Source organism: Leucopleurus acutus (assembly GCF_964270905.1).
Source record: "Leucopleurus acutus genome assembly, chromosome: 21".
NCBI lineage: Eukaryota > Metazoa > Chordata > Mammalia > Artiodactyla > Delphinidae > Leucopleurus > Leucopleurus acutus.
The window spans coordinates 18745508-19033865 of NC_139163.1; the positions used below are offsets into that span (position 1 = coordinate 18745508).

Sequence of the window (288358 nt, forward strand, 5' to 3'; positions counted from 1 at the left end):
ACCCCGGGGGCTTCCCTGGTGGCGCAGTGGTTGAGAGTCCGCCTGCCGATGCAGGGGACACGGGTTCGTGCCGCGGTCCGGGAGGATCCCACGTGCCGCGGAGCGGCCGGGCCCGTGAGCCATGGCCGCTGAGCCTGCGCGTCCGGAGCCTGTGCTCCGCGGCGGGAGAGGCCACAGCAGTGAGGGGCCTGCGTACCGCAAAAAAATAAAAATAAAAATAAATATTTCTACATTCTATAGAGCAGGCTGGCAAGGGAGCAGGTAGCACAGGCTGGGGATAGGTAGTCATAAAAGCAGCATTGCTCTGAAGTAGCCTCATCCCCAGGAGAAAGCATTTGGTATGCAGTTTCCAAGTGGTGTTGTCAAGGAAAAGCTACAAAGAGCTAGTGTGCCATGACTCTTGCATTTCTGTAAGTCTTGTGAGCAAGGTGTGGGTTGTTCTGTACCGTCTATTCAAGGGACAGCCTTAGAGAGAGAGGTAGGGTCTCTGCAGCAAAGGACGTTTGCTTACAACCCTGGCAGGTAGTGGAGTCTGTCCCTTGGAGCCAAGGGCAGACATGCTTACTGCCCGTTGTACAAAATTGGGGCTCGGGGGTCCTCTCCTGTAGTACAACCCACAGCACTTGGAGGTGTCATCTGGCCCTCTTTGTGTCGCCCTGTGGGAACTGGAAGGGAACTGGCATGAAAATGCAGAGTCTGGCTACAACTGTTGCTTTACATAATACACCATCTTTCATCTCTGGCTGAGAGTTTCAGGGCAACCACCAACATCTATGACACTGTGGCCGGCTAACTTGTCAACTTGCAAGTAGGGTAACATTTCAGACCCTTCACAGTCCTCGACAGTTCTGGTGATGAGGGTGGGATGCTGAGAAATAGATGCCTTTCTAGCAGATAAAGAGTGAGGACCTCACGGGCTGATTAACAAGATTCAACGGGGGTCCGTGGGAATGGGTAGTGAGATTGTTGACCAAATCATGTGAGTAACTGGACAATAAATGGCCCTTCCCCCATTGTTCATTAATGAGGAGAGGTGGTCAGAGGATGAGTACCCAGAAGCAGGTTTAAGAACCGCTGCCTGAGTGGTATGTCGTTTTGTAGTTAACTTTCCTGCAGACAGAGGAACTTCCTTGAGAACTGGTGGTCGGCTCAGGCCCACTGCATTGTAACAAGGGCAGCTAGGAGTCATCCTGGCAGGCAAAGTTTCCTGACTCTTTCAGAAAATAGTTACAGACGAGTATGACTACGCCGAGTGCGAAAGGAGAGAGATTTAAGACTACTCGAGAGACAGCTAACTGCTAAAACCTGAGCTGCTTCCCGTGGACCCTGACGGGGTGGAGCTCGTTAGGGCAGAAAGGCAGCAGCTGGGCCTCTTTAAGCTCAATCACCTCTGAAACCCTTCCCGGCAACTGCAGGGCTGCCTGAGGGCAGCAGTGCGAGGACTCGGGCGTTTGCTTTTTGTCTTTTTGCCGTGGATTCTCGCTGCGATGAGGAAATGTTATCCCTCCCGAGCAGATTTCTCTGAGACAATGAAACTCCTGGGGAAACCATACAAGCGACGCCGACTAGGATTCTGGATCTTACTGCCCGGGATTGGCTTTCTGATCCCGATACAAGAGCCCCGCTGGAGAATGAGAAACTGACCCCAAGAAATTTAGGTAAATTCTTGCGGTCATCTCACCACCAAGGAAAAGTTGCCCGTATTTGAAATGAGGCAAGAGGCCGAGGTGTTCGCGCGGCAGCGGGGCCGCAGGTGCCCCGCGTTAAAGCGGGCGCCCTTAAAGGCCGCCGCGGTGGGAAGCAAGTGGGGGTCGGTCGCGCGCGCGGACCGTCAGTCCCGGCTGCAAGGCAGGCCGCCGGCCGGGCTGCGTCCGGGGGTCTCGTCCCCCGATACAGGGCACCGGGCCGGCCAAAACACCCGAGGTTCACGTTGTCGAACCAGAGCGGCAACTGCGCTGCTGGGAGCTGAAGGTAAGTACGAGGCCTCGAGTAATGGCCCGGGGCCTCTCTTTCTCTGCCCGCCATTCCTCACTCCTTCTGCCCTGACCTCAGCTACTTTAAGCAGAAAGAAGGTTAGACGTAGACTTGTGGTCTCCCTGCCCCCAAGGGGGAAGCAAAGACTCTTCGGGCCCACCTGAGTGTGCTTGGGGGTGTTGAAAGGGGAGGAATTCAAACTTTTACGAGGTTTTGGATAAAGGTGTCTCAGGTACTGTTCTACCCAGACCCATGGAAGGAAAAGGTGCTTAGAATCAGCTCCTCAGGTTCGGAAAGAGTTCAGGGTGGGAAAGGGAAGCTGATGTGAATTTGCCAGCCTGTTCTGTTGATGGTTCTGTGTCTGAATGTCTAGTCACTGATGGGTGAGCGTTGTACTTCCTGTCCCGCAGGGCTGGGGGCAGTGCGCTAGACTGGCAGCAGTCGCGGGTAGAGGACTGAAAGTGCAACATAAAAACTGCCTCCAGCCTTCACCTTTGTCCTCCCCCGGCTCTGGAAGAAATAGGATGGCATTTCAGAAAGACAAAGGAAAACCGTAGGCTTGACCAAGGACTTAAAAGCAAAGAAGGGTAGGGACAGATGCAGTAGCTGCATACAAGAGCCTTACACTGTCTGCGGAAAGCGAGACAATAATTGGCCAATTATCACCAATTGAATTCAGCTGTTCCTCCCCTAGGCTGGCCGGTTGCTGGCTTTGGGAGAGTCGTCGAATCCTTTACACAGATTGGTAGCTCTTGGTGCGTCCTGTCCACTAAATGTCTAGGCCTGGTTTACTGATGGTTTCGCTGAGCTGAAACCCACTAGTATAACTAGGCTGCTGCGGCTGTTTCATCTCAGTGACGATTATGCAGAAAATAGGTGTGGCCACTGTGGTCAGTGGGCGTAACTTAAGGCCGTTCTTGGAGCTCTGGCTGCTCTAATACTTGGTGAACTTTGTTACATTTTTACTGACTCTTAGGCTGTTGCCAATGACATAGCCGTTTGGTTTGCCACTTGGAAAACTGTAGACTGGCAGATTAAAGGTAGCCCTTTTGAGCTCAAGAACTGAGGAAATAATTCATAGCTGCTAATCAGACCTTCTGGGTCACTCATACAGAAACACAGTACAGCTTGTTCTCTAATGAGACCAAGAGCAATCAAGCCCCAGATTGTCACCCTTGCTTCCCAGATCCGTTGTGATACCAGGCATGATAACACAGCCACCAGTGGAGACTGGGTACCAGGGAAAGAACACTTTTCTGATGCAGAGGCAAGTAGTAGGAGCCAGGCTCATGACTTACGGAACTTAAACAGTTTGTCTCGAGGGAGGTCACATTTTTGGTGTGTTGCTCCAATCCACTCCTGAAAGGCTGACTACACTGAACTCTGGACCCCTTGGGACTATGGGTGGTGCTTCAGTACTGCTGATACATTTTCAGGTTGCGTTGTTGCTGTTCCAGTCTGTTCTTCTGACCCTGTAGGGTAGACAAGTGCCACTCAGTTGGTGGTATAAACCTAAGGGACAGGTTTGTTAACTGGAAAAAAAAATGCACAACCTAAAAGGTGAGAATTATGTTTTATTTGGTGGACAAAACTGAGGACTTAAGCCGGGGACACAGCCTCTCAGAAGGCTCTGAGGGGCTGATCTCAAGAGGTAGGGTGGAGCAGGATATCTAGGAGTTTCGGCAACAAAGATCAGGCAGTCAGAACTTCAGAGATTACTGTTAAAGAAAACCTGACATCAAGTTAATGAATTGAGTGCTTTTCTATGTATGAGAACATGCAAAAGTCTGGGCTCAGCTGAAATCATTCCTTTGATAGGCACCTCAGCTATCTGGGGCCAGTATCCTGTGTTTTCTCATCCTGAGTCCCCTCAGGGTGCAACGTGTGTGTGCCGGGGGGGGGGGGGGGGGAAGGGGAAGGGGATGCCTGCAGTGGCTGATGGCTTGGTGGGCATCCTGTTTCTATCCTGAGTTCCATCAGGCCTCACAGTTGGGATGGCTGTAATGGGATGGCTTGATGGCTGCAACATCCTTTGTTTACTGACATTGCAGGCAACATTTGTTCACTCAGCAGGTTGAACTCACTGTTAAACCCAAGTTCATGTGTCTGATGCATAGTGAGGCCCAAGACACCGATACGTCAGAGTCGGGAGTAGAGAAAGGTTTATTAATTGAGAGGGCATTGGACCGAGAAGATGGGAGACGTAGGTTTGTCTCAGATCCATCTCACAGGCTGGCCGGGGTGTAAGGTTTGTTAAGATAAAAGGGGTGAAAGGGAGGGGGGCTTGGGGTGCATGACCAGCTTGTGCATGGCTCTGATTGATGCATGTTTTGGGTATCGCCATCATCAACCTGGTTCCAGCCAGACTGGCGTCTAGTGATGGTGGTCAGCATATAGTCACCATCCTCCATGTGGGTCAATGTCTTAGTTCCTGCAGAACTCAAAGACTGCCACGTGTATCCCTTGAAGAGGAACTAGGACTGTGTTTTATAGCCAAACTATTGCTTCTTGACTGCTTTTCCTTTCTTCCCACATTCCCTCACTGCCCTAATTAGTAACTGCTTAAATCTGCCCTTTGGAACTCAGGGAAGGTCTAGAAGCCTAAAGGCTTTTTCTACAAACTAGAAATGGAGGACACAGAAAGGCTTTTGTACCCAGGAGAGCCCCGCAGGGTCCTGCTTGGTTTCATGACCTCAAGCAGTCCCTCCAAAACAAGGATTGTTTGGAAACCCTAGTGTCCACCAGCCAGCTGGGAGGCCCCATTGCGGACCCTGGTAACCTTTGCCCCAGAACTGGAGTAGGTACCACTCAGCAACATTCTGAGTAATGTAAACACACTTTCCTTCTAGAGGTACCATGTCCTCCCAGGTCTATGCTTCTTGGGTGAAGACAAGAATTTCTTACCTCCTTCCTGAAGACACGCCTTAGAGGTGGACTCACACCTTAAAAGTGGACATGAGACCTCTCACATGACCTCAGGTCTTGTCAAAATTAGGCTGCTCTTGGTTAATGGAAGGAGCTTCCTGGAGGGGTAACTGACACATTATTTATATGCAACCTGCAAGGAGTTAACTGTACATTGGGGATCTTCCATTTAGAAATAGGAGAATTTGTCTCTGATTTTTAGCTGAGGTGACCAGTTTTGCAAACTTGACCCTGGAAGACCATACGTCAGTTTCAGCTCACTGGCCTGGGTTGTTACAAAAGACCAAATTGCCCTGTACTTTTCTGTTCATAGATCAAGGCAGAGTTTGTGCCAATTCTAATGCAACTCATTGTAGTTGGCTTAATGTCTTGGGCCAAGTGGAAAGGTGGATACAGAAACTTAGAAAGCTAGCTGATGTTCTAATGTAAACCCTGATGGCCTGTGGGATTTGTTCAGACGGTTGTTTCTGGGATTCTGGGGGCCATGGTCAAGGTCATTACTGACACTTAGAGTTCTGTTGCTAATAGTCTCAGTTAAACGCTGCCTAAGACACATGAAAGGGGTTGTCCCAGCCTGTCAGTCACATAGCAGAGTGGCTATCAGAGTGGCATATGGAAAATTCATCAGAAGCCGGGATGGTATAGAAATGAGGGGCAGGTATTGTTGGGAGAGGACTCCTTATCGGTCTCTCTCATTTCTGCGCATCTTGTGACTCAGGCACCGACTTCCTTTCATTCTGGATTCTTTTAAAGGATGTTTGTACAGAAAACAGGCATGGAAGATACAGTTTGTCTCTCTGGAGCAAAGGGCAGGCATATTTACTGACCGGTATAATAAAGGTGGTGATCCCATTTGGAGCAAAGGGCAAACCTGCTTACCGCTCTTTTTTTTTAAACTGGGTTCCAAAGTTTAGAGTTCTTCTGTAATTTAACCCACTGCATGTACAGGCATCATCTGGCCATCTTTGTGTTGCTTTCTGGGAATTGAAGCTCGGGAAACCAGCAGCAAATCCAGCTATTGTGGCTACTGCTATTGCTTTGATTAATAAACCATCCTTTATCTGTGATGAGGCATCTGATGTCGTCTTCTACATCCATGACACTGTGGCAGGCTACCTGTTAGCTTGCAGGCAGGATAAAATTCCAAATCCTTCACAATTTTTATTTTTTTTAAACATCTTTATTGGCGTATAATTGCTTTACAATGATGTTAGTTTCTGCCTTATAACAAAGTGAATCAGCTATACATATATCCCCATATCTTCACTGTTCTTAACAGTACATTCCAGTGAACTCAAATTATGTGTTAGACCTATTCCTTTATTTGAGAGGAATCATCAATTTTATATAATAAAAGTGTAACCTGATTTTCCAGTTAGAGAGGAAAAATGGAAGACCCAACAGTTAACTCTCTAGAACAGAGTTTGTTAGAAGAAACAAAACTTTTATACTGGCTGTGTTGTTAAATAGACAAAATTTACTCTCAACAAAAAGACTGGGTCCTCAGAAAAATGTGATGGGCCAAGATGGGGGGAAAAAGACCAGGACAAAGGAGAGTGTGATTCTAAAGGACCGAGCCAGCGTTGAGGTCCCACCCAGATTCTGTAAGAGCCTTTATGCAGCAGAATGAAGAGTGTTCCAGAAGAGCTGTAGTGGAAACACACCATTCATTTAGTATCTAGCAGAGGGAGAGAAGCATCTGGATACGGCAGGCATCACTCAGGGGCTGGGGAACACCATTGTTCCTTCTCTGACTCTTACTTCCTCAGGAGGAAGTATCTTGGACCATCCATCCTCCCCCTCCCGCTGGGCTCTAGCCACACTGGTCTTCTCTGGTTTCCTCTAACACACCAAGCTTTTTTTCTTTAGAGGAGCCTTTGTACGACCTATTCCTTGTGCCTGGAATATTCCTTCCCATGACCTTTGTAAGACTAGTTCCTTCTTCCCTGCATTCCGTTCATTCAACCAACATTTAGTGACACTCTATATGTGCCAGTTTCTTCCCTACCCTGTGATGATAAAGCAATAATAAAGCAAAACCAAACAGAAAACAGGAAACTGTTTAAAAATGTTCTGTCCTTGTGGAAGTTGTATTCTAGTGGAGTGTGTAAGGGCAGACTATATACTGTATAAATAAATGAACTATTTGGTGTTTCAAGTGACAAATTGGAAATGAGGAGAATGAAAGTTGCAAGGGAGATGGTGGGTGCCAGAGTTATAAATAGGGTGTAGGGAACATCTCACAAGAAACATTGGGACAAAGACCTCAGGAAGTGAGAGAGTGAGTCACAGAGAGATCTGGAGAAAGCTAGGTCAAGGCAGGAAAAAAAAAGTCAGAAGTGCAAAGGCCCGGAGGTGGAAGTGTGCTGTGCCGGGTTCAAAGGACAGCAAAGAGGCCGCTGTGGCTGGAGCAGCACGAGAGGGGGATGGAGGAGAAAGAAAGTCATAAAAGTACCAAGGCCAGATCTTGGTGGGCTTTACAGTCAGCATAAGGACACGGGCTGTTCCTCTGTATGGTGGGAAGCAGCGTTTCCACATGTGGCAGATTGGGATGATGACTGATCAGGGAGAGAAGGAAATGTGGCAGATGGAGGAGAGACGGGGGTGGGCTGAAGCCACGTCTTAGGGTAAAGTTGAGGGCAACTGATCTCCTGCAGGGAGGGGAGGAGTAAACTTACGTAGGAGCCCAGAAGGTTCATCTAGAGCAGCAGGAGAAAAGACAGCCTGAATGGGTAGACACAGAAGCTGGGGGCCTAGGGAATATCTCTTGTGATAACTTCTAATTCCTCAGTGAGATAAGCAGCAGGGGCCTCAGCAGAGAGTAAGAAAAGGACGTATTGGGGATTTGAAGACACAGTAGGTATGAAATGGAATAGGGAAAGGTCATACGATTGCAGTAATGTCAAGGGCCCCATAGAGGGCTGTGATCATGAATTTCAAATGAGATGCCTACACATGGTCATGTCTTGCTCCAGGCTAAATGCAGCTGTAGGTACAGATGTGAAGTAATTAGTCATCGTTCTTACCTCAACTTCAATGTTACTTCCTCAGAGAAGTCTCTCTTCCCCACTCGATATTGTCCACTCCGTGATGTCAGCCTATTTGAATTCTCTGCGTAGCATGTGCCACTGTGTCTTTTTCTTGTTGATTTAGTTGCCTGGATGTTACTATTTCTCATAGGAAAATGTGAAAGCAGGCGTATTTTCTTCCTCATTCACTGCGAAGTATTAAACATTACTTGGTATATGTTGTGTTCAATAAATATTGAATAAACGGTCACTTGCTATAAAGGTGTGCGTGTGTGTGCGTTAGAGGTTGGCTAATAGCAGACCCACTTGTTTTCTGAATCATAAGTCCAAGCTGGAACGTAGACATCTAGTCCATGAACCACAACTCTCATCCAAACAGGATTGATAACACAAATGGAAAACCTCTATAGCTTTCAAGAAAGGAAAGTCTTGGACAACACAATTCAGTATTTAATATTTTCATTCAGTAGGTGAGTTTTCATACTAGGAAACAAGAGGTTGTGAAGGTTGGCCACATAGGTGATGCCATAGAACCAGATGTGTTGTTTAAAGTAGTTTATAGAGTGGTAGAACAGCGTGGAAGGATCTTACCGTGAAGGTAAGAAAAAAACATAGCTAAAGAAGACCCATGACTTTGTCAAGAGGTCAAACTAGTACATTTTTTAGACTGAATGGTGGGGCTTCAATGAGCTTCCTTGATGTATTACCTTCATTTTTTTTCGTATGTGTAGGACAAGAGGAAAGGGAATGGTGGCGTATTTCAGCATTAGCAATGGTGTGAAAGTTATTGGGAGAAAATTAGGCCCAATGTAAAGGGGAAAAAATTTCTAACAGAGCTGGTCAACAGCGGAACGGTATTTCTCAAAATACTGGGCTGCCCGGTCCTGTTATCCAAACACGAACCAGATGAGGTGATCTTGTCCAGGTTTACAGTTCAATCCTTGCCAGGTATTCAGGTGGGCAGATCTGTGTATATATATTAATGTAAAAACAACTCAAAGTATGTTCTACCACTTTATACATAAATGACAGGATTACCACTGCTCACCATTACATATAATCATACATTTAAAGGCAAATTTGTGTGTGTGTATGTACATGTGTGTAACAAAGAAAGGGCTAGTTACCCAGTTTGCATGTTTTTATCATTCAATTAGCATCTATACTAGCAAATGGACAAAGAAAAGGGCAGATGGATTTGGTGAAGGTAGTTCGTCTAGTGATTCTCACAAAGTACTGGGTTGGGGGAAGGTTGTGGATCTTTTCTCTAAGATAAAAGCACTGTTCTTTGCATCCCCGCTTCCATCACCTTGATTTTAGTTCATATTTTTGCCTTGAGTATTGTAGCTTCCTCCATGCCTGCCCCAACCTGATCGATTCTCCATATGGTAGTTAAAGAGCTGTTTCTAAAATACACATCTAACTGTGCTACTCCCCTGCTTAAGAACCTCCAGTGATGTGCCAACAGACTTGGTATCGAGTCCTTCCGAAAGGCTTTCAGGCTCCCTCATGATATGAACACTACAGATGTCTCCACTCACATCCCTGGTCCCTCCTCTTCTCACCCATGAGATCTCCTTTACGTTCAACTAATTTCATATCCTCAAGCTTACCTTGATTCTCCTCAGGTTTGGGTTTCTTCCAGGAGTTCTCATTTATGTGCCTTGCCTGGAAAACTCCCACCATGCTTCAGGAATCATAAGGCATTTCACCAGTACCTGTGCCCTTGTGCATGTTGGATGTCCTTCTCGTGTACTCACGTAGGCCTGTAATTTTCTTTTTCATTGCCATCTGCTTTTCTTTTTCCTTGTCATTTTTAAGCTCATCAAGAGGGGGCTGTGTTTGTCGCGCTCCTTCCTGTGGCCTCAGTGTCTGCTGTGGCATGGGCTCATGGTAAATGCGCAGCGCACCTTTGTTGGATGAATGCATTTTTGCTCATTGTAATAGATTGGAAGTTGATTATGTTCTAATTATATATCTGCATATCTAATATATGATACTGTCACAGGTGATCTTTATTTTCGTCTTGTTAGGATGATTTGCATTTTCAGAATGTTTTTAATTCACAAAATTTCATGGCTTCATTATGTTAATGGCCTTAATTAGGTATCTGCATGAGATTCTCTATCAGCAAACTTGTGAGCTGTCTCTTAAGACTGGCTGATAAATCAAATGAGTCTACAATTAAAAGGCAAACATAACATTACCGAAGTGGATAGGTTTAGACAATAGGAAACACTGTGCGTGGAAGTGGTATTTTCTGTTACTTCCTTGTGCAGAGACCTAAGGCTTGGCTGTTCTTGGTCATGTGATCATATAGGGTACCAGGTCCATTTTACAGTGTGCTAAATACTGCAGACAACCACTGAGACACAGGTACTTTCCTTCTCTGAACCAGTGACACGAGGCACCTCAGTGGAATCCATGGTGGCAGGTATGAGTGACACAGAAAACACAAAGAGGTTTTTTGCCGAACACTCGGGGAAGATGGAGGTGATGCTATTCTTAGTTCCGGGAGTGCTTGAATGACACCAATTCTGTTTCCTTGAAATGGCAGGAGCTTTATTAGACAAGCATATGTGAAGCTAAGCCTGAGGGTAGGAATTCCTGGCAGCTGAGGAAAAGAGGAGGCTTGGTTTGCCGATGCCATCTACTTAATTTTCCTAATAATCTAACACCTGCCAGTGAGACTCATCTCGTCTCCCCAAATAGCTGAAAATTGTAGAAACACCCAACAACAACTTCTTTCAGGCCTCTCACTCTCTTGTAGGAGACTGACTTTCTAACTTACCTATTTGCTTTAAAATGAGGATGCCTATCTCTCAGCGTTTCCTGGGTGCCTACAGCATTCTCGGCACACTCTGAAATCAATTTAATTAAACAACAGGCATCTGAGAGAAATGAACCTTTGACCTGCTAGAAACGTCAGTGAAGATTACTATCCGTTTCCAGATAGGCGGCCTGGGTAAGAGCTGATTAGCTTTTAACCAGCTTTAAAATTTAACTCCTAGGTAAGCATTTGCCTCCCCACAAGAGTGGAAGGAGGCCTGATGTGAAGTCATCGTGATTTAGGTTAGTGTCTAGTTTATTTGGATTTAGTTGAGTTAGTTTAGACTAAGTTCTTTCAAATCAGAATTTTCTCCCACGTATTCTCGGCTGGTTTTCAAAGGTCCCTGCAGCCATGGTCTGTTCAAGCCCTGATCATCCCGTGAAGGCAGGTACTGGGTAGGGCAGAAGGGGACAGGTCAGACGGTTCCGGGGAGTTTAGAAGCGTTCTCCTGGAACGTACGTACTCCTCCTGAGTTACGCTTTATAGAAGAGAGAAAAGGAACATTAGCGGAACAGTGATTTACCTGTTGTGACTATATCACTCCATTCATCTCTCTGAATGGTAAATGGTGACCTTCCTTAACAAATGCTAGGGCTTATGAGTAAAATTCAACCTTAATTCAACCAAGCATTAATTCTTGGAAGAATGAGAAGGAATTATATGAACTGTGTTTTTAGTATTAAACCTGGGAAGTGGGTTCTATTTTCAGACACTCTCAGTCTGGGATAAAGGGGAATGACCAGTCTAGTGAGCGACATTTTTCGGTCAGATTGATTTTTGTTGTGTGTTAAGATCCAATACAGGAAGCAGCTCTTACGAGGTGAAAGCATCAAATTCTAATATTTTGGAAATACATATTACAAGAGAAAGAAGGGATTGGTTATAGTGAGAAAAATACACAGCAGTCACTGATACTGGTCTCACTATTCTAAGAAAGGTTTTCATTGGCAGTATAAAATCCTTTAATGTATTTTCTCGACAGTTTTACAAGACTTTGACCCCATACAACAGGAAATATAATCAATGACAAATATATAATCTGGCAGGATTTCACACAGACCAAATCACCATCTACTTTGTCCATTGCCTTTCATATTTCTTGCCTAGCTTCATTGTCAAGGATTGGTTCTAATCCATTATTGACCAGTGCATTGATGTTTCATTATTCTATAATTAGTGTGTATGATGCTGATAATGAAAACAACTTGCTTATCTTACTTTTAAAACCATGTTGAAAAAATATCTCAGAATTTAACATTACCTGGATTAATAATTTCTAAGGTAATTTCTTTTTCTGAGACATAACTGATAGCCTGATTTTACCTCAGGAAAATAATAAATTAAGCCACAGAAGGATGAAATAAAAATTACATGAAATCTGAAATATCTGGGGAATGCCAAAGTTCTAAATCTTGAGATGCAGTGTGGTGGGGTGACGGGATAAAAAGACAAGCAAAACATAAGAATGCAGCAAATAACAAGAGACCAAAATCCATTAAGCTTCGTGACTCCCTTTACACCTTCTCTGAATTCCATACCATATCATTCTACCCTAGTCTAATCTTTAACTGGTTTCTAGTATATTTTGAGTGTATTTATATGTGTTTGTGTGTGTGAAGACTAGTCTATTCATGATATATATAGAAATATATCATGCTTTTTTTCTCTATTTATAAATCAACAAAAGAAAGAAGAAATTTTTACTCTTGGAAATCCTTGTGATGAAACAGGAATCACCTATTTTCTTATCATCCTTCTGAATATCTTCCATCCATTTTTAACTTCTACATTCTATTATCTTTCATCTTAAAGACCTTAAAATATTTTTCCCTAAAAGTGGTCTGCACAGGGACATAGTATGCCTTTAAGATAAATGTTTCCAATTCATAAACATTTTGGGGGTAACATTTAGTAACTTACTCTTTCATTAAGATAGTGTCATAAGGTCTGAGTAAGTTTTGTTTCCAAAGATAGTTCACTTTTATCAGGGCCTACATTGGCTCTTGATAAAACCTGGATCAAAAATATGATATGCATGAAGAAACATTGCAGACATGGTATGAAGACAGATGTTTTCAATTTAGGATATAAATGAGACATTATAAATAGTATGAGAATAACTTGAAGTACCAGATAAATGTGCTGGGTAAATACCAGCCAGGAGTTTTAAAATAGAACAGTATCATTTTTCCGAAAAAGTTTCAGGAGTCCAGCAGAGCTAGACTGTGTGCTGTCTTCTCATCCCATTTAATAATGCATTAAAAATTTTTGGAAGCTTATTCTGAATCATACGAGAAAGCAAGTTTAGAGCTAGAAGGGACCTTCACTATTACCCAATGAAATCTTTCCTTTTACAGATTAGATCAATGGGTTCTCAGATGTCTTTCTGATTTTTTTTCCAAGGTCACATGTGTCTGGTTATGATAGAAATATGATTGAAGTTTTTTAACCTCTAGTCTAGAGTTGAATTGGTGGTGGTGGATTTTTTTATTATTACTATTCTAAAGACACTGTCCAGTAAATCACACTTAGCATTTTGGAATTATCTTTATAGGTTCTCTTTGCATAGATGCTTTGTTATTTCTGTTTACTTGGTTGTAATAATTATGCACATATAATTTTTAATTTTAATCCTTTTTCATCTAAGCAGAGTTTTTGAACATATTTCATATCTTTATATCTTTATGAGGTTTTCTCTTTTTTTAATGAAAATCTATTTCTATAAGCATTGTAAAAGTAATATGAATGTGCATTGAAAAAAATCAGGTAGGATACCCACCAAACTATCAACAAGGGCTACCTAGTGAAGGGGAGTAGTAAACAGGAGAGGATTTCACTCCTCACTACAAGTTGCTCTGCGTTGACGGGACTCTACATGAGAACTTAGTGCATTTGCAAATAGAAAGATAGCTAGGTAAACACACAAAAATTATTCTCCTTATAACAATTTCAGCCAATTCAAAAATGGACGCAACTAACCATTATCAACTACCTGGTAGGTATACACCTTCCGAAACCTTTGAAAAATATATTTAGGTGGAATATTTCAGTTACTACTCTAGAGTAGCAAAAGAATTTGGCAAAAACCCATTCAGACAATGAATAGTATTAAAAAATGTAAAATTTCTCCTACTCTCCTTCCCCTGTCAACCTTCACCCTGTGTCCCAAGTATCATTCCCATTAAAATCCTTTAATCATTGCCTGTTGAATTTTTTTTTTTCCCTGATTACCACCATGTTTCTAAACGAGTTTATTTTCTAGTTATTGATGGGTCATCTTGAGGTAATATCAAGAGAAAAGCTCCCCCACTTCTGAACCGTCTCTGCTCTTGTTAATCTAGTAAGATCCTGACAACTTTCTGTCTTACTGAAATCAGTTTTTAAATATTTCTCTGCTGTTGGTGATATCATTTCTGGTTATCAAACCTGTTTCAGATTTATTTTTTTCTGCATGTAATGAAGTGTCAGGGGTCTTTTGAGAGGTGTGAAAGACATGTGCTTAGTCCACCATCATAAACTGGAGTACAATATTAATTTTTTAAACTATAACCATTTATCGTATAAAAAGCTTATTAGTGCTGGTGGCCAGTGTAATTACAGAAATAATTAATACAGAAATAATTATGTGTTAAAATACGTATATTAATTTTTTAAAAGCTCAGGAATATGTAAAGAATTAACACTTAATTACCACCGAAATTAGATTGTAATTCATGTAGTAACATTAAATATTTTAGCTACTGGTGTTGGAAATTAGATCTTTACTAGATTAACACAGCATTATCCCTTTTTTGGAATGGTATAAAATAGTGCGAATTTGGTGTGAGGTAGTAAAATGAAGAGAATTCAAGGAACGTTGAGGGTTTAGGGGTCCCTCCCCCCGCCCCAGGGGCAGATGGTGGTGGTGATAGTTATTGTTGTCTTTAGAAAATCCAAATTTACCCTCTAAAAATAATGTTCCTTAGTTGTTTCATGTTCTCTCCTTAGAAGGCAGAAACTATGCTCTTTGTAATGTTAATCACAACAAACATTAACTAAAATTGAAATGTTGTTAACTCTTTACATTTTTCTATGGAAATAGTACTAGATAAGTTTATTAGTCAGTATTTTCTTTCATCTTGGTTATGCCACTTGAGAATGCAGCTTTCTTTGATAGTAGGATAAAAATGAGTATAATTAAAGGGAAATTCCATAAAATGGTAATTTTTAATTAAACACTTCTGCTTGTGCAATATTTGGGGTAGAGGAATGGTTGAAGTTTACAGTAAAAATGCCAAGCAGCATTAGTGTCATAAGCAAAATTTTATATTTGAATTAGAAAAACTCCTTATAAAAATTCAGATCCTCATATTTTAGTATCAACTTTTCACCTGTTCTTTTATTCTAATACTAGAATGCCAAAAAAGATGTAGACAATAAAACTGAACAACCTGAATTCTAGGAGTTCTAACTAATTTAGTCATTAAATGTTGAAGTACCTACTGTATGCCAGGCACATGAGATTTACTGGGTATATACTACAAGGATAAGTAAAAATATCTGTAGAGAGAGTTAGGGATGAACAGTAGTACATAGATTAGGGAGCCATTTATCAGGGACTAGGTGACTGACTGGATGTGGCAGCCCCATCTGCTTTTATACCTGGCAAGTGGTGATATTTAGTGAGATATAATCACAAGGGCTCACAGATGAATATATATATTTTAAATATTTCAAGGTATTTTATATATTAAATATATACAATATTTATATTAACACATATCCTTTTATTTAGAAGAGTATCATTCTAAACTGTGTCAGGATGTTTACTTTCTTGTTAAACCATGGAGATTATTTTGGGTTTTACATTGAATTTTTGCCGTATACTAATTTTTAAGCCAGTAATTTAGGTGCCTTTTAGAAACAGCATCTACTAGATCTATTGAAGCACCTTAAAACAGAGGAATTACTACTCTGTAGATCAGTGAACTATAACAGAACTTTGTTCAAAGAGTTTCTGTAATAAAATGTCTTACTCAGTTGCAACAACAAACCCAGGATCTAAAAGTCACTGTGTCTTTATTTCTTATCCTTCATAGTCATGGCTTTGTTTCTTTCCAAACACAGATCGCTTCCTTGACTGCACTCTCGCGTTTATTTGCCTCTCTGAGGCATTGTTAAAATCCGCTTTGGGTATGTTGCCTTGCACTCAGATCACAGTTGAAGACTGTGTGAATGGGATGCAAGAGAACACCATCTTTTCCTTTCAGTAAAACTCAGTGTCATCGGGTCTTCACCAGAGTACTGCTTGCTTTAGCTCTATGTGTCTGTGGCCTTTGACACTTGGCTCTTTTAGTCCCCAATACATCTGAGCCAAAATAATTCAAGGGCTGATTTTGAGAGACTGTGGTCTAAAAAGTAGTTCTATAAAAATTGGTATTTTGTGGTATGATTGAAGTAATCCTTTCATCATTAAATAGTATTGTGACCTTGAGCATCTTAAAAAAAAACTAAGTAAAAAACATATCATAAAGAGAACAAAAAAATCCTACTTCCATTACTCTGTGACAATTATTTAACATTTTCATCTATTTTCTTTTGCATATGTGCATATGGACAACTCTCTTGTTAAATGCTTTAAAGAAATTCTTAAATATTAATCGAAGCAAATGCTCTATTATCCTTTATATTAAAAATAATCTAATTATAATTTTAGTTGGAATTAGGAATAACTAACTTCTCTATATTGCCTACTCTTCCTAGCCAGGAACAAGGGCTCTCCATTTATTCTCCTATAATTTCTCCTTACAAAGGACCCACATAATTCTGTTTAGGATCAATTCCAAGTGTTCTTTTAAATTTTAATTTGGCATGGATAAGTTTCTTTTATTGAAGTATGGTTGATGTACAATATTATGTAAGTTACAGGTATACAATTTAGTGATTCACAATTTTTAAAGTTTATACTCCATTTATAGGTATTATAAAATATTGGCTATTTACCCAGTATATCCTTGCAGGTTATTTTTTTTTGCATTTTTGCATTTTATTTTATTTTTTTATACAGAAGGTTCTTATTAGTCATCAATTTTATACACATCAGTGTATACATGTCAATCCCAATCTCCCAATTCATCACACACACACACACACCGCCCAGCGGCTTTCCACCCTTGGTGTCCATACGTTTGTTCTCTACATCTCTGTCTCTATTTGTGCCCTGCAACCCGGTTCGTCTGTACCATTTTTCTAGGTTCCACATACATGCATTAATATACGATATTTGTTTTTCTCTTTCTGACTTACTTCCCTCTGTATGACAGTCTCTAGATCCATCCATGTCTCAACAAATGACCGAATTTCATTCCTTTTTATGGCTGAGTAATACTCCATTGCATATAGGTACCACATCTTCTTTATCCATTCATCTGTCGATGGACATTTACATTGCTTCCATGACCTGGCTATTGTAAATAGTGCTGCAGTGAACATTGGGGTGCATGTGTCTTTTTGAATTATGGTTTTCTCAGGGTATATGCCCAGTAGTGGAATTGCTGGGTTATGTGGTAGTATTTTTAATTTTTTAAGGAACCTCCATACTGTTCTCCATAGTGGCTGTATCAATTTACATTCCCACCAACTGTGCAAGAGGGTTCCCTTTTCTCCACACCCTCTCCAGCATTTGTTGTTTGTAGATGATGTTCTGATGATGCCCATTCTAACTGCTGTGAGGTGATACCTCATTGTAGTTTTGATTTGCAGTTCTCTAATAATTAGTGATGTTGAGCAGCTTTTCATGTGCTTCTTGGCCATCTGTATGTCTTTTGTGGAGAAATGTCTATTTAGGTCTTCTGCCCATTTTTGGATTGGGTTGTTTGTTTTTTTAATATTGAGCTGCATGAGCTGTTTGTATATTTTGGAGACTAATCCTTTGTCCGTTGATTGGTTTGCGAATATTTTCTCCCATTCTGAGGGTTGTCTTTTCGTCTTGTTTAAGGTTTCCGTTGCTTTGCAAAAGCTTTTAAGTTTCATTAGGTCCCACTTGTTTATTTTTGTTTTTATTTCCGTTACTCTAGGCGGTGGATCAAAAAATACCTTGCTGTGATTTCTGTCAGAGTGTTCTTCCTATGTTTCCTCTAAGAGTTTTATAGTGTCCAGTTTTACATTTTGGTCTCTAATCCATTTTGAGTTTATTTTCAGTATAGTGTGAGGGAGTGTTCTAATTTCATTCTTTTACATGTAGCTGTCCAGTTTTCCCAGCACTACTTATTGAAGAGACTGTCTTTTCTCCATTGTATAACCTTGCCTCTTTTGCCATAGATTAGTTGGCCATAGGTGCGTGGGTTTATCTCTGGGCTTTCTATTCTACTCCATTGATCTATATTTCTGTTTTTGTGCCAGTACCATATTGTCTTGATTACAGTAGCTTTGTAGTATAGTCTGAAGTCAGGGAGTCTGATTCCTCCAGCACCATTTTTGTCCCTCAAGACTGCTTTGGCTCTTCAGGGTCTTTTGTGTCTCCATACAGATTTTAAGATTTTCTTCTAGTTCTGTAAAAAAAAATGCCATTGGTAACTTGATAGGTATTGCATTGAATCTGTAGATTGCTTTGGGTAGTATAGTCATTTTCACAATATTGATTCTTCCAATCCAAGACCATGGTATATCTCTCCATCTGTTGGTATCATCTTTAATTTATTTCATCAGTGTCTTATAGTTTTCTGCATACAGGTCTTTTGTCTCCCTAAGTAGGTTTAATCCTAGGTATTTTATTCTTTTTGTTGTAGTGGTAAATGGAAGTGTTTCCTTAATTTCTCTTTCAGATTTTTCATCATTAGTGTATAGGAATGCAAGAGATTTCTGTGCATTAATTTTGAATCCTGCAACTTTAGCGAGTTCATTGATTAGCTCTAGTAGTTTTCTGGTAGCATCTTTAGGATTCTCTGCAAACAGTGACAGTTTTACTTTTTCTTTTCCAATTTGTATTCCTTTTATTTCTTTTTCTTCTCTTATTTCCATTGCTACAACTTCCAAAACTATGTTGAATAATAGTGGTGAGAGTGGACATCCTTGTCTTCTTCCTGACGTTAGAGGAAATGCTTTCAATTTTTCACCGTTGAAAATGATCTCTGTGGGTTTGTTGATATGGCCTTTATTATGTTGGGGTAGGTTCCCTTTATGCCCACTTTCTGGAGAGTTTTTATCATAAATGTGTGTTGAATTTCGTCAAAAGCTTTTTCTGCATCTCTTGAGATGATCATATGGTTTTTATTCTTCAGTTTGTTAATATGGTGTATCATATTGATTGATTTGCATATATTGAAGAATCCTTGCATCCCTGGGATAAATCCCACTTGATCGTGGTGTATGATCCTTTTAATGCGTTGTTGGATTCTGTGTGCTAGTATTTTGTTGAGGATTTTTGCATCTATATTCATCAGTGATATTGGTCTGTAATTTTCTTTTTTGTAGTATCTTTGTCTGGTTTTTGTTTCAGGGTGATGGTGTCCTTATAGAATGAGTTTGGGAGTGTTCCTTCCTCTGCAATTTTTTGGAAGAGTTTGAGAAGGATGAGCGTTAGCTCTTCTCTAAATGTTTGATAGAATTCACCTGTGAAGCCATCTGGTCCTGGGCTTTTGTTTGTTGGAAGATTTTTAATCACAGTTTCGATTTCATTACTTGTGATTGGTCTGTTCATATTTTCTATTTCTTCCTGGTTCAGTCTTGGAAGGTTATACCTTTTTAAGAATTTGTCCATTTCTTCCAGGTTGTCCATTTTATTGGCATAGAGTTGCTTGTAGTAGTCTCTTAGGATGCTTTGTATTTCTGTGGTATCTGTTGTAACTTCTCCTTTTTTGTTCCTAATTTTATTGATTTGAGTCCTCTCCCTCTTTTTCTTGATGATGAGTCTGGCTAATGGTTTATCAATTGTTTATCTTCTCGAAGAACAAGCTTTGTTTTATTGATCTTTGCTATCGTTTTCTATGTTTGTATTTCATTTATTTCTGCTCTGATCTTTATGATTTCTTCTACTGACTTTGCGTTTTGTTTGTTCTTCTTTCTCTCATTCCTTTAGGTGTAAGGTTAGATTGTTTATTTGAGATTTTTCTTGTTTCTTGAGGTAGGCTTATATTGCTATAAACTTCCCTCTTAAAACTGCTTTTGCTGCATCCCATAGGTTTTGGATCATCGTGTTTTTGTTGTCATTTGTCTCTAGGCATTTTTTATATTTTATTTTTTAAAATTTATTTATTTTTGGCTGTGGTGGGTCTTCCTTGCTGCACATGGGCTTTCTCTAGTTGTGGTGAGTGGGGGCTACTCTTTGTTTTGGTGCGCGGGCTTCTCATTGCTGTGGCTTCTCTTGTTGTGGAGCATGGGCTCTCCGTGCGTGGGCTTCAGTAGGTGTGGCACGTGGGGTCAGAAGTTGTGGCTCACAGGCTGTAGAGCACAGGCTCTGTAGTTGTGGCACATGGGCTTAGTTGCTCTGCAGCTTGTGGGATCTTCCCGGACCAGGGATCGAACCCATGTCCCCTGCATTGAAAGGCAGATTCTTAACCACTGTGCCACCAGGGAAGTCCTCTAGGTATTTTTAAATTTCCTCTTCGATTTCTTCAGTGATCTCTTGGATATTTAGTAACATATTGTTTAGCCTCCATGTGTTTGTGTTTTTTACGTTTTTTTCCCTGTAATTTCTGATTTCATAGCATTTTGGTCAGAAAAGATGCTTGATAGGATTTCTGTTTTCTTAACTTTACCAAAGCTTGATTTGTGACCCAAGATGTGATCTGTCCTGGAGAATGTTCCATGTGCACTTGAGGAGGAAGTGTAATCTGCTGTTTTTGGATGCAGTGTCCTCTAAATATCAATTAAATCTATCTGGTCTATTGTGTCATTTAAAGCTTGTGTTTCCTTATTAATTTTCTGTTTGGATGATCTGTCCATTGGTGTAAATGGATGATCTGTCCATTGGTGTAAATGAGTTGTTAAAGTCCCCCACTATTATTGTGTTACTGTCGATTTCCTCTTTTAGAGCCGTTAGCAGTTGCCTTATGTATTGAGGTGCTCCTATGTTGGGTGCGTATATATTTATAATTGTTATATCTTCTTGGATTGATCCCTTGATCATTATATATTGTCCTTCCTTGTCTCTTATAACATTCTTTATTTCGAAGTCTATTTTGTCTGATACGAGTATTGCTACTCCAGCTTTCTTTTGATTTCCATTTGCATGGAATATCTTTTTCCATCCCCTCACTTTCAGTCTGTATGTCTCCCTAGGTCTGAAGTGGGTCTGTTGTAGACAGCATACATATGGGTCTTGTTTTTGTATCCATTCAGCGAGCCTGTGTCTTTTGGTTGGAGAATTTAAACCATTCACAGTTGAGGTAATTATTGATATGTATGTTCCTATTACTATTTTCTTAATTGTTATGGTTTTGTTTTTGTAGGTCCTTTTCTTTTCTTGTGTTTCCCACTTAGAGAAGTTCCTTTTGCATTTGTTGTAGAGCTGGTTTGGTGGTGCTGAATTCTCTTAGCTTTTGCTTGTGTGTAAAGGTTTTAATTTCTCCATTGAATCTGAATGAGATATTTGCCAGGTAGAGTAATCTTGGTTGTAGATTCTTCCCTTTCATCACTTTAAATATATCATGCCACTCCCTTCTGGTTTGCAGAGTTTCTGCCGAAAGATCAACTGTTAACCTTATGGGAGTTCCCTTGTATGTTATTTGTCATTTTTCCCTTGCTGCTTTCAATAATTTTTCTTTGTCTTTAATTTTTGCCAATTTGATTACTGTGTGCCTCGGCGTGTTTCTCCTTGGGTTTATCCTGCCTGGGACCCTCTGTGCTTCCTGCACTTGGATGGCTATTTCCTTTCCCATGTTAGGGACTTTTTCATTTATAATCTCTTAAAATATTTTCTCAGGTCCTTTCTCTCTCTCTTCTTCTTCTGGGACCCCTATAATGTGAATGTTGTTGCATTTAATATTGTCCCAGAGGTCTCTTAGGCTGTCTTCATTTCTTTTCATATCTTTTTCTTTATTCTGTTCTGTGGCAGTGAATTCCACCATTCTGTCTTCCAGGTCACTTATCCGTTCTTCTGCCTCAGTTATTCTGCTATTGATTCCTTCCAGTGTATTTTTCATTTCAGTTATTGTATTGTTCATCTCTGTTTGTTCTTTAATTCTTCTAGATCTTTGTTAAACATTTCTTGCATCTTCTCGAACTTTGCCTCCATTCTTTTCCTCAGGTCCTGGATCATGTTCACTGTCATTATTCTGAATTCTTTTTCTGAAAGGTTGCCCATCTCTACTTCATTTAGTTGTTTTTCTGTGATTTTATCTTGTTCCTTCATCTGGTACATAGCCCTCTGCCTTTTCATCTTGTGTGTTTTTCTGTCAATGTGGTTTTTGTTCCACAGGCTGCAGGATTTTAGTTCTTCTTGCTTCTGCTGTGTGCCCTCTGGTGGATGAGGGTATCTAAGAGGCTTGTGCAAGTTTCCTGATGGGAGGGACTGGTGGTGGGTAGAGCTGGCTGTTGCTCTGGTGGGCATAGCTCCATAAAATTTTAATCAGCTTGTCTGCTGATGGGTGGGGCTGTGTTCCTTCCCTGTTGGTTGTTTGGCCTGAGGCGACCCAACACTGGAGCCTACACAGCTCTTTGGTGGGGCTAATGGTGGACTCTGGGAGGGCTCATGCCAAGGAGTATCTCCCAGAACTGCTGCCAGTGTCCTTGTCCTCATAGTGAGCCACAGCTGCCCCGCCCCCTGCCTCTGCAGGAGATGTCCAACACTAGCAGGTGGGTCTGGTTCAGTCTCCTGTGGGGTCACTGCTCCTTCCCCTGGGTCCCAATGTGTGCACTACTTTGTGTGTGCCCTCCAGTAGTGGAGTCTCTATTTCCCCCAGTTCTGTCGGAATCCTGCAGTCAAATCCCACTAGCATTCAAAGTCTGATTCTCTAGGAATTCCTCCTGCCATTGCCAGACCCCCAGGTTGGGAAGCCTGACGTGGGGCTCAGAACCTTCACTCCATTGGGTGGACTTCTGTGGTATAAGTGTTCTCCAGTTTGTGAGTCACCCACCCAGCAGTTATGGGAATTGATTTCATGTGATTCCATGCCTCCTACTGTGTCATTTTGGCTTCTCCTTTGTCTTTGGATGTGGGGTATCCAAAAAATCATTGCCAAGACCTATGTCAAGCAATTTTTTTCCCCACTGTTTTCATCTAGGAGTTTTTGGAATCATGTTTTATGATTAAGCCTCTAATCTATTTTGAGTTAAATTTGTGGGTGATGTAAGCTAAGGGTCCAATTTCATTCTTTTGCATGTGTTTACAAGTTGTTCCAGCACTTGTTGAAGAGACTGTTCTTTTCCTATTGGATGTTCTTGGATCCCTTGTCAAGTATTATTTGAATCTAAATTCTGGGCTGTCTTCTGTTCCATTGTTCTATGTGTCTGTTTTTATGCCACTACCATACTGTCTTAATTGCTGTAGTTTTGTAGTATAGTTTGAAATCAGGAAGTATGATGCCTCCAGCTTTGTTCTTCTTTGTCAGGATTGCTTTGTCTTTTCAGGGTCTTTTGTGGTTACATACAAATCTTAGGATTGTTTTTTCTATTTCTGTGAAGAATGCCATTGGAATTTTGATTGAACGTAATCCCTATCTATGGATGGCTTTGCATAATATGAACATGTAACAATATTAACTCTTCCAGTCCATGAACACAAAATGTCTTTTAATTTGTGTGTATCTTCATTGTTTTTCAGCAGAGCCTTGTAATTTTTGTTAGTGTACAGATTTGTCACTTACTTTGTTAAATTTATTCCTAGGCAGTTTATTATTTTGATGCTGTTGTGAAATGTGATAGTTTTCTTTATTTCCTTTTCAGGTGTGTTGATAGCATATAGAAATACAAATAATTTCTGCAGGTTGATATTTATATCCCGCAATTTTAGTGAATTGTTGATTTAGTTCCAATAGTTTTTTGGTTGAGTCTTTGAGATTTTCTATATAAATAAATCATATCATTTGCCAACAAAGATAATTTTACTTCTTCCTTTTTGATGTGGATGTCTTTTCTTTTTCTTGCCTGATAGCTCTGGCTCGGACTTTCAGTACTATGTTGAATAAGAGTGATGAGAGTGTACATCCTTATCTTTTTCCTGATCTTAGAGGAAAAGCTTTCAATTTTTCACCATTAAGTATAATGTTAGCTGTGGGTTTATTTTATATGGAGTTTATATGTTGAGGTATGTTCTCTCTATATCTCATTTGTAGAGGGTTTTTATAATGAAAAATGTATTTTGTGAAATGCTCTTTCTGTATCTATTGAAATGATTATGTGATATTTGTCTTAGTGTAGTGTATCACAATTAATAATTTGCATATTTTGAACTATCCTTGCATCTTAGAGATGAAACTCACTTGATGGTGTATGATCCTTTTAATGTACTGTTGAATTCAGTTTACTCATTTTTTATTGAGAATTTTTGCCTATATATCCATCAGGGATGTTAGTCTGTAATTTTTTTTCTCATAGTTTCCTTATATGGTTTTCATATGAGAGTAATACTGGTCTCATAAAATGACTTTTGAATTGTTCCCTCCTCTTCAGTTTTCTCGAGGAGTTGGAGAAGAATTGGCATTAATTATTTTAAAACTTGGTAGAATTCATCCATGAAACCATTTTGTCCTGGTGTTTTCTCTCTTGGGAGTTTTTTTTTTTTTCTTTTTACTCCTTTGATTTCTTTGACCCATTGGTTGTAAGTAACATGTTTAATCTTCACATTTTTGTGTTTTTCTTCCCATTTTTTTCTTGTGATTTATTTGTACTTTCATATTTATTATGGTTGAAGAAGATGCTTGATATGATTTTATTCTTCTTGAATTTGTTGAAACTTGTTTGGTAACCTAGCTTGTGATCTGTTCTGGAGAATCTACTGTGTAAACTTGAAGAATGTGTATTCTGATGCTTTTGGATGACATGTACTGTATATGTCTATTAAGTCAGTCTGATCTAATGAGTCATTTAAATCTGTTAACTTATTTTCTGTCTGGATGATCTATCCATTGATGTAAGTGAGGTGTTAATGTTTCCTACTATTGTAGTGCTTTCAATTTCTCATTTTAAGTACATTAGTATCCATTAATATTTGCTACATTTTTTTTGGTGGTCTTCTGTTGGATAAATATACATTTATAGATATGATATCTTCTTGCTGAATTGACCGCTTCATGATTATGTAATGCCTTCTTTCCCCTTTATGATTATGTAATGCTGTCTTTGTCTTTCGTTAAAGAATCTGTTTTAAAGTCTATTTTGTATGATATGAATATTGCTTCCTTAGCTTTATTTTTATTTCCATTTGCATGGCATATCTTTTCCCATCTCTTCACTTTCAGTCTGTGTCTTTATCTCTGAATTGAATCTCTTGTAAGCAGCATATAGATGGCTTTTGCTTTTTTATCCATTCAGCCACCCTATGGCTTTTGATTGGAGTATTTAGTTCATTTACATTTAAAGTGATTATTGATGGGTATGTAGCTTTTGGCCATTTTGTTACTTGTTTTCTGGTTTTTTGCAGTTCTTCTCTGTTCTTTCAGTCTCTTTCCTTGTGATTTGAGTTTTCTTTAGTGTTATAGTTGGGTTTCTTTCTCTTTGTTTATTGTATTTCTATTATAGGTTTTTGGCTTGGTTACAATGAGGAGTGTGTATATATGTATTATGTACATATAATCTACCTGTTTTAAACAGTTAAGTTCAAACACATTCTAAAAGCACTACATTTTTTACTAACTTCCCCCCACACCCATTTTGTTTGTGTCATATTTTACATCTTTATTCGTATCCCTTAACTGTTGACTGTAGTTATAGTTGATGTTTACAGTTTTCATCTTTTAACCTGTGTACCAGCTTAGGTGATTGATCCACTGTCTTTACTATATATGTACCTTTACCAGTGAGATTTTTTCCTTCATCTGTTAAAGGCTTTTCCTTTTCACTTAAAGAACACCCTTTAACATTTCTTGTAAGGCCAGTTTGATGGTGATGAACTCTTTTAGTTCTTCTTTGTCTGGGAAATTCAATATCTCCTTCAATTCTGAATGATAACTTTGCAAGTAGTGTATACTTGGTTGTGGGTTTTTCCTTTGAGCACTTTAAATATATAACGTCACTGTCTCTGGTTTGTAAAATTTCTGCTGAAAAATCAGCTGATGGCCTTATGGGTGTTCCCTTATATGTGGCTCTTTGTGTTTTGCTGTCTTTAAAATTATCTCTTTATCTTTCACTTTTGCCATTTTAACTATGATATGTCTTGTCATAGATCTCTTTGGGTTCATCTTGTTTGGGACTCTGGCTTCCTGGACTTGGTATATTTTCTTCGGTTAGGGAAAGTTTAGCCATTATCTCATCAAATACATTTTCTGCCCTTTCCTCTCTTCTCCTTCTGGGACCCCTATAATGCAAACATTAGTACATTTGATGTTATCCCACAGATCACTTAAACTATCATTAAAGAAAAAAACAAACCTTTATTTTTGCTATTCTGATGGAGTGATTTCCACTATTTTATCTTCCAGTTTGCGAATGTGTTCTTCTGTATCACCTAATCTGCTATTAATGCTTTCTAGTGTATTTCTCATTTCACTTACTCTATTATTCATCTATGACTGGTTCTTTCTTGTATTTTCAAGTTCTTTGTTAGAGTTCTCACTGTGTTCCTCTATTCTTTTTCTAAGCTCAATGAGTATTTTTATGACAATTTTTTGAATTCTTTTATCAAGCAAATTACTTACCTCTATTTCATTGGGTTTTCTCCCTGAGGTTTTATCTTGTTTATTTTGTTTGTAACATATACCTCTGACTTCTCATTTTGTTTGACATTTTCCTTTGTCTCTATTAAATTAAGCAAAGCAATTACCTGTCCCACTCTTGAACGCATGTCTTTGTGTGGGAGCATCCTTATACAGTCTCCATGTGCCCAGTAGCTTTGGTGGGAGAGCTGGATCTAAGGTGAGCATGGGCTGCATCTTTCCCCAGGGTGTGCTGGTGGCCACCACCTTGGTCAAATGTAGGCTGGAGCCACAGGGGCTAGAGCCAGAACCTGTTGCAAGTCAGGGCTTCTCCTTTGATATGATGGTGATCATTGCCCTATTGGGGATAGTGACAAGGCAACAATCAGGAGCAAGCTGCAGCTTCTCCCCAGTGCAAAAGCAGTCTTCACCTTGTCCTGAGTGAACTCCTCTTCTCCCTGGCACAATGGTAGTTGCTGCCTTGGCCAAGGGCAGAGCCAGGGCCCAGGGAGCTGGAACCAGAACCCAGTGCAGGTTGGGGGTGCACTGGGGTAGTCCTGGCAGGCCAACCAGAGAACCAGGCAGTTTTTAATCTGCTGCCTCTGTGCTAAAACTGGGAGCAAGCAAGTCTGGGTGTGTACTCAAGAGCAGAATCTCAGTTTCCTGCAATCCTCCTGTAAGTCTCACTGGTTTTCAAACCAACCAAGGAGGCTTGTCTCTCCAGTGCTGGATCTCAGGGCTGGGGTGCCCAACGTGGAGCTTGAACCCCTTGGTCTTTAGGGAGGATCCCTGAGGCTGTGATATTCTCCTCTTCTTCCAGATCACCCACTGGGGATGTGGGTCTCAACTATATTACTTTTGCTCTCCTACCAGACTCCGTGTGGTTCTCTCTTTATAACCTTGGTTGTAGAAGAGCTGTTCTGCTAGTCTTTATGTTGATTTTAATGAGACTCAATATAGGTATAGTTGTAGTTTTGATGTTTGTTGAGGGAGGTGAGCTCAGCGTCTTCCTACTCTACCATCTTTATCCCACCCCTCTTAATGAGTTTTAAGAGTTTTTCATGTATTCTAGGTACAGGTCCTTTATCAGATACATGCTTTGCAAAGACTTTTTTTCTGGTCTATGACTTATGTTTTCACTCTCTAAAGTATCTTTTGAAGAGTAGACATTATTTTTCTGTTTTACTTTTATTAATACTAAGAAAAATCTTTATTTTTTTTATTGAAGTATAGTTGATTTACAATGTTTTAGTTTCTGGTATACAGTGGAGTGATTCAGTTATATACTATATATCTATATCTATATCTATATATTCTTTTTCAGATTCTTTTCCATTATAGGTTATTAAGATATTGAATATAGTTCCCTGTGCTATACAGTAGGACCTTGTTGTTTTATCTATTTTATACATAGCAGTGTGTATCTGCTAATTCCCAACTCCTAATTTATTCCTCCCCCTCCTTTCCCCTTTGGTAACCATAAGTTTGTTTGCTATGTCTGTGAGTCTGTTTGTGTTTTGTAAGTAAGTTCATTTGTATCATATTTTAGATTCCACACATAAGTGAAATCATATGATATTTGTCTTTGTCTGACTTACTTCACTAGGTCCATCCATGTTGCTGAAAATGGCATTATTTCATTCTTTTTTATGGCTGAATAGTATTTTATTGTGTTGATGGACGTTTAGGTTGCTAGCATGTCTTGGCTCTTGTATATAGTGCTGCTGTGAAAGTTGGGGCACATGTAATTTTTGAATTAGTTTTCTCTGGATATATGTCCAGGAGTGGGATTGCTAGATCATATGGTAGTTCTATTTTTAGTTTTTTGAAGAACCTCCATACCATTCTCCATAGTGGCTACACCAATTTACATTGCCACCAACAGTGTAGGAGGGTTCCCTTTTCTCCACACCTGCTCCAGCATTTATTGTTTGTGGACATTTTAATGATGGCCATTCTGACCGTGTGAGGTGATACCTCTTTGTAGTTTTGATTTGCATATCTCTGATAACTAACGATGTTGAGCATCTTTTCATGTACCTATTGGCCATCTATATGGTTTCTTTGGAGAAATGTCAGTGTAGGTTTTATGCCCACTTTTTTGATTGGGTGGTTTGTTTTTTTGTTATTGAGTTGTATGAAGTCTTTGTATATTTTGGAAATTAAGTCTTTGTCAGTTGCATTGTTTGCAAATATTTTCTGCCAGTCTGTAAATTCTTTTCATTTTGTTTATGATTTCCTAGACATTGATTTTAAATGAAGTCCAAGTTATTAATTTCATTTTTTGTAGATCATACTCAGTGCAATATCTATGAAATTGTTGTTTGTAATTTTGGGTCAAAGATTTTTTCCTAAAAGAGTTATATTTTAGGTTTTAAATTTAGGCCTGTGATCCACTTTAAGTTAACTTTGATCCATTCTTCACACCTTACATATAAATTAATTTTTAGACGTATGGATATCCAGTTGTTCAACATTTGCTGAGACTATCCTTTCTCCACTCTGTTGCCTTTGCAATTTTGTCAAACATCAGCTGTCCATATCTGTGGCCCTAATTATAGATTCCATTCTGTTCTGTTGATACATATCTTTATCTTTGTCCAAATTTGTCACTATTTTGATTACTGTAGTTTTATATTAAGTGTTAGAATCAATATCATTCTTTTTTTTCTTAAAGTTTTTTTGGCTATTTTAGGTCCTTTGCATTTTTATACCAATTTTGTAATTAGCTTGTCAATTTCTACCAAAAAAATAGCCGCCTGGAATTCTGATTCAGATTGCATTGAATTTATAGATATCTGGGGAGAAATGACATCTTAACAATATTGAGTCTTCCAGTCTGTGAATGCAGTGTATCTCTTTAGATTTTCTTTAATTTCTCTCAGCAACATTTTAGGGTTTTTAGTGTAAAAATCTTGTATTCCTTTCACAAGATATATTCATAAGTATTTCATGTTTTGATAGTATTGTAAATGGCCTTTTGCCTCATTTCTGATGTCTTTTTTTATTACTTATATGTAGAAGTACAACTGATTTTGGTATATCGGTCTTGCATTCTATGGCTCTGTTAAGCTCATTAGTTCTAATAACTTTTTTGTGGTAAATTTTCTGGATTTCTACCTAGGCAATTATATGACCTTTGGAGATAGTTTCATTTAATCCTTTCTAATCTGAATGCCTTTTTATTTCATTTTCTCACCTAATGGTATTGGTTAAGACCTCTCTCTAGTGTATTATTGAAGATAAATGGTGGGAAAGACCATTCTTGTTTGTTTCTGATCTTACCAGGAAAGCATTAAAACTTTAACTGTAAGTATGACATTGACTGTATGGTTTCCATAGATACTCTAGACCAGGTTGAGGAGGTTCTCTTCAGCCTAGTTTGGTGAGAGTTCTAATCAGAAGTAGGTGTGATTTTTTTTTTCCCCAGTGATCCTGAATTTACGGATGTTAAAACATACAATGACTTTTTTTCAATAATTTTTTAAGATTTTTTTTTTTGATGTGGACCATTTTTATAAAGTCTTTATTGAATTTTTTACAATATTGCTTCTGTATTGTTTTGTTCTTTTGGCCACAGGGCATGTGGGATCTTAGCTCCCTGACCAGGGATCGAACCCACACCTCCTGCACTGGAAGGTGAAGTTTCAACCACTGGACTGCCAGGGAAGTCCCATATACAATGACTTTTATGTTTTTCAAAAATCATTATCTTCTTTAAAAATATTGAATTTAAAAAATAATGTTTTTTAATACCATTTTATCTAACCCTGGGAGTTGAGCACTTTTTACCACTCCTCCTCTTCTTAGTCATTACCAATGTGAGTTGTAGGGATAATGTATTAAGATTGTGATAACTAAAATTTTAATGTACTTACTGAAATTTTAAATGTATTAAGGATTTTTAAAAATCAATTGGTTTACTTATTTACAACAATGTTCACACAACTTTTTACATTTCACTGGTATCAATATTTATTGATCTCTTGTTCCTTTTTGTTCAAGTTCTTATATTTGATTAATCATATGGTTGAATAAAGAATATTTTTTGAGTAATTTTTTCCATGAAAAGTAATAGGCAATACATTTTGCCCTCACAGAGAAATTAAAACTGTCATACAATTAGATAGGCATAGAATTTAGGGTAACTACATGTTCCTTAAAACTCTAGAGTGATACTAGTTCAATTTCATCTCTTAATGTTATCAGGTCTTAAAATTCTTTACAGTTATCTGTTCATTTTAATTAGTTTTCTTTTCAGACTATAGAATTCCACCCCCCACGTTTGTCTTGAAATTAGTGATTTCTTGAGGATATATCTTGGGATTAATTTCTTCTATTAGCTTATTCTGTAACATGTTAAATCATTTAGCCTTCAAACTCAGATTATTTATTTAAAGTCCTTTTTTTTGGCTGCATTGGGTCTTTGCTGTATGTGGGCTTTCTCTAGTTGTGGTGAGCGGGGGCTGCTCTTTGCGGTGCGTGGGCTGTAGGCGCGCGGGCTTCAGTAATTGTGGCACATGGGCTTAGTAGTTGTGGTTTGCAGGCTCTAGAGTGCAGGCTCAGTAGCTGTGGCACGCGGGCTTTGTTGCTTTGTGGCATGTGGGATCTTCCCGGACCAGGGCTCAAACCCGTGTCCCCTGCATTGGCAGGCAGACTCTTAACCACTGTGCCACCCGAGAAGCCCCAGATTATTTATTCAGTACAGGAAAGCTTTCTTCTATGATATATTTGATTACTACTTCAATTTCAGTTATGATAATCTTCCTTAAGAGTGTCTATTATTTTTTGACTGAATATTCATTTCTTTTTATGTCTTTGCTCACTGTTTTAGTGTCTTCATTCCCCTTGGGAACTCTTACAGTCTCAAATTTTTCTCTACCACACTGAGTTAATTTCCTACAGATTTGCCTCTATTAATCTCTTTTAGTTTATAATTGTTTTTTTCAATTTTTTTCCTACATAGTCTCACCACTGCCATCTCCTTTTGATCCTATACTGTATCTTAATCATGTCCCCTTTCATCTTCCTTTACACTGCTATGGACATGATCCTTTTTGTTGTCTGCATCTTATTGAAAACACAAATCAGCTTTCATTTTTCTATTTTTATTCAATTTACTAGTGAACATATTGGACAGTATAGCATCAAAATTCAATTAATAAATTGACTAAGTTGAAATTTGTGCTCTTTAGACAAATTCCTTGAGTATGTCAAGGATCTAGCTAGTGTCAGTGTAATCTATAACAATATCATGAAAGTTTTTACTACCACTCTTAAATTCCAGAAGATCCATCAGCATGTCACTGAAATAATGAATCCCCTATTCAAGAATCTGCACCACTACTTCCATTCTTTATGCCTCTAATCTGTCTCACAATCTGTCTAGGGGATGCTGAGATTCCAGGTTCAGAGTAGTTTATACCTGCTGGTGTACAAAGAAGAGTGGCAAAAGGCCAAGATTGATGGAAATATATGGAAGGCAAAGATACTTCTTCTGTCTCTTGAAACTCTTCCAGAAATGTTCCTTCCCAACACCTGAGAGAAATTCTTGGACCCACAGAGACTATGAATTCCAAAGCAAAGATGGTGCTCACTAGACACTTGCCTTCAAGTATAAACAGGAATAGGAGACAAAAGACAGAGCATTCTAAGAATTTTTAGCATCTGGAAAGCAAACTTTATTAAGGAAAACTGATTGCACATGGATAAGAAAAGACTGGAAGGGAATTTAATAATTAGAAAGAAATGATTTATTCTCCCTTGCCGTTGAGAACAAGGGTAAATGAAATTGGCTTAGAGAATAAAATGTTTTGTTTAAATATTACAACATACTTTTTTATGTGTGGCTTTTATTACATCTTTCAAATATAAAAGTGACTCTTCTGAGTATCTTTAAAAATAGATGATAGTTGTATGTGTTTGGAATTGCTTATCTAAAGGTGAGTAATAATACTTTATATAAACGACTACTCCCAATGTTTCAGTATGGCCTTTTCACTTTTTTGTGATAGTATACTTCTTAATGGACGGTTTTTCCTTGTAAATTTGATGTAATAGTTCTTTCTGTGTAACAGAAGCTATTCTTAGGCTCCATATTATTAAATATTATTAAATTTCTACTGATTTAATAATAGAAATCAAGGTTCTTTACTGGCAGTATATTTTCTAATTACAGGGTTTTGCTAGGATTGCTACCCTATTCTTCTCTGTCCTTTTCACACTCCAAGGATATAGCCTTTATCCAAGGTCCTGCTTTCTCACGCTGGAGACATATGCGTTCTTTTCCTTGATCCCATGGATCATGGTATTTCTTTATGGAAAATCGCAAATAGTATATACCATTACTCTTTTTCTACAAGTATTGTGGAAAAAAGATAATGCTAAGGGTGGACTACTACTAGTAACTTCCCAGGATGCACATGAGCATAACTGAAACAGAATATCCCAACCCCAGCCCTAATCCTGAAACATTATTAAAGTTAGCTTTTTGGAGAGGTAATATTCTAGAGCCCTGAGGGTTTAAGATTCAGATAGAAGTAATGTAAACTCAGAAAAACAAAACTTTTAAATGCCTCATTCTGTATTCATTGTTAGATATCTAACAACCCAAAGCAGAATAACATGCATAAGAAGTTTCTTGCCGGGCTTCCCTGGTGGCGCAGAGGTTGAGAGTCCACCTGCTGATGCAGGGGACACGGGTTCGTGCCCCGGTGCGGGAAGATCCCACATGCCACGGAGCGGCTGGGCCCGTGAGCCATGGCCGCGGAGCCTGTGCTCCACAACAGTGAGAGGCCTGCGTACCGCCAAAAAAAAAATTTCTTGCTGTAACTTGCATTCCCAGATAATCACCTTTCTGAGGCCACTTATAGCCCCCTTTCTATAAGGTGAAGGTATATTTTGGGAAAAGTACTTTTGGAAATACACACATCTCTTATTTAGTATAAAAATCTAGGTAAATAATGATTTTTTAGGTGAATGGCATAAGGTACATTTTATACTGTGCTCAGTGTGGTAACGATAAATGTTCGTAGCAGAATAAAAGAGAAAAGATGGTTGAACTTATAATATCTTTGTTCATAGTTTTCTTCTTTGAGTCAGACCTGAATTTAGTCCCTTGGTGTAGTAGATAATTAGTCAGTAACAGCCAATACAATATTAGAGCCCAAATATTTCTGCCTTATCTTTTTGTCTGTTATTCCCAGAACCCTAAAAAGACACCATTGAGGAAGATGGTTTGTTACGGGCAACACTTTCTCTTTCTCACTTAAGGTTGTTACCTTAGTGCTAATTATAGTTTCCAGAATGAATACAATAAACCGACTTGTTATGGAAATCAGTAGCTTTGGTACCCGAGCAGTGACTCTTAACGGGGTGGGAGCAAGAGTTTTGTTAGCCGCATCTTTTTGCCTCATTGTATTGGGCTCTGAATCTCCACAGTGAGCACACATTGGGATCGGTGGGTGAAGGAGAAGGAAATGGTGTTCTTCAGATGTTCTTTTTGTTTGAGATTTAAGCACGGACTCCTTGCTGATCATTTCTAATCTGGTCCATCTACACTGAAGATAGGTGAATTCCTTCAAGAAACTGACAAAACTGTACATCAGTAGCTTTACTTTTTCAGAACTTTCATGAATTTACACTTCCTGTGTCCCTATATATGTGTGTATGTGATACTTTAAAAGGGAATTTCAGAGAGAAGAAAAGAGGATGAATTGGGAACAGTTAGCCAGTAGGCATCACAGCCCATCAGTCTTGGAGCATTTATTTTCCTCTGTGCTGTAGGCAACTATCAATACAGAATCTGTAGTTATACTTGCCTTACCAACTATAAGAAGCTGTAAGCCTCAAATAAGATAATATATGTGCAAACATTTCAAAGAGTTAGAGGTGCCATATAAAAAGTTAGTATTATTTATTTATTTATTATAAATTTATTTATTTATTTTTGGCTGTGTTGGGTCTTCATTGCTGCACACGGGTTTTCTCTAGTTGCGGCGAGTGGGGGTTACTCTTCATTGTGGTGCGTGGGCTTCTCATTACAGTGGCTTCTCCTGTTGCAGAGCACAGGCTCTAGGTGCGTGGGCTTCACTAGTTGCAGCATGTGGGCTCAGTAGTTGTGGCCCACGGCCTTATTTGCTCCAAGGCATGTGGGATCTTCCCGGACCAGGGCTCGAACCCGTGTCCCCTGTATTGGCAGGCAGATTCTTAGCCACCGTGCCACCAGGGAAGTCCCAAAAGTTAGTATTATTTATATACTTTGAATCTGCTCGAGTTGTGGGACTCTGTGTTTCCTCCTTGATCCACTAACATCTAGCACAGCACAAGACTGAATTTAGATATTCAAGCTTATATTTAAGCAACATACGTGGAGATGTAAGATCTTCTACCCATTAATTTTTGTGCCCTGTCACCAAGATAGGATAAAATTAAATCTCCCTTCATAAGTAATGAGGATTGAAGTAAAGGGAATAGGGACTGTGGGAAAGCCATAGAGGCAAGTTATGCCTTTCTTCATGTTGGGAACAGCTTGGTAAAACCTCTCACCCTCCAATAAGTTTGTGATGGTAATCCTGTTACCTTGATTTTTTTCACATAATAAAGGCTTAATCTCACAGAGAGTTATAGAATTCTTTTGGAGGACATCACTTTAAATGATTATAATACCCAAAGAAGGCTTTAAAATAATGTATTTTGCAATGGTAGAGTGTAAGACCATTAAGAAGAAATATTTAAATGATAATATAGCTCATTGCCAATTAGAGACAATAGGAATGTGGCAAAAAGTACTACTAATAGGTCCCCGAAGAATGTTAAAAATGGATTTGAATATCTAGCACAGTGACACTAAATGTTAAAATTTCTTAAACACCAAATACTGATAATACAGAGAAGGTTAAAAAGCTGCATTGAACCTTGCAAATATGAATACATGGGCAAATATCAAATCTACATCCATGCGTTTTGAGTTAGGACTGAAATTTGAAAACAGTATATTGACACATCAAGTATTGCAAAGATGCTTCAGAAATAGTATTCCGTAAGTATCAAGCAACAGCCTCCTCTCCCAGAGGAGTGGCAAGCCACGTGCTCACACTTTCAGGAATTCGTCCTTTCATAAAGAAATCTAAAAACATGTGCTAAATATAGAAGTGCCTTCTTCCTTAGGGGTCGTAGAAAAAAGTGTAGCTACATGATCATAGGTGAAAATGAGGCACCAGAAATTAAAAAGCTTTATGAGAACTTTCAAAAGCTTCTCTTTATGAGAATGAATTTTTTTCATAATCAGCTGAAAAGATGCTGATATAAAAGCAATCACCAGTGAAGATATTCTTCAAGGCTACTGTCCCTTGCATAGTGATACACTAAATGTGTTGTACAATACAGAAACTACCAGGCATTTGAAAAGCAGTGAATTAGACAGGCACATCTTTTCTATATCTAAAAATGGTATAGTAGAATTTCAGGAGAATTAAAGAAAAAGAATTGAAAAACAATCTCACACCCCTCCCCACCATTTAACTTGATTTCCTTTTTCTACATTGGTTTGATTATCTTGTTTTCTGCCCATTTTTCTCATGTTTTCCACACTGATCAACCTCTTTACCCCTATACAAAGGCACAATACAACAGGGAAACAAAGGCACATTCAGAAGCAATGCCTCTTTTGTATAAAAGAATTTTGCCTTTTTACCATTAAGGATATTTTATTTATATATACATATGTGTATATCTGTAAACCTACCTTTTTGGTCATTATGTACCTAATTTAGACTCTGAAAGTCCAGGTGATGGGACCATATCTTCTTGAATAGCACTGGTTTTAGGTTGCCAAAAAAATTTTTTTTTTAAATAGTTACATGTGTAATTTCTTTGTGGTGGTAAAAAAAAAAACCCCATAAAATTTACCATTTTAACCATTTTAATGAGTATATCCAGTGTATTAATTACATCACAATGTTGTTCAACAATCACCACTATCTAGTTCCAGAGTATTTGTCACCCCAAAAGAAAACCCTAAACCCATTATGTAGTCATGCCCCATGTTTCTCCTGCCCCCCGGCTTCTGGCTACCACTAATCTGCTCTCTATCTCTATAGATTTTTCTATTGTTGGCATTTCGTATAAATGGAATTGGCTTTTTGTGTCTGGATCCTTTCACTTAACATAATGTTTTCAAGGTTCATATCTTTTAGCGTGTATCAGCAATTCATTCCTTTTTATGGCTGAGTAATGTTTCATTGCATGGATACACGCATTTTGTTTATTCATTCATTAGCTAATGGCCATTTGGGTTGTTCCATCTGTTGATAGTTATAAATAGTGCAGCTATGTAACTTTGTGTACACATTTTTGTTTGAACATCTGTTTTCAGTTCTTTGGGGTATATACTTAGGAGTGGAATTGCTGGGTCATATGGTAATTATATGTTTAATACATTGAGAAACCATTATATTGTTTCCAAAGCAGCTTATTCATTTGACATTCACACTAATAATGTGTGAATGTGCACTCCCACTTTTCCACATGCTTGCTAACACTTGTTCTTTTCCTTTTTAAATTGCAGCCTTTCTGGTAGGTGTGAAATGGTATCTCATTTTGACTTTGATTTAGCATTTGCCAAATAACTAATGACATTGAGCATCTTTTCATGTGTTTGTTGGCTGGTTTTGTATCTTTGTCCTAATGTTTACTCAAGTCTTTGCCTATTGTATTAGATTCTTAGGGCTCTTGCAACAAAGTACCACAAACTGGATGCCAAAAATGACAGAAATTCATGGCCTCCATGTTCTGGAGGTTAGAAGTCTAAAATGAAGGTGTTGGCAGGGCCATGTTCCCCCCGAAATCTTCAGGGGAATCTGTCCTTGTCTCTTCTTGGCTTCTGGTGGTTTGCTGGCAATGCTTAGCATTCTTTGACTTGTAGCTGCATCCTGCCAGTCCTCCATATGGAATTCTCCCTTTGTCTGTCTTCGCATAGTTGCCTTTGTCTAAGGACACCAGTCTTATTGTATTAGGGGTCCACCCTATTACAGTATGACTTCATATTAACAAATTACATCTGCAGAAACTCTATTTCCAAACCAGCCCTTCCAGGGTACTGTTCTTAGGACTTTCATTTATCTTTCTTGGGTGGAACACAGTTCAACCCACAACATCCATTTTTATTTGGGACTTTATCTTTTTGTTATTGTAAAATTCTTTATTCTAGATATTAGATCCTTATTAGATTTGATATGCAGATATTTTCTCCAATTCTGTGGATTGTGTCTTCACTCCCTTGAAAATGTCTTTTGCACAAAAGTTTTTAATTTTGCTGAAGTCCAATTTATGTTTCTTGCTTGTGTTTTTGGTGTCATATCCAAGAAACCATTGCCAAATCTAAGATCATGAAGATTTAATGCCTATGCTTTCTTCTAAGAGTTTCAAGTTTTAGCTCTTATATTTAGGTCTTTGATCCATTTTGAGTTAGTTTTTTGTAAATGGCATGAGGTAAGTGTCCAACGTCATTCTTTTGCCTGTGGGAATCCAGCTGTCCCATTATCACTTCTTGAAGAGACTATTCTGTCTTCATTGAAAGATTTTGGCACCCTTGTCAAAAGTTAAAAGAACAGAGACTAGAGTTATATTTTGGGGCTCTCAATTTTATTCTGTTCATCTGCATGTTTATCCTTATGCCAGTGCCTATTTGGGAGACCTTGTAGTTAGTTGTCAGTACCGATATTTCCATTACTGAAGCACTGAAGTAAGTTCCAAAATTGGGACATGTGAGTCTTCCAACTTTGTTCCTCTTTTTCAACATTGTTTTGGCTATTGAGGGCCCCTTGCAATTCCATGTGAATTTTGGAATCAGCTTGCTTATTTTTGCAAAAAGACCACTGGACTTTAATAGGGATTGTATTAAATTTGCAGATTGCTGTCTTAACAATATTGTTTTCCAATATAAGAGCACAGAATGTTTTTCCATTATTTAGGTCTTCTTTAATTTGTCGCAGCAAAGTTTTATATTTTTAGGTCCTTGATTAAAATTTATTCGAAAGTATCTTACTCTCCTTGATACTACCTTAAATGGAACTTTTAATAATTTCCATTTCAGATTGTTCATTGTTAATGTATAGAAATACCGCTGATTTTTGCGTGTTGATCATGTATCCTGTAGCTCTGAAATCATTTACTTTTTAAAAATTCTTTATGATATTTTTAATATATAAAGATCATGTCATCTGTTAATAGTTTTATGTCTTCATTTCAAATTTTGCTGTCTCATTTGTTTTTCTTGCTGAATTGTTCTGGCTAGAACATCTAGTACAGTGTTGAATAGAAGTGGTGAAAGGGGGTGTTCTCATGTTCCTTAAGGGGAAAGCTTTAAGTCTTTATTCAGTATGATGCTACTGTATATTTTTCATAAATGTCCTTTATCAAGCTGAAGAAGTTCTCTTCTAACTTGTAGTTTGTTGAGACTTTTTAAGAATGAAAATGTACTGAATTTTGCCAAATGATTTTTCTTCATCAACTAGTAATACCGTGTAGCTTTCCTGCCTTCATTCTATTAATGTAGTCTATTACACTGAATTTTTTTAAATCAGTTAAACCACCTTTACATTGCTGGAATAAACCCCACTTGGTCATGCTGTATAAAACTTTTAATATGCTGTTGGATTAGATTTGCTAATATTTTGTCGAGGATTTCTGCATGCAGTCATAAGGGATACTGGTCTATAATTTTATTATAGTGTCTTTTCCTGGTTTTAGTATCAGAGTAAACGCTGGCCACATAAAATTAGTTAGGAAGTATTCCATTATCCATTTTTTGGGGAGGAGTTTAAGAACGATTAGTGTTCATTCTTCTTCATTGGTGAATTCTACCAAATGTTTGAAGCCATCTGGTATTGCATTTTTATTTATTGGGAGCTTTTTAAAAACTGATTTGATTTTCTTGTTATAGGTCTGTTCAGATTTTCTGTTATCTTCTTGATTCACTTTTGGTAGTTATATTTCTACAAATTTATCTATATCATCTAGGTTATCTAATTTGTAGTTGTACAGTTGTTTATAGTACTCTATAATTTCTGTAGGGTGTTAACATTCCCAATTTCATTTCTGATTTTAGTAATTAGAATTTTTTTTTTTTTTTTTTTTTTTTTACTTAGTGAGTCTGAAAAGGTCATCAAAATTGACAAACCTTTAGCTAAAGAATCAAGCTTTGGTTTCCTTGACTTTTTCAACTGTTTCTCTATTCTCTATTTTGTTTGTTTCTCCTCTAGTTTTTTTTTTTTATTATTTCCTTCCTTCTGCAACATTTGGACTTAGATTGCTCTTCTTTCTCTAGTTCCTTAAGATGTAAAGTTATGATACTGATTTGAGATTTTAAAAAATATAGGCATTATCACTATAACTATTCCTCTAAGTATCGTTTTCACTGCACCCCATAAGTTTTGGCATAAAGTGTCTTTTTCTTCTTTTCAACTCCAGGTATTCTCTAATTTCCCTTGTAATATTTTTTTCCTTTGACCCACTGGTTGCTTAACAGTGTGCTGTTTAATTCCGCATAGAGTTGACCCTTGAACAATGTAGGTTTGAACTGCACAAATCGACTTATACGCAGATTTTTCCATAGTAAATAGTAAACAGTACTACATGGCCTGTGGTTGGTTGAATCCATGGACGTAGAGGAACCGTAGATACAGAGAGCTAACTATAAGTTATATGCAGATTAACACTGCCTTGTTTAAGTGTCAACTGTACTTGTGAGTTTTCTAGTTTTCCTTCTGTTACTGAATTTTTAGTTTTTTTTAGTTTTATTCCATTGTGGTTGGAGAAGATACTTTGTATTATTTTGATATTTTAAAAGTTACTGAGACTTTCTAAAATAGTCTGTACTGGAGAATGTTAACATGTGAACTGGTGAAGAATGTGTATCATGGTGGTATTGGTGGAGTGTTGTATATATGTTAGAATTTACTGGCTTATAGCATTGTTTTTGTCCTCTATTTGCCTTTTTCTCTTTGGTTACCATTTGCATGGAATATCTTTTTCCACATATTCATTTTAGTATATTTGTGTCTTTGGATATAAAGTGAGTTTCTTATAGACAGCATATAGTTGGATATATTTTTTTAAATATTAAAAACATTTTATGGACAAAGGTATACATGAATGAACAACATTTTTATGTCTCTCAAACCTTTCTGAATATATTGGGTTATATATATAAACTTGGCGCCTCTAAGTAGAAGAATATTAGATATCGGCCTCAGAAAAGTACTTTTCTGCATGTACCATACCTTTTTTTTTTTTTTTAAAAAGGTAACATTGGTTTGTAACATTATATAATGTACACAAGAAACATATATATCAACTTCTATATACACTGCAGTATGGTTACCACCAAAAGTTTAGTTTCCATCCATCACCATACAGTTGACCCCATTTCACCCTCCCCCACCCTGCTCCCTCTTTTCTTCTGGGAAGCATTAATCTGTTCTCTGTATCTATGTGTTTGTTTTGTTTATACATTTATTTTTTATATTCCACATGAGTGAAATTATATGGTATTTGCCTTACTCTGTTGGACTTATTTCACTTAGCATAATAGTCTCAAGCTCCATGTCATAAATGTCAAGATTTTATGCTTTTTACGGTTGATTAGTATTCTCTTGTATATAGGCATGTATATATGTGTGTGTGTATACACACACAAACACACACACACATCTTTATCCATTCATCCATCTTGGATTGTGTCTATATCTTTCCATATTTTGGCTGTTGTAAATAATGCTGCAATGAACATAGAGGTGCATATATCTTTTCAAGTTAGTGGTTTTGTATCTTTGGATAAATACCCAAAAGTTGAATACCTCAATCATATAGTAGTTCTTACTTTTTTGAGGGACCTCCATAATGTTTTCCATAGCAGCTGCACCAATTTACATTCCCACTAACATTATGTTTATGAGGGTTCCCTTTTCTCCACGTTCTTGCCAACACTTGTTATTTCTTGCGTTTTTGATAATAGCCACTCTGATGGGGGTGTGGTGATATCTCATTGTGGTTCTGATTTGCATTTTCCTAATAATTAGTGCTGAACATCTTTTCATGTGCCTGTTAGCCATCTGTGTCTTGGGAAAAATGTTTATTCAGATCTTCTGCCCATTTTTTTGATTGAATTGTTTGTTTTTGTTATGAGTTCTTTATATATTTGGAATATTAACTCCTTATCAGATATGACTTGCAAATATCTTCTCTCATTTGGTAGATCTTTTAATTTTGTTGATGATTTCCTTTACTGTGCAGAAGTTTTTAATTTGATGTAGTCCGTTTGTTTATTTTTGCTTTTGCTTCCCTTGCCTGAGGAGACATATCCAGAAAGATATTGCTGAGACCTAAGTCAAAGAGCATACTGCCTATGTTTTCTTCTAGGAGTTTTATATGGTTTTAGGTCTTATATTCACCTTTAATCCATTTTGAGTTAGTTTTTGTGTATGGTACAAAAAAATGTGTTTTCCTTCTTTTTCATGTGGCTGTCCAGTTTTTCAACACCATTTATTGAAGAGGTAATCCTTTCTACACTGTATGTTCTTTGTTCCTCTGCTGTAAATTAATTGTCCTGCTGTATGTCTGGGCTTATTTCTGAGCTCTCAATTCTGTTCCATTGATCTTTATGTCTGTGCTTTTTTTTTTTTTGCTAATACCATGCTGTGTTGATTGCTATAGCTTTGTAGTATAATTTGCAATCAGGGAGTGTGATATCTCCAGCTTTCTTTTTTCTCAGAATTCCTTTAGCTATTCAAGTTCTTTTGTGGTTCCATACAAATTTTAGGATGTTTTGTTTTAAATCTGTAAAAAAAAAAATGTCATTGGGATTTTGATAGCAATTTCACAGAATTTGTAGATTGCTTCAGGTAATATGGACATTTTAGTAATGTTAATTCTTCCAATCCATGAACACAAAATATTTTCCTGCTTCTTTGTGTCTTCAGTTTCTTTCAACAGTGTCTTAGAGTTTTTAGTGGACAGGTCTTTTACCACCTTTGTCCAATTTATTTTATTCTTTTTTGCTGTGACTGTAAATTGGATTGTTTTCTTAGTTTCTCTTCCAGTGAGTTCACTTTTAGTGTATAGAAGAGAAACATCTTTTTGTATATTGAATTTTATACCCTGAAACTTTGTATCCTTTTATTATTTTTATTGGTTTTTTGGTGGAGACTTTATGGTTTTCTATATATAAGATCATGTCATCTTTAGTGACAATTTTACTACTTTCTTTCCAATTTCAATGTTTATTTCTCTGTCTTGCCTAATTGGCCTGGCTAGTACTTCCAATACTATGTTGAGTAAGAGTGGCAAGAGTGGGCATCCTTTTCTTGTCCCTGATCTTAGAGGGACAGCCTTCAGTTTTTCACTGTTGAGTGTGATAGCTGTGGGTTTGTCATACATGGCCTTTATTATGTTTAGGTATTCTTCTATACCTGTTGTGAGTCTTTTAATCATAAATAAGTGTTGAATCTTGTCAAAAGCTTTTTCTGCATTACTGAGATGATCATACGCTTTTGTTTCATTTTGTGGTATATCATGTTGGTTGATTTGCAAATGTTGAACCATTCTTACATCACTGGAATAAATCCCACTTGATCATGGTGTATGATCTTTTAAATTTATTGTTGTGTTGTGTTTGCTAATTTGAGTATTTTTGCATCGGTGTTGATGTCTGTGTTGTCCTTGTTTGGTTTTGGTACAAGGTAATGTTGGCCTTTTAAGATGAGTAGGAAGCATTCCCTCCTTTTCAATTTTTTGAAAACATTTGAGAAGGATAGGTAGTAAATCTTCTTTGAATGTTTGCTAGAATTCACCTGTGAAGCTGTCTGATCTTGGACTTTAATGTTTGGGGAGGTTTTTGATTACTCTTTCAATCTCGTTACTAGTATTGGTCTAGTCAGGTTTTCTATTCCTTGTTGATTTAGTTTTGGAAGTTTGTATAATTCTAAGAATTTATCCATTTCTTCCAGGTTGTCCAATTTGTTCATAGTATTCCTCATAATCTTTCATGTTACTTTTTTACCCACTATAATTTCTCCTCTACCATTTCTGACTTTTATTTATCTGAGCCTTCTCTCATTTTTTTTCTTAGTGAGTCTAGCTAAAACTTTGTCAATTTTATCTTTTCAAAGAACCAGCACTTAGTTTCACTGATCTTTTATATTATATGTTTAGGCTCTATTTCATTCTTTTCTGCTCTGATCTTTATTTCCTTCTTTTAGTAACTCTGGGCTTTCTGTTGTTGTTCTTTTTCTAGTTCCTTTATGTGTAAGGTTAGATTGTTGAGATCTTCTTGTTTCATGAGGTACGTCTGTATAGCTATAAATGTCCCTCTTAGTGCCACTTACGCTGTATCTCATAGATTTTGGTACCACATTTTCATTTTCACTTGTCTTCCGGTACTTTTTAAATTCTGCTTTGACTTCTTTGAGCCCATAGTTGTTCAGTAGCATATTGTTCAGTTTCCACAGATTTGTGATTTTTTCCCCAGCTTTCTTTATGCAGTTGATTTCTAGGTTTATTGGAAAAGATGCTTGATATAATTTCAATATATTAAATTTATTGAGACTTGTTTTGTATCTCAACATATGGTCTATCCTTGAATGTTCCATGTGCACTTGGGAAGAATGTGTTCTACTGCAGAATGGACAGAATGTTGTGTGTAAGTCTATTAAGTCAATCTGGTCTAATGTATCGTTTAAGGCCACTGTTTCCTTCTTGACTTTCTGTCTGGATCATCTGTCCATTGATTTAAGTAGGGTGTCAAATTCCCCTACTATTATTTTGTTGCTGCCAAGGTCTCCTTTAAGACTGCTAATAATTGCTTTATATATTTTGATGCTCCTATGTTAGGTGCATATATGGTAATAAATGCTACATTTTCTTGATAAATTGTCCCTTTTATCATTATATAATGTCCATCTTTGTCTATTACCTTTTTTGGCTTGAAGTCTATCTTGTTTGATATGAGTATGGTTACACCTGCTTTCTTTTGGCTGCTATTTGTTTGGAGGATCATCTTCCATCCTTTCACTTTGAGCCAATGTTTGTCTTTAGAGCTGAGATTAGTCTCGTAGAGGCAGCTTATAGTTGGGTCTAATTTTTTTTTTAATCCATAAAGACACCCTATGTCTTTTGATTGGCAAGTTCAACTCATGTACATTTAGGGTGATTACTGATAAATGAGGACTGTCATTTTATTTTATGGTTGCTCTAAAACTCCACTGTTTTTCATTGTGTTTCTGCCATTTTAGTTTGGCGGTTTTCTGTTTTTTGTCAGTTTCTTCTTTTTTAGTATGTTGTGCCTCTGCTCTAAGTGTGTTTTGTGGTTATTAAGAGGTTTGTATAAAATAATAAACTAGTCCTTTGTCTGCTGATAGCATCTTCATTTGCCTATATGACTTCAGTCCTTTTCTTCCCCTTATGTTTTTGTTGTTTCAAACGATCCCTTTTTATTTTGTGAGTTTGTTACCAAATTGAAGTAGCTATGGTTATTTTTATAGCTTTTTTTCTTTAATTTTTATGCTATAATTGTTTAACAACCTATCCTGATACAGAGTTTCAATTTTCGGAATCTGTCCATCTATGACTTTACTCAAAGTTTTATGTACTTTTGCCTTTTCATTTCAGGTAGAACTGCTTTCAATACTTCTTTATAGGGCGGGTCTAGTGGAGATTAACTCCTTCAGCTTTTGTTCATCTGGGAAATCCTCTATTTCCCCTTCACATCGAAGGATAACTTTGCTGGACAGAGTATTATTGGCTGACGGGTTTTTCTTTCGATACTTCAAGTCTGTCATTCCATTCTCTCCTGGCCTGTAGAGTTTCTGCTGGGAAATCAGCTGACAGCCTAATGGGGATTCCTTCATAGGTTACTGTCTTTTTTTTCTCTTGCTGCTTTAAAAATGTTTTCTATGCCATTGACTTTTGCCAGTTGTAGTGTGTATCAGAGAAGCTCTTTTTTTCTGTTGAGATAATGAGGTGTTCTTTTAGCTTCATGGATTTTATATACAATTACTTCCCCAGGATTGGGAAGTTATCAGCAAATATTACCTTAACTCTCTGTGCCCTTCTTCTCCCTCTCTTTTCCTTCTGGGATATCCATTATTCTCATTTTGTCTTTACTAATAGAGTCAAATAGTTTATACAAAACTTCAGTTTTTAAAAAAAATACTCTCTCTTGTTCTACCTGAATCATTTCTGGAGTTCTGTCTTAGATCAGACCTTGTGAAAGAGAAAATTAGCAACCTCAAATTTCCATTGCTTTCAAATATGTTCTTCATCTCGTTTATTGAGTTCTTCAGCTCCAGAATTTGTTTGGTTCTTCTTTTTAGAGTTTCAGTCTCTTTGGTAAAGTGTTCCTTCTGTTAATCTGATTCTTGAGCTCACTGAACTGCCTTTCTTACTTTTTTTGTAGCTTGTTTCTTCATGATAGCCATTTTGAATTCTCTCCGGTTCCAGTGTTCTGTGACTTGAAGTTTGGTTTCTGGAGATTTGTCATTTTATTTTTGTGACTGTTACCATGGTTTTTCATGGTGCTTGATGAGTTGTTCCTCTGCCGGCACATTTTGAAGTAGCAAATACCTTTCTTCTTTAGGGAAAGCTTGTCTTTTACTTTGATTCTAACAATTTAACACATTGGTAGTTAGAGGCCTTTCTTTGTTTTCCAGTAGGTGGCCCTATAGCACAAGTTACTTGTTTCTTTTACCTGGTCTGCCTCTGGCTATATTTGAGAGTCAGTACTTTTTACTTCATGGTGTCTGACAGGTCTCTTACGTCTCATAGGCATTGCCCATTTTTCCTTCGTTCTTTTTGTTTTGTTTTTGTTCCTCAGACTGGATCATTTCAATTGATGTAGTTTCAAGTTCACTGATTCTTACATTTGTCTTTTCTGCTGTTGATTCCCTCTAATGAATTTTTCAATTCATTTATGGCATTTTTTAGCTTCAGAGTTTGTATTTGATTCCTTTTATAATTTCTATTTCTTTATTGATAGTCTCTATTTGAGACATTGTTTCAAATAGTTTCATTTAGTTGTTTATGGTTTTATTTACCTCTTTGAGTATATTAAAGACAGTTATAGTCTTTGTCTAGTAAGTCCAATGTTTGTGCTTCGTCAGGGATAGTTTCTGCTAATACTTTCTTTCCTGTGAACAGACTATGTTTTCTTGTTGTATGCTTTTATTTTTTGAAACTGGTCATTCTTAATACTACAATATGGCAATTCTGGAAATTGAATTCTGCTCCCTCTTCAGAGTTTTTGTTGCTCGCTGTGGGTTGTAGTTTGGTGACTTTTCAAAATTGTGTTCGTAAAAACTCTATTCTTTATCAAGTGTGGCCTCTGAAGTTTCTGTTTCATTAGCTTAGTGGTCAGATAGTGGTGTGACAGCTTTCCTTAAATGCCTAGAGGCAAAAAGAAATAAAAGGAAACAAAAGAAATTACTATCCTGGTCTTTGCAGGTGGACTGTGTTGTGGTGCCCCTTCAACACTTACCTAGGGTGTTTACAATTCTGCTTTAGCCTTCACTTCCTGCTTGGGCTTGGGTGTAAAGATCAGCAAGAGGTAAAAGCTTAAGGTCTTTCCAGATTTTTTATGAGGATGCATCCTGCCCTGGGTTATTGGCAGGTCCTTTTAGATTCCTTAGAATATGTGGGTGCTTTTCAAAGCCCTTATTACCCAAAGTATGTCACTCTCCAGTTTTCCTCCCAGGCTTTCAGCTGTGTCTGTTGTTTGTTTGTCCCAGCTATTATCTTTTGCCCAGGCAGCAGCATGTTCATTTACCTTCAGAGTTTTAGAGAAACACCCTCTGTGTGTATCCTTTTTGCTACCCTGAGTAACTTCTGAGTTGGGTGAAACAAAGGCAAGACCCTTGCATCAGTTCTCCCAGGACCCTCCAGACAGGTCAAAACAAACACTGTTCTTTGGGAACAAGGTCTGTTCTGTTTCCTCCAGAACCAGGCACCCACACTAGGAACACAGGCTGCCATTTTTAAGATGCTGACTGAGGAGGAGGGTGGAGGAAGAGTAAGATGAAATGCCATTAAGCTATCCTCCTGGGTTTCAGTTGTTATGTTTGTTGTTTTAGCATTTATTTGGTTTCTGTAAGCCTTTAACTATTTCCCAGACTTTGAACAAAACTGATTTCTATCAGTTTTTGCCAGTTTTTTTAGTGTTTTTATGGAGGGGGTAGGTCCCTAGAGTTCTTCATTCTGCCATTTTTGTTGACATATATGCATATTTTTTATGGAAGTAATGCACCAACATTTGGGTGAATGTGACATGATTTTCCTATTATAGTCTGAATATGTGATCTTTATTAAAACTTTGTGTACTTACACTCTAGTTAAGATATAAACGTTTGCATATATTTCAGAAATATAAGTAGATACAGAGTATGGAGAATTTAAAAAATGACAGATGCTCATGAATTACATAAGGAAATTTAGGGGCTTATATATATATACTTATACCCTTTGAGTGTAACTAGCTACTATGCTCATCCTTTCCCACTATTAGAAAAAGTACTATTAGATTATTGGTCAGACCCAGTATAGCTTACTGCTGGCGTATGAAAAGCATCTTGTTTTAATGTTTTAAACTTAATGTTCCTCAGAGTCCATGGAGTTCATGAAGTTTCTGAGAGGCCACTCAGATGTTTTGTCCCTAGATGCTACAGCTAATGTGTTTGCCCCTGTCACCAGTCCTTCTTAAAACATGATGTCTAACGTCTTTGGTATGTCATGCCTTATTTAGAATAACCACTCCCTTCATGTACCCTTAGAGAGGTTCTCATGATAGCAAGAAAGGGAATACTTGGCAAGCTCTTTGGTTACAAGATCTCATCTCCCCAAATTACCATGCTTGCTGAATTGTAACTGACAAGGATATTACTTCATGTGCTTAAAAAAAAAAATTACAGTAAACACACAACACTATTGGGCTTACTCTTGTGAATATCTAATGCAAGGAAGAGTGTGCTAAGGAAAATGGAACACTTTATTCATCAGATGTTATTATAGATGAAATTTTTATATTAAGATTTAAACGGATTTTTACTCCTTTAGATGGAATTTTATATTAAGATTTTTCTCTCCAACTGAGTAGGAAAGTTAATTCCTCTTATTCTAACTGGAGATCATTAAGCATATAATACATTTTTTTTTTTTTGCGGTACACGGGCCTCTCACTGTTGTGGCCTCTCCCGTTGCGGAGCACAGGCTCCGGACGCACAGGCTCAGTGGCCATGGCTCACAGGCCTAGCCGCTCCGCGGCATGTGGGATCTTCCCGGACTGGGGCACGAACCCGTGTCCACTGCATCGGCAGGAGGACTCTCAACCACTGCGCCACCAGGGAAGCACCCATATAATACATTTTTAAGGGAGTCTTGCATGCAGTGAATCTAGCTGAAGTGACACTGGAGGATATAACAGCACATACAAATTAATTTTCAATTTAAAATATTTGGGAAAGGTAAAGATAATATATTTTGTATGTGATTTTCCACATGCTACATTCTGAAAGCAAACTACATTTGAGCCACTGTCTGTAGCACTCTCCAGTAACAACTTATTTTAAGGCAGAATTTTCCCTTTCCCTAAAGTAATAATTGTCTATAGAGAAGCCACATCTTTTTAAACTGAAATTCTGAAAAAAAATTGTTTTCATAGTTGGCATATTTTTAATATTTGGAGAAAATTATGGAATATAGGCTAGAATTTTTTTTTTTTTTTACTAATCTGAGATAGGGAAGTTTTCCTTACCTCAGTCACAGTGTCTGAGAACTCTCTGACTGTGGTCATGATTAAACATTATTAGGCTTTATACAGAGAGATTAGATGTTTGTTGTTAATAAGAATTTTGAGCTTTAAGGGGACAAACGTAAGTAACTGTAATTAATAAACATTTACTCGATGTAAAACTTGGCCTCAAGCTCCAATTTTGATGTTTGTGCTGAATAAACTTTAGAAAACAGAAAAGTACTAAATGGATTAAGATTTGCAGGTCAAATGCTACCTAGATGTAGACATTAAACAAATTATTATGATCACTTATGGCTTTTCCATAAATGCCACTGCAATACTGAATTTATCAATCTGTGAACAGGAACTAGGGGAATGAATGTGATTTTTAATAATAGATTTTGGGAATATGTAATAATGTTAACATAGTGCAGAATTTACTTCGTAATTTTTGCTGAATATAATTGTGTTTTGAAAACATACCTTTCTTCCTGCTAGCACACATACTGCCCTGGGATTTAACTTCATATACCCTTGTAGGCTTTTATATTTCCCATTCTTTACTGAAGTTCATAGATACAAAACGGGCAGGGTCACTGGATATACACCTGGGTCCTGGTTTGAGACTACACAGGTGGAACTCTCAACTAACAAAGTTCACCATGGTTATTACTAAGATCTTAACGAAAATTAGATAACAAAGCCTAAAAAAAAAAAAGTTTATTGAGCTGACTAAATAACTGTGTTTCTAAATCCTTCTTTAGGAAGCACCACAGAAAATAGAAATTCAGGTTTGAGAGTTTGAAAGCCCAGTTACAAGCTCTATTTTTTTTTTGTGGCTTTCAGCTTCCAGTACTTAAATAAGTCAGATAAAATTTACATTTCCTGTCTAAATTCCTGTCTAATTTACAGGGTTGATGTGAAGAAAAAAAATACCGTAACATATGGGAAAGTGCTTTATAAACTAAAATGCAATATACAAACATAGTAATGGTTACACTCCTATATTTGATTTTCAAGAAAGCATCATTGAGTCCCTCATATTAGGATAACTAATCTATATCTAGGTCTGGGAATAAGGTTTTGATGGCATGCTTCTTCCATATAACACAAGGGCACAATGTCCATAGTGGGTTAGTTTTGTGGTTGTAAGTCTGGATTCTTGGGTGACACTTCTAAAGTTGGAGAAGAATTAATTCCTAGTTGTGGTGTGTTGCTTTCGTTGCCTGATGCCTTGAGGCATGTTGATTTAGTCATGTTGGCTTTACATTTTTATTCTGGGAAGGACCTCCACGTCCCAGGGTAGGTATCTGAGTAGTATTCATCCAGCTCCCTGTCCTACTTCCTTTACCTAATTATGACGAACAAGAACAAAACGCGGGCTTCCCTGGTGGCGCAGTGGTTGGGAGTCCGCCTGCCGATGCAGGGGACGTGGGTTCGTGCCCCGGTCCGGGGGGATCCCACGTGCCGCGGAGCAGCTGGGCCCAAGAGCCATGGCCGCTGAGCCTGTGCGTCCGGAGCCTGTGCTCCGCAACGGGAGATGCCACGGCACTGAGAGGCCCACGTACTGCAAACAAAACAAAACAAAAAACAAAAAAGAACAAAACGCTGTTTGTAACCATACATGTCCTTTATACTGAAACTGCAGAAAGTATAATTTTTCAGTACATGACATATTTTCATGCATACATCTGTGTCTGTGCAATCCCAAGAATGAAGATACATTTCATAGTTTTCCTTTACTAACATTGTGGTTTTCTTTCCTAGTGAGTGAACAGTTTAAAAGCATGAATTCATAACTGCATTGTCATTTATTTCAACCTATTGCATACAGTGAATATAATGTGCTTGAAAAACACTTCGATGATGCCTTTGTTCTTTCCATATTAAATTTAACCATCCATGTCTATGAATTAAGTTTACTAGGAAAACTCACGTTTAAAAAAACTGTACAAGAAACAGCTGGATTATCACAATCAGCAAGGAAATGAACTCAAGAATTTGAACTAGTATGTCAGGAACACTTTGTCTTCATGGTAAACATTCACTTTATGCAAATCCCACTCGGCTTCATTTAATTAAAAAGCTGAAAAAGAAAGAAAATTCTGGGCTGAAAATAAAGAAAACACCAAGTGCTTTTTATCCCATTCTAAATTAGTACATGTAAATATAAAATAAAAATGTCACAGTTACATTATTTCACCTCATTCTAATTTTTATATCAGGGCAATTTCTCTGAACTAGTTCCTGTAATGGGATCAGGCTTGTGGTAAGAATAGGTCAGGGGTGGAAGCAGTTGTTTATAAGAACTTGAACTTGTGGTGTTTAAGTTTGAGTAACTTCTTTTTTTTTTTTTTTTAAATAGTTGATTAACAATGTTGTGTTAGTTTCAGGTGTACAGCAAGGTGGTTCAATTATACATATACAGCTATCTCTTCTTTTTCGAATTCTTTTCCCATTTAGGTTATTACAGAATATTGAGCAGAGTTCCCTGTGCTATACAGTAGATCCTTGTTGGTTATCTGTTTTAAATATAGCAGTGTGTACATGTCAATCCTAATCTCCCAATGGGTAACTTCTGTCAGCCGTTCTCATTGTTAGCTAGACCATTAGTTAAATCGGCATTTAAACTGACAATGTAGGGGAACAAAAGGGAATGGATTGAAACACATATTTGGAGTGGGCCGTTTCAACGTCCTAAACAAAATATTTTTTTCTGGTTATTTAATCTACAATGCATTTCTTAAAATAACTAAAGACTTTTGAGGATTTTATAATTTCATTATATTGAACAGCCAAAAAAGAATATATTATAAATCATAATAAAAATATCATCAGATTCTGATGAAACAACACAAATATGTATTTCTGTATGTACATATAGAAATACAAGTAAAAAGTAACTATTTTTCCTTTCTTAACTTCCCTAAGCAAAACTTTAACCTATGAAAAGAAATTTATTTAAGTTTGTAAAATCGTGAGTCAATTTAAATAACATTCTTCAAGCTTTTGTTGGTTATTTGTACCTTTCTGCTAACAGGTAGCAACTTTTTCTTCTAAAGTCTTGACAACATAATTTTAGGACAACCAGAGATAAACCAATTCTTAACTAAATATTAAAAAAATATATTAATGGTTACTATAGTTGAAAAGCCATGTAGTTGGGAAAAAGTTCAAACTAGTAAGTTTAATACTTGAACATTTAAATTATAATACCCTAGGCATACGTTACTTCATCTTTCTGAACCTCGGTTTCCTCATTAGTGAAAAGAACGGTTGTTTTGGATGATTTCTAAAGTTCTTTCCAGTGCTAATATTTTATAATCCTGGTGATACTATATGCTAAAATTAAATATATGTATTATAAAACATTACATGAAACATTTAAACATATTTTAAATATGTTATCTATATTGGTTTACATTATATAATAAAGTAATTATGCAATACAAACTAACCTTTTTATTACCCTGTATCTGTTTCTGAGGAATTACTAAATTACAAGGCAGAAATCACTGTGCTGATATCTAGGTGCAACTAGACATTGCTTCTAGTTTTTGAGATAACAAGTTATGACTTAAGTCCTGCAAGGGGAACCAATGCCATGAAGAGTCAGAAGTAAAATTCCTCAGAACATTAAGATACAGATGCTGTTCAATCCATATAATCCTTAACAACACTGATGGCAAAGCAGGTATATATGTCATGTGTAGATGAACACTTCGGCTTTCTCTGTCCTCAATTAAAAGACTGCCCTGAAGATAAAGCTGACTGAAGAATAAGGGTTAATGAAAAAAGAAAACCTGATCACAAAATCTTTAAAACTATAAGTAAAGTTGAAAAACTTATAACTTAAAAGAAACCTGAGAGGGCTTCCCTGGTGGCGCAGTGGTTGAGAGTCCTCCTGCCAATGCAGGGGACACGGGTTCGTGCCCCGGTCTGGGAAGATCCCACATGCCGCGGAGCTGCTGGGCCCGTGAGCCATGGCTGCTGAGCCTGCGCATCCGGAGCCTGTGCTCCGCAACGGGAGAGGCCACACAGCGAGAGGCCCGCATACCCCGCCCCCCGCCACACACACAAAAAGAAACCTGAGAATTTATAGTTTCCTTTTTTTTGTTAAAAATAGTCCGCACATTTCCAGCGATGGAATACTAAAGATCACCTTTTAGCACTGCTAAAAGTATTACCATCATAAAAGCAAGAATAGTAATATGACCTTTATGGTCATTTTATACTTGCTAACTTTCTGGTGCTGGAAAGGTTAAAAAGGTTCTACAACTTTTTATATGTTGCTACATTCACAGGGTAAAAGGAACTTTGTATTTTCTTAATATTGAAATAGACTGAGAATCCTTAGTTACCAAGGTATTTGTTTATGCCAGGGTTTTTTCCAAACTGAAATATTTTTAGAAAACTGTTAAAATAATCTTTTTTTATATATTATTATGAAATGAGAAATACATATTTAATTTTGAACTAATCATTCTATTGTACTAAAATAAAAGTTTAATCTAGCAGAGTACTACCTAATTTATATTTAAAATAATCTTTTTCATAAAGAGTTATAAGCATTTGTTCAAGATACCGGAAATACCTGAGGCACAGAAGTGTCAAATATTTTGTTAAAATGTTTCTTAGAAAAGTATGAACTATTATTCTCCAGGTAATCATTCAATAGTTCATGTTTGGTTTTATTTTTTTATTATATAAATGTCCAAGTTGTATTCCAGTATGAATGTTTTATACTGATTTCATCACTCAAGAAATAAGTTCCCTCATTTCTATGTATCAGGGTCTGACATACTTTTTGCTCTTCTCACATTTACCTGTCTAATGTTGATGTATCATCTAATGGTTCTCATAGATTCATGCTTCTAATACTGTTTGGATAATAACTTTCCTAATAAGGCTTATTATAAAACATATACAATCCTTTTGTATCATACTTAAAAACGGTTGAATGCTAAAAACTGAATATATTCCTCTTATTTGGAATGTATTTTTTCAGTGTTGCAGTCTGTTTCCTCAGAGGGAGAAGCTGCCTTGGGTACCACAATCAACTTCTGTCTGGACTTCTGTCCACCTGCTGTCATGAATGAATCTCATGACAGTTCATGGTAGTCTATACATGGTAGTCTATACAGTTACAACACTGACTACCGTGGCTGGCTTATTCTCAAGTGAATACATGCCTGGTTAACCCTAACTCAGGTAGCAGTATAAGATGGATGCTACTTGGCAAGGGTATTGACCTGTACCCAGGAAGAACAGGTAGAGGCCAGGACCAGCAAATATGCCCCAGAAGCTCCCCTTCTCCTAGGCTAAAGGGATGCAAATATTCCCTTCTAGTGTGTAACTTTATTATTACTTCAAGTACATCAGGGATGCCGAGGGGCCTTGTATATACAAAGTCAAAGCACTTCTCCCTTTAAGTCTGGCTCTCTGCTAATGCTCCCTCACAATAGCAGATATTCAGGATTTAGATAAAAATGCAGTCCCTGACTTGCTGGGGAGTGATATTCCAAAAGTTCATAAACAAGCTTATTATTTGAAATCAAGTTTTTCTAGAGAAAGATTAGTTAAAGTAGTAACTATTTCCTCAAATTCAGGGCCCCCAGAAGTCTGCTTCAGTCAGTATTCAACAGGACTTACTGATCATCTACTGTGTAGAAGAATATTATGAATAGAAGGGTGTTGCAAGAAAAGGAATGATTGAAAGTCATGGCCGTTATGTTTCTTCTCTAGAGGAGAGAGACCTGGATACAATAAAGTATAACACAGTGACACACTTGATAAGATGGCAAAGAACAATTTAAACAAGCAAACAAAGGAAAAAACTGGGAACAAGTGAAATGAAGGGATAACAGCCTAAGCGAAAGGAGCTGATGGAGGAAAGACAAATTATGAGAACAGATTCCATGTGCACCATACGGCTAAACCAGGAGTCAGCACACTGTGAATAAACTATGCGGGCCGTAGGTCTCTCTCGGAACTACTAAACTAAGCTGCTCTAGGGCAAAAGCAGCCTAAGACGAGGCATAAACAAATGCATCTGGCTGTGTGCCAATAAAACTCCACTCATGGACACTGAACTTTGAATTTTATATAATTGTCACATCACAGTATTCCCTTTTTTCCAGTGATTTAAACCTTTCTTAGTTTACATGGCACACAAAAATTGGCAGTGGGCTAAATTTGGCCCAAAGGCAGTAGTTGCTAACCCTGCTCTAAACCACAAGGTACAGTGAAGACTGTGCTGGAAGATGAAACAGGTGGAACCAAACTTTAATATAACCCTTCCCTACGTTCAAAATGTATACAAGTCAAACTGCTGACATCCCAACTTGAGTGTTGGGATTATAAAAAATTTTATTCAGTTTCTTGATATTTTCTAGAAGGAACATGTATTAACTTTTCCTTCTTTCTGGTTAGCCATCAATGGATTTTGATGAAGCAGCAGCATAATCTGTGCATATCTTAAAAGATTCTGCATTATTCTCGAGTAAGTGATGGCTTATCGATGATAACGACTAAACACGGAGATAAATTAGGAGGCTGGGTGATATTCTGAAAAAGATACTAGGTATATAAATTAAGACAGCAGCAGTGGGAATAGCAAGTGTTGGAGACCAAACTGACTCCAAGGTTTCTACCTTGTATGATTATGAGAATAACAGTGTTGTAGGGAAAATGGGCAGGGCAGGAGACACAGGTTTGGAGCAGAGATGAGCTTGGCTTTGGGGTTGAGCGTGAGGTGTTAATGTGGTATTAAGGTCTGTTTCTAGATCTCAGGAGAAAGATCAGGATTTAACATGTATATTGGGGACTGAGACGTAATCTAAAAGGAAAAAGGAAGGTCCAAGCGTGCCATGTTACAAAATCCAGGGCATAGCCTGTCCAAGAGGAGCTAGTTAGCTAAAGTCCTAGAAAGGTTACACGGGTTGCAGAATGAGAAGAGACATCTGGATTTGGTTATTGGGTGGCTACTGGAGACCCATATTACATGTTATATGTAATGTTTGTTCCTTTTCTCTTCCTGTGAAATATCTGAACAGGCACCAAATAGTGGTTTGCATTTTGTTTTGACTTCTCTTAATTAATTTATCTGTTCCCCAGTGTTTTAAAAAACCAGAATGTATGCGGTGCTCTTGAATGAATGAATTCTGTCCAATTGGGAGCAGGTTAAGTTCTCTACCAAGATCTTCAGCTGGACAGAATTTTCTTGTCTAATGTTCTCACTTGCTGTTCTCAAACTGGGAAAGAAGTCAGACCTCATGGTTACGTAATGGCACTCGGTCGCACAGAAATCACTTGTGTGGATAAGGGGCAGCTGCTCTGATTTCATCTTGGAGCCAAAGAAGTGAACTCACTCCTGTTCCCCTGGCCTTGTAGCTAGTAGAACTTAATGAGTCACTGTTCTCAGGATTTTCTAACCTTTATATTCACAAGTGTTCTAAGGGGATGCGAGGGAGAAGTAGTTATGGCTGTCAGCCAGGCCTCTTCAGCCAAAAGCCCTGGGGCTCTCTTCTTTGTAACAGAAAATTACCAAATCCAGAAAAGTCTTCAGGTCTGAAGTACATGATCTAAAATAAAGCCCTAAAGAAACTCAGGACTTTATTAGGAGTTGGGAAAGGGATCTTTGGGAATGGAAACCTTTCTATTGATATACCTACAGTTACGCACGGTGAGAGCTGTCAAGTTTAACGACTGCTGAGGCCTCTTCTCTACAGCCTACACAGTGGGGCACTTTGGAAGAGTCTGGATAACATTATTATTATAACTAGGTGTGGTCAGAGACACGGATGCTAGGTCTGGGGGGAAAAGACCAATAAAGCTAGTATGTGGAGTAAGGTGGGGGGACACGTGAACAACAGAACTTCTAGATCACAGGAGCTTCCTACTCTATCCCTCCTTTCGGGGGTTGCTGAGTGGTGGAGTTTCTGCCGGCGTAAGAAAGTTGTGTTTGCACAATGGAAATAACCCTCTAGAGCTTCCTTTGCTGTGTGTGTCTCTGCTCAGACCATGTGTTCTGAGGTTTGAGGGACTGCAGTGCGAAATCAAAAAACCTGGACTCTGAGTGTTCTATAAAAATCACTTTGGATTTATATGCAGGTTCCTGGTATCTATTTCTGCAATATCAAATATTGACTAAAAAATCAGTCCGTGTTTAGAAGACTTGTATTTTATTATTCTGGATATTAAAGCTTATATTGTTTGTTAGTGGAAAAGGCATTTGACTATACTTTTCCTCAGCAGAATTAAACATATTTCTGTCAACTGTTCTGCTTTCCTCCCTCAAGTAATAAAACAGAAGTAGCCAAATCGAATTAAATTTTGTTTGAAGTGGTGGGCATACGCATGCATACGAATATTATTGTTTAAAAAAATTTGTCAGTGGTTAAGTCCATGGGTCAAAGTCTATTGCTGGAAAACTTCATCTGAGGGCTTGTCCCTGTAGCAGCTGAGTACAACAGCGTAAGGCTGGGATACGAGCTCTCATAGTTCTAAGTTATCTTGCATTTGTAAAACAATAGTTGGCCACAACTTGTCTTACTTATGAGATAAATATTATGGCTGTTATCCGAAAGATGAGGAAAACTGAGGCTCAGAGAAGATGAAAAGACTTGCCTGCGGTTACAGTTTTAAAGTGCCACGGTCCAAATCACATCTTCTCACTCAAAGTCCAGATCACTTTCCAATACACCACAGTGAAATACAACAATATGGAGAAAATAGTCCTTAAGATTCGATTTCCATTTGTACAATAGTATTACAAAGATTTAGCACTGTATTCTTTATGTAGATAAGATAGGACACACACAGGAGTGCCGCTATAGCACTCCAGCTCTTCTCTGAACCACCTCTAAGTCTTTGGTCCTTTACGTCATTCTTCAAAGCTGGAACTCAGCATCAGAAAGGCAATCCCAGTGAAATTCTCATCAATGATACATATTGTGGATTGATCACCACACCATTTCTGTGTTTTATTTTCGTACGGCTCAAGATTGTGTTTTATATTTTCCCTACAAATGAAAGATCTACATCTAAGTAAGATGTAGAAGGGAAAGTGATATTGTTACACAGTGTACGTCCTGGGATTTTTTGCCTTGCTGTGCTTGTTCACTAGCATACTTTTCTCAAAATTCATTAGGAATATCTTTCATGTCTACCTATTATTCTGTACTTTCCCTTATTGAATGTCAATCCTTTTTTTGGTTATTCATCATCTCTCAAAGTAACCAAAGCCATCATGAATTATAAGTATCTTGTTAAGACAATGGAGTAGTTTCTATGTCCATTGTAAGCTTAATTAATACACATTTTTATATTTACTTTTGATGCCAGCCAGCTCAGGATCATTTTGAGGTTGCAATAAGTATCTTTAGAGCCCAGGTGTCTGGAATAATGTTTACACACTCCACACACCCCTCTGGGTGTGTGGAACAACCTGACAACTCCATGGCGTATCATGTGATGTGAATTCCACCTTCTGGAGTTGTGCACTGTGGCAAACCAATACTCTCCTCTCCATTATGTTTCTATCTTAATGGTTCCTGTTGCAGTTAGGTAAGGAATAAATAAAAAATGTTTTTGAATAAACATATTCAATTAACAAGTATATGATGAGCACCTACTATGTGCACAACACTTTGGAGATATAAAAAAGGCATTTCCAAGGACCTTCTCTAAAATACCTTACGATACTCTAGAATGAGAAGAACTGCAACACACAAAAGTTACATATGAATACTTAATGAAAAATGAAACGTGGTAAGGTGCTACTGAATAACCAAGTGCTGAAATGGCTAGTACAGGCAAGAGGTAGGTTAAGTAATTACTTCTGAGAACCCACTACCTTTCAGGCACTACAAATTGATTATATAATTTATCCCCTCAAAATTCTCAGATAGGTATTAATTATTATGCCAAGTTTACAGATGAAGAAACAAGCTTAACAAAGCTGTTATCCAACCCCATAAAAACACTACTTTTAGAGGTGATGAAAAATGAGACTCAAAAGTTAAGTAACTCCAAGTCCCAAAGTTAGTGAAGAGAGAATGGAAGATTCAAACTTGGATCCGTGTGACTGCAGAGCCACAGTTCTTATAACATACAAAATTATATACTGAATCTGAACTCAGATCTTGTGATTCTAAACATTATTTTTCCATTATACCATACCTCTCAAAGACAACCAAAGATTCGTAAACAGGAAACAAAATGATAGAATTACTAGAGAATGTTTCATGCTGTTTTCCTACTAAAACAGACTTGATATGTCAAATAGTTTTATAGAAATTTTTTGAAGAAAACTTTGAATCAGTGTGTCAGTGGAAAACAGTGGGAAAGAAATTACCCATAATGGAAGGTTCTCATGTATGACCACTAGCATTTTACTCTTCTTAGAAAATGGAATAAGCCCTAAAGTTAATCTTTATTTAATACTCAAGATGAATTCAGTGCTATCACTAGAATAAAATTCCTTCTTTTTCTGAACTATGGCTCAGATGGTAATTACATCAAATTCTTAATAATCTTTGATATTTCACTGATAATTTCAAGGGATTCGAGAGACCAATTAAGTGCATCAAAAGGTTCAGGGAAAATCTGTTCTTCGCCAACTGAATCATGCAAATAAAAAACAACAGTTGCCAATCCCAAACTCCCTAACAACAACAACAAAAAGACAAAAAATAATTGTAAATCACTGTATTGTACACCTGTAACTTATATTGTACATCAACTATACATCAAAAAGAAAGAGAAAAAAAACCTCAAAACAACAACCAAAAAACCCAAAACAACAGTTGCGTAATCTTTAGCGTAAAAAAGTCCTGCTTAGGGCTTCCCTGGTGGCGCAGTGGTTGAGAGTCCACCTGCCGATGTGGGGGACACGGGTTCGTGCCCCGGTCTGGGAAGATCCCACATGCCGCAGAGCGGCTGGGCCCGTGAGCCATGGCCACTGAGCCTGCGCGTCCGGAGCCTGTGCTCTGCAACGGGAGAGGCCACAACAGTGAGAGGCCCACGTACCGCAAAAAAAAAAAAAAAAAATCCTGCTTAGGAAAAATTAAATATAAATGTGTAAAATCTTTATATCAGAACTAATGAGAATAATTAGCATCAAAGAGTTATTGAGTAATTAATACTATGTGCCATTTACTAAGTGCCAGGCAATGTGCTAAGTGATTTACATCATATAATCTTTACAAATGTCAAAGTATGTAAACATTTCCCATTTACAAATGAGAAAACCAAGGTTTAGAAAAGTTACTTAACTTTCCCAAAGTCACTGAGCTAGTAACAGGTAGATCAGGGATTTAAATGAGGGAAGTTTGCTTATTGAAACTTAAAGATGATCTGGGAGAATTTAGTGATGGCACGAAACATGTTGATACTGTGGGGAAAAAACCCTTAAGACTAAAATGTGGGGACCATTTAAGGAAATAGAGTAAACATGTAACAGACTTTTATCCCTTTCAGCAAGTATATAGACCAAAAACAAAAAAAAAATAGCAGTGTGAAGTACTCAGAAAATAGGAAGCGCATGAATGTTTAAGGTTTTGTGAGGTTTAAAATTAAAATAAAAATGAAAAGCAAAAAGATCATTCCTTATAGAAGAAATTAAAGGTTGTATATCAGACAATTCAAAATTGTGAGGAAATAAAAAAATAGTTTTAAAATAATTCTGGACATAGTTCTGTGCATCAGAGGCATTCTTGGTACAAAAGTTATAATTCACAAACCTAAAACACAGATATCAAAGGCTACCAAAGGCTGGGGCATTACACCCAAGAGAGTACTTTGGCATTGGAGCCAAAGCCCCTGGCTAAAGGTGTTTTTCAGTTAGTAGATGGTGTTATGTTCAAATATGCATTTTCAGTAAAGGACATCTCTCGTCTTATCCAAAGTACTGGTATCATCTAAAGTAGGCAGAAGTGGGAGGTTTTTCCATTCTTTTTGAAGAAAACTGTTTATTTGTCCTGGCAGCTCATCTCAAAGTCAAGGAAATGGTCTTGGTTGAGAAAGTTTTTTTTTTTGCAAGCCTACTTCAATGTATGTCTGGCACAAAGGATTGGATTGATTTAGCTCTTGGTCACCAGGGTTTATGATTCATTATACTAGGCACCAGCTCTCATTGAAGATGGGCATCCACAACGTCTTTTCAGAAGTGCCCAGGCCAAGACATACCTCTGGAATATGGAATACCTTTCCTCTTGCTATAATGATGGTGTCGAGTATCTCATTTTCTCATTCCCTACAAACTACTTTTATCTGACAGGAGCAAGATTTGGTTTGTTTTTTATTTATCAAATACTATAATGCTGGTGCCACAGACACGTGCTTCTGGGAATGCAAAGTGCTCCTTCAGAATGTGGTACTATGTTCATAACTGACCAAGCCTCTCCCATAGGATAATTCAGTGGGAAATCGTCTCTTTTTCTTTTTTTATTAATATGTCATCTTTCAACTATTCCCAGAATTATTTCTCTTGTCCTTTCTTTCATTTATTCCCTCTCACTCTGGCTTTTGCGATCACCTTTGCTTTCTCTCCAGTGAACTAGTTGGACAGAAACTGTTTTCACTATACTGCCAGGTTTTTAGAACTTAGCTGAGGATTTATCCCAATCTCTGGTATATGTACTCCCTCCAGTCCTTTTGGCAACACTTGCTCTTGATGTTAATCATCTATTTATTATCATAATCCTTCGCAAGAGAACTGATAAAATTTCTGAGAAAAAGCCTTATTCTGAAGGAAAATGATGCAGTGGATTAAAAACAAACCCCAAAGCAATACCTACCATTACTAAAGTAACCCTGGCATATATGCACGTGTTAGACTAATAAGAGAATAAAGCTTTCCAGATGCAAAGTTGGTATTTTTTCTCATAATGCTCCCCTCTACCACATTTTGTTAGCTCAGAGGGATGCTGTAAATGTAATGAAGGGAACACATATAACCTATTCTATCAACCTGACAAGGCAAGAGAATTTGATGATGAATGATTGGAGAGCTGTGAAGTAGGAGGGCTAGAAGGATTTATGGAAGCTTGACGAACGATGCATCGCTATATCCATGGAAAAGGTAGAATGCAGGAAAGCAGAAACAAACAGAAGTTCTTAAGAGGCTGAAGAGAAATATTAGAAAGCTTTGAAGGGATATGGGAAGAGATGAATAAACTAAGAGAATGATTTAAAGTGGGCCGTGGAAGAGCTGGAACAGCGCAGCAAACAGTGGAGTTTGCAAGAGTGGAGGCCAAAGGCAGGATCCTGCCTTCATGTCTCTGTAATGACATGTCACAGTCTTTCAGTGCACTGGGTTTCCCAGGCTTTTTTGCTGAGCTCTGTTCTGAGTCTGTTTCTTGGCAGCTCCTCTTAGCGGTTTTCATCTAAACTATGTCAAATTTCATATTCACAAACCACTCTTGGGCGTGATTTCCACCCGACTCCTTACATCTCCACTTCCAGCCCCGTGAGGCCAGCTAACGGCAAGCCCAGTCCTTGTTTAGCCTGGTGGGCCCTTGGAAAGGGAGTGTGACTGTGACACAATAAGAATGGTTGATGCCACACTCATAAAGAAATAAGCATATACTCTGGTTCAGAAATGCTCACTGTGAATATCTAGGGTGAGGCCTGGAATATGTATTTTGAAAAGCTTCCCAGGTGATTTACATGTCCACTCCTGGTAAAGAATCAGAGGATTAGAGATTTATACTACTAAATGACAATTACTTTTTGGGAAAAGAGGACAAACTTAAACTCTTCATATCATAACAAAATAGTGCTGTCAAATGTAACATTATTCTATGGAACGAGAAAAACAACTTTTCTCTACTTGTTCTAACATAGCAATATAATGACTAGGAAGATCTAGATAGGGGATGATATTCTTGTTAGATTTTGATGCTCTGGTGTATGAGGAAAGCTGGAATTTGCTCTTTACCTTCCCCTATTTTCTGACCGTCAACTAAATAGGTTTTAAGAATCGCACAACATCCCTTACTATACTTCACCTTTTATTAAAGTAGACACCTTTCATGGACACTGTAAATGCTGTCGGTTGAAATGAGTTAATTTAACTGTTTTTGACACGCTGAATAAAAACTTAAGAGAAATAGAAATACTCTTCTGCAGATTCCATCAACAGAAAACATGCAAGTCCAACTAAGACTCCAGTCATACAGAACCGTGATTCTCCATCGTAGGGCAGGGGGAAAAAGAACATGAACTTCATCTTTCCTGGGCGCTACTTAACCTGAGATTTGATTAGTCTGACTTCACATTTCAAAACCAAAATTAGATAGCCAATGTCAAGAATAAAATCAAGAAACTGGAGGCTTTAATTGCCTTTCTTATTACTCTTCTTGCCCTCAGAACTAATGTTTTTTAAAAATTCACTTACGCTGCAGGCAGGATTAAAGGTAGATGGCCTCACAGCTCAGATCTGATACTCACATTTCTTCCACTCCTTTAGTACATTTATTTTTAATGGGTGTGAGAAGAAGAGATTGGAAATGTGCCTCTGTCTGTATGAGAAAACAGAGAGGTAGGGCTGAAGCGTCTTACTCTTCATTGTAAGCCCAGAATCAGATCTCTGTCACGGGAATAGTTCTGTGCCCCAGAAAAAGCTATACATTGCTGCCATCACCTATGTAGAAACATTCTCTTAATATAATTGCTCAGTTCACATGCAAAAGGGACGTAAGGTATGAGATTTTATTTTCTATCAATATATCATTAGTCTATCTCAACAGAAAAGAGTTTTCAAAATCTCTAAGAAAGGAAATACAGAGCCTTTACTTATTAATTAGAGAGAAGGATGGGTTATTAGAAGGACTCCCTAGAGAAAGAGAAAGTGGAATATTCCTTTCAGAGAAGCTGAGGGAGGAATGTGGTCCAGAAGTGAATCTGCCTAATTCATGACCTGGACAACTCTAATCTGGCCCATCAGTTGTATTTTGCGTTAGTGAAAAGTATAGTTTGGTTATAATAACATCATTTTGGAATAAATTTTCAACATCTTTCCATCCCCAATTATGAAAATATGTTGGTAAAAATCTTAGGAGATATTCATTATACAACTTCCAGTGACCAGACGTTATTTTATCATTTAATTTTCCCTTTCAAGTTTGCTTTTATTGGAAAAAAAGCTAAAACTTTGCAGAATTCAAAAGATGCAAGTTACTGGACACTGAACAGTAGCTTTTATGAGAAAAAAATTTTGCAAATGAAGTAAAAATCATGATGGACAGGCAAACCAAGACAAGAAGAAATTTTGATAAATTCCACAAAATTTAAAACATTTTGCTATCTGTTTATGTACATATGTAATATGCATATAACATGTATCTCTAAAATAAAACTATGCTATGCTAGGCAGCAGGAACCATGCCTTATATCTCCTTCATATGGTCTATGCAGAACACATGGCAGGTGCTCAAAAACTTGCTTAAAGGGTTTAAAGTCACTTGGCAAATAAGTTAGCTACTTTATATTAATCCTTAAATATATATTAACCAATGAAATTCTATTTATTCTATTAGTTAAAACTGAAAACAGTCACATTAGTATAATGATATTACCTGTAAGGGTAGCCGTGGTACTTGGAACGAAATATTGAAAGTAGAAAACTGAAGAAGAAGACCACCAGGCCTAATCCCACTAGACAAATGACTAGAAAGAGACAGAAAACTCCATTGGTCTAGACACACACAACCCAAATGTTTATATTTTTTAAATGCATTCAGTTAATCACAGTATACTTACATGTAACAGTTCATGGCACACACAGGTACAACAAACCAGATAATCATTATTTTCCACATTCTTCTCGATGAAAATGTACTATTTGGGGTATGAAAACCACAAAAGTGATCTAAGTCTTCTGGTGGTTTTCTTCTCTTACAGAATTCCTACAAGTACTAAAATGCCCCCAGAGAGATCAAAACAAAACACAACAAAACATGTGATAAACCGCAAACAAGATTATCAGCCCCTGCATTGTGAACCACTGGCTATGTTAGCAGAGACATTTGCATTATTAGAATGTGCAATAGAATTTTATTTTCAGATGCCATGGAATATTTACAGAGAAATGTAATTTTAGGTTATTGGCTAGATTATTGCCTCAGTAAAAGCCTGTTCCTTACAAATAACAGTTCGTCCCAGCGCACTGAAGGCTAGGAACAAAGGCTTGGGGAGTGAGAAAATATGAACTCTGGGACAGTCAAAGCAGGAGAAAATCCCCCTAAATAGCTGGTAATAGTGTCTCGGTATTACTGTTTGTTTGTTTTACAAAGGAACACACGGTGTATTTTACAGCAGAATGTGCTTAGGCTGTGGTCTAGGTTTTCAGTGTCACTTTGTCCAAGGCAAGTTGACAACAGGGAAATTTCTTTTCCTTTCTGTTATGGTTAGGAAGATTTTACTCTAAAGTAGATGACTAATCAAATATATATAATATACATAATAAAAATGTATGCAAATACATATATTGGATTTTAATTAAATAAGATACATTGCTATTAGTAAAATAAACAAAACATAAATGCTTAAAAATCTGAGCCAATTAAATGCAGGTATGTTTAGAATAAAAGAAAACAGGTATATTTAGAGAAATAGAAATTTATTTAAGTCTGTTCTGTAAATAAGTAGAAATTAGTTCTCTTAATAAGAAATAGCTAACCGTTTCTTAAGAATAAAACATTTGTGCGATACTTGTATCCTTTCGTTAGTTTCAGGGAATTCTTTAAAAACACTGAAATATCTAATATAATTAATTATAAAAGAAAGGGGAAGACAAAAGAGATTAAACACACTAAGACAGACGGAAACAAGGAAGATTAAATGGTTCTATATGCTGCTATAGTGATGAAATACGATTTTTAAATTATTCTAGCATATAAATTAGACCAGGTTTAATTACAATCCTGGAAATCAGGGAGTAGATAAGGTATGGCATTGTTAAAACATGGTCTAGAAATCTGTCAGTTTTCTTTCAACTCTGTAGGAATACCATTCTCTCAGTTTTGAGAACAAATTGCGAAAAGTCCTAAGTGCTTAATAGCATTGAGCTGCAGCCTCTGTGGCATTTCATTTCGGGTAACACTCATGAAGGTGAACTTCAAATGAATATTGGCAGAAAGCAAAGCAAAAACAGTCGCTGAATACCGCAGAAATGAAAACCACCTTTTTTTCCTTAGATTGTGGAATGTCCAAGTATGACAGACACTAGCCACTAGACATAGCAACTGTGCTTACAATAATCTTAGTAAACCCAGAATTAATGACATGATGCTTTACTTTCTACTTCCTACATTTGGCATTACCAAATACTTCTTCCTTTCCTCTGTCTTTTTCTCCAGAAGCTGAGTAAAACACTTTTTCACTCCCTTTGCCGCTTTTGGTAGCCTCATCTGATTGTGTTTGATGGGAAATAAGCCTCAAAACGTGATCAAGTAAGACAGAGTATATTACTTGATTCTGTGCAGTGGAACAAAATGATGCTACTCAAGTACTCGCACGTGGGGGAGAGGACCCGAGACAGGAGTCAGTAATGACCCAACAAACCACTGCAGCCCATACGAGATAACAGGCTTGTGAGAAGAAGATGCTATGACGACACAGACGCATTCTGACCTGGGCAATAATAATCACAGTACTTGTATTATATCAAAAGTAAAAATCACACTGGAGTCAAAAGGGATAACTTAAAAAATATATTTCCCATTCTCCACCCCTTCTGTCTGTTTCTCGCCCCCCCACGCGCACACACGCACACACTCACACACACACACAGACACACAAATAAATAAACTGGCAGTGGGTGGGGGCTGGAGTGATTATTTATATATATATAATTATAGACCTGCAATTAAAAAATTACATATTTCTTACTATTTTAATATGAAGGATACATGATATATATATAAACACATAAGAATTTGTCCTTATAAATATTACTTGCCAGTCCCAAGAACATCACATTCTTTATTCAAAACATAAATCATAAAATGATGTTCTGAGCAATGATTAACTAAAGAAAGTAATGCGTTCGTCGCTTGTGTAGTTTCTTTCTAACAGTGTATAGATGGCATCACGGGAAAACAGAGGTTAGACTAAAGTGTCTGTTACATCCAAAACATTTCAACACTTAAGATACCTAAGAATTATATTTAGAAATCACTATGACTGATTTACATACATGTCACAATAACTAAAATTCCCATAAAAAATAAGTCTGGATTTTATTTTAAACTTCTTAATAAATTATGAGTCTTTTCCAGATGCCTGTGTTCCTCACGCATACATTCTGGGTTTTAAAAAGGGTTCAGAAATGCAAAGCATATTGAGAAAAATCTTAATTACAGGTTTCTGGAAGCATAAGCTCACATGGGGACTTTATATTAATTATAGAAAGATCTGTGGCAGGAAATACTGAATGTAAGGCTGTCTGTCCTTTCCTAACCTCTGCTCGTCAGGGCAGAAGATTTTTCCCATGTGTTTTTTCCCTTTTCCTGCCAAAAATATGTTACTTTATAAACATGTATTCTTTTTCTACAACTCCCTTCGAGGAACAGTTCTGTCAAAGGATAAAATGTAGTCACCTTGTTAAGACATAGTGCTGGAAGTTGGTAGAGTTGTAAATCTTGGAATATCATTGGAAAAGGCAAAGACACTGGAAACCATGGTATCACGAAATGCCCCCTTTCTAAGTGTTGCTAAAAGGAGGTCTTGGAGGTAATCGGAAGTATAGTATTTCAGGGTACAAGACCTATGCAAAAACTTCTCTCTCTGAGTCAGTCCTTGAATGCATACCTGATTCTTGTGGCACAGGGAAACGTATCATTAGCCAGTAAAACCTCTGAAGACTCTGCCCACAGAATTTTCCACCCTTCCTGTAGGGTGGACATGACTACAGAGACTACAGCTTCAGCAGAGATGCATCAGAGCACCCCAACCAAGGGTGAATAAGAGCGCTTCTTTATATCCAGTTCCACAGAAAATCACCCAGTCCCATTTTGGAAGAAATGTATTTTTAAGTATTTGCCACACACACATCCAAGAAACAGAAAAAAGTAAGGAACACCACAACTGTCTTCAAACCAGAACATTTCTTTAGAAGTTCATTTACAAAGGACTTTTATCTATTTCCCATTTGATTTAAATGAAGCTTAAGACTAAAACAAACTTAGAAAAATACCAACACAGAGACTTACTCCGTCTTTTTCCAACATCGCCTTTGGATGTTGCCGCTTCATTTAGAAGAACCATCCCCATGGTGATAGCAGCGTCTATAGTAGTTGTCAAGGAAACAGTAGAAATAGATGCAAATAAAATCTATTAATTTTTCTGGATCTGAACACAATGTGTTCTGTCCCAGAATGATTAAATTACAAACGCACACAGAGGTAAATGCAATTTATTCTCTTTATATAACATAAGATTACCGCTCTTTGTGTATTTAAATATGCCTTAATTTTTAGACTGTATAACCTGAAACTTTGAGATTTTAAAGGTCTAATTCTAAATGCCCCTAAATTCCAGAACTTTCATAGTGCATATGAATTATAAACTCTCAAAACCAATAATGATATTTCACATTATACATAAAGGTATACACCAGTTACAATTAGAATGACAATTTATTGGCAATCATAGAAAATTAGAATATATTCAGCATGGGTCCAACCAACCAACCTCTGTTGGACGCATAATGCATCCAAGAGAAAAAGCCACTACCAGCCCCATGCAATACCATCTCCCTGCCCGACACGCATGTATACCACTCAACTTTTAGGAAATCCACAATAACACAGTTTGAAAACCTCTGAAATTTAGATAATTACTAAGTTCTTTGTGTTTCAATCATGTCGTCATGGCCCGAAAGGACAAGGTAACAGAATGAATGTTTTGCACTAGCAGTATGTTAGTTTGTGGACTTTAAGGATTCATTATTCTTAAGGTGTTTTGGACAATTTACTGATATAAACTCCCTCGAGTCCAGAGTCATAGGAGGTTGTCAATAATGATCGAAAAATTAAAAGCTTGTATCACTCAAACGGCGGATACACAGGGAATTTTGACTGCTTAACTTAGTTCTCTGGAGCAGACTGATAGGACTGATGTAGATCCTTAATAAGGAATTAAATTAGGGTTCTCCTTTCATCTTTTTTTGCCAACACCCTTTTATATTCATGTAAAATTCTAATCTATACATTTATGTACATATTTGATCTACTGAAAATTCATAGAGTCCTGGATTATTTTAACTATCACAGAAACATTTTTTATAAATATTCAAAATATAAATGACACTTAAAAATGATTTTATATAGATAATATAAATGAAACAAATATTTCTTTTATGACACCATCTGCTCAGTAGCTTCCAAAATTCCTTTATACAACTGGGGAAAATCACACTATTTTTATTTCTGGGGAAAACAAGTTTTAAAAATTAAATGCTTTAAAATTTTAATGAGAGTAAAGCCATATATTCAGTATTCTCAGGGTAAAACTGAATACATGAACACCCATGTGTACCTAATATACGTGTGTGTGTATTATTAGTACACATAGACATAAATATGCACTTAGCGAGAAGTTATTTATTAAGCAAATTATATTTTATTGGATATTAACTATGGTCACTCAAGTGTAACATATCCCTGTTAATATATCTTCATATGTGTTATTTTTACTACTGTCTCTCTGTAAATTGCTGCATTATTATGATGTAAACTATGTGACCTACATGCTGCTCATCTGATTGCTTTTGAACTTCACACAAATTCAAACAATGTTGTTACAAAAGTGTAAGATTTTCATAAGAGTGTACCACATGTTATTGCTTCATCTTACTGATGGGCATTTGTTTCCAAATGTTTGCTATTTCAAATACTCCTACAAAGACTGTCTTTTTACATGTACACGTGCAATATTTTTCTAGGGTCTACACCTAGAGGTAGAGTTTTTGAGAGGCTGATATGTGTATTTTCCAATTTACTAGGTACGATCATATTCTGTAAAACAAGTAGTGTTAAGAGTTTCCATTTCTCTTAACATTGCTGAAGAAACGTTATGTTGGTATTGCTGAACTATTGATTTTATCAAATTGTTGAGTGGGGATCTGTATCAATAGTGAGTCTGAGTATCTTTCGATATGTTAATTCTTTTTTGTTTAATCTTTTGTGTAGTGCTTATTTGTCCATTTTTCCAAAAGCATACTTTTCTTTTTAACTTAGAAAATGCTTCACTTTTTTCTGGATATGAATTGATTGAAGTGTTGCATATAGATTCTTCTACTTGTCTTCTAAATTTTTTAGTTATGCAGAAGGTTTGCGTTTTAGTATGGTCAAAATTATTATTCTTTTATGAGCTTTGGTTATTGTTTCTGGCTTATGAAATTAATTCCTACCCCTAAGTCTCAGAAATACTCTCTATCTTTTCTTAATTGAAATATACGATATTATGTTAGTTTCAGGTATACCACATAGTGTCTGGACATTTAAATACACTAGGAAATGACTGCCACCAGTAAATCTAGTAACTATCCCCTCCATACAAAATTACTACAATATTATCAACCATACTCCTTATGTTGTATATTACATCCCCATGACTATTTTTAAAACTGTAAGCTTGTACCTCCTAATCTCCTTCACCTGTTTTGCCCAACCCATCACCCACCTGCCCTCTGGCAACCACCCTGTTCTCTGTATCTATGAGTCTGTTTTTGATTTGTTCTGTTTTGTTCATTTGTTTTTTAGATTCTGCATACAAATGAGATCATAAGGTATTTGTCTTTCTCTGACTTATTTCACTTAGTGTGATACTCTTCAGATCCATCCATGTTGTTGCAAATGGCAAGATTTCTTTTTATTTAATGGTTGAGTAATATGCCATTGTGTATATATACATATATATATATGCACATATATATATGGGGTGTGTGTGTGTGTATACACACACATACATACACACACACACCATACCTTCTTTATCCATTCATCCATTGATGGTCACTTTGGTTGCTTCCATATCTTGCTTATTGTAAATAATGCTACAATGAACACAGGTGCATATATATTTCAGAATTAGTGTTTTTGTTTTCTTCAGATAAATAAAATATCCAGAAGTAAAATTGCTGAATCATATGCTGGTTCTATTTTTAATTTTTTTGAGGCACTTCCATACTGTTTTCCATAGTGGCTGTGCCAAATTAGATTCCCACCAACAGTGCACAAGGGTTCTGTTTTCTCCACATCCTCGCCAACATTGTTATTTATTAACTTCTTGATGATAGCCATTCTGATGGGTGTGAGGTGGTATCTTATCGCGGATTTTATTTGCGGTTTCTTGATGATTAGCGATGTAGAGCATCTTTTCATCTGTCTGTTGGCCATCATATGTCTTCCTTAGAAAAGAGGAAGTCCTCTTCAAGTCCTCTGCCCATTTTTTAATTAGGTTGTTTGCTTTTTGATACTGAGTTTTATGAGTTCTTTGTTTATTATGATATTAACCCCTTATTGCATATATGATTTGCAAATATCTTCTCCCATTCAGTAGGCTACCTTTTCATTTTGTTGATGGTTTTTTTCAATGTGCAAAAGATTTTTAGTTTGATGTAGTCCCACTTGTTTGCTTTTGTTTCCCTTGCCTGAGGAGACAGATCCAAAAAATTAACACTAAGACCTATGTCAAAGAGCATACTGCCTATGTTTTCTTCTAGGAGTATTATAGTTTCAGGTCTTTAATCCATTTTGAATCTATTTTTGTATATCGTGTGAGAAAGTGGTCCAGTTTCATTTTTAGCATGTAGCTGTCCAATTTTCCCAACACCATTTATTAAAGGGGTCGTCTTTTCCCCATTGTATATTCTTGCCTCCTTTGTAGATTAACTGACCATAAGTGCACAGGTTTATTTCTGGGCTCTCTGTTCCAATGATCTATGTGTCCGTTTTTGTGCTCATACCATACTGTTTTTATAATATTACCAGAGCTTTTTAATATAGTTTGAAATCAGGGAGCACGATACCTCCAGCTTTGTCATTCTTTCTCAAGGTCGCTTTGGCTAATCAGGGTCTTTTGCAGTTCCATGCAAATTTTAGGATTATTTGTTCTAGTTCTGTGAAAAAATGCCATTAGTGTTTTGAAAGGAATTGCATTGAATCTGTAGATTGCCTTAGATAGTATGGACTTTCTAATATATCGTTAAAGTCAGTCAGGTAATGCCATTCTTCTCCTCAGAGCACTCTAATAGCTTTCCATCTCACTCTGAGTAAAATCTAAAGACCTCAAAATGACACCAAGGCTGTACCTGATTTATATCCTGACCCACTTCCTATACTTCTCTGCCCTTGATTGCTCTGACTTATGCCCTTGGTATTCCGCCAACAAGAGGAACCCCTCTACCTCAGGATCTTTGCAACTGCTACCCCACTGCTTGAATACTCTTTCCCCCCAATGTCCATGTAACTCACTCCCTCACTTCCTTTAGGTTTTTGCTCCAATGACATCAGAGAAGCCTCCCTTGAACTCTGTACTTCTTTTTCCTGCTTTGTTTTTCTCTATTAACATTGTTTTTTAAAGAAATTTTAGATTCCGTATCTTTTTAATTTACTTATTGTCTCTGTCCTGTCACTACAAATGTTAGCCCCCAAAGGGTAGGAACTTTGTTTTGTTCACTATCTTACCCAGTACCAACTACTCTTTGAACTACTCTTTGATGTAGATACTGGAAGATCATTATTATCCTCGGCTTACAAATAAGGAAGCTGAAGCCACCAGAGAGGTCCAAATAACTTGTGCAAAGCCACAAAGCTAGTGTCTAAAAGTTGGAAACCAAAAGAACATAGAAGGAATGAAGTAAGGATGATGAGAAGGTTAGATGAAAATAATGAGGGAGAAGCAAAGGAACAAAATAGCTAAATCTATTTTAACATAATGTATAAGCATAAAATTTTATGTCAAGTGAAAATGTTCAAAAACAATATAATCTCATCTCTTTAAAAATAAATAAGAGAAATGCAGGGAAAGAAAGATAATAAAAAGTTGAAAGCAACTGTCTTGGGGTAATGAGGTTGTTGTGGGTTTTTGTTTTCTACTATTCATATTCTACATAGCAGTAGTTTGCAAACTTTTTATCTAAAGGGCCAGAAAGTAAATATTTTGGGCTATGCAAGCTGTATGGTGTATTGTTACTACTCAACTCTGCTATTGTAGTGCAAAGTAATCATAGACAATACACAAATGAAAAGGTGTGGCTGTGTTCCAATAAAACTTTATTTATAAAAGTAGTAGACAGGGGCTTCCCTGGTGGCGCAGTGGTTGAGAGTCCACCTGCCAATGCAGGGGACGGGTTCATGCCCTGGTCCGGGAAGATCCCACATGCCGCGGAGCGGCTAGGCCTGTGAGCCATGGCGGCTGAGCCTGTGCGTCTGGAGCCTGTGCTCCGCAACGGGAGAGGCCACAACAGTGAGAGGCCTCCGTACCGCAAAGAAAAAAAAAAAAAAAAAGACAGGCTGGATTTGGCCCTTGCTGGTCCTAGTTTGCCAACCCTTGCTATAGAGGATCTAAAAGACCATGCCAAAGATACTATAAACTATTATGTCTGAGAGGAAGTTAGCTTTGCTCTTATGTGAAAATAAAGAAATGAAAAACTTAGTAAACCCTTGTGTTATGATCTTGAAGTAGGAATTTTAAAGCAAAGGGATTACTAGATACAGGTGTTATGTACAACTCCAAGATAAAATATTTTATTAGAAAGCAGCAGGGTCAGGAACCAAGTGTGAGTTTGTACTCAGAATGTTTCCCGCAAAAGTGAGTAGGCTTTAACAAGGAATGAGCTGTGAACCTACTTTAAACTTGATGGCTGTAATTAAGATATATGAATTAAACTAAAATGGCTTTAAACTTGCCAACCCCTCCTCTTTTATTTAAAGATACTTTTAAACTTAAGGACTTTGAGTACTGAGAATTATTTAGCTTAAGTTCTACTGTATCACTGAAAACAGTTTTGGCTAAAAGAGAGCCTACATAATACTTATCATTTCGGGAAAAAAAATCACATTGGTAACATAAACATTCTTAGATAAAGGACTGATTTATAGACAGAGGAATAAGCTTGAAGATTATCTGTCAGAGTTAATGTGTAGGTCTTCCTTCCTTGGGTGGAAGGCTGAATGACTAACGAAAGGTCCTACAAATCTCTAAGAGATTCTATGTCTGACTCTGGAATAACAGATGCTTTTCTGTCATTAAACTGATGGGTGTAACCATTTGACTATGCTTATAAAGAGTCTCAACATTAAAAGAGAATAAAAGAGATGTAAATATACACTAGATAAATTATAATGTTCCTGAGACTTTTCTATTGCTCTGAGATTGTTAATGCCTATGCCTACACACACACACACACACACACACACACACACACACGCCCTTGTTCTACTTCATGTATTACTTTGCACATTTGCATTGATTAATATCATAGCAATATACACTCAACTACTGTGTACTCCCCAGTTTCTCTCTTTATCCTGTCAATCACCTTCTTACCATGAAAAAAGTCAAAATATTGATATGATCCTACATAAAACAGAAGTTGCTGTTTGTGTAAATTATATACAAAACCCAGAGGCAGTGAGCATCCTACTGAACTGGTGACACATACATTTGCATTACATTATAATCCAGTCTCAATTGCGCATGATGTTGGGTTTACTGTTGCTCCTAGGAAGAGAATCAGGACTGTCAATTTAAAGATAAATGCAAACAAATGTTGAAAAAAGTCAGCACATTATAGAAGACTTGGTCTTCTATCTAAATCTAAAATATCAACTTGCATCCGTCACTGATTTTCTTCTACAGTATGTTTCTCCTTGGATAGAACACATTAAAATAAAAGAAATATTTGCTCTCTATCATAGATTGAAAACAAATCAGAGTAAAATCATACTCTTTCATAATAAATGGAAAACAAATATTTTTCTCATAGGAAAAGCAAATATGAACCATGTAAGAATACATGTTTTTAAATATTTTAAAACTGTTATTATTGCTAGTAAAACCTTTGCCTTTTATTTCAGAACTTTTACTTCCAATTGGCACTAATCTCATGTCATCTTCTTGAGATTACAGAACTTAGAGGATATGCAGAATTAAGGGACAGGTCAGAATTTGCATACTTGACAGTAAAGCCAATCCTGGAACTCATTCATGTGTCTTGTTTCACCTAGCACATATAACGTATCTTGGTGATTGAAATTTCTTAGCAAGGTATGGGAAGATATTCATTATCCAGCCAACTAACCTTTCATCAATCTGCCCTTCACAGTTTGAGAATACTCTCTCATTTTATGTTTTTGTACCTGTTTTGTACCTGTTGCACCTTCCACTGGAATATTCTCGCTCACTCATTCTCCACGTGGGGAGAAACCCTTTTTCTGCTGTATCAAAACCCAGCTGGAAAGTCCGTTCAACTTCTGCAGGCATCAAGTTGCTCCTTCCAAGCACTGATTATAGGATCTGGCATACCAGATTAAAATGATTTCTCTATCAGTCTACCTTCTTGCAAACAGCAAATACCTTATATTTTCATTACATAACTAAATTAAAAATTAAAAAAAATTTTACTTGGAAAAATATAAAGGATTATATGAGTTAGTCTTAGTTCGTATATTCCTTATTAAAACGTCATAACATTGTTTTATTCCTTTTTAAAATAGTTTTCTCTCAAAGACTGCTTAGGACTGTTCTCCCCCCGCACCCCCATAAGGTACTGAAATAAAACACTACTAAAAGGGAGAAAAATCTTACTTTTACTAAATGTGAATCAATAACCTATGATAGCAAATGAATCCATCTGTTGTTTCTTAGGTTTCTTTTCAATAAAATTTTGTATATAGCAATTGCATCTAATGATCTCGCTTACTAAATTAGGAAGAGAAAACCAAAAGGCATAAATGTTCTCTAAACAAAAAGCAACCACCTGGAATTTACCTTTTTTTGTTGTTGTTGTTTAAAGAGAAAAAATATACATGCAAATTACAAAAAAATTACATGATAAGTTTAAACAATATCGGTAGACTCTGCCAAAGAAAAGTAAAATCATAAAGTATATATAAAAAAAGAAATGATTAGATACTGGCTTCTATTAAACTTTTACTGATAATTTTCATGAGTCCACCATTTTGAAAGACATTTTCTCTTTTCATAGATATCTGTAAATAAAAATAACAGGAGCGATAAAGCAACAAATAGTTACTAGTAGCAGAAAGAAAATAGGGGCTTTTAATTCTGTGTATTACTGTTAAAGCAATTATACTCCAATAAGGATGTTAAAAAAAAAAATCTACATGGAAGACTTCATAATGTTTGTGAAATTTCTTTGCATCCTAAATCTCAGCTTGATGTCAGTGAGCCAGGAAATGAAACCTTGGGGAATTCCTGCCATACAATGGAATGATGGTCTCAAACACACCTTTTCATTCCTTTTGCTAGGTACTCCTGATGTATTTATAGGCTGTTTGGAATAAAGTATACTGCTAAAATGCCACATCATGGATTGAAATCAGATAGAAAAGAAAAAAAAAAAGTCCATACAAATAAGAACCAAAAAGTTACCTCCAGTACATATTCCCCCTTTTCTGGAGGTTCTCTTCTGTGGTTTCAGTTACCCACAGTCCGAAAACATCATATGGAAAATTCCAAAATAATTCGTAAGTTTTAAATTGAGATTTAAATGTCATTCTGAGTAGCATGATGCAATCTCACACCTTCCTGCCCTGTCCCGCCCGGATGTCAATCATCCCTTTGTCCAGAGTATCCACGCTGCATTCACTACCCATTCATTTGTCACTTAGTAGCCATCTTGTTACCAGATAAACTGTCGTGGGATCACAGTGCTTGTGTTCAAGTGACCCTTTTTACTTAATAATGGCCTCAAAGCACAAGAGTAGTGATGCTGGCAGTTTGGATATTCTCTTACTGTGCCTGATGTATAAATAAACCTTTATCATAGGTATGTATGTATAGGAGAAAATATAGTATATGTAGGGTTCGGTACTATCCACAGTTTCAGGCATCCACTGGGGGTGGTCTTGGAACGTATTTCCTATGGACTTGTGGGGGGACTGCTGTACTGTGTTTTAACACAAATGTGTTTTACTTCATAAAGTAACTTATATAATTAAAAGATAAATTAAGAGCAAATATGGCATTACCCTTAATTTTTTTAATAAGGATGAGATGCTCCTAGAAATGTATTTGCAAATATTTTATTTCCTCACCTCAGTTCCCTCTAAATGTGCAGAAAGTATTAATCTCTTATCCTATGAAAGCTGGAAAAGAGAAACCACGTAGTTAACTTATCAAGATCACAAAATTTGAGAAGGGAATTGCAAATACCTACATTTAAGTAAACAATCTGAAACAGACTAGAGCAAAAAATACTCATCATAGTACCTTCTTAATTGTGAAGCCACAAAGCACATAGGTAATTAAGTAAATGCAAGGAGTGGGTTACAGATATGCACAGTTCCATGAAATGCACTCAAGTATGAGTAGCCAAGGATGAAAGGAATAAAAATGTTGAGAACTGATACAGAGGAAGAAGATGGTCGATGTTGTTTGGTGGGTTTCAAAAAGATAGTGTTTAGTTCCCCTCTAATAGAAAATGGAGTCTTAAAATCGCATTTAAAGCTTCATTTCCAAGGTCAGATCTTCCAAAGGTATCATTTTACTATCTTGTTAATTACACATGATTAATGGGCTCAGCGAATCACACTCCAGAAAAATTAATCCATTATGTTCCCAGTATAACTTTTAGAATTCTGATAAATACCATAGGACTATGTTTTCGTTTTGTTTGTTTTGTTTCTGGTCATCTACGCCTTTGCCAAATGTTAAAAGAATCAACCAGTAAATGTTTATGCATGGTATCTATGACCAGCAAAGTTTTGAGTGAGAAAGATGGGAAAAAATACAACAGGAAAAACCAAAGCCTTTAGTGAGTGCTAGATGGTTTCTTTGTGCTAGCTATCTCATATTCCACAGAGGTGCCCGTGCGGTTAGTTTACTAAACCTGGTGTTACAAATGAGGAAGTTTGTGAGTTTCTTGAGAATTGGGAGTGCTTTTAAGAACCTCCCACTCCTTTCCTCCACTATAGTTAATACAAGTCTCAGTATATCCTGGCACCTGATGCACTGTCCAGAACATATTATGCAAGTAAAAGAGAACTAAAGGTGGCATATACATATTTGCTAGGTGGATTAAAGAGTGCACTGTTATAGCACAACAAAGTAATAAAATACAAAGCTTTAATGCTATTAAAAGATAGTCTTTTCCACCCAGAATAAAATTTAAAACTTCAAGATGTCATGGCTGACACTTATTCATGAAATCCTATAAATAATAATACAATAATATATATAAAACCTGTACAACCAGTAGACTATTAAAAACAAAACAAAACAATTCTAATCCTAGTTCTTCCTCCAACCTAAGGCAAATCCATTAAATCTTGTCGGTTTTAGTTTTCCTAGCTATAAAATAAAGTTTTGGCCTAGGTGAGTCCTAAGAATTCTTAAAGGTTTAAATAGTTATGGTTACATCAAATACTGGAAAATTTGGTCTAGACTGCTTCATTTGAATATGAATCTCAGTAACCAGGAGAGTAATCAAATTTTATAAATGACACTATAAGGCACACTCTAAATCCCGATAATGACTCAACACTTTCAACACTAAATTTAACATACAAATATTTCCACAGGACTCACACAAATGTCAGTGTTCCCCCAAAGTACAGTCTTTTGCCCCAAAAGTAACCTTACTTCATTCTAGTCATATTTAGTTTTTAGACATGAACCTTACCTCTTTCCTATCCTATCTTTTTTACCCTTCTACCTCTAAACCATAAATTGTACTGTTATCTGATTCATAACATTTAGTCTGCCATGTTCCAAAAAGATGTCGAATTATCCTAAATCTCCCTCTTCTCACTTACTATAATATTTAAGGGAACCAGTACTAAGATAATTTTTTTATCCTGCTTTTTATATCATAGGACACTTTTTTCTCCCCATTAAGATCCTAAAGGGGAAAACCATACAAACGTCACAAAAAACTCTAGCCAGAGATAATCAATGCAGAGCAAAAGCTATTCTTCATAATTCAGTAGTCAGTTAAAAAAAAAAAGAGAGAGAAAATTACAGTCTGTTAATGATTCAGAATTTAAAAAATTACAATGCAAGAAAAAATAATCAGCATAGGAATTAGAAAATTAGTCAAATGGTAAAGTTTAAAATTTAATGTCTTGAAAGTCTTGATATTAGAAAAAAATCAATTTGATAGCATGCAGCTTTGCTTTGTTCTTTTCAGTCCATCTGTGTTTTAAAGGATACTTAGTAGCAGAATAATGTGTGACTCTGCCACGAATTGAGCCTGGCTGCTCCCATGGATGTAGCTCTATAAAACAAGACAAAGAAGCGAAAATTACAATCTGGGCAAAAGCAGATCTTGGGTAGATTTTTTTCTTTGTATTGTATGTTTTATGCCTTGAAGATAAACAATGGATGAATCTATGAATTAAGCCTTTATTTATAGTTTTTGAATAAAATAATTATTAGTTATTTTTGAATAAAATAATTATAGTTAACTAGAAATAACAGATGAAAATGTTGCTGGCTGATGTAACTGTAAACTGTAGAAAGCAACCTAACATCAGAAGTAAACTTAATATAATTTGTTAAAAGGTTTTACCACAAACACATACACACAATGTAATGATTCTTCCAGAGTTACTGTAAAATGTACTTAATATAAGCATAAGGTACAAATTAGAGCAACTAAGTCTAATGACTCTCCATCCTTCAAAGTAAGTAGAAAATGACCTATCAAAAGTTATATGACTCTTTTCCACATTATCAAAGTTTTAAAAATAAGGAGATAGCTTTATCAATGCATTCATTTTATTAGAGAATTTCAACTGATTTTTTTCAAAATATAATTACTATAATTGTTTAACCCCATTGAGAAATGTACAGTGTCCTATACCTAGTAAGAACTATATTAGTTGATACCAGTCAGTTATAGAAATTTGACAAAAATCTCCATCCAGGATATTTTGCTGATTCCCACAGTATTTCTGCTTTAATGGAAAGAGTATTTAACTAGGAGTCAGAAAGTTATTCCATCTTGTCCTCAACCCTGGGCATGTCACCAAATCTCTCAGATAGTCAATATCCCCTCATCTAGAAAACTAGGAACGGGATTAGATGATTCCTACGATCTTGCAGAAGCATATACAGTCTTGTGTATATTGTCATCAATTCTGTCTTGGTATTTCCGTGCAAAGGCTACTCTTGATACTCTGATCTAAACTGTCTTTGTTTCCATCTCTAATTTCTCAGTCATTTGTAGTGCAGCTGCCTCATCCAAAGTTGTGTTTGGATATATTTTTAAATCACAGCTTCAAGCAAACTGACTAAAAAATAGCCGTTTCTGGTTTATTCACATTATAGCTTCTGAGGAATCCTATTATGTGTGTTTTCTTTTTATTCTATTAAATATTTACCAATCAATGACAGTAGTGTAGCAAGACAAATAAAATACTATAAGCCATGTGCTTGACATTACTTCATCTGATTAGAAACTAAGATCTTCAGAACTAAGAAATGAAGGTTTTATTCTAATAACTGTAACAGCATAGATAATAACAAATACAACCATACCAAGTGCTAATAACAACTACCATTTATCAAGCACTCATTGTGTTTAACACAAGCTCTACATGCAATATCATTTAATTCTAATAACTGTAACAAAGTAGGTATGCTTTGGCATAAGTTCCTTACAAGAAAACAAAAAGTGCTCACACCAAACCCAGAGAGATGTGATTCTGAATTTTGATCACTGAAAAAAATGTAACTTATTTAAAAAGAAGCATTTATGACACCAAGAAAATGGCAAATGAAGACTAAGGTTTGATAGTGCCTGCTGTTACCCAAATGACAGTTTCAGTTCAAGGTCAAATCCACAAAAGCACTTTTGGTCCCTTCTTTCATTTTTAAAGTACATGATTGCAGAATGAACCAAGAGCTTGTCAACAGCTAAAGGAAATGCTGTTGTGATTATAATTTACCATCTACATGAATTCTTTCTGTCCAGTCTTTTCATGCAGTTTGACTCAAATTAGTTATGAAATTTTATTTGCTCATTTTCTTTCCCCCTTCTTGCATACGTCATGAAAAATTACCTGTGTGAATCCTTTCAGCTTTTTTCAGTCCCTTATTTACTATCTCCCAGTACAAGAAGAGCAGACACTTGAAATTTAAGAAAATATTTAAGTGATAATCTCTCACTCGTCTAGCATATGACTCTCATTCTTTGCAACAGAAGTACTGCAATAGCAAAAAGAAGAAAACATGATGATTTATTATCAACATAAAATCAGAATGTAGGATGAAAATCCTGTATTTTCTTTGGCAACACTTCCAAGAAGTCAAAAGAGTTCCCTCATTGCTCTTAAATAAACTTATGTCTTTAAGTTTAAGTAATTAATTCTCATCCCTCCCACAAAAAAAAAAAACCCAAAACAAAACACTTCTAAATAACGGGTTAAAGAAGAAATCTCAAGAGACATTTAAAAATATTCTGACTAAATGAAAATGAAAAACAACTTATCAAAATTGTGGAATGTAATGAAAACAGTGCTTGGGGGATATTCATAGCATTGAATGCATATATTAGAAAAGAAGAAAGATCTGAAATCAGTAATCTAAGTTTCCACCCATAGAATGTACACCACCAAGAGTGAACTCTAAGGTAAACTATACACTTCGGGTGATTATGATGTGTCAGTGTAGGTTTGTCCTTGGTAAAAAAACAAAACCATTTTGGTGAGTGATATTGATAATGGGAGAGACTATAAATGTGTGAGGTCAGGGGATATATAAGCAATCTCAGTACCTTCCTCTCAACTTTGTTGTAAACCTAAAACTGATCTTAAAAAAATAAAGTCTTTTTAAAAAGAAAGAAAAACAAAGTTAATCTTGCCTATTTAAGATTTGCCAGTAGAAGAGCCACTGCTTTCCTGGTCAAAGCCTATAGACAATGAGGGATCTGTTTTCTATATATGATAGAATCAATCCTTTTTTTTTTTTTTAACCATGTAACTTTAAATAAAGAAGATGCTATTTTAAGATATATTAGTTAGTAGGAATGCAGTAATGACACCCTAGGCCTGAGTCTCCTTGGTATGCCCAGGTACCCAGAACTAAAATGAAATCACCTTTATTATTTCCTTCTCAGTTTCTTTCTGAGAATACTAACATCCAGGAAGAGATTCTTTTGAACTATTAAGATATACTATCTTATTTATTTAGTGTTAAATTTAATAGAAGTACTTAAAGGCATTCTGTGATCTTCCCACTGTATGACACTATAATCTTGCTTAAGATGGAACCAATTACTTGAGTCTTATAGTAAAAACAAAGTGTGAGAGCAGGCAGGTAGGCAGACGGGCAGGCAGGTGGGCTTCTGCTGGCAAATGGGAGTATCCGGGTCACCTGCTGGTGCACAAAACGAGTGGAAATCCCGAGGTACTTAGCACTCTGACATCCTAATAAAAGATTTCTCCATTTCTTGACAGGTACATATTCCTAGCCCTTTCCTTAGGGGTCCTCTTTTTATTCATCAAACTACATAAACTTCTCTGAGGTAGCACTAGTTCTTGCTAGGCTGCTACACCAAATGGCAGATGTGATATAGATGATACAATAGCTAGGCGAAGTCCTCCTGGATTTACCTAAGAGATATAAATAGGTATTATCTATATCCTGGTGGCCAAGAATGCCACTGTGTTTGATTTCCCCAGGCTAGGAAGGGTATGATTGGTCTTAATCAAACCCTTCTCTACAGAAAGTTGTCAGCCCTGCTAGTACAGTGAAGAAATGGCTGTCCTTATAAGCTTGACCTGAATTACAGTGTCAATAAGACTGGTAGTTCACATATTGTAAAGGCGGGAGGGGAGGGGGAGAAAAAGTAATAAAACAGAACACCAAGAACAAAAAGCTCCAATCGATACTAAGGAAATCCTCAGCAGAATATGCTGAAATAGTTCATTATAATTGGCCCTCCCTAGAAGGTCAGCCAATGAGAACACAGAGTGCAGAGCTGGAAGACTCTGCAGATACTACAAAACAACCCTAAGCCCCAGACACTAGTAAGACAGCTACTGGGGATAAACTATGTTTGGAGAAGCACCTTTTACTTTTTGAAAAAAACTGATAATATGACTGATGAGAGAGCTTCTCATATTCACTGTGCTTTCAAAATGTTGAGAGGTAAAAAATGTGACAACGCAGTAAGACTAAGTTTCTTCCAAGTGTACGGCAAAAACTTAAAAGGCCCTATGACTCAGCTTCTAAGCAATTTTAGTAATTAATATTTTCCTGAGAACACATTTCTAGCCTTATTATAGATTTTCTTTTATTCACTAATGAAAGAAAATTTGAAATGCACAGTATAATTACTCTCATAGAATTTTTTTGGTAACTAAAGTAGTAAGTTCAAAATGAAAAGTTATGTTATATTCTTCATTTTAAAATCCAACAGAACAGCTTTTGATGTGAGATGAACTGAATATGTAAATCTACAATGCAAAAGTTTTGGTAACTCTGTCATATCAGATATATATGAGAAGTATAATTTAAAAAAAATATGTGGGCTTTTTTCCTTTTTATCTTTGGGAAAAAAATCAACCATCAAGGAACATTACTATTCTCATGTCATTATTGTAAATGTAATCTAAAATTCAAGAACAACAACAACAAAACAACTAATGTAGCTTAAAATTTACATGATTCTGTGTTAAAAATAAAATCACCCATTTCATATCACTGAATATTTTGCATCATCTGTGATTGGTGTAAGAAATGCATCAGGAACAGAGTTTCTCTTTTGCCCTATTCTAGCTTTGCAAATAATTTAAATGTTTTCCCCCAGGAAAGCCATTTAACCTCTCTTTAATTCATTTCCCTGGTACAGATCATTTTTTGTTACTTATGGGGCTACTAGGTGATAAAAAGATGGTATTATCAAGAAAAATCTATAAAATGCATTTAAACCAAAAATAAACAAGAAAAGGACCACTGTCTTTTGAAGCATAGTCTCTTATATTTTTCCTCTTTTTTGGCTTATCTGTGAAAATGGACATTCACATTTTCACTCTTAGTGCTCACATGATAATCTTTGATAACCCTATATATGGAAGCATCTTCACATGGATGAAAGTACCCTGGGTGGCTAGGCAATTTTTCCTTAATTATGAATCTTTTAGCATATCTATTAGATCATCCTTTGATCACTGTTTGTACTTGGTACTTTTTCCTGTCACTGCCTCACTGATTGAAACATGAGTAAAACACTGCTCAGTCTGGGTCCCAGTCATGCTGGACTACCCGCTATGACAGTTTTTCTAGTCCAGTTCTTCGGACAGCTTTAGTCCTTGAAACTTCTCTTATATTGTCTTAAGAATGATACTCGCTCTAAAGTTCACCTAATGCCAACTGCTTTAAAAGTCCAGTGTCATCCATTTTCTCCGAATGTCCAGGATCACTGCATTCTGAGGAGCAAGCCTGGAAAACCACTGCCTCTATGTCTTTGACATCAGAGACTTTATCTTGACATTTGATGTGAAATATAGCACAATGGTAGGATAAATGAAACCTGTCTAAAAAATGAAAATGATGCTGATAAGGATTCAGATATTAGATCCATATAACACTGTTGACAGTACCACGGCTCTGCAGGCCTTGAGACTGGCTTTAACTAATGATGGCTGCAACTGGTTGAGCCTGCTCATTTGGCAAATGAGACATCAAATTCTTGGTGTGATTCTCTATTTCTTTAAGCTTAATATTTCAAGGCTTCAAAGTAATGGCATTCATCTAGTATATTTAATCATTGTATACTAACAATGTGAATCCAGGTATATGAGAAGTATTTTGCATGTAGAGGCTAATATACAACTTCTGGTTCTTCCATAAAAACTTTATAGCACCAAACACAGCGATCATCTTCAACAGAAGTACCACACTGATGGCTGGGAACTCTGGCTAGAAACCAGGCTGCTAGCGGTGTGAGATGGGGTGTGTTACTTAACCGACCTATGGTTCAGTTTCCATATCAGTAAAGCAAGGATGCTGGAATAATTTAAAGCTTTAGAAAAGTATGACATGAAGTAAGCCTTCATTAAGTGTTGGCTGCTGTTATATTTATTTATTCAACTGGTGTTTATTGTCTAATATGTGATAGGTACATTTCTAGGCACTTGAGATAACAGTGAACAGAGCAAATATCCCTGGCCTCATGGGGTTTACAGTCTAGTGTTTGTGCACACATGTGTGTGTTGGGGAGAGAGCCAGAGAAAGACAAAAAAAACAACATAAGTACATAATACACATATGTATATATAAATAATATAAAATTAATTGTATACAGTATTAGCGATACTGATTTTGAGGGAAGCACACACCAGGCAAAGGGAAATCATGGCTGGCGCGAAGGCCTTAAGGTAGAAATGTGTTCAGGGACCAGAAGGGTCAGTGTATTGGTGAGGCCTTAGATTTTACTCTGAGTCACATGGGAAGCCTTAATAGGTAAGTTTTGAGCAGAAGAGTAATGTGAGCTATGCTGAGAATAGAGTATAATGGAGCAAGGATAAAAGCAAAGAGATGAGATGGAGGTTACTACAGTAATCCAGATAGAAGATGCTGGTAGTGTAAAGCAGGTTGATGGTAGGTGATAACAAGTGATCTGACCCTGGATATATTTTGAAGGAAGAACAACAGCATTTCTTGTTTGCTGTGTGTTCTTATGCAAAAGGAGATCAAAACTTTATAACAGATATAATGTATAGTAAAAATTTAGTTATTTCAAAGTTCAAATTCATAGTAAATATATATATTCCAGTATTTATACTAATATATAGAACATTTACATTCAATTGGGAATACATGAATCTAAAACAAAATCTAGGTGTTCATGGGTTTATTAAAATAAAGAGGTCATTAAAAATGGTAACATGTACTTTAATTAGTAAGGACTCTGTAATTGAAATATAGAAAAGTTACATTATTTGTCCATGACGTTCTGTTCTCTTTTCACATTTTCTCCTTTAGATGATTCATACTCTTAAATTCAATAGCTCTTTTGTATGAAAGACTCCTTCTCAGACAGGTCTATAGTGTCACATTTTATGGAGTAACTACTAATTGGATATATCTACTTGAATATCCCACTTGAATGTCCTAACACTCTAAAACCAAAATTTTTTCAAACAAATGTCAGTATTCTCCACACAAAATAATTTATCTTTGCCAGACTTGCTAGACTTCTATGTTCCTGTCAACAATGCAACCATTCTTCTAATGACCAAGTTTCAACTTTAGCATTTATGTCTGCATCAATCATAGAGCCAGTGAACACTTCCTATTCTACATTTGCCATTTTTCTGTTACCTTGACACAACTGATTGTGTCTGAATGTTTATTATATCATGCTTGGATTACAGATGCTCTAATCTTTACACTCCAATCTCTCACTTCTAGCTAAATCTTCGAAAATCACCACTTTCATCAGTCTACTGCCCACAAAGCTTTGAAAATTTAAAATTGCTTAGAGGCCAAAGCCCTTGGCAATTAAGTCAAACACTTCTGAATCAACCAATTAAGAAATCAAGCCAGCAACTGTCTACTCAGTACTTAAAAGAGATACTGTATTCCATAAAATGAGAAAACAAGTAAATATAAAACGTGGTGTTTTTGCTCAAAAGGAAACACAGTAACATTTGCATAAAGAGATCTCTAACCATATAGATAAAATAAAATGAGGGCAGTGTACTTAAAACACTCTAGAATTAGTAGACCAAGACTTGAGTCTGGGCTTGAGTTGCCTCCTTTGTAGATGGGGATAATAATAGAATCTTTCTTACTGAGGACTGCTATAGGATTGAACAGATCAGAAGTTAATAAAATTAGCTACTAAATTACATGGTATTTAGTAAGGACTATAATGTTGGCTATCAGTTTAGCTATGTGTTCAGTGAATTCTAGAGAAATATAAAAGGTGAAAATTACTGTAGGGTGAAATGGAAGGAAAAGACTCCAAAGATGGTTAACTGTAAACAGGGTATTTCGATGGAGATTATGTTGAGATAAATTAGGAACACTGGGAGAGGATTTTAATCAGGTAGACTGTGACAAGGAAATTAACAGAGGATGGGAAGGAGTTTAATCTTACTGGGAAGGGGTATGGAGGTAGGCATGATTGGGATGCCACATTAAGTCCATTTATTCTCACACTATTTCTATTAAAAAAGATTACACCTCAGTGAAAAAAAAATTATGGCCCCCAAACATCCTATCCTCATTTCCACCTCTATATGGGTTCTTAAGGCTGTTCCATTGTTTTTTTTCCCTGACCCATGTCAAGAAATGATCTTTATTCTTACTGGATAACCAAAATTCAGCTTGATTTAATGCCAACTCAAATTCTACCTCTTGTAATGAAACTTAATAATTAATTAATAAACAGTTAATGCTCTTAAACTATTATAATACTTACTGTCTATAACATTTAATCTGTATCTTAATCACACATGGATTTAGAATGTTAGGATTCTGGACTTAAAACTCACATGAATAACACTGTATCAGGAAAAAGGATATATCATTTATAGAATACAGAATATTTGTTATTTTTAAAAAAGAGAACAGGCTTCAAACACTTGCTTCTACATATTTTAAAGCAATTTAAATACAAAACGTATTTAAACCCTAAAGTGAAATGTAAAATGATTTTAGAACTCTGTATATGTAGTGTAATTCAGGAATTTTTTAAAAATCTAGAGCATCTATTAATAACTCCATATTTTTTAACATCTTAGATGAAGCTAACATATGAAGTTAAATTCCTCAAAATAGCATAAAGAACAGTTAAACTCTGGACATTTTATATATAAATCTTAGAGAAAAAGTGATGCTTTAAACAGCTATGTAGCATGAAAGTTATTTAAAATTAATAAAATCAGAGTTTACTCTTTTCAGATTGAGACTGAAAAATATTGATATTTGGTGGTTATCAGTATGTACTATAAGCATATAATTTAAAAAATCATATTTCTCCAGATATTTCAAAAGTGTATTCCATCATTAGTAATTAATGTATTACAAATGTACTTGTGTATTAGTATTACAAGGGAGTATTTGTATATACTTAATGAATTTTTTACATATAAATTGGTTTTGTTGTATATAATTCCATTTTAAAAACACTGGCTTTTTCTTTATAGATTTAAAAAATCTTACATGAGAGCTTGCAAATATCAAAATGTGAACTTACCTTCACATATTGAGAGTTTGTGACACTATAAATATATACATTATGTAAAGACTAAAGCTTCTTCTAACTGTGCTTTCTCTCTTTTTTTTAAAACTGGCTAATTCATAAGAAATTCTTCAGATTTGTTCTTAATCAGAAATACACAATAGGGGGAAAAAGGCACTCACAAATTTTGTATTTGGCTATTTAAGGCCAGTCAAAACTCATCTTATAGATTTAAGACTTTTGCACTTTTCTGTCAATTCTAAAGAGTTATATTTTCAAAGAAACATTATCTGGAAAAAACAAGCAGAAACAAATGAGAGTCTTTCCATCGTATCTGTAATAAAATTCTTCCATGAGTTTTTCACTTATAATCAGAAAGTACTTTTTTTCAAAAACAGCCAGCACTGCTGGGAGAAATTTGAAATGACTTTTTACAAACACAAATTATACACACACACACACACACACACACACACACACACACACACACATATATATTTTTTGTACAAGTGGACATGGGTGGAAAAGCTTAGAAAAGCAACTGGAAAGATCTGCACAAAATTGTAAACCACTGTTAACTGTGGAACAAATTTTACAAGTTGAGAGAGGAGTATTAAAAAAGGAGGCTTACATATTTTCTTTTACATAGTTCTGTATTATTTGAATCTTTTACAACGTTTACAAAAATATTTGTAGATTATTTGGGGAACAATAAGTTCTTTTAAAGAAAGGCAAAATGTTTACTCTTGTCATCAAGTAGTTTATAATATTCTAGAACAGTAAGAATTGCTTGCAAATGCTGTGGAAATGTCCATCTGATTTAACAACGTGGAAAGCCCTGGTGAACTTGGTGTGATTTTGAGGGGAGTGATGGGTGTACAGGAGCCAGACAGAAGGATGCTGGGAGTGACCAGAAATGAAGTGAGTTCATGGGCACAGACAACCTAAGAGAATAGAAGAAACTGAATTCAATGATACTAATTTCAAGTTTGAGAGCTTGGTTTTGGGAAATGTTACAAGTTTTGATGAGGTTTCAAGTAAATAGTTCCCAAATGAGCAGTTTAAGTGGAATGAATAGGTAGGTTATAGAATTTAAAGAGAAAAAAATGATCATATGAGGCCAGTGTGCTAAAAGAATCGACAGCATGGGTGTTCTGAACAAAGGGACTGAAAAAAAAATTATCATGTCTGAAGGCAGAAGAATGAATTAGATAACCTCTGAAGTCTTTTAAGACCCTCTAATCTTACTTTTCAATGAAGTTACTACGTGATTGTCTTCAAAATTGTAAAAAATATTTTCCAAAAAGAATATCAATGACACAAAGAATATTCAATCCTAAGAAATAAAAATATAACATCATTTACATAAGTGCTACAAACCAACTTACTGGGATTTTTTTCCTCTTGAAAATATTAAAAAAAAATCAAGGGCTGCACAGTTCTAATTTATCCTACTTAATTGGAATTAATATATCATCTGGTGGCTATTGCAATGTTTTTTTTTTTTAACAAATCACAACAACACGTATTCATAAAGTTAGTTTCTTATTTATGGTTTCCTTTCAGTTCCTAAAAATATAGTGAAAACCTGACTATCAAACTGGGGGGAGAAGGAAGGTATAAATTTAAAAACAAATTCTCAAATAGAATAACTCTGTCAAGTAAAATTTCAAAAGCAGAAAACCTACTCAGTAAAAGATAAAATATACTGGCAATTAGCATCATCTTTATGGATATAAACAATCAAGGTACTATTGTCCACTTAAAGATATTTTCTTGAACAAACTAAACAAAACTCAGTCAAAACTGTTTACAGCTTTAATTTGCTTAGTAAACCAGGTCTGCACCATACAGTAGTGTACTTATCTAAAGATAATGTTAAATGATCACAAACTCTAAAATTGAGTCCTTTTTCTAGTGAAGTATAGTTGACTTACAATACTGTGTTAGTTTCAGGTATACAGCATGATGATTCAGGGTTTTTGCAGATTATATTCCATTATAGGTTATTAAAAGATTGGGTATAATTCCTTGTGCTATACAGTAAATCCTTGTTGCTTATCTATTTTATGTAGTTTGTATATATGAATTCCATATATATTGAGTCCTTAATTAATGCTTAAAGCAATTAAAACTATATGTACCTTTCTTTTCTTTAAAATGTAGTAAGCTATTTTATAAGATAACCTTTTCGTTCAGAAAAAAATAAATTATCAATGGCAAAAGACTTTGAAATTTTTATCCTTTCAATCTTCCAAATAAGGTTTGAGGAAAAAAAAAAAGCAGAATCTTCTATGCCTAGTGGACTAATTCTGGAACCCTACAATAGAAGGGGGAGACTCCCAAAATATGATCTTAGGGCTTAAGGAGTTCAACACCGAGGAGAAACTTACAAGAATTCTTCAGAAGAAAATTTTAATGAATTTTTATTATGAAGGGGATAGGTGGTACGGAGGGAAGATGACAAGGAAACAAAGGGAGGGAGAAGAAAAAGGAGGAAGTACCTTGGGGAATAATGCTTGTTACATCTGCATGACCAGGAGCAGGCCTGGACTGAGGCAGAAGTTCTGAAACTTCCTGTACATAAAACGCAGGAAACCCTTGACGGGTGGATTGAGGTGGATTAACTAGTGAATAAGTGGAGCAGCTTCTGGAATGCAGGCTACACTATATTTCCTGATCTGGTGCTGGTTATGTAGGTGTGTTCTCTTCATGAAAATTAAGCCACACACTTATGATCTGTGCACTTCCTTAAATTTATGTAATGTTGCTATTTAAAAAATCTCAGATGAACAAATAAGTAAATAAATTGGGAATCCTGCTACAAGGTACATTTCTGGATACCATTTTCTGGAATCTGCATTTTAACAAGTACCCTGGGGGTCTATGCAGCCATTCCAGCACATAACTGGAAAAACAGTAGCTGAGAGGTTCAAAAGTAATTTCTTCATCCTCTCAGCAACTGCTTTCTCCAGCCACAGGCACTTCTGGGTATTCAACAAACCTGCTGATTTGAAACCCCTCTACTCTAGTTGGCCAGGAAGCAGCTGGATTACTGACTATAGACTTGGGGTCAGAACTCATTTCCATCCTTACTCTTTACTTATCTAGGCTTAAGATGCACCTGGCCCTGTACTAGATACCACAAAAATGAGAAAATCATATGCCTTCAAGAAGTTTATAATCTAGTTTAAATAACTATACATTACCTAACATACAAAACAAGCAAAAAATTAAGTAGCGTAAGTAGCAGCAAACAAAGCACTATAAAAGTAAGAGGAAGGATGGAGAAGCAAACAAGGCCTCTTGGAAGATGGCATCAAAACTAGATAAAACCTAAAGTAAAATGTCCACAGACAAGAGAAAAAAGAGGAAACGCTCCTGAAAGGGCAGGTGGGTAGCACTATGCTAAGGACAGCGTGGACTGGATATGGGCTACTGGGAAGAAAGTAGTTAAAGTTGAGGCTAGAAATGCAGGCGGTCCCTACCTTTAGAGGGGTCTTGGATAAAACGCAGAAATAACTATGCCTAATTTTAATTTTATAGGAATAAGAAGGTCACAGAGGACTTTTGAACAGGAAGGAGACGTGATTGTAAGTCATTTCAGGAAGCTGAATCCGCAAGCCAGATTTAATGCACCGCGACAAGATGAAGGTAAGTCAACATGCTGTATCACGGTGACTGTAAACCAAGGCTACACAGAGAGATCTAGGTCCTCTTGCTGCTCTACTTGATCAAGCCGCTTAACCTCCCTGAGTCACAGTTTCCACTTGTAATTAGGGGATAATAGTGACTACTTCATATAAGGGTACTGTATACACTGAAGGAGGTAACATGTAAAGTTCCTAACATTAGAGGTAGTTCGTCATTGTGGTCCTCGTCGTCATCCACTTTTTCACATCACTCAAGGTTTTCCTGTGCTCTTAGATATGGTATTTTTAGATGGCTCACATGAGTTTGCCTGGAGCTAAATTCTGATGAGGAAAATAAAGGGTAAGGTAGAAGGGGGTAAAGTGAAGAAGGTATAAAAATACATGCAAGAAGTTCAGTATGCCAAAGAACTAAGATATATGTGAAATAGCCAAAAATATACAAAATACAACTTTTCTAGTAGTACTTGTTCTCATCCTCTCATACTTGGATTTGGGTAAAAGCTTCCAGATTGGCTTTGATCCCTCTAATAAAATAACAGCACTGTATATGGCTGTCAAGATAATACAACTAGAAGAAAACGTGTTTTCCCTCCCCCCCCCCCAATCCCAGTGGTAACCAATCTGCCTACCTAATGTTCCAAGACAGCTTATGTTGGTTTTACATATCCTAGATTTTTACGTATGCCTTTCCAAATTTAACACAGTCTAGTATTTGGTTGCCCTCTCTTTTCTAGTCAGGCTATCCATCCTCTTTTGAACCAACTTAAATATGACTTATCAAATCTAAATTCAGTACCACTTTCTTTTTTTTAATTTGTATTTATTTATTTATACAGCAGGTTCTTATTAGTCATCTATTTTATACATATTAGTGTATATATGTCAATCCCAATCTCCCAATTCATCCCCCCCCAGTATCACTTTCTAAATGAGGCTTCTTATAGCACTCAACATGACATAGATCCTTTTCTAACCTTAAACTCTGTAGTATGTTTAAGTCAGAATTACTAAGTTTATACCTGATTATATGTTGATTTGAATTATTTTCTGCTTCACTTTTATTAGTCTCATGACTCCAAATGTCTGGTAAAGTTCTTGAAACAGGACCATGGTTGTGCATATTTATCTCCAAAATACCTAGGATAATGTTAGAAAGTGTTGCTAAAAAACCGCTGATTGGGACTTCCCTGGAGGTCCAGTGGTTGGGACTTCGCCTTCCAGTGCAGGGGTTTGGGTTTGATCCCTGGTCAGGGGGCTGGGAGCCCACATGCCTCCAGGCCAGGAAACCAAAACAGAGAGCAGAAGCAATGTTGTAACAAATTCAATAAAGACTTTAAAAATGGTCCACATCCAAAAAAAAAAAAAAGTTAAAAAAAAACCTGCTGATTGACTGCTCAATGAAATTCTCCACCTAAAAATTTAATGTTGTATCTTTCCTCCCCCATGAACATTCTTAGTTATGTCATAGGCTATCAACTTGCCTCCCAAGCCAATCTCAAAATCACCCCAGTCCTGTCTTCTTAATTCTACTCATTTTACCAGGTATAAAGTTCTGTCATTACCAGTCTAGAGTCACTACCACACTTTTTGTTCAGGAACCCACTATCTGTTACCTCAGTCTTCAAACTAGTCTTCCAACCAACAGTTTTACATATCACTTCCCTAAAAAATACAAATCTACCCCTGGCCACTCAAAGACTTATAGGTTTCTAGCAGCCAAATGCCTACAGAAGACTGTCTAAACATCTTAGTGTAGCACACAAGGCTTTTCCAAATCTGTACCATATCAAATTTCTTAGAATCACCTGAACAGTACTCAAAATTCACTCTATTTACTCTAAATTGATTACCCTGAGCCACCTAATAACTTTTCATGCCTCTGTGCCTTCAGGCACTTTCTTTATTATTGTACTTTGCCCACTGTAGTGGGTTGAATAGTGTCCCCACACAATTCGTGGCCACCCAGAAACTCACCACATGACCTAATTTGGAAATAGTGTCCTTGAAGATGTAATGAGCTAGGACTGGGATCGCACTGGATTAGGGTGGGCCCTAAATCCAAAAAGAGTATCCTTATAAGAGACAGAGAAACAGAAGGAGGTGATGTGAAGGTGAAGACAGAGATTGAAGTGATGCCTCCACAAGTCATGGAAGGCCAAGACTTGCCAGGAATCACCAGAAGCAAGGAGAGGGGCATGGGATGGTTTATCTCTCAGAAACTCCAGAAGGGAACCAACTTAGCCAATATCTTGGTTGCAGACTTTTGGTCTCCTGAACTGTGAGAGAACAAATTTCTGTTGTTTTAAGCTACCCAGTTTGTTATACTTTGTTATGGCAGTTCTAGAAAATGAATTCACTCAGTTATCCACTTGTTGAAATCCTACTTTAAACTTAAAAGATCTGGGCTCTTTCATTTCTCTCTCCTCATCTCCTATAGATTCATCCAAGCAGTAAGCTGTTGCTCCATCTTTGCTCCCACAGAAATATATTGAAGCTTATGTCTGTCACTGAGTTGCATGGCTGCTGTCTATTTATGTCATTTCCCCTGTGGCTCTGGGAGCATATCGAGATTGATTTCCAGTATTTAGTGGTGCTTGACATAATAGAAACTTTATGCTAACTTTAGCAACTTTATAGGTTGCTAAAAGTATAGGTTTTAAGACGTAACATAAGCCCTACAATTTACAAATTTTATATTGTATTCAATACTGTCATTACAATGCTTATTACAGAAGTTCAGGGTAGAAAAAGCCAACACCTTAAACCTAATTTCAGATTTTTTAACATGTAAATATAAAGCTTTTGAGAATAGCTTGGCAAAAGCATTTTTCAGCTGTATATGCATTTACATTAACCTATTATCTAGGTTCAGTTACTCTGTGCACACACTGTGAAAGTAGCTGAATCTCAGAAAATAACACCATCCTACATAAAATTAGGTTAGTCTGACAGACTTTTAGTGTAATAGTAAACAGTGGTGCTAAAGCTTTCAGAGACATAACCTGAAAACAAAATTAGTATGCAGAAAAAATATGGAGTCTAAAATTCATGAAATATACTTCTCTTATAGTTCACAAATGAGGATTTATAATTCATACGATTCAATGATCAGGACTAGCGTTTTTCTAGTTATCACTGTTTAATGTTTGGATGGCTGAATCAATTTCGTGACTTCACCTACAGTTTAATTTCCCAAATTTAAAAGCACAAAAGAGTGGAATAAAGAGTAGAATAAAGATGACGACAATATATGCTTCTCTAGAAGTACTCTAGTTTCATGAAATGCTGAGATGGTTGTACAGTGCAAGAGTGTTCAGAAGATGTTCATGAACAGATTTTTGCACAATCAAGGGTTCAATGTGTTTTGTGTTGCATCCACGCAAAAGGCGTAATTATGATTTTACTGCCAAGTTATGAAATATTTATCATTGTATTAACACCTATCATATTGCAAACCACATTTTATAATATAAGCAATGTAAAATTGCTTACACTGTAAAAACAATGGTAATAGTGATATCTTTTCTCCACTCCTGCAAACATAATTGCAGAATGGAAGCTTCTTCTACTGACATTTAAAATGCTTTTTAAGTATTCACATGATGATTCTGATATCTGTTTGATAAGTACAATGTCATGAAGAAAGTTTAAAGAATAATTTCTTTATAAGCTTACTTGGGAACAAGTATTTTATTACCTAATTAAATGTTTTTGTTAGAATATATATCATAAGAAATCTTTGTTCCATTTCCTGAGGAAAAAGCACCCCAAAATAGAATGCTGTTCATAAGAAATAACATTTTCTTCTTTTCATTTGCTTCCTTAACTGATCTATTGATAAAATAAATGCAAAGAATAATACACTAAGTTCTAAAATGAAAATAAGCAGCACATATACAATTATACATCAAAAGATACCATAAATATATGGTATAAGGTATATACATGGTATCTTTTTAAAATTTTTATTTTATACTGGAGTATAGTTCATTAACAATGTTGTGTTTCAGGTGTACAGCAAAGTGATTCAATTACACATATATATGTAACTATTCTTTCACATTTTTTTCCCATTTAGGTTATTACAGAATATTGAACAAAATTTCCTATGTTATAGAGTAGGTCCTGGTTGGTTATCTATTTTAAATATAGTAGTGTGTATATGTCAATCTCAAACTCCCAATTTATCCCTCCCCATCACCTTTCCCCTTTGGTAACTGTTAACTTTTTTTCCCAAAGTCTGAGAGTCTGTTTCTGTTTTGAAAATAAGTTCATTTGTGTCTTTTTTTTTTTTTTGATTCCACACATAAGCCATATCATATTTGTCTTTCTCTGTCTGACTTGAAGTTCACTTAGTATGATAATCCCCAGGTCCATCCATGTTGCTGCAAATGGCATTATTTCATTCTTTCTAATGGCTGAGTAATACTCCACAGTATATATATGTACCACATCTTCTTTATCCATTCCTGTCTATGGACATTTAGCTGCTTCCATTTCTTGGCTATTGTAAACAGTGCTGCAATGAACACTGGGGTTCATGTATCCTTTCAAACCATGGTTTTCTCCAGATATATGCCCAGGAGTAGGATTTCTGGACCATATGGTAGCTCTACTTTTAGTCTTTTAAGGTACCTCCATACTGTTCTCCATAGTGGTTGTACCAATTTACATTCCCACCAACAGTGTAGGAGGATTCCCTTTTCTCCACACCCTCTCCAGTATTTATTGTTTGTAGACATTTTGATGATGCGATTCTGACTGATGTGGTAATATCTCATTGTAGTTTTGATTTGCATTTCTCTAGTAATTAGCAACGTTGAGCAACTTTTCCATGTGCCTTTTGGCCATCTGTATGTGTTCTTTGTAGGAATCTCTGTTTAGGTCTTCTGCCCATTTTTGAATTTTTTTTTTTTTTTTTTTTGGAGATTAATCCCTAGTCAGTCACATCATTTGCAAATATTTGCTCCCATTCTGTGGGGTTGTCTTTTCATTTTGTTTATGGTTTCCTTTGCTGTCCAAAAGCTTTTAAGTTTAATTAGGTCCCATTTATTTATTTTTGTTTTTATTTCCATTATTCTGGGACATGGATTGAAAAAGATATTGGTGTGATTTATGTCAAAGAGTGTTCTTCCTATGTTTTCCTCTAAGAGTTTTATAGTATCAGGTCTTACATTCAGGTCTTTAATCCATTTTGAGTTTACTGTTGTGTATGGTGTTAAAGAATGTAGTTTCATTTTTTTTTTAAATGTAGCTGTCCAGCTTTCCCAGCACCATTTATTGAAGAGACTGTCTTTTCTCCATTGTATAGTCTTGCCTCCTTTGTCATAGATTAATTGACCATAGATGCATGGGTTTATTTCTGGGCTTTCTATCCTGTTCCACTGATCTATATGTCTGTTTTTGTGCCAGTACCATACTGTTTTGATGAATGTAGCTTTGTAGTATGCTCTGAACTCAGGGAGTCTGATTCCTCCAACTCCGTTTTTCTTTTTTAATATTGCTTTGGCTATTCAGGGTCTTTTCTGTTTCCATACAAATTTTAAGATTCTTTTGTTCTAGATCTGCAAAACATTGCCATTGGTAATTTGATAGGGATTGCACTGAATCTGTAGATTGCCTTGGGTAGTACAGTCATTTTGACAGTATTGATTCTTCTGATCCAAGAACATGGTATATTGTGCCATCTGTTTGCATCATCTTTGATTTCTTTCATTAGTGTCTTCTAGTTTTTGGAGTACAGGTCTTTTGCCTCCCTAGGTAGGTTATTCCTAGGTATTTTATTCTTTTTGATATGATGGTAAATGGGACTGTTTCCTTAATTTCTCTTTCTGATCTTTTGCTGTTAGTGTTTAGAAATGCAACAGATTTTGGTGTATTAATTTTGTATTCTGAAACTTTACTGAATTCATTGATGAGCTCTGGTAGTTTTCTGGTGGCATCTATATTTTCTGTGTATAGTATCATGTCATCTGCAGTGACAGTTTAACTTCTTTTCCAGTTTGGATTCCTTTTATTTCTTTTTCTTCTCTGATTGCTGTAGCTAGGACTTCCAAAACTATGTTGAATAAATGTGGCTAGAGTGGACATCCTTGTCTTGTTCCTGATCTTAGAGGAAATGCTTTCAGTTTTTCACCACTGAGAATGATGTTTGCTGTGGGTCTGTCATATATGGTCTTTATTATGTTGAAGTATGTTCCCTCTATGCCCACTTTCTGGAGAGTTTTCAAAAATTGGTGTTGAATTGTCAAAAGCTTTTTCTGCATCTATTGAGATGATCATATGGTTTTTATTCTTTAATTTGTTAATATGGTGTATCACATTGATTGATTTGTGTATACTGAAGAATCCTTGCATCCCTGGGATAAATCCCACTTGATCATGGTGTATGATCCTTTTAATGTGTTGTTGGATTCTGTTTGCTGGTATTTTGTTGAGGACTTTTGCATCTATGTTCATCAGTGATATTGGTCTGTAATTTTCTTTTTTTGTGATATCTTTGTCTGGTTTTGGTATGAGGGTGATGGTGGCTTCACAGAATGAGCTTGGGAGTATTTCTTCCTCTGCAATTTTTGGGAAGAGTTTGAGAAGGATGGGTGTTAGCTCTTCTCTAAAAGTTGGATAGAATTCACCTGTGAAGCCATCTGGTCCTGGACTTCTGTTTATTGGAAGATTTTTAATTGCAGTTTCAATGTCATTACTTGTGATTGGTCTGTTTATATTTTCTATTTCTTGCTGGTTCAGTCTTGGAAGCTTGTACCTTTCTTAGAATTTGTGCATTTCTTCCAGGTTGTCCATTTTATTAGCATATAGTTGCTTGTAATAGTCTCATGATCCTTTATATTCCTATGGTGTCAGTTCTAACTTCTCCTTTATCATTTCTAATTTTATTGATTTTAGCCCTCTCCCCTTTCTTGATGAGTCTAGCTAAAGGTTTATCAATGTTGTTTATCTTTTTTTTTAAAAAAAAAAACAGCTTTAGTTTCATTGGTCTTTTCTGTTGTTTTCTTTGTCTCTTTCATTTATTTCTGCTCTGATCCTTATGATTTCTTTCCTTCTACTAACTGGATTTTCTTTGTTCTTTCTCTGATTGCTTTAAGTGTAAGGTTAGGTTGTTTGCTTGAGATTTTTCTTATTTCCTGAGGTAAGATTGTATTGCTATAAACTTCCCTCTTAGAACTGCTTTTGCTGCTTCCCATAGGTTTTGGATCATTTTCATTTGTCTCTAGGTATTTTTTGATTTCCTCCATTGGTTGTTTAGTAGAATACTGTTTAGCCTCCACGTGTTTGTTTTTTATAGTTTTTTTTCTTGCAGTTGATTTCTAATCTCGCAGCATTGTGGTCAGAAAAAAAGCCTGATATGATTTCAATTTCCGTACATTTACTGAGGTTTGCTTTGTGGTCCAGCATGTGATCAATCCTGGAGAATGTTCCATGTGCACTTGAAAAGAATGTGTATTCTGCTTCTTTTGGATGGAATACTCTATAAATGTCAATTAAGTCCACAGGAGACCCTCCAATAGAAGCAGGTAGTTCTGGCCCAGGCTCTTATGAGGTCACTGCTTTTTCCCTTGGGTCCTGGTGCACACAAGACCTTGTGTGTGCTCTCCAAGAGTGGAGTTTCTGTTTCCCTCAGCCCTGTGAAATTCCTTCAATAAAACCCCACTGGACTTCAAAGCCAGATTCTCTGGGGGCTCCTCCTCCCATTGTCAGACCCCCCCCAGGCTAGGCAGCCTGATGTGGGGCTCGGAACTTTCACTCCAGTGGGAGACCCTCTGTGATATAATTATTTTCCAGTTTGTGGGTCACCCACCTGGTAGGTATCGGACTTGATTTTATCGCGATTGCGTCCCTCCTACTGTCTCGTCCCTCCTAATGTCTCCAGCATTTTTTGTCAATGGTTGTTTGGCAGTTAGTTGTGATTTTGGTGGGGTTTTTTGTAAGAAGAGGTGAGTTCATGTCCTTCTACTCCGCCATCTTGTCTTTATCAGCTATGTGGTATCTTTTAATAGTCATCCCTGCTGTCCTGAAAATTCAGAGGCACACTGTGTACTCCTATGCTCAGTCAGGGGAATTGAGACAATAGGCAGGTAATGCTCCTGTCTCTAGATGAGAATCCAGTTCATTTAGGTACAAAAGATAACTGTTTCTGTTAGACTCAGTACTGAAATCTGGGAGAGATTCAACCATGTACAATATGAGCATCTGAAAAAAGTGTACTTAATTGTCATCTAAAATTTAAGTTAACGACATTTAAGAAAACAGTAGGCAATGGAATGCCTTGAAGTTCATCTCTATTGAGTCACAGCACGGAGATTCAAGCTTTATGAGTAAGAAAGTGCATATGGAGTTTTACCTCATTATTAATAATATGTGGAACATGACAGAGGGGATGACAGCAATAAGAGAAGCTGTCATATCTAAGAAATATGACTGACTGAACATGACCCACCTGCCATCACCACTGGAGTGAAGCAATACTACACAGAAGAGACATGAAGACCTTGTTTTTCCTAATCTATCACACGGTCATGCTCAAGGAGGTTAGAGTGCAGTCTTCTGAGAAGGATTTATCAGAACCAGCTATCAACACTTGAAGGCAGTTTGGCAGTTATATAATATTTCCCCAAGAAATGGTTACATGAAGACTTTGTTCAAAGTTTATGTAAATTAATATATATGGCAGTAGTGTTAGGTGATCAAATCTAATGTAACAAATATTCATCTTGATTTCTAAAAATAGTTTCACAAAAATGAATAAATTCTGGATTACTTTTCTACAACCATTTAAGATGACTTCTTGCTTATATATTAATGTTTAGAATATTTAAACATTTATAGTTTGCTTTTGTTCAAAGTAAATCTTTTGTTTTTTAAAACATATACACCACTATGAAGCTCTACTCACCATAAAAGCCAAAGAAAATATTCCAGCAATATTGCTTTTCATCATCAAAATACTGTCTCTGCCCTCCTTCTTTGGAATAATTATTTTGATGATTATGGCTCTAATCCCTACCTCTAAGAAGTAATGCATGATTCTGAGAAAAAAGTCATGCAACCAGGGCATTTTAAATGATCTCTGGAGGGATGGGTCATGAAAATATAAAGATGTAAATAATACACTAATGAAACAAAGCCATAAACTATGAGCTGCCAACTTGCTATGTGGCTTTGGGCAGATTATTTAACGTCTTTGGTTCCCAGATTCTTACCTAAAGTTTAAATGACTGGAGTAAGGATCCTTCCCATTACGGAATTCTACGGTAAAAGAGTTAAATCACATAGGAACAAACAATGTTCATTCTCTCTATTCCTAAGCATCATAAATCTGCAAAAGAAAAACAGAAGGATGGAGGATGAGAGGAAAAGGGACAGACGGGGATAGAGGCTGAGTGCCATAAGAAAAAGGAAGGAGCAAAGGGGAAGAGGAAGGAAAGGAAAGGAAATGTCCTCTAGCTGGCATTCACGCCTACCTTGGTACTGTTCTTAGAGTGTTTCTGAATGAAGGCACACCATCTGTGATGGGGAAATTCTGATTGTTAGTGTCCTGCACGCTGCATAACATTTTGCTTCTCTGATCCCTAGTCACTGTGAAACCAAAAATACCACCCGATACTTCCAAAGTGCACTTCTGTGTGGGGAAGGAGGACACATTTCTGCATGTGTCTTGTGGAGGACCAATATTAGAATCCACTTTATTAGTAGCCCTAAAGTGAATGAAAACCAAGAACCAGTAAAGCTGCATGGCTGTCTTTTCAAAAAAAGCAATTCTTTTAAAATGTCAGTTCATCTCACTCGTCTGCTTAATATCCTCCAGTGGCTTCCACCCCACTTAGACGGAAGTCCAAAGTCCTCACCATGGCTCACATATCCCTACAAGGGTACGTACAAGGTCTGCGAGCCAACCCACACCACCAGCCCTACCCTTGCTGTCACGCCAACCTCAGCCATCATGCTCTCCTTCACTCTCATCACTATAACTGCACTGGCTTCCTCGCTAGTCCAGAGAAATGTTAAACATGTTTCCACCCCAGGGCCTTTATATTTGCCGTTGCTCCTTCCAGGTATTAGTATAAATCACGTTCTCACTTCCTTCAGGTCTCTGCTTAAATGATCCCTTTTCAGACAGGCCTTCTCAGACGTTATATAAGAAAGCATTCCCCCACCCTCCTATTGCTTGGCTTTATTTTTCTCAAACGGCTTATTACCACCTGACACATTTGCTTTTTACTCTCTGTTTCCCCCAGCTAAGTGGGAAGCTTTTAGAGGTCAGGAGCTTCATCTATTTTGTTCGCCCCTTAACTGTAGTGAGTAGCCAAGATTACTTAGCAGCCTGACTAGAACAGTATTAGTAGACACTCTTTAAACTTCTGTTGAATGAATAAACAAGTGAACAAATGAGGCTGCCAAAAACTTATTTTCAGTATCACTAATATAAAATACACAATGTTAAAAACAAGACTGAAACTTCAAACTCTCCAAGTCAAGTGCAACCCACAGTATGCGAAATTTGAAGAAATTCCCATTTAAAATAGATCAGAAAAAGAATGAGTAGTGTAGGGTAGTTGGAATACATTATTTATTTTAACCTCTATTTCCATTGTACTATATCCTGTAATTAATTAGGCTCCAGTCACATATCTCTTTAAAGTTTACAGCTATACTAGTGACCCCTGCTATTTCTTCTACAAAGTCCTTGAATTCAAAAAGAGTTTAGAAAGATGCTTCCTTCCCTAATAACAGCAAGCCAAGCAAGGAGAATGACATTTTGCCATCATTTGGGGAATCAACAAGCAAGAATCTCAGCAGTTCCACCCAGTACTAGGGTTGGAATGGAGCAAAAATAACAAGAGCATCAGTGCTCCTGCCTTTGCACAGCTGTTTTCAAAGAAGGACTAGCAGAGTCAGATGTGTGGTATCTCTCCTTGCCTAAGAGTTAATCACCGAAGAACAGAGATTTCTTTAAAAATATAAGAAAACCAAATACCGTCTATTCATTTGGGCTTCTACTGACAATGCTTTCTGATCTCTCTTTCTCAAACCACTAACTCTTTGAGGGGGCATTCCTTCAGAAATACAACTAGATTTTCTCTTTCAACTTGCAGAAGCGTGGTTTCTTCTTACACCAACTCATTACAAAAACATACATTCACTTTTAGATGGTACAGATCTGAAGCAAAGAGTAGCTATTGTCTTTTCAGTTAGTAACTAGGGACAGTGTACTTCCAAGTATCATGCACATAAACAGGTAGTTTCAACTCATCTCTCTGGTAACCCATGACCTGTCATCCTCAACTGTCCCTAGTAATGGTGAAACCAAATGAGCCATGAGTTTAAGTGTGATGAAGCTGTTAGAAAGCTCTGAGAAAGTTAGTTTTGTTTTTGTTGTTGTTCTTTAAGTATGTAAGTCTGGTACCCAGAAATAAATACTTCTCCTCCTCCCTGTTCAGAACATATCTAAAGAAAAATATGCAAACTTGAATACTGCAGTTAAGAGCAGCACTGACAAACGAGAGTAAAACAGAGGATGGTAATTAGGACAGTGAGGACTTACACTCTGCCCCATGGTAACAGTTGAAGGAACTGGGAATAGGTTGCCTAGAAAAGAGTCCAGAATGATAACCCACCTCACATTTGTTCAGCTGATATACAGAACTTAGAAGGCACTTATTCTATGAGATTTCAGCAGGTGGGGCGGTGAGTACTAGTATTAGGCATTTCAAAGGAGCAGTCTTCAAACCAATATAAGAAATACCTTCCCAACAAATAAAGCTACAATTGGCTGTCTCATGAGAAAGCTGAGTTCCCTCTCATCTAAATTGTTTAAAAAGAGGCTCAAACACTATGATTTAATATGGATCTTATAAAAGGGATTCTTACTCAAAGGATTCTGGCCTTGATAAACTTCTAGAATCCCTTCCATCTATAAGATCTATAAAAAGTCTGAAAATTAAATGCCAAACTGAAAAGTCTACAAAAATAAGCACCACCAGCCCCTGAAAACAAAATCTCTTTATTTTTACTCCAAATATACCATACTGATTCCTTATCTAATGGTTCTTCCGGTCTCATCACATCACTGTTACTGTGGTTGCAGCCTTAATAACTTGAAATTCATCAGCAAACTTTTAACTTATCCCTGAGAACTGAGACCATCTGCGTCAACATGACTTAGTAGTTTGTTCAAAGAAATCTTCGCCTGGCAAAGATAAGACTATAAACCAAAAAAACACAACCTCACTGTTTGCTTCAGGTAGTTCTTACAGATCAATTTATCAGAGACAATAGTCTGCACACCTGAACAAACAGCTTAAAGATTTTCACCTCTAATTAATGCACAGAAATCTCTTGCATTCCTATACACTAATGATGAAAAATCTGAAAGAGAAATTAAGAAAACACTCCCATTTACCATTGCAACAAAAAGAATAAAATACCTAGGAATAAACCTACCTAAGGAGACGAAAGAGCTGTATTCAGAAAACTATAAGACACTGATGAAGGAAATTAAAGATGATACAAACAGATGAAGGGGATATGCCATGTTCTTGGATTGGAAGAATCAACACTGTGAAAATGACTGTACTACCCAAAGCAATCTACAGATTCAGTGCAATCCCTATCAAACTACCAATGGCATTTTTCACAGAACTAGAACAAAAAAATTCACAATTTGTATGGAAACACAAAAGACCCCGAATAGCCAAAGCAATCCTGAGAAAGAAAAACGGAGCTGGGGGAATCAGGCTCCCTGACTTTAGACTATACTACAAAGCTACAGTAATAAAGACAGTATGGAACTGGCACAAAAACAGAAATATACATCAGTGGAACAGGATAGGAAGCCCAGAGATAAACCCACGCATGTATGGTCTCCTTATCTTTGATAAAGGAAGCAAGAATATACAATGGAAAAAAGACAGCCTCTTCAATAAGTGGAGCTGGGAAAACTGGACAGCTACATGTAAAAGAATGAAATTAGAACACTTCCTAACACCATACACAAAAATAAACTCCAAGTGGATTAAAGACCTAAATGTAAGGCCAGGCACTATAAAACTCTTAGAGGAAAACATAGGCAGAACACTCTATGGCATAAATCACAGCAAGATCCTTTTTGACCCATCTCCTAGAGAAATGGAAATAAAAACAAAAACAAATGAGAGCTAATGAAACTTAAAAGCTTTTGCACAGCAAAGGAAACCATAAACAAGAGAAAAAGGCAACCCTTAGAATGGGATAAAATATTTGCAAATGAAGCAACTGACAAAGGACTAATCTCCAAAATTTACAAGCAGCTCATGCAGCTCAATATCCAAAAACCAAATAATCAAATCCAAAAATGGGCAGAAGACCTAAATAGACATTTCTCCAAAGAAGATATACAGATTGCCAACAAACACATTAAAGGATGATCAACATCACTAATCATTAGAGAAACGCAAATCAAAACTACAATGAGGTATCACCTCACACGGGTCAGAATGGCCATCATCAAAAAACCTACAAACAATAAATGCTGGAGAGGGTGTGGAGGAAAGGGAACCCTCTTGCACTGTTGGTGGGAATGTACACTGATACAGCCACTATGGAAAACAGTATGGAGGTTCCTTAAAAAACTAAAAATAGAACTACCATACGACCCAGCAATCCCACTCCTGGGCATATACCCTGAGAAAACCGTAATTCAAAAAGAGTCATGTACCACAATGTTCACTGCAGCACTATTTACAGTAGCCAGGACATGGAAGCAACCTAAGTGTCCATCGACAAATGAATGGATAAAGAAGATGTGGCACTTATATACAATGGAATATTACTCAGCCATAAAAAGAAATGAAATTGAGTTATTTGTAGTGAAGTGGGTGGACCTAGAGTCTGTCATACAGAGTGAAGTGAGTCAGAGAAAAACACTGTATGCTAGCATATATATATATGGAATGTAAAAAAAAAAAAAAGGTTCTGAAGAACCTAGGGGCAGGACAGGAATAAAGACGCAGATATAGAGGAAAGACTTGACATGGAGGGGGAAGGGTAAGCTGGGACGAACTGACATACATACACTACCGAATGTAAAACAGATAGCTAGTGGGAAGTAGCCGCATAGCACAGGGAGATCAGCTCGGTGCTTTGTGACCACCTAGAGGGGTGGGATAGGGAGAGTGGGAGTGAGACGTAAGAGGGAAGGGATATGGGGATATATGTATATGTAGAGCTGATTCACTTTGTTTATACAGCAGAAACAGAACATTGTAAAGCAATTATAATCCAATAAAGATGTTAAAAAATTAAAGAAAAGATTTTCACCTCTAGGTGTCCAGGTAACCTATTCTGTAAAAATTTTGGTTAATTCAAATCAGCCACCTGCCTGGAAAAGCCCACCCTAAACCATTTGAGTTCATATCGCAAGATCCTATAAATAGCCTACTTCTATTTCCTACTTCTGAGATACTGCAAAGGGATTCTTACTGTAGCAAGTTATAATACATTTAGCTTTGCTTTATTTAAACGGTTGTCTGATGACACTGTGGGGGGTTATACGTCTCCATGCACCAACCACCCCTTCACCCCCAAAACACCTACTGTACAACTAACTTCCTTCTTAAAACATTACTTTTTAAAAAACAATTTATTTATTTTGGCTGGTTGGGTCTTTGTTGCTGTGTGCGGGCTTTCTCTAGTTGCACTGAGCGGGGGCTACTCTTAGTTACAGTGCGCGGGCTTCTCATTGCGGTGGCTTCTCTTGTTGCAGAGCAGGGGCTCTAGGTGCACGGGCTTCAGTAGTTGCCGCACACGGGCTCAGTAGTTGTGGCTCACAGGCTCTAGAGTGCAGGCTCAGTAGTTGTGGCACACGGGCTTAGTTGTTCCGCAGCATGTGGGATCTTCCTGGACCAGGGCTCAAACCCGTGTCCCCTGCATTGGCAGGCGGATTCCTAACCACTGTACCACCAGGGAAGTCCCTAAAACATTACTTTTAATATATTGTTCTATGGCTTAAAAATTTTAATAGTAAAACTATATACACACACACACACACACACACACACACACAGACACTCATAAATCATCTTCAATCTCAAAAACACTGTTAAGTAAAACTATATATATTACAGATATATACTCTGTAATTGTTTTCTTAAATTTTTAAGCACAGGCAAATTAATCTATGGCAATGGAAATCAAAACAGTGGCATCCTATGAGGGAGTGGGGTGTAAATGGAAGCAGGCCTGAAGAAACCCATGGGGGGACACCAATAGTCTATATTTTGATTGTTACAGGAATATATACATGTATGAAAGCTTATCAAGTTGTACATTTAAGATCTGTATATTACCTTGTACACTTTACTTCCATAAAAAATTTGTAAAAGTCAATTTTAAAACCTGTGGTTATGGACAAGATGGAATGGACGTATTTCTCCTCATTCCTCGTGCTGACTACTGCCCCAAACCCTGAATGTTATTTATATATAAAACAAACATAAGACTCTGAAAGGTAGGGAGAAGAACACATACAGGCTAGGGACCTCAAGAACCAAAGAACAATGCTAGTTCCTTGGGGTTTCTTTGTACTTCTTACGTCCTGGAGTGGATGATACTGGAGAAGCTGGGAAGCCAGAAACATTAATGGCCCAGACAGAACAAAAGCCTGCTCTTTCTAGCCAAAAAAAAACCAAAAACAAAAAACAGGAAAGGGGCAGCCTCACAGTGCAAAATCATTTAGACAGACATTCTCACACCATGTCACACCACTCTTTCTGCACATACTCCCATGATTTCCTACTGCTCTTATGATTAAGAACAAATTACCACAAGGCTTTTAAGGTCCTCCATGATACAGCACCAAGGTATCTTTATAGTCTCAGTTCTCAACATTCACAGACACTAATCACATCAAATTACTTTCTCTTCTCTGAATAAGGCATATGGCCTTTGTTCACTGTCCTATCTTGAATATATTTTCCACTTGCCCTTTAACTGACAGAATTTTATTTTTCCTACAGTACTCAGCCTGAGGGGAAAGGTCTGTCATTCCTTCTTACTCTCTGCTCACATATCACTTTGCCTTTATCATGATTATAGCTCTTGTCACACTGTATACAAAATGGACTCTATGTTTTCCTGCATCCTTGACTAAACTGTGAAACTCGAGAATGCAAGAATTAAGCCCAGAATATTGTTACAATGCCAGAGCAACAGAGAGTGAAAAGCACACAGCAGTTATTTGTTGAACTGAACTGAAATGACTGAAATGTAAATATTTCTGTGGTATCGCACGATAACTTCAATTTTTTCTGGCTCAGTGCCACTGGTTTCCTAGACTTCGAGTTTACTTGGATCTGAGTGGATTTGGATATTTAAAATACCATCACCTAGGCTTACTGCTGTCACTGCAATCTTGTCCTGTTTTTTTTTTGATCTCAGGAACATGCAAAGGACAAGGTATTCGATTTCTACAACTGATAATGGATTCTATTAAATTGTACACTATAAGTAGTTTGTGATGTAGAATATCCTTTATGCTGACCCAAATCCTGCTTATAAAGAATGTGCTGGGATGATCTTTTATATGGGCTTTGTTGTTTGTGTAACTCTTGCTTCTATGCTATTTATTGCAAGGACAGCCATTTAGTAAAGAAAAAACAAAACCCAAACACCTATTTTATAAGTTCTATTTCCCCTCTAAGTGCTTTATAAGACACAGAATTAGCTTTTCCTACTGCGTTAGTTACTGCCTAATACAAAGTCTATACTCTGAAAACCGCACTAAATCTAACAAGCCACAAAGTATTCCAGTGATGTGTCACACTAGTCCAAGAGAGGGAAAAAAGCCATGCATTATTACTATCTAAAATTCATTAGAAAATCCAACCATAATTAACAAGGAAGTAAGTTTCATTCTGAATTTAATCTTCTTTCTGGAGTAAGTAGCACTTTAAGTATTTTCTCTGCAGTATTTTTTCCAGCTTTACTGAGATATTAATTGACATATAACATTGTATAAGTTTTAATATGTTCAGCCTGTTGATTTGATACACTTATATTGCAAAATGACTAACACTATAGCATTAGCTAATAACTCCATCACATCACATAATTACCATTTCTTCTCTGTGGTGAAAACATTTAAGATCTACTTTCTTCGCAATATTTAATTATATAATACGGTATTGTTAACTATGTTCATTTCACTCTGCTGTAAATGATATCCCCAGGATATAAGATATTCTTATAAGGTAGACATATAAGATACATGCCTTATAACTGAAAGTTTATAACCTTTGACCAGTATCTCCGTATTTCTCCCACCTTCAACCCCTGGTAACCACCACTCTACTCTGTTTCTCTAGGTTTGGCTTTTTTAGATTCCACCTATGTTATACCATACTGTATTTGTCTTTATCTGTCTGGCTTACTGCACTAAGCATTGTACCCTCAAGGTTAATTCAAGTTTTCAAACGTGGCAGGATGTTCTCATGGTGGAATACTATTCCATTTTATATATATACATGTATATATATATCACATTTTATTTATCCATTCATCCACTGACATACATGCAGGTTGTTTCCCTATCTAGGCTTTTGCAGATGTATACCCAGAAGTGAAGTTGTTGGATCCTATGGTAGTTCTGTTTTTCATTTTTTGAGGAAACCCCATACTGTTTTCCATAGTGGCTGCACCAGTTTACATCCCCACTGAAAGTACACAAGAATGCCTTTTTCTCCACATACCTCGCTGACAACTTACCTCTTTTATGTCTGATGATAGCTATTCTGACAGGTGTGAGGTAATATCTCATCGTGGTTTTGATTTGCATTCCCCTGCTGAGTAGCCATACTGATTCATCTCTGTTCACGTACCTTTAGGTCATTTGCATGCCTTCTTTGGAAAAATGTCTATTCAGTTCCTCTGCTCATTTTTTAATCAGGTTGTTTATGTTTTTGCTGTTAAGTTGTATGAATTCTTTATACATTTTGGATATCAACCCCTTATTGGATATAGAATTTGCAAATATTTTTCCCATTCTGTAGGTTGTCTTTCCATTTTGTTGATGATTTCTTTTGCTGTACAGAAACTCTTTAGTTTGATGTAGTCCTACTTACTCTGCTTTTGTTTCTTGTGATTTTGGTATTACATCCAGAAAATCATTGCAAAGATCATTGTCAACGATCTTTTTCCCAATGTTTATTCTAGGAGTTTCATGGTTTCAGGCCTTAGGTTTAAGTCTTTAATCCGCTTCAAGTTAATTTTTGTGAGTGGTGTAAGAAAGGGGTCCAATTTCATTTTTTTGCCTGTGCTTATCTAGTTTTTCCAACAGCATTTATTGAAGAGAATATCCGTTCCCCTCTGAGTATTCTTGGGTCCTTTGTCAAATGTTAGCTGATCGTATTTGCAAGGTTTTATTTATGGGCTCTCAAATTCTATTCTATTGATCTATGTGTCTATTTTTATGCCAGTATCATACTGGCATAAGCTCTGGCATAGCTCTGTAGTATAGTGTGAAATCAGGAAGTGTGACGTCTCCTGTTTTGTTTTCCTTTCTCAGAATTGCTTTGGCTATTCAGGGTCTTTCACAGTTCCACATAAATTTTAGGATTTTTCTATTTTGTGAAAAATGCCATTGGAATTTTAAAAGGTATTGCATTGACTCTATAGGTGGCTTCGGATGGTATGGACATTATAATACTAATTCTTCTGGTCCATGGCCATGGAATACCTTTCTATTTATTATGCTTTCTTCAATTTCTTTCATCAGCATCTTCAGTTTTCAGTATACAGTGTATATAGATCTTTCATTTCTTTGGTTAAATTTATTCACAAATTTTTTTGATAGTACTGTTAATAGGATTGTTTTCTTTCTTTCTTAGATATTTTATTGTGAATATATAGAAATGCAACTGGTTTTTATATGTTGATTTTCTATCCTGCAGTTATACTGAATTTGTTGATTAGTTGTAACAGTTTTTTGGCAGAGTCATTAGTATTTTCTATACATTTTCATACCAGCGACAAAGAGTTTTACTTCCTCCTTTCTGATTTGGATGCTTTTATATTTCCCTTTCTTGACTGATTACTCTGGCTAGGCCTTCCAGTACTACACTGAACAGGAGTGATGAGAGTGGGCACCCTCGTCTTGCTCCTGATCTTAGAGAAAAAGCTTTGAATATCTCACTGTTGAGTATGATATTGGTTATTAGTCATATGTGACCTTTTCCACATTTTTTCCTGTTATTGATTAATAGTTTCACAGCACTGTAGTCAGAAAAGATACTTGGCATGATTTCAGTATTCTTAAATTTGCAAAGACTAGTTTTGTGACGTATCATACGGTCTCTCCTGGAGAATGTTCCATGTGTGCTTGACAAGAATGTGTATTCTGCTGTTGGAGGGAATGTTCTATATATGTCTGTTAGGTCCATTTGGTCTAATGTATGGCTCAAGCCCAATGATCTCTTCTTGATTTTCTGTCTGGATGATCTATCCACTGTTGAAAGTGGGGTACTGAAGTCCCCTACTATTACTGTACTTTTGTCTGCTTCTTCCTTCAGATCTGTTTACTAATATACTTCTTCAAATATTAGTAAACTTAATGATCCCCTTATCATTATATTGATATAAAGACCTTCTTGTCTCGTTACTGTTTTTGGCTTAAAGTCTATTTTGTCTGATATAACTACCCCTGTTCTCTTTTGCCTTCTAATTTCATGCTATACCTTTTATCCATCCCTTCATGCTTAGCCTGTGTCCTTAAAGCTAAAGTGCATCTTTTGTAGGCTGCATATAGTTGGTGTTTTATGTTAACCATGCAGCCACTCGATGCTTTTTGATTATCAATACATTTATATTAAAAATAATTATTGATAGTAAGGACTCACTAATGTCATTCTGGCTGTTTTGTTGTTTCTTTTCTTTGTCTTTATGCCTTCCTTTGTGAAAGGATGATTTTCCATAATGATATGCTTTGATTCCCTTCTCTTTATCTTTTGTAAATCTGCTGTAGGTTTTTGCTTTCTGGTTACCATGAGGCTTATATAAAACATTTTATATATACATATATGTCCGTTTTACACTGATGACAATTTTATTTTGATCACATACAAAGACTCTAATCTTTTACTCCCTCTTTTGTTTTTGATGTCACATTTACATTTTTTATATTATTTATACATTAAAAAATTGTTAAAGCTATAGGGCCTAGCCGCTCCGTGGCATGTGGGATCTTTCCGGACCGGGGCACGAACCCATGTCCCCTGCACTGGCAGGCGGACTCTTAACCACTGTGCCACCAGGGAAGCCCGCTATAGCTATTTTTAATACTCTTGTCCTTTAACCTTTATACTAAAGTATCTAACACATCACCATATTACAGTGTTATTCTGAATCTGACTATATGTTTACTTTTACCAATACGTTGTACATTTTCATACGTTTCATGTTACTTTTGGTGAAGCTTGATGAACTCCTCTCAGTATTTCTGTAAGGTAGGTCTAGGGATGATCAATGCCCTGAATTACTAGGAAAAGTCTTTATCTTGCCTTCATTTATGAAAAACAACTTTGGGTGAAGTATTCTTGGTTGGCAGTTTCTTTCTTCTGCACTTTGAATATGTCACTCCTTTCTCTCCTGGACTGCAAGGTCTTTGCTGACAAATCTCTGATAGTCTTCTGGGGCTTACCATGTGTAAGAAAATTTTTTTCTTACTACTTTTAAAATTCTTTGTCTCCAATTTCAGATAGTTTTGTTACAGTGCATCTTAGAGAAGATCTTTTAAATTGAAATTTTGGGTTGACCTATTAGCTGTAGAACTTGGAAGTCCAAATATCTCCCCATATTTGGGAAGTTCTAAGCCATTCTTTCTTTTTTTTTTTGGCCATGCTGCGTGGCTTGTGAGAGCTTAGTTCCCCAACCAGGGAACCTGAACCTGGACCCTCAGCAGTGAAAACATGCGGTCCTTACCACTGGACTGCCAGGGAATTCCCTATTATTTCTTTAAATAAGCTTTCTATCCTTTCTTCTCCTTCTGGGACTTCAGTGATGCATACATCATTTCTCTTCATGGTGTTATGTCAGTCCCATAAGTGCTTTATTCCTTTTCATTCTTTTTTCTTTTTGTTCCTCTGACTTGATAATTAAAATTGATGTGTCTTCTAGCTCACTGATTCTTCTGTTTGGTCAAGTCTACATTTGAAGCTCTCTACTGAATTCTTCAGCATTGTATTCTTCAGCTCCAACCTTTCTGTTTGGTTCTACTTAATGTTTTCTATCTCATTGTTGAACTTCTCATTTTGTTCTTGTATCATTTTCCTGGTATTGTTAAATTATTTAACTGTGTTTTCCTATAGCTCTTTGAGCATCTTTAGTGCAATTATTCTGAATTCTTTGTTGGCAATTCCTGGATCTCTATTTCTCTGGGGCCAGTTACAAGAGGTTTACTGTATTCTTTGGTGGGGCCATGTTTCCCTGATTCTTTGTGATCCCTGTAGACTTGCATAGGTGTCTAAGTATTTTAAGCAGCAGTCACTCTTTCAGGCTTTATGAACTAACTTTGATAAGGGACGTGTCTCACCTGTGGGTGGGGCATAATAAAGCATGCTGTCATCCTGGGTCTAGTGGTCCAGACCACCAGGTGCGGGGCATGTGGTGGCACCAGGTATGCATGTGTGTGCGCACATGTGTGTGTGTGTGTCTGTGGTGGGACTCAGGCTTCTGCTTCTGCTTACCGCTTCTGCTCAGGTTGCCGGACATGGCGCGGGGTTAGCAGGAATCTAGACTTGCATCTTGCATGACAGAGCCCTGAACTAACAGCCACCATGGCTCCCAGGTTCCTGTGAAGGTGGGGAGGGACTCAGACGGCTGGTGTCTTACACCTGTGCAGATGCAGAGGACTGTGATGGCTGCTGGTGCAGTGCTGGAGCTACAGCAGGGGTGGGGAGGAACTCAGGTGGCTAGTGTCGGCAAACATAAACACCTGTGGAGTGAAAGATGGCAAAACTTGCTGGGGGTCCCTGGTGGCTGTGCTGGCCATTGGCTTCATCAGTGGCAAAGGCTGCTGAGTCTGTCCTCAGAGCAGGCCTCTGCGAAATGCAGTCATGAGCACTGCATATGTGCTAATAATAGTCCCTGCTTGTCCTCCTTGATCCTGGTTGGCTCTGTAAGTCTCAGCTTTGTTGGTGTGGGTGGTGTGAAGCTGAAGTAGCACAGGGCCCCAAAAGGATGAAGAAGCTGTTTGCTCACCCCACTCTTCCTTTTTAGGCACGGGGAATTCTTTCTAGCTAGGAAGTTCCTTCCCGGTGCTGAACAATGCCAGCATGGGGGTGGGATGATGCAGGCAAAACAAAGCTGTTTTCCTTCCCTTCTCATGAGATTATTTGCAGGGGTTTTGTTCCACTGTGTGGCTAAAACTTCCTAAGTGGACTTTCTAGGTTTTTATTTGTGGATAGCAGTCCAATAATTGATTTTTATGAGGCGCATGGGGGACTGGGAGCCTAGGATCTCCTATGTTGCTATTAGCACTTTTAAGTCATTAATTATCTCAGATCATATTACCCCTATTAATGCTAGATTTTATGATAGACTTTGATTACTGACAGCTGGAGACTTAAACACCAAGCAACTTGGATTTTTTTTAATAGCGTTAATGAAATAGAAAAAAACGGGAGCTATGAAGGTTTGAAACTTTCCAGAACCATGGTGAATGTAGGAAGTGTTTGGAAAAATATACAAAGAAAAAACTTTCTCTAAGATGAGGATGTCTTGGGACTTCCCTGGCCGTCCAGTGGTTAAGACTTCACCTTCCAATGCAGCGGGTGTGGGTTCGATCCCTGGTCAGGGAGCTAAGATCCCACATGCCTCGTGGCCAAAAAACCAAAAACATAAAACAGAAGCAATACTGTAACAAATTCAATAAAGACTTTAAAAATGGTCCACATCAAAAAAAAAAAAACTTTACAATGAGAATGTCTTTAATAATGACTTAATAATCAGTAATGAAGTGTAGATTATAACTCAGTGAGGAGTTATTATAGTTAAATGATTGCTAGTTATATTTACAGTGTCTTTTAATAACCCTGTTAGTTTTTAAAAATACGTTGAAGATGATCCATTCTTTCAGAACTTAATATATTAACCAATAAGCTAATTTATTGGTTATTACAGGAATAATGGCTTCTAGTCAACAAAACTAAAATATAAACACTATAAGAATATCATGAAGACATAACACGACAACAGATTTTTGTGAGATTTGATGTAGGACACAGCAATTTTGTTTCTTGGCAGAAATAAAATGTGGCTTTTCAGAGTAATTGCTTCTTTGGGAGAGAATTAAAGCATCTTTGCATTATTAACACAGCAGCTCTGCTAGTACATCCATTATAAAACTCATTTTAGGCATGAGGCTTATTTAGAATATTATAAATTCAACAGTTTTTTTTAACATTACACTCAGGGATAAAAGAAAAGATTAGAAGTTATAGTAGAGGCAAGCAATATTTAAAAACTGTTTTAAAACATTTTATGGTATAGATTTTGTATTTCAATACACAGTTCGGGATAAACCCAAATCAGACAAGTCCAAACTTTTCAAATACATTAAACTTTAGTAAGGTAAGAAATAAACAATTACAACCTGTGTAAGTAAATTATTAATAGACTATTAGATATAATTGTATAGCTAGAAATAATTTCGTAAGTAGTCATTTCTATACTGTATATGGTCAATGGTCTCCTAGTTAGTGAGCAGAACAAAATTAATTTAAAGCACTTATTTTCTCCGATTAACTTAAGAACAAGAAAATAAAAAACAAAACAAAAACTTTGACACTTTATAAATAGCTAGGAGAACACACACAACATTATTAGCCCAAATACAGAATAAAATGTACATAATCCATCAGGTTTGATCATTTTGTGTGTATGTTCTCTGGCTCATTTATTCATTAATTCAACAAGTCTGTATAAGTCTTATAAAGAGAATTATACAGATAAATAATATTCTCATTCTGTGGCCAAGGTAATTTCATTTTATTAGTGGAGATGATTATGCAAAAACTATTTAAGACTGAGAAAAATGAATACGACAAAGAACTACCATGGCCATTCAGAATTGGAGAACTTTATATTCATCCAGGAGCATAAAGAAATGACTTCATGCAAAAAAGCAGCCCTTTTTTGGATGAGAGAGGAAGAGGGTTTTACAAGTACAGAAAAGGAGGAATGTCATCCCACAATTATAATACTTACAATAAAAGGAAATGTATTATGTGTACATTGTTAACAAGAATTAACAGAAAATAAAACACCTGACTCATTTTTCTACCTGAGTCCTATTCTAATACATTCTTTAGGCTATTTTTATTATTTAGCTAAAATGACACCAAAAGTTTAATAATATTTAGGGGGAGGGAAGAAATGAGTAAGAGAGAATGTACGGAAGGGGAGAAAGACATCTACTGTTCAAAATATTCAGCATGACTCCTCCAAGATAATGGGACATTTCTCCAATGCAGACCTATTGTTTCTTCCCCTTGAGGTTATTAATTATTCATAAACTATAGCATAATTTGGTCTATAGCATGACCAAGTCACGCTGGCATTTTTTTTTTAATATAAGAGGGACACAGTATATTTGATTCTCTGTTTTGATAAATATATGTGACACATATGATGTGGTGTTTAAGGCTTTATGGGGAAAAAAGGTTACTTAAGTATACAGCAGCCCTAAAACTTATTTTAATGTAACCTAATATGTAAATTTTACACAAATTTTCTCATGGCTCCTAATCTTTATATCTAAAGGTGATGTGATAATATGAATATTGAAATAATTTTTGAATGCTAATTTCATCCAAGTTTATAAAAAATTTATTTAAATCATTGATTAGCATTTTAAAGAATCAAAATGTAATGATGTTGGAAAATACGCAATGAATAAGAAATATTCTGAGTTACCGAAATTTACATGGTCTTATTTTGAAGTTGTGGAGATATACCTCTAAAATGCTTTTTAAAAATTAGAATATATATGCTTATTAGGTTTAATATAATTGACTCAATTTTATTCATAGTATGAGAATAATTTCCTTGGTTTATAATGACCATAGGGGTCTATTTAGTCCATTATTCTTTGCAATGTACTCAATAATTTACCAAAGTTGGAAAAAAGTTATTTGCTAACTGGTTTGTATTATTTATCCCTTTCTCTGTGGGCAGGTCAATTCTTCGTGCCTTTGCTTTTTTACTGTTTTCTCTGAAATCACATTTACTCTGGATTCTCAGAATGTTTAACTGTATTAGATTAAATTTGACATCGTAAAACACATTCTCATTTTGTAGTATTATAATCCCTTTGGGTATGTGCTTCAAGGTTTTAATTACAAAGTACAAACAAAGCTCAGGAGGGAAGCCGCTGTTTTTCAGACATAGTTAACATTTTTGAAAGGCTGAAAATATAACTTGAGTTCCTATTTGCAAAGAAAGATTTATTCATCTATTCAGCTTTATTTTTATTTAATATCTGCCATGTGTGAAATGTTTTGATAGGTGGTAAGGATACAAATTACATGGTCCTTCTTAATTAACTGCCAGGGTTGTTAGTAGCTAAACAGTTGAAAGGAAGTAAAGGAGCAGTTTGGGTTGGCTTCAGAATTGGTAAAGGTCAGTCAGTTTAGGATCAAGAGTGCATACTGTGATGATGAAAGTCAAAACCACGTGTAGAGAGGGCAGAGAGAAGCAGCAATAGATGCCAGAGATAAAGGCAGAGTCTTACCAATGGCCAACTAGACACAAAAAATTTTAAAATCAAAAGAAATAAAAAGATAAGGCAAAGCTTGCCAAGAGAGAAGACGCAAGGCCATAGCAACAGAGCAACCATGGTACTGAGGCAAACTTTTAAAACAGTTCAGTTTCTAATACCACACAATGCAATAATAAGCAGAGCTTTAATGAACAAGACTTTGGGCAAACCCAGATCATACTGCATCTCTCTACTAGTCTATCAGCTCCATGATATAGCTGTACTACTAGGGCAGATGCAGTACCTGGTATTGAATGGGCTCTCAACAAACATTTATTGGATGGAAAAATAAAGGAATGAATAAATGAAAAGGCAGACTCTCAATTCCAAACTCTACCATAAAATTTTTGCATACCTTTACCAATTATTATTCTCTTTCTGTTTTTTTTTTGTTTAAAACTTTTTGTTATATGTTGACATTCTCTTTGCTGGTGGTATGAAGATTATAATAAAACTCCTGAATATCCTAAATAAAATAATTGTATTTAGTTTAAATAAGCCTATACAATTTTCCACTTAGGACTAAAGTATGTCCCTCAAAGAGCTAGTGTATGCAAAATCCCTGAGGCATCAGAGTGTGCAGCACTGGAGAAAGTGTAAGACTATTATGGCCACCTGAGACAAGTGCTACATTAACGATAAGTTCTCGATTAAGCAGCATGCATTTTTGCAACAAAATGCTTTTGCATGTGCATGCAGAACACAGCTCTTAGCTACATTCACAACTGAAGTATAATGTAGTGAAAAATTTTGGATTATATATGGTAAACCCATAGCAACTCTCAGGCAGCAGCTAAAAGCCAAATCTTAAAAAAGAGGACAATATATTTATTTAGTTGGGAGTTATAATCTAAGCACAAGTTTATTTAACTGAATGCATCTCATTCAAGATGTTTTTTTTTTTAACGACAGAAAATGTCTTTATGTCCCATGTAATCACACAGTTATATAGATTCCCTTTAGCTACACAGTAATGACTGTTTTTGTGATGACTTTCACGCCGTGAAGTAGACCATTAGTACTTGACTTGTGCCATTACATAGCAACTTAACAGTAACAAACAAACTTGCAAATCAGCATAGTAACATACTGCCTGCACTATTAATTTTCTTCACATTGTCTATATTCATTTACATTTAAGTTCAGTGTGGTGAAACTTACTCTGGTAACATCTGTAGATCCTTGTAGGCATGTGTTATTTCACAATTAATATGTGCAAACGTGAACAGTCACTGATATTACAAATATATATAATTTTTTAAAGCTAATAGCTAAGTAAAGACCCAACAACATACTCCACAGTCTTTTAAGCTTGTCTGATCCAATTAGCTCAGTTCAGAGAGAAAATTGAACTACTGAAGCTAGAATCAGAAGTTCAGAGCTGACACAGGCCCACTATATATCAATTCTGTTGATGGCCACAAACTATCCACCACTCAAACCAGTGTTGATCCTAAGGTGAATGAGGAGTGGGGATGGATAGCTGAGAGGACTGGAATGTATACCCCTTCCCGAAAATACAATTCAAAACACAGGCCCCGTTGACAGAGCATCAGTAACAAACCTTCTATAAAGGAGCAAATAATCTGTTCACCTATATAAGAATTGTTAAAATGTACAACAGGATAAAACAATTTCTGAAAGATACTCTTAAATAAATATGTTTTTATAATTTTCCCTACAGGATTATCTACAAGACAAATATGATATTGACTTAAAAAATTATTCACAATTGGTGAGACATTTTGACTACTTGTTGCTATTGTTTTCAGAGCGTGGTATCTTAACACCATTTGAAAAGTATGTTTCTTCATGATTTTTTTCCTCTGTTTTGGAATCTACTAACAAAGAATAAACTCTTAGCATATTATGAGAAGCTGTAGTAGACACATCTACGAGGGCACTGCCCGCGCACCAGCCTGAAATCCACCAGTGCAGGGAAAGTAACGCCTTCCCCAGAGAAATAGCACTCAACGAGTGACTGATGAGAGCTGGTATATAAATATCAATACCTTAGTTTCCCTCACCACTGGGGTGGGAAAATCCCTGTACGTGTTCCACACCAGCTCCCAGAGATCCCCAAGCAGTATTAAGCTTCAGTGGCCCAAAGCGCTCATGGGCTGGATACGGCATCTTTTTTGACTGCCTTCCCTTCCTGAACTCAGTTTCCCGCTCCTTTCTCACGTTTGCCTCACCTCCAGCATGAGCTACTTTCATCTGAATTGTTGTCTTTGGGTCTGTTCTGGGAGGGACCCAGACTAAGACAGGAGTGTTTTCAACTTTTAAAAGCGCTTATACATCTATGATTATATTTTATCTCACAAACTACAAGGTAAGAAAAGCAGTATTAGTCCATCTTTTCTTATATTAAATGAGTCTAAGAAACTTCCACCCCTAGCGACACAACTGCTAAGAGGCAGAGCTTGGGAAGAACTCAAGCCCGTTCTCTTCCCATCTGTTTCTCTGCCTGTATACTTCAGGACAAGGCGTAAACATGACTCCGTGGGCCTAAGAGTCATTTTTACTCTCTCTTATGTAAACATCTCTTTGTAAGCATATATAAAATGTCCAAGATTAAATAGCGTTTACTAAGATAGATTAAAGCAAACAGTTATACCCAAAACATTTTCATATCAGTTATATTTAGTGATGGTGTTCCATATATACAATCCTCCCAAACATTAAACCACAGGTCAGTGTGATCTGAAGCACTCACTGGTTGCTTCAATTAAAAAAAAATTTTTTTTAAGAAAGTCATCCTTTGGGTATAAATGCTAGATAGGATGGCCTTCTTGGCTACAAAATATATAAGAAAACAATTAAGATTCTCTGGAGCTTCTCATTTTCAACTCTGATGTTTGAGCCTGGTGCTTCCTTGCTGTGAGCAGTGTCCTCTGCACTGCAGGATGCTTAGCAGTATCCCTGGCTCCACCACTAGCTGCCAGTAGAGGGCAGCTGCCCCCACCGTTGTGACAACCAAAACTGTATCCAGAAACTACCAAATGTCCTCTGGGGGTGCCGGGAGGAGGGGGGCGGGGAGCCACATTCACCCCTCTTGGTATGACATGCGTTTCACAGCCCAAACATCCCTTCACTACTCCATGAGACAGCCAGTCTATAAGGGCAGTAAGGGTTAATGTGGCGTGGGGACAGAAACCACTTATACCTACCTTGAAATTTTACAAATGAGGAAAAGTTGAAGTCCTGGTAACATTTATCTAACGTTGTAGGGTTCCAAAGTTAGCACAAGTGGAAGAAGTTAACAATGGGTGTGAAGCTTATGCTTCTGAAACATGACTTAATGCTGTTTCACAGAAAGAACCATGACTTTTCATGTTTGGGGCCAACAAAGGAATCTGTTATCCACTTGTCTTTCCCACTAGTAGCTCAGTATAGCCCTGACAGCATGAGGCAGAACATGAAACCTCTGGTAAGATGAGAGGACGACATGGGAAGTAAAGCAATGTTTCTGGGGAATAAGTAGAATAAGTGTAAGCATACTGATGGCAACTTAAAGAGAACTCTGAGGAAGTTCACAAGCACAAAGAAACTATATGCCAATGTCCACTGCAATAAATTCAGATGTTAACAGAAGTTCTCCCATGCTTTGGGATTTGGGTTTAGTTAGCTCTACTTTGTAATTCTGTTGTTGGCTTTGCATTTTGATGAATCCCTATCAGTATTTAACATGAAGGAAGGCAGAGGTGTATCATACCACCATCTTAACCCTGAAAAATCTCTCTTCACTTCTGTCTCACTGTCATCTTTTTATAGCATCACCTTAGGAATGTACATAGACCCATCCCCTTTGTTAAACTGTGCGTATGTAGGTTTAAATCTATGGTATTTGCTTGATGCAAGAAAGGCTAGTCAATTCTCAGTGGGCGTTTAATCTCTCTGCTTATATTTTGAATGACTAGCCTAGCTTTTAATGTTCTGCATCTCATACTTCTCATAACTTTACAGCTTAATGCCACGACATTCTCTGTAATCTATTACCTATAGGGAGACAGTTTACTTAACTACATAGTGTGTTCTTTCTCCTTGACATGAAACTACAAGGGGTTGCATTTATTGATACCTATTTTTTATAATTTTCTAAATTTCCATAGTGAGCATTTATTAATTTTATGATCAGAAAGTAAACTTTAAAAGCAAAAGTTGAAAGAGGAAGTCAAAGTATCATATTTTAAAGAATAATGAGAGGAACCAGATAATAGAAAAATACAGCCTGGAAGCTAATGACACATTCTAGGATTACACCTGGCCACGTATATCTTTAAGCCTCTAGGGTCTTATTAGGTCTTAGTCACTTTATTTAAAAGGACTATGTTTGTCAAGGTTATGGAGGTTTCATGACATTTCACCCATATTTAATTAGTCAATCTCCCTGCAGAAAATAGTAGGTATCATTTCATATTCATAGATTGCTCAGGGCCCTCAGACTCAGAATTTCTGTCAAAAATTTAAAATAGATTTTAGCATCAAGATCCAAACATTAACCACTGTTACTAACAACATTTATGTCTAAACTTTAAATATGTATTTTAAATATTTAGTCTAATTATTATCAACTTAGTCTTCGAATGACTCTCGATCATGTTACAAGACCCACCATTCTAATTCTGGCTTCTACTACTTGGACTATTATTTTTCCTCATTTGTAAAATACCTGCTCTCTGACCTCACAGTATTATGCTTAAAAGGTATAAAACTAGATGTTACAACGCCAAATCCATTAAAAACTCCCATATACAGGAAAAACAGCAAATTAGGCAATTTTAAAAGTTTGACACAAAAGAACTCACCACCATCCAGAATTCTATTTAGAAACCGACTTCAGAAAAACCGGGGGGTGGGGGGGGCGGGGGAACAACCCAACTATTTCTGGAAACCATACAGACCTTCATAGTACAATTTTAAAGTATTTACAAAGTTAAGTTCACTTTAACATTGAAATACTTCTTCATGAACAATTTTAATACAAATTTCTTAAATTATCTAACATAAATCAAATAGTTGAAGCCAAACATATTTTAAAAATTAATTTAGAAAAAATGAACAAAAATTAGAATTCATTTAGCTGATATTTATGTGTAATAGCTACCTAAAAATAAGTCTTTAAAATGTAAATGGTTATTCAATTATGTTACAAATATGAAAACCACAGTAAACTTACTGTTTCATATACCTTACTCCACTAAATGTGCATTGGTCATAAGAATTAATGCCAAATTATAAAATTCCTTTATAAATATTCATAAGATACTCACTTTGTCATTTTATTCCATACCACTGAAAGAGATAAATAGCCTAATTATAGTTATTCTCAAAAACACAAATCCTACATGGTAATTTCTTTTTAGAAATACAGGTTAAAATATGAAGAAATTACCAAAGAAGGATAGTGCTAATTTTCAAGTTATATCTTGAAATTTAAACACATCTATTATAAAGAAAACCATTCACTATTATTATTCTAATGAACAGTCATTGTTTAAAGTGTAATTCTGTACCAGTAACCACTTGATTTTATAAAGCAAAGTTAATCTTCTATTTTGTTCCAGTAATATGAAAACACATTATTATGCAAATAAATTCATTAAAACAAAAACAATTTTCTGTTTCAGTGTATGTTGACATCATGCATATTAAAAAGCAGGAAGGGAAGTTTTGCTAAAATACGTTAAAATGCAAAACAAGAAAAGAGCTATATACTAATGGGCAACATTCTCCTGCCCCTTTAACCTGCTTTTGTCTATACTGCTTAGTAAGTAACATCTTAGTAATTAACAGATCAGTCCAAAACCATATCCACATCTCTGGCCAAGAGCACACTCAAGCAATTGATTGTGCAGCAAGAAGCTCCTATATTTCCAAGACTTTCGTGGTTTTTTTCCTTCAATCCTAATACTTTATTCAAATGTAAGAAAAAATGTTTTTATAAAATATGAGGGTGAAGAGTTTGGGACAAAATTCATTTCTTTAAACAACCTGGTTATAGGTTTCAGTCTCATCATTTCTGTAACTTTTGATTAAGGTGCTGAAAAGCTAAAATACGTACTCTGAAAACTAGATGCACGTATGAAGGAAAAGTTTTTTTCTTTTGAAAATATAGAAAATTCTGTTTTCTTAATGTGTTCCTCTGGGCCATCACAGTACCTTTTCCTAAGGGCCATGCCAATCTCTACTTACAAAATAGTAATACAACAATGTGGAGGGGGCAAATAAAACATTTTCTAAATCAACAGAGAAAATTTCTTTCCAATCTAATCTAAACCTTAAAATAAGTGTTCCTGTCACATTAAGGTTACTAACTGGTTTATGTGGAATTAACAGTGACATGTTGATCCTATTATCATTCAGACTAGTGACAAAAAATAAATGGAAAGAATTAAGATAATACAATTCAAGAAACCAAAATCTCCTAGTGTGAGTCTCTATAATCATTTAATAAAACATTCATTGAGGACCAGCTGTATGTAAGTGTAAAGATGAAAAATAGCTTAAAAGAAACTCCCTATGTTAAGAATTTGACTAATACATAAAATATTAAAAAGATATTATTATAAAGGAATGCAGAGATACATAAATGGGCTAACTACATATTTATAAATGTGTAAAGGGAAGAAGAATTTCTAACTTAATTAAGGAATGCATTTCAGAGGGTTGGCAAAATAGGTGGTATTTGAAGGATGGGCATGATTTGATAGAAATTCCAGGAATGGAAGCAGCAAAATAAAGCATATATTAGGGGACAAGGGACAGTACAAATACACTAACACTGAGTTTCTCTGCAAAGGAGTAGAGGTCTTAGGCTGGAAAGGAAAATTACAATGGGCAAGTAATGGACAGCCACTTAGGATTTTCAATTTAACTGGTAACTCTGGTCCACACATATTAATATTATCAATATAGTCAAAGTATGCTTTAGGAATATTCGCCTCGTGGCCTAAAATACTCATTTGTGGAGTCTAGCGCCTAGCATATACTCAGTGAGCAACAGATGGCATCCACGTTGTCACTGTTACTGTGATCAGTGCAAATTTTTTTGGCGCTTACTCCAGTGAACGGCGTGTGATGAGGGGATTCGAGTCTCATGATTTAGCAAAGCAATGGTTGAAATGGTAAGAAGATTACAGTGAGAATGAAGAGTGACAGAATACAACACTTTAAAATATGCCACTTTGGCCTAAGAATTATTTTAAGCTGAAGGCACTGAGAAGAAGCAGATACTAGAAAAGTTCTCTGCCTTCTCCAATCTGCCTAAAAGCAGGACATAAATTCACAACCGTGTCCCTCCTCCTTTCTCTACCAGCAAGGACATAGGTAGAGACAACCTACAGGTGGAGACAATCCTTGGAGACAACTTTAGATCCTTATCAATGGAGAAGGCAACCGCAAACTTAAATCTGCACGCCACACCTCACTTTTGCTTGTCTTACTTTTCCTGGTCACTTCCACAACTGGCTTTCCCTCAATACCTTTCTTTCTGTCTGCAACTGAAGATGGCACTTAAGCCTGAGCTCTAAGCCACCTCTGAGAGTTATTCATTTTTCCCTATCTCCCATGTATACATGAGGTATACATGTTAATCATTTTGTTTTTCTCTTGTTATTCTGTCTTTTGTTACAGGGGCCTCAGCCAAAGACTCAGAACAGTAGAGGGAAAATTATATTTTCTTCCCCTACATAAGCTAAAACATTTCACAAGAATGTTGATGAATTTTTCATATACTTTAACAAATGTATTTAAGCAAATAATAAAAAGCAATGCTTAATATGTTTATTTGCCTAAGAAATGTTATAAGAATATTAAAAGGCAGTAATAAAAATTTTATCAATTTCCAAAATTTACACTTTTAAGTATCATTAACACAATAGTGATCAAATCTTTGTGTCAGGCCCTCTTTATGAAATAGGAACATATCAGGGACCAAAGTGGATAAAAAGCCATGCTGTCAAGTGCTTATACCCTACTGGGGTCCTGGCAAAAGACAAACAAAAGTAACACAAAATAAGTAAATTATATAATGTGTTATAAGTGCTATGGAGAAGAAATTTAAAAAGGAAAGGAAGACAGTGAGTATGGGTATTGGGGAAGAGGATGAGAGAAAAGGACTACACTTTTAAATAGGATGGTCAGGAAGACTTGAAGATAAGGGGACAATTTATTGCTTGATAATTACTTCCAATTATTTTTTCTGTAAAATTAATTTTGAATATTAGACATTCAAATCACTTTTCTAATTAGTGACAGATTTAAAAAATACAGAGTACACATAACAAAAGACATGTCTGATTTACTACAGCATCTGATTATCCAGAGTCTAACTGTGACTCCATATTCTTGACACCTATAGAAGAAATCTGAAAATGTTGACAAAAATATGAGACCAAAATGGTTATTATATAGTATCAGTGACTGTAACTAGCAACCAGCCCTTAAAATCTAATTGAGCCATCAGGGTACATACAGTAAGTAAAGTGAACTATACCCCTATATTACAGTTCCACAAAGAAGTTCAAAGAAAGCCACAAACAATTTAGGAAGAAGAAATAACTTGTTAGCTTTTTTAATATTAAAGATATTTGAAGTACTGTAAGCAATGAAGAACAAACCTCATAAGCTTACATTATACATTTATATTTATAGAGAAATTATAACATGATTGGCCATGGGATAACTTTATTCCATTCAGAGCCACAATATTCAGAAATTAAGAATTTATTACCATTTTAGGTGTGACTCTGGTACTGTGGTTATGATGTTTTAAGAAAGCCTCATCTTTTAGAGGTACCTACTGAAATATTTATGTTTGAAATGAAATGATATTGGGCAGTTATTTCAAAAGAATCCAACAGCGGTAAAGAGAACTGGATGGGAGAATAGATGAAACAAGATTGGTTATGAACTGGTGATTAAGTTTGGTGATGAGTGCACGAGGGGTGTCATTATATTCTTCCCTCAGAATCTGTATAAAGAAAAAGCTAGAGAAAAAAGGCACATTTTAGAACAGTAATCTTCCCCAACCTAATACTAAGCCTCAAAGACAGTATTCTGCAAAGTTGATCTATGACAATATTTCCCACCCACCAAAAGGAAAGGGAAGGCAGCAAAACAGTAGCAGTTACTAATGCAAATTTTGCTACTGATTTAACTACACACCAATTTCACTTTCAATTTTCTGGCAAACAGTTCCTGGCATCCTAATACAATGGCTTCAGGGTTCTTAATGATCTTCTGAGCTAAATTAAATTTATCATTGCTGGGACACTCGCTACAGACTGTTCCTATTTCCTCTTTTGGCATTACATATTATTACCATAGCAGTCTGCAAAGTTGGAAAAATAATTTATGTGTATATATTTGATAAGTAGGTACACTGAATTTTTTTTAATCCACGCTAAAGCAGTCCTCACCCTAAAAAAAAATATATATATGTGCATGTTGTGTGTATGTACATGGTGAAGGTAGTAAATGAGAAGAGAAAGAACATATATTTCGATTTACAAATAGAATCCTTTCTTACTAAATGCTAAACATAATTTCGGATTCCTATGTAAACAGGATTAAAGTTCATAATACTGATGCACAGAACATGCACTTACCACCTGTCCATTGTGCGGGTTTTTATGAGCATATGGTGGTCCACGGATATGATTCCACATCTGGCCAGAAGTCATAGCAAAGACTATACACTGAAAAAACAGGGTACAATATTGTAACATGTAAACTGAAAAATAAGAGAATACTGCATTCTTTAAAAAAAATGCTCATGAAACTATCTTTCAAATATCATGTAACAGCTCATCCATTAAAATCATTTTCATTTACTAACTATGGGACCTTTGGTAAGTTACTTTTCTTCTGCTTCTCAGATTTGATATCTATAAACTGGGGATACCAACTACGCTGATGACATACATTAATGGGTAAATAAATAAATTGGGTAACATATGTAAAGCATCTGGCATTGTGACTGATAATCTGATATGTCCTAACTAGAGCTAGTCAAAAGTACAGGTAAAACATGATGTTTTAGATATAGCCAGGAATAATTCACAGAAGCCATATTCCTGCTAGATCTAGCAAAAAAGGCTGCTTTTGGAAAACTAATCTTAAAGATCCGAGACATTACAGAGATGGTGGGGGAGGAAACAGTATGAACCAGAGGTCACAGTCAATCACTGTAACTTATATGTAAGCATGTTTTGTTTAAATCATACATGCTTAAATTTACAAACATGGACATCTTTAGACTGAAATATGTCTTCAGGTTAAAACACTTCCTACTGTCTCAGAACTTGCCCAGCTCACTCTTTATTTGAACTGCCCACCTCTGGTAGGTAGCTGTATCAACAAAGATTCAAGGTCAGAATGAGCAATGTGTGACTGGGGATCTAAACATACAAGATTTGCACAATTTTTAAAGGAGAAACGAGGATACAAAAGGGGAAAAGTAGGATGAGGCAAATTAATGGAGGATTTTTAAACCCAGAGAATAAATCTGAACTCTGTTTCATAACTTCTTGGGAACCACAATATTTCAAAAGAAAATAAAAATGATATAACAGGATTATAGAGATTAATCTCAATCCTTTCCACACTTTCTTGAGAATAACTCTGAAATAAACTGAAACTTCTTAAAAGTCAGATTGACTTGTACATAGACTTTGCATAGATTGAGGTATTTCCGGAAAGTCAAGATTTTACAAAATATTTGCACTTTAAACTTAGAAGGTACATTAGAATTTAGGCCCGAAGTGAAACAGAGAATGATGCACCACCTAAAAAGTCATTTAAAAATGTGAAACTGTTACGTGAGAAAAGTTAATTGTGTATCTAATTTATAAGAGTATCATGTCAGTGATTTAGAGAATACATTAAAGTTGATTATTCTGTAGATAGATTATACTATAGTAGTGTGAAAGGCAGAGTATATTTTAAAATCCAGGAAAAGATATATCTCGTGAATAAACACATTTATAGTATAAGCAAGTGACATTTTTGTTTTTAGTAGATGCTCAGTAATACTAGAGTTCTATCATTTTGGGGACCTAACCCTCATAGTCACTAAATCAGCACTGAAACTGTATGTATTTCTGGTTTTACTTTTACCTGTCTGCCTATTCCTTCTCTGCCTTCTGCTGCACTTGATATTCCTATTTCCAACTATGGTGGAAAAATAATGCATGATCAAGTCTGTATTTTAGAAGGATGGTACTAGTCACAGTATGGAGAATAGACTGGAGCAAAGTATAACTTGAGGCAGAGAAATCATTTTGGAGGCTGATGTATAAAAATGCTTGAGAGACTATAGTGGCCAATTCCATGGTAGTGACAGAATTGAGAGATCTGGACAAACAGGAGAAATATTTAAGAGATGGAATCAACAGACTTTGGTGAATGATTGATCTGATAGAAAATAGTCAAAATTAACCTCTGGGTTTCTGATTTGAGCAACAGTGTGTAGTCAGTGGTGACACCCAATGAGATACAGAATAAGGCAGAAGCATGTTAAGGGTGAAAGGGAAGAAGGTAACAAAGATTTGGAGCTCCCTCTGTTTTAATTATTATTTTTTTTACAGTAGGTCCTTGTTTGTTATCTGTTTTAAAAATAGCAGTGTGTACATGTCAATCCCAAATCCCAATCTATCCCCCCCACTCTTCCCCCCTGGTAACCATAAGTTTTTTTTGAAGTCTGCGAGTCGGTTTCTGTTTTGAAAGTAAGTTCATTTGTGTCATTTTTTTTAAGATTCCGCACATAAGCAATATCATATGATATTTGTCTTTATCTGTCTGACTTACTTAGTATGATAATCTCCAGGTCCACCCATGTTGCTGCAAATGGCATTATTTCATTCTTTTTAATGGCTGAGTAATATTCCATTGTATATATGTACCACATCTTCTTTATCCATTCCTATGTTGATGGACATTTAAGTTGCTTCCACATCTTGGCTACTGTAAACAGTGATGCAATGAACATTGGGTGCATGTATCCTTTTGAACCATGTTTTTCTCCAGATATATGTCCAGGAGTGGGATTACTGGATCACATGGTAGCTCTATTTTTAGTTTTTTAAGGAACCTCCCTACTGTTCTCCATAGTGGCTGTACCAATTTACATTCCCACGAGCAGTGCAAGAGGGTTCCCTTTTCTCCACACCCTCTCCAGCATTTATTGTTTGTAGACTTTTTGATGATGGCCATTCTTACTGGTGTGAGGTGATATCTCACTGTAGTTTTGATTTGCATTTCTCTAATGATTAGTGATGTTGAGCAGTTTTTCATGTGCCTCTTGGCCATCTGTATGTCTTCTTTGGAGAAATGTCTATTTAGGTCTTCTGCCCATTTTTTGATTGGGTTGTTTGCTTTTTGGATATTGAGTCACGTGAGCTGTTTGTAAATTTTGGAGACTAATCCCTTTTTGGTTGCATCGTTTGTGAATATTTTCTCCCATTCTGTGGGTTGTCTTTTTGTTTTGTGGTTTCTTTGCTATGCAAAAGCTTTTGAGTTTAATTAGGTCCCATTTTTTATTTTTGTTTTTATTTCCATTACTCTAGGAGGTGGATCCAAAAAGATATTGCTGCAATTTATGTTGAAGAGTGTTCTGCCTATGTTTTCCTCTTATAGTATCCAGTCTTACATTTAGGTCTTTAATCCATTTTGAGATTTTTTTTGTGTATGGTGTTAAAGAATGTTCTAGTTTCATTTTTTTACATGTAGCTGTCTGGTTTTCCCAGCACCATTTATTGAAGAGACTGTCTTTTCTCATTGTATAGTCTTGCCTCCTTGTTGTAGATTAACTGGCCATAGGTACATGGGTTTATTTCTGGGCTTTCTATCCTGTTCCACTGATCTATATTTCTTTTTTGTGCCAGTACCATACTGTTTTGATGACTGTAGCTTTGTAGTATAGTCTGAAGTCAGGAAGCCTGATTCCTCCAGCTCCGTTTTTCTTTCTCAAGATTGCTTTGGCTATCAGGGTCTTTTGTGTCTCCATACAAATTTTAAGATTTTTTTTTTTGGCCTAGTTCTGTGAAAAATGCCTTTGGTAATTGGATAGGGATTGCATCAAATCTGTAGATTGCCTTGGGGAGTTCATTTTTAAATGTGTTAACTCTAATGTACTTTCAAAACATCCATTTCAAAACATCTTTGGAGAGTGAGATGTCTAAGAGACATTTACATATATATCTAATGACAGAGATGTAGAGAAGAAAAACTACAGATCTGGGAATTGTCAGCACATAGTTGTTCACTGAAGTCATGGGAATGGATAAAATTGCTCAAGAAGAGTAAATAGGGTGAGAAAAATAGAAGGCCTAGAGGGCTAGAACACTGATGAATACTTGTAAGTTCATAAACTCATAGACAGGAGCCTGCAAAGGAACCTGGGACACAGAAGTAGGAAGAAAATGAAGGTAGGAGATACAGTGTAACAGAAGCCAAGGATAGAATTTTGAAAAAGAAGAATGTGGTGGTCAAAAATGGTCAAACGCTGGGGAATGATCAAATACAAAACAACCTGAAAAGACTTATTTTTTCTTGACTATTCATTTGAGACACTGAAATACTTAAAAACTATAACAGTTAAAAAGAAGTTAAAAGACAATAGTATCTATCGAATGACCTGCAACACTCTTAAGATCCACCACTGGTATGTTTAACGTACTTTGCCCAGCAGTATATCATAGTAGTTAAAGACGGAGGCTCTTAAATTAGAACACTTGAGTTTCAGATCTGTCTTGAGCAGTTGGAGAAGTTCATCATTCTGGGCCTATAACATTAGGAGTATATTAGCATCAACCTTTTTAAGCTATGGAGGTTTAGTAAGTTATTATTATCCCAGTGCCCTCCACAACCTGGTCCCACACTCCTAAATAGCACCGTGCCCCACACCCCTTAACTGGCTCTCTGTGCTTCATTCAGGTCACTCTTCTTGCTCCACCCCCTCCATCCAGGAAGCAGTGCCTACGTTTACATCTTGTTAATGCCGTACCTGCCTAGGACTCCTACCTAACCAACCTCTCTACGCTTGGGGTCTATGTATGGTTCTCTCTGAAGCCATTCCAGTTTAATTTACTCATTTGACAATTATTAACTGAGCATACCAAGTATTTACTGGATACTAGGAATATAGCAATGAATAAGATAAAGATAGTCCCTGCCCTTCAGTGAAAATCCTAAATAAGTGACATGTGCTCTGAATCATAAAAAATAAGTAGGTATTTCTCATTCATTCATTCAGCATTTATATACTGAGAACCCACTATATATTCAAGAACTGTTTCAGAAGCCAAGAATAAAACAATGAACAAAAATATAAGGGGGGAAACTCCCCTCTTGGAGCTTACATTCTATAGGGAGAAAACAGACAGTAAAAAATTAAGTCATATGAGAGACAATGATAAATGAACTGAGGAAAAGTAAAGCAGTGAAGGTGGACAGAATTCATGAGAGAAGGGGTTGCAATACTAATGAGTGGTTGGGAGGGGCCTCTCCAAGGCAGTGGCATTTTCAGCAGAGATCTGATGATGTCTCAAAGCCATGTAAATACTTGGGGAAAGAGGGAAGAGCCAGTGAACCAGGCTCTACTGAAGGACAATGTCTGGCACCTTTTAGAAAGAGTAAAGAAGCCAAGACGACTGAAGGACAGTTGATGAGGGGAAATGGATAAATGGATAAGGTTGGTGAAGTAGTACAGGGCCAGATCCCAGAGCCTCCTGGGTTGGAATTTTGAAAATTAACCATATGGTGGGTAAAGATGGAAGCTAGGATATAGTTAAAAGGCTACTGCAATAAGTGGATTAAGAAATAATTAGAGCTCAAACAAGGGTGGTAGGTATGGTGAGAAATCGTTGGAATCTGGACATATTTGGAAGGAAGAGTCAACAGGATTTTCTGAAAGATTAGATGTGGGGTATGGCAGGGAAGAAGTGGTAAAGGAAGACTATGAGGCTTTTGACTTGAACATGAGAAGTCAAATGCTATGGGAGAATTAGGTCTGGGGCCTGAGATGGGGAGTCTGTCCTGTACCTGTTCATTTGGAGACACCCAGTAGACTTCCAGGTAGAGGTGCAGCATGAGCTAGTTGGATTTATCAGTCTGGAGTTTACAGGGAAGATCTGGCCCCAAGATAAAATTTAGGACTCAATAATAGTTAGACAGTATTTAACCTTTAAAGCTGGACACCAATTAAGTAAATATAAATAGAGATGACCAAGATCAGAACCCTGTTAACACCAAAATAAGTGCAGAAGATAAAAAATGGATGAACAAAGATGATTAAGAAGTAGCAGTCAAAGAAGTAAGGAAAATCACGAGTGTGGCCTCCTGGAAGACAAGTGATTCTGGATGAAGACATCAGTTCTGTAGATACAAAGAGAGCAGTAATATGAAGACCCAGAACTAAAAATTGAATTTATTTCCCTGGAAAATATTTGTGCCCTTGACTAGAGCATTTTCAATGCAACAGTGAGGCAAAAGCCTTATGAAAACATAAGGCAACAATGTAGACAACTGTTTCAAGGAGTTTTGCTCTAAGAGGGATCAGGTAAATAGAACAATATCTGCAAGGGAAAATGGTATCATGTCCCTTTAGGATGAATAAGGAGATGTTTGCACTGCTACCGAGAATGATTCAGTAATAAAAGAAAACATTAGGATGACAAAGAGGGGAGAATTGTTGGAAAACTGTCATTGAATACACGAGATGCGATAAGATCTAGTACACAAGTGGGGGTGTTACTCTTAGATAAGAGCAGAAAAGGTTCAAGTAATACAGCAGTACACAGACTCCAAGGGGCTGTGCATAGAATGCAGTGGCAGAAGGAGATCTGGGTACTTAAATGGGATAAAAGCAAATTTTCATTTTCACTATCTTCTAATATATCATTTCCTTCAACTATGAATGTAGTCGACAGATCACAATAGTTTTAGCAGCACCTGTGATTTTCGTTAGTGAGGGAAATGCAAATATCTTCATACTATAACATTTTTATATTATAAGAGTAACTATCTCAAAATATTGTTTATATTCAGACTACTTGAAAACTATGGTAGTTATTAGATCCACATGAGGTCTGGTGATTTAATGCATTAATAGGAAATATATATATTCCAATATTATAAATTTTACTTACACATAAGAGAAAATGCTCAAATTTTAAAATGAGATGTTAAAATTAAACAGCAATAGCTACACTATCTATGGTTTGTTACAGAAGTGTTAAAAAATTCATCTTAATACATGATTTATTCAAAATTCCAAGAAATGGTTCAATAAAAGAAAAGCCGGCTTAAACATGGTGTTTAAACATGAGTCATTTCAAGTAGTGACAGATGTATTTACAGTATTTATTTATAATTACACACAGAGCTGTGGCACTTCTCACAACATACTAAACAAACATAAACTTCTAAAATGCAAAATGGCCCAGATTTATAGAAACTCTTTTTCTAAGTAAGTATAACTGATATTTCCTGTTTTGATTTTAACAACTGAAATGTCCAGTACTTCACTGCTCTCATTAGTTTGGAAATTTAAATTTTTGTAATTAACTTAACTAGAATTTTATTTATCTATTTATTAAAATATTCATGCAGAAAAGGACATGATTCATAAGGGTACATACAGTTCAATGAATTTTACATGAGCATACCCTTGTAACCAACACTGAGATCAGGAAGTGGAATACTGTTAGAAAAACAGGTGTCCACTGATGCCTCTTCCTAATCATTACCTGCATAACCCTCCAAAGGGGTAAGGATATTTTTTTGAAAATGCTGCATCACAGAGTATGTGTATACCAGGCTTTAGTGGACTAACCAAACATTTCTCAGAACTTTCAACCAAATTTACACTCCAACTAGCAGTGTTTCAGAGTTCTGGTCCATTCACATCCATACCAACAACTGGCATTATCTCTGCATGTGTGTGTGTGTGTATGTTCATCTTGGCTATCCTGGTAGAGGTGTGGCAGGCCATACTATAGTTTTTTTGTTTTGTTTTGTTTTTTTATTGTTGGCTGCATTGGATCTTCGTTGCTGTGCATGGGCTTTCTCTAGTTGTAGCGAGCAGGGGCTCCTCATTGTGGTGTGTGGCTTCTCACTGCAGTGGCCTCTTGCCGCAGAGCACGAGCTCTCTAGGCATGCGGGCTTCAGTAGTTGCAGCTCGCAGGCTCTAGAGCACAAGCTTAGTAGTTGTGGCGCACAGGCTTAGTTGCTCTGTGGCATGTGGGATCTTCCCAGACTAGGGCTTGAATCCGTGTCCCCTGCATAGGCAGGTGGATTCTTAACCACTGTGCCACCAGGGAAGCCCTATACTGCAGTTTTATTTCAGAATATCCAGATGATTAACAAAATTGAATATGTTTTCATATGTTTACTGAAATTTGAATGTTTTGGTAAAGTACCCAGCAAGTCTTTACTCCTCTTCAAAATCTGATTATCTGACTTTTGCTTATTGTTTTCTAAAAGTTCTTTATATATATAAAATAAGTAAGTATACACATAGCAAATAATCTTTACCAAGCTTCTGACTTGCCTTCCTTTTCATTTTCTTAATGGTATCTTTTGGCAAACAGAAGTTCTTAATTCACTGAAGTTCAGTTTACCAGTTATTTCTTCCATTATGGTCTGTTTCAAGAAATCTTTGCCAATCCAGCAATCATAAAGATAAATACCTATGTTTTCTTCTAAAAGTGTTAATGTTTACATTTCACACTGAGATGCACAACACACTGAGATTCACAATTCACCTTTTATTTTATTTGAGCTGTAACTGACATACATTATATTAGTTTCAGGTGTACAACATAATGGTTTGATATCTGTATATATGGGGAAATGATAACCACAGTAAGTCTAGTTTAACATCTGTCATCATACATATATAGACTATCTTTCTTGTGATGAGAACATTTCAGATCTATTCTCTTAACAACTTTGAAATATGCAGTACAGTACTGACTATAGTTGCCATGTTGTACATTACATCCCCAATAGTCATTTACTTTATAACTGAAGTTTGTACCTTTTGACACCCTGTGCCCATTTCACCTACTTGCACCACGCACCCCCTCTTCTCTGTATCTCTGGTTTTGTTGGGGTTTTTTTTGGGGAGGGGTTGCTCTTTTTGTTTTTGTCTTAGATTCCACATGTAAGCCTTTCTTCACTTGGTATTGGGTTGGCCAAAAAATTCGTTTGGTTTTAAGTACACATTCTTCAGTTTCACCAAGAACTTTACTGAACAACGTATTCACTAACCGAACGAACTTTCTGGCCAACCCAATATAATAATGCCTTCAAGGTCCACTTATGTTGTCACAAATGGCAAGATTTAATTTTTTAATGGTTGAATAATATTCATTGTATTTACCACAATGTCTTTATCCATTCATTGATGGACACTTAGACTGTTTCCATATCTTGGCTATTGTAAATAATGCTGCAATGAACATGGAGGTACATATATATTAGTTTTTTTGTTTTCTTCTGATAAATATCTAGAAGAATTGCTAGATCATATAGTAGTTCTACTTTAATTTTTTAAGGAACCTCCATATGCTATTCCACAGTGGCTATACTAATTTACATTCTCACCAGTAGTGCATGAGGGTTCCAACACTTGTTATTTCTTGACATTTTAATAATAGCTATTCTTACAGGTGTGAAGTGACATTTCATGGTGGTTTTTATTTGCACTTCTCTGATGATCAGTAATACTGAGCATCTTTTCACATGTACCTGCACCATCTGTATCTCTTTAGGAAAATGTCTATTCAGATCCTCTGCCTATTTTTTAATTGACTTGTTGTTTTTACTACTGAGTTGTATGAGTTCTTTATATATCCTGGATATCAACCCCTTATCAAATACATGATTTGCAAATAGTTTCTTCCATTCAGGTTGCCTTTTCATTTTGTCGACCTTTGCTATGCAGAAGCTTTTTAGTTTGATGTAGTCCCACTTGTTTATTTTTGCTTGTTTTGCCTTGGTTTTTGATGTCAAATACAAAAACTTATCACCAAGAACAACATCAAAGAGCTTACCACCTAGGTTTTCTCCTGGGAGTTTTATTGTTTGAGGTCTTACATTCAACTCTTTTATCCATTTTGAGTTAATTTCTGTGTACAGGGTAAGGGTAGGGGTCAAGTTTTATTCCTTTGCATGTGGCTGTCCAGTTTTCCCAATACCATTTATTAAGAGACTGTCCTTCCCCAATGTATATTCTTGGCTACTTTGTCATAAATTAATTGACCGCATATGTGTGTGTTTATTTCAGGGCTCTCTATTCTGTTCCATTGATCTGTATGTCCATTTTTATTCCAATACCATTATATTTTGATTACTACAGCTTTGTAATAAAGTTTGAAATCAGGGAGCATGATGCCTCCAACTTTGTTTTTAAGATTGATTTTTATTCAGGGTCTTTTATGGATCCATACAAACGTTAGGATTTCTTCGATTTCTGTGAATTTTGATAGGGATGGCACTGAATTTGTACACTGCTTTGGGTAGTATAATATTTGGTAGTTATAGCACTGAATTTGTACACTGCTTTGGGTAGTATAATATTTGGTAGTTCATGTTAACAATACTAGTTCTTCCAATCCATGAGCATGATATAACTTTCCATTTATTTGTATCATCTTCAATTTCTTTCATCAATATCTTAATAGTTTTTGGTGTACAGTTCTCTCAACTCCTTGGTTAAACTTATTCCTAGGTATTTTATTCTTTTTGATGAATTGTAAATGGAATTGGTTTTTTAATTTCTCTGACAGTTTGATATTAGTATATGGAAATGCCACATAGTTCTATATATTGATTTTTTTTAGCCTGCAACTTTATTGAATTCATTTACTAACTGTAGTAGTTTTTTGGTGGAGTCTTCAGGGTTTTCTATATACAGTATTATGTTATCTGAAAATAGTGATGGTTTTACTTCTTCTTTTCTGATTTGGATGTCCTTTATTTCTTTTTCTTGCTTAATTGCTCTGACTAGGACTTTGAATATGTCAAATAAAAGTGGTGAGAGTGGACATCCTTGCTTTCTTCCTGATCTTAGAGGAAAAGCATTCAGCTTTTCACCACTGAGTACCATGTCAGCTGTGGGCTTGTCATGTAGGGCCTTTATTATGTTCCCTCTATTGAGAAATCTTATGAAGTATAGAAGCTAGGTGGTCACTCCATGTACTGGATCTTCACATTGAGGCTTACTGGTGACTTTATAATAAGCAAAAAACTCAGACAACCACATTCAAATGCAAAAAAAAGAGGCAGGTCCATCTATCTATGAGTAATTTTAAAATGTTCTTCAAGTTTAGTGAGAACATTATCTATCCTCCTGAAGGAAAATTAAGTGCTAGATTTATTAAGAAAAATATACCCTAAGAAGATACTAATTCATTATATTGTTGCCATACTCCTGACCCAAACAAAAATACACAGAAATAACGGACATACCTGTCTTCAAATGGGCAAATGATTCAATTGCCTGATGGGAAAACCTTTTTATTCAAACAAATATTATCAGCAATTATTTGCTTTTCACTTGGAAAGAGAACAAAATAATATGCCACAGAGATCGTACCTTTATGATATTACAAAGTACATAATTTTATTCAAGAAAAATTTGAAAGAAAAAGGAGCTTATTCCACTCTATTTGAAGTCAGAGCTGCCCTGACTTCAGAGCACTCACAAAACAATACATTTCTACTGATACACCATAATGTATAGACACCAAAGAACCTTTCAGGAATGTGAAAATTGTGTAATAATATATATTAGCTTTTCCATAAAACTAACATAATTAAACATATAATTTCTTTGAGACAGAAGAAACATTAAGGTATGTGAATCATCCTATAATGCAAAGCATCAGTGTTAAAAGGCAGAAAACAGCTTCTGTCCTACTGAGATTTACTGTAATAATAAGGTTTGGGTTATTAGACCTTTTAAATGATGTTTTATCTTTCATGGTTTTACTCGCAGATTCTTAGGATGTTTTTCTTTGTGTTTTTAATGAATGTAACTACTCCTCACACTCATATTTCTGGTTTGAAATGACAGCCATCTCTGAAGAGCATTAGCCTTCCATGAAACTCTGCATTCAAGGGCTACAAAACATAACATTTTAGCTCATTTTGATATTCCTAGTCAGCATTTCTTCCTGAAGACCATAAACTATATATCTATCCTACACTCCCTGAAGTTATGTACCGGTGTAGTTCAATACTTTACTCAACCATTTTGCTTTAAACTCACCATGAAGCACGTACTGTGTATGCTTATTGTCCACCATCCTCCATCTTTAGGGGGTGGAGGAAGTTTGGAAAGCCAAGTTAAACCAAAACAGAACCAATGTATATTCAGCTCCATAAGCAATCATCAGTACCTATTAAATAGTAGTTAACAAGCACTTTTTTCCCCTTAGGAAGCATGAGACCAGGAAGTACTTACGAATACTCCTTTACCTATTTTTTTTCTAAACTCAAAACCAGGAAGCTCCAATGTCTATGTATGTTTCAACATTTCCATATGTTACCTCCCCTGTGCAATTGCAAGCTTTGTCTCTATCCTACACCCTAAAGCACTATGAATAGCCTTCTCTCCCCAGTATACATTTCATTCTTAATCCCGTGAGTCATAAACAATAATATGAATATGATAATGAAAAAGAAAAAGTTACCAGCCACAGAATACAGTCTAAGTAATCCCAGAAGTACTTCTGCACAGGTTCAGTGGTAAGACACAACTGCTAATTGTAGGTAGACTTGTTCTTTACTAAGAAGTGAGCATGTGGCTAGAAATTCTCTACCGAATTGTTTTTCTCATTATTTTCCTTTTGCATATAAATTTTTTCATTACAGAAGTGGTCTGCTGTTGTACAGTTCATTACTATTTTTATTTTAGGAGCTTTCATTTTACTGTGCAATCCAAGGCTTTCATCAGAGTTTCTACAAATCAGATGACAAGACTTTTTGCCAAAAATTATTTTAAAATATATTCTCATTTCCAAAGGAAAATGGGATATTGGTTGCTTTTAATAGATGTTTAAGAATCTGAATAAATGCTTCAGCATTTTGGATAGCCTCTTAACTTTGTAAGGATATCCCAAGAATAGGATTTAAAAAAAGACTGGAATTGAACAAATCCAGTTTTTCACCTAAAAATAGTTTTTCTTTATAAACAAAAATCAAGTTTGGGGTGGTAATGGTGACTATCAGACAGAAAATGGTAAAGGAGATTCAAATTATTTATCTGACCTCATTGTTTAAGTGACTTGAATAGTTTCATAAGCCATCAGCAGATAAGAAAAGAAAAAACCCCACAAATGAACATTTTATATTCAGAGTAGTTTTCAAATGTATTGTTTGAAAACATGTCTGTTCTCTGCATCCTGTTACTGACTTCTGAAAGGCTGCCACTGGGGAGCAGATATACCTGCCCAGATTTCCTTCTCAAGTATGTGTTTGTGAATGTTAGAATATCTTCTGTTATGCCAAGCACATTAGCTTTCAAGGATTCAAAGAAGAAAAACAAATCTGCATGATGTAGCAGAGGTGCAAGAAAATTGATTGTTGGAGTACTAACATATATGCATCACATAAATGTTCTTAGGCATCTATCTACCACAAAGCCATAGAGGTTCTCTGTGAATTTCTAGACTCTAGTTATTATTGCAGATGATGGGTGCTTTAAGGTGATTTGCTTGGGCTGCTTATTAGTCTATCCTATCACATCCAACTCAGTCATAAACACCACTAATTCTTGGTTGAAAAGAAAAATGGAAGGAGGAAGGGCTATTGCAAGAAGGCAAAAAGAAAAAACTGACACTTAGCATATACATTTGTATGCATATATATTAAAGTTTCCTCCTTTGTTACTTTTATTTTTCCTATTGGGAAAGAGACTATATTTTCAATTATCTATTGAAATTGTTTACTAATGATTCTTGGGGACTGACTTTGAATTCAGAAAACTGTTCAACTCTAGTATTAATTTCATTATTGGTTCTCCATAAATTGTGATGACATTTCATAGACAAATCATATCTTAGGTAAATCTCTTTTTTTACACTTTTTTGTTCCTGTATTTCTTTTTCTGTTCTTAGGCTTTGACTAAGACCACTAGTAAAATGATGAAAAGCAGGTGATTGTAGGCATCATTTTAAGTTATCACTACTAAGATATTTGCTAGAGATTTTAAGATACCCTTAACCTAATTAAGAAAGTTCACTTTCTTATTAATTCATCATGAATTAGCTAAATTTGGTTGGTAACACGTTTTCAAAAAACTTTTTGCTTCTATGTTCATAAGCAGCATTTGCTGTGCATACCCTGAAGGTGGTGAAAGTAAGCCTCTGTGACAGTTACTGGCATGTGCAGAAAGCCAGTCAACTCTGCAGGACTAGGAGAAAGGACACAAACTAGAGCATTCAGCAACACCCTAGGGAAAGTGAGCAAATGGGAGGCTATCAGCACCCGACCTAGCTTTACAAGATTGAGAGAAAGGATACAATCTTGAGTATGCCCACAAGACGGAACAGGCTTATCCACAGAAAAGATCTGAGAAAGCCTCAGAGTCCCTAACATGACTGAAGAAAGGAATTTCTCTCCCAAAGCCACCTAATTTTGGAAGAGGTACACTTCTTCAAATATGAAGAAAGCAATGCAAGACTTCAATTTCAAGGAACATGACACCATCCAAGGAGTACAATTTTCCAGTGACCAACTAATAAAGAATTCAAAATAGTTGTTTTAAGGAAGCTCAGTCAATGAGCTACAAGAAAACACACAAAGATAATTCCATAAAATCAGGAAAATAATACATGAACAAAATGAGAAGTTTAACAGAGAGATAGGATTCATAAAAAAGAACCAAATAGAAATTTGGGAGCTGAAGAATATGACAAATAAAATGAAAAATGCCATAGAAAATATCAACATCAGATTGGATCAACTGGAAGAAAGAATCTGTAGAGATCACTTGAAATTATCCAGTCAGGGGGAACAGAGAAGAGAATAGAAAAGAGTGTCAAAAACCTACATAACTCTAAAAGGAACTATCTGTGCATTACTGGAGTCCCAGGAGAAAAGAAGAAAGGGGCAGAAAGTTTAAGAAATAATGCCTGATGAAAAGAACCCCCAAAACAGAATTAAATCTGAATTTTCACAATTAGGAAACAAATACAACTGTCACTGAACAATATATTTTTAAAAATACTTATACATATGTATATTTACATAAAGGTCTTTATAAACATAGGAAAAAGTCAAAGGATTGCTTTGCTTATTAGAGGTTATCCCTAGGGAATGTCCCTTCCTGATGTAATTAAAATTGAGGGAAAAAAGATAGTTTTTAACAGCAGTAAACTTACTAAAAAGTAGACTTGTTTTCAAAACTACTCTCTCTAAGCATATTTGCTAAACACAAACATGTGCACAATCCTGCCCTAATTTATTTTCTCCACTTTGCAAAATACTGTTCTCCCAGCGTAGTACCACCAAATTTCAACCCTAAATCATCTTCTCCAAGATACACCCCCTTAAGGCTATCAGTGTATTTCTCAGCAGAAACCTCGCAAGCCAGGAGACAGTGGAATGAAGCATTAAAAATGCTACAAGAAAAAAAAAAAAGCCAACCAAGAGAACTTTACCTGGCAAAGTTATTTCAAATTTCAACCCTAAATTTCAACCCTAAATCATCTTCTCCAAGATACACCCCCTTAAGGCTATCAGTGTATTTCTCAGCAGAAACCTCGCAAGCCAGGAGACAGTGGAATGAAGCATTAAAAATGCTACAAGAAAAAAAAAAAAAGCCAACCAAGAGAACTTTACCTGGCAAAGTTATCCTTCAGGGCTGAAGGATAGATAAAAACTTTCCCAGACAAAAGGTAAGAAGTTCATCACCAATCGATTTGCCTTACAAGAAATACTGAAAAACATTCTTCATGCTAAACACACTGGTAAAGGCAAGTATATAGTCAAATTCAGAATACTCTCAAACTGTAATATGGTACTAGAAAACAGTTAATAAGATAACATTAGTAAGTCCTTATCTACCAAAAGTTACTTTAAATATAAATGGATTAAGTTATCCAAACAAAAGGCACAGAGTGAAGGAACGGATGAAAAAGGAAGACATAACTATATGCTGCCCTCAAGAATCTCACTTCAGCTTCAAGGAGACAAATAGTTTCAAAAAAAGGGATGGAAAAAGATATTTCACACAAGTGGAAACCAAAAGAAAAAACAGAGTAGCTATGCACTCATCAAACAAAATAGACGTGAAGGAAAAAATGATTGCAAGTGACAAGGTAAATGAATAAAATGAAAGAGGAGACATTCAACTCATACTACAGAAATACAAAGGATTATAAGAGACTACTATGAACAACTGTATGCCAACAAATTGGATAACCTAGAAGAAACAGATAAACCCTTGAAACACAAACCTATCAAGACTGAATCATGAAGAAATAGAAAATTTGAACAGACCTATAACAAGTAAGGAGATTGAATCAGTAATTAATGACCTCCTAACAAAGAAAAGCCCAAGACCAGATGGTTTCCCTGGAAAATACTACCACACATTTAAAGAAGAATTAATACCATTCCTTTTCAAACTCTTCCAAAAAATTAAAGAGGGAACACTCCCAAACTCATTGTATGAGGCCAGTATTACACTGATACGAAAAGATAAAGCTACAGATCAATATCCCTGCTGAATATACATGAAAAATTCTCAACAAAATACAGTAAACCAAATTCAACAGCACACTAAAAGAATCATACACCATTAACAAGTAGGATTTATCCCTGGGAGGTAAAGACGATTCAACATCTGCAAATCAATCAATGAGATATATCAATTAACAAAATGAATAAAAATCACATGATAATTGATGTTGATATAGAAAAAGCATTTGACAAAATTCCACATCCTTTCATGATAAAAACTCAATAAATTGGGTATAGAAAGAATGTACAACAACATGATAAAAGCCAGATACAATAAGCTCCCAACTAATATCATGTTCAACTGTGATAGGCTGGAAGCTTTCCCTCTAAGATCAGGAACAAGAAAGGGTGTCCTATCATCAGTCTTATTCAACATAGTACTAAAGTACTATCTAGAGCAATTAGGCAAGAAAAAGAAATAGTGGATATTCAAATCAGAAAAGAAGTGAAACTGTGTTTGTAGATGATATGATCTTCCTAAAGACTGCACCAAAAAAGGGTTTGAACTAATCACTGATTTCTTCACTAAAGTTGCAGGATTCAAAATCAACATACAAGGACTTCCAAGGACTTCCCTGGTGGTGCAGTGGTTAAGAATCTGCCTGCCAATGCAGGGGACACAGGTTTGAGCCCTGGTCCAGGGAGATTCCCACATGCCGTGGAGCAACTAAGCCCCTGTGCCACTGCTGGGCCCGTGTGCCACGACTACTGAAGCCCACATGCCTAGAGCCCATGCTCCACAACAGAGAAGCCACTGCAATGAGAAGCCTGCGCACCGCAACAAGGATTAGTGAAGAAGGCCCACGTGCAGCAATGAAGACCCAACACAGCCAAATAACAAAACAAAACACAAAATCAGCATACAGAACTCAGTTGCATTTCTACACTAATAATAAATTATCCAAAAAAGAAATTTAAAAATCCCATTTACAACAGCATCAAAAAGTTAAATTCTATTCCTAAGCATTTTATTAAGAAGGTGAAAGAGCTGTACATGACATTCATGAAAGAAATTAAAGAAAACAAATGGGAAGTATCTTGTGTCCAACTATAGATATCCAACTACCTAGATTGGAAGAATTAATATTGTTAATATGTCCACACTACCCAAAGCCATCTATAGATTCAATGCAATCATTATCAAAATTCCAATGGCATTTTTCACAGAAATAGAAAAAACAATACAAAAATTCATATGGAACCACAAAATGATCCCAGATAGCCAAAGCAATACTGAGAAAAAAAAAAAAAGTGGGAAGCATCACATTTCCTGAAATCAAACTATATAACATAGCTACAGTAATCAAAACAGTATGGTATCACCATAAAACTCACATAAACCAATGGAATAGAATTGAGAGCTCACAAATAACTAATGCATATGCCATCAATAAATATTTGACAAGAAAGCAAAGACTATACATCAAGGAAAGGGAAAGGACAGTCCCCTCAATAAACAGTGCTGGGAAAAGTGAATATTCACATACAAAATAATGTGAATAACTACTTCCTATCTTATACCACTCACAAAAATCAACTCAAAATGGATTCAAGATTTAAATATAAGACCTGAAACTGTAAAACTCCTAGAAGAAATATAGGGAAAAAGCTCCCTGACATTAGTCTTCACAGCAATATTTTGAATATGACATCAAAAGCTTTTCATTTTGTTGATGAGCTTTATAGATTCCCTTTACTGCTCCTTGAGCCAGAACCACAGATATCTTCGCTCCACATGGCTCACTTTCAACTTTCAATCTGAACTGAGTTTAAGTCAAGAAAAACCAAAATAGTAAACAAAAAATTATCAACCCTCAACATCTTCTAATTAGATGTCATTTTGAAAGCTGATGTTCTTACCTGATCTACCTGCTGACACTTTTTAAAGACATCAAATACTTGAGCGTTGCATTCTCTCCAGGTTTTATAGTTATATCACCAGGAGAAAAAGGTTGGCATATGTATAATGCCGTCTTACCTATAAACAGTGTCATTTTTTAAAACCATGATTTCTGCCTTATAACTGAGTAGCAATAATCCTTTACATATTCTGTGTGACAGCACATAGTCTGCTATTGCATTTTGATCCAAACTGACAATATCTGTCCTTTGATTGAGGTACTAAATCTGTTTATATTTAAAGTACATAAGTATATTGATATGATATGACTGATATGATGGTATTTAGGTCTGTCATTTTTTAAATTGTACTGGGTTTCTTGTGTTTTACTCCTCTGTTCCTCCTTTCATTCCTCCTTTGTGTTAATTATATATTTTTAGTATTCCATTTTAATCACTATCTTAGCTTTCCAGCTAATCTCTTTGTATTATGTTTTCAATTGTTCCTCTGAGGATTACAATATGTATCTTAAACTCATCCCAGTCAATTTAAAGTTGATATTGAACCACATCAGGTAAAATATAGGAACTTTTCAACAACATAGCTCAATTTATCCTTTAACATGCTATTGTCATGCACACACAACAAACCCACCAATCCATCAATGCAGTGTTATATTTTGCTTTAAACAGTCATATGTCTTTAAAATATAAAAAGCAAAGAGAAAAATATTAACCCACTATAATTAGGAAAGCTCCATTTTCTAGTAAGAATTTAAGTCTGTTTGCATAATACAGATATTATGCTACCATTTATATTATTTTACACCAATATTTTTAATTAGTATAACTATTAAATATCAGATATATCACTGAATATATTTTATTTATATGCTGTTCACATTTCCATTTTATTAGCTAAGTATTTTTTTTAATTTAGCACAATCATAAAGGGAAGAAAGATTCTTTTAGTACAAACTGAAATAGGATCACGTTCACCTGGATTCTCCTAATAGTATCCTAACCAGGTTTCCTGATCCCAGACATACCCTTCAATTGATTGCCCACTGCTACCAAAGTGATCATTCTAAAACATAAATGATGTCACACACTCTAGGAAGCCTGTCATGACCTTCGTCACTCAAGATTAGGTGACCTTCCTATGATATTTTGTGCTTACCTCCATCACAGCATGTGTAACATTACACTGTATTTGTCTTCTGATTAGCTTGTATCCCCACGATGAATTACGTACAGGTAGGGTCTATGTCTTACCTTTATACCTCCAGTACCTAATAAACATCAGGAACATAGTAGAGACACAAGAAAAGAGTTGCTGGATAAAAACAACTGAATGAGTACATTTCCAACTGCTTCAGTTTGTAAGACTCTCCAAACTACTAATTCTTAGTATATTTCTAAATGTATTCAACATACATTCATTTAGCACTTGTAATATGCCAAGTACACAGGGGAAGACATTATATTTTAAAAGTGAAACATAGAAGGAAGATAGCACAGTCTAGACTAACTGAACTTAAATTATATCACCTTCAGTCCTAAAAAGTTAATTCCTCTCATCCAGACTTGATTTCCATTATAGTAATAATCTGGCTCATTTTGTTAATATTATACAACTTATACCATTACACAAAGAAATAGGGTAAATGTGTTAACATACCAGAGATACCATGGCCCAACCAGTCTTGTTATAGATGAACTCCAAGTTGTTCCTTCTTAAATACAGCAAACCACCCACAAGTGACACTAACAAGGCCAAAGCAATGGTGCCAGAGTAGTTGGGTGGTCTGAAGACACGAATCTGCAAGAATACAGTGAAAGTTTTTAAAGTTAAAGAAAAACATTAATCTTTTTCGCTGAACCATATTCTAGTCCTTCCAGTCTTTTAACACAAATAATTCAGAAAGGTGTCACCTTACTTTTCATACCTGGAAATAACATTCCCTTTGCTCTTTATGAGTCAAAAATTACATGCCTTAAAACATCATGGCTATGTAACACGACTTGCTCTTAAGATGCTTTTAGGTGAATACAGTTAAATATATGCAAAACCTACTTATATTCATCCCAGAGCTGTTCTGGTTCACCCATGGAACATGGACTCATCTGGTAAAAAGTAGAGGTGAGATGGGGGGGTATAATACTTGTATTATTTCGAATTGGAACTTTTTAAAAGGTTTTTTTTAAATAGCTTTATTGAGCTATAATCCATATACCATACAATCCACCCTTTGAAAGTACACGGTCCAATTTTTTTTTTTAGCATATTCACAGGTATGTGCAACCATCACCACAGTCAGTATCAGAACATTTGAATCACTTCAAAAGGAAATCCCATACCCTTTAGCATTCACTCCCTTATTCCTCTCACCCTCCAACCTTAAGCAACCACTAATAAATCTACTGTCTGTCTCTATACATTTCCCTATTCTGGAATTTCATATAATATGTAGTCTTTTGTAACTGGCTTCTTTCACTTAGCATCATCTTTTCAAGGCTCATCCTTGTTGGAAAATGTGCCACTGCTTCATTCCTTTTTATGGCTGAATATTCCATTGTATGGATATCACATTCTGTTTATCCATTAATCACTTAATCAGTTGATGGGTATTTGGGTTGTTTCCACCTTGTGGCTATTATGAATAATGCTGCTATAAACATTCTTGTACACGTTCTTGTGTAGGTGTATGTTTTCATTTCTCTCAGGTATATACCTAGGAGTGGGATTGCTGGGTCACATAGAAACTCTATGTTTAACGGTTTGAGGAATTGTCAAACTGTTTACCAAAGTGGCTGCACTATTTTGCATTCCCACCAGTGGTGTATGTGGGTTCGTATTTCTCCACTTACCTGCCAGTGCTTATGACATCATTTCTTGATTCTAGCCACCCTAGTGGGTGTGAAGTGGTATCTCACTGTGGGTTTGATTTGCATTTTGCTGATAACTAATGATGTTGAGCATCTTTTTTGTACTTACTGGCCACTTGTATACTTTCCTTGAAGAAATGTCTATTCACACCCTTTACCCACTTTTTAATTGGGTGGCCTTTTTATCGGTTATTAAGAGTCCTACATATACACTAGATATAAGTCCCTTATAAGAAAAATGATTTGCAAACACTTCTCCCATTCTTGGGTTGTCTTTTCAGTTTTTGATGGTGACTATCAAAGCATACAGACTACTTTTTTTAAAGTAGCTGTAATTTTCACAGACCTTGGTTCCAGTAACATTCCCCATGAGAGGAAACCAAGGCTCCTCGGAGAGATGGCTAACTGAGCACTGGGTAGAATAGATGTGTAGATACAAGATGATCCTGAGACATATTATGTCAGAAGGTAAGAAAGTGTTTAAAAGAAAATGATGGAGACATGTTACAAGGACAGGGAAGCCAGCATGAAGGGACACCCACTAGTCAAATCTAGAACAATTTTGGCACCAAAACATTTAGGCACAGTAATAACTTACAAACCACTGGAGGAAAAAAAAAGCAATTCATGAGTCTGTACCAATGAATGAGTAAGTGATAAAGAGGGGAGGACTCTTGCTTACAGCAGAATGCTATGAGCCAACTAGAAATATGGACAAATTGCTAGAACTGGAACATCATCATTTTGCAACCATCATGATAAAAACTGGATCAGGCAAGGTTCATCAATGGATGCTAAATATTGACAAAATTTTGATGAGGAGTAAGATATTTGCATGATCTTAAGGTGTCTCCACATAGATAGCTTACTAATTAGAAAGTGGGGGGGGGATAGCAATTACATAATGGAGAAATGAAAGACACCATGGTAAGATGTTCAAAATTAACATCACCAATGAGGGACAGAGGGCATCATGGGCTATACATGTAGTTAGAACAAAACATGACCTCTGTGGTATTGTGGTCAAGAATGCATTAGCAGAATCCAGTCCAAAAAAAAAAAACATCAGGCAAATCAAATAAGGATCATTCAGTTCAAAAAGTGCGAGAGGATTATATTCTTCAAGATGTCAAAGTTTTAGATAAGTTATGGAAATGTTCCAGGTTAAACAAGGCTAAAGGACAAGTAAATGTAATACCTAACTCTAGACTGGATCTTGTACTGAAGGGGGGAAAATATTATTAAAGGATAGTATTAGGTCAACTGACAAAGCTAGAATATATACCATAGCTCAAATAGAAATATTATACCAGTGTAAATCTGTGAAGGTCGTGAGATGCAATTCACCTTAAAATGGTTCAGAAAAAGACTGTGTGTGGGTGTGTAAGTATGTGTGGAGAGACAGGGTGGAGGAGAGGTAAGAGAATAAGAATGGCAAAGCAAAAGTTGTAAAAAGTCAGCACTATGTGAATCCTGATAAAGGGTATACACTGGAACTATTTATACTATTTTCATCTGTGGAACTTTTTAATTTGAAATTATTTATAAATAGATCCACATTTGTAAAGAAAATATATATCTACTAACAATGCGTAAGTATGATAGTAGGTTAGAATCATTTCTGATTAAAATTTAGTATTTCTTATAAAGAATTAATAGTACTTTTCCATACTACCTTTAATATTTTGTACCAAATAAATGATACATTGTAGAGCTGAATATCTGCCAAAACATTTCCAAAAAACTGATGAGTTAGGAAGTCAGTTTAGCCACCGAAATATCATTAATACCTATATTATTTTATTTACAATGACGGTAGTATAATATGAGAGACATCTTTCTCAACTGAGAATAAATGTGTTTACACCTTATGGTAAAAATCAATGCTTCTGAATTACTTCTAAGGTAAATATAATTTTAAAGTAGCTGCTTATAATTGTTCACTGTAGAACATTCTGGTGACATTAAGCGCTCCACACAGACATGAAATATCATCAACATTTTTGTTCATTTACTTGCTGAATAAACTGTCTATACATCTACACTCATATTTATGCTTTACTGAGTCATACTATAAATACTATTTTTCTAACCTACTTTTTCACTTGTTATACCTTAAGCTTCTTTCTACATCAGATATTCTTGCAAACCACTGTCTAGACTCTGGCACACTTAATTAGTCTCTTATTTTTACACATTTGATTTCTTTACGATTTTTTCCATTAAAATGAACTTTACACTGTTTTCCTATTATTAAGTTAAATTCCATAAAATAAAGACATGACACATACCATTAGAATAGTTACACCAATTTATAGTCCCAAGCACAGTATATGTCAGTGGCATTTTCTCACATGGCTCATGAAAAAGTGGGTATTATCCCATTTTCATTTGCTCAAAGGATAGTTAAAAATTATACATCTGGCTTTTTAATTAGAATTTCTTTGATTACTAAGACCGCTGAGCAACAGTCAGTATATTTTTTAGCCTGTGAAATTACCTTGTGCCTAACTTACGTATTCTTTAATGGTTCCTGGATATTTTAAGAGCCATTATTTTAAAAACCATTTAAATTCACCTAACTCAAAGTTTAACTTACAGCTATCAGATGCAGTTTTCTTGAAGCAAGGAGAAATGTTCCATAGAGAAATTGAAAAAAAGAAAAAAATCCTGTGGCTTTATTACAATGTTCTACCAAACCACACTAATTAGCCTGTTACTAAAACTGGTAGGGAATACGAACATACATGAACATCCGTTCTGTCCGCAATCCACTTTGCTAGTTGCTCAGCTGCAAATCCAATTCTTTGAAGGTCAAAAGTATCAGCTCTCTTGGGTCTGCCTTTTGGAGGAAAATGCATAAATGTAGGAGCAGAGTTCATGTTGAGCTGTAAAACATGAGATAAAACATACTAAATACAACATCCCACCAATCTTTATATATCCTTCATCTGACGTTTTATGGGGTTTTTTCCTGCATGAATTCTGGAAAGATAGCGTTTATTATGAAAATCCAAGTGGCTTTCCAGAGCTTAACTACTGTTTTTAGTCATCTTACTATATTGTTGAATAGAAAAGAACTTAGGGATTAGGCCAAGCTTGCCGAACCTTCACATTTAACATACATCATTCACATTCTCAGCTGCATCATCTATTTCATCGGCCATTTCCATCTTTATTTTCTAGAATTCTACAACTAAAGAATGAAATGGTTCAAAGTGCAAAACAGAAACACTGTAATTTGGTGGTACATGGACTGTTTTCACTTCTTAAGCAGTTATTAAAGAAAAACGACCGGCATTTGATGAAAGATAAATATATCATGTAATTAATTTCAAGTATATTGACTTCTTTGTTAAAACTTTAAAGACTTTTGTTCAACTCCTCCATTATTTCAACTGTCTCAAAATGGTTATATCTCATAACTATTTTCTAAAGGCAAGGTCCATTTGAAAAGTATACTGAATAAAACACTACTCTAGTGTAAACAGTATCATGTCTAAAAACAAATATGAGGTTAATTTGCATTGAGGAGTAAACTGCAAAACATACATACAGATTAAACTCTTGCTGCCCAAGAATTATGAAAAATGTTTCAAATGAAAGGCAAAGAGATTTTTGGCCCTGACTTCCAGTATATAGTTCAGAATTCCCCAATAATGAGAATAAAAAGCAAATTGAAGTAACAACAAACATCAGATCATGCTTGCTGTCATCAAGGTAAAGATACAGCAGTACCAGCTGTGGGCCTGCATGTTACGGACATTAAGTAATTTTTATTAAATTGAACAGAACACAGTCACCAATTCCTCTCTTCCCTGTGATTTCTCCCCCTCCACATTTTGTTCATGTGTTTCCTGACAAATGCGCAAGAGATAGCTACAGCCAATATGTAAGCCAATATGTAAATGTAAGATTCAAGGGAGAGGAAGTACCCTGCATTGGAACAATCAGAAACTCCACGCTAAGACACTTCACATCCTAGAATTTTAGAGTTAAAAAAATACAATTCAAAGCTTCCATCCTAATTAAAATGTACAAATTCCCAAGGCTACACAAAGCAGGGTACAACACACTCCTGACTGCTAGTGCAGAGCACCTTCTAACACATCATTAACTTTTTGGCCTGCTGTCAGACACTTAGCCTCAGCCATCACACGGGAATCACATATAATTTACTTTCCAAACAAGTCTCCAACAAGCCAGAGATTGTCAAATTTCTTCACTTGTTCTTAATGTCATATCCAGACACCACAGCGACAGTGCTTTAAAACATCAGTTTAGAGAGAGTACCTCAACAAAATGCAATTCAGTAGTTAGCAAGAAAGAAAACATACGCATTAAGAACCTTTTAGTAGTTCCCAAGTAAAACAAAATATACACTTCGCTATTTTTGTAATTATAATTCCCCATAAAAATCATTAGCAGCTATAACTTTTATGCAATGCTGCATTTTAAAATGAAAACTCTCATTGCTAAGCCAGGGGCTAGGTTTTGGAAAAACAAAGCAGTGCTGTGTTTGGAATTCTGCTGATTCAAAATTAACCTGAGGAAATTTTTCAATTAAAAACAATCTTGACTTCAACTTTTTTTTCTTTTAAATAAATTTATTTATTTATTTTGGCTGTGTTGGGTCCTCATTTCTGTGCGAGGGCTTTCTCTAGTTGCGGCGAGCAGGGGCCACTCTTCATCGCGGTGCATGGGCCTCTCACTGTCGCAGCCTCTCTTGTTGCGGAGCACAGGCTCCAGACGCGCAGGCTCAGTAGCTGTGGCTCATGGGCCCAGCTGCTCCGTGGCATGTGGGATCCTCCCAGACCAGGGCTCGAACCCGTGTCCCCTGCATTAGCAGGCAGACTCCCAACCACTGTGCCACCAGGGAAGCCCTTGACTTCAACTCTTACATCTATGCCCAAGTTAAAAAAAATGTTTAAAGCTTATAAAAGAACTCAACAATTATATCTAACAGTATATCTATATGTTTATATACTGGCAGCCTATATAGTCAGTACCTAGCACAAAGGAAGGATTACTTTGTCCCACAATTTTGTTTGGTTTTCTTTAATTCGAATTAGCTACCAACATTTTAAAGATAGGGAAATTTCATATAAAAATTCATTATTTGGGTCTCTACTTGAAAAACAGATCTAGCTCCACTGGCCTGCATTTCTTCACTAGAGAGAGAGCTGAGCTGCATCTCCCTCACTGGGTCGGCTGGTCCTGTCCAGTCCACTGTAGCCCCACCCATGCCAGTGAAACCAACGGTCAGCTGCATGGCATTCTGCTGATTTTATTTCTTACAGCAGTTAGGAAAAAAGTGAAATTTGAGTGTTTCCATTAAATATATATATTTTTAAAAAAGACCAAGAAAGATTTTGTTCTAATAAAGATCGGAGGGAACATATTTAATTATTCAAGTGAAGAACTAATGTTTTTAATATACTAAGTATGTACATAAACAAAGATCCCATAATGAAACTAAACTCATGTAACTGGTTTCCCTCATTCAGCTTCCACGCCTGGCCAAGATGTTTGGGCTTGAAGCCTCTGCTCTAGCAATCAGACTGGACCTGGGTGACTGTTTTCTAAGATGGCAGAGAGGATTCATGTATATACTGAGTGAACATATATATTCATGTATACACCAAATGCTATATATATAGCACTACCATCTGATGATCTCTAGGGCCAAGTCTCCTGAGATTCTACACAGACGTATAAATTACATGAAAAAATATTTGGATGTTATAGTACTGTAATTTATCTTTACGAGGTTATTTGAAATTACACATTTATGTTTATGTGTTTTTCTTTATTTTTATATTATGAGCTCCCTAGTCTATAAGCTCCTTATGGGGAAGAACTATGTATGTTTTTCTCACCAATTCAATAATACTTCTTGAATAGACAGACAAAAGGAAACATGCCCAAAAGGTAAAATAAATTTATAAGAAAAAAATAAATGAAGAATACTAATAGGAAAGCCCAACGGTAAAGGGTATTGAAGGCAAAAGGAGAGAATTTATTCTATTCAACTAGAAACTGTCAAAGAAGAATGAATTATCAATCTGGAAGCAAGTAAGCAGAAACACTCACTAATGGACCATTTACAATTAGCTTGAGTCTTTACAGAACTAAATACTTTTCCATGACATGGTAAAGAACTGCACCAGAGTGTCACATGTGAGAAAAATAAAATAGACCAAGATACCCAAACTAATCAATGCTGGGTATGGCACTAAGTTTTACATTTGAAAGGCATGATCAAGTAGTGATAAATACAAGAAATTAATAACTGCAGGGTAACAGCAGGGATCAAGAAGCCAGACAGCTGAGCTCAAATTCTATCACCATTTTATTTTATTATCTCCATATACTAACTCTGTAACCTTGCACAAGTGATGTTAACCTCTCCATACCTAAATTTCCTCATCTATGAAAAAGAGATAAAAACAACATATTTCGGGCTTCCCTGGTGGCGCAGTGGTTGAGAATCTGCCTGCCGATGCAGGCGACACGGGTTCGTGCCCCGGTCCGGGAAGATCCCACATGCCGCGGAGCGGCTGGGCCCGTGAGCCATGGCCGCTGAGCCTGCGCGTCCGGAGCCTGTGCTCCACAACGGGAGAGGCCACAACAGTGAGAGGCCCGCGTACCGCAACAAAACAAAACAAAACAAAAAAACATATTTCTCTTTGGATTGTTATGAAGCTAAATGAAAGAAAACACATGAAGTACTTAGAAGAGTCCTTGGACTTATAAGGACTCAATGTTAGCGATGATGATGTAATCACGACAAATTCCAACAGGACTGGTATCCTTATAAAGGAAGCAGGACGTGAGTCCCATTGGGTTAGGGTCCCATCCTTATGACCTCATATAACTTTAATTACCCCCTTAAAGGCCTTATATCCCCCCAAAGCAGCATAAAGGTTAAGTAAAACTTACACTGAATCTTATATAAAATTTCACAAATTTATGCAAAATACCACCCAAACCACATACAATATATCAAAATAAGGCTAATGCATGTAAACTGCCACTGTATGCTGAAAAAACACACTTCCTCTATAATGGAAAAGTCAAAATGTGTTTATTCACTAATGGCAAAAACTATGTACTGATAAAGGTAACATTGACTGTAATTATTGTAATCATATCACATAATTAATAACTACTCATTGCATGCACTGAATTGTATTTTTATCTGGCAAACAGAGATGCGGCAATCTTAACTAACTCTATTAAATATGTTATTAAAACAAAACTCTTTTACCTGCTGAAAAACATCTGTTCCCTCATCGTAGTCCACCATACTGAAGAAGAGTTTGTTACAAAAAGCAGAGGAATAGCGCCACGAGTTAGCCAGTATTTGATATTCTTCGTTAGCTTGCCTGGTAAGGATAATGGGACAGAGTAGAAACATTATCAGTATTGAAACATTAACAAAGCTATTAATAAAACAGGTAATTCTGGGACAAGAGTTGGTCTGTTTTAGTATGAACTGCAAGCTAAGAGTAGATTTTATAGTTTAAACGGAGGTAAAAAAATAGAATATTCCATGAGGTAAAAATTATACAGAATTCAAACTTTGTCATTCGTGAATAAAGGGTTACTGCATCACAGCCACACTGATACCTTTACTTACTGCTATGTTTGCTATTACACTACATAAGGGCAGAGTGGAGGAGTTCTAATAGAAAGCGTGTGGGCAAAAAAGCCCATCCTGACCCTTTAAATAAGAAGCCCGACAACTCTTTTTACAGGGGATAAAATCATTTTGTGCCGTCTCCTATACATATAACTTAAATCTTCTGATGATTTTTAGTAACAGGCACAGAGCAATTTTTAAGAATTTTGGAATTCACTTTAATGGAGAAATAAAAATCATGGATATATGTTTTAAAACTGTAAATACACTTGTACTGCACCTTTATATATTCCATCTATCTAAAAATGCATTTACATTCACACCTAAAAGTAAGCAAAAATTTGAGTAGCTAAACCAAATGCCACACACAAGCCCTTCTCTAAGAGCATATTTACTCCTATTTTAAATTTGTTTCTATTGGACATTTTGTTGATACGCCAGATACTAAAGCTCTATATTTAGGTGAAGGCAGGGAGTAGAAATAAAGAAACGGTGTTGCTAGAAGGATGTAGGTATAGTCATGGAAAAAGAAGCAACAGTGATTGCTAAAACTTTAATTTTAAAAACAGGGGAGGGGGCTTCTTCCATACGGTTGACTACTCACAGGAGATCTGGGGAGTCTCTCCCAAAAGAAGTATAGATATAAAAAGGTATAACCCCACAGTCACAAAAAGACTTGGAGTGGAGTCAGCAGCAGATAAACAAGTTCAAGAACTATCTGGAAAACATAAGGCTAGTGGAAAAGTTTTGATGGAGGAAGTTACAATCCCAGAGAAGACTGCAGTAAAAGGAGAAGCTAGGAAAAATACTGGATTAGAAGCAGCAGAGATGCTGGCTCTGAGATTTCATCTTGCTAACGAGCTAGCCTATTACTGTTTCATGGATGCTGGCAGAAGCCATGAGACTCCTGGGCTAGAGACCTTATGGACTTTATTCTTCATGTTTGTTTGCATCAGTTCCCCATGCCCCCAAGTTCATGGGGTAGCACAAAAGGCCCTTCCTGAATACCTGCACACACAGTTCACTGTGTTACAGGACAGCCATACTGAGTATGGAGGACTTACTGTTTTTATAGCACATGATGATAAACCCCATGCTTTGTTCAGTGAAACACATGTCACTCCTTAAGGCTTGTCACCGCACACACAACCCTTGGCATTCTTGGCATGCCCAGCAAGAACATGCAGGATCATCAAAGCCCACGGCAGGATGATCATACTGTTGCTTTTCCCAACAGTATTCACAAAAAAATAACAATGCCACATAAAAAAAAAAAAAAGAGCAAGGAATGTAAAAGAGCAAGCACTTATAAATAGAAAATATGATTTCTCAAATGAAACACCAATATTAGTAGATAGAGTTAAATAAAATTCAAAGAACAAAATGGACACAGGTGGACAGTATTGGTGGGAGGAAGGAGAGAGGTACCTAGGCATATAATCCAATAAGCCCAATCTTCACATAGAAGGAGCCCCAAAAAGAGAAGAGACAAAGGAAATTTTCTGGGAACATAATACAATTAAAGGAGACTAGGTATTCAAATTAAAATTACTTCCCAGGTTCTGAATAAGAGGAATAAGAAAAGACCAACATATTGTGATATTTTACAACACTAGAGGCTGGCAGATAACAGAATAACGCCTTCAGAGTTTTGAGGGCATGTTATTTTCAATCTAGAATTGTATATCAAGCCAAACGATTAAGTTTGAAATAAACACGTTTGAAAAAATGTAAGTCATATGAAATTACCTTAGGCTATAATTGATAGAAATGGTAAAAATGAGAGTGTGATAGAAGAACTGTAAGGAAGGTAAAAGGGCAACTAGAAATATGATGCAGTAGGAAAGGTGGAAGATGTGTAAGAAAGCTGTGATCCAACTACGAAGCTATGAAATACAAATCAGGACGAATTTACTTGGACTTCAAGATGAAGAGAACCGATTGTAAGCAACCATTACAATTAGAAAGAGTGGCACGATGCCCAGACTATCATTAAGGCACGTGTGGTCCTGCGACAGGAAAAACAACAACAAAATGAATCTAAAAGGCAAGGTCCAAAGAAGAAGAAAATTAAAATGTATCATAATCTTGATTGCTAGGTGATGGGAAAAGGCAGTCATTTTGAACATTTTCTTTTGCGTCAGGGAGGGGGTCATAAACAACAGCACTGTGGAAAAGGAACCATAATAAAAACCTACTACTTTGCAATTGATGCTATTTCTGTAGAAACAATAAGTCAACCTACAGACAGAGCACAGATGTAATGATGGTTACAGTACAGAATGTAAGAGCTATCAACTATGACAATACAGGATTGGTAGGTAAAAGGGAGGAAGAAGGTGTACTTGCTAATCTTCGACTTAGGGAATCAAGAGATATCACTTACACTTATGAACAAGAAATAGAAGAGCGCTATTTACTGTTTACAATAATAAAAACTATAAAAATGGTAAGGGGTGAGATGAGTTAAATCCTCACCTATTAGAGCCAGAAATGTAAAGATCAGGTCTACTGCATGAAATATATAAGACTAACACTTAGAGGTATGAAAAAAACACCAGAAGAAAAAAACACAAAGGAATAACAGTGATTGCCTGTGGCTAAGTCTGCAAATAAGTGAGTGCAAGGGCTAGGGACATTCTAGGCCCTTTTTTATTAACAAGGAGCACATAACAGTGCTATGATTAAAATATATTTAAGTGGGCTAAATATGAACAAGGCTATAATCTGAGGTCACTTAGCATAAAGACCTTAAGGGCACGTTTTAAGACAGCACAGTACAAAAACCGACCACTGTAAAGATCAGCCTGAGACTGCACTGTGCTCCCTAGGCAGAAAACTATATTGTATACATTCTGAATCTGTTCAAATGAAATAATTACAAACTTTTAAAACTTTGGTGGTTAAATAAGATTTAACCTGAGCACCTAACAGCAAGAAGTGAGCTAATCTCCAAGGTCTCTGTTTTCATGGAGTTGACGTTTTAGTGAGGAGACATATGATAAACAACCAAATAAACAAATGAAAATCATTAAAAGGTAAGATATACACTGAGAAAAAAAATTCCATGGAATTGTATTACAGAAAACAATGGAGGATCTACTCAGATGACGCGGTCATAAAAGGCTTCTCAGATGAAGCGACACTAATGCTCAAATCCCAAGGATGGGAAAAAGCCATCGCTGAAAAGAGCTGGAGAACGGACATTTCGGAGAGCAGGAACAGCAAGCACGAGGGCTGGGAAGGGAAAGACTTCAAGGTACTGGAGAGATGAAGCTGTGATGTAAATGGGAACATGCTCTCTGTCTCCTGGAGGGATATACGCAGATTACATGGTTCACACCCTCCCTCATCTATTTAAAACAGTGCCTCACGGCTCCTCTTCGAACCCTAAATAAAAGCAGAGTTAGGACCAATATGAGCCCTAAAATCTGAGTTGATTTCTGTCATATGGAATATAATGTTACAGGTAATTATTCATCATTGATTTTCAAAGAAAAAATGTATAGTAATGTCACACGGTGAATTGGCACTGACGATTAAGTAGATCTGAACATCTCTGTACTAATGAACCTTAAGAGACCAGTGCGGCCTTAAAAAAAAATCGTTAAAATGATAGCATAACAATTAAGAAAGCAGTTTAGCAAAAACTGGCATTCTTATGATAATGATGCTCTGAGAAATGAAAATGCTTCATTTTGAAAAATACACAGGAAAAATACTATCAAATTTTAGTGTTCAACATCTGTGTATAGTATCTTATGGAATGACATAAGACTGGGATAATCTTGAACTTTTTTCCCTTATAATGTTATAACCTACCCCAGACCTATTAGAATCTACTAAGTATACATTCATTCACTCATTAATTCACTCCACAAATATATATTAGTGCCAACAATGTGTCAGGTAACGAAGGACTGAATAATAAGTTCAAGGGCCCTGACTTCAAGGAGAATACACTCTAGTGAGAAACTGATGCCTCACACAAGTATACACAAAATGTCAGATAGTTGGAAATACTCTGAAGAAAATAAAACGAGAAAATGTGGTAAGTGGTATTGAGGGGTCAGAGAGGATGAATTCATTTTGCCTTCAAACTCTGTTTTCTACACCATCCACTTCCTCAGTTTAATTTCCTAATAATCAGCTGTGGGTTCTATCCTCTGTTCCAAAGTCCTAAAGAGTTCCCCACTGCCTATATAACGAAGACCATGGGCAGAAGAGAAGACAAGAGCCCCTATCCCCTGGCCACAATTTACATCTATAGTCTGTATCCACAGGAACATACCACATGCTCAAAGGGTCTCTCCGTTTTGTGACACCCTGTGTTCATTCTTTAAGCTTTAAATCATTAAATCCTCTGCTTCAAATGTCCTCCCTTCTTTCAAAAGCTTGCTCAAAAATGCCCCTCCCTCAGAAGCCACTTCAATTCTCTATAATACTTCGGGCAACTGTCAGAAATGGAAATTCTCAGCTGCCGTGCAGCGCTGTTTATTTTATGCATATTCTGTTCTGCTTATGCATACTATGTTTATGCAGTGATTGTTCGGTGGCTAGGCCTTAGTCCAGAATAGGTATTTAATAAAGGTTTGATGATGAATAATATACTTTCCTAAGAGTCAATATATTACATATACCCTAAAACTAAATAATACTAAATTAGAGATTTTGAATTCTGGACAGTCTGACTAAAAGCCCACTTAGTCACATTTATGTCACAGGTTAATGTCTCTTTTAAGGCCAGTTTGCTTCACGGTATAGGTGGTCTTAGGACGAAAAAAAGAAACACCTTAAATCTTTGTACCATCACAAATATATGCTATTTGTCAAAGGAATAGTGGTCTTGATTTGAAAGATTATAATGACTAAATCATCTCCTAACATCATGTTCCTAAATCAATTTCATATGAAATATAAAATCTAGATCTTAATCATCAGTGATGTTTATCCAGCGTTTTAATATATGCTACAATAATAAAAAAGTATACCTCACAGTCTCCGCCTTTAAGAAGCTTGTCAGAGAACAGAATAGACACACACTAACACACAAGTAAGATACATATATTGAAAAAAGAATGCAGATTGTAGATGCTATACAGCATATAGAAGAGAATGGGATCACAGTGGATTGAGCAGCTGGACAAAGTGTGAATGTGAAAATATTCAGAAAAGAATGGAAGGACTAAAATTATAATAATCAAGGAAGGACAGGAAGAGAATATGAAGGCAACAGAAGCAGTATAAACAAAGACTACCCAGTCTGAAATGTATATTATGTAGTCAAATAACAGAACTAAGTTTCATGTTAGAAAATAAGGAAAGAATAGACTGGAAGCTCTCTTCCAGGAGAAAGATAAATAAGATCTTGACTTTATTCTGTAAATAGTGAACAACTACTACAAGTGTTTTGAAAGAAGTAGATTATGCAAAATACTAATTAAGAAAGCTGTATCTGGCAACAGTGTGCATAATGTATTAGAGGAGGAGAAAATAAATGTTTATAAACCACTCAGAACCTTACTATACTGGTCTAGTTGGGAAAATATATGCAGCTATTAAAATACTATATAAATGAAGATATGACCTATTTCTTACATATTCTCCTTTAGAATCTAGAGCACCAAAGCAACAAGCAAAATTTTCTACACATCTTGCTTCTAGTTAGGAATCTATCTGTTGGCATAAAGAATTCCAGGGGAGCTAAGCAAATTACATTTTTTCAACACAAATACAATACTCAGAGAAAACTTACTACTGACAAGGTAAATGGGGGCTTGCTTCTGTTGAAGGTAATTTAGTAGCAATAGGACTAGAGACCAGATCTGTTTGTCACTAGAAATAATTCAATAAGCCTGAGAAAAACATATTTCAATGTTGATGATATCTATTTAGGGTAAAAAAGATTGTTAGAAGGAACATGCCCCAATAACATAAACCCTGTTCTCTAAACTTAACTCCATTATCTCTTATCTCTCCATATTCCAACTTCTTCATGCGTAACGGGATAGAAGAAGCCTAACTAATGACAAAGAAAGTGACTGGCTTCTTGCATATGTTTGTGTCAGCTTAGACTAATGAGCAAAGGTATCATTAATGCTTATTAGAACCCTTCAAACTTCACTGCCATCTGAAATTGAAAGCTGAAAACCACAAATGCTCGTAGCACTTAAATAAGCACATTTCCAACACTGTTAGCTAAAAAAGTACTTTGTTTTAATAGTTCATAGGAACATTAGAGATGTAACTTTATGAATGGAAGGAACACTGTAGATTTTCCTAATCTATTAACATGCAGCCTGAAGAGGGCAGTCAAGTTGCAGCAAAGCATCCAGGAAGGCCTAAGCAGTAACTGCAGGGCACGGTTCTGGGAAAACTCTTCTATTAAATCTTCTCAATTTTTGGTTATGGAAACAAGAAAAAAATCAATCCAAATGCTATAGCAGTTTATAATCCTTTTTAAAGGGTTATGCAAAACTAAAAAGGATTATTAACTCATCCATAGTTGTATATATTTAATATAGCTCCCATGATGAATGTAGTTTTTATCTTTTATACCCTTGAAGGGATTTTTAAAGAAATATGGTTTCTCTTTTTAATGTTAATCAAACTTCCTATACGATTCATATTAAAATCTCTATGTATGCCTCTTATTTATATTTTTATGATAAATTATATATAGATGTAACTATATATTGCATGGATATTCCAAAGTGTATCTTCATAAAACCTCATATTATTCAATTTCTATAGATAGTGATATATATAGAGAGAGATCTGGTATGAGTGGAACCATCCATTACTTACGGTTCTGATACCCTGAAGAGAAAAAAACTGGTAAACAACACCCTGCACAAAGATTTCAACAGTGACTTCTCTCTGGTTGTGCTACAAATATTCAGGACCCTACTGAATATACTGAAATATATTAAATAGACCCAATGCCTCTGAAGAGCTGAAGAATCCACAGTTAACTACCACTTTGTAAGTGGCTCTGTATAATTCACTACTTGCCAGATAAAGATATTGTGTCCATCACACCTATGTTTTCTGAGCATCTATTTTTTTCTTTGGAAAACAATTCTAACGTGAACATGCGATTCCAACACATATATTACAGCAAAAATGTATATGAACGTAAGAGATATTAAACTGTATATAACATGCATAGTAGCAACTCAGTTTATGAGTCAGCAGAACTTTTGTTCTCTTAAGAAAAATGATAATACTAACATACAAAAAATCTTAACAGGTTGTATGCTAAGAAAACTGACACATAGCTAAAAGAAGAAAGGAACTGTGCAGAAATTAGGAAGTCTAGTTCATGATTTGTTTTCAGAGATCATACTGGTGTTGTAATTCTAAAACTATTTTATATGCACTGAAAGGGAGAGCAAATGAGCAAATACACCAGTATTGCTGGGATCCAGGTTTTCATTTTGGAGAAAGGAGATAAAACTATGGAATAGGGAAAATAGAGGAAAAACCCTACAGTGTTAGCTTGGAATAGGAGAGATCCAGTTAAAGTCATAATTTATATATGTATGTATGTATGTATGTGTGTGTAGGTACACACATACACACATCCTAGCTCTATCTACTAAAAAAGGCTGCAAGCAATGATACTATCATTGTATACAAACAGTATAACTTGCCCAGTTCTTGCTTTCTAAATATCACTTCCTACCAAAAAGATGAAGGACTCCTTGAAAGAGGGAAGAGATATGGGAACATATGTATAACTGATTCACTTTGTTATAAAGCAGAAACTAACACACCATTGTAAAGCAATTATACCCCAATAAAGATGTAAAAAAAAAAAATGCTTCTTGCAGTTCCATGACAGGGAAAGTATATAAAGTAGGCTTAGAATATTTTGTTGAGCCAGAAAGCAAAGACTAACAGAGGCATGTAAATGACACAGGAGTTGGTTTCCACTGATCAAATTTAGGGCAACTTGAACACTGAAGAAGAATAATCACAGCAACAGATTAGTAAATAAAAAAAAGAATCTCTGCATTGAGATACTCAGAAGGGCAAATGGAGGAAAGAAAAGCTCTCATTTCTAGAAGAATACCAACTAATTAATGTTAAAGCAATGACAGAATGTTTAAAAATCACCCCTTCACAATCATCAATGTAATATCAAATTCAGGCAGAGATGATCAATGGATATTACAATCACTGGGTAAAAAAGTGCCAAGAAACAGGATAGTCACGTTATCTCAAAGTGTCCCCCCTCTTAACCCATTCACCTTCCCCAAACACTTACTACAAGGGAAAGATATACTTGTATAACAGAAAGATGTAATGATTACCACCTCGATCAAGTGATCGATCTCATCACTGATGTTTGAAAGAACTAACATGTGCCTCCTGATAGGATGCAATAAGAAGTACACAAATAACTGCTATAGTACTTTTAAAAAAGCAGATTATGTCATTGAATTAATGCCATTTCACTTAAAAGTAATAATGGTATTCTGATTAGGTAAGAATGTCTTATTAAAATATGCAAACTGAAATATTTAGCAGTGATATTTCATGATGTCTACAAGTTAAAAGTACATTTGCTGGTATGTGACTCAGTTTTTACTTATACTTAAAAGAATGTGAACAAAGAAGAACAAAGAGCATCTCTCATCACCCACCTCCACAGGGGTTAAGTCGCAACCATTGCAGTCACCCACAGACAGTGTACCAAGAGGAGTTCAGGATGAAAAACAGGTGAGGCGCTCTGTGCTTTGGATAAACAGGCCCTTAGATAGTTAGACACATATCTCAGGATGAATTTCAATGACCCGAGATGCTTGCATCTTCCCAGACATAGCAAAGCACTAAATCATTAACATACACCTGTTCTTTGGAATTATCAGTGATCTTTTACCAAGATGTGTGTTATTGCTTTTACCAAGACTGCATGTTATTTCCAAACCAAAAAAATTTGTAAACTGGCCCCTCCCCTACCTCTTCAGAGCAGTTTCCTCAGGACTAACTGAGTGGCTGTCTCCCAGGCTATATATAGTCCCCAGTAAGACCCTGAATAAAATGTAAACTCACAACTCTTATGTGTCTTTCTTGAAGGCAATGAGCAAAATCAAATGTGGCAGAATGTTATAATTAGTGAAATCTTGGTGAAGTGTAGACTGGTGTCTTTGTACTACTGTTTCAATTTTCTGTAGGTTTGAAATTATAAGATGGGTGACTAAATCTGGACTTTATATACAAATAATATAGAAAATAGAGCTCAGAGAATGCTACAGTGTCTCATAGATAATTAAAGTTCACTGAAAACATCCATTTATTCATTGTAAAAGAGCTGGGATTATCCAATCTGAGGAAGACACACCTAGGAGGAAATTTAATACAGGGAACTTAAATCACATCCCTTCGACCTAAAGAAATAATTAAACTAGACAGCGTTCAGCAGTAACCCTAAAACATCACTTATATTAAACTGGTCATGGATTCAGTCAAGTCTGAAACAGTCCTCACGTATTAGCCAAGCCAGGCAAAGAATGTGTGAATGGCATGAGAGTTTGCCAGTCTTTGACAAAGAAGTGGAATACTTTGTCCAGGTAGCCAGACATATTAGAAAAACTTAAGAATTAAGGCCATAGAGAAATATTATCCAAGGACTAAAGGAAATGATAAGGGTTGTAATCCCAAAACCATTTAGAAAGCACTTACCAGTGCATTAAGAGATAGACACGGTAATATTATCTACAAATGATTCTCACATTATGTGCTCACTTTAGAATTGAATCTCCTAAGAGATATGACTTCACTGTAATGAAACAAAAGGCTGATGAGCTCTTCCACATGGTCTTGGCCAGCTATCTCCAACTCACCAGCCCTTGCTATGAAATGCTAATCTGAACGAAAGCTTTTCATGATCTAATGAGTTTAAGGAATGCTGGCTGATGGATCCCTTCACTAGGAGATTAATAATCTTAGTTGGGAATGCAAAATGCAAATTACAGTTCACAGGGTAGGAACAATAATGAATATGTACACTTAAGGAAAGCATTAAACTTACTAGCTCTGGAGTCACAAATATATATACCCAACCCTGACAGGTATTAATTAGCTCTGTGACTTTGGGTAAATTATACAACCTCTCAGCTTTGATGTTGTCATCTAAAACATGGATTTTTCTCAGTCCTACCTTTTAGAGTAATGAGAATGACATGAGATATTATATATATAAATGACCTAACACAGGACTGCCCAAATAGTTTACACATAATAAACAATCATTTTATTTAGTTAGAGAAGAAAAGATGTTAGCCAGTTAATATCTAATATATCAACGTAATAATTTATTCTCCCTCCTCTTTAAAATACCTTTGTAATTACTAATCATTTTTTCATTTATTTGAAGTCCAACAACATATTAACCTCCAATACATTACCAAGCTTTGATTGTATGTGCACCCTGCTTGACTCTACATGTACTTTTTGATTTTCCTTCATCTGGATGTTTTTTCTTACATCTATTGAATGACAGTAATAACCTTAGAAGAGGTTATTTTGTTCTTAGAATTTTTAGCGAATTCTGGTAGAGGTAAGTAACTTTGTGGTAGAATACATCTAAAAGATTTAGCAATTATGGGGAATATTCCTTACAGTACAATTAGATAAAGGAAGTTTGGAGTTAACACTTACGGGAGGTGAGAATTATATTGAGTAGTCCTAATTTAACAACTTTATCTGGCCAAGGAGTTTGATGTGTGCACTGAGGAAGGTGAGAATTGAATTCTGAGATTTGTGAAGAAACTGACTTTGTGAAAGAAGAGCAGAATGATTTGCTAAGAGGGCTTACAAGGAAGCCAATAGCTCATTCATCAGCCATTCAGCAAAGAAAAGCAACTGGAGAATCTTTAAGTGTGTCAACTCTAGAAGAAAATTTCACTTTTTCTTAAAGAAAAGAAAAAAGCAGAAAAAATCTCACAAAGGAAAGCACTATTCTTTTAAACTTATAGCTATGAACATTTCAATGACTCTACAGAATTATAAAAAAATTATAGCAGTATTATAGAAGTGGTCCCAAATTACACTGACACAGAAGGACCCAGGAGAATTCAAGTTTTTAAACAAAAATGACTGCTGATGATAGAGTGCCTTTCTCAATGAATCTACAACTCCCTCTGAGGCACTTAATTTATAATACAGAATATAATTTGAATACTTTTTCTTGAAAATTTTTCTTGAAACTCCTCTTTAGCTTTCCATCTTGGCTGTCCCCTTGAGATCTCTTTCATTCACTCTGCTCATATGGGTCACATTCGGTACTCTCTTGGCTCAATGACAGTAGATCTCAGACCACTTTTCAATCACAATTATTTAACAGATCCTCCTTTTAAATTTATATTATAAAATATAATGTAAATCTATCAACCTCATCCAATAAACTCCAAGACATCCCTCTTTCAGCTCACTTAATATTTTTCCTCTCCAGTTCCATTAAAATCCTGAGTTATTTCGACATACATGTTTATAATCTAGATGAGACCCCAGCCTTATCATTCCTAAAGCTTCTCTATTATATCCACAATCATCTACATTATACTTTAGCAATTTACTCATTTATTTAATCAACTCTTTACAATTTCCTAATTTTCAACCCCGTCCTCCTTTCACACAAAACCTCTCCTTCACTCTTGTGAAAATCTAGCTTAATTGTATCACACCTAGTTTATCAGCTGTCCCCTGGCTTCTTTGACCCCCTAACCAACTTTTAACCCACAGTTATACATTTCAGATATACTCTCACTAGCATTCTCAGAATATGTGCCGATTAATCCACTTCGTAGAATAAAGCAAACAGGTTAATCCCTATGGAGGGTGTTCTTGCTCCTAAATTGCTGAGTACTGGGGAAGAAATCATTTAATTCTATAGATTCTTCACTAAAAATCTGAGTATTCTAGTTTCATAAAGGATCCCTGTCAATGCTATATGGTCATCCAAATAACTAATAAGGCTTCATCCATTCCCATTGTTCCTCAACGAAATTAAATTTTAAAAAGCTGTGAATCATGAACCTGCTTCTTAGCTTCCCTGTCTCTATACTGGATGCACACTAGAATTACCTAGAGCATGTTTTTTAAAATGTCAATGTGTTGACCCCCCCCCCCCCCCGGCAAAGAAAACCAATTAAACCAGAATGTCTAGGTATGGGAAGCACATTGTCTGCTCTACACTTCTTATTTGCCTCTAAACCTTCATGGGCTCTTCCTTTCTCCTCTAACAACTTCACCATCATCTTGATCCATGAATTAACTTTTCCTAATAACTTCAATCTTTTTCTCTTGTAAATCTAAAACTACTCTAAAATTTAAAAGTTTATTACAAAAAAGGCTGTAATAAACAAGTAAATAAAGGTTATTTTGAGCTAAGCGTCATTAAAAAATTGAGGGTCCATATTTAACCTTTTAACAACATAATGCATTAAGTAAATTATTACTTAAAGGATATACCATTTAACAGTATGCTGTGGTTTGTTATCAAAATATGTACAATTATATGTAACTGTAAAATAAATACTTGGATAATAAAGTCTTTCTAGGTTACAGTTGCAAAAAATATAATAATTAAATAGATTTCTTCATAACAGTGGTGAATACAGGAAATCAATATATTCAACTTTTAGAAGCAAAGAAATGATCTCCCTAAAATATATAAGGTATTGTAGGATGCCAGAGGACAGTTTATATTTTTGTGGAATCTGAACTGTTACACCAAATGCCAACTAAGATGGTATTTTTGCCTCAGGAGGGCTTTTCAGCACCCTTAGATAAACATAAATATACCCTGTCCTTAATGCTAACCTAATTCTGACAAATGTTAATGTCCACTTAAGTACTGGTCCTCAAATTGATAGGAAGGGAACTCGGAATCATCTGAAATGGTGTTTTTCAAAATATTTTGCTTTTCATCTTTTCTACCCACTTTGAGCTATGTCCCAACATATACTCATTATTAGATTGTGATAAAATCTTTCATGAAAATTTCAGAATCCTGAAATTACCTTTCTGCAAGCTAGTCTGAGAGAAATTGGTTTATTGTTTTCATTGGCCCATATTACTAATAATTTTGGTTTCCACTAAAGTTCAAAATGGTTTAGAAATCTAAAGTCTACAGATGATTATACAACGTGAAGAGTATGAATGTGGAGCTACAAGTGTTTGTTCTTGAAAAGAGAAAGTGTTCAGCCAAGAAGAAACAGAAAACCTGAACTGTCCTTAACAATTGAGGAAATGGAATACGTAATTTAAAATCTCCAGGTCAAGAAGACTTCACTGGAGAATTCTATCAAACATTTAAAGAAGAATTAACATAATTTCTAAAACTGTGTAATTTTACAAATCACTTCCAGAAAATAAATGAGATGGGAACATTTCCCAATACATTTTATGAGGTATCAGCGTGATACCAAAATTGGACAAAGACAGTATAAATAATGAAAAATATAGATCGATATCTGACATGAACTTAGATATAAAATACTTCAACAAAATATTAGCAAATAGAATTCAGCAATACATAAAAATAATATAATACAATCAAGTGGGATTTATTCCAAAATGCAAAGCTGATTCAGCGATTGAAAATCCATCGATGTAATCTACCATATCAACAACCTAAAGAAGAAAGAACCTATCAATTGACTCCCCCAAATCTGACAAAATCCAACACCCATTCATGACAAAAGCTCTCAGTAAACTAGTTCCTCAACCTGATAGAGAACATCTACAAAACTCTTACACCTAGTATCATACTTAGTGATGAAAGACTGAATCCTTTCTCCCAAAGATCAGATCAACAGTAAAACATAAAACTATAAAACTTTCAGAAAAACACAGAAGAGAAGGGCTTCCCTAGTGGTGCAGTGGTTGAGAGTCCGCCTGCCGACGCAGGGGACACGGGTTTGTGCCCCGGTCCGGGAAGATCCCACATGCCGCAGAGCGGCTGGGCCTGTGAGCCATGCGCGTCCAGAGCCTGTGCTCCGCAACGGGAGAGGCCACAACAGTGAGAGGCCCACATACCGCAAAACAAAACAAAACAAAAAAAACACAGAAGAGAAAAAAATAGAACTTTGTGATCTAGGGCTAGGCAAAGAGTTCAATTTGACAACAAAAGTAAGATCTGTAAAAGGGGAAACTGATAAATTGGACTCACTAAATTAAAATCTGCAAAAGACCTTGTTATGAGAATGAAAACACAAACCATAGACTAGGAGAAAATATTTAAAAACCACATATCTGACAAAGGACTAGTATCTACAGTATATAAAGAACTCTCAAAATTCAGTAAAAAAAAAATTCAAATAGAAATAGGCAAAAGAATGAAAGATATTTCACTAAAGAGGTGATACACAGATGACAAAAAAGCAAACGAAAAGATGTTCAACACCATTACACTAGGGAAATGCAAAATAAAACCTCAAATTAAAACTATATACCCATGGAATGGCTAAAAGAAAACAATGACAACACTGATGCTGGTGAGGATATGGAAAAACTAGGTCCTTCACACACCACTGGTGGGACTCTAAAATGATACAGCCACTCCAGAAAACATTTTAGCAGTTTCTGATAAAGCTAAACATGCAACTACCATTGTAATTCAGCCATCGGACTCTCTGGCCATATATCTCAGAGAAGTGAAAACTTAAGTTCACACAAAGCCTGTACAAGAATGTTCATAACAGTTGTATTTGTAATAGCCAAAAACTGGAAACAATCCAGGTGTCTTTTAACAGATGGATGGATAAACAAACTGCATGCAGTACATCCACACCATAGGATATTACTTGGTAATAAAAAGAATGAAGTACTGACAAATACAACAACTTGGATGGATTTTGAAGGAGTTATGATAAGTAAAAAAAGCCAAAGCCAAAAGGTCATATACTATATGATTCCACTTACATAACAGTCTTTAAATGATGAAATTACAGAAATAGAGAATAAATTCCGGAGGTGGGGAGATGGGGTGGGTGTGGCTAGAAAGGGCAACAGGAGGGATTCTTACTGTGATGGAACTGTTCTGTATCAATACCAATATCCTGTTTGTGAAACTGTGCTACAGTTTTACAAGATGTTAGCATTGGCGGGGGGGGGGGGGTCACTGAGTAAAAGGTATATAGGATTTCTCTGTATTATTTCCTAGAATTGCATGTGAAACTACAATTATCTCAAACTTAAAAAGTTTAATTTAAAATAAGCACTGTTGTATATATATTATATTTATACTTGTCCAAAACTTTCTTTGGTATGTTCCCACTGAAAAATATTTCATTTACTTCAAATCATATCATAGGAAGAAATTTCTATATCATAGGAAGAAATTTCTCATCATTAGAGGTACTGAAAAGTAAACAGACTTCCTTGAGTATGGCCTCTTGATTAAACTATTTAATCAGAGTATGTTTAAGGGGGCTACTTCATTGCCCCTAAGATATATGTAGGTGACCTACAAGGCAATATTTGAACCAAATTCTATAACATATGTACCTTTATACAGGACATAAAGATTAAAAAAATCTGTTTTATGATTACATGTGGACTGGTTAAATATTTTATACAATATAAAAATATTAGCCTATCAAAGTCATTTCCTAGAAAACAATGACTTTGAGCTTACATTTAAATGCACTTATAGTTGACTACAACATTGAACAAATGTTTAATTCTATTATATTCTTTTATCTTAACTCTAACAAACATATAATCATACAATAATAGTTTTTAATTTTTTAAATACATACATTACCTGCACACAGAACACTGCCGCTGCGGTTGAAGAGCAGTGAACATAACAATCATAGAATAGTTTCGAGGTGGTGTCTTTATAAATTTTCGGAATTTGTCACCATTCATTCGGAAGATTGAGCGCCTGGAGCTCCATTCCATCAGCTGTTCTACTTTCTCAGCTAAAAGATTCTGCAATAAACACAGGAATTTAAATTTACACAGGGTTAAAATTCTTCAAGTACAAAGAATTACGTGGGATTATATTTTACCTAAAATTCATTTCTGCTAAAAGTTCTTGTTTTGGTGAACAGTCATTGTTAACTGACCATATATGCATAAAATATTTCATCTATTTTTCCTAACAATTGTAAAAGTTTATAAAAATAGATATCAAAAGTAAAGTAGACTTTCACTTCCAGAAAGATGGAATAGGTATGCTTTTCCCTAATCCCCCACTAAAGACAGCTAAAAACTCTGGTCATATGAAAGACAAGCATAAGAAGGCTCTGGAAAGTGGGAAGAAGGAAGGCTGGCTGGCAACCCCAAAATGAAGAGACTGTGGTGGTGAGTGCCCTGAGTTGTGTTTCAGCCTCACCCATCCCAGACTGGTAGCCAGAAACATTGGCAATCCAAGAACACCAATGGACACAAACAAACAAAAACCCCAAGAAAAGCCTGCTCTCTTTACCCAAAGGACAAAAAAGGGTGACCTAGTAAGACAAAAACGAACTGCTCTGGTCTAGCCAAACACCACAGACGAAACACTGCCCTTCCACCCCCGCCCTCGCTAGCAAGGGCAGAATGGGGAGCCTCAACCCAACTCTCAATTCCCCTCCAAGCATCAACATGCAAACAGCTTGGAGGGATCTCACGAAGAGGAAACTGAGCGAAAGACACATATGCACAAAAGAGCACTGCGTGATTCTACTTATAGTAAGATCAAAAACAGGAAAAAATCTACTGTGCTAAAAGTCAGGAATAGTGGCTTACTGCAGCAGGCACTGGGATGGTGGGAGGTGCAGTGAGGCGAAACGGTACCATGGAGGTGGGGGCTAGGAAGATTCTCTTCCAGGGTGGGGTGACAGTGAAAGTAACACTCTAGCCTCTGTACAGAACGCTCTTAATCTTTAGATTGTCCATTTTACCTGAAAAAGTCTGAGAAGTAAAAAACTCTACAGGGTTGTATTCCTATAAGAAATTTGTTAGCCTTGGAAAATCAAGAAAGAATGAGTGGTCGGAAGAGAAGGGCTTCAACTGTGCCATTTAAGAAGGACTAAGGACCTAGGCACAGACGAAATCTTAATTGATGAGACGTATGACACCTGAGCACACCAAGCACAGTCTAAGAGTCCTGTACGAAAAGAAAAAGGGCTGCGCTCTGGTCACTACACACGAAAACTTGGCCAAGACACTTCACCTCTCAGAACCTAGGGACTCGTCTATTAACATCTGACCTTCCAATACATACCTAGGTGATATACTGAGAGATGATAGGTAAAAACCTCTGTAAATTATAAAGTTCTATAAAATACAAGGCAGTATTGGTGGAAGTATTGTTTTCACTATTGTTAGATAACAAAGGGTGATATTACCACTATAATCCTATATGTAGTCTACAATTCTTTTCCTGTCAAATTTCCTACATATTCTGAATATATATCAAAACACATGAGAACCACAGTTTTAATTCTGGCTATTACTGGAGAACTTGTGAAGAACATTATATTCAGATTAAATATTAGATGACAAAAAATAATGAGATATTTTCAAATAAAAGTCTATCTTTCTCTAGTTACAGTCTCAGAATATTAATGCTTTAGACATGCTAAGCGCCATGCTATGGACATCACATGTGCTATCTTATTAAACTCACATAGCAACCATAGCAGCACAGCAATAATAAGCTTAATCCACAGAGGATGAAGCTGAAGTCTAAGGAATGGTAGCTCTCGCCACTGCCCTACCCTGAAGTGGTTTTACTTGCAACAGACTTTAAAAAGTACACCAGTTACCTTAAACCAGCAACTGACATCTCTAGTGAGCTCTCACTTTTACTCATCTGACAAGCCTCAAATCCCCCATTATTAGAGGAAAAGGTACTGCTGACCTATTGTTTGAGATAAAACACCTTACCATGGTAAGTGGTACAGAGGTTTATTAGTTTGGGTTTTTGTTGTTTTTTTTTTTAAAGAAACATTCTAATTTTAAAAAGGAGGTAAATCAATAATTTCTATATGTGGAGAAAATAGTCTTAGTAAACCAAATACATGTCTTTCCATGTGAAAAAAAACATAAACAGCAATAATTTCTGAAGATACTCAACTATATTAACAAATCAGGTCTAGAAACAAAAAAATAAAAAGGGAAAGGTGTAAAACATAGCAGTCATGCACCTTAAAGATCTGTAGTAATAACAACAATAGCTAGCACTTACTGTGTGCTTACTACGTGCTAGGTACTGTACGAAATGCTTTTCTTGTATAATGAATTCATCAATCCTCATAACAATCCTATGATGGGGGAATCATTGACATTTCAAGTTTAGAGACAAGGAAACAGAGGCACCAAGACATTAAGTAACTGTCCGAGATTATAAAGCTAGTAAATGGTAGAACTGGGGATTCCCAGTCTTATTCCAAAGTACATACTCTAAACATCTATACACACTGCAGAATCTTACAGGTTTTAGAGGTTACAGAAAAATTCTTGCAACCAATAGCCTAATATTCAAATGAACACATTGCATTCAAAATAAAAATGTTAAGGCAATTCCCCGGTGGTCCAGTGGTTAGGACTCCACTCTCACTGCCAAGGGCCAGGGTTCAATCCCTGGTTAGGAAATTAAGATCCCATAAGCCATGCAGCACAGCCAAAAAAAAAAAAAAAAGTAAGAGTCTACATAATGAAGAAAGGACAACACTACTACATAAGGAAAGAGAAACCTCATCGCATCTTGAACTAGTCATCTTTGCACAGAAAAAGAAATAAATGGTCTAGGAAGGTAGGTTTTTAGGGCATCATGGTTGATTCAAACTTTCAAGAGCATTTTTTGTAAAGAAGGTTAAGTTAATTCTCAAAGGAAAATGTTACAAGGTGATGGAGTAGAAATATTCAGTAAGGAACAGAAATCTGATTAATGTGAATTCATGCTTTTAAAATCTACTAAGAAAGAATCACAGGTTGAGCTACAGTCCACAAATAGGGTTTATTCTATGTTGCATTTCTCTGTGACAGGCATGTGATTTTCTTTACAGAGAAGGTTGGGTGTATCTGTTCCTTCAAAGTATTTCCCTTTTCAGGGCCATTTGTACCCCTCTTTGTTGGGAATTTTTCTTCATGCTACAGTTTCCCTTGCCCAGGACTACCTTTAAGACTTCCCCACCTTCTCTGTCTGTGTGTCCCTTTTGGTCTCTTGAAGAGAGTGATGCTCATGAATCTCTCTTCCCACTGGAGAATAAAACCTGAAACGAAATCATGCCCAAGGGAATTCTGTGTAGTGAAGGGAGCATGGAAACATCCATAATATGGAACACAGTGCAACCTTTAAAAATTGAAAAGGCACCATATGTTCATTTTAAAAATAGAATTTAATGGCTCAAGTTTAAATGATGATTCTGTATTTGCATGCAGTGTGACTTGACCAAATTATTTCTCTGAATCTCATCTTCATCTATAAAATTGAAATAATATCTCACAAATTGGTAAAATTAAATGAGTTAATGTATGGAAAACTCCTAGCACAGCATCCGGAAAAGTACAGGCACTCAAATTCTGTTCCCTTCTCCTCGGGTTAATTTCTATCAGCAACCTCAATCAGGTTGCTAAAAGAATAACTACAGAGGGAGTGTTTTTTTTAATCTTATTAGTACTTTAATCTCAAGAGTTACCAAATGTTCTCTGAGTACTTAGTACATAGCAAACATTGTGCTAAATTTCTAAACATGCATTGTGGATTACTAAATACATGACCAGCACTATGCTAAGTTTATGGAAAATGAAAGTACAACAGATCCTACTCTCAAGGCTTTACAGCAAATAAGCTCTAGCTTTAAAAAATATACGTTGCTTATATTGATGTGTTACGGCTGTGGCTCTGCTGTTAAATGGCTTAGTGCCAGCTCAGGAAAGGATGACACACAAGATCTTATTTCTGTGAACACTAACTGACTGGTAGCAGCTAATTTAAATTCAGTACAAAGCAGTTTTGAAATCCACACTGATACTATCAGTAAAGAGGGTGTGAGCCGTTGAGTTTTGTCTGCTGCTGGCACAAGGCTGGGAAATAGAGACACAGATGCCATATATCTACCATGTCTAAAAGGAAAAAGAAATCTAAAATTTAGAATCTTCAAGGAAGAAACCCTGTCTTTACCTGTTACCTTGTAAAAATCATGGGCCAGCAGGTCCCACATATTAATGAAGGTAAGATACTCAGTCACACTAACTATAGGTGCCCAGCCCTCTATTTTTATCTTGATGTTTTTATAAAAACTGAATTGTAAGGCAATTCACTATTAATAAACTGGCATAATCGACATATGCCAGTCCCCAACATATGACATTACTCAATTTTTTTCTCAATTCATGTTTTTTTAACCAATTCGTAACAAAAATACAAAGAAATGGTACATTTCACTAAACAACATGTAATGAAATTGTTCATTCCAAAGTGAAGCTGAAACAGGAAAAAAAAAATCTCACTAATACTTTTATACCCATATTTTTTTCCAGCATTTTATCCCTAGGTAAATTTTAATGATGACCAGATGCACCAAAACAAAGATACGTATGTGGTCTCTTGTCTTAAAAAAACATCTGCCAGAGGGATAGCTATTCATGTGTCTGTTCTAGTCACCTATGTTGTATTTACACCTACATAGTATTTGTTCAGGTGCCATATACACTACTATGTATAATAGAGATAACTAATGAAAACCTGCTGTATAGCACAGGGAACTATAAAAAAAGAAAAAGACAAGTATTAGCATATAATGTACAACATAATAGAATTAACACTGCTGTATGTTCTACATGTAAATTATTAAGAGAGTAAATCCTAAGAGTTCTCATCACAAGGAAAAAACCTTTTTTTTCTTTTATCTTGTATCTATACGTGATGATGGATGTTCACTAGATTTACTGTGGTAATCATTTCATGACGCACGTAAGTCAAATCATCATGCTGTGCACCTTAAACTTATACAGTGCCATGTGTAAATTATATCTCAATAAAAATGGAAGGAAAAAATAGCCACACTAACTTGCTTACAATAATTCACAGGACATAAATTTGGAATGAGAATAAGAAGTACATGTTGAAGGTATCTCTTAGTGACCCACAGAAACTTCATGACCCTTCTGTCCTTCCTTGTATTTTATAGAAAGTCTCTGAGAGGAAAAGAGAGCTGTACTTTTCAAAACTTGAATATCCAAGAGGCTCAATCAAAGCCCACTGACAAGGCAAAGAGAAGCAGCCAGATGCATATTTTTGCATTTGGGAAAAAAGTTAGCTTCAATTTCTACAATTATTTGATCCCCAAAATCCTTACTCATTTTCTTAATATCATGCCATTCTTCTCAGATTTGAATAAAATATAAGGGGCAATGAATGCTTCCAGAAATCAAAATATCAGAGATTATACCACTCCATGTATTGATAATTACAAAGTGTTCACTAAAGATCACCAACAGCCTTAAGGGCACTCAGCCTTAAGACCTCAATGAGCTACACAATAAATAGGACAAATACACCATTTTTATCAAAAATAAAAAATGCATACAGTACACATGCCATAAAGAGAGCAAAGATTCAAACAAAGGGTTAGGTAAGAACTCGGCAAATCATCGTACCTCTGCAGGAAATGTAATCTACACTCTACAGGAAAACCTCAACTATCATTACTTCAAAGGTGAAAAAGTGAGAGATTCAAAAATACATTAATCATACTGAGAGTTCTTTGATGTATTTAATATCAAGCTCTTTAAAAGTAAAGAAAGAAATACTGGAAAACCCCAGACCAATTCTTCCTCAGTGTAGATCCTAAAGAGAACCTGGCTGTGTAACTACAGAAAAGGGAACCCAGCCGGCTACCTAAGGCCAATACCAGCGCAGCTACAAGTTTATATGGGGGAGAGTGTTACATAAGTTTTTAAGTCCAACATGTTAAAGACAGTATCTAATTCAATTCAGAGCTGAATGAGAAATGTAGAAATAAAGTTATTGGTGAAAATATTTTTTCAAACATTCATGCTTTTGTAGAAAGGATAGAACTTCAATTGATGGTGCTACAATATTCAATTAAGTGAACTTTTTCTAGAGACTCAGTAAAAATATTTCCAGTGACACTCTTTTAAGTAGTGACTTTATTAACCTGAACTCTCCCCAGAAAATTTCCCTAGGAAAAGATCCACATTTCCATGATTTTGTATCCTTCAAAGCATCCTGAGAATGGCTAGCTCCTGATTGGCCCTGAAGCTCCCTCTACATACACTGTGTATCTACTGAATGGAATCTGTAAAATTTTTAAGCTATAAACTAAGAATCTGTAATTTATTATTCCTATTCAAATGTAACTTTAAAAAAAAGGATTTCTAACTTCAGTTTATCATAGATTCTTTGCTCTATTTTTTCACTGCTTCGAAAGTGCAAAGAGTATTATAAAAGCAACTGTTTCCCGAACTTGCATATTTATAGTATATATAATTGACATAACCATAAGAACTTAAAAAGTACTGTGGTCAAATTTAAAATTAATAATTCAAGAATTTATTATCAATTTTAATTATTCTAGGATTTCCTAATTCACAAAAATAGTAGTGCATTTACATAAACACATGAATATGAATTCTACAATGAAAAATATCAAAATGTTTTGTTCCATGAAAAACCTATCCCATGGCAGTAATAAATTTTAAGATTCCTAAGGTTAAATGCCGTTATACCTTAATTTTATTAGAGAAAACACACAGAGACTATCACACAGTGTTTTGAAATATTTTGTATTTGATACTAGTAGTAGTAACAACATTAGATTAATGAATGTATGGAATTATATAAATTCAGGTATACTAGGAAATACATCTCATCCCCAAAAAGTAAGGCCCTACACAAAAACATTGATACAAAATAATAAATTATTATCAGTGTGATGTAATCACATCTACTTTAACATACCCTAAAAAATAATTCCAAAGGAAAATATCTGAACATAGTTATGTGATTAACAGCAATAAAAATAAAAAAGCCAGGAAATAAAGAGCATATTAAAACAATGAAATAATAGGGACTAGAATAATATATATGTGGTCTGTAACTAGTGAAAAAATTCTATTATAACATTAAGTGGAAAGATAGAAGGCAAAGTTTATACTAACTACAACTAAATAACTACTAACTATCTACAGATAAATAAATCAAAGTCATGTAAATAGTCAAAAACTGTCTTTTTTAGAATCGGGGGTTATTCTGTTTTATTTTTTACTATAAAGTGAACACAGTTTGTTTTTTGTTTTTTTTTTTGGTTTGGGAGGAGGTTTTCTTAAATTCACGTGGGTTGTCTTTGTGACTTTTTCACTGTAAAACTGCTGAAGTACAATACTCTCCTGTCAAGAGACAACATCATTAGAAATGGGGACCATGATGTTTTCACTTGAAGGATCAAAATATGAAGTCATTTTAATATGGAACAATCATGACAAGGGCTAAATGAGCATCCCATTTTTATTCCACTATTGCATTAGTTTCTGAGACCTTCTTTCCTGAACTCCTTCATATCCTTCTGTTAGACATTTATTCTTGTATCAATATCCCACTGTAAAACAGGTACCAGATACAAAGAATAAGAGTAGCTGTATGAGCAGAGAAGAAAATCAACTTGAGGCTGTATATAGCCATCGGGCCTTACTGCCTCGAGAGCAAAGATCCAGGCAGGATGGTCACTACCAGCATCAACAAGTATAGCAGGTACCCTATTATAATAATGCATTGTATCATAAAATAATCTGCTCTGTTCTAGAAGTGGTTGTATACAACTCTTCACTATTGAGAGCAACGTACTACGTGTTACAGCTGAAGAAAAGTTTTATTACAAGAATATGGAAAAATAAAAACATTATTCCATAAATTGCAAAATGAAGAGATGATTTTTTTCAGCAGGTTTATTCTTGAGTCATATAAATTTTTGATAGTAAAATTTGTGATGGTAAAATTATTAAAACCAAAAAAAATTAAATAGAATCCAACAGAAAGCAAGCCAAGAGGAAATCAAAGCTTCTAATATACTTTAAAGCTTTCCAATACCTTTTTTATTAACCTAAGTAGAATTTCGTCTACCAAATTACTTACAAATGGCAGAAGCAAGCCAAGTCTTTGGATAGAACAAAAGATCGGGTTTGGTCATTTCATATAAACAGTATACTATCAAAATTATAACAGCTACCTACTAACCGAAGTCTGTATTATTAGCAGAGACCCCAAAACTGGGGGCATTAAAACCTCCAAAGAAACTAATTACATGGGGCTTTTCGTAGAAAACACTGAGTAGTATTAGAAACAATATTCTAACCTCACACCGTGCCTCCCTTTCCAGATAAGGGATACCTCTACTATTGTTCCATTTATCCCTATTATTATAGGGATAATAAAAGAACAATAGCATATTGAAATATATTATTTATTAAAAGTATAAAAATAATGTAAGGTAACAAAGCAAGTAAAAAATTAATGAATTCAGTACAAATTAGACCCAGTCACAGAGGTGGGGGGACTACCTGAGGATAAAATCCAACCAAGAGATGCATCAAAATAAAGAACTCAGGAAAGGAGAAGCTGTGGATAAAATCCAGCCAGAGGTGACTCAAAATGAAGAACTCAGGAAATAAACTGTGGTAAAAACTAAATGTTGACTATAGTGTTTAATTTATTAAATACAAATACACTTAAGTATAAAACTAAGAATAATAAACAACTCCAGCAGCTATTGTTATAGACAGTCTGATCATCTTCATTTGCCTAGGAGCACCCAAGCTGTACTCGCTGTCCCAGCGTACTCATGAATAGTACCTCCTTTCTCTCTCACAAATATCCTTGTCTGGATACGTTATATGGTTGCTCAAGATTTATAACACTTGCGTTATGTTCCAAAATTAAACAAAGTAATTTATCAAATATTTGGAGACAGGAAAGGGAATTTGGGAAGGAATGTAAGAGTACAAAGTTTCTACATCTTCTATAGCACATAGTTAATCAATATAGACTTTAAAACACAGTACTATTTAAAATAGTAGTTAATCTATGCATGTAGACGCAAAGAAGGATACTTATTTCTGCAACTTACTTTAAAAAGATGGATGATAAATGATAGGATTGGACACATGATAAAGCAAGCACAGTAAAATGCTGATTGTAAAATCTGGGTGGTGGGTATTTTTGAGTATTCACTGTAAAATTCTTTCAACTTTTATAAAGGTTTAAAAATACTCATAATGTTGGAGGAAAATGAAATTCATCCAACATTAATGACAGTTGTTTTTAGGTGGTTAAATTGTTTTGTGAAATTTTTTTGCTCTCATCTGTGAACATTTCTATTTTGCTTTTTGTTACAGGGTATTATTTTACAAATGTCATTTTATAACCACAATGCTAGTTTTTTAAATAGTTGCCTATTATCAGCTACTTATCAGTTTCTACCACTAAATTATTAAAATAAACCCCAGAACTTAAAGCCCAGAACTGTGTCTCATTCATCGTGTCCCCCGTGCCCAGCCTGGTGCCTGCCTCATAGACAAATACTTGTATAACTTAAGTAATGGAACAATTTACTGGAAATGCAGAAACAGAATTAACATAGCTCTCTCATGGCTAACATAGTCGTTGGTCCAGACACTCTTTCCCCATCCCCTTGTGGCAGGAGAATTACTCTTTTAAAAACATTTGCTATTATGATCAGAGACAGCAACCCAAGATGAAAGCTGATCACTAAGACTTGGAAGTGGTATGTACATAAGGTCCCATATGTTTAGTGGTAATATTCATTTGGTAAAAATACTATAAAAACATTTTGTTTCCACTTCACATATGAATATAATATGTTATATTAAAAACACCACTGTAAAATATTAAGGTAAACAATATAGACATACATTGGTACAATCTTTCATGGTCACACTAATAATACATACAAAATTTTAATGCATGTACCGTTCAGTACAGCAATACCATTTCTAGGGATTTATCTTACAGAAAGAATCAGACAAGGCACACATGTTTATTCAAAAGGATACTCAATGCAGCACTGTTTATAATTGCAAATATTTGGAAATAATATGTGTGCCCATAAAAAGGAGATTGGTTAGATCATAATATGGTATGAAATGGAACATATTATAGTCATTAACAAGATGAGACAAACTTACTAAAGGGATAGTCACAACTTACCTTTAAGTAAATCCAAAAGGATTACTTATCACAACACTACGTAAAGAACTATTTCATATTTTAAAAATAAACATGTGCTATTCACTCATTAACTTATTTTACATACATGCTAAATATTAAAGGATATATAGTGAATTGATAATGGTTTATTTCTAGAGGTGAAGATTACAGGGGTGTATTTATTCTACTTTATTAGTTTCTATGTTATTTGAAATGTTTACCTGTATTACTTTATAAACAATAAAACAACAGTTATTGCCAATTGGAAAGAGACAGTGAAAGAGATATCCAAAAAAGAATAGTTAAAAGACAAGAAATTCTGATTTCTCTAGGAAGAAATGTGCAACACAGCCAGGGACTGCCTCGGTTACCCTGTGCATCTTTGCAGTTCCTTACTAACCTTCCTATCTATGGACTGAGTCCATGCTCTTGGAAGCTCTGTTCACTTCACTTCAATCTAATCCTTACTTTTTGGTCAGGTTGGTATTTGAGAAAATGAAGACGTTTCATTATATTCTAACTTGTGCAGTTACCATTACGTTCATCCTTATTGACGAACACCTTAGTTCATTTCAGTGAAAATGACCTGGAGTATTTATCAAAAGTTCTTCTTCAATAACCAGGATTTTATGTATCTCTTTACTAAGAAAGTGAAGAAAGCAATCCCAGATATTTCTGATCTAACTTAGTGAACCATTAGAGAGAAGAGATACAAGAAACCAATATAAGCCCAACAAATAAAACCGTTTTCCTGGGTCTAGAAAGATAAAATTTTGAGCTTTTCTGGTGAAAAACATGCCAGAAATGGACAAATTAAGGGCTATTAAGTTATTGCAGAGTAACACAGTCCTAACCACATTAACTGAGTTTCCATTCTGCTACCATAAACGTCAACTGCTATTTAAAGGCTTACTTTTACAATCTAAATAGAAAAGCAAAAAGCAAACAAATACTTGCATTAGTCACAAAATATCAATAGTACAATTATGTACAGGAATAAGCTATATGTACCTGAAGCAAATGAAAGAAGTTAATCCCCTTTCAACTAATCTGTCTCTGTACCACTTCTTTTTTTATTACAATGTTTATTTATATACTATAATGAAATATTTCATCATAATCATTATTTTAAGATGTTTGAGAACTGTTTTAATTCTGAAAAGTACAAAGAATAACAAAGCAAACACCTATGTACCCGCAATCTGTAACTGATTATTATTAAGTCTGAGATTTTTTTTAACATAAACATTTAAAACATTGCAGGTATATCTGAACTCTTTATCCCATCTTATTCTCCTCTCTCCCATTTAGGCAAAAGTGTTATTTCTTTTAAACCTATCTTTATTATCTACAGAGACACACACAAAAACAGGTACATGAAATCATCAGCAATATGCAATATAGTTTTATATGTTTTTAAAATTAGCATAATATTTTCTAATTTCATACTGAAACTTTTAAGTCGAAGTTTTGTTTTAAAAACCTATGCCTGTTGACCCATACAGGTGTAATCTATTTATTTCCATTGCTGGAGAGCATTTATAAGAATTCTAACCATTTATAAGATTTAAAAAAATTCTTATAAACAATGAACACCGTTCGTGGTTTATAAACGCTCTCTGCAAGAGTTCTTAAACTGGGTCTCCACTGCTTCCATGATTAGAATTCAGGGAAACCATGAACTTGGAAAGGACGGAAAACATATCTTCATTTTCACAAATCTCTAACTAAAATTTACGATTTCAATTATAAATAGAGACAACAAACAGCACAGAATTAACAGTATCTGTGACTTTGTAACCAATAAAAATCAGGAATATTTTCCTCTTTCATTCTGCTTGTTGCTGATAGCTCTAGATATTGTTTATACTCCTCACTACTTTGAACTCAGTTATAAGACCTGTCATTAGATTCTTGTTATAAAATGACTTCACAAAAAAACAAACATTATTGAATCACATTTATATTTTGATAACAGTATTTCAGTGAGGTTATTATCTTTTGTATGTCTATGTATTTTATTCATTTAAAAATTATTCTGCAAAGAAGTGCATAGACTTTACCAGACTGTCAAATTCGCCCACAGCACATAAAACAGTTAGTAACCAATCGTAAGGCATTGCCAAATGGCTTATCCAAACTAATTATGCCAATTTAGACTCCCACCGACAATGTATGAGTTCCTATTTTCCCACATCTTTATCAACCCTACAGCTGTCAGACTTCTAAAAATTTCTTCCAGGCTGGTAAGTAACAAATAGCATCTCTTGTAGTTTTCATATCCCTCATGATCAATGATATTATATGCATTTTAATATTTTAATATGTTTACTAACCACTCAGGTTTCCTCTACGAACTGCCTGTGTGTGTGTATTGTTGCAAAGATGAGGCAATTTGCAGGAGACCACAGAGACAGCTACTTGTGCTGACTGACTGCAAACTCTACACTGCGTATCAGAGACGCTGCATCACCTCCTCATTCCACCACGGGAAACTGCCTCTAATAAGCTCAACAATACTTTTAACAAGTGAGTGTAAAATGTGAAGCTGTAAAAACTACAATCCATTTGACAAATTGTGGGGAGATAAAACCTAGTAAATATTTTTCATCATATCTGTATTAAAGTTCATTTAATGGAGTTTTTTTCCAGAGAAATCAAATTTTATCATGTATTCCACACAGACTCCACAGGAAATAAGTCATTCTGTGTAAACAGCAGGTAACAAAACAATAAAATTACTAGTAAATGAAGTCCCGTATAATCCAAGGTGTTATGTAAAAGTAAATACTGATACTGCATTTCAGTTAATTCTGGAAACTAAAAAACAAACCACAATAAAAATAACCTATCATTGAATAAATTCTTACAAAGTATATGTAAACAAAGCAAATATATTCATAAAAACTGGTATGAAGCAAGCCACAAAATGCAATTCCTATAAGGTTACAGGTAGTCACGGTGCGTGTAGAAAAACAAATTTTTCAGAGAGAAAAACTGGCCCAAAGCATACATCAATGTAATAAATTGAAAGAATTCCAACATCATGTTCACACGTGTATTAAAATCAAATGTTTCAGTTAGTATACTGTGTATCACAGTTGAAAAAAATATAAATGAATCCTAAAAGAAATTCATACTTTAATGACTGGAACTAGAAATATGAGTATGTTTTTATCTTCAAATCTAGAAAAATCATTCCCAAGGTCTCAAAAGCCATCATTCCTTCAGAAATTCAGGCATTCTCTTCATCAGGAGCCTTAACTCCATTACAAACATCACCACTACCTTCAAAATACCACTCTGCACCTCTCTACTTCCTTCATAAAGTCTCCTCAGACTTAGCTTGAAGCTAACATTAAAGCAATGCCCCCCACTGCTACAGAACCACAGGTTTTATAAGTGGACAATAATAAATTTAAAGAGGAGGTATTGAATTTAAATCTAAATTGTTACAGAAGCAACCCAAGTTCTAGTTCTGATGAGTTGTGTGGCCTGTGGCTTATTTTTTAAAAAAACAAAAAATTCTCCATAGAATGGGACCTCAGCCTCGCTCTAAAGTGTTGGGTTACCAGGCTCCACCACTAGGGGGGAGTATCACCACTATGGGCTTTCTTGCTCAACGGGCTAGCATCTCTCCCCAGATCCCTTCAATCTACTAACCTCTTTAAGCACTTAGACCTTCCACCCCTACTATGAGTATACATTGGTCAGAGAATAGTTTGGGGAAACATTTGTGTGTTGTTTTTTTTGGGGGGGGGATGGGGGGTAATACATTTTATACACTTACAAATATAGACAGCCACTATAATTAATGAATAAATACAAATACTGCTTATTAAAATAGTCCTCTGAAATAGATTAAGACCTCATCCTCATAAGAATATTTCAGTTAATGAACCCACTTTAGGCCTGCTACCCATGGATACCATGGGAACAAATCCACTAATGACCTCCTGCAAAGTTAACCTATAATTTAGAATTCTGTAGTGTTACAGACCTGTAATTTTAATTACTTCTCTTGATTTCAGTAAACCTGTTTTTCCTGCTGAAATGGGGGGAAAAAAAGGTATTTCCACTAAACACATAAGGTATTTAACACAGTGCCACACACATAAACTCTCAATATGAATAATTATTAAGAAATTCAGATTAGTCATTTCTATTGTTGTGAAGCAATTTCACACTGATATTCCATTTATCTAATCTACCAGGGACACAATTCCTTTATTAGCAAGTTCAACAATGCTAACACAAAAAAATTTCAGAATCTGTAATATATAGCAGGTAGCTGAACCCTCACTGAGAAGGTTCAAGAATGTGATTTCAGTTCTCAAATAGCAAAACAATATCCCATACCTCATATCTCACAACCGTTGCTGAGTCACCTCCTCAAATATTCATGTATGTTTTTATCCCTCTCTCCTAACTGCCTATCCAATTCGTTTTAAAATAATCCATTAAGATAAAACAAACAGAAATAAAATTATACCTTCTATATGTCTAACAAACTTAAGAGTAAGAAAAATGATAAAAATTAAGGAAAACAAATTTATACACAAAATGAACTATAAGAATCATTATCCACCTCGAATTGTCCTTAAAGTTAATTATTAATAACATTCTTTTTATATTCTCTAAGGCTACCTAAATCCTAATCAAACTTGCTTATCCTTAAATACAAGGATTTTTTCCCCAATTCCATCATTCAGCATTTTTCTTAAATACTATTGCTCCAGCAATATTATTTTCTTTTACTTTCATTGCAGATGTCAGTGTTCCCCTCCCCCACTGCCAGTTAAATGTTCTTCCATGGACTAACTATAGTTTTCTCTTTTTTTTAATTTAATTTTTATTTCATTTTAAAGTATAGTTGACTTTTTAAATTTTTATTTATTTATTTTAACATCTTTATTGGAGTATAATTGCTTCACAATGGTGTGTTAGTTTCTACTATATAACAAAGTGAATCAGCTATACACACACATATGTCCCCATATCTCCTCCCTCTTGCGTCTCCCTCCCACCCTCCCTAACCCACCCCTCTAGGTGGTCACAAAGCACTGAGCTGATCTCCCTGTGCTATGTGGCTGCTTCCCACTAGCTATCTATTCTACATTTGGTAGTGTATATATGTCCATGCCACTCTCTCACTTTGTCCCAGCTTAACTATAGTTTTCTAATAGCAAATATATTTAGACAACAAGTTAGAATTTTATAACTCAAATGCTTAACAAAACAATTTTTAAAACAAACACATTTGCAAGATGTATATATCCTGCATAGATGTGTGAAATCTTGTCCTACCGTACTAAAATTATACATCTTTAAGAGGAAAGTCGGGACAGGGGACAGAGATTTGAGCCCTGGTCCGGGAAGATCCCACATGCCGCCGAGCAAGTAAGCCGGTGCGCCACAACTACTGAGCCTGCATGCTGCAACTACTGAAGCCTGTGCGCCTAGAGCCCTTGCTCCACAACAAGAGAAGCCACTGCAATGAGAAGCCCGTGCAGGGCAACAAAGACCCAATGCAGCCAAAAAAAAAAAAAAAAAAAACAAGAAAAACCCCGACTTCCCTGGTGGCATAGTGGTTAAGAATCCGCCTGCCAATGCAGGGGACACGGGTTCAAGCCCTGGTGCAGGAAGATCCCACAAAAAGAAAAAAAAGTCATAACAAAAAGAAAAAAAAGTCATAAACAAAATGGAAAATACTGATTATTTCATCTAACATGATGAGATGTCCTAAATCCTACAGCATAGATTAAATATCAAATTAACAGTAAAATCTTGAATTATATTTGTGTACTGGTTAAGAGTATTTTACTTTAAATTAAATGACTTTGAAAACCATGCAAAGCTATTTCAAAACATGGAAATAAAAGAGGATGGAAAATCTACTTCAGTACTTTTACTTATGGTCCAACGTGCAATGGAACAAAATGTTAGTTTTGATTAACTATAAAATAGGGCAAAATTTATAACAGAATATCACATCTCTAGGTTGTAATAAACGTAAAGGTCATCTAACTCAATCAAAATTTCAGTAAAAAAGGAATATTATCATGAACCTAAAACACATACAAGCAAGAAAAGCCAAAAGAAAAACTTTTTAAGTAGTATTTGGAGGGTTGGGGGGAGGGGATGAGGTTTTGATTATAATAACAAGAATTACATAAAGTCTCAATTTATATTATACTCTCTGAATCCCCTCTTCAACCAGAAACTCTTGAAGTTTGGAAATAGCTAGATGCTTACAGCAATTAATTATCTTAAACGGAGAAAAACCAACAACCTTATATGAAAACTACTTTGAAACTATCAACGATGGGCCACAGCATTTCATGCTCACATGTGTGTGTGTGTACATATATACATACATAAATGTTGCTCAATAAACATTATTGAAATTATATATTATTATTGAAAAACAATGTTCAGTATCAACTAAAGGTTTTTTCCCCCCATTACCAAATTAAAATGTCAATTACTTTAAAAACCTAGGTCATACTTATTTCTGACAAATGATAAAGTATGAAATAGATGGCAAGAAGTTAGGATTTAGACATAAACTTTCAATACATGTCCTTAATTCCAATGTCAGATATCTGGTCTTCATTTTCCAAGAACACATTCATGAAAGTTTTTCTAACTGCTATCAGTGTAATTTCAATGTTCAATTTCAACTTTATAAGGCTTGATCATTTAAAGAAATAATTAGCAGAGAATTTTATTTAACTCAGAATTCACTGTGCTAAAGAGAATAAAGAAAAAAGAAACATGAATTTATCCAGTAATATCAAGCATAGTGACGAACTGAAACTAGTCAGGAACCCAGCACCTAATTGGCTCAAGAACAGTACAGAGTTTACCTTCAAAAAAGTTATCCAGATTATACGCAGACAAACCAAATGATATTGGTTTAGATCTCTTAGGCTCCAAGGGCCCCTGAGCCCCCGATATCAGTACAGACAACTCCTGGGCTGGATGAGAGAGACTTAAATTACCACCACTAAAATCTGCAGCAAATCTCTATTATTGAGTTAGCTCCTCTTCCCACTGTCATAATTCTGACCTTGAGCAAGGTGCTACCTCAACTCCGTATGTCACTTTTCATTATGTTTCGGACCTCTTCCTACTGTGCTACCCCTGGTGATATTCTCAGGCAACAATTCTTTCTTCTGCTGAACGGAACCGAACTGATGCAGTTTCTCCTAGCCTTCCACAACTAATTATTTACTTTCAACTGCTGCTAACTGAGCAAGCTTTTAACTGGACTATCAGCCCTGTCACCTACTGCACAGTCTCCATCACAACCTGTAGGCCAATTCACTATGTTAAATTTAAAACTATCTTCTAGGGCTTCCCTGGTGGCGCAGTGGTTGAGAGTCCGCCTGCCGATGCAGGGGACACGGGTTCGTGCCCCAGTCCGGGAAGATCCCACATGCCGCGGAGCGGCTGGGCCCGTGAGCCATGGCCACTGAGCCTGCGCGTCCAGAGCCTGTGCTCCACAGAGGGAGAGGCCACAACAGTGAGAGGCCCACATACCGCAAAAAAAAAAAAAAAAAAAAAACTATCTTCTATTACTTGAAGTGATAATTGAGTATAATTAGAAGATATTTATTTCATGAAACATTCAGGGACAGGAGAAAAAGATTTATGAATAATAAAACTATGTTCAATCCCAATCATAAAACTATATACACTCATTTAAAGTAATGTAAATCCTCCCAATGCCCACACCCTATATCGCACTTTCAAAATCTCTTTACAAGTCAATGAAATTTGGGATTTTATAGGGGAAATATAACTATAACTGATGTATGAAGATATTAGCATAACAGAATACATAAAATTAAGGTTACAATTTATAGGGCATAATAACTGAAGTGTCAATACTTTTTTAGCAAAACACTCTTAAAAACATGGTATATTATTATTCTTTCTGTAAGCAATTATGCAAATAAAATCAACTTCTAAAAAGGCATCTATTTTAGAAACTTCATCTCATTATTACAGATAGATTATATGCTCCCAATTAGAACATGTGGCTATAAAATGGAAAGGAATACTTAGGTATTTAAATGCCTTTTGTAAACTCCTTCTGAGAAAAGAAATGTTATATTACCATAGGTGAGAGATTAGAAAACTGTGGAACTAAGTCTAGAGAATACTATCATCCTAGAGCTACTTTACACAGAACTTAAATTCTAAAGATCCTGAGAAATATTAAAGATATTAAAGATATACATTTGAAGCCTTTAATATCCAATTGGTCAAATTACAGTCATTCACTAAAATCACTAACTCTTTAAAGCATACCTTGAACTTATAACTGTCATTTTAATTCTTACAGCAAAGATGGGTAAAGTACAACTTGTAAGGATAAAAGAATTTAAATCTACTTTGATTTCCATACACATACTAGAAAAGACCTCTACTTATTTTCGATAACTTTAGGGAAATATAAAGCTAAAATAAAGCTATAAACTTTAGGGAAATATAAAGCTGTATTGCACTCAGCTTAAAAATGACCAGCTCCCTCAAAAATTTCTCTTATCAACCTCACCATGCTTTTCAAAAAGCAATAACAAATGGAATACTTCCATCTCTGGCCAAGATAAGCCAACATGGACTGTATTTACCCACCTACCTGAAACAAACCAAAGGCAAACACATATATGAAACAACAGTTTCTAAGACACTGGACATCAAGAAATAAGACAGTGATACTTACGGGACAGGAAGCAAACAAGGTGAGCCCTATGACTATTCTACCACACTGCCTAGAAAGAGATCCAAGGCTGAGGCACATAGGTGGAGCTCAGGTGACTCCCTTGACTTACGGAGAAGGAGCTGCAAGTGCAGGTAACCAAGGCAGCTAGAATCGCAGACTAGAGTGCTAAAGAGAGCTGCAAAGAGAGAACCCTGGAGATCTACAGGTGCCCCACCCCGCCGCTAAGTATTCAGCTGAGGGCTGATCAAAACTTGCATGTGAGGAAGTTACCTGGAAAAAAGATCTATCTGAAAGGATAATGAAAAGAGTATGCCGCACTCACAAGGGCCCAGAATAGTGCCTATTCCCACCAGCCACACCGAGAAGCTCCTAATTCACAAGGCACTGGGTGGGGTCACAGAGGGTCTTGTCTTAGTAGTGAGGAATAATTATCCCTAAACTGAATGCTGTTCTGGTATTGCCTAATAAAACTTATAATCAAGACCCATAAGGATCAAAAACACTTGCATCCCAGAACAAAGCTCAATGATACTGATAGGAATACAAAAAAAACAGCATCCAATAAGGTAAAATTTTAAATGTCTAGAATCCAATCAAATATTTCTAGGCATGCAAAAAAGCAGGAAAATACATTCTATAATTGGGAGAGAAATTAGTCAAAACTGACCCAGAACTGACACAGATGTTAAAATTAGCACAAAAGCACATTACACTGTATTCAACATGCTCAAAATGTTAGATGTGAAAGACCCAAACTGAACTTCTAGAGATGAAAACTACCATATCTGAGATGAAAAATACAATGGGTGGGATTAATGGCAGATTACACATGCAGAAGAACATTACTGAACTTAAAGATGAAACAATAAAACTATCTAAAATGAAACAGAGAAAAGAAAATAACAAAGATTGCACAGAAAATCAGTGAGATGTGGGGCAACTTTAAGTGGCCCAATAACTGTATAATAATAGTTTTAAGGATAAAAATATTTTTGAAGAAATAAATGGCTGAAATTTCCCAAGATTTGATGAAATCATGCATTCTAAGAAGTGCAAGATCACGTATGCACATATAAGAAGTACAACGAATCCCAAACACAAGAAACCAAGAAAATTACACCAAAGTGCAGGACAAATTTCTCAAAACCAGTATCAGAGAGAAAATCTTAAAAATAGAGAAAAAGAAAGGCACACTAGATACAGAGGCACAAAGATAAGGATGACAGCAGATTTCTGTTTGGAAATAATGCCAGTGAGAAAACAGCAGAGTGACATCTCTAAAGTACTGACACAATATATATAATCATCCAAAATGTTTCTTATATATAGATCTTATAATAAATCCCAAAGTCTTTGTGCCAAATTTCCCAAATCAGGAAATTTTATGGCTCTAAAATGAAGCTCACTATTAAAAAAATGTTTTCAGGTTTGTTGCCCGACATCCCTCAAACTTATCTTTAACATGTTAGTCAATAGACACACATCAACTCTGATTCTGAAGTAAATACCATTAGCACAAAAATAGCATGTTAACATTCATACCTTTCAAGAATAACTTATCACTAAAGTGTGACCCGGCATACCAGCATAGCTATTTAGGGCTTTGATTTCTTGAGTTTCTCTTACCTGAGTACATGAAAGGACTGAAAATAAACAAATGCCTTGATTTTGGGGAATTTAAAAAGGGCTTTCTCATGTCGGGAAACCTGGATTCAGAACATTATATTAAAATATACGTACATGTAACCAATGATTATTGTATTTTCATAAATCACTTTAACAAAAGTTCTTCAGCGAGTGCCTTCAATGTATACAATACTGTACTATGCCAAATTCTGGAAGTTAAAAAATTAGATACAGTTTCTGGCCTCAGGAATCATACAAGTTGGGGAGAAAAAAACATACATGTACAAAAACATCTCATAACATAGTACTATTAGCACATGACAAAGTTAGTGATATTGAATAATGAAAAGAAGAAGATCAATATTGGCTATAGTAGTAAGAGACAACTTCACAGAGTAGTTTAATGCTTTCACTACATCTTCAGAATTGGTAACATTTTGACTGATGGAGAAGAAAAGAAAAAGAGACAGTCATTAAAAGGCAAGGATGAGAACAGAAAAGGAGGGAGTAAATAATGATAACCAGTAGTGCACAGGGCATAAAGAATAAAAGGATGAAAAGGATCTTGGGTACAGAAAGAAGAAAACCAATGAAAAGCAACAGAGTGACTTCAATACAATGGTGGAAACTGAGGAAAGACTGCAAGAAGTTAGGAAGGTATGGATAGTAGAGCTATGGTAAAAAAAAAAAATATATATATATATATATATAACCATTGGAATTGTAACTGTATTATTAAATTAACCTTTGGGAACAACATGTGGCAAATCATAACTCAAGTGGTTTTTGGTTTTAAACAAATAATGAAACTCAAAGAGCAGATGATAATGTATACATAACTATTAATAACTTTAGAAAATATGTCTATGGAAGTATATAATAATGCTCTGACCATGCTACTGGCCTGGTGAAAATGTAGTTTACACCATTTTAATAAGTGATAAACATTGTTTAAAAGCACATTAATACATAATGAAGAGTTTCTGTTAATATTATCTATAGGCTAATAAATCCCCAAAGGTCCATATCTCCAAGTCTGACCTTTCCTCAAACTCCAAACTCATAAAAATTGAGACATGTTAAAAGTTGAGCTTATTTCAGCAAAACTCAATTTGTTTTTCTCATATTGAGTTGTATGAGCTGTCTATATACTTTGGATATTAACCCCTTAAAGGTCACACCATTTGAAAATATTTTCTCTCATTTCAGAAGGTTATCTTTTCATTTTGTCGATGGTTTCCTTTGCTGTACAAACGCTTTAAATTAAGTCTCATATGTTTATTTTTGCTTCTGTTTCCTTGGTACAATTTATGTTGAAGAGTGTTCTATGTTTTCTTTTAGGAGTTTTACGGTTTCTGGTCTTACATTTAGGTCTTTAATCCATATTGAGTTTATTTTTTTTAATATGGTATGAGAAAACGTTCTCATTTCATTCTCTCATATGTAGCTGTCCAGTTTTCCCATCACCACGAAAAACAACTTTCTAAAACCTCATTGTCAGTTAATGGCAAAGCCATTTTTCAAGCTCAGGCTTCTTAAACAAAATCCAAGATTCTGTCCTGCCTCTATCATTGCCACCATAAAAATAACAAATTCTTCTTCAGCCAAATCAAATTTTTATTAAAAATGTATAATTTCAGTTCTCTCAGAATACACATGCAACTAATTCAAAGGGCAAAATTTACTACTCTTTTTAATTTGATATCAGGATAAACACTAATAACGGTGGGGGAAAAAATCTCAAGCTTCTTCATTTGATGAATCAATAATAAGACGTATCTTCGCAGAGGAGAAAGCAACAGAATAATCTATAAGTATTTTGGAAGTGGTGAGGGTATGTAACTTTTCATACCCCTAATTTATTACCAAAAGACATACAGAAATCAGCCACATATAGTCAAGGAGTAGAGGTCCCCAAAAGAGTGAGTGTGGGACTGTTTCCCATATCAGTATCACCATAACAGCTGAAGAAACAAAATATCAAAATCTAAAGAAAACAGCTGTGAAAAATAACAAAGAAAACTACCATTGCGGTGAAGGAAAACTGACAAATTTTTTTAAACTACCACCTGGAGGGTAGGTAGCTCTCATTTTCTATCCCATCTAGTACACATAGTTCATATACTAAATTAGTAATTACATAACAAAATTCTCAAGATTTAGAGAACCACATTTACAAGAACCTGAACTGATAAGTAATAAAACATTTTTGTATAAATTGAAAAGAAAATCCAGGATGACTAATTTTAAAATTCAAATATCCATGAATGTCATCTATCATCTACTTTATGATGACACAATAATATGTGGCTGCCTAAGTACTAAGTCAGAGGCTTTTAACAGAACATTAATAGACTGGGGTCTAATCCAGACTTTAAATGGTAATCAGAAATTAAGAGATACATTGCGAAGTGAAAGCTATCCCACCAACAAGAGCAAGTTTACCTTAACGAAGGTTTAAGTTTATTAGTTCTTTCCTATTCCTTACTAGAGACAGTGAGATTTTATACTCATTTGCTTCGACATGGAAGTTTCCCCCCAGCTTTTCCACAAGAGGCTCCAGAATCAGAAGAATCTGAATCATTCCTTGGCTCAACCATGAACTAACAGTGGAACAGTAACTACATTACTTAAGTTCTCTAAGGCTATTTGCCTCATTTGTAAGATGATAATAATGATGATGGTGATAAGTGACCTAACAAGAGGCAAATAAAATACATCTGTATTTCTTCTTTTGAGCTAAATTCAAATTTACACGTATTGTCCAAGTGATCTAAGGCTGCGAGCTTGGCATTATACACAGAATCTGAATAGGACCTAATAAATATAGGTTGTAATAACATTAAGCTTACTGAACCAGCATACTACTTATGAATCTCAATGAAACAGCAGGCTTATTTTCTATCTCATGGTAAATGTAATATTAATTTAAAATTTAATTTTTAATTACCCACTTTAATCTTATGTTAAATTAACTCTGCTCCATACTACACTCTTCCCTCCTAAACTTCATCCTATATTTCTAATTGATCAGTCTACTAAAATCAGCCCACATTCCCATCATGTCCTATTCTATTCTCTCAAGTTCTTCTCAAACTTTAAGATGCATAAGATGCTCAGGATCTCGCTAAAATGCAGATTCTGAAAATGTCTGGAATGTGAGCCTCAGATGCTACAGTTAAGCTCCCAGGTGAAGCTGATGTTGCTAATCCATGCGGCACACTTTATTTATTTATTTTTTACATCATTCTTGGAGTATAATTGCTTTACAATGGTGTGTTAGTTTCTGCCCCATAACAAAGTAAATCAGTTATACATATACATATGTTCCCATCTCTTCCCTCTTGCGTCTCCCTCCCTCCCATCCTCCCTATCCCACCCCTCCAGGCGGTCACAAAGCACCGAGCTGATCTCCCTGTGTTATGCAGCTGCTTCCCACTAGCTATCTATTTTACGTTTGGTAGTGTATATATGTCCATGCCACTCTCTTGCTTTGTCACAGCTTACCCTTCCCCCACCCCGTATCCTCAAGTCAATTCTCTAGTAGGTCTGTGTATTTATTCCTATCAAAAAATCTAGAAACAATAAATGCTGGAGAGGGTGCGGAGAAAAGGGAACACTCTTGCACTGCTGGTGGGAATGTGAATTGCTAGAGCCACTATGGAGAACAGCATGGAGGTTCCTTAAAAAACTACAAATAGAACTACCATATGACCCAGCAATCCCACTACTGGGCATATACCCTGGGAAAACCATAATTCAAAAAGAGTCATGTACCACAATGTTCACTGCAGCTTTATTTACAATAGCCCAGAGATGGAAACAACCTAAGTGTCCATCATTGGATGAATGGATAAAGAAGATGTGGCATATATATACAATGGAATATTACTCAGCCATAAAAAGAAACGAAATTGAGCTATTTGTAGTGAGGTGGATGGACCTAGAGTCTGTCATACAGAGTGAAGTAAGTCAGAAAGAGAAAGACATATACCGTATGCTAACACATATATATGGAATTTAAGAAAAAAAAAAGTCATGAAGAACCATGTGGCACACTTTAAAAGCAAGGGTCAAAATACTTGCAGCCACCGAATAATCACCTGGGTTCCAGGAACCTAATCATCCCAGGACCTTGACTAATCCTTTAGCCCCCTACCACCCCACCCTCACATCTTCATCTTGTTTTACTGGCTCCTTCTGGTGTTCTCCCTACAGACAAGTTCCAGCCTCTCCCATTTAAAATAACAACAACAAAACTCCTCACTCCTTAACCCACAACATTCAATCCCCATACTTACACTTAAAGTTCCCAGCAAACTAAAGATGAATGAGCAAATCTGATGGACACTCTTCTGGCTTTACCTTATCTGAACACAGTATCTAGCACCATTAATCATTCCCTCCTTCAGATGTTTTTCCTAGTTTGAGACACCCCACGCTCCTAGCTCTCCTCATGCCTCCCCCTCACTACTTCTCAGTCTTCTTCACCACTGGTTCCCACCCCCCCGCCCCAGAATGCCGCTTCCTCTGGCCACCTGCTTTCTTCATTCTATATGAATTCATCTGGGTGATTCCATCTACGTTCATGGCTTTAACTATCAGCTTAAACATTTATAACACCTATTATGGATCCTAAGTCTATACACTGCTCTCCTCAACCTTAAATGAAATTGCCAAGGACCTAAACTGCCATGTGTCTAAAGTTAAACCCATGTGGATCCTAACAGTTCCCACACCTGTATTCTTAATGCCAGTGAATTCACCAGTTGCCTAAGCCAGAAACACAGAATTCATTACACAGTCCCCATTCTCCTTCATTCCTTATATCCTGGTACCCATTCCACCTCCTAAAATGTTTGAGTCTTATATCCTTCTCTCCATTCCTTTTACCGTAACACCAGCGGCCTTTCATTATCTTTTCCAAACTGATACTTTCATAACCTTGATTGGCCTTTGTTCCAAAAGTCTTATATTTAAAACATCTCCAACCCCAAATCCTTCCTCCACTAATGTGTGTTATCTTTCTAAAGGTAGATATGTAGTATCTCACATATCTGTATATTATCCTTCAATGTCTCCACATCTCCTACAATACAAATTTCAACTGCTTTGAGTAACATTTCAGACCCTTAAAGCCTTGGTTTCCATTCATACTTGTCCAGCCTCACCTATGTTAATCCCAACAGAACTCTTAACTCTGCACATGCAAAAGGCCCCACCATTTGAAATTCCCTGAATTCATTATATTTTCAGATCGTACCTTTGTGAATCCTGTTCTCACCACCCGGGATTCTCCATTCACCTCCCGTCTCTCTCTCTCTCTCTCTCTCTCTCTCTCTCTCTCTCTCTCTCTCTCTCTCTCTCTCTCACACACACACACACACACACACTCTCTCTCTCTCTCTCTCTCTCTCTCTCTCTCTCTCTCTCTCTCTCAGTCACTCACTCACTCCCTCCATATCCAACCTGCAGACTTCATCAACTTGTCTAGCTCCTCCTTATGAGTCAAGACTAAATTCAATTACCATGCAGAGACATGGACTTATTCTTACGAGGTCATAAAGTGAATCTACCTAGCACTTACCATATTGTTTTTGTTAGTTTTTATATATGTCTCCCTCACTAAACAGAGTCTCTGAATGGGAGGTACCTTTAGATTCCCCCTCAACCTGTAAACTCCTGTAACAGTGCTAGTACACATTTAATGAATGATCAATAAATTAAAACAAATAATTATAATATAATTTTATATGTAACTGGAATCTTTTCCCACTTTTACAATATAAAAAGAAAACACACCCTTATTCTTGATCAGTTTGCCTTTAAGTCAATGCTTTTCTGAGATTAACAATTTTACAACTATTCACTAATACATCAATATATTTGTCCTCTACTCAAATTAACTATAATATGTTCATGAGGTTCACAATTAAAAATGTTAAAGAAATATTAAATAAGGTTAGCATCAATTAAGCATCTAAGTATATTTAATTCCCACAAAAATACTAGTTATGCCACAGTGTCTGATCACACTTCCCATGAAGAGCTGTTTTTAACAGTTCCTTACAAAATATTGCCATTAGTAGAGCGCAATCTAGTTACATCATTTGTTTTAAGATTTAATTCAGCTCACCTGCTTACTAAGGTAATACTCCCCTTCCTTCATCCCATTCCTGATTTTCCCCCTAAAACTGTATCCTCATTTAAGAGGAGTCTCTCCTCAATTAAGAGGGGTTTTTTTAAATTTTATTTTTGGTTTGGAACATATAAATGGTTCGTACTTCACGTACATACTTTTTAAAGAACTGTCCAAGAAAGATAACAAAAAAAAAAATCCATTGTTTTGAAAATCCATTACCATTCCCCTTCACTAAAGAATATAACTGGCATTGGAGTAGATGTAATTTAATTAAAACTCCCACACAATAAGGCATATACAGTATCCTGAAAGTTGATCACCACAGGTGGACACTTTGAGTAAAAATTAGATTGTCAATATTGTAAATCAACTATACTTCAATAAAATAAATAAAAAATTAAGCCAAGATTTTAAACAGAGAGAGATGTTACAGAGAAATTCTAAAGCATATTCAGAAAAAAAAAAATTTGCTCTTCAACTTCCCAGGATGGTATGGTCACAGGAAAAGGGAAACCACATCAGCAGTGACTCTCCTCCTACCAGATATGGTCATTGCTGTTAACCTACTCAATTGACATTACTTAATGATTCCTGACTAGGAAGTCATAAAACCCGTTTTAAGGATGTGAGGAAGCACAGCCCAGGATGTATCTTAATACAGTATCATCATCAGGCTTTGTTTCATTCATAGTTGTTTGCAATTGGTATACGGAATAATCTTTTTTGGGGGGGGTTGGGGTGGGTAATTTTTTTGAATTTTATTACTGTAAGAATACTTGACATGAGATCTCCCCTCTTCACAAATTGTAATTCTATTACTGTTGACTACAGGCACAATGTTGTACAACAGATCTCTAGAGCTTATTCATCTTGCTTAACTGAAACTTTTTGCCCATTGATTAGTGACTCCCCATTCTCCCTCTCTCCCCAGTACCAGACAACTACCATTTCACTCTTTGATTCTATGAATTTGACAATTTTAGATACTTCATATAAGAGGAATCATGGAGTAATTGTCTTTCGGTGACCAGAATTTCATTTAGCATATCCTCAAGGTTCATCCATGTTGTTATATACTCCTTTTTTTAGGCTGACTGTATACACCACACTTCCTTTATCCATTCATCTGTTAATGGACATTTAGGCTGACTCTACACCTTGTGTTTGGGAATAGTGCTGCAATGAACATGGGAGTGCAGAGATCTCTTTTGAGATTATGATTTCAATTGTTCTGAAAAATCCCAAAAGTGAGATTGCTGGATCATATGGCAGTTATATTCTTAATTATCTGAGGAACCTCCATACTGTTTTTCATAGTGTCTGCACCATTTTGCATTCTCATCAACAATATGCATTTCTATATACTAACAACAAACCATCTGAAAAGGAAATTAGGAAACCAATCCCATTTACAATAACACCAAAAAGAATAAAATACTTACAAATAAACTTATCTAAGGAGGTGGAAGACTTGCATAATGGAAACTACAAAACACTGAAGAAAGAAATTAAAGAAGACACAAAAGGAAAGATACCTCTTATTCACAGATTGGAAGACAATATTGTTAAAATGTCCGTACTACCCAAAGTGATGTATGGATTCAATGCAATCCCTACCAAAATCCCAAATGGCATTTTTTGATAGAAATAGAAAAAACAATTCTACAATGTAAATGGAGCCACAGAAAACCAGAGTCAAATCAATCCTGAGAGTGTAATCTTGATTGTCTTTCAAATATTATTTGAATAATATATTCAGTAATCTTGATTGTCTTTCAAATGTTATTACATTGAATTTCAAGAACAGTTAATCTTAACTACAACATATCAACTGTGTATGCTTTAAACCAAGAAATATTATGTGAAAAAAAGGGCAACTGTAAGAGGGTACAGATTATGGATGTTACTTTCCTATTTTTAATTTTTTAATATTGTTATGCCATTTATTAATAAACAATTAAAATAATTTTAATACGTACTACTAGTTTCAGTTGAGCCATTTTAGTGGGCTATACAACTGCCAAAGACCTGACCTCCCTTACCTGGGAGAAAATTCACCTTGGCGCTCCAGGTATACATGGAACAGTGAGAGAGGAGGAGAGGAGGGCACATCAATCTAGACTAGCAAATCAATCCTGGTATTCGGTGGAGAGAAAGCTTTCACAGCTGTATAAACCATAGCCTAGCTAGTTTGGTTTCAGTATATCCCACACTATCTCAAAGCTGAATTTTAATATTATGTTAACGATAGTTTGAAAACCACGGGAATTACAGAATGAGTAGAACCTAAAATCAAGGGGAAAAAAAAGGTCAGATTCATCACCAATTAGCTTATGGCATTATTTAGTCACTTAGCCTTCCATGAGTTAATTTCACCATCTATCAGATGCATAAAATATTTCTAAATGCTTTCTAGAATCAAGATTTCCAGAATGGCTGTGAAAGGAGCTTGGCAGACTCTCTTCCTCAGCAAAAAAGAAGGAAACTGGTGAAAATTATCAAAAACAATCATTTAAAGTCTCTGGAAATTGACCTAAGGGCATGCAAAATATTGAAAAGCATCTATTCAAGATAATCTACTGAATCCTGGTAAGAACAGCAGAGTTTGTGGCATCTGAGCCAGCCATGCTCCCATTCCCATCCCAGCTATGTGTTGCAAAAGTTCTATTCCGGGCAGACGAGTCTGAGAAGAAAAAGGAAGCGGCCCCTTTCCCTTGCCCAGCCCTGTTCACAGGGCATGAGGTGAAGGTTCTACACTAGGAGGGAAAAACTGAGAAGACCAGTGACTACCTTCCCCTACTAATTCCTACTCATGGGTAGAGGGGTTACTCAGGGAGAAACAGGCTCCATCTCCCCAAGCCCAGCTCCAAGACAACAAAACAGAGGCCCAATCAGGAAGAGAAGCCAGATGTGAGAACTGCCAGCTCTGCAGCACAGCCTGAGGTATTATGTAAGACGACAGAGATGACGTTGGCAAGCAATTAGAGAAAAATAATACACTGGTCAGAAATTTAACAGAGGGATTCAAGGAAAGAGGCAGCCAAAAAAAGCCCTGCAAAGATTATACTCACCTTTTAACCATCTGGAAAGCTGCATGTATACAGGCAGACCTCAGAAATATTGTGCGTTTGGTTCCAGACCATCGCAATGAAGTATCACAATAAAGGGAGTCGCACAAATTTTCTGGTTTCCCAGTGCACAGAAAATTTATGTTTACACTACACTGTAGTCTATTTAGTGTGCAGCAGCATTATATCTAAAAAAACAATGCACATACCTTAATTTTAAAATGTTATTGCTAAAAAATGCTAACCATCATCTGAGCTTTTAGCAGGTCATAATCTTTTTGCTAGCAGGTTTGAAATATTACAAGAGTTACCAAAATGTGACACAGAGACACAAAAAAAGCAAATGCTGATGGAAAAATCGCTGATAGACCTATCTGAAGCAGCATTGCCACAATGTCATTTAATGACTCATTGTCAGTTAATGGCTCAATAAAACGAGGAAGGTATGCCTGTACAGTATACTGCACATTCTCAGGAACCATTAGAAAAAGAACTTGCCAGCTGCTAACCCCTGGCTAAATGCAAAGAAGACATGAAAACTCCCTTAACTTTGAAAACATTCCTCAAACCACACACAGATCCACTGGCAAAGGATGGAAGACTTACTGGGTCTGGACTCTTAATCACAACCTCTAACCAATCACTGGCAATTCCTAGGTAGCCAAGCTTAAAACTAAAAACGAGGAAAAAAACTAAGCATTAAAATCAGAGGTTGAATACTGCAGCGGAAAGATACTCCACAGAATTAATCCAGGCAAGCCACTAAATAAATAAGCAAAAAAAATTAAAAGAACAAGAATAAGCTAGGGGACATGGGGGGTAGTCAGAATCCAGAACTGCTAAAATATCTAGTTTTCGATAAGAATACAGAGAAACAGAAAAGTGTGACCCTTGCACAACGGAAAAAAAAAAAAAAAGCAGGTGAGAGAAAAACCACCTCTGAGTGGGAACAAAGGTGTCAAAGTAACTATATAAGTATGTTCAAAGCACTAAAAAAACACATTTGAAGAATTAAAGAAAAAGAGGATGACAATAACTCATCAAATAAAGAATAAAGAAACAAACTCTAAAACAGAACCAAATGAACATCAGAGTTCAGAGCATGTTTTCTACCTCCAAAAATCTAAGCAGGAGCAAACTGTCCTGACTTGATTAACATCAAACAAAACAGTACTTTATTAACTCCAGGATCCACTGTGTAAGATGGCAAATTTACTTTTTAAAAGCATCTAAACTAAAATATACCACTTAATGTTGTCCTTAAGAAATAACATCAAAAAAAAAAAAAAAAAGAAATAACATCATTCAGGCTATTTGCATTAGACATGCTTGGGACAGCCCTGGTTTATTTCTGTTGCCATGGGTAACTACTGTGAGCGTCTCCTTTCATTCCCAAACAAGTTCCAATTCTGATGCTCACTTATATGGTCACCTAGCTATAGGTACCTTTACAAGTTATTTATAGCATCTTTAATTTTACTCTGTTTAATCTTTCATTATTTAATTGCCATTTAAAAATGTTAATATGAATTTTTAGAAACTTAAGATAGAGTTGTAGATATTTAAAGTGTTCAAAATGCTCCTCCTTATAGCATGAAGATATATCCTCAACCAATTTGGGTACTCAGATAACAAAACAGAAATGTGTTAGGATAACAACAAAAAAAGAATTTATAAAAATTGGTTTAAGTCTCATTCTTCAGGAAAAAGAGGGTATTTAATTTAGCTCCATTTTCACACCCTTATAGAAAAAGCAGTGGATTCCTAATTACCTAGCAAAAGGAAGCTGGTCCATAAACAAACGAACTTATACTTCAGTCTTCCACAGTTAAGCAAGCAAGAGTTCTGCACATATCATTCAAAGACTCTGATGGCTGCTTTAATGGCAACTTTTGTGCTAAGTAGGTTCAAATAAATAAAGAACCAAAGTATAATCATAATTTTTAAATTTCAACAGGGAAAAGAAAAACTACACTCAGCCTCAAAATCTGAAATTTGTAATCTTATTCAGTTGCTATTATATCCATTTATAAGTAGTATCCATTTAAATATATAAATCATAAATTTCTGATTCACTTTTATAACCCTTTCTTAGATTTTAAATTCATTTTAACCTTGGGTGTAAAAGTATATTTTAAAAGTCTAAAATACGTATCATTTCCACCAAAAATTATGTATTTGTAAAAGAAGTACATCTCAAAGGAATTTTTGAAATAAAATATCTATTATTCCCTTATTTAATGAAACAATATATGCACACACACATTAGATATTTAACTACTTAATATTTCAATTAGTTGCCATGAAAAGATTATTGCCATTAAGAAGATAACAAGTTTAAATAAGCGCTGCAAAATAAAATCAAATTATTCCAGTTCAGTAGTTTTTTAATACCGCATTGGCCACTTACTAGGAAGCCTTAGTCCTTTTAAAAAGTGTTAAGAATCAAATACAAAAAAAGAATGTTAAAAATTCCTGTTATTTCCTAATATAGAGTATATGTTTATATACAAAAGATATGTATATATATACACACAAAAATTATTCAGCTGATTCAATCTGTCCCATAAAATGTGCATTTAAAAAGACAATGTAGTATATTTTAAAAATCACTAATTGCTTTTGATAAGTAAGCTTACAGTAAATATAAAAATTTTCTAAACAATAAATTTTTTTAAATGTTTAATAAAAATTAAATATTCTGTAGGAAAAAAAAACTCCCAGAAGTTAAACTATCTTTTCTACCTCAAAATAACCTTAAAATATAATAACACTAGGAAAGTTAGTTCCAGAGCAAGAAACAATCCTTACAACTAGAAGTATAGACCCTTCTCAACTTATTATGGGGTATGTCCCAAAAAAGACCCATCCTAAAATGAAAATATTATAAGTCGAAAATGCACTTAATACACGCAACCTACCAAACATCATAGCTTAGCCTTGCCTACCCTAAATGTGCTCAGAACACTTACATTAGCCTACAGTAGGACAAAATTACCTAACACAAAGCCTATTTTACAATGAAGTATTGAATATTCCACATAATTTATTGAATAGGGTACTGAAAGTGAAAAACAGAATGTTTGTACGGGTACAGAATGGTTGTAAGTATATCAGTTGTTTACCCTGGAGATCACGAGTGGCTGCCTGAGAGCTGAGGCTCAAGGCCACTGCCCAGCATCACGAGAGAGTATCCTACCACGTAACATGAGACCAGGAAAAGATCAAAATTCAAAGTCCGGTTTCTACCTAGTGCGTACCGCTTTTCCACCATTGTAAAGCCAAAGAGTCGGAAGTCAAGCCACTGAAAGTCGGGGGCTGTATGAAATTAGACATGCTTATTAGGTTCTAACTGGCTGATCCGTCTGTTTGCAAGTAATTTACACCTAGATGAAAACCCATTTGGACAGAAAGTATAACATCTAGCTTAAAATAATATTTGATTGATCTACTTCTCTATGGTGGTTGCAAAGGACTGAATATTTGTGCCCCCTGCCCCCAAACTCACACGTTGAAATTCTTATGCCCAATGCCATAGTATTAGGAGGCAGAGCCTTTGGGAAGTAATTAGGTCATGAGGGTGGAGCCCTCAGGAACTGGATTAGTGTCTTTACATAAGGGACCTCAGAGAGCTCTCTTACCCTCTTTCTGCCGTGGGAAATACAATGACAAGTCAGCTATCTGCAACCCAGGAGAGGACTCTCACCAGGACCCCAACTATTCTGGCATCTATTCAGACTTCCAGCTTCCAGAACTGTGAGAATTAAATTTCTGTTGCTTATAATCCACCTAGTCTATGCTACTTTGTTACAGCACCCCAAAACGACTAATGCAGTGGTATAAATCCGCCAAATTCTCAAGAGGAATGAGACACGTTAGTCACAAAACGAGCTCCAGCTCTTATGGAAAAAACTGTGAATAAAAACTCTAAAGTAAGCTCTGTGAGGCAGAGTTACCAGAATTATCCACATATAAATTACTCTTGAGGCAGTGAAATGCTGCATTAAATCACATCTATTATCCAGGCCCACCTTAACCTACCTGCTAAGTGTAGGAAAGAACCTCCAGTTTTAAGAAAGGGCCTGAGCAAGAGAGACAATCTGATGAACACTAACTACCCTAGGGAAGAAATGAGAACAGGATGACAATGAAACACAGAAGAAAAGAAGTCGAGTACTAGAGAAAGAACAATGCCTCTTGACAATTTTACAACCTATGCAATTTTCCCATGCTCACCAAATTTATTTATAATCATAATCGTACACTTTTGGTAGCAACAGTGGGAATGCAGGAGGTTAAATCTCTGTAAACCTTGATGGTGGGGGTGGAGTGTGCACAAGAGCTATCAAGTGAGTGCACAAAAAACTAACAAGTGACTAGGAAGCGGTTAACAGCTAGAATGCCAGTGAGGCTCTCTTCACAGGAGAATGCTGAACTTCCTAAGTCCACCTATGCCAGATAAATGAGTCCAAAAAAAAAAAAAAGGACTGGAAAAACTTCCAGAAACAAAATATCACCCCAAAATGGCAATGGAAATAGCTAAATTACCTAAGAATTGGTTTAGCCAGCTTCATCATTCTCTACCTTGTACTGTGAAGATAAGTGGGTTTGTTTTTTTTAATCCCTTATATTTAGAATTTCCAAGAAGTTGCAAGATGGCATGCACTTGGGAGAAAGATCTCCAATTTCTGCATATCCTGTCCTGGGACAGCTTTTCTTCTAGACTATCTTTTCAATAACGTTTGTAAAACAAATAGCCTGGGAAGCTAGAGACAGAGTTTCCCTCTGGGTCAGAGGAGAGATTTGCTTCCTAACCAGAATAATAAAGATATTTCTCCTACAGAGCAAAGGCTGGACAGGTTTGCTAGCTCCCCCATTAAAAGACAGAAGTTTCCTAAACTCAGGGTTCCTCAACTGTGACACAGCCCCAATGAGTACACAGCATCCACCAGGGACTACCTCTGCATCACCCCATGGGATGTAAGGGGATGGAGAGCCCATTCAAACCTGAAGGTCATACTGTCTGCTGGAGTAATAAACTACCTAAATCCATTTGAGCTCCCCGTCTCCTTCCAGAAGAATCTATGGAAGTGTGTGGCAAGCAGCTGTGGCAACCTAGCAGCTGTCACTGCACTGTTCTCTAGAAACCATTTAATTGCTTGACATACACAAGCCCTGCATGGCTGAAGCTATCATAACTTTGGACACGGCTGCTATGGAAGGCAGTATAGCTCAGATTCTCTTGGTTCTCAAACAGAATAACCCTAAGCACCCCGGGGGTGACTCAACAGTATGCCAAGAAAAACATGACACACCATCCTAAAGCAGTAGTTATATTCAACTGAGAGTACAAAAAAGAGACAATTACATTTTTTAAATAAAAAAATTAATAGATAATGGAATAGAAAGCAAAGTTTGCAGAGTGCTTTAATATAAAACATAAGATCACAAAAACAATCTGAAAAATCAGGTGGCTTCATGCTGCACCTATAGATCCCCAGAGGAACGCATCCATTCTTCTGCCTCAGTATGAGGAGTACAGATAGAGCCATAGTTAATTAAAAGGAACAGCTTGGAAGTCAATTCTGAATTTCAACATTGGCCCAACTGCTAGCTGCATTATTCAGGGCAAATGACTTCAACTCTATTAAGCTCATCTGTAAAATAAAATTGTACTGGGTTGTTGTGGTGCTTAAATGAGGTAATACATATAAAAAACAAAACATGGCATATAGTGAGTATTTAATAAACGGTAGTTGTTATTGCTTTATTATAAATTATGTTGAAACATACCAACAAAATGTAAGTACTAGTGTCTGTTTTAAGTAAATCTAAACAATTACATGTTTTTAAAATAATTTTCAAATTTCTTCTTCAAGCTCAAAACTACTAGTAGCTGCTGCTCAATGAAAAGTTTGAGATTTCTTCAGATTAATAAAGGAGGGAGAAAAAAACATAAGGCTGTATTTTAATTGATGTAGTTTCATATGTTGTAAGTATAGGTGACAGACTGCAAACCAGAGAATACAATCTTTTAACCAATTTCTGAAAAGCATCATTATGAAGATGAGTGAACATTCAATAGATGTGTTTCAGCACTCAATATGTGTGTGTGTGTCTGTGTAAAATATTGTTTTAACACTAGGAAAAGACTAAAACATGTGTTACCATGCTTTGTGAAATAAATAAATTACAGGGAAGACATACAATGTGCAAAATCAGAGTTTCACCATACTAAGAAAATTACGAAGACTTCAGTGTTATTGACAAGCTATAAACAATAAATGAGTAATGATAATGTGGGTACATTTTTATATCTATGGGCCTTTTCGAGAAAAATTTTCCACCAGTATTTTGTATATATAATCTAAAGTTCATTATTTACAAATACATGGATGCAAATAAACCTCTATTTTTAATGAAAATCAGTTGCTTAACTGATGAAAAGGCAGAACTAGTAGGGTAAAATTTTAAATCTGAGTTTAAAAATTAGAGAAATAAGCAGCACTAAAGCAACCAGATCAACACACAAAATCCTTGTGCAGCACAAAACAGATAATGAATCATAGACAGGAGTGTAAACCGTGTTTAAATACAGAGAGAAAGAGAACTTTTTGATCAAAATTCCTATAAAATAATTCCAATCAATCGATGAAAACATTAACTGTGTATCCACTTTAAAACCCTATCCCACTTGTGAGGTGACACATGTCATAGCTAGTGCAGGGACAGTCCCAGTCTACTCCTGTTATCTCACCAAAATTATTAATTGCACCTTTTTTCACAAGTATCCTGGTTTGGACAATAAATTATATGATTACCCTACTTCTAAATACCTGGCTCCTTCTGGCCATAAGCTATTACCTTTGCCCTGGTGCAGATGTCAGGATGATTACACAGATATTCTGAGACAGATAAACTCAACTTTGTGAGTATGTATAATGTTGTTTCATTATCATTATGCTATAATTTGTTATCTCAAATTCATATAGTGAAATTTCCTGATTCTCACCTCAGTTAGTCTTATTAAGGAGTATATATTCTGTATGAAAATAAATTGCCCATACATTTTCCAATAGGTACCAAGAAAGACTATATAAATGAAGGTAAGAAATTAGTGACTGAAAGAATTAAGTTGCTTACCTATCATATAGTACTTGTGCAAAATACAGAGGCATCTAGGACAAAAATATTTCAACAATTGTAATGGTGCAAATACACTTCTGTTTCACTTATTCTTAATCATATATAATAGCAATAAAAGAAATTAAGAAATTTAATTTGTATTCCTAGTTCTCAATATTTGCTCATCCAATACATAAGTAATCATACAGTGCTCTTCAAAAATGATTTACCAAAAAATTGTGGAGTCTACAGAGTAGACATACAGATTGCCAACAAACACATGAAAAGATGCTCAACATCACTAATCATCAGAGAAATGCAAATCAAAACCACAATGAGGCATCACCTCACACGGGTCAGAATGGCCATCATCAAAAAATCTACAAACAATAAATGCTGGAGAGGGTGTGGAGAAAAGGGAACCCTCTTGCACTGTTGGTGGGAATGTAAATTGATACAGCCACTATGGAGAACAGTATGGAGGTTCCTCAAAGAACTAAAAATAGAACTACCATATGACCCAGCAATCCCACTACTGGGCATATACCCTGAGAAAATCACAATTCAAAAAGAGTCATGTACCAAAATGTTCACTGCAGCTCTACTTACAATAGTCAGGACATGGAAACAACCTAAGTGTCCATCGACAGATGACTGGATCAAGACGATGTGGCACATATATACAATGGGATATTACTCAGCCATAAAAAGAAACGAAATTGAGTTATTTGTAGTGAGGTGGATGGACCTAGAGTCTGTCATACCGAGTGCAGTAAGTTAGAAAGAGACAAACACACACCGTATGTTAACACATATATATGGAATCTAAAGAAAAAAATGGTTGTGATGAACCTAGGGGCAGGACAGGAATAAAGATGTAGAGGAAAGACTTGAGGACACAGAGTGGGAAGGGGAGGGATGAAGTGAGAGAGTAGCATTGACATATATACACTACCAAATGTAAAATAAATAGCTAGTGGGAAGCAGCTGCATAGCACAGGGAGATCAGCTCGGTGCTTTGCAAAGACCTAGAGGGGTGGGATGAGGGGGAGGGGGTAGGACAGAAAGGGTAAGAGGGAGCCTCAAAAGGGAGGGGATATAGGGATATATGTATACTTATAGCTGATTCTCTTTACTGTACAGCAGAAACTAACACAACATTGTAAAGCAATTATACTCCAATAAAGATATTAAAAAGAAAACTGTGGAGTCTAAAGCAGGTCTACTTGGATATATTTACTAAACAAATAGTTACGTCTTCCTGAATGACTAAAGAAAGTAGTCAACCAGAGTGCTTCACCAGAAAACCATGAGGTTAAAGTCTGGAACGGAATATAAGAAAAAAGTAAAGGATAAGGTAATCTCCATTTACTGAAAACTGGGAAAAAAAATATAAAAATACATGACGAAAGTTTACCCAAATTCAGAAATTAGAATTTATTCATATATTTAAAAATCTGTATCATCTTCTTAATGAAAGCTGAAATTATACATGGCTTTCATATTTACCAAAATGACTTTTATTAAAAATGACATAAACCTAATTCAATCTAGCTTGGACAAAAAGGGACTGTATAAGTACATATAACAAGGAAGGATGGAGATAAATCTGGTTTCAGGAATGACTACATCCAAGAACTTGACCGTGTTGTCGGTACTCCCTCCAGCCACAGGAGGGCAACAATTTTTATATCTAGAACGAAGACCAGCACTGAGTTAGCGTTCAAATATTTAGTGAATCTGTGAAAATCTCTTTGTTTATCTGCTTAGCTTCTGTATATTAGCATTTTTCATGCCAGCAGTGATAGGCAACCTAAAATCCCATCCTTCCAATTTCATACACAATCAGCAAGGCAAGCTACCAGTGCCATTTAGAAAATCTCAGTAAATGACTCTAGGTCACTCGCCCAAGCCTGTGGCAAATACAACAAGTGGGATGAGTGGTATGACCATCATGGCCTGGTAATATATTCACCCCTGTGGCCCTTAAAGAGGGGATTGTTAAGATGAAAACAAAGAGGAGGGAAAGGAGGGACAGCCTACAGAGGACAAAAATAATAGGCACCACACCTTCTTTACTATGTCCTTTCTTACCAGCAACCCAAAGACAAGCAAGCCCTTCATCTCAGCAATTTCACAGCAGTTTTCTGTTCTATGTATGCCACAGGAGCTCCTCCTTACCTAAGTATTCAATATGTGCACACAAAAAATACAAAGTTGCATAGAGAGGCAAAAAAGATCTACGGTATATTCACTAATGAACCATCCGTTTACAAGAGTAATGCCTATGCAGACGTCCATCCTCATTTCACCCCAGCACCTATCCCAACACACCATGTCACACTATTTTTTTGGTCATTATTACAATTCACTGCAATCTTATAAATGTCAAAAGATTTCATCAAGTTGATTTTTAAAACTGATGCAGAACTGCTCAAATTATATGCAAAACCACTGACAAATGAGTGTCAGAATTATAATGAGTAACACATGAAAAGAGAAGACCAACTAGGAGGATGACATTAGGTACTTCAAAAGAGAATGATATGAATATCAAAGAACTGAGAGGCACCCCTGAGAAAAGTGGTAAACCTGAAAATATTTTTATGAAAATGACTTCCAGAATCATACTCCAAAAGTCAAGCATTAACTGAAGATGTCTGACTATGCTATCATATAATTTTATTGAGAAAACTCACACCAAAAAATATGAGCACTTATTCATTCCTTGTTCATTCTAATAAATCATGACTACTTTCAATTAAAAGCTAAATTTTAAGCATATGATCAATTGAATAAATTTTTATAATTTTAATTTTAGATAATTTCCCTTCTTTAAAATACTGTTCATCATTTTAACTAGATTAATAAGCTGGCCTCTTTTCAATTACTATTTAATTTCAGTTAAGAGAGACCTTGTGTACCTAATGCTTGCCACTACTTAGAGTGTTAAACAAATACTTAAGTAAGCACCTGATCTGAGCAAGATACTAGACTAAGTTCTATGGGAGATTTGAAGGTGAGTAATATAAAGGACAGTATGCTAGTATTTGAGAGAAGAATTTTAAAATGTGCTGTGATAGCACTAGGAGAGTGATCAGTGGTGGCTAACTAAAGAAACAATAAGTTAGGAAATATTCTTTTTAATTGAAAAAATATTAAATTTAGTGCTCTTTTGAAAATAAAGCTTCCCCTACTGCCCTGAAGTACTCTTCAATTCTTTCATTAAAAGGAATGATAAGATGTGAAAGCTGAAAGGCATATCTGATCTAGCTCAACTCTAATTTTTTAACTAACAAAAGTACTGTGACCCAGAAAGTCAGAGTGGCTTAACCAAAAGGACAGGGTCAAGAGTTAAAAGAACTATGACTAGGGACTTCTGTGGTGGCGCAGTGGTTAAGAATCTGCCTGCCAATGCAGGGGACACAGGTTTGATTCCTGGTCCTGGAAGATCCCACATGCCGTGGAGCAACTAAGCTCATGCACCACGACTACTGAGCCTGTGCTCTAGAGCCCGTGACCCACAACTACCGAGCCCACGTGCCACAACTACTGCGCCTGCACTCTAGAGCCCCAAGCCGCAACTACTGAGCCTGTGTGACACAACTACTGAAGCCCACACGTCTAGAGCCCGTTCTCCGCAGCGAGAAGCCACCACAATGAGAAGCCTGCGCACCACAACAAAGAGAAGCCCCCACTCGCCAGAACTAGAGAAAGCCTGTGCACAGCAACAAAGACCCAATGCAGCCAAATATTTAAAAATAAATAAATAAATCTATTAAAAAAGAAAAAAAAGCTTAGAATGCCATTGAGAAGTGCAGGAGAAACTAAGGTAAGAAAAGCAGCTACCAACAATCTCAGAGCATGGGATTCTCAAGAGCTCACCTGGAGCTCTTAGATTTATTTCTTGAAGGCTTCCACCAAGTTTCTTCATCTGTAACAGCTAAGTGAGTAGTTGCGATGGGCTAAACAGTGTGCTCCCCTCCAATCCCTGCAAGATGTTCACATCCTAATTCCCAGAAACTCAGAGCATGTGACCTTACATGGTAAAAGGAACTGTGCAGATGTGATTAAGTAAAGAATCTTGAGATGAACAACAAGGTCCCACGGTATAGCACAGGCAACTATATTCAATATCCTGAGATAAATCATAATGGAAAAGACTATAAAAAAGAATATATATATATATATATATTCAATATGTATAAGTGAATCACTGCTCTACAGCAGAAATTAACACACTGCAAATCAACTATACTTCAAATAAAAAAAGAATCTTGAAATGGGGAGATTATCCTACATTAGCCGAGTGGGCCCATTATAATCATTAGGGTTATAAAAGAGGGAGGCAAGAGGATCAGTTAATATAAGATGTAAGGATACATGCAAGAGGTTGGAGTGATACAGGTAAGAATCATAAAGAATTCAAGCAGCCTTTATAAGCTGAAAAACACAAGGAAATCGATTCTCCCCTCAGAGTTTCCAGAAGGAACACAATTCTTATTACTACATCTTGACTTTAGCCCAGTGAGACTGACTTCAGACTTCCGATCTCTGGAACTATATCTGTATTGTTGTAAGCCAGTAAGTTTGTGATAATTTGTTTCAGTAACAATAGTAAGTGAACCCAGTGGTGTCCAGGACATTCCTGGCTGATGCTGCAAACATCTGCCCATGAATCTGCCTCAACTACTTCTAAAGAACAGTGGCCTCTCCCCCTTTCTACCTTTCAATTCGCAGAGGCAAAGTAACACAGACCCTCACAGGGAAGCTTGTGATACAATCCTGATGACTCTTCCAAACAGGGTAGTGGACGATCAGCATAAGCCAAGGGGCAATCTTTAAGGCCAGGCTAGAGATGACAGACATCACTTCCATTCACATTCCATTCACCATGACTTCGTCACATGGCCCTAAGTAAATGTAGAGGAGGCTGGGAAATGTAGTCTAGCTTGTGTCTATGAAGAAGAAAGAACTGATATGGTAAACAGCTCTGGCACAACAAACAATTTAGAAAAAATGTAATAAAATCTGATAAAAATATGAAAGCCACAGCAGGAAAGCAAGATGAGAAGTAGCTCTCTAAAAGCTGTTGACAACTATGCTTAGGTATATGCACAAACACAAGTCACTATTAAAAAGATATATGTATCTCTCAAAACAGTATAGGATAATACCATATAAATTGTCAATTTTATTAAGGCATTATCTTGATATTCTACACTATTCTGACTCAGTAATAAGAAAGTAGACAATGGATTCCATAGTATTACTTTTTTATAATACCAGTCTGTTAGCAGCTGAATGAAGGTAAGGTGCTACTATGAATATTTCAAATGAGACAAGAAATCATTTTTATTTTATGTTTTAGTGGATAGTTAAATTGAAACAACATGACTATCCCAATTTAGGTATCTTCCCAATATTCTCTACAATATTATTAAGTGCAATTTATAAATGCAGGGTCCCTTGCTATGAGGCTAACAAAGATATATAAAGTAACAGCCATAAAAGTGGAAGAAACATCTGAACTTAATAATTTTTCTATTTTGAAACCCTGAGTAAATATCTGAGAGAGGAACAGTGATTTATCCTATAATGGGGTGAGTGGGAGGGAAACATTTCTATAAAGCAGTTCATGGAAGAAAATTTATTTTAAAAATATATTCCACTAAACAATTAAGTTTTAGGCAGATTGAAAATTTCTTTTTAATTTTTAATTTTAATTGTAAGTTTCCCATGTGAAAAAGAAAATAAAATGTCTATTACTCTTTGAACTTATTTATCAGTTTAACTGGTATCCTGAGGCTGCAAGATGAGTGAGTTGTTTATAAAGTAATTCTCATCATTTCCAACTACTTATTTTTGTGAATAACCATTTTCTCCTTACTATGCAATTTCAGAACTATGAGCTTTAAAAATCACTGATGGTTTCACTCCATCCTCAGAGGTTCAGCTTGTTCTTATTCTTCCCACCGTACAGCATCCTCCCTTCCCAATTGCTCTTGGACCACAAACTCCAGAAGCAAACACGCAGACAATATCCTTACTTCACCAGCCTCCACCATTACATAAAGTCGGATTCCTGTAACAAATCCAGATATGGATACATGCACATACATACATGCATGCTCATCTTCTTGAGCTCCTGCTTTTCTGATTGAACTTTGATACTTCCATTTTATTATCACTTCAATTTTATCACTTCAACTTTACAGCCTTACCAGAAGTCTTATATTAAATAATGTTGTCCTATACACTATCATAACTGTTTATGGTGATTTTATAAGCCACCACTTAAAAATACGGAAAAATCTAAAAGTGCAAGCTCACCTACTTTACTAGGTAGAATTCTAAAAAAATCCCCAGAGACCCATAACCCTTATATAATTCCCTCCTCATGAGTATGGACAAGACTTGTGAACGTGACGGAACAGCACTTCTATAAGTATGTTACCTTATACGACAAAGATGTACAAATGTAGTCAGTTAACTTTTAGTTACTCACAAGGGAGATTATACTGAGCGGGCCCGACCAAATTAGAGGAGCATTTCCAAAGTAAGTGAAGAGTCAGAGACATGAGCCTACTGGCTTGGAAGAAAGCAAACAGCCATGTTTTAAACTGACCATGGAGAGAGCCACACGGCTAGGACCTGAGGGTGGCCTTAAAGAGCCGAGAGAATACAGCCAGCAAGAAAATACGCAACTGGGTCCTTAAAACTGCCAGGAACTGAATTCTGCCAACAACCTGAGTAAGCCAAAAAGAGGATCTAGAGCTCCAGATGAGAATGCAGCCTAGCCATACCTGAACTTCAGCCACACCTGTGAGCCCCTAACAGAGAACCCAGACTTCTGACCTGTAGAAACTATGAGATTTTTTAAAATGAGTTATTTTTAGTCATTAAATTTGCAATAATTTACTATGCATTAATAGAAAACTAATACATTCACAAACCACCTTTGTATTTATAATAGCAGTGCCTCTGTGTTTTCTGAGTAAAATTACCTATTCTAGCTATTTAAAATGGGTAATTCTAGGCAAATTACCTAATACCTCTTCTAGCTATTTAAGACTGTATTCACTGTTCTAGACCTCCCCGTCCTACCAGCTTATTCCTCCTTCTTAGTCTACCTTCCATTTCACAGAGAAAACATCCATCTCTGCCAACGAAAGAACAAATGTGCCTGCAACTGCACCTGCTTCTTTTATCCATTTCTCCCACTGAAAGGCAAGAGACGTCAGTACTCCTTGGAACAATCCAAAGAGCTTAAATTACAGAGCACTAACAGCTCCAGATCTCAGTATTTAAAAAAAATAATGGTGGATTTCTCCAACTTATGGGTTGGCAGGGAGACTCTGCGCATCCTATTCACTAGAGGACCCAGGCTGATACAGCACCCACTGCGTCAAACATTCCCAGTCACCGCGCCAGAGGGAAAAAGACAATGGCAAGGCATGTAATGGCCCTCGGAGCTTCTGCCTAGAACTGACATGTGACACATCTGCTCACAACTCATGGGCCAAAGTCAGTCTTGGGGCCATGCCTGAGTTCACAAGAGTAGGAAAGTGCAATCCCATCACAGGCATGGAAGAAAACCCAAAACTACCTGTGAACAGCGCTGAGAACTACCACCACATTCGTGTATGAAGCTAATTCCACCTGCTGGTCTCCGCTTCCCACTCCTTGCTCCCATCCTCTCAGCCACTGGCTCTACTTCAGTTATCTTCCCTCTCCATGTCAACCTCTTCTCCAGCTACCACTCACTTAACTCACCACCCATTCACAGCAAAAGTGCTTCATGAGAAGAGCTGGCTGTGTCTACTTCCTCACGACCCACTCATTCACTAACCCACTCACTCCCTTCTAGTTTCCACCCTTGCACTACAGTTAAACTGCTCCGCCTAAATCCAAAGGACTCTTTACAGTTTTTCTTTAGCCTGTCACCATTCGTCTCTGTTGACCTCTGTCTTGTTGAAACATTCCTCTCCTGTGACATCCACAATCTGCTGGGTTTCTTCCTAGTTCTCCAGCAGCGCAGTCTTGGTCTCTTTTGCAAACTTGCCTTCTGAAGGACAGTGAAATACTGCCATCCCTGAGGGTCTGCATTTGCTCTTCCTTTTCACTCTGTATACTCTGGCGCGGGGATTTTGAACCACCACCAAAAACTCAATTCCCATTGATGCTAATGATTTCCAAATCCATTTCATCTTCAGCCCAGATCATAGGTCCATATCCAGACATTCCACCGCCTCTCAAACACCTGTTTAGATTTCACATGGGCATCGCGCACATCCTTAAAAGTGAACATGTTATCTTCCTTCCAAAATCTCTTCCTTCTCCTGTTTCCCGTTTCAGTAAATAGAATTTCCCTTTTACCAAGAAATGTAGTCGTTATTCTTACCTCCTTTTCCCTCATCCCACACACAATCAACCACCAAGAACTGCCTCACCTGGCTCCCAGAACTCAAAACTCCAGTGATCATTCTGCATTCTCACTGCCACAACCTTCGACAAGTCATCACTGCCTCTCACATCCAGTTCTGCTGTAGCCTCTTGAGCAGACTGCTGCCCTTCCTCCAACTTCGCATCCCCACCTAAGCTAGTTTCCACAGCAGGCCCAGAGCAATCCTCCTAAATATAAACCTCATCCTCACCTCCAAGATAAAACCCTTCAGTTTCTCCCAGGAACTTCAAGGTCAAGTCTAGACTCTAACATGGCTTGCAAGGTCCTTTGGGATTTGACTCTGACTTCCATTCCAGCCTCAACCCTGCCACTCCCCCACCCTGTGCATTCTAAGCTGAGCCATGTCGAACTACTTTGAGTTTCCTGAACTTGTTGTGTTTTTTCATACTTCTTGACCTTTACTAGTACTATTTCTTCTTCTTAGAATACTTCTCCCTTCATTAAGCCATTTCCTATGTGTATCTTCAGTTTTCAGCTGACCCCAATGTGCTAACATAACACCACGGCACCCAACATTTCCCAGTTTATGCATTTCTCACACCATACTATAATTGCCTATTTTCCTGTCTGAATCTCCTACAGGACTATGAGCTATAGGATACATCAGGACAGTGGCTGTCTTGTTCACCACTTTACCTCCAAAATCCAGTATGGTGTCTGACATGTAGTATTCATCAACAAATATTTGTTGGAAAAAAGGAATGGTAGATCACATTTTAGAGAAATGTCAGTGACATGGCCCTTTATTCAGTAAGGTGCTGTATTTTAGGAAGATGACACTCAAATACACTTATTTTCTACCATTTATTTCAATACTATTATTTCTATTTAAAACAATCAAAATGGACGTAATATGAAAAACATTTACAACGTATTTAAGAAACCAATAAGCGACGAACAATCATAAAACATAAAAGACTCATCTACTTTGGGCTTCTGTTATGATTATGATGACACAGACAAGTAAGACTAGGAACTTCCCACACTAAAGAAGTTTAGATTTTAGTAACAAATCAGGAAAACAATACAGAAAGGTCCCTGGGATCATCTACTTACCACGACAGGATGGAATCCTGTGAAAATACATAAACCAAAGGACTGCAATCTGTGTAGAAAATGCCATAGGGCTAACCTAACCTAATTTTACATTAGTAGCTTTACAAAGAAAAGAGATACGAAGAAAAGGAAAACAACACCCTATTTCCCTCACCAATTCCTTTTTTAGATAATGAAATAGGTTTCTTTTATTCTGCTAATATGTATCTTGAACACTAGAGGCCAGTGCTAATGATTGTACTCAAATTACTACTTTTCTAAGTTTTCTTATCTATATGAATTACTGCAGATATAGCACCTATGCTGTATTCTGAATACTACAGCAATGTACAAAAATAGCTTATTGTTTTAATTTGTGGCTTTGTAGATTACATATTTGAAACAGGCAAATATAAGGCAAGTATAAATCTAATTGCTATCTGATAGGCAAATAAAAAGAACTGAAATAGCTCTGCCACAATTAGTTTTGGTTATCCTCTGTGGATCATATAACTCAAATTGTTGAAAACTAGTATTAGTTAAGCTTCTTTATGATAAGGACACTGTAATCAAATAAGAGCAGAACTATTACTAAGATTCAACCTCTAAGACATAAAATTACCTTTGATATACAAAGAAACTACCATAAATCATTCTATTACCATATTTCATATAATCATACGATCTAGAAAGGATCTAAGCAAACGTTTAATCCAATAGCTTTTAACATTTTAAAAATCTAATATACGTTACAGATGCTCATGCCAGAAAAATCCATTTATGCCATAAATGAAAAACGTTTATAATTTCAGACAGCCAATGGGAAACTTTCCCTATTTTCCCCAGATTCAGACATCATGATCTTGTTCAATGTTCTCATTTTACAGTTGAACGAACTGATGCTTCAAAAGGTTAAGTGCCTTGCCCAAGAGCCCAGAGTTTATATCAAAGAAACTGGAACCCACGTATCATTTTTCAGAACTAACTTTCATAAAACCCTTAACATTTTGTAAAGTTCGCATTTTATTTCATTTCATCTTCAAAACAACCCTATGCGAGGAATTATCTCTAGTTTATTTATAAAGAAGGAAATTGTGGTCCAAATAGATAATTTGTAAAGATAAACAATGGGGCTAGAATTCACATTACCTGCTTTTCTCATTCTAATTCCATTCTATAAGACTACCAAACAGTAAAATAAGAAAAAAGACAATGAGAAAGCAAATGACCAAACCAAATTATACAGAGTGTCACAGGCTTCATTAAACGCCAAAGAAAAGTGACAACTGAAATCAATAGCAAAAGGTTTCCCTGGTGGTGCAGTGGTTAAGAATCTGCCTGCCAGTGCAGGGGACAAGGGTTCAAGCCCTGGTCCGGGAAGATCCTACATGCCGCGGAGCAACTAAGCCCACGTACCACAGCTACTAGCGGAGCCTGTGCTCTAGAGCCCACATGCCTACAGCCTGTGCTCTGCAACAAAAGAAGCCACTGCAATGAGAAGCCCACGCATCACAAAGAAGATCCAGTGCAGCCAAAAATAAATAAATAAAACAAATAAATTTAAAAAAAATAAAAAATAGGGCTTCCCTGGTGGTGCAGTGGTTGAGAGTCCGCCTACCTATGCAGGGCACACAGGTTCGTGCCCCGGTCCAGGAAGATCCCACATGCCGTGGAGCGGCTAGGCCCGTGAGCCATGGCCGCTGAGCCTGTGCTCTGCAACGGGAGAGGCCACAACAGTGAGAGGCCCGCGTACTGCAAAAATAAATAAATAAATAATAAATAAATAAATAAATAAAATAAAAAATAAAATAAAATCAATAGCAAAAAAAATAGTAGAGGTAATAGTGGTGTTCTAATAATCTATGCTATCCATCATTCTGGTATAAAGCCATGTAAGGGTCAAGTCACAAATGTCAAGGGTGGTGAACTTTTGAAAAAAAGATATAGGAGTGAAGTCAACAACATGTCAGCATAAGTCAGCCCTCATTTTTATCCTTCCCTCCCCTCAACAACAAAAATTCAGCATCCATCCAAAAGCAAAAGTACCTCTGTAGGAGTCGTGGGATCCAGAAACCCTAATTGAACTGACTGGTGAAGTACTACATCTGTCAAAGCAAACGTGCGAAGTCTGGAAAAGGAAACCACTTACTCAAATGTGCAGATACCAATGTAGGGAATCAAGGAACATGAAAAATCAGGTAAATATGACACCACCAAAGGAAACTAATAAAGCTCTAATAATGGATACTAAAAAAATGCAGATCTATGAACTGTCAGACAACCCTCTTAAAGAAGTTTAGTGACCTACAAGAACATGCAGACAGACAACTAAATGAAATTAGGAACACAATGCATCAACAAAACAAGCAGTAGAATAAACAGAAATTAAAAAAAAAAAAAAACCCAAACAGAAATCCTAAAGTACAAAAATATAATAACTGATCAGAAGAATTCAATAGAGAGTTTCAAAACCAGACTCAACAATGGAAAAGAAAGAATCAGTGACCTGGAAGATAGGACAATTGAAATTATCCAGTCAGAAAAACGAAAAGAAAAAAGAATGAAAAAGAGTGAAGAAAGCCTATAGGAATTATGGGACACAATGAAAGAACAATGTTTGCATTATGGGAATTCCAGAAGGAGAAGAGAAAGAAAAAGAGACAAAAAGTATAGTTAATGCAATAATAGCTGAAAACTTCACAAACCTGGGGAGAGAAATAGACCTCTAGTTCCAAGAGGTCCAAAGGACTGCAGATAGGTTAACCCCAAACAGGGCTACACTGAGCACCTGTCAAATGCTGTAAGAAGTCAAATAGGAAAAGTAACCATGATCAAATGGTTACTGCCAAATCTTTAATCATCTGAAGAAAGGAACGATGACATTTTCTCAAGAGCCAATTTAGTAGCAGAATCTGTCACATAGGAAAATTAAGTATTCATGAAAAATTATGCATATCAAATGCCTTTAAAAGTTTCTTTTGTAATGCCAAATCAACTTATGCTACTCATGAAAATTCACTTTGGAAACATAAAACAAACCACAGAACATCCTGCAGTGATTCACCAATATCAGCACCAAAGCTAACGTTCAATAAGCACTTACTATGTTCCAGGCACTATGCTAAGTATACTTTAGAGGATTATCTCATGTAAGGCTCACAACTCTATAGTAGGGACTAACAAACTATCTCCACTTTACAGATAATTTAGAGAGATTAAGTATCTCGACCAAAGTAACTTTACTAAGCATTTACCAAGTACAAGGCACTATGCTTGAATATGGAAATACAGATACAAAAATAAACCCACAACCCTTCTCCTCAAAGGGCTTGTAGAACAACAGTAACGAGAGACAACAGGCAATAATTCACTTAAGTGCCATAAAGAATAAGCACAGACATCTATCTATCTGAGCCAGGGAAGGGGTACCCTGCTTAAGTTAACACTGGAAGGAAGCATGTAACAGTGGTGAGATAGAAAATAGGAGAGTCAGACAAAGGCTCACTCAGGAAAAGCACTCAAGAGCATGCAAAGAACGCGGGATTGCATCCTAGAGCCATGTAAAGAGCACCCCCCAAGACAGCATTGGCTAGGAAGTCCCAGGGGACGTCTTCAGCTGGGGTGAAGGAAGGGGCGTTGAAGAAAGTCACGACTGAGTAAACGTTTGAAACTAAGTGAATGTGCCCGGATTTCTGGCTCTGGCAAAGAGATGTATGACAAGGCTTTCCTTAGCATTAGGGACTGTAGGAAGCACTATTTGGGGAAGACAGGTGGAACAGAAACTTACATACTTTCGTCATCCATGTAGGTTACAGAGTTCTGACTCTTGTGACTTAGGCTTCCCTTAGACTAATTTCATTTATTTAAACAGCTTCATAAAGAAACAGATGGCCTAATTTTATAAATTATGTTCTCAAAGGGGTCAAGTCTAAGCAGTATTAATAGGTTTGTTTTAGAGCTGCCAAACCAGTAATCATTTTGAAGTTTACAAAACAAGTACCCATGAAGAAGTTCAGAAAAGATCAGCCATGAAAAGACAGAGGAAATGATAGTATACTTAAAGTAATAAAGAGGGGAGGGGCAGAGACAAGACAGCATTACTGAGCACGAGGATGCAGAAATAGCAACTCTGGAGGCAGGAAAACTCCCTCCTAGTCCCAGCTTTGTTATTTAGCCTGAAATCTGACTTTCCTGCTCTATCATTCTATAACGCAGTGTTTAAACACCACACACACACACACACACACACACACACACACACACACACACACACACACACACGACATTCGCTTTATGGCTTGGAATAGGCTCCAACATCAAAGCCTGTGACTCATGCTGCTCTCCGTAGGAAGCTATGCTGAATGAGTGCCATGATGATGGTGTTACACCTTGACTCAGCCACTCTTTCTCCCCATAAAGGCTCCAAGAGGAAAAATGCACAGGAAACAAGAGCAAGACACAGCAAAGCCACTCCACAAAGCATTGCACAAAGCCTGATCTTTGAGGAAGGTCCCAGTTTTTCTTTTGCTTAATCTTAACTCAGATGTTAACTAAAAGAACATTATTAAAACATGATCATTTTAAAAATAAAATTAAGTATCTTCCTGAATTTTATTTCGCATGTCTTTACAATGAAACTACGTACCAATCTATTACCTACACAAAAGCAAAAGGAATAAGTATTTCTTAAAAACATTCAAACAGAAAAAAGCATACAGCAAATACATCTTGGGCATACTTACTCTCTTCCACTCTGTTCTTGGGCTAATAGTTTATAAGCACATAATAAATTTATGCCCAATTTCTTTCCTACAACGTTTTGGACATAACTTTTGAATAGAGAATTTCAATTCATACAATAAAAACAAAGTTATTTTAATAAGAGGAACATGAAAATGCACTTCAATGACACCGAAACATACACAAACTTCTAATACTAACAACTGATATTTAAAGACTGGGGACAGCTATACATACTTAAATGGTCCTCCACTAATATTTAATAACTAATTCACAAAGAGGGCCCGGTTACTAAAACATAATGTAGAAAGAGTTCTTTGGGGTAAGGCTGTAAACTAACAAGTTGTACAGTCATGGGTAAAACCCTTAATCCAAGAGGACCTTCCTCAGTAGAACGCTTTCAAATACAAAAAATCAGAAATTCAAATTGAAATGTCTTAAACAATAAGAAAGCTTATTAACTCATATAACAAGGAGTCCAGAGTTGAAGCATTTACAAGGCTAGTTAAGTCATGCCATCAAGTACCCATGTTCTTCCCAATTTTCTACTCTGCCAGCATAAACTTACTGGTTTTGCCCTCAGGCTTGTACTTTTTGTGATTACAAGATGGGTTCAACAATGCATCACATTGTCATACACATATCCAAAGACAGGAAGAAAGAATTACCCCACTTTGGGTCCTTTATGAAGAAGGAGGAAACTTCCAAAAGCCCCACATAATTGTATCATGTGATCACTCCTAAACCAATAATTTGCAGGGTACTGGATAATCATGATAATCTTTGACTAATAAAAATGATTGCTTGGGGCTTGGGATAGTCCCAATTGCTCCTACTACTTAAATAAAACCAAGGTATACTGTTAACAAAGACAAAGGTAAGGCAAACAAAACTCTGTCACAATCACCAAGATACTCTGATAATTATAAACAATTTAGGTGAAATGCCTGGCATTCTATCTTCTATCAACTCTCCTGTTATGTTTTTTTTTCATTTCCTGAAATAAGCCTTATTTCCAACTCCCAAGTTTGTTAAATTCACTAAATTACAGGACAGTATCTCATTAAATTTAATATGAATAGTAAACAGATCTTACAATTTGTAATCAATCTTGTACCTTAAGTTTTACCACAAAAATCATATGAACTAACTTTCCAATGGTTTGCTTTGTTTCTAAGCAGAGAAGACACTGAACCACAATATTTCTCCAAAAGTTGAGTCAAATCATATTGACAGCAATATTAAGCCATCTCTAAAAATACACATCTAAAATAAACAGTTCCATTTAATAAAATCAGTACCACAATTTATCTAACCTATACTCAAGTGCCCCTTTTCATTAAAGATGGTTGAGTTCTCATAGTAACATACAGAGGAAAGAAAATTTCCTTTTAACTTCCAAACGTCAAACTAGTTAGGTATCTTGATATGAGCAACCAAAAATGTAATAACAATAAATGCTAGTAAAGACTTCCTTTTATTCTTAACTTTTTTCAACTCATTAATGGCTTCAGGATGCTATACTTCTAAGTTAGGACTTTTATCACATTGTGAAACACTCTGTAACAGAAGTTCACTGTTGACACTGACCTTTTTCCTTCTGACATTAAACAGAGAGACAAGCAGGCAAGCAGGCAGAGAGATAGACAGATATCAATTACTATGAAAAAAATACTGTCTATTTTTCTGAATAATATATTTGAAATTTTACTATTCAAACAAAGTATTTATGTTTTACATATCTACATATAATAGAGGAATCATATTTTTGCAAGATGCTCTCCTTAAATCTATGTATGACTCTGCTAGAAATTATGTGAAGTCAGCCTCTCTGTGTACAACGTGCAAAACATAAGAGCTACAAAGATATAGTATTATATATGGCAAGTGATTACTTAAAAAAAAAAATGAGGTTAAAATTTGTTCCCCATAAAACAGCACTGCTGACAGCAATGAGAAAACAGATGGGCCAGATGGGCAGAGGAAAGGATTGAGAGTTCCCTTTTAGGTATGCTCAATTTTTTTTCTTTTTTGAATTTTATTTTATTTATTTTTTTATACAGCAGGTTCTTAGGCTCAATTTGAGAAGCTGCAGAAATCTTGCCAACGGACAGAATAAAAACTGGATAGAGACTGACGTAAATACTACCTATTTGGTCCACACATACTCATGCACACAGTGTTACATTTGTTCATGATCTAGCAGGAAAAGAGTTACTCCTATACTTAGCCAAAGGTAAATCTATCTTGGTGAAATTAGCATGATGCTCCAGGTGGGAGTCTTATGGAAAGAAGCAATCGTCACATGGTCTAATACACCAAACAAACCTGGAGACTACTAAGGTAGTCACAGGCATACTGATCACACTCACATCCAAACTCACTGACTATTTAAGGCTAAAGAGAATATGCACAAGTAAATGCAGCCCAAAACAGTTAACAAATAGCTGATGAATCTGTGGCTCAAGTTTCATGTTTCTGCCCTTTCCCTTTCTCTGTGTCTTCCACGTAGAAGAGAACACATATAGAAGGGGCTGAACATGCTGGTGTTTTGTGTATGTGGAGGAAAATATCCTGAAGTGTTCCCTTTTGACCCAGGTTAGATCCCTTGCATAGGCAGACGGTTCATCACGGTTTCTACAAAACTTGCAAGGACAAGTACTGACTGACTTTGTTCTAGGCTATCTGTTCAAGGATGTTTGTGTAGCACACAGCTCTGCTAGACACTGTCCCTTCTAGAACAAAGATCAGGTTTGTTTACTTCCCAATTTAATAAAGATAGTGACTCCCTCTAAGGCTGAAGTCAAATACATTTACTGCCCATCATGAAAGATTTGGGTTCCATAAGCTCAAGGTCCTCTCCTGCTCTGAAATTCACTACATTTGCAGGTGTCAGCTGGCCTGCATCACCAGCACAAACGCTGATACTCTGGCAATTCTATTACTGTAATAACCTGTCCGCCTGTGACCCAGGAATCCCATGCCTTCTGCCATTATCCATGAAACTGCGGCAGGCTAAGCCTCAAAGTTATTGACAAGCAGTTTTGGCCATTTTAAGTAAGACCTGTCATTCCCAATTACTCTTCAAGGAGTTACTGTACACAAAAATCTAACTTAGCTGACACAGCTGCCTGACATCAGCATGACAGGTGTATGTGTATACATATCAAAGTATAATTACTATGTGTTTCTTTAAGTTGTGCTCATATGTTTACAAGCTATTTCTTCCACCTAAGTTCTCTGCTTAAAGGTAAAATCAAAATCCATCTCTTACCTCCATCCTCTCCCTATCATTTGCTAAGACACTAAAGTCTCTATTTCAAGGCTGTGTCACTAAAGAGTAACTGGATATATACATCTCAGTGTAAAGTGTGCTTATAGAAGTTATCTCAGAGGCAACTAATAACACTACTTCTCTCTTAAAATATATCTATGAGCTGCTACCTACATGTTGTAGCCTATTCACTAATCATTTTCTTTGCAGAAAGTATAAATTATTATATTATAGTTGTCCTTCAGTATCCAAGGGGGATTGCTTCCAGGACCCCAGCAGATACCAAAATCTGAAACTGCTCGAGTCCCTCATGCTACAAAATAGTGTGGTACAGTCGGCCCTCTCTGTCTGCAGGTACAAGACCCCCGGATTTGAAGGGCTGACAGTAGCTGCTTTTGATGATGGTAAAGTCATTAAGTCCACTGGAAATCATTACAGAATTTGAGCTTTTATTCTACTATAAGAGGTCATTAGAGATTAAAACAATTCTGGTAAGTGTTAACAATATAAGAAATAGAGAAACTGTCAAAATAATGGAAACCCATGATGCATCAGAAATGCAAATGATATACTACTAAGAAGCTAAAGTCTCCCACAAATCTGTATCACTTAACATGAGGATTCAAAAATCACTTAACATGACTTTATTCAATGTAATTAAGGAAACTGACTATAAAAATCTCCCGTCAATTTTCTGTGCCTATTTAACTATTTCTCTTGACTATATTCTTAAATAAAGAATATGACAAAATTATTTTTTGATGAATGAAAATGTGTTCATTTAGAAACAGATATATACCTATATATGTAGACACACATACACAAATCCATGAATACTACCAATTCTTCCATGAGGTAAAATCTCCTCTTGGGAAGTTCTCAAGCAATGTTAGAGTTTGGAATTCTCAGTGTTTCATAATAAAATAAGTAATGAACATTTTATTCCATAAACTATACAATTTACAATTATTATAAAGTCAGTTTATTTGGCAAAAAATTTAATTTGAAAAAATTTTTTATTACATTTTAGGATCTCATTATCATGTCTATCTTTCGTTTGAATGAAGAATACATAATAGCAGCTACCAAATTACTGATCATTTGTTATGCTCTAGGCATTGCACTAAACACTTTAAATACAGTCTTATTTAATCCCAATGAGAACACTGAGATGTAAGTATTACACCTGTATTTTTAATTTTTTTTTTTTTTTCCGGTACGCGGGCCTCTCACTGTTGTGACCTCTCCCGTTGCGGAGCACAGGCTCCGGACGCGCAGGCTCAGCGGCCATGGCTCACGGGCCCAGCCGCTCCGCGGCATGTGGGATCTTCCCACCCTGGGGCACAAACCCGCGTCCCCTGCATCGTCAGACGGACTCTCAACCACTGCGTCACAGGGAAGCCCTATACCTGTATTTTTAAACAAAACTAAAATTCAGGGAAGTTAAGTGGTTTGATGTCAATTAGATAGGATATGAATTGTAACTGGACCATCAGTTCTATTCAAAAATCTATGGTGGTAACTATTACTGTCATAAATGTTACTTCCTTAAAAGCAACTAATGTCCAATTCCTGATTCCAGGTTCAACTTTAGATTTCCGTTTGGGTTCCCCAGAACAAAAGAATACACAATCCATGCCAAGTCAACTATTCCAGTACTTATGTTTGTAATATTTATTGTAGTAAATTAAGTTCCAGCTATTATATTTTCTGGCTCAATTGTGTCAAATCTTATACTGGGCAACAGGTTCTAAACTAAGCAAAAAAAAAAAAAAAAGCAGCAGCAGCCGCCACATATGATCAAAACAACTCTGGAATATCCCTAGAAAAGTAACACACTTGTGACCAATATTTCCAAAAAAGAATGTTTTTCTTCCGGTATTGGAAGAGATCATAGTTCTTTTGTTTGTTTTTTTGTTTTTTTAAAGAAGATGTTGGGGGTAGGAGTTTATTAATTAGTTTATTTATTTTTGCTGTGTTGGGTCTTAGTTTCTGTGCGAGGGCTTTCTCTAGTTGTGGCAAGCGGGGGCCACTCTTCCTCGTGGTGCGCGGGCCTCTCACTATCGCGGCCTCTCTTATTGCGGAGCACAGGCTCCAGACGCGCAGGCTCAGTAGTTGTGGCTCACGGGCCTAGTTGCTCCGCGGCATGTGGGATCCTCCCAGAACCCGTGTCCCCTGCATTAGCAGGCAGATTCTCAACCACTGTGCCACCAGGGAAGCTCGAGATCATAGTTTTTGAACTGAGTACCAGATACTGAACTAGACTGCATTTCAGAGACATAAAGTAAAGTATTAAACATATTTAATTATTAAATTACTTAATACTTAAATATGTTTAATAACATATTAATATGTTAATTAATAAATGTTAATTAACTATTAATTAAAAATTAATTTGTTAATATGTTAATTAATAAATTAATTAAGTATTAAACATATTTAACATAAAGTATTAAAACTTCTACTATATGTTATTTTGCTCTTTTCCTTAAATAAAATATGTGTATTCTACAATATCACCATGTAGTATCATCAGGCTCTCCTATTTAACAGAAATAAAAGTTTTGGAAGACATCCTTTTTAAATCCGCAACAATTTTCTCCCTAATTTTGCATTTTTAAAATAACCTTTATAAAATATATTTAATGGAAATAGGTGTATCACAATTTATAATTACACTAAATTAACAAATGTCACATGTTAAAGTAGTCTTACAATTGGAGATGCTAAGACGCTTTGAAGATGTACACTTATTAGACTTTTTGGGGCTTTTTTTTTTCCTCCCAACTGAAAGTTACCATGGTTACAATGATCTCTCTAGGAGATAAATCATCCGAATTTGCATGGAGTTCCTCATTGTTTTTAATGCCCTCTGCTCTGGTAAACTACACACACAAAAAACTACTTTTCAAATCTTCTCCCTTTCTCAAGAAAAACTATGCCCACAGCAAACATCATTCTCAATGGTGAAAAACTGAAAGCATTTCCTCTAAGATGAGAAAGAAGACAAAGATGTCCACTCCCGCCACTATTATTCAACATAGTTTTGGAAGTCCTAGCCATGGAAATCAGAGAAGAAAAAGAAAAAAAAGGAATACATATTGTAAAAGAATAAGTAAAACTGTCACTCTCTGCAGATGACATGATACTATACATAGACAATCCTAAAGATGCCACCAGAAAACTACTGGAGCTAATCAACGAATCTGGTAAAGTTACAGGATACAAAATTAATGCACAGAAATTTCTTACATTCCTATACACTAACAACAAAAGATCAGAAAGAGAAATTAAGGAAACAATCCCATTCACCATTGCAACAAAAAGAATAAAATACCTAGAATAAATCTACCTAAGGAGGTAAAAGACCTGTACTCAGAAAACTATAAGACACTGATGAAAGAAATCAAAGATGACACAAACAGATGGAGAGATATACCATGTCCTTGTATTGGAAGAATCAATATTGTGAAAATGACTATACTACACAAAGCAATCTACAGATTCAATACAATCCCTATCAAATTACCAATGGCATTTTTTACAGAACTAGAACAAAAAATCTTAAAATTTGTATGGAGATACAAAAGACCCCGAATAGCCAAAGCAATCTTGACGGGAAAAAACGGAGCTGGAGGAATCAGACTCCCTGACTTCAGACTGTACTACAAAGCTACAGTAATCAAGACAATATGGTACTGGCACAAAAACAGAAATATAGATCAATGGAACAGGATAGAAAGCCCAGAGATAAACCCACGCACCTATGGTCATCTAATCTATGACAAAAGAGGTAAGGATATACAATGGAGAAAAGACAGTCTCTTCAATAAATGGTGCTGGGAAAACTGGAGAGCTATATGTAAAAGAATGAAATTAGAACACTCCCTAACACCATACATAAAAATAACCTCAAAATGGATTAAAGACCTAAATGTAAGACCAGACACTATAAAACTCTTAGAGGAAAACATAGGAAGAACACTCTTCAACATAAATCACAGCAAGATCTTTTCTGACCCACCTCCTAGAGTAATGGAAATAAAAACAAAAATAAACAAATGGAACCTAATGAAACTTAAAAGCTTTTGCACAGCAAAGGAAACCATAAACAAGATGAAAAGACAACCATCAGAATGGGAGAAAATATTTGCAAATGAATCAATGAACAAAGGATTAACCTCCAAAATATATAAACAGCTCATGCACCTCAATTTTAAAAAAACAACCCAATTCAAAAATGGGCAGAAGACCTAAATAGATATTTCTCCAAAGAAGACAAACAGATGGCCAAGAGGCACATGAAAAGCTGATCAGTATCACTAATTATTAGAGAAATGCACATCAAAACTACAATAAGGTATCACCTCACACTGGTCAGAATGGCTATTATCAGAAAATCTACAAACAACAAATGTTGGAGAGGGTGTGGAGAAAAGGGCACCCTCTTGCACTGTTGGTGGGAATGCAAATCGATACAGCCACTATGGAGAACAGTCTGGAGGTTCCTTAAAAAACTAAAAACAGAATTACCATATGACCCAGCAATCCCACTACTGGGCATATACCCACAGAAAACCATAATTCAAAAAGACACACGCACCCCAGTGTTCACTGCAGCACTATTTACAAAGCCAGGTCATGGAAGCAACCTAAATGTCCATCAACAGACGAATGGATAAAGAAGATGTGGTACATATATACAATGGAATATTATTCAGCCATAAAAAGGAACAAAATTGGGTCATTTGTAGAGACGTGGATGGACCTAGAGACTGTCATACAGAGTGAAGTAAGTCAGAAAGAGAAAAACAAATATCGTATATTAACTCATATATGTGGAACCTAGAAAAACGGTACAGATGAACCAGTTTGCAGGGCAGAAATTGAGACACAGATGTAGAGAACAAACGTATGGACACCAAGGGGGGAAAGCGGCGAGGGGTGGGGATGGTGGTGGGATGAATTGGGAGATTGGGATTGAAATGTATACACTGATGTGTATAAAACTGATGACTAATAAGGACCTGCTGTATAAAAATAAATAAAATTAAATTTAAAAATATAAAAATAAATTTTAAATATGTTGGCAAGGTTCTAAGATAAAAAAATTAAAAAAGAGAAAAACTATGAAATCTAAGAAATGTACATAAATACCAAATGCTAGGCAAAAAAATCGTTATATTTGTAAATACAGTCTTAATTTAACAGTGGTTCTTCATCAAACCTCTTACTATAACACCACTAATTTCACTAAGGCCTATTTTTATGTTAAAGTAAAAAAAAGTTAAAATAAAAAAGTTGAAGGCAAAATACTGAGTTCAGAGTTGTTTCAGGCAAGGAGTAAAGAGAAAGAGAATCAGAGTTACTTGTGTGTGAGGCTGTTTTTTCACTCTTTCCACCCAGCTGTCAAGAAAGTTGCGGTAATATTTGAAACCCGAATTAGAGCCACGTGTATGTAAATAAAACTTCACCAGGAAAAACTACTTGCAATTAATATGGAGAGACACTCTCACTAAAATGACGTACAATTAGAAACCTTACATTTCCAAAGTATTTTTTTTTCTAATCCCACTAGATCAACCATCCAAGGTAGAGATGGATAACTGAAATTCACAAATAACTCTACAACTACTTTAAATACGGTCAGTTACTTCAATCCGCGTGCTCATCAGAGTTACTATAGGACTAAGATTGAAATCAGGTGATCTGAATTTCACAAATAAACTTGCGCAACCTAAATATGAGGTTATTCGCACAATTATACCTTGAGTTTAATATAAAGAAAAATATACAGCTTTAAAAATGTATATAAAATACAAAATAACTTTAAACACGGTCTCAATATGCTGTTGCCTCCTGAAACGGATAACGAAGAGAGCAGGGTAATAAACACAAAGGACAACTCGTTCCTATAGGTTTGAAATACTCCTAAACGGTATTTTCACATCCAACACACTCCTTTTTACTGACTCGACAGCCCCGAAACTCTGCCTTCAAGTAAGGGTCAAAAACGCTCCGTGTCTTAAAGGTGTGAGGTGCTAGGCGCACAAAAGACGATGCTTCGTTGTTTTTTGAGAAAGCACTGGGCAACCCCACTTTTGAAACTGTGGAGCCCAAAGGACTTGCGCAAAGGCCTCCCAACCTCTCCCCAAAACAGCCATCGCCCACACCTGGCGGCCCGGCTGCCTAGCAACGCGGGAAGGCTGCCTATGAACGCGGCCCGCCTTCCCGGACCCGTCCTGGCCCTCCCGGGAATGCCCAGAGGATTCATTCTACCTCCTTTTTCTTCTGTCCTCCACCGAGCTGGATGCAGAGAAGCAGCAGGAGGAGGAGAAAGGGAAAGCTCCCGGTGGGCAGATACCGCGGTCGCCGCCCCGCCTGCCTCCGGCGTGAAGGAGCGCCCCTGGCACCCATCGCCGCAGGGCCGTGTCTCCTCCACGCTCGGTAACCGTGTGCGCCCAGCTCCTACCGGCGCCCTACACCTGCCAGGCCAGCCGCCGGGAGCCCCCTGACCGTCCCCGCGTGGATGCCTGCGGCCTTGCCAGGGAGCCGGGAAGCACCGGAGGACGCGGAGGAGGTAACTGACGGAGCATCCGGTTCACTGGAAGAGGAGACCTGGAGAAGCTCGGGATGGGGCAGGAAGTGGGCGTGGCGAGGGAGCCGGAGCTTCCGTGCACGCCGCGCTGCGCTCTCGGCCGGACTCCATCCGGAGACCCCGGCAGCGAGGGACGCGGCTTTCCACCTCGCCAATCTGAACCGTAGGCTGTCCTGCCACTGAAGCCAACACCGGGTCTCGGGAATATGCGAGGGTCCTGTTTATCCAACACTTTACCTGGAACCAGAGACAGACATAATTGCCTTCTTCGATGATGGAGAAGGGCTTTGAGGAATTAGTAAGGATCTGGCCCTTATAGCTAATGGCAATCTGATCCCATTGGGACATTTTTACTCAACAGTAGTTCAAAGAACTGAGTGATATTGTGATAATAGACATCTTCTATGCCTGTCTAATTATTGTGAACATAGTTTCTTAGCACTTAACATAAACAAAAATCTAAAATAAGAAAGTGATACCGAATATTCTCATTCTAGAAATAATTCTTATCCACAGATGCATAAACTAATTTTTAAAAACTTTAATTATTTCTACAAGTAATGTTTTCCCAATACAATTTTGATTTTCCTGTGTATTACTGTTTTCTCAAATTCATAACACGTTATTTTGATTTGATCAATGCGGTACTACTAATAACGATAACTCAGTGCAAAACATAAATTTTAATATAGCCTCATGGTCACAAGTTTGTTTATATCAAATTTCAATTTATACAACTCTTTGTCTGCATAGAAGAATGACTCTGAAGCATAAAAAGATCAATAAAAGACTTCCAAGCATAAAAAAGTATATATTAGGATAAAATTCTATCAGATTATACTGCCTGTGGGAGAGTAAATTGGTTTAACCACCTTGAAAAACTGTTTGGCAGTACGTGCTAAAGCTAAATACACCTACCCAAGACCCAAAAGTTCCACATAAACATACAGTCAGCACGTGATAGGTACCAATTTGTATAGCAGCTTTATTCATAAAAGCCCCAAGCTGGAAAAAGACCAAATATCCATCACAGTAAAATAGAGAAATAATTTGTGATATAGTAACACTATATATCAATAAAAACAAACTAATGACACTTATACATAATATGAATGAATTTTACAGCATAAAGATCCAGACACAAAATATATTGGGATTTGTAGAAATAAACAAAGATCAACCAAATGAGAACAGGCAAAGGCCATTTATTCAATAACAAGTGAGTCAGCTGCCATCACCTGAGTTTGGGCAAAGACTCAAAGATAGGCAGAAAAGTAGGAAACAGTAGTAGTAGAAAAAGAGGAAGGCTTCAGCTGTGCTATGACTGGAGGCTGTGGACATGCGGGAAGCTGTAGGTGGGCTAATCAGAAGGGGGCACCTATGTGACTGTCTAGGGGTACATATTTAGCTTTCTCTAGTTGGTCTTAAGCTGGACGCAGGGACAAAAATTAGGGAAGCTGTCAGTTATTAATCAAGCCCTAGCCATTCAGGATCAATTATTACAGAAGTTATTGTTTGGTTTCCTAGATTGTTATTAAAGCTAGCAATCTGACTTCCTACTAGTCCAACTTACAGCAGCCTGGCTTATTGGGTTATGATAGATAAGGGGTTGGTTTCCTGGGCAGGCTGCTGCAGGTTGTGGATCCAAGCTCTATTTTTATATATGATCTGGCCATTGTTGGTTATTATATTTATTATCCCAGATTAGAAATCAGGACAGTGGAAGAGGACCCAAGAGAGAACCCTGGGGTGCTAAAAATATTTTACAACCTATTTCTTGATCTGAATGCTGGCTATTAGATGAGTGTATATTCTTCGTAAAAATGTATTGAGCCAGAAACTTATGATGTATTTATGTGTATTATATTTCAATACAAAATTTACTTTTTAATAAAGAATTTTATGAAAAGCACATATTTAAAATCCTTGGAGGCAATAGAATGGAAATACAAGTTCAGGAGGGTACAAATGTAATATAAAATATTCAACCGTTAAAAAGAAGAGCTCCTTCTTGTTTTTTAGTTTTGTAATGGATAATGATGGCCATCATTTCCATACTTTGGGAATATTTAAAAGAATGCTGTGACTTATTTTTTAAATGTCAGTATTTATAACTTGTTGGAAATTTTATTCTTTGCAGCTGTTTAAACTTATGATGAGAATTTTTAGATATTTGCTTTAAAATGCACAAAAGGGTATCTAGTCTTCCATACTCTTTTAGAGGGATGTTATCAAAGCATTTTGAAGACCATATTTGTCCTGTTTCTGGCACAGAGCTCCTAAAACCCGTGGAATTTCCTAAGTGATGAGAGTGATAAAAGTGTCTTTTGTAACATTGATCAGGTGAGATTTGGAAAGCACCTAAGGATGGTGCTAGTTACCTGGAGAACTAATGAGGTGATGAAAGGGTTGAAGCTTTCGGTCTCAACACCTGACCTCTGGGGAGGGGAGAGCAGGAGCTGGAGGTTGAATCAATCACAGATGGTCAATGATTTAATCTATCATGCCTATGTAATGAATGTTTGAGTTCAGAGAGCTTCTGAGTTGGTGAACAGGTGGAGATCTCGGGGCGGGGGGCGGGGCGGAGAATGATGCACTGGGAGATAGCATGGAAGTTCTGCACCATTTATCTCATACATTTCTCTAGGCATCTCTTCTATGTGGCTGGTCCTGAGTTACATCCTTTTATAACAAACCAATAGCCTAATAAGTAAAATGTTTCCCTGATTCTCTGAGCCACTCTAGCAAATTAATAGAACCCAGGTCATTGGAACTTCCAATTTATGACTGTCAGAAGCACAGGTGTTAACCTGGGTTTGTGTCTGGAGTCTAAGGAGGGGTGGGAGGGTGAGGAGAGTGGAAGGGAGGTGTGCAGTCTTGTAGGGCTGAGGACTTAACTTGTGAGATCTGAGGCTATCTCCTATCTCTGGGGTAAATAGTGCCAAAATTGAGTTCAACTGTAGGATACCCGGGTAGTGTTTGAGAATTCCTGGTGCTATGGAAAAATCCTGCCACACATTGGAATTGGGTGCAGAATGTTTTCAGTGATCAGTGTTGCTTTACCTTTCTTACTTAAAAATACCCAGCACCCGAAGATTATTTTCTAAGTAGCTTAATCATATGTCTAAGTCTGCTGTTAATGCTACTCTCTGGTTATGGAAATGCGCTATATTTGTACTGTCTAATATGGTAGCCACTGGCCATATGTGACTACTGAGCACTTGAACTGTGGCTAGTGCAACTGAGGAACTGAATGTTTATTTAATTTTAAGCAATTTAAATTTCAGTAGCTACAGTGGCTATTATAATAGTCACTACTGTCCTGAATAGTCCAAGGTCTTGAAGTTCGTTAAGAACCTGGAATATAATCTTAGTTAATACATTAAGTCCTCATGATTGGCAACATTGTAAGAATTTCATAAAATTAAACATTTAAAAAGATGTCCACTGTTTTCATTATGTATATATACATATATGTATACACACATATATGTTTTCATATATGTTAATTAAAAAAATAATTACTTAAATCATAAATCATTTTAGGGAATTTAAACTGTGAAATTTAACCCTGATTTGTATAAATCTAAATATTGTGCTAATATTATTTTTATATGGTAAACTAAATCTAACAGACCCTTTAAATAATGCCAAAAGTTATTTCACATATTGGAACTAATATCTCTTTTTTTAAGCTCATAATTATAGTAATGAAGGCTAGTAAGTGCACACTGAAGCCTCTACAATTTTTAAAACAAATGTAACACCATAATGTTTTTCTTTTTTTTAAACAACTTTTAGTGTTTGCACTAGATATCCCCAAAGTGCATGTATACAAGAAATATGATTTTTCTAATCTGTTACTCTTTAGATTTCCCAAGCACAAGAAAAGGAGAGGGAGAATAACAGAAATAGAAAAATAAGAAGTGAGAAGAAGCCAACTTCCAACAAATATTAAATTATCACTGAAAAGAGCTAATTGTCTTCTCATTTGCAAGGAGAGGAGACAAAGTTTAGATGCAGGAAAACACATTTTGGCATATATACACAAAAGAGAGAAAGAGTGTTTGACAATTTTATCAAGCCATTCAGTTTAAAAGCCAGGGATTATTGTACCCTGAAGAAATGAAATGAAAGAGAAGTCTTCTACATTGAATAAAATAATCTCTTTGTTGTAGTCAAGACAATCTCCCCATGAGAGTTTCTTCCTCTTTTGTTCCAAGGGAGCTTTCAAATGAACATCTTGCTAATGTCAAAAGTTCCCCCAGCAGTCATTGCAGTTTCACATCGTCTCTGGGAAATTTCACCAGTCAGAGAGTAAGTCTATCTTATATTTAGAGAACATAAAGGAAAGAGGGGTTTGGCTTGAAAGAGTTGCAGAGTTAGATCAAGATGGCCCCATGAGAACTCCAGTGGTCAGTAACGTTGGTGTTTGTGCAAACTTGTATCTCTAAAACTTGCCCTGATCAGGAGCCAGAAAACCGCCCCCGACTCTGGGGATGAAACTACATAAATTATTTCTCACAAGACTGAGGGAAAACTCCTTACAAGTTTTTGAAATGGTGACCTAATGCATTTTTACTCAAAGAACATTAGTCTGTTGACACCTTCTGAACTCCTTTTTCAGCACTGGCTGAAAGATGGACTTATCAGGTCTATGTCTATCCCCTCCTTACAGACTTTTCTTCTTATAGAATAAACAAGCAGACCATAGAAGTGAATATGACAAAGCCAGAAAACAATTCACTGAGAAACAACATAAATCTGATCATATGACCAAAAAAGTCCCAAGAGAACTTGTTCTTAAGTAAACAAAAAACCCAATGCTGAAGAATCATAATGAAATAATAATCAGAGCTTAGTTCAGAGTGAAATTAACCTCCCATAAGTGGCCAGGGTGACACCTTGAACACTTGAGCAGGTAGAGATTTCAAAGGGGCCCAGTGTGTACCTTATTACTGAGTCTAGAGTCCTGGTCCAACAGTGAGGGTCTCGGCCCAACCTTAGTGGAACCTGAGTGTCTGTTAATATCCTCCAGCCAAAGAACACACCTGAAGTGGAACTAAGTTGAGTTTATTGGCTCATTGCAAACAAAGGAGATAGCTCATCATGAGGAACTGGGGGAATCTCAGTAAGACTGTTAGAAGAAACTGCTATAGGATTTAGGCTTGTTTTTAAAATTTTTGGAAGGATTTTTAAAATATGGTTCTGCACTGGATTAGGAACTGTCAGAAACAGGGGCAAGTCCATGATGGTGTCTTAACCATTTCTGTTTAGAAGGTTAGAGGAACAAAGTAGAGCTAAAGACAAAATTGATCAGAAAAGGATGAGTCACTTACATCAGCTGAGATAGGGAACATTTGGTCATTTTTGTGGTTTGTAATGTGCTCTTCTTTGTGTCTATGTTCTGACAAGATTATAACGGGACTCATTTTTGTCTTTCTCTGTCACAGTCACAGAGTGGCCTTGTGCAAGTTTGGTGTGTTCTGTGAAGTTTTTTATAATTCAACAGAGGAAAACTAAGACCTGTTAGAACCAGAGGAATCCAAGCTGACTGGAGTCAGGAGCTAATTTGTTCTTCTCATCTTGAGCAAAATTATCTTAATTTCCTAATCAAAAAATCTATAGGATTCTTGTGAGGCTAAATTAAACAATACATATAAGGGAATTATTACAAAGCTCAGAATATATAAATTCTTAATAAATATTTGCTAGTGTCATGATTATCTTTTACCATTACATTGCAAATATGTTTCCCTCCTGCTGAATAGTAAATACTCTGAGGACAAGGACTGTGTTTAATTTACCTTTGTACTCGCTGCACTGATTACAGTGGAGTCCCTGGGAGCATGGGCACTGGGGCTAGACTCCTTCCTCTTCTTCTTAACTAGCTGTGTGATCTTAGGCAGATTACATCACCTCTCTGTGTCTCAGCTTCTTTATTTGTAACATGAGGATAAGAATAAGACAATGAAGATGAAAGAAGTGCATGCATGCCAATAATTTAGAACAGTACCTAAAACTTTGTAAATTCTAAAACATTATAAACTCTATGTTATCTCCCACTGTGGTCCTAGGTGCTCAATAAATATTTAACTGAATCCAGACATGAACTCTACTCTACTAGATACTATAGGCATAGTCCTTGCCTAAGAAACATGGCTAGCATAGCACAGGGAGATCAGCTTGGTGCTTTGTGACCACCTAGAGGGGTGGGATAGGGAGGGTGGAAGGGAGGGAGATGCAAGAGGGAAGAGACATGGGAACATATGTATATGTATAACTGATTCACTTTGCTATAAAGCAGAAACTAACACACCAATGTAAAGCAATTATACTCCAATAAAGATATAAAAAAAAAAAAAGAAAGAAAGAAACATGGCTAGATATCCAGCAGGTTTCCACTGGAGAGAGGAGCTGATCAGTGTGGTGTCAAAGCATCCCGCTAGCTGCTGTGTGGAGGATAGACTACCAGGGCGCAAGAATGTGAACAGAGACTTCAGCCCCCTATTCCTAACACTGTGATGCAATACAGGAGAATAAAAACCTTTTCCCCCAGATCTGTTATACAGATGCCGCTATGTTACACAGAGGACAGTGTAAAGAGAAAACACCTAGAACTCCAAGAAACACAGTTTGAAAACCAGTTTGGAAACGTTAGGCATTAATATTTAATCCTAGCAGCCTTTTCTCATTTTCCTAAACATACTCATTCGTCAGATAGTATATCTAAGTAATTTTAGTGTTTTTCAAACACTTGGCTATTTAAAACAAGTTTTCTATGCTGAGCGTTTCTTAGAAATATTCTAGAATAAAAATATTTTTTATGTTATGATAAATTATACTCAATTATTTTTAAACTCTATCTTAGTAACTAAAATCTTGAAGTACTATATCTACATAATCAACAGGAATTAGATTATTTTTATAGGTATTGTTAAACCTCAACCTAGTGCTACTTCGCATAGCATTAAAATATTCCCTTTTATTCATATAATTTAGTAGCATTTATAAAAATCCTTTGCATATGATCGTTTCATGGTTGTTAGATTTCTGCCCTAGAATATCTATCAAATTCAATATAAATTCATATGTAAAACACAGTGTTAAGGAATAGTCGAGTACAAGAGCCACCAAATGGAATTATGGTACTAAAGAGCATGCGCCTGTACAGTTACATTTTAGAACCTAATGTTTCTGTTTGGGATGTTTCCAGAAACATCCCTCAGCACATGATTTAATTATGTTGACTGTCTGGTTATCTCGAGCAGCATTTCACTTATTTGTTCAGCATGTTTCATGTATCAGGAGGGGCCAGTGGAGCATATGGTAGGGTCAAGAAATATAATTTCAAAGAACGGTGCATTGGTTAGTAACTGGGGGGCCACTGTGAGGACCAATGGGGAGGGCATCACTTTCTTAAATTCTTATAAATCAGATGCCCTGAGGTCAAAGTCCAAAATCTGGCTTTTTGGCAGAATGCTTCCAGAGTATTCTAGACTCACTAAGACAATGCAATTCATCTTAATGAAATTATATACAAGGAAGATAGGGATATGGACAAATGATTGAAGCTATTGAATTCATGCAATCTGTAGCAATTTTCTTTTAAAGAGAAAAGAATCCAAGAGGGTCACAGGAGTGCGTGGAGAGTATCTCAGAGATTCTGAAATAATTGAAGAAGTGCTCTACAGAGCCAGGAAAACATTGGAAAGGAATCTATGAAGCCAGGTGAGCAGAAGAGATAATTTCACTCTCCTTATTATGGCAAACATATTGTCTGAGCTTGGACAGATGTGAGTTTCCTGCTGAATACTTAACAGGATTATTTTGATTTGTACTTTTCATGGTTTAGAAATGCTGTAATTTGTTAGGATACAAGTGGCCAAGTTAACTTATTTTTACCTCTTTTCAATTATCTCTTCTTTTGAATTATATATAAAAGGTTAAATTGAACTTTAAAATGTAATGAGTAAACTATATACTGAATCTTCAGGTACATGGCTTTCTTCCTAATTTATTTCCTAAACTCACCAAATAAGGCACCTTATATGCCAATATTCATATGCCAATAATTTTATTTCACTGAATAAATGTTCATTTTTAACTCTGTCATTTTTCAAGGAAAGAAATAACGGGTAGCTTTTTTTTTAAAACACCACGAATGCTGAGCTAAGTATATATTTTTTCATATTGGCAAAATTAAGTATTTAGCTGAAATTATAATCAGTCATTAAGTTTTATTTGTAGAATATTATGACACATTCAGTTGATTTCCTGCAAGAGTTCATCATCTATTCTAGGGGCTAAATTAGTTATTAAGAAATATGTCAAAGGATATTTCCTGGACTAAAACCAGGACTAATCAAAAAGCTCAAAATGTAAATACCCCAATTTATTAGTTAATGGGGTTTAATCCACACTGGTTTTATTACTAAAAGTCATTTTACTCATTAAATTATATGTAAATGAATATAGGGTAGGATGAGGGGAATGCATATGGAGCTTCTAAAGAAGGAGACAAAAAGCATTGTAACGCAGGGATTTATTTTGTGCAATGATATTGAAGCTGTAGCTCAGGAGCAAGCTGCAGGGACATTCATGCTTCTCACACAAAGGGGCTGATAATACGTGAACTAACAATTTTAAATCAACAAGAAATATATTTTCTTGATTATGAAGTAAAACAGACCAATAGTTGATATCAATGTGGAAATTACAGTAAACTTTCAGTGACCTCGCATGATTAAAATGGAGAATCATCAGTTATTCAAAATAATTTTTTAAAATTTATTTATTTTTGGCCGTGTTGGGTCTTCGTTGCTGCGCGCGGGCTTTCTCTGCTTGCGGCGAGCGGGGGCTGCTCTTCGTTGCAGAGCACGGGCTCTAGGCGCGCGGGCTTCAGTAGCTGCAGCACGCAGCCTCAGTAATTGTGGCTCGTGGGCTGTAGAGCACAGGCTCAGTAGTTGTGGCTTGTGGGCTCTAGAGCGCAGGCTCAGTAGCTGTGGCGCACGGGCTTAGTTGCTCCACGACATGTGGGATCTTCCCGGACCAGGGCTCGAAGCCGTGTTCCCTGCATTGGCAGGTAGATTCTTAACCAGTGCACCACCAGGGAAGTCCCTCAAATTAATTTTTAAATGTTTCACACACTTTGCTTATGAATTCACACAGTTAAAAATTCCAATATGAAAAAAATAGACTTAATATGTAAATTGTGTCAAACATCATTTAGTAGTTATGATCCAGAAGCGTCTTCAACATCAAATGGTGGATTTATCATCATTATCAATATTTTATCTTTCCTTCCAATCCCTGCCGTGTGCTCTGTTTTCCTTAATTCTACTCCATTCTCACCCATCACTCAGGCTTCCGACCCTGAAACTCTAGCACTGGTCCTTATCATTTTATACAGGGACCCCTAAGATTACATTTCGACTAATTTCCCTCCATGTAGAATCTAATACACCACCAAAATGAATTTCCCCCAAGCAAAATTATATGTGTCACCCTTCTGCTTGGAAACCTTCATTGGCTCCCTAAAGCCAATATGATTAAATTTAAATTCCCCTAGTCCCGTGTTCTAGCCTTTGTCTTTCCTACCTGTCTCTTGCTACTTTTCTCATTACTTTGCTGCCACTTGCTTTCCCCTTAGAGCCAAACACATCTAATTCCTCTACCCCCGCCCACTCCATGGTTTGCACCTCCGTCTTTGGCTCCCCGACTTTGGGGGCCCTTTCTATTCTACAAAGCTCAAATTCCCCTTTATCATTTAAGACCCAGTGCAAGTTCCTATTTCCTCAAAAAGCCTTCACAGAATCTTCTAGTCCACCTTGAACTCACTTTCTGAATTCTCTGCCTAGTCCTATCATTGGACAATTATTGATACACTGCAGCAGTTCTCAGACTTTTTGAACTCAGGGTAACTTTACCCTCTTGAAAATGATTGCAAAACCAAAGAGCTTTTGATTATGTGGGCTGTATTGATCAATGTTTGCCATGTTCTAAATTAAAGCTGAGAAAAAATTTAAACAATTTATTTAACAATAAAAGTAAGTCAATCGCTTGTTAAGATAAAATAACGTTTTTATTTTAAAAGGCAGTAGTGAAAAGGGTGACATTGTTTTACATTTTTGCCAATCTTACTGTCTGGCTTAATAAAAGAGAGCTGTATTCTCATATTGATTCTACATTTAATCTGTTGTGATATCACAAATCACATATATGATGTGATATCATATAACGTCTAGAAAACTCCACTGCACACTCATGAGAGAATGGCAGTGAAAAGAGGTTCGCTATGGAATGACAGGGACAGAGTAAAGGGACAGTAGGTGATTAAAGAGCTAATCCCGCTAGGGAATTGTAAGTAGAGAAAAAAGTATGGGAGACCCCTGTAAGTTAATTATCACGCAAGAAAGCAGGTTTGCTTGCCCACAAAACCAAGCAGGCTTGCTTAGCAACAAAGCCATGCATAGAAGCATGTGACATGCCCCAAAACAATAAAGCAATGGTGGCATGAGAACCACACCCTGCCCAGTGAGCCCAGTAAGTTAATGATTCCCAGGACACAGTCCTCCGTGCACACTAAAAACAAAAATATAAGGAAGAGGTGACATTATACTGAAACCTGAGATGATTTACCATATTTTAGTATATGTTACCGCCTTTTTGCTCACTTCCATTGCACCAATCACAGTCCCAGTTTGACCATGTAGGGACAAGAAATCTCCCCCACCCGACACAGAGGAGGAACTGATGATGGAAGCATGACTTCTACTCAAGAATGAGGAAGAAGGTGGTCTTCTCCCCATCCCCACTTTTCCTTTGATTATGTGATTCTTTTAAGTGATTAAAACTGTAGCCCACTAAGTTCTCAGGGCAGCACTCCCTTGCCCATCCAGTTGTACCGCTCACAAGCAGCCTATACTAATAAACTCTTTGCTTACCTGTCACTCTGCCTCTCTCTGAATTCTTTCTGTGCCAAGACAGAAGAACCTACACTCTGCTAAGTCCCAAGATGCATTCTGTTGGTTTCAGAATTAAGCATAAGTTTGGGTATCTAAAAATGAGTCCTTCATTAGGTCTGTCTATGTCTATATCTACTTGCAAAAAAGTAAAAGAAAAAGAGAAGTCATATATGGTCACAATTATTTAGACACAGATTACCCGCTTTGTGGCTTTAAATCTCAAATAAACTTCCTTCCAATACTAATGCTGGGTATAACTTCCACAAAGTCTATTCTTAATTTAAGGATAAAAAGTTTAATATAAGTTGAAGCAAAAGCCACTGATTTTACATAAATATAAGACATTATTTTTGTTATAAGTCCATAATACATTCCAAATTCAAAGGTAAATTATTTTAAAAATTAAGTCACAACTTACTCCTTTCCATTACATATGGTAACTGAGAATTAAGTCTATTAATTATCCCACAGTGTTCACTATTATTATGGCTGGATGGTTATAAATTTGTTGAAAGGGATTATTTATAGTAAATAGGCTTACTATTATTTTAAATGCTAATTAACTCCTATTTAATATTTCTACTTTCAAAAGCATAATACTAAGTATGTGGTATGATCACAGCAGTTAACATAGGCAAAGAAAAAAGTTTTTTATTGAAGTGTTAGGATTATGGGTTAGTTTACTAGGAAATACACTTTAAAAAACCCAGCTTTTTAAAGTCAATTATCTGAGAAGCAAAATATTTGAGAAGTTGGAAATACATTTACTATGTAATGGACAATTATTTAACATGCTACTCTAGGGAACATGGCACATTGATGGGTGATCTTAAATTTAAAATAAATGAAATAAGTCTTGTCTCTCAGAGAGCTTACATATTTTTTGGAAGACAGAGCAAGCACTCATGAAAGTTATATAAGGAATAAGTAATAATACAAGTGATACTGCCAAATGTATATCGTGTAGTGGGAAATGGTAAACGTGAGCCCATGCCTTTATTATAGGACACTCAGACGCCTCTGTGTGCCACTCCATTTCCTCACACCCTCCCCCGCTCAGCCACGCATTAGTGATTACTTACTCCAGGTTTACACAGATGCACTGGGCAATGCTTCAACTCAGACTGTCTCACATAATTCTCACTTCCTGACTCAGGGTTTGCCTGATACTGTGGTAGAGATACCCACAGATGCAGGAGGATTAGTAGCATGGCGTAACCCTTGACAACTAGGAGATGAGAGACAATGGAGAGATGGTTCCCTATTACATCAACCTGGCAGATAATTCTGAGTCTTTCATAAAAGTCCTAAGGATTGAGGATTGAGCACCAGTCTCCCAGGTGATGCATCTTTGTATTACTTTTCACCCTTTCCCTTTTCACTTCCACTGTCCCTCTCTCCTGCTACTTGAAATAATTTCCCAGATAAATGGCCTGCACATAAGTCCTGAAATAGGACATTTGTGTGGATGAGTTTGAGGATCTTAAGCCATCAGAAGAACCCTTGAGTTTGGCAGACGTCATCCTCTTGCTAAAGGAAAGCAGCTTTCCGTTACCTGGAAACATTGCAAAAACCCTGCCTGAAGCCAGAGCTTCACAAGATGATGCTTTCTTCCTCACTGCCTCCAGCCCTATATCCTGGATCAGAGCTAAGCATAACTGGAATAGGAAATAGCCCCTGCTTTGGTAGGAAATAGCTTGAACACCAAAAGTATTCACCATCTGGTTAGCAGGTAGCCAGGAATATGTAGAACGCATGTGAGAGTGGAGCTTCAGCATGTTGGCCCAAAGTAACTAGAACAGTCTTAATAGTGGAGTATTTACTAATTTAAGAGCATTTACCCATGACTTGGGGTGCAATGTCCCAGTAAAGCCATTTGGAGCTGGTCCAAAAACTGGTGAAATGTTTCTTTGAAGCTTGGGCACAACAATGGTGTATAGTAAACGAGGTGGGGATTCCAGAAATGCCTTAGCAAGGTATTGCAGAAGGAGTCAGAGGCTAGGGAGGTGGGAATAGAGAACACATTTCTCATTTCCTGCCCCAGTGGCATGGGTTACCTGCAAGACCAGGTAGTCACTCGGCCACACACAACTTGAAAGTTCAGGGAAATTAAAGCCCTGGATTAGCCTTGGCCAATGAGGAAGGGGACCAATGAGAAAGAGTAAAGGAGACATCATTTTTGAGACACATCTGTAAAGTACCTCAGAAGGTCCAGTGGGATGATGTGCCAGTCTCCAAGAGACAGGGCCAACTGGAGAGCACATTCTTTGTAAAGAATTTCTCTCTTCCCTGTTTCATTCCCACTGCCCCTTACTCATTTCCTGCGATTAATTCCCAAATAAATTACCTGCACATAGCCTTTGCTTCAGGTTCTGCTTTGGCAATCGCTTTCATCATCTTATTGTAAATATTGGTTTACTTTTTTTCTCCACCAACAAGACTATAAGAACAGGAATTTTCATTTATTCATTTCTACATCTACTAGGCCTAGCACATAGTAAAACCTTACTGTAATTTAAAAAAATATATGACAGCATTTGTGGAAGATTGCCTGTGAGTAGAAGCAATAGCAGGTTGCAGGCTAGAATTAAATAGGTAGAGAGTAATATGAATGCATGAGCAAAATTATGGAGTGATAAACCCATGAATCTTCTCTATTATTTCTATATCTCTGTATTTCCAGGTACATGCAATAAAAATTGTCTTTGTTATCATATAACACAGCGGTTTCATTCAATACAGAGGAAGGGGTGTTTCATGGCATCCTATAGGACTCTTTTGATTTTATAGAAATATAGATTGATACCATTTAAATAACAAGTAGTTGTAGGTAGCTAATTTTTTTTTTTTTTTTAGAATTGTACCAGGCACTGGACCAAGTTGTTCACATGAATTATCTCATTGACAAATGAGGAAATGAAGGCTTTCAGAGGTTTAATATCTTACTCAAGGTCACAATGTTGCAAGTAAAATCCAGTTTTACTGTAGCATCAATCTCAGTCTTCATGATGTTAAAGGTATTTAAACATGTCTATCTACTTACAAAATCAGAAATCCTTATAGTCAGAGACCATGCTTCATTCTTTCTTTCTCTCTCAGTGTTGCCATAATGCCTCTCAAAAAGAGAGTGTTTGTTGAATTTGAATTCATCTAAAATTTGATTAACAAAGATATCATGTGATTAAAGAAAAATTAGGAGACGAAAGGATAGCAGGATGAAGAGGTTAACTGGATCATAAAAATCTCAGAATCTATCTGAATCCAGTTAGGTATACAGGAGGCATAGAATATCCTAATTCTTTTATCCTTAAGTATCTCCAGGTTTTCCTTTTAAATATATTGAGAGCTATACTGGCTATAACCACATACCAAGATTCCATATTGAACAGGCTAGTCAACAAACTAGAGATTTTTTTTTTTTTTCGGTACGCAGGCCTCTCACTGCTGTGGCCTCTCCCGTTGCGGAGCACAGGCTCCGGATGCGCAGGCTCAGCGGCCATGGCTCACGGGCCCAGCCGCTCCGCGGCATGTGGAATCTTCCCGGACCGGGGCACGAACCCGTGTCCCCTGCATCAGCAGGCGGACTCTCAACCACTGCACCAACAGGGAAGCCCCGAGAATTTTTATACATAAAAATATTTTAAAATAGAGCCAAGCATCCACTTGCCTTTGATGGTAGATGTTGACCCTTCTACAACTATAAGATCACTGAGTCTATTGTAGCTTCAAGGCTCTGTAATTTATGAGTAATAAACTAGTTGAAAGCCTATATAGCTACAACACAAGAACGAACTATGAAAAATGCTGACTATATAAAATATCCTCCTAGGATTAATACCAAAAGATATTAATGTCTTTACAGTCTTCAGTAAGTTTCAATTAGGGTTTTAGCTCCAAAAAAATTTTTAAAACTATCCTAAAATTAGCCAAATAAGAGAATGAAATGCAATCATTATTCTCGCGCTCATGACTCCTACCAACCTCATGCTTCAGCAGTTTAATTAAAAGATGGCCAATAAATCTTATGTCAGCAGATGTGTGTATGAGAGTAGGAAGCCAAGTCAATGAGCCAAAATACAGGATGACACAACATTGTCATAACAGTGTTTTGCTGTATAAGCAAATGCTATTTTGTGACTTATTTGCATAAGAGATTTCATTTATTGATTCAATTTTAGGATAGTCTTAGAGTGTCATGAGCATATTTTCAAATAGAGAAGAGAGGACAATATAATTTAGATTGATTCTTTTTTAAATTGAATTATTTCTTCATATTTAGATGCAAATTTGAGCATAAAACTTGTGTTTAGCTTTACGAAAAGATGAGGGATTATTAGCATTGCTCACTTTTTTTCTTTCTTTAAAAATTGTATTGAAGTATAGTTGATTTACAATGTTGTGTTAATTTCTTCTGTACAGCAAAGTGACTCAGTTATACATATTTTTCATATTCTTTTCTATTATGGTTTGTCACAGGATATGAAAATAGTTCCCTGTGCTATACAGTAGGACCTTGTTTTTATCCATCCTATATATAATAGTTTGCCTCTCTTAATCCCAACTCCCATTCCTTCCATCCCAGCATGGCTAATTTTAAATACTCTTTTAAGTAATTACTAAAAGAACGCCTGAGTAAACCTTTAGTGACATAAAGATGTTTTAGCCCTTTATTTTTCTCTCAAAATTCAAATTTACTGCCATGACTAGTAACCACTCCTACACATATTTGGTTTATTTAATGTCTCTTTACAATATTGGGAAAAAAAAGAAAAGGACGTAAATATTATAAAAACTGAGGGTATCTTTTGATAAGAAGTGACTTGATGATACATTAATCCAATTCAATTAAAGAAATTCTTCTATTGAATATTTAATACATATTGTGTGTGTGTATATATATATTATCTCTATATTAGATATATTATTATATCTATATGTTAATATGTTTTATCTATATAGTAACATTATATTAAAATAAGATATTATTATATAAATAGATATGTTAATGTATTATATGCATGTATATATCTTTCCTCCATTAAGAGAACAAAGAAAGATTTGAAAAGGGTTTGATAACATTTTTTATATTTCTCTTTATTTTCTCTGTATTTTTCTACTTTTTTCTCAATATCACACACTATAAGGATAAAACCATAACATGTATAATTTGAGATTATAGTAAATAATCTGACACCAGAAAATTAAGAGCATATTTTATTGTGTAAAAGACTCTCTTTCAAATGGTAAAAGGTAATAATTATAAAAATACTAACCAAATCATAAAGCTAGCAAAGATTTCAAGAGATAAGCACAAGCAATATGCTAAGTGAAAGAAGCCAGAGATAAAAGGCCACACATTGCATGATTCCATGTATATGATTCCATGTATATCAAACCTAGAGAATGGGTAAATATATTGAGGCTGAAAATAGATTCATGGTTATCAGAAGGGAGGGTGGGGAATAACTGCTAATGCACAGAGATTTTTTTTTTTAACTTTGCAGTTATGAAAATGTTTTGGAATAGATAGTGGTGATGGTAACAACACTTTATGAACATAGTAATAACCACTAAATTATACACACTTTTAAAAGGGTAAATTTTATTGCATGTGAATTATGTATCAACTAGAAATAAAAATAAAATTTAAAATGGAGCCAAAAGACAGGACATCTACTCTTTTATTTCAAGATGACACACATCTTGGTGGAGATCCTTTAGTTATGTCCCGGGGAAAAAAAACAAACAAGCACAAGATTTGGAAATATACAATTGAAGGTGAAATATTTAAGATACGTCGGATGTTTAACAATTGTCTACTGTGATGTTTGGCAACTGTGTAACATGCACCGTATAAAATGAAATATGAAGAAAGTCTCCCTTTGAGGTATATATTGTTGAATTTGATCATTTTGCCAGGAAGTACAATCATCCAAAAGCTGTGTACAAAGCTTAAATGTGAATATTGTGGCTTTTTCTCGCCTCATAATAAATATTAGGATGTTCTCACAGCCCTGTATAGTGTAAGTTGTTATTCACCTTCACCCTAATAGGTGTGTGTCTATATATCTCCTCGTGTCTGACTTTGTGAGTATGTGTGCATGCGTGGTACATAGCAGCACAGGTAGGAATCGGGTGGAGGTCAGTTTGATGAGGGACATATAACACTGTACTGGTAAGGAGATCTGAGTTATTTTAGCTTTGGGAACAACTTTTTAATGACCTTACACAAATCAATATACTTCTTTGTTTTTAGTTTCTTCATCTCTAAAATAAAAGGATTGGGTTAAGAGAAATTATGGCAAATAGGTATAATCTCAAGTGACAATTCTGAGCTACTGGTAGAGGCTCCCTGGAGTTCTTTGCTCAGAAGGAAGTCCAGGCTTCCAAGGAAAGTGAGAGTTTTGATTGTTGACAGGTCACAGCTGAAAGGGTACAAGGGAATCTAAGCACTGATACCACGAACTAGATGATCTTTAAAGATCTTCATATTTCTAAAGTTCAATCACATTTTATTAAGATCTTTTCCCAGTTGCGATACAATTCAAATAACCATATTAAAAGAAGCATACAATTAATCAGCTCACTCCCTAAAATTAAACTTAAATGATATAAACATTCTAACATTATATACTACTGTTAAAACCATAGACTCATTTGGAAATATATTCTTTGTAATGGATAACCCACATTTTTATATTTTGCCTGATTGTCTATTACTCATCCTTTTTATTCTTCAACAAACAATGAGGGAATAGTGAGTGACCTTTTATATTTCATAGAATTAATTGTCTAAATATAGCCTGTCTAAATCAGAAGCATTATTGCCCTCTGGTTAATGGTAGTGTGACTGTGAGAGCAAACACTTCACATAATGAATGGCAGAACAGAGAGTTTCATAGAGAAACCAAATTCTTTCAGCTCCAATTTATAAAGCTACCCACTTTAATTAAGAAAAGTAATCTGCATGGTAATAGAAACGCAAACCATTCTGGACGGGAAATCACCTGCTATAGTACCAAGAAGCTATGTATGTATCAAGAGAAATACATAGAGCCCAAGTGTAACGTATTGTAAATGAATAATGCCATGAAGTAATCAAAGTGAGAAGCAGGTCTGCAACAAAGGAAGCTAGTAAACAAAATGAAATTGTCAGTAATTAAGGTCAGGTGAGAACATTGGAAACATTTTAATCACTTGCTTTAAAAAGTTGAAATAGATCATGAATTCTGTATATTGGTTGGCAATACATTCGTCTGTAATTGTTTTAATGGCCGCTCTATGCTGAATATATCAAGGACAGAGTATAGGAAATATATATGAATTCTAAAATCAATGAAGGAATTTGAGGCTGAGAGAGTGTAAGTCAACACGCAACTAAGCGGCTGAGTCATAATTCTGAAGCCACATCCACCTGATTCTGGAGCCTGATTCCAAAGGAATCATGAATACCACCCTATGTGATTACTTTCATATGTCTTTATAAAATAAATAAGATAAAGTGGCTTTTGAAAATATTATTATTAACATCAAATAAACATAAGTGTAAAAATAGTTTAATAGGACTTCCTTTGTGGCGCAGTGGTTAAGAATCTGCCTGCCAATGCAGGGGACATGGGTTCGAGCCCTGGTCCGGGAAGATCCCATATGCAAAAGATCAACTAAGCCCATGTGCCACAACACTGAGCCTGCGTGCCACAACTACTGAAGCCTGTGCGCCTAGAGCCCATGCTCCGCAATGAGAAGCCTCCACAATGAGAAGTCCGTGCACCACAACGACAAGTAACCCTGCTCCCCGCAACGAAGACCCAACACAGCCAAAAATTTTAAAAATGTAAATAGATAAATAAATTTATATAAAAAAGAGAATTCTTTAAAAATTAGTTTAATAAGCAAATATAGGAAGCTATTCCATACCAAGAACCAAACACAGCAATTGGGTCCCTTGTTTCAGATTAGATATTGCCTTCATATTTTTAAATAATAGTGTATAATTCTCAATTTATCTCCAACTAATTAAATAGTACCTTTTGATTCTCCCCATGAAAGACAAAGAAAATGGAAATTTTACTTCCAACCACCAACTCCCCATCTCCCCATCTATGGCCATTTTTAAAGTGATTTTTTTTAATCCATTACTATCAAGTTATTGTTTATCTATTATGTAGTTTTCCTTTCATGAATTACAACAATTATACTACATTTGTAGCTACCAAGTTATTTATACTTAATCTATGTTTCTTTGGATCTACTTCTCTTAATCAATTTTTATATATTATGACACTCATTTGTGAGTTTCTAATTTTTACTTAATATTTGGGTGACTGTATTAAATTTTTAAGTAATATTTTCAGTTAGGTTCATGAGTATGATCGTTCACAATGTCCTGAATGTTTAGGATTATTAGGAATCCTCTCTGGGCAAACACTTCTTGGGTCATGTGCTAGGGTTCTCCAGAGAAACAGAACCAAGTATACACATATATGCAATATACATATAATACGTATAGAGATGTGTGTGTGTGTGTGTGTGTGTGTGTGTGTGTGTGTGTGTGTGCACGCACACATATAGAGAGGGGGAGATTTACTTTAAGGAATTGGCTCATGTGATTGTGGAGGCTTAGTGAACCCAAAATCTCATGGAGGAGGCTGGCAGCTGGACACTCAGGGAACAGTTGATATGTGAGTCCAAAGGCGGTCCACTGGTGGAATTCCTTCTTGTTCAGGGGAGATGTCTTTGTTCTATTAATGCCTTCAACTGATTGGATTAAGCCTACCCCATATTATGGAGCATAATGTACTTTACTCAAAGTCCATTGATTTAAATGTTAATTTCATCCAAAAGACACCTTCATGGAAACATCTAGAATAATGTTTGACCAAATATCTGTGCACTGTGGGCCAGCCAAATTGGCACACAAAACGTACCATCACATTTTTTTTTCTTCTACTGTGTTGACACTTTGATTCTCTCCTCTTCTTTCTCCTCCTCCTGATGCTTCTCCTTTTTCTTCATCTTCTTCATTCTCCCTGAGTGAGCTACTAGCTTTAATAGGGACAGAGTAAAGTGACAATGTAGGTGATTAAATAGTTAATCCCACTAGGGGATTGTAAATAGAGAAAAAAGTATGGGAGACACCTGTAAGTTAATTATCATGCAAGAAAGCAGGTTTGCTTGCCCACAAAACCAAGCAGGCTTGCTTAGCAAAAAAAACATGCAACAGAAGCATGAGACATGCCCCAAAACAATAAAACAATGGTAGCATGAGACCCATATCCTGCCCAGTGAGCCCAGTAAGTTAATGATTCCTAGGACATGGTCCTCCGTGCACACTGAAAACAAAAATATAAGGAAGAAGTGACATTATACTGAAACCTGAGATGATTTACCATATTTTAGTATATGTTACCGCCTTTTTGCCCATTTCCATTGCGCCATGACAGTCCCAGTTTGACCATGTAGGGACAAGAAATCTCCCTCACCCGACACAGAGGAGGAACTGATGATGGATGCATGACGTCTACTCAAGAATGACGAAGAAAGTGGCCTTCTCCCCCTCCCCACTTTTCCTTTGATTATCAAACTGTAGGCCACTAAGTTCTGGGCACAGCACGCCCCACTTGCCCACTGGCTTGTAAGCCTCACAAGCATCCTATTCTAATAAATCACTTCTTATCTATCATCTTGCCTCTGGCTGAATTCTTTCTCCTCTGAGATATAAAGAAATGAAGCTCCTTGGAGCTCCCCTTAATGCATTTCTGTGGTTTCAGTTTCTTTTTTCTGAATTCTTGCAAGATTCCTTTTTTATACTTACATTATTAATTTTTTATTTATTAATTTTTTATTTATTAATATTAATTTTTATTTAAAAATTTTTATTAATTAATTATTTTTATTAATTTTTATTTAATTTTTATTAATTTTTTATTTATTAATTTTTTATTTATTTTCCTTTTCTTAGACATTGAAACTTTTCAATCCCTATATTTAGGCTTTCTTTTCACTGGACCTTTTTTCATAATATTTTGATTTTTTTTTCTGTTCCATTTTTCTGTTTTCTTCTACACATAGCAGGTTGCCATTGTCTATTTACTTGTGATATTATGATTTATAAGAAATATATATTTAATTATTCTAATGACCAAAATATATTTCTCGCATATATTTGGTCTTTATTCACAGTTCTTGGCTCGCAGCTCCTAAAACCCTTGGAATTTCCTAAGTGTTTGAGAGTAATAAAGGTGTCTTTTGTGTAAATGAAGTGACTTCTGGAAAGTACCTACAGAAGGGGGCTGGTTGCCAGGAGAACCAATCATGTGATTAGAAGGTTACAACTTTCTGCCCCACCACATGACCTCTGGGGAGGGGAAAGAGGAGGGGCTGGAGGGTGGATCAGTTGCCAGTGGTCAATAATTTAATCAATCATGCCTATGTAATGAAGCCTCCATAAAACCGCAGAAGGACAGGGTTCAGAGAGTTTCTGGGTAGGTGAACACACAGAGGTGCTGGAGAGTGGCACCTGGAGAGGCCATGGAAGCTCTGTGCCCTTTCCCTATACCCCACTGTATTCATCTTTTCTGCCTGGCTCTTCCTGAGTTATATCCTTTTATAATAAACCAATAATCTAGTAAGTAAAATATCTTCTTGAGTTCTATAAGCCTCTCTCATGGTCTACCCATACTGCTTAACCTCTTCCTTCTGAGAAAGGACTCTTCATAGAACCCCCTGGTTGCTATCTTCTGCAACGCCAACCGAAATGTATGGTACACGCTTGTCAAGAACTGTGAAGGGTCTGGGGTTTTTACAGTACTTGCAAGCTAAAAATTAGCTTATCACAGTTTCATGGATGCCGGCAAAGGACACAGACTCCTGGGTTAGAGACAAAGGACTTTATTATTTATGGCACAGTGGGCAGCATGAGCCTAGTGTTTGAATAGTTTCTTCTTGTCCTGCAAGTCTCACAAGGGCAAAACACAGGTCGTCCCAGGTGGCTACTATACACACAGCTGAGCTTAAGAAACCACCAATCTATTAATAGGCTGAGAGCAAATCTGCATAAACTTTGCCTCAGAGGGAGAAATTATCTTTATTATTTTGGTGAAGAAGCAACTAGAACCTCAATCCTGATGGCAGACACTATGTCTATCTTCCAAAGTCTAGAATGTAAATGTCAATTCTTCTTGCTCAGAAGAGGAAGAAAAACAAGCAATCCATGAAAAATTGTCTCCCAAAATCTTGACCTCATTGTTCAATTTGTTTCACATTTTAGGGTCTTAATTATTTGTGACCTCCCCCCATTTTTGTTCTTTGTTTGTTTGTTTTGGTACATTTTAATACTGAAAGTTACACAAGTGTCATTCTAATCCCTGGAGGATGGGATCTTCCTGATGATGAACCTGGTGAAAGATGCAGAAGTTCCTGATGACTATAAACTCTATTTTATCTTTCAGAATGGTGATCTAATCTCATTACAGAAGAGCTGTTGAGTAGTGAGAGGTCAACACTTTTCTCAGCACTGACAGGACCCCTCGACTGTATAATGGTGAAGAGTTACAGGCAAGAATGTATCCCTTTAGGGACCAAAGATGACCTACATAGATGATCATACCATCTACCTACTCTAAAGTGAGCCCCATCAGTCCCTGCTTTCTGTAACTACCTTGTTTTGCTGTAATCTGTCCTTCAGGCCTCATAAATCCAGAATTTAAAGCGGGAGTGTGGATGTTATCTCTTCCTAAATCAATAACTTGCCTGCCATGCAGCACTAATCTGACATGTGCAAACATTTTTTGGTACAGTGTAGAGCCATTAGAGATGCAGGCATGCTCCTAGTGACACAGAAGGATGATTCAACTACAAGCAGATCCAGGATTGATTGGAATATGAGAGATGATGAATTGAGAAATATTTTTATAACTTTGAATATGATATAAAAATTAACAACCTTATGTTTTCTTATATTGTTTGCCTCAAACAGAAAAAAATTCATTTTATTTTCAAAAACAGTGATACACGCACTTATTAAAAAATTAATACCAAAAGCACTTTGTTAAAATAATGCAATTGCTTGCACCCAATGTCTCTCAGCCAATTTTGGCCTCTCAGAAGCAACGATATTCAACTCTTTCAGCTACTTCTTTGGGGAATCTTGAAGTATAATTGACATAAATAAAATGAGTATTTTTAAAGCATAAAATCTGCAAGATTTTACATGTGTACACACTCATGAAACCATCACCATAATCAAGATAATGAGCACATTAATCACCCACAAAACATTACTCATGCCCCTTTATAATCTCTTCCTCCTGTTCTATCCCTTTCTCTCTTATATTGATATCTCTGAGGTTTTAACTTGAATTTCACCAATGATTAATGATGGTGAACATCTTTTTCTGCCCTTAATTGAAGTACATCCACCATCTTTCATGAGGATCTGTTCAAATCATTTGCCTGTTTTTTGTTTTTTGTTTTTTGTTTTTTGCGGTACGCAGGCCTCTCACTGCTGTGGCCTCTCCCGTTGCGCAGCACAGGCTCCTGGCGCGCAGGCTCAGCGGCCATGGCTCACAGGCCCAGCCGTTCCGCAGCATGTGAGATCTTCCCAGACCGGGGCACAAACCCGTGTCCCCTGCATCGGCAGGTGGACTCTCAACCACTGCGCCACCAGGGAAGCCCTTTTGCCTGTTTTTTATTGGGCTTTTTTTTTTTTTCTATTATAGAATTTTGAGAGTCATTTACATATTTTGGGAACAGTTTCCTTTGTCATATCCCAATCCATGGCTTATCTTTTCATTTTGTTAAGAGTTCTTGCAAAGAAAAAAGTTCTTAATTTTGATGAAATCTATTTTAGTAATTTTTTATGAATCAAACTTTTGGTGTTATATCTAAAAAACTGTTGCCTTACCCAAGGTCCAAAAGATTTTCTCCATTGTTTTCTTCTAGAAGTTTTATAGTTTTAAAATTTAGGACTATGATCTATTTTGAGTTAATTTTTGTATATAGTATGAGATATTAATTGAAGTTTATTTTTTGCTTGTCAGGTCTAATTTTTCCATCACCATTCGTTAAACAGAATTTCCTTTTTTAATTAAATTGCCTTTGTACCTATGCTAAAAATCAGTTGACCATACATTTGTGGGTCTATTTCTGGAATCCCTCTCCTGTTTCATTGATTTATTTCTCTGTCTTTTCACAAATATCTCACAGTCCCAATTATTGTAGCTTTATAATCAGTTTTTTCCTTTTATTTATTTTTATTTTATTTTATTTTAAAAATAAATTTATTTATTTATTTTATTTTTGGCTGATTTGGGTCTTTGTTGCCGCACGCAGGCTTTCTCTAGTTGCCGCAAGCAGGGGCTACTCTTTTTTGTGGTGTGCAGGCTTCTCACTGTGGTGGCTTCTCTTGTTGTGGAGCATGGGCTCTAGGTGTGTGGGCTTCAGTAGTTGTGGCTTGCAGGCTTTAGAGCACAGGCTCAGTAGTTGTGGTTCATGGGCTTAGTTGCTCCATGGCATGTGGGATCTTCCCAGACCAGGGCTCGAACCTGTGTCCCCTGCATTGGCAAGCAGATTCTTAACCACTGTGCCACCAGGGAGTTCCCTATTTATTTTTTAAATTGAAGTATAGTTGATTTACAATACTATATTAGTTTCAGGTATACAGCATATTGAGTCAGTATTTTTGCAGATTATATTCCATTTCAAGTTATTATAAGACATAATCAGGGATTTCCCTGGTGGTCCAGTGGGTAAGACTCCATGCTCCCAATGCAGGGGGCCTGGGTTGAAACCCTGGTCGGGGAACTAGATCCTGCATGCATGCCGCCACTAAGAGTTCGCATGCTGCAACTAAAGATCCTGCATGCTGCAACTAAGACCCAGTGCACCCTAAATAAATAAATAAAAGATATAATCGTTTTTTAAAATTACATAGTGAAAAATCTTTCAACATTGTCCCCGTTTATTAAAGTTGATCTTCCAGGTTCTTTGCATTTCCATATGAACTTTAAACTCAACTTGTCAGTTTCTACAAAGTGCCTGCTAGAATCTTGATTGAGATTGCATTAAATCTACAGAAAAATTTAGGAACAATTGACATTTTAACAATATTGAGTCTTCTGATCCATGGACACAGTATATGTCTCCAGTCATTTAGATCTTCTTTAAGTACTCTCAGCACTGTCTTGTAGTTTTCAAAGTGTAAGTCTTGCACTTTTTTGTCATATTTATTTATAAGTTTTCATATTCTTGATATTATTATAATTTGTGGCATTGCTTTTTTTTTTTTTTTTTTGTGGTACGCAGGCGTCTCACTGCTGTGGCCTCTTCCGTTGTGCAGCACAGGCTCCAGACGCGCAGGCTCAGCGGCCATGGCTCACGGGCCCAGCCGCTCCGCGGCATGCGGGATCCTCCCAGACCGGGGCTCGAACCCGCGTCCCCCGCATCCGCAGGCAGACTCCCAACTCCTGTGCCACCAGGGAAGCCCGTGGCATTGCTTTTTAAATTTCAGTTTCTAACTGTTCATTGCTAATGTATAGAAATAGAACTCTTTTTTTTAATATTATATTATAATTAAATATAAATTTATAAATATATTTAAATTTATATATATAAATATATATTTATATATATATATAATTTAATATTATATTATATTAAAAATAATATTTTTAAATATTATTAATAATAATATTTAATATTTCATTTCTACAACCATGCTAAACACACTTATTAGTTCTAGTAGCTATTCTGTATATTTCATCACATTTTCTACATACATAACTATATCATTTTCCAATAATGACAATTTACTTCTTCCTTTTCAATTTTTACGCCTTTTGTTTTTTATTCTTGCTTTATTGCACTGGATAGATGACCTTCCAGTACTATGTTGGTAATAGGGGACATTCTTTTCTTCTTCCTGAACTTAGCGGAAAGCATTCAGGCTTTCATTAAGTTTGATATTAGCTGTAAGTTTTTTGTGGATGTGCTTTATCAGGTAGAGGAAGTTCTATTCCTAGATTGCTGAATACTTTCTCAGGAATTGACGTTAATTTTTTAAAAATATTTTTCTTTATCTATGGAGAATATTAAAGGGTTTTCTTTTTTAGTTTTTTAATAAGGTGATTTGCATTTATTGACTTCACAAACATGAAAACAATTTTGTATTCTAGGAATGAACTTCCCCCCATTTACATAGTGATGCATAATCCTTTTTACACACAATGTCAAATTAAATTTGCTAAGATTTTATTTGTAATCTTTGCAGCCATAGTCATGAGGGATATTGGTCCTTGGTTTTATTTTCTTATAGTATCTTTGGTTATGTGATCAGGGTAAAACTGACTTCATAGAATAAGTTGGGAAGTATTCCCTCCTCTTCAATTTTCTGGAAGAGTTAGTGTAAAATTTGTGTCATCTTTTCTTCAAAAATTTGATAAAATTTACCAGTAGAGCCATCTGGGTCTGGAGTTTCCTCTTCAGGAAAATTTTAAACTACAAATTCTTTTTTAAAAAAAAGATACAGAATTATTAGGTTATCTAGTTCTTCTTGAGTGAGTGTTGGTAGTTATCATTCAAGTAAATTGTCATTTCATATTAGTTGTTGAAATTATTGATGTACATTTGTACATAGTATTCCCCCATTATCACTTAAATACCTGTAATTTCTGTAATGATGTTACCGGTCTTCTTCCTGGTATTGGCAATTTGTATCTTTTGTTTTCCTGATCAGTCTTTTAGAAGTTTATCAATTTTATTTTTCTTCACAAAGAACCAGCTTTCAGTTCCTTTGATTTTCTTTTTCTTTTCTTATTTTTTTCTGTTTTCTATCACTTTGGTTTCTGCTTTGATCTCTGATATATCCTTACTGCTTACTTTGGGTTTAATTCTTTTCATTTCTATATTTTTTAAGGTTTGAAGCTGAAGGCTTTGACTTGAGGTCTTTTTTTTTTCTTTTTTTCAGTTATAGGTGTTGAAGGCCAAAAATATCTCACTAAGTACTGCATTAGCAGCAGCCCACGCTTTTGATATGTTGTATTTTCATTTCATTCAGCTCAAAATAGTTTTTAATTTCCATTTTAATTTCTTTTTTGACCTACACATTATTTAGAAATATGTTATTTGGCTTCCAAATAATGGGGGATATTCCAGATATATTTCTGTTATTCATTTCTAATTCAATTCCATTTTGATAGAGAACGTACTTGGTATGAATGGGATCCTTTGAAATCTATTGAGCCATGATATACATTCAGAATATACTCTCTTGTAAATGTTCCATGTACACTTGAAAAAGTATGTGTATTCTCTTTTAAACTTATTTTTGTTTATAAACTTAATCAGTTCAGTTGTTTTCCCATGGAAAAGCAAAACAAAATCTGAGTTATAATGCCCTAGTAAATAAATTTAGTCAAGTAGAAATTTACCCTACAAGTTTCCTGAAGATGATCACCACTGTTGAAACTTTACTAAATAGGACTCCATTCCAACTAACTTGGAAACTTTCAGACATGGAGCTTCTCTTTGCCTTGAGGTTTGATTTAAATCTGACTATTGAATTAAACTGGAAACTAGATATTTAAGAAGACAGAGGATGAATCAAATCTTGTTACTCCAAAGCACATATAAAATAAAAAGATTAGGACTTCCCTGGTGGTGCAGTGGTTAAGAATCCACCTGCCAATGCAGGGGACGGGATTGAACCCTGGTCAGGGAAGGTCCCATATGCCACGGAGCAATGAAGCCGGTGCACCATAACTACTGAGCCTGCGCTCTAGAGCCTGCAAGCCACAACTACTGAGCCCACGTGCCACAACTACTGAAGCCTGTGCACCTAGAGCCCGTGCTCTGCAACAAGAGAAGCCACCACAATGAGAAGTTCACGCACCGCAACGAAGAGTAGCCCCTGCTCGCTGCAACTAGAGAAAGCCTGCGTCCAGCAATGAAGACCCAATGCAGCCAAAAATAACTAAATAACTAAATTGATTAAAAAAAGATTAATTTTATTACTATCGACATGTTTGAACTGTCAACGCTTTCTCGAATCTCCTGTTTAGCATTACATAAACAGAAAATAACTTGTTAAAACATATATACATATGCATGTTTTGATCAACTAAAGCACAAGAAGATAGTCCCTTTGTGTATTCACATTCATCTCATTTCTAAATGATTATGTCAGTTAATTTACAGGGATGGAATGTGAACTTCAAGATGATTTGCATTTTAAAGATGAGATGAACCCTAGAGATATTAAAAATTACAAATCCAAAGTTAGGACTACAAGTTTGTTCTGATAATACCAAATCTGATGTTTTTGCACTGTTATATCACAATTTCAAATTTCACAGAGCATTAGATTAAAAAGAAAAGGAACCTGACATAGGGTGTTGCTGCTTATTTATTGACAAGTAAGTACGTTAAAAAAGAAAACAAAAGTGGTCACTAATGTTCTCCAATATCCACGCTTCTCTTTCATTGGAAAAGAAACTTGATTTTTATCAGACCAAAGGATTTCACTCTTACCTGGGCCCTCAGTGTTCCTCAACTATTCTTTTCTCTTTCCCCATTGGCTTCTTCTCCAATTCTCAAGAGAGTTTATCTACATCGTTCACAGCTTTCCCTAACTGTCCCTCTCATTCTGAGCCAATGCTCTTATCTTGAATTACAACTCTATCAATCAAGACTTGTGCAACCTGGGGCAGTTACATAATTTCTTAAATTTTCAAATTCCTATTTGGTAGAATGGAGTCAGTAACAGTACCAACCCTGTTGGGAGGAATTAGTTAAGGTAACACATTTAAAGCTCTATATTTATTTAATATAAAATGGGAAAGAGACAGTCTCTTCAAGTGGTGCTGGGAAAGTTGGACAGCTGCATGTAAATCAATGAAGTTAGAACACACCTTCACACTATGCACCAAAATAAACTCAAAATGGCTTAAAGACTTAAATAAGAGACAATAAGAGACAAGACACCATAAAACTCCTAGAAGAGATCATAGGCAAAACATTCTCTGACATAAATTCTACCAATGTTTTCTTAGGTCAGTCTCCCAAGGCAATAGAAATAAAAACAAAAATAAACAAACAGGACCTAATCAAACTTACAAGCTTTTGCACAGCAAAGGAAACTATAAACAAGATGAAAATTCAACCTATGGAATGGGAGAAACTATTTGCAGATGATGCGACTGACAAGGGCTTAATTTCCAAAATATATGAACTCATACAACTCAACAGCAAACAAACAAAAAAAACCCAATAGAAAATGGACAGAAGACCTAAATAGACATTTCTAAAAAGAAGTCGTACAAATGGCCAATAGGCACATGAAAAGATTCTCAACATCACTAATTATTAGACAAATGAAAATCAAAACTACAATGAGGGACCACTTCACACCGGTCAGAATGGCCATCATTAAAAAGTCTACAAATAACAAATGCTGGAGAGGGTGTGGAGAAAAGGGAACCCTTCTACACAGTTGGTGAAGTGTCAGTGGTACAGCCACTATGGAAAACAGTATGGAGTTTCCTCAGAAAACTAAAAATAGGATTACTATATGATCCAGCAATCCCACTCATGGGCATATATCTGGACAAAACTATAATGCAAAAAGATACATGCATTCGTATGTTCATTGCAGCACTATTCACAATAGTCAAGGCATGGAAACAACCTAAATGTCCACTGAGAGATGAATGGATAAAGAAGATGTGGTACATATGTACAACAGAATACTACTCAGCCATAAAAAAGAATGAAATAATGCCATTTGCAGCAACATGGATGGACCTAGAGATTATCATACTAAGTGAAGTAAGTCAGAAAGAGAAAGACAAATACCATATGATACCACTTATATGTGGAATCTAAACTATGCCACAAATGAACCTATCTATGAAATAGAAACAGACTCACAGACATAGAGAACAGACTTGTAGTTACCAAGGTGGGTAGGTGGGGGAGGGATGGACTGGGAGTTTGGGGTTAGCAGATACAAATTATTACATATAGAATGGATGGGCAACAAGGTCCTACCGTATAGCACAGGGAACTATATTCAGTATCTTGGGATAAACTATAATGGAAAAGAATATATAAAAGAATGTACATATGTGTATAACTGATTCACTTTGCTGTACAGTAGAAATTAACACAACATTGTAAAGCAATTATACTCCAATAAAGATGTTGAAAAATAAAATAAAATAAAATAAAAAATAAGAAAAAAAAAAAGAATGGAAGTCTAGATTCCTAAACTACCTTAATGTTTTGCCTTTGGACTACACATTTGTCTACAATCTCACTTAATCCCATTTAACCATTTTGTCAGTTTTCTAAGGAAGAGGCCTCCATCTCTAGTTTTAGCTAATCTGACCTTCTGCTTTTTCGATCGTATGCCCTCCTTCCCTCTTTGAGATCTTGTCAATCATCCATCCCTTTTCTTCTCCACAGATTCCTTCACTTCAGTTAATGGAATATCCTCAAATCTGTCCCACAAAGAACGAATGCTCAGAGCAAGTTTCAGCTCATCCTATATTACTGTGGCTCACATACTACCTCTTCTGTTAAGATTTGTTCACCTCCCTCCGTTCTGTCTGGCTTTACCTCTTTGTTAGGCAATTCCTCTCCTTTATTCCCTTTGCATGTTTATCACTTAACTGTAATTCTTTCTACTTCCTCCCCATCTCCCGCCCAGTATTAACTCCAAGAAGGCAAAGACTTATTAGTTGAACCTTCAGCAGCTGTCAGATTCTCAGGACTTAGTGCTTGTGAAATAATTCTTGAATTAGAATATGAGAGGTTATAGAAATCATCCTCATTTACATCCATTTTCTTTGTCTTGTCTTTGTTCTTATAGATTCCTTTGACTTCAAAAGAGCATTATCTAACTTTTGAAAAATTTGATAAAACTGAGAAAGGGCAAAAACTCTTAATTTTCTGTAACTATAAAAAGAGCTGGAATCTAAAAGACACATGGAAGATGGATGTTTTCCCATTTTTTTTCCAGATCACCATCTGTCTGATTTTCAACAAATATTCCACTTTAAGAGAATTTTGGTAAGGCATGAACTATAAAGGGATCAGAGTTATGTATATGGAAGATATCTGAAAAAACAACCACCAATAGACACTTCTTCCTCCCAATTAAAAAGGACCCTGAGGCCAGGGAATTAAAATATGCAATAGGAGAAATCATGTTTAAAATGGTAAACTAAAGCTTACCTTATTATCCTTTCTGTCCCCGTAATGAATGCAGATGCCAAGTTCTTCTATAGTTTAAGCAATTTACTACGTGTTCCAGCATGAGATGGGAGTTACTCTCTTTTTTGCCCTCTCTTCACTCAAGGCATTTTTACAGTTTTTGGTGCAGACTCTCTCACCTAGAAGCTATTGCAAACACTAGTACAGCAGCTTGCTGTGGACAGGGATCATGGGTTGGTAAGTTGATTCTTGAATTGTTTTTAACCTCTTCACTGTGTCCTATTGTTTGTGTGGCCAGATTAGGCAAGAATATATTCCTTAGGATTTTACAGAGATCTGTAATCAAGTGCTAGAAAGGACTGTTCTCCTTCAACCACTGGAAGCCTATATCGAATCCTTTCATGTGTTTACTATCAATCCTTGCTTCCTTTGAGGATTTAAAGCAAAAAAAAAAAAAAAAAAAGTAACTTTACAAATATAAAGTAGTGTAAATTAGTGTTCCCAATTTGGCATAGGATTCATCAGTTAAAAATATAGTTTTTCTGGCCCCCCTTTCAGACCTACTAAATCAGATTCCCCATAGGAGAGGCCTGAGTACCTCTATTTTTACTTCATGAGTCTTAGGACAGAGAAGTTTGCAAAATTCTGTGGTAAAGGAAGCAACAGAATGGGAAGGAACAACTAGTGTGGCAATGGAACAGGCAATCAGGAAACGGTCTGTTGTTCACTGCTGAAGACTTTACCAACAGGAATAATAATGTTGCTAAGATTATGCACCAGCAATTAACACTCAAATTGACTGATAAAGAAATAGACATGGTACATTAAGTACAGACCTAAAAATATGTCAGAAAACAACTAGACTTGGCACAATGCCATAATAACAGACAAACCCCCTGGATATCAAATTATCAGAATAACATCCTGATTCCTTCTTTCCTCACTTCTTCCTCCCTCCCTTCCTTCCTTCCTTCCTTCCTCCCTTTTTTCCTTCCTTCCTTCCTCTTCCCTCTCTTTCTTTTGAACTGACAGTGCACTTTCACTTACTGACATAGATGTCTTCTTTAGAAGAAATATTCCTAAAATATTTTATCACAGAAAAGTAGCTGTGGCAAAGGACATGAATCATATAAGGAAACAGTTGCAAAGTAAAGCCAGTTCTCATGTTGATAACTGAGATGATTTCTTCCAACTGATGGATATTTTGTAGGCTTGGTGGATGGAAGGCAATCTGTCCTATTTTCATTATGTGGGAGCCAGATTTCCTGACTCTTACCATATGGCAATAAGATTTTTATTATTTTGTTTAATGCATATTGAAATAGTATTGTTTAGGAAGTCTCTACCTATTTTGAAATGGAAAACACATGAATTACAGAAAAGAAAAAACAAACTTCAAAATTGTCGCTCAAAAATATAACCTTTAATAGAAGAATTTGGTTTGGCAACAGCAGACATAGTCCCAAAGAAAGAGCACACAATATGGTGTGATAGGAATGTATTTCCTTTTGAATAATTTAATAAACTGGTGTTAATAATAATGATGATAACTAATACTAATAATAACTTATCCTTGCTGAGGGCTCATACCTATGTTGTCTCCGGCATTATGCTAAGTAATTTACATGGATTAATTTACTTCTCATAAAACCTCTATGAATTGGGAATTCTAATGATCTCCACTATTTGACAGTCAAGGAAACTGAGGCTTACAAACTTAGAAAGCTGGCTAGTAGTAGAGGCAGCATTTGAACCCAGGCCCACATTATTAACCAGCACTCTGTAGAATTAAAGATTTGCCTTTGCTGGAAGCATTGCGTGCCTGACTGAAATCTAGTCTGAAGTGAGCAGTGGATGGGGAGATAAACTGTGTGCTCTTTTCTACAGAAATTCTTTTTATATCCATACCTCTTGGGTCTTATAACCCAGGCACATGAGGTTCTTAATTATAAAGTGAAAGTTCAGTATCTAATCCCAAAAAGAGATTGGTACAGAATCGGTCAATAAGTACTATAATTATATGTTAAAGTCAGATTAATATAATTTCCAAAAATGATGAGCTAGTAAACTGACATATTATTTCCTATTTTTGCTCTAACAAATTCTCACAATTTTGGTATCTTAGAACAATACAAATCCATCATTTCATAGTTCCCGGAAGTCAGGAGTCTACTGCTAAAATCAAATTGTCAGTACGGCTGGTTCCTCCTGGAGGCTCTAGGGGAGAATGCCTCCTTTTCTGGCTTCTAGAGGAAGATGCCTTCCTCCATCTTCAAAGCCAGCAGGATAGCATATTGAAATCTCTTTCTCTCTCAGACCTCTGATTCCACCAACACATCTCCCCTTCTCACTTTGGCCCTCCTGCCTCCCCCTCGTAAGGACCCTGTGATCGTGTTGAGCCCATCAGGATCATTCAGAGTGATCTCCCATCTTAAGAGCCTCAGCTTAATCACATCAGCAAAGTCTCTTTCCCATGTAAGGTAACACGTTCCCAGGTTCTGGAGTTTAGGATACAGCATCTTCAGAGGGCATTATTCAGCCTACCACAACAGGATTGATAAATTCAAAGACATTGTGGGTATATTTTATTTATCCTACAGAATTTTATTGCAGAAAAAGACTAATTTCTACTGATGGAGAAATCGAGGTCAAGAAAGAATAAGAGAGTGTTGAAAAATAGCTTAGGCTCTTCAAGTTTCTTTTAAAACCTTAAATTGGAAGAGAAAATGGAAACTACGTGACAGCATGTTTGCACACGAGCCAAGTGAAAATAAAAATAAGAGGCTGGCCTAGATAAGCAGTTGTGCAAAAATATACTCCCATTTCTTTTTCCATCCTAGATGCTTTTACTGATGAAACTTTTACAGTGATAAGATCATGCACTGACAATTCTTGTCTTTCGCAGAATCACTCAAAAACGGCAAATTTTATGCATGCAGTCAAATTTGCTGAAGTGTATGAATCCCTAGATTTAAAACTCACTCTGAGGGCACAGCACAGTAAATTTAAAAGACCCATGTCAAGGCATATTAGAGTAAAATTACAGACAGTAGGGCATAAAAGGAAGATCCTAGAAATATCCAGAAAGAAAAATGGCTCTCATGCAAGAATCAATCTCAGAATGGTACCAAATTTCGCTAACACTGGAAATCAATGGAGAAATACCTTCAAAATTCTGACGTTTCTAAACCCAGCTAAATTATTGACCAGATGAAAAACAGAATGAAGACACCTTAAAAAATACAAGAACTAAAAATAGTATCTAACTTGCACTCTCTTTGGGAAGGTACTGAAAGATGTGCTTCTGCAAAATGTAGGATAAAGAAGAGATAGAAAAAAACATAGGATCCAGGAAATGGTGATCCAGTAAAGGCACTCTAATAAAAGGAGGTTCCAATCAGGTTCCAGAGGGTGGAATTCTGGAAAGAGATCGCAGTGCTGAGAAGGGTGAGATAAATTACAGATTATATGATGTATTTGAGTTGGAAATATCTTGCTTAGGTATTTGACAAATTAGTTGGGGCATTTGGGGGAAAACAGGAATGTATATATAAAACTAAGCAAGTGAAGAAATGATGGATATATAGACTCCAGCCAAAAAAAAAGTACAAAGGAAGACACAAGCATAGTTTACTATTTGGCTTAAATGTGAACATTGTTTACATTGTCAAAATAATCTAAACTCTGCAGCTTTAACTAAAAATTGTGATGTAACTATATTGAGAGCGTGGATGTTGAAAAGATATAAGAAATGATGGCAGAAAGGAGTTCAATCCTCATAATAACATGAAACCAATAGACGATGACTAAAATTGAAATATCAAGAAATAGAATTATGAGCATAATTGTTTGGAAATATGGACGTAAATACCAGAAGGAATAGACTAAAAGTGATGAGGTACTTCTACAGATCAATACTGGAGGAAGGTGGGGACAGGTAGGATAATAGTCTGCTGTTATTAAATATGTTTTCAAATACAAGTTGCTTTTTAACTTTATACCAGAATAACTTTGACAGAAAGGAAAACTTTAAAAGAGCACTGGAAACAAATTAGTAAAGCAACCAGCATCCTATTAGGTATACAGTAAGCACTCAATAAGTATTCTCCGTCATTCTTATTGTTGCCCTTTTCTGGAGGGAGAAGACAGGAGTAGGAGGAGAGGTGAGTGCCTTGCAGACTCATTGACACTTTGGGTGCCTATGGGAGTCTTCCGTCTGGTTGAGGATGACTGCCACGCTCAACCTGGCTTTGTCCTCCCTGCTCCCAAATAGTGTACCAACTTGAAAGGATGAAAAGAAAATCTACCACCATTCCAGATTCAATATACATTTACTAAGCAGCTACTGTTTTCAAGGCACTAGTGGTTCAAAGATGAATATGACACCATCCTGCTTTCCAATAACTGAAGACCTACTGAGCATTATAAAGGTGGCAAGTTTTGCTAATTGCTGAAGTGAAATATAAGCAAAGTGCCACATGTGAACCAAAGAGAGAACAACTGGTCAAGATTTGCCTTCAAAGGTGGATTCATGGAGGAGGAGGTACATATTTTATTTAGGTCTTGAGAGTATCTTCATGGATTTCATTCAGAAATGGAGAAAAGGTACGGCCAAGAAGACAAGTTAAGCAGAGCCTCTAAAGGGAAAAAAATGTGAGAGAAGCTTCATAGTTTTTTGTATGAAGGCACAGAGATTTCAACAGTTCTATATCTGATTTGGTGATGATAACATGGCTGTATCTCAATCTGACAAAACTCATTTAATTGCACACTTTAATCTTTGCATTGTATTGTATAGAAAGTATACCTCAATAAGGAAAATATATTAAAAAATAAAAATGTTAAAAAATTTCAGACATGAAAAGAGAGACAGAAAGAGAGAGAGAGGAGAAAGGAAGAAGGAGGCTGGCTTGACATTGGAGAGATTGACACTGAATCCAGAAAGAAAGCGTGAAGATGAAAGCAGCAGTGGAACGTAGTGGTGGTATAATTGATAAGAAGAGATCTGAAACTGAGATGGGGCAGAGGTTAGGGAAGAAGAGAGACAGTAATTGGGCAGCAACAATGAACAAACAAGGAAAACACCTAGCTGACCTCCAGGCCCAGTTTCCAAAGGTCTGTGGGAAAAAATAAAGAGGCACCTGGATCGGCAGAGGTTTAATTAGGTAAGCAGAAACACTCTGAATGATGTGGAAATGAGAGAATTCATCATATGGCTTAGACCTTACGCGTTGGTAAGAACGGGAAAAGAAGTCTATGGAAAGCTCTAGTGTTTGCATCTGGGATGGCTAAAAGTCGCTGTAGGTGAGCGGGGCTGACAACTGGGAGAAAAACCTTGAAGGGAGGAAAACAAGTAGAAGTGGAGGGTCACCACAACCTGTATATTTTTCACTATTTCCAACGTTGACAATGCAGGTGACCTGCAGAAGATGGGAAAACCCAAAACACTGGTTATTTCCAACGCTCCACCTAATCTACACCTGCACTTGTGCAACTAAGTTGGAAAAAGACAAAACCATGCTGAGTGATTTAACTTCAAATTCATGGCTAGGAGCCTCAGGTAGATTCCTTGGCCACCATACTGTAGTTTTCTGGTCTATGCACTCTCCTAGAATACTATTTCATACCTACTCTTCTCTACTCAAATCTCCAACATTTTCTTATTTTCATTTTCAACTTTTGCTCTTACTTCCTCCTTCACTGAGAAAATTGAAGCGATCAGAAGAAAACTTCCACAAACTCAACACCACATCTATTTATCTATTCAGTCTCTATTCTTATGATCTCTTCCCTCTGGAAGCTGTAATCTTAAGGTTGAAACCTATACTTTCAAATAAATCTCCCCCCTTTCTCTACTCAAATGCACCATCCAGTAATTTTGCATCCCCTTTCCCAGATTACCAATTTTTCCTCATTTAATAGGTAATTTTTTATCAGCCTACAAACGTACTTTTGTCCCTTCCACCTTAAAAAAAACAAAAAGAGAAAACCTGTTTCAAGTACACTTCCCTTTTAGCTACTATCCCATCTACTGGAGCAAAACATTTCAGAAGACAGTAACTATAGACCTGTAATGTTGCCTCTAAATCCTCTCCTCTCATTCTTTCTAGAACTAAACTGCGATTAGGCTTTAAATCCCATCAGTCCAACCAATTGCTCTTGTCAACGTCTCAGTCATTGGAAGACCATTCCTTATGGGTCTACAGCGTTTCTGTAAGTTTTGTGAGAAGAGGCACTGACTCTCTTTTCTAAAATATCTTTTAAGGATGTTTGTGTAGTGAACAACCTTGGATGATAGAAATAGTGTCTTTCTCTGGGACAAAAGTCAAGCAGGATTACTACTGATTATAAAAGTTTTGGATACCCTCGTTTAGGGATTTTTCTGCAGTGTAACCCACTGCCTGTGTACTCATTACCTGGCCCTCTTTACATCATCCTGTGGAAATTAGGGCTTGAGAACAAACACTGACACTCTGATTCATTTCTCCATCAAGTCTCTGCTCAAACTTAAACTTCTTAGAGATTTTTACAATGAATATCTCATTAATTTGAAAATAGCATCATCACACTTTTTTAATCCCCCTTACCTTGCTCATTTGCCCCCCAGCACTTATCACATTTTCCACATTATATCATTTACTTATTTATTATGTTTATTGTTCATCGTCTACCTTCCTCATCTTCCTGGGGACAGAGATCTTTTTCTCGTTTGTTCACTGATATATTCCTAGTGTCTAAAACAGGGTCTGGCACATAGTAGATGCTCAATAACTATGTTAAAACAATGAGTAAATTCACATTTATTCTTGCTAGATTTCTACTCCCAGCTTCTTTTAATTCTGCTATGAAAATTTTCTATGCACACAAATCAAGGTTTTGAAAATTCATTCAAAACAAAATAGTAATTCTTAAGATTTAATGTAAGACACAAACATTGAAAAGAAATTGTCAGATGAATTTTCCAGCATTGTTTTTATTTTTCTCTGATTAAATTTTACACATTTGATAGAATTTGATGTAACTGCATGGTCATGAATAGAAATTTCTACTTCCCCTCTGTTCCACTCTTTAATGAATATCCTGCCTGCTAAACTACATCTAAGAATTTGCTTCACAGGGAATCCAAACTGACCAGTGATACTTGATGCCAGGAATGTTCTGAGAAAGCAGGTGCTAAAATGGGGTTTGGAGCTGCAACGCTCACTGACTGCTGGCAAAGAGGACCCTAGAGCTGGTAGAAGGTAGAAAACAGATAGCCCCCCACGCTAATTGTTAAAACCTTTACCAGTAGTGAATTGGTATAGTATGCAAATGGAAGGACTGAATTAGCTGGTGTAATGTATCATGAGTTTGAGGTTTATGGGAGAAATAATAAGTTTAAAGAAAGTAAGATGCTAAAATGGCCCAGCCCTCCTTATTCAAATGAGCCACTCCTTTTGGCTTCAAGGTAATGAGGCTTCTTCCATGCCAGATAACGTGTTCCGTCTTCAGGATCTGTTCCTATTCCCTACTTGGTCACTGGGTCAATAGCTAGGCTTAACTCACAAAACAGCTCAGCTGGGAATGTGCTGAGAATGACAAGTGAGGAAAATGATTCTCTATCTAAGGATACACAAGGCCTTGCTAGAAACATGCCAACAAAAGCCAAGAAAGTATGCGTCGGCTTGAACTCAGGGTATTTGATCAAGGGGGCCAGTGCAGGGCTTCCCTGGTGGTGCAGTGGTTGAGAGTCCGCCTGCCGATGCAGGGGACACGGGTTCGTGCCCCGGTCCGGGAATATCCCACATGCCGCTGAGCGGCTGGGCCCGTGAGCCATGGCCGCTGAGCCTGCGCATCCGGAGCCTGTGCTCCACAACGGGAGAGGCCACAGCAGTGAGAGGCCCACGTACTGCAAAAAGAAAAAAAAGAGGGCCAGTGCATAAGGTTGGATAAAGGAAAGGTTATTAATTTGAGATCACTCTCCCAGAATACTGGATTTAACACTCTGGTAATGACCCTAGGAGATGGTGCAAATTTGCTAATAGGATGGCCCCCAGAAGCCTGGGGTAGTCAATGGCCTGGGCTAAGTGAGGATGAAGTGCCAGACACTGCTTTGGCAGAGAACAGACAATGTGTTTACGGGCTCAGGAAAGTGGGCTGGCTATGTAAAGCCAAGAGGTGTACCAGGTGATTATGCGCCATAGGAAGACCCAGAGGGTACACCATTTACCAAAGCCACAAGGAATGCTGCTGAGAGTGGCACCAGCATCACTGGGATTAGTGGTGGTGGTTCTCTGTAGGACAAGGCTGGTGATAAAAGAGTGTATTAGGGAGCTAGCATCACTAATAGCAACAGGACCATTGCTAGGGGATGACAGGCTTGGAGCAGTGGAGGAAACCTGGTAGGGTTACCTGTTGGAAGTCAGGTGGATGAAATTTTCATATTTAATTGCAAAGTAGGAGAAGCAGAAGTTCACTAATATTAATAGAGCATGAAGACCCTAGGGACAAAATAAGTGAGAAGTAAAGATACATTCAATCTGTAACAGCAAAAGAAACTAAAGGTGGATGATTATGAGTTCAAGGGCAATTTCTCCAATATAAAGCTCTAATGTTCTTCCCACTTTCTCTACTGAGCCAGTTTTTGGATCTGGAGCCCACTGATGAAAGAAAAAGCTGCTTTCCCTGGAATAATTACCCTGAAAGATTATGGCAAGTATACTTGGTAAAGGTTCCCATCCTTACCCAATAGGGACCAATTTCTTGGGTAGAATTGTACAGTAGAGACCGGGGAATACACAAACATATCAAGGGCTACAATACACAGAATCTGAGTTATCACTAACACCTGGAGAATGAAAGTGTCATCACAGAATCCTGCTAGAAATGGGGCACGTATGGGACAGGTGACCAGCTCCCATCCAGGTGTTCATCAAAGTCACCTCATTAGAACAAAAGACACTGCTATCACTCAGCAAATTCCAAGGGATTTAGGAGCTCTGTGTCAGAAACTGGGGCCAAAGACCAAATGTTAGAACAAAAGACGCTCTTAATGCTTTTATCACTTAGGAAACTACAAGAATTTTAGGAGGTCTGTGCCAGGAACAGGGAACAGAGACCAATACATATATTTTCTATTATCTCACAGTTCTACTCACCTTTCTCTTCTAAGTTTCCCTCTAGAAGAGTGGTCTATTGGATTCTTGGAGGACCTTTTCACAGAATGTGTATGAATTGTGACTCCCAAGTAGCACAAGGAAAGGGCTGTAGCTGACACTGTGATGTGCTGCCCAGATCCCTCTTCAATGAAGTACTTGTTGCTCTAGCTGCTAAAAAAGCTGCTGGGAAGCCCTTGACAGCCAGACCTCTTCTGAAATTGCCTTGACCCCAGAAAGCCTCCTTGTCCAAGATCACAACACTTCCTGATTAACCCACACCCAATGACAGACCTCAGAGTGACTGTGGCTACTCTGAAGAGGACCTTCTAGCCCGAGAATCCCTCATGGGGTTAGCTGAGGCTGGCATTTGTCCTGCATCAGAATTCAACTTATCTCTCTGTTCATTTTTTCTCCTTCTTCTCCCTTCCACAGATACCCCTTAATAAATATCCTACATGCTAAACACCGTCTCAGAGTCTGCTTCCCCCCAAAAGTTAATCTGTAACAGATATCTTAAGTATCCATTGATTAAAAAATGATAAAACTATATAAATTCAGTAACCGTTTGAATAAATTTGTTTTCTTAATCATACATATATGAAAATAGTAGTACATATATGCTTGTGTACATTCCTTATTCTGCTTGTGGCAGGAATATGAGTTTGAGAACTGCTTGTAATAATTCTTTAGTCCAGTAGAGATATACTGCCCATAGGTTGGAAATTGGAATAGAGGTGTCTCATTGTTCCATAGGTATCTTTCATCTACGGTACATAATTTCATTACCTGTTAGATAGAACACTACTCCATGTCACTCATACAATTTAGACGGTAGACTCCAAATTAGACGATATGACATCCATATGACAACCATGAAGGGCTTTCGATTCAAAATTAATCGACTATATATGGCACAGGAAGACCACTTGAAGCAACACAGCCTAGTGGACACTGTGAGGACAGTAGCGGTGGCCGAGAGCAGGGCAGCTCGTGGAGCCTCAGGCTGGTTTGGGGGGCTATTCTTGAACAAAGATCCAAGTATATTACGAGTCTAAAGGGAAGGACGTGCAAATAATACCATGTTGTGTAAAGAGCAGCTGGACTTGTAAATCAAAGGGCAAATTTTATGGGCCCAAATCACTGAAGAGGTTATGGCATATTTATTGGCCTTTTCAGTGAAAATCATTAGTATAGTCCTTCAGCTATGGAAAAGGGCGATATTTAGACATTTTATATCTTGGTTTCCAAACTCAATCAAAATAATGGTTATAACTGGCTAATTGATTACCTAATTGATTGGGTAAGTAACTACTAGGAAGGAAAATTATAACTTTTATATTCTAGATGTAAAATTAAGGTTGATGTGCTGCACTCATCCTTTTTTTTTTGCACTCATTTTCTTGATGTGATTGTTAGTTAGCCTTTAATATACAGTATTTTCTTTTCCTGACTGGATAGTTCAACTCCTAAGGGCAAGAACTACATTTTATATTTATTTAAAAATTTTATTAAACCTACCAGCACCAAGCATTCAATAAATATTTAGTGCTCCATTTTTTTTAAAGTTGATGTCTCAAAGTGGGACCCATAGAATGTAGTAAATTAGTACAGAATCTGGAGTCAGACCAAGGTAGAATTTTTAGCTCTTTGATTCACTGTGTGACTTTGGATATGTTACTTAACCACTCTGTCTTAGTCTGTTAATAATAACTACCTTGCAGAACTTTTATGAGGATTAAAGATTATGTTTACCAAGCACCTAGCACTGTGTGTGGAACACAGCAAAGGTTCAATAAATGGTAGCCACTGTAATCAGTTCTCTCTTTTTTACAATGTATTACAGGACTTGGTGAAGAGAAGAAAAATCAACTCCATTATTTTTGTAGGCTTGTACGTTTTGAATATTTTATATATATCCATGAGGATAAAACTTCATGGATATCATAACTAATGATATATTTAAAAATTTACATAATTTATGTCTGAAGTAATCTGCAAATCACTACATAAAATCTCCTACCCAATGCATTATCTATAATGTTCCTAGGACCACCCAGTTTCTGTTTAAACACTTCCAGAAACAGGGTTTCTACCACTTCAAGTCTTCAGTTTTGGGGCAGTTCTTAATATTAGAATACTTCATCTTTAGGGACTTCCCTGGTTAGTCCAGTGGCTAAGGATCCTTCCAATGCAGGGGGCCCGGGTTCAATCCCTGGTCAGGGAACTAGATCCCACATGCCACAGCTAAAGACCCCCCATGCCACAACAAATATCTCACTTGCCACAACTGAGACCCGGCGCAGCCAAATAAATAAATACATATTAAAAAAAAAAGAATGCTTCATCCTTAAGGTGAAAACAAATTAGGAAGATGGCGATCTTCCTCCTACTGGCCTTAATCCTGTCTTCTGGAACTGTGTAGAGGAAACTTTATTGCATACAAGGTCTTCAAAGAACAAAATGGAAAGAATGGTAATACGGAGAAGCTAATGTTAACTGTCATATTCATATTATTAATATGAGGGGGAGGTCAATCAGGGAAGACGTCAAAGTGTGGGCATTTCTGAAGTTGCTGCTAACTCCTATTGCCCTTCATGTCATCACTCTGCCCAAATAGGATTCACACACCTATCCTCTGTGTTCCCACAGCCCCTGCACGTACCTACAGACCGATGAGCCCCTAGATGGTGGCAAAGAGACTTCCATGTGGTGAGTACTCAACACATATTTTACAAATAAATGAATGAATAAGGTAGATTAGGGGTAGAGGCATTTCAGGAAGCGGGAACCATGTGGAAAAACCTGAAAGTATGAGACTGCATAGTTATTTGAAGTAACTCTAGGTAGTTATATGCAATTAGCTGCACTAATGAATATTAAAGTTGTCGATATACAAAAAAAATCATTTAGAACGGTTAACACATGGGAACTGCTTAGAACAGAGCCTTGCATGTTGGCCCTGTTTTCTTTAGGTCATGTCTCTGGGTTGATGGGTAGCAGCTAAATATGCCTGTGGTTCCCAGAGGATGCTTAGCCCTGGTTTCTCCACCCTCTGACTTGTGAGTCAGCTGGACAGGGTACAGCACAGAAAGGTTAGGGACTTGCTTCCTAAGGATAGTCAGCCATATTTAGCAGAGTGTGTGTAAGCAGAGGGAGAATTCAGCGTGGAAGAGGTCTGTAATTCTACCTCTTCACTAGAAATCTGGCCTTGTCTTTGGGTTTCCCAGAGACTCATTCTGATTTGTAATACAGATCTAGCTAATGAAATTCTGAGAAAAATATCTCCTGCATTGTATTGTTTTGGTGAATTTCTTTCATTTTGCTAAGTAATATGAAACGATGTACTTTCTTTGATAAATATCATCCTTATTGCAGAAAAGAGTGATTTATTTTTTATCAGATATAAAACAAATCAGCACCTCTCTCAGACAAAGGATGGACTGTTTTATAAGAGGAGGAAACCAGCATGCCTATTATGTATACTTGGGCTGTCCTGGGCTTATTGGCCCTCAGGTCCACTCCTTTCTCTTGCCCTGTAGGGCTGGCCTCTGCAGGCTGCATTTCCCAGGCTTCATGTCAGCAAGCCTGCATCTGGGTGCAGCCAATGGGAGGCACTGCTGGAAACTGCAGGGTGATATTAGGGTTGTGGAGGGAGCGGTGAAGAAGGAGAGGAGAAAGGTGGAGTGTTTTTCCTCCTGTTTCTCCTCCCCCTGGGACAGCTCTCTGGTGGGGGCCATATGCCTCCTCTGTGGTTCCAGCTCCCGGTGAAGTCCTGCCATGATTCTACCTTCACGTGGTTGTGATTCTGGCTCTTGCCCTTTGATAACGGTACCTCTTTTCTTTGTCTCTCCTGCCTAGGGGTGGTGATGGTTTCATGTTGGTCCACCATCACCTATTTGGCTTTCTAGTCCTCCATCATCCATGTAAAAAAGAAATCTCTGTAATAGACTCCTTCTGTTGTAAATACTTTTTGAGGACTCTTTCTTTCTGATTAAAGCCTCATTGATACAATGTCTTAGTAAAGCAACACAAAAGAAGACATCTTTTCTTCTCACTGTGTCAGCACCAACAGAATGACAATATTTTATAATATATGATCATCTAATCATAACGGAATTAATCTTTACTACTTTATATGCCTGATTTTGGGGGAATAGAATAGGTTCTGATATAATGTATTTTGAATGGCTAGGAATCTTTAGAAACAATATTTGAAACTATGGGGGGGAGGAGTCTCAAAGTTAACATACTTATATTCCTAAAGAGGTTACCATAGTGACAGAAATATTTTAGAGATAAATGCATATATTCAAAGTTGATATTGAAGGAAAATTTTAAGTGACACAGTAAAAGGAAACTTCAATCAGGATGGGATACAAAGTCAAAGAAACATACAAATTGTCTACTTTAGATCTTCCCTTCCCAAATGTGTATCATTTTACAGATAATGAAACCGATGCTCAGAAAAATTGATTTTCTAGAGGCCACACTGCTTAGATTAGAGCTAGGAGTAGAATTCAAGTCACTTGAATTCTATACCACTTTTTAAAAAAGTTTTATTTATTTAATTTATTTATTTTTGGTTGCGTTGGGTCTTCATTGCTGCACGCGGGTTTTCTCTAGTTGCGGCGAGCGAGGGCTACTCCTCATTGCGGTGCGCGGACTTCTTATTGTGGTGGCTTCTCTTGTTGAGGAGCATGGGCTCTAGGCGCACGGGCTTCAGTATTTGTGGCACATAGGCTCAGTAGTTGTGGCTCGCGGGCTCTAGAGCGCAGGCTCAGTAGTTGTGGTGCACGGGCTTAGTTGCTCCATGGCATGTGGGATCTTCCCAGACGAGAGATCGAACACGTGTCCCCTGCATTGGCAGGCCGATTCTTAACCACTGTGCCACCAGGGAAGTCCCAAGGTCACCTGAATTCTAGATGAGCGTGTTTTCAACAACTCCATACTGCCAATCTTCTTTTTAGTGGAAAATATCTTTGTAAGCATATTGACTAGTCTAATGACAAGAACAATAAACTAAGACTAGATAAGAAATTAGGTAAAGTTTGCTTTGAAATTTAAGGGAATGGTGCCAAAAATATGTGATTATTGGAAATATCTAACATGGAAGATAGAATTTAGGAAAAATAATAGGATAACTTGGAAAATGTTTTGTATGTAAATGTAGGAAGAGAGAATTACTTAGGGAAATAAGTGCTTTAGCTTATGAAAGAAGCAAGATATGAAACAAGCTGAGAGGATTAAAATACACAAATAAAACTAAATAGATGAATAAATCAGGAAACTATTCCTCAAATATAGTAGGCAATGAAGAAAAAAAAAAGAGATAGAATTTTATTGCTCTGCCAGAGAAGAAGGGAAACTAATAACAGATAATGGTATAAAAACTGAAGGTTTTCAATGTATACATTCCTGACACTTCAGTTATTTAAAAATAAAAAAAAGTTAAAAATAAAATAAAACCCAACTATATGTTACTTTAAGAAAGCAATGACTGGGTGAATCGCATTCCAATTATATTCAAAAGATGTAAGGCATAACTTAGTAGGAAAATATATACAGTACTTGGATATATTCCTATTATTAAGAGGCATACTTAAGGAACTACATTGTTATTAACTTCAAATTTTGAAATAAAAATATAGAATAAATTCCTAAAAATTAATAAAAGAAAAATAATATGTTTATCTTAAATAATTATAGAATAGGAAGAGAGGATTATTCTTGGAAATTACAGAATAATCAATCTAAAAAATATTACAACCAAGTACAGGCAGTCTCACTTTGTATAGCCTGTATGTGCACAAATTTCAGTTACCACATTTTAGTTAAGTAACACCAGGCCCCTAGCAACACAGTTCAAGTTTCAGTTACCCTATATATTAACTATAAATAATTGCATAAAGGACAAAATTAGCTGATAGCTCTTCAGTCCACAAATCACCACATAAATAATAGATGTATATTATGATCAACGACCAATCACATCTCTTTTCTCAAAATCTGTGGCTAATTGATCACTGTGCATCTGTTATTCAGTTCCTGCCCAGACAGCAAAGTGTGTAGTTATGTTGCTTACTTGTTCCCCAATGATAAACCTATGTGACATTTCATGAAAATGGTAGTTGAAAGAGGGAATTAACCAATAAAGATGAAAGTGCAGCAAAGAAAACAAAAGTGATAACACTGGAAATGAGATTCACACTGAACAGTGGAATTATAATGGCTGGTAACGGTGATTTATAATTGCTGCCATTTGAAAGACTCTAGTTATTGAGCCAGAAGAACTTGGTGAAGGTGAAATTATAGACACAAAGGAGGAATGTGGTTGTGATAAAAGGGATAAAAGTGTCCTAGAGGAAGTGATGCTGGCAAAAAACTTCACTTTCAAGGTTCTCTTGGAGATATTTTCTGACACTGAAAGTGCAAAAGATAAGTAAATTACCTGATCCAAACTTAGAATGGAGCATTATGATTCTTTAAGGCATAGACAAGATGCTCACTCCAGTCATAAACTATACTGTGAGAAGAAAGCAAGTACTGTTCAAATTACCCTTGATAAGTTTTTTGCACAGAAATAAAACACGTCTCAATTTTCTAATGTTTTAAATTAGAAATTTATACATTTATAAATGTTTAAATTTATATCTAATGTTTAAATTTATACATTATAAAATGTATAAAATACACACTTCTTTTACTCTTTTTCACTTCCCTCTATATTTATAGCCAACAGTAAGAGTTCTTAATACTGACAAAATTTTTAATGGTCTTTGAACAATCATAAATTTTCCCATAGATTTTTAAGATTGCTTTGCATGGTTTCAGCTTGCACAGTCATCTTCATGACTCTGCATGACTTTGCAGAGCAAGAACTGCCTACATTAAGTAACTGGTTCGTATGTACCAAGAATAATATAGTATAATGCCTAATTATTTTTGTGAAGAACAAGGAGCTCAAGATTAATGTTGCATTTTATCTATCTCATTCCTACTATGGAATGAGAAAGGGATAGACATGTTAGATCTCATTTGACTGAACACTTAGATGTATCTCTCATAAATACTGTAACACTTATAGGGTTGCTGAGTATTTACTGTGTGTCCTCTATTACACCAGAAAGTGTGGAGAAAACTAAAGAAGATTTTACTTCAGTGGCTTCATAAAATAATCATAAATATAAATGAGCACAAATGAAGCAACTAGAGAACAATTAAGTGGGGAACTATGTTCATTTCTGATACAGAGTGATTGATGTGGTGTTATGCTTCCTGGGGAACTGGGCTCAGGGCAGAGTGGGGATTTGAGTTAAGATGTGAATCATGAGATGGATTTGGAAAAGTGGAGACAATTATATTCTAAGAAGGAGATGCATTACATCAGCATAAGATCATAAGTGGTTGTTGTCTCTGTCTGTGTGCCTAGAATCCCTAGGGCACAGAATAGCAAAGGAGTTTGCTAGAATACACAAATAAATACTTGGGAGTCCACAGATGAAAGAGAACATAGATCGTCTGGAGCCAAATGTGTTACCCTCTGTAGGTCAGTGCCCAGGTCAGAACAAGAGAAGAATCAGTGTGAGAAAATAGAGGATGAATTTACCACTTCCCAAGGACCACACAAAGTAGATGTTGAATTCCAAAGGCTAGAAAAAGAGACAGGAATTCGAAGGATAGCATAAACTCTAAGAATACTATTTTTGTACCTGACCTTATATTTACATTCCATCAGGAAATATATATTTCCTTTTAAGGAAGGCACCAATTCATAATTTCCAGTTGTATTTCACCCAGGACCTGAAGGTGGCAGCATTGCACTGGTGGGTTTAAATAAATGGGGGTAAAACAGATTAGAAGATTAGAAGGGGATAAGACAATTGTTGACAGAGTATGAGAAAAAGGGCCAGATAAATAATCATACTATGAAAAAGTGGATGGAATAACACTTAGTTTTCAAATGATAGCTCGTAGAAGACGATACATGATTCTCTAATTAACGGGAAGAGTGTCAGAGATAGTTTATCTAATATATTAGAGCAAAAAGGTCTGCACAGAGCTGCTTTATGTAATCATGAATAAGATTCTAGGAAATAAAAAGAAGTCAACTCCAAACAGTGAAAATCAGACTGGTCTTAGACTTTTTCACAGCAACATTCACTGCAAGAAGGAGATGAAGCAAAGTCTACTAACGAAAGAAAATCTGACTCTAAAATAGGCATAAATGTAGAAGGCAGATTTCCTTGAACATGAAGATCTCAGGTAATAGATCAGGGACGAGCCCCCATTAAAAAAAAAAACAAAAAAACTACATGATGGTAACACTCCCAGCCAACCAAGAGGATCCAGAAATGGAAAGCGTGTGGCAAAGAGCTGGTGGAGAACACTGAATCCACTTAAGTCAAAAGCAAACAAACAATTTGAAAAGTTTGGGTTGCATAACCAAATATAAATATTAAAAATTTCACTAAAGTAGACATAATGTAACATATGTGACAGGATAGTGGGAGAGAAAAGAAGGAGAACATATAGCCATGCTCATCGTCTCATCTTTTACAGTGGAGATACAGCATGTAGTTAGAAGTCACAATGGTTTCCTTTATTCTTAACTTCAGAGGATTTTTTTAAGGAAATAATAACTCATATCATTTAAAAATATGTATCTGAAAAATTAAATGTATTCAACTTTACTCCAGTTTTTCTTTTGTGAACTGTAATTAACAATAAAATTTAATAGAATTTAACTTCAAAAGAGTATATATGGTATTAACACATTTCTCCCTTCTCTCTTTTCTCTTGTTCAATATATATGAATAGAGATGGATCTTGTATGTTCTGCAAATGTTTAAGGTGGTTTTTAATCTGCGAGTGTTTGCAGTTTAAGATGATTTTTTTCCTTGACATTTTTATATGATTTGAATTTCTGTGTTTTGTACTGGTACTATTTTAATTTATTAAGAATCATTGTGTAAAGTAATATGTACTCAAGGTACAAACTCTGGAACCCAAAAGAAAGTTGAAAACGGAGAAAAAAGTCACTCATCCTATTATTTAAAGACACTGCAATTAAAATTGTGTTTCCTGGATTTTTCCAATTTTTTTCCTATTCCTAAGAATTTCAGTAGAAACAAATTTGTTATTATTTTGTGTATATTATGTGTTACTCTACCACAGTATTAATTTCCCATGTCATTATAAACTCTTCATAAGCACCCCTTTAATGATTGTATAATATTTCATTGTGTATATATACCGTAATTTAGATTAAGTACATCTAATACAGTTGAAAGGGCAATTACACAAATAGCCTTGAATATGCTGTAGTGGTTCAAACATATGATTAAAGGAACAGTGATTGGCATACTAATATTCAACTTCTTTCTGAATTATATTGATTTTTAACTATGAAATCACCAGTAGAAGCTATAACTTTTCTTTACATGTCTTGAAGAATAAGGTCTTGGAGAGTGACATTGAATGCACAAGACTCCTGGATTTAAGATGAAATATATAATTCATGAAATTTTATATATCCATTTTATTAATCAATAAAATAATTTAATTTCTTATTTTCAGAGCCATTGTAAACAAAACAAGGGATCAGGTACTCAATTTTTACCCTTAGGGTATAAGGAATCACAGAGGATTTAATAGGACATCAATGATGTACATATATACGAATCAAAATAAACTGTATGCTACAAAAACAAATGATCCCCCGAATATTAGTGGCTTATATCGACAAAGATATATTTCTTGCTCACCATAGATATCCACAGAAGACAAGCTTCAGATAAGCTCTACATTATCTTTACTCTAGGATCCAGACTGTTAAAGAAGCATTTATCTTTAATAGTGCCCAAGGGAAAAGAGATCATGTGAGCCACAAGGTAGCCTTTAAAAGTTCTGCTTATATTTCATTGGCCAGACCAAGGACCAAGAGGTAAAGAGGTAGCAACGTATAATGACAACCGTTCCATAGGGAAGGGTACTGGAGTGAGGGGAAGTAGATTATTTGGCAGAAAAGTAGTTTAGTCATGTTATGGACTAAATTGTATACTCCTCCCACCAAATTTATGTCTTGAAATCCTAACTGCAAGTACCTTAGAATGTGTCTGCTTGGAGACAGGGCCAAAGAAGTAATTAAGCTTAAATGAGGTTGAATGGATGGGCTCTCATTCAACTGATAGGTGTCTTTATGAGAAGAGGAGATTAGGACACACGGACAGACACGAGGGGTGTGTGTGCACAGAGGGACAACCATGTGAAAAGGGAGCAGGTGGGTGGCCACCTGCCAGCCATGGAGAGAGAGCTCAGAAGAAGCTACCCACGCCAACCCCTTGATTTTGGACTCCTGGCCTGTGAGAAAATACATTTTTTGTTGTTTAAGCCACTCAGTCTGTTATGACAGCCCTAGCAAACCAAGGCATGTCAAGTATAACATACCTTCATGAAAGCTTCTGTGAATATTTTACTGATTTGTGTAGCGTTATGGAGCCTAATTCGGAAATAAGCAAGAAGGAGAAAAATAAGAAAAAAAATAAAGCAGGAAAGCAAGGAGATAATTTAGCCATCATGTGATTTAGGACCTACAATTCTTTGACAATTTATATGAAAACACCATAGTGTATAACATACATTTCTCACTATACTTAGTTCTTGTAAACTGTCCAATGTGAAAAGTGAGATTGATTTTCGAAGTTAGTTAATTGATTGCAACTCACTATTTGCAGAAGTAAACTATCTTTACAATAAAAATTTGATGTTAGGTTGTAGGTTTTTTGAGTCTCCATCCCAGGAACCTTAAAAAATGGTGAGCTTGTGGGTGTGGGTGGTATAACCTCATAGACAACTAAATGGAGGCTTTCTGGGCAATGGAATTGGAAAATTCCAATTTTTGAGCACAACACAGAATAAATTCCTTTGTAAATAACATTTTACGAATATAAGTGAGCCCTGTGTTAAACCTTAATCTCTGAGGATTTACTGGCTTTGGTGATATAGCTACTATGCTCCATAGAGGGGAAAAAAAATCACTTTAATCAATCAGTAAAAAGACCACAGTGTGTTAAAGTCAAAACACTCTGTAAACTTCTGAACTATTCAAAAAAGATAAGCTATAATAGAACATAAATGAATATAATACATTAAGAAATAAGACACATATTTTGGGTGACTAAATACATTTCCTAGGATTTACTGTAGGTTTTCAAATTATTATACTCTGCTCAGTGTTCACACTGAATTAGACATTACTAAGTTTTTTTTCTTTAAATGGATTCTTTTCTTACATAAGAATATAAAACCTATTTGAAAAATCACACAATTACATAGTCATTCCTTGGGTACAGGCTGCACTTTGGTATGTTAAAAAAAATTCACTTTATTCAGAATGAAATTTCTAAGTTGTAGCAAACAAGTATTATAGGAATAATTTTAAAGATATTTTTGAAAGCTTGATGCACAGAAAGCCAAAAAATACCTCATTATGTTGTTAAAATTCTAGAAGTTCTACGCTATTGAGTTCTAAATGTTCATCAAACTGAGTTATCCTTGTTAGAACAATCTCATTAGAAAGGAATATATTCCAGAATCACTTAAACCTATCAGGGAAGAGAATTAATGCAACTATATCACCTAGACTTTCAGAGTGCATACATCCTGCTAATGCTAATTATATTTATAAAATGCAAATTGCTTACTTCCCTTTGCTCTGTGTATTTATGTTAATGTGCACAATTTAAACGAAGGCAAAAACACACAAGCTGATAATGTTCATGTAAACCTAAAATGATTAGTTTATTTTAAAAAAATAACTATTGTAATGGTGCATAGCCCCGAATACTCTAATGCTCCAATTTTCCAGTTTATTTATTTATACTTTTTCTTTCGACTCTATAAAAATGAAAGTATCTGTACAGGGTTAAATAGTTTCTGGTCTCTAAGTTTATCTAGGGGAATTTAAATATCACTTTTGGGATTTGGCTAAGAGGCTGAGAGATAAACGGAAAACTGACAGATGGGAAGAATAATATTGGTACTAATTAACTGAATCCGAAGATGATACAACCTAAAAATTATCTCAAATGCTACCTTAACTAATAGGTAAGCACCATACAAGAGCACAGGGTAATAATGCCCACCTCTGGGGACAGACTGATTTAGATTCTGCTCTTAGCTCTGTCCTTCATCAGTTCTATAACTTTAGGCAAGTTTCTTAACATCTCTAGACTCATCTATAAAAGGATCTAATAATCATATAAACCTCTCAGGGTTGTTGTGAAGATGACAGAGGATAATTTAAGCCTTCAGGGCTTAGCAGCAGTGCCTGGCAATATAATAATTGCTCAGTAAAATTAGCTATTATTATCATGTAGCAGCAAACCACATAAAAAGGGGACACATAAATGCAGTAGTTAGATCATATCAGTTGACAATTATCCAAACATTTAAGTAGCTAATAGCAAAATAAAGTAAATGAATCTCTGTATCAACACATGACACAGAAGAGAGGGGTGGCTTGAAGATAGAAGAATGCCTTCTTGAACAGAGTGAACAGAGTCTGGCAGTGATGCTCAGGGTTGGAGTGGGATGAAAATGGGATGTGGGTGTGTGAGTACAGGGGAAGAATACAGCAGGTGAGATTATGAAAAAAACCCCAAGTTCTAAACTACCCAAAATTCCTAGTTATTTCACTTATATTTAAATGTATTCTCATTTCTTTAAACATTCAGTTTTAAGTTTTTTCTACTATGAAGAAACAAACACACATAGTTACTAGTTTAAAAATATCACCACAAACCCACAGCTGTAAAATGATGCATTATTTTTTTTCCTGAATTTTCAATAAAGAAGTCAAATTCCAGGATGCATGCAGCTTTTCTTATACCTGTTCCATTTGTTACTCCTAGTGAAACTCAATGACTTTGTCAATGAAATTAGGTAACTTTGCTCAGTAGAACTGAAGTTTTTTTCTTGTTCTGTGAACCTATTAACTGTAAACCAATGCTTTGAGTGACAATGCCAACAAGACTTCAACTTGAAGAACAATTTCAGATGAAACAAGCTTTTTTCATATAATGTTTCATATTAAAGTAAGAAGCCCCACTACTGGTTTTATGGATCCTGATCTGTATATCAAAACACCTGAGATATCAGTAGCCACCACAGGAAAGTTTGATTATTTTCAGAGATAACCTCAATGTTGAAATTATACCGTATACTGAAAATACCTATTCTCCAGATTGGTATAGAGAGTCATACAATTGCCTTCCAAATTCCAACAGAAGTTTTCAAATTTGCAACCTGATTCTAAAGGCTATATGGTACAGCCAAGTTACAATACTAGGCATAACAACCTCACACCTGTCAGAATGCCTATCATCAAAAAGACCACAGATAACGAATGTTGGAGAGGATGTAGAGAAAAGGGAATCCTCCTTCACTATTGGTGGGAATGTAGTTTGGTACAGTCACTGTGAAAAACAGTATGGAAGCTTCTCAAAAAAACTAAAGATATAAGTACCATATGACCAAGCAATTCCACTCCTGGGTATATATCCAAAAAACCAAATACACTAATTCGAAAAGATATGTGCACCCCAATGTTCATAGCAGCATTATTTACCATAGACAAGATACAGAAGCAACCTAAGCGTCTATCAACAGATGAGTGGATAAAGATGTGGTATATGTATACAACGGAATACTGCTCAGCCATAAAAAAGAATGAAATTTTGCCATTTGTAACGACATGGATGGCCTTGGAAGGTATTACGCTAAGTGAAATGTCAGACAAAGACAAATACTCTATGCTATTACTTATATATGGAATCTAAAAAATAAAACAAATGAAAGAATATAACAAAACAAATATACTCACAGATACAGAGAACAAACTAGAGGTTACCAGTGGGAGGAAGTGAGAGGGGAGGGGCAGGACAGGGGTCTGGGGTTAAGAAATACAAACTACTATGTATGAAATATATAAGCTACAAGGATATAATGTATAGCTCAGGGAATATAGTCACTTTTTTATAATAACTATATATGGAATATAATCTTTAAAAATTGTGAATCACGATGTCGTACATCTGAAGCTTATATAATACAGTACATCAACTATACCTCAATTTAAAAAAAGAATAGTCATAATACTCTTGAATAAGAAGATAAAACCAGAGGAATTTCCCAGAGAGACATCAAGGCATATGATAAAGCTGTACTAACTCAGATAATGAGACCTTGCCTCATATTGATCAGTATATGAGAGCTCGTCTAAATAGGCTCCTACGTATAAAGACATTTTCCATATCATGGAGTGGATGCCACAAATCACTAGGATAAAATAGCAGACCTGAACAACCCGTACTACACGAAAAAAAGAAAAATCAATCGGATTTCTACTTCAATTCAGATGGGGTGCTACAAAACACCACACAAACCTTTAAAAAAATGATGTGGCAGAACTTCATTGGTGCTTTCTCTAACAGTAGCTAATCGTTTGGCCAATTATAGTAATATTTCAGACATTCAGGGAGGGCCCGTGTGACCCAATTCATTGGCTCAAACTTAAAATAACATTATTTGCACCCTGTGTAAATACCAATATTTCTGGTAAGGGTAACATTTTAATCCACTGAGTAACATTTATATCAATCATAGAGGGAGCTAAGTATATGAAAGTGGGTTTTTATTGAGATAGGAGCAACAAAGACATCAAATAACCACATACTTTCTTGAAGGTCACTAAGAAATCA

General features: G+C 36.3%; 1 protein-coding gene across 1 annotated transcript; it reads right to left on the bottom strand.

Annotated features, from left to right (window-relative positions):
• Positions 1-50937: 50937 nt before the first annotated feature.
• On the bottom strand, positions 50938-233118 carry TUSC3 (tumor suppressor candidate 3). The gene is made up of 10 exons (XM_082863857.1): positions 232966-233118; positions 172060-172229; positions 155907-156024; positions 151384-151524; positions 147429-147569; positions 127762-127851; positions 79711-79774; positions 68520-68594; positions 64884-64974; positions 50938-51388 (listed from the first exon to the last, which is right to left on the bottom strand). Exons 1-10 carry the CDS (start codon positions 233101-233103, stop codon positions 51373-51375), a joined length of 1044 nt encoding a protein of 347 aa, XP_082719983.1. The 5' UTR covers positions 233104-233118; the 3' UTR covers positions 50938-51372.
• Between the last annotated feature and the right edge of the window lie 55240 nt (positions 233119-288358).

Coding starts and splice junctions, on each gene's coding strand:
- TUSC3 (XM_082863857.1), bottom strand. CDS start 233,103: ATGGGTGCCAGGGGCGCTCCTTCACGCCGGAGGCAGGCGGGGCGGCGA. Junction 79,775..127,761: donor ACCCGCACAATGGACAGGTG/GTAAGTGCATGT, acceptor CTTGTTTTATAG/AGCTACATCCATGGGAGCAG. Junction 64,975..68,519: donor CGATGTTGGAAAAAGACGGA/GTAAGTCTCTGT, acceptor GTCTCTTTCTAG/TCATTTGTCTAGTGGGATTA.